Source organism: Ruditapes philippinarum, unplaced genomic scaffold (assembly GCF_026571515.1).
Source record: "Ruditapes philippinarum isolate M1 unplaced genomic scaffold, ASM2657151v2 ctg326_1_1_1_1, whole genome shotgun sequence".
In the NCBI taxonomy this organism is placed as follows: Eukaryota; Metazoa; Mollusca; class Bivalvia; order Venerida; family Veneridae; genus Ruditapes; species Ruditapes philippinarum.
Genome location: NW_026864526.1, coordinates 240,063 through 484,391, shown reverse-complemented (window position 1 = coordinate 484,391; position 244,329 = coordinate 240,063). Strand labels below are relative to the sequence as shown.

Here is a 244,329-nt window from a genome sequence, read left to right as displayed (position 1 = left end):
AAGAATGCTGTGGTAACATGTCTTTTTTACCCCTTAGACTTGTTGAAACAAAATGCATAACTGCTCATCTATTCTTGTAGACAATTATCAATTCACTTAAGGCAATACACCCTGGCTCCTAATTACATAATTTGTCACCTCAGTGCAGTAACGGGTTAACTCCTATTATATTTATATAAGGAGTTAACCTGTAACTGCACTAAGGTGACTATATTAACACCATCCATCTCTTTTAATTAAGGCATAATATATGAATTCAATGATATATTTACAAAGATTGGAATGAAAAAAGTGCTTCAAGTCAAAGACATTTCAAAAGTTCTGATTGAAAAAAAAAAGATCTTAAGAGTCCTTCTTGTAAAGAACTTTGTAGATGTTTAATACAATTTTGGGACAGTACTGAAGTGCTTTAAAGAATGTTGGACATACAGTCAACCTTGTGAACAAAGGTCATCCAAGAGAGAGAGAGAGGCAAATAATGGTCTTTGTAGACAGTTGGTCTTTTTCTTGAGGTTACTTAATCCCATTATATCACTGAAGGGTTATCAAAAAGTGACCTTATTTAGCAGGGTTTTCATTATTCAGGAGTGGTCTTTAACACTGGTTTGACTGTAATTCTGAAAGCATTTAAGAGTTAAAGTGACAAATTTGCCACACCAGCCCCCCCCCCCCCTCGCTAATTCACTTATCTCTCTCGGATTTAGTTGGTTGGGTTTTACCTTGCACCAACACTATATAGGTCGTATGGCAATTTTCCAGCTTTACTGGTGGAGGAATACCTCGGGTGCCCTTCCCTGCATTAATTCATATATACTGAATGGATTATGAAATTGAATATTTAATTGAATATTTATTTATTTCAATTCTTTCATCAGAACTTTTAGAATGTCTCGTTTCTATGTAAATAATTTTTCTATTCTCTATAATTCTATGTTTATTCTACAGTCCACACGTCACTGTTATATATAATAGGTGCTGTATCTATATACAATGTTTTGACTACATTTCCATCAAAAAAAATTATAAAAAACATTTACTGGTGTCCAGTAAAAGTACAGTATAAATTATATATATATTAACAGACCTTTATAAAAAAAATGAGTTTGTTTATATAAAAACATTGGTGAAATAATAATTATAATAATATGAAATAAGTGTTGACTAATGAAAAATAAATAAGTGGTTTTTACGAGGCTTAGATTGTTGACTAAATGGCTTAAAGGTTCTTCACATCATCAACAGATCATTTCTATTTTCTTAAAAACTTACGCAAGATTTTTCCGGGCCAAGATCGGGCATACAAACTTCTACAATTTGTTTATAAACCCTAAGAAAATGTTATTGAAAAATATCAATATCAAGATTTCACTGTAGTTCTAATACATGTGAACAATTTGCAAATAGCCATAACATAAAAATATTTCCTTCAACATAATTGTTAAAGAATTTACCAAACCCTGTGAGTCTAACCAGTATATCAACTTGCCTTGCAGGGTGTTTTGTTCTTCGTCATGGTTATGTTCTCTTTTTTTTCTTTTTTTTTCCATCATCATGATATATATATATATATGAATAAATTATTTGGTGCATGATATGTAAAATAATTTGTTTGCTGACATTTTGCAAAGAAGAAATAAATACCAAATTGTAAGCTAAAAACTTACATGACTTTGCACATTGAGATATGTAAAAAAAATTACTTCACAACATTCAAAGACAATATAATACAGTAGTGGAATTAAAATGGATGAAAAGATTATAATATTATGCCCTGGTCTGAAATATTAGTTATGATAAAAATTGGCTCTCAGAGAGTTAACCCTAGAAAAATTCAAGTTTGACTCTTGAAAAATAATAGTTCAAATTTTGAAAATTCAAGTTTGATTTTGGAAAGTCAAAGTTCAAGTTCTGAAAATTCAAGATAGAGTCTTGAAAAAAATCATAATTCAAAATTTTGAAAATTCAAGATTGACATTTTGAAAATTTGAATGATGGGTCATTGAGCCATGAGGTTTTAGAGGTTATAAAACACCCTGCAAGGAGAAAAACAAAACAATCTGTTGATGGGAAAAAATACCCCTATAGGCAAGATTATATTTTACAAGGTAAGGTTTTGAAAGTTGGTATATCAAAGACAAAGCTGAATGAAAAATTATCAATGGCAAGTTATCTACAATTAAAACTTGAATAGCCTTTACTTCTACAATATAAAAAGGTTTCAACTTTTGTATACTGGATTTACACAGACGCAAGTTTTCAACTTTTGTTTTACTGGATTAACACAGTACTAAAGTTTTTCAACTATTCTATGATGTATTACATTAAATAGAAACTAGAACTATCACTAAATGTGATTAATACCCCCACAAGTCTGCTTCGGAAATGAGGATGTTACTAGTAACAGAATACCTTGTAATAGAATTGAAACATAGAGTTATGGTTGTGGGCAATTAAAGATAATTGTGGTTCATGTATGTTGCATTTCCTTTCAATGTGGTTGGCCATTGATGAAGTTTAATTGAATTACTCTGTAATAAGTCCAGAAAGACAAAGAAAAAGAACAAAGGGCAATAACTCTATAAATACTGAAGATAGAGTTATAGTTCTTGTGCACTGCACTTCCTCTTATTGTGCTTGACCATTGTATGAAGTTGTTTTGAATTCCAACCAGTACGTTTTAAGTTATGCTCCGGACAAGGAAAAGTATCAAAGGGCAGTAACTCTGTATTTTGTCAAAATGGAGTTATGGTTCTTGTGCACTGCACTTCCTCTCAATGTGCTGGACCATTGTATGAAGTTATAATGAATTGCAACAATTAGTCTTCAAGTTATGGTCCGGACAAAAGAAAGCAATGGAAAAGTAATAAAGGGCAATAACTCTGTAATTACTTTAGATAGAGTTATGGTTCTTATGCACTGCACTTCCTCTCAATGTGCTTGACCATTGTATGTAGTTATATTGAATTCCAACCATTAGTCTTCAAGTTATGGTCCGGACAAAAAAAAGAAGGCAATGGAAAAGCAACAAAGGGCAATAACTCTGTAATTACTTTAGATAGAGTTATGGTTCTTGTGCACTGCACTTCCCCTTATTGTGTTTGACAATTGTATGAAGTTGTTTTGAATTCCAACCAGTAGTTTTCAAGTTATGCCACGGACAAGGAAAAGTAACAAAGGGCAATAACTCTGTAATTAGTCAAGATAGAGTTATGTTTCTTACGCACTGCACTTCCTCTCAATGTGCTTGACCATTGTATGTAGTTATATTGAATTCCAACCATTAGTCTTTAAGTTATGCTCCGGACAAGGAAAATGCAACAGACAAAAAAAAAAGCAATGGAAAAGCAACAAAGGGCAATTACTCTGTAATTACTTTAGATAGAGTTATGGTTCTTGTGCACTGCACTTCCCCTTATTGTGTTTGACAATTGTATGAAGTTGTTTTGAATTCCAACCAGTAGTTTTAAAGTTATGCCCCGGACAAGGAAAAGTAACAAAGGGCAATAACTCTGTAATTAGTCAAGATAGAGTTATGGTTCTTGTGCACTGCACTTCCTCTCAATGTGCTTGACCATTGTATGTAGTTATATTGAATTCCAACCATTAGTTTTCAAGTTATGCTCCGGACAAGGAAAATGCAACGGACGTCTGGACCGACCGACCGACCGACCGACCGCCCGACCGACCGACCGACCACCGGGTGACTCCTATATACCCCCCCAAACTTCGTTTTTGGGGGTATAATAATGCCAAGCCTTTTATTATACCCGATTTAATCTTGATAATTCTAATACTGAAAATCAAATATCATAATATATGCTAAACGATAAGCCCTAGAGTTCAACAGTGAGAGATAACTGATATCTTTCACTGTTTAAGATTACTATATTTAAGTACAGAACAGTAAAGCCTTGCTCTACATTGCTGGAAGAGGAAAGTCAATACTGCTTCCCCTAGCAGTCAAATGGTTAAACTGTTATAAGAGTTGTATCGAGAGAAAAAATGTCCTTGTAATGGATGAAAATATCCACTACTGTATTAAACTTTATGGTATAAAAGCACTATTTTATCTCCAAAATTTAACATATCTATGTAACATAATCAGTATTTATTAGAACACTGGCCTTTAACAGCAACTTAACCTTATTTACATTAAGACTTTGCATCTGTGTAACACTGCCTCCTTAAAGCGAAGTGACAAAATGGAGCAACACAGAATCCCTAAAGAACGCTCAAAACGGCAAATTTGAAAAATGTTACAGACTCGATACCACTGATATTGTTTATGGACGAATTTGTACGAATGGTTTACAGCCGATGCTTAGCAAGTGGTGGTCAATGAAATTTTTAAAATCTGACAAGACGATGATGTGACGGTAAGTAGATACGACTAAAATGATCTTTCTAAACTCAGCATACATGTGAACTCTCCCACTTTTAGCGGGAGACTCCCTATTTCTGCAGTCATATTTTCAAAGATTTTTTTTTTGAAATAAGGGGTATTTTCACAAATTTAACAAATCTACCTATTTTTAATGTCAGAACTTCCTTCTTTATTTATTGCAAATTCTTAAATCTCCCTCTTTTTGAAGAAAAACCTCCCACTTGATCATCAAAAAAAGTTCACATGTATGACTCAGCATATATTTCATTACCAAGCAGTAGAAGAATTCTTAGGCCAATTTATAAAGAAAGAACTTATTGAAAATTAAATAATAAAAAAAAATGTTAAAGAAGTCGGAATTGTACAGAAAAAAAAAAACTTTATAGGAAAACTCTTTTCATGGAACAAATTGCATTAAGTAGCTTAATGTGTTGCTAAATGTGTTGTTGTTGTTGTTTTGCACAATGACTAAATAATCAGTCTTAGTTTCCAACACAATCAATAGAATAAATAAATTTCAAGAAAAAAAATTCTTTAAAATCATTTTTTTTTTTTCTGTTTAAACATTTTCCTTCTTTTAATTCAAAATTTAATTTTTTTTCTTTTACATAATATCTTTTCCTCCCAATAAATGGATTATCAATCATTCATTGGCTTATTATCAGAATCGGTTTTCAAAACATAATTGAGCCGCGTCACGACAAAACCAACATAATGGGTTTGCGTCCAGCATGGATCCAGACCAGCCTGTGCATCCGCGCAGTCTGATCAGGATCCATGCTGTTCGCTATCAGTTCCTCTACTTGTAATAGAGTTGGTTAGCGAACAGCACGGATCCTGATCAGACTGCGCGGATGCGCAGGCTGGTCTGGATCCATGCTGGTCGCAAACGCACCATGTTGGTTTTGTCGTGACACAGCTCAATTATCAAAAACATTACATACAAAATATATACAAAAACGGTTTTGTTAAAAAGGACGCATTTTCTTTGTACAAAAGTTGACAAGTTACACAATTTAAGAAACATTACTTTCAAATACTAACATTGAATTGCACCAATCTAATGTACAGACAAAACTTTATACAATTTTGAACATATAATAATAACCTTTTTTGTAGACACATACAAAAAAGTTCTACTCAATTTTGTATACTATACAAGACCATTTCAAGAACAGAGAAAAATATAAACAAAATCAATTGCCATCAAGTAATAAAAATTTCTACAAGGTCACCTTTAGGAAAATGTCATTTAAATCCATTTATCCTAAGCATATTTGTTTTCAGAATTAAAGGCAACATTTCCTTCATCACATTTTTTTATCTGTTGTTATAATAAACTACATGTATGTAATCATGCAGAAATTAATCAATTCTATGCTCACCCCTAGACTATAAACAAAATTCAACACCAATATTGGTCCTCTACACCATGGGTGAGGCTTGACCATTGGTAAGGCTATCTTATTAGTGAGTCTAAACCATTGGTAAGGCTTGACTATTCAGGAGTCTAGACCATTGGTAAGGCTAGATTATTAGTGAGGCTAATCCATTGGTAAGGTTAGACTGTTTATTAGATTAAACCATTGGTAAGGCTAGACTTTTATTGAGTCAAAACCATTGGTAAGGCTTGACTATTGATGAGTCTAGACCATTGGGGAGGCTAGCCCATTAGTGAGACTAGACCATTGGTAAACAAGAAAGAAAGGGAGGGTTTATGTTTTCTTTGGATTTCATACTATACATATTACAAAATAATGCAAAAAATACAAACTATATAGATTTAATAATGAACTTATTAAGTGATGACTACAAAGTAAAAAAAAAAAAAAATAATATATATATAGTTTTTTTTGAAATAAACTAAAAAATGAAAAGTATTATGTAACTTGCTTATTAAAATGTGTATGCATGACTTAAAAATTTTATATCCAATTAACTAATCACTAATTATTATATGTCCTTATTATATTATCAAACCTTTACAAACGGCCACCTTAAAACCACATACAGAAGAACCTGTAACTGACGGCCGTCATCTATACAGTAAATTTATTGAATCTGAGACCACATTTCAATTATAATTACTTTTTAATTGTAAATGACTGAACATTAAAGACACATTTAGCCATTCTTCTGTGTAAGAATTTAGTTTATGCTAAAATAAATATAAACCTTTATTCATTCAGAAAATATAAATTTCAATTAAACAATGTACATTTGTTCTATACTTCTTTAATTAGCACATACAAATACATATAGTGTACTTGTACAAATAAACAGAAAGTATAAAAAGCAAAAACTGCATATTCTATAATTCCCTTTAATATACCAACGTTTTGGCCAAACAGCCTTCTTCAGGGTACATAATAAACAGAAAATTTACAAATTTTATTCACACATGATAATTGTAGGCTGACCTGATACAAAAAGAAACCTTTTTCTAAAACAAAAAAGAAAAATCAGTCTGTACCTTTACAGATTAGATGCCCTGACCTATATTTTTACAACAAAACATGAAGAAAAAAATCTTTTAAAAACAAAAAAAACATTCTACATGTATTGCACAGTACATATAACAGAGGATTTTAAAACATAATCTACAATAATGGTTTTAATTATCAGCATTGCTTATACTAATTAACCTATCTACACATTGATTACCCCCCCCCCTTTCCTAGTGACTCACCATTTGCAATGTATCAAAGGGAAGTAAATATAGATTTTTAACCTCCCTTTTTTTAGAGATACACCATTTGCAAAAAAAAATATTCTTTTAATTTTCACTTAAATATTTCATTTTTTTTTTAAATAAAAAAGTGTTATCTACATTAGTAAGGCAATATTTGTCATAAATTCAAATGCAAAGGATCATCATCATCAATGGAGATATAATTACTTTTTAATAACACATGTATGATTACCTGAACAATTTCAGGTAATGCATCAACAAATGGTATTATGTGGCATGAGTAATAAATGATCGAAATCAAACAGCTTCATACAGCAATATAAAAAAGAGCAATATCATTTCTAAACTTAAATTTTGATTCTGGAAGGTGAAAATGAACAAATAATAGCAATCCTTATAGCCAAATGCTTTAAATATGGCAAATCATAAGATACCCTGGGGTAAGACGTTTCGAGAGTTAAAAAAACAAAAACACTTTTAACAGGAAATCAAAACTTATTAAAACTTACTCTTAATGACCCAAATGATAATACCATAAATGACATAGTGAATCTCCGACTAATTTATTGTATTTTCTCTATCTTTTTCTTTAAATAAAGGGATATAATTCAGAACTGCAGATGTGTACGATGCTATTGATATTTCAATCCCCCCAAAAAATGTTAAAATATGATAATATTCTTTTCTAATTTTTTTCACAAATTATATCAAATATCATCAATTACATAATTGGAAAAAAAGTCAGGAAATTAATTACTGGCATTGCTTTTCAATAACAAATAATGAAACTATTATAGTCTGTTTTGGTTTGTTTTTTATTAAAAAAAATTTTTTTTCATTTTAAAAATTTTACTGATAATCAATTATGCAATATTATTGTAGTAAATAATAATTTCTTAACAGCAAAACATGCTAATACATGTACCCAAGTCCTACAACAAATGTGGCATTAACAGCAGTATTTCCTTCTGAAGCACATTGCAAATTTATTCAGCACCATACATCGAAACATTTCATAGACTGTGTATGCAAACAGGAAATAGACTGGTTATTCATATTATTTTTAAATACAGTCCAAATTTTGGAAATTTCAGCAACACAGACCAGTAATAAATGAACACAGCCCATCTATTTATTGATTCACAGTCTGTTTTGTCAATTTCTACCAAATACCAGACAATTAAAAACAGTCTGCATGTATTAACGACAGACTATGAATCTGTAACATATTCAACTTGTGTCTGACAAATCGAATTGCATATTTTGTACAAAACAACTGTAACTATATCCTGTATTCATTTTAAATTGTTTTACACTGAATCCAAAAAATTTGTTTAAAACACATTTTACACATTAAAAAAAAAACTCAACTCAATTTGCATAAATAAGACACTGAAATTGATAAGAAACAAAACAAAACACGAAGTTGCACAGTCAAATCAAAATCTCTGAGAATTATCTTTTGACAAGGAACAAAAAAAGATCGTCTAGTTTGCTGCATCCTTAAAATGGCAAATTAAGGAAGAGGCAGATTTGTTGGTTTCATTTTTATAACGGTATTTTCGTGGTTTTCAGTACCCAGTATAATATATATCTGGATAAATATCCCGTTTACGTAACGAGGTACACTCTATAGTCTGTTACAGAACATAATTATATACATAACGGTTTAGCTCAACACAATCCTGTACAGTCATCAACAAAAAAGAAATTTGGTTAAACATAAACAAAAGTTTTGGCCCGTACTGAGCGTTCTTAGACTGACTCAAATTTGGTGAAAAAATCTCTCCCTGCTTTCCCAATCTCTTGTAGCAAACGGCACTTCACCATGCCGGTAATGCTTTCTCATTCAATTCCTGTCTATTCCTTTTAACATTTAGTATCAAAGAAGGTTATTCCCATACATCTTAACGTAAAGGGGAACTTTTTCATCAAAATGTTATGTTTGTTTTGAGTATACCATGCTGTACAAAGATAATACATCTGTAAAGTTTGAGAATCTACACAACTTCTATGTGTGTGAAATATTCCACATTCCTTTTTGATAAACTGGTCTGTATCTCAGTAACGCCCCGCTCTATTTCTACATGCTACCCTCTAGCGGGACCGCTAGACAGCGTCCTGGTCATAGTAGTGACACTGCACGTATGACGTGGGTACGAATCCCTCTGAGTTGTCATTTTTGCGAACACGAGTCCAGCCATCACCCTGGTCTTGCTCTAGCACCCACATTTCTTCATTCTCCTGCATGCTCACAGATCCTTCATTGATTGCTGTAAAAATATATACAATATAATGTATAAAAATCTCATACAACCCATATTTACATACCTATAATTTTATAATTAAACTTTTTTTAAACAGTACACCTTTATTTCTATTTGACATAAAGAACCAAAGGTTCTCCTATCTGCTATTTTTGACACATATTTTTTCCATGCATAAATAATAACTTTTTATCTTCTACTACTGTAAAAGAATTAAAACTAAAACATGAAGAATGTTAGGCACATAAATCACAAATATTACTATGCTATTACCATGTATTGATGTCATTGGAAAATAACAAATAACGGAAATTTTGTAATAGCTGAGCTAAATGTCATTCTTCAAATTTGGCATTTTTTGTTTTCACTTTTTTTTTTCTTTCTGGTTTTTACATTGATTTAAACACATTTGGTCACACATCTCTGCTGTTGATTCACCTGGATAACTAACCAATAACCAATTTGCCCACAAGTGACCCGGCTACTCATCCCACAAGATTTCTGAATTGGTGGTAAGAGACAAATGACCATTAGACTCAATGACGCCATGCCCGAGGATCGAACCAGCGACCTCAATCCAATGCTCTTTCTATTGAGCTAAGCTAGCAGATCTGAATCACACAAATGCTTTCTTTATGCTTCGCTCAATAAGCCTCTACAAGGCACCCATGATCAGTAAAATAAACGTTCATTCAATAAGAGTGAAAGGGAAGTAATTATTGTATAGGACACAGTGAAATAAATATAGCATCAATTTATCACAGCACATGTGCAAGTTGTGAGTTCAATTTTTATAAAGAACAGAACATTGACTCTTCTCATGCAATTGTTCAAATAATACACATGTATAATTATAGAGTATTTAATGTAGGACACTATTTTACTGTTCCATTTTTATAGCTTTATTTGCAAATTTAACTGTTAGTACAGTTCAAATAAATGGCTTGCTTACTTATGACAGCTGTACTAAACCTGGCTCAAGTCATTTTCCAAAACAACCCATAACTTAACCCAAAATAAACATTTTTTTATTAATTTCTGTCTACTATTTTTACAATTATTTGAGCCGCGTCACGACAAAACCAACATAGAGCGTTTCCGGCCAGCATGGATCCAGATCAGCCTGCGCATCCGCAAGTTAAATACCTTTACTTATTTTACAGTACTTCAAGTAAAATACTGAACAATACTTTTTGTACAGAACTTCCAGTTTGGTACCTTTAGTACAGTACTTCCAGGAAAATACTTCTAGAACAGTACTTATAGTATAGTTCTTCCTGATAAAAAAAATTCCAGTACAGTACTTCCAGTACATCACTTTCTTGCCATTAGCTGATTTTTTCTGTGACTGTTCTCTTTTATTATACTTTATTCGATATAAATTAATTCTGCCTAAAAAGCTGTGTTAAAAAGCCTCTTGTTTAAAAAAAGTGCACTTAGCTATACAAATACCTGTGCTAAGCTGCCTTTTATCATTTTCTCCCCATCTTTTATAACATATCTACATTAAAATCCTTTATAGAAATTACTTTGCAGTTTCAGATATCAAATAGGTAAATGCTACAGAAGCAAATAACTGCATCTTTATATTTTTTTTACATTTTTTTTAAGAAAATTTATTAGCTTATTCTACCTTATACAAAAGCTGAAGATTTTCAATCCATCAATAGTCTACAGATAAAATATTCAAATCTACAACAATCCTGTTGAAAATGAAATTCATTGGGAGATGATACATTTTAAATGAAAGGTAAACATACAATTTCCATGGCAGGTAAACATACAATTTCCATGGAAGGTATACAAATTCTATCAAATATTTCCTCAAAGGGAGATTATGGAATATAACATGTTTGAGACTTGAGGTCTAAGCTGTTTGAATTCAAAGCTATTGATGGATAAAAAATCTTAGTATACATTAACTGCATGCTACATATTAATTTATCTTACATAATTTTGACTTGCTAGTTTCTAGGATACAATAATTACATTGACAGTAAGGTATCTTTGTTTGGCAATAATAACATTAACAATAGTGATCAGCTCTTTATGATTGATCTTAGTTTATCTTTTGAGAGGTCAGGAGAAAACCAACACAACAAATATTTTGCTTCCTTTGTGATTCACTAATTATTTGATAGGTCCGAGTCTAAATACAGATTAACTTCATCTTTTGAAAAGGAAAAAAAACATGATCAAAAATACTGTAAATTACAAATTTGAGGGGAAATTTCCAGAAAAATGCTGATTTCACTTTCTAAAAGAACAACATTATCCTATTGTAGAGATATAGCTAAAAGAGAGGTTTTATTTTCTTAACAGATGACTTTGTCTTTGGAACAGACATGGCCATAAGAATGCTTCCAGTTTCTTGACTTAAGACTATCTTTGGAACAGACATGGCCATAAGAATGCTTTGACTTTCTTGACTTAAGACCATCTTTGGAATAGACACAGCCATAAGAATGCTTTTACTTTCTTGACTTAAGAGTAAAGACTATCTTTGAAACAGACATGGCCAAAAGAATGCTTTTTCTTTCATGACTTAAGACTATCTTTGGAACAGACATAGCCATAAGAATGCTTCCAGTTTCTTGACTTAAAAGTATTTTTGGAACAGACATGGCCATTAGAATGCTTTTACTTTCTTGACATAAGACTACCTTTGAAACAGACATGGCCATAAGAATGCTTTTACTTTCTTGACTTAAGAGTAAAGACTATCTTTGAAACAGACATGGCCATATGAATGCTTTTATTTTCTTGACTTAAGACTATCTTTGAAACAGACATGGCCAAAAGAATGCTTTTACTTTCTTGACTTAAGACTATTTTTGGAACAGACATGGCCATAAGAATGCTTTTACTTTCTTGACTTAAGATTACCTTTGATAACAGACATGGCCATAAGAATACTTTTACTTTCTTGACTTAAGTGTAAAGACTATCTTTGAAACAGACATGGCCATAAGAATGATTTTACTTTCTTAACTTAAGACTATCTTTGAAACAGACATGGCCATAAGAATGCTTTTACTTTCTTGACTTAAGACTATCTTTGAAACAGACATGGCCATAAGAATGCTTTTACTTTCTTGACTTAAGACTATCTTTGAAACAGACATGGCCATAAGAATGCTTTTACTTTCTTGACTTAAGACTATCTTTGAAACAGACATGGCCATATGAATGCTTTTACTTTCTTCACTTAAGACTATCTTTGAAACAGACATGGCCATATGAATGCTTTTACTTTCTTGATTTAAGACTATCTTTGGAACAGACATGGCCATAAGAATGCTTCCAGTTTCTTGACTTAAGACTATCTTTGGAACAGACATGGCCATAAGAACACTTTTACTTTCTTGACTTAAGACCATCTTTGGAATAGACACAGCCATAAGAATGCTTTTACTTTCTTAACAGATGACTATCTTTGGAAGAGACATAGCCAGTAGTATAACAGAAAGTTCTTCATGCTTATATCATTTTGTCATAGGACATGATAACAAAGAAGCCAGATCTTATGTCATAGAGGAGAAGTGTGTATTGTGTGTTACAATATAGAAAATGTTATATACCTCCAGCTGTTGCTATAGTAACAAAAAATAAATAAAAAAAACATCTTCAAAACATGTACATAGATACAATTTTGATGTCTTGAGTTAAATTTGTTTGAAACTTATGATTCAAATATTACTTTAAAGAAACATTGCTTTCTGAAGCAACTTATTAAATCTTCATGAAAGCAGAGCAAATGCCACCACATAAGATAATATAAAAACATCCATGAAAGGTAAACTATTTCAGACTTGAAGTCTAAGCTGTTTGAATTTGATAAAAAATCTTAATATACATTTACTGCATGCTACATATTAATTTATCTTACATAATTTTGACTTGCTAGTTTCTAGGATACAATAATTACATTGACAGTAAGGTATCTTTGTCATGTATTTTGCAATAATAACATAGTTAATATCAGCTCTTTATGAAACTTCAGTCTTTGAGAGGTCAGGATGAAGCCAACCAAAATATTAAAGCATTATCATTTGAGAGGTCATACCCAAAGATACTGATACCTTCATGGTGTTATTTGTCTTTTGAAAGGATAAGACCAGAATATATTCCATGAACAAAAATACTGTAGATTACAAATTGAAGGGGAAATTTCCGGAAGAATCCTGATTTCACTTTCTTAACAAATGACATTAGCCTATTGAAGGGACATATTCATAACAACGCTTTTACTTTCTTAACTGAAGACTTTATCTTTGGAAGGCACATGCACATAGCCATAAGAATGCTTTCACTTTCTTAACTGAAGACTTTATCTTTGGAACAGACATATTCATAAGAACGCTTTTACTTTCTTAACTAAATACTTCATCTTTGGAACAAACATAGCCATAAGAATGCTTTCACTTTCTTAACTGAAGACTTTATCTTTAGAACAGACATATTCATAAGTACCCTACTACTTTTTTAAGAGATAACTTTATCTTTGGAAGAGGTATAGCCATAAGAATGCTTTCACTTTCTTAACTGATCATTTTATCTATGGAACTGACATAGCAATAAGAAGGCTTTTACTTTCTTAACAGACATCTTTGGAACAGACAAACCCATAAGAACGCTTTTACTTTCTTAACAGAACATTTTATCTTTGGAAGAGACACAGTCATAAGTATAACTGAAAGTTCTTCATGCTTTTATCATTTTGTCACAATGACATTATAACAAAGAAGCTAGATCTTATGTCATAGAAGAGAAGAAGTGTGTATTGTGTGTTAAAATATATATAATGTTAAATACCTCCAGGTGTTGCTATAGTGACAAAAAATAAATAAAAAAAACATCTTCAAAACAAGTACATAGATACAATATTGATGTCTGGAGCTAAAGATGTTTGAAACTTATGATACAAATATCACTTTAAAAGAAACATTGCTTTCTGAAGCAACTCATTAAATCTATAAGAAAGCAGAGCAAAATGCTATCATGTAAATATAAGAATGAAATACAAGATAAAAATTGTTTTGCCCTAAATGATATTCCTTTACTTTAAATGATAAGAGATTAAAAGATAAAAGAACCTTGGCCTAAAATGATATATACAAGATTAACAGAACCTTGGCCTAAATGATATATACATGATTAAAAGAACCTTGGCCTAAAATGATATATAAAAGGTTAAAAGAACCTTGACCTTTAATAATATGTATAAGGTTAAAAGAATCTTGACCTTTGATGATACAGAGAATTCTGACCTCAGATAAGATACATGATTAAAAGAAACTTGACCTTTAAAGATGTGCATGACTAATAGAACCTTGATTTTAAATATTAATAATGTTTGAAATCATTTTCTGTCCAATATAACTGCAATATTTGCAAAGAATTGTAACACTTTATTTACTTTGGTAAAATAATTTTCAGTCTAGTAAATCAACTGTATATAACATAATTTCAATCACTTAATTGGTTCATATTCATTTACATGGTCAATCTCTTGACCAATCTATTTCTGTAAAACCTTACTTTTGAACACTTATCTACATTAAGAAAATTACTAGAACCTTGACCTTAAATGATAGGTAAGATTTAATTGACCTTTGCCCTATGACATTCAAGATCGACAACTTATTAAAAAGGCAACAAGAGCCTCTCTTGAAAGTTAACTGAGCATACTAATTTAACCACCATTTTGTTTTAAGAAATAGGTATTTCGTATAACAATAAATTAGTATGAAGAGACCATGCAAGTATAAACTGTAAATCATAATCCAAAACCAAAAAATATACTTTAATTGTGGGGTAATAATTTGTGTAAAATACAAACCATCAAACGGATAAAGTGCTCGGCAACTTCCAATTACTGGATATGAGAACTCGTCATCGTTCTCATTGTCGTTTAAGAATGTGTCAGGCTCCGGATCAAGTGACGGTTCTTCTACCGGTCTAAAAATAGAAAATTAATAAAAACATTCACAAAATTCTCTTTAATTAAGCTAAAATGATGAAAAACCGTAAGCCTAACCAATGGAACAATATTAAGTATATAGAAAATGTACAGAAAATGAAACAAAAATAAAATATAAAAGAGTTTGAAAGCTGTTAGGTAAAATAAATTAATTTTTTTTTAGCTAACAACAAAAGATGATCTATTTAAAAAGTAAATGCAGTCAACTGATCCCAAGTTTTATTTTTACTTTCCATCATTTTAAACATGTACTTTTTAAAGGCACAATCATTATGCCTCAGAAATCCATATTTATTTTATTCTTTCGTTATGTCAAACATGTGTTAAATAATGTTTTAATAATGGATTTAGAGGAAGTTAGATGTTGGACAGCTGAAGAAAGTAACATTGAATGTGCAGTAATGTGTCCTAAAAGTAGCAAAATGTAAACAAAGTAGTATTTCGACTTACATACAAAATACCAATTCACTATAGTTATACCAACTATCAACAGAGTAAAAGAGGCAAAGGTAGTTCATCTATATGGCAAATGAATATTTTTTTGGAAACTGCAACATTAGATACCAAAATAAGAAAGTTTTTTGAGAAATAAATAGATAACATTTCTGTGGCATAGTAGGCCTTTAATGTATATAATTTTATACCTTTTGTAATACTGCAATAAAGAATTAGTTCAGATTTAAAAGTAATCAGTATTTTAAAATGAAACTTCTATATTCCAGTAACCTTTAATATAGTATTTCATAAACTACATTTATCATACAATGTATCTGCTTTCTATGTTCTATAACTTAAAAGTTCAATTTACCACATCACTCCCCTTTGATGCATATTTATAATAATTATATTGATGCTAGTTTACTATATATAACCAAACCACACTATGTCATCTTACTAGTGTAACATACCTTACCAATGAAGATACATATATAACCATAGTAATATTAAAATAATACTTTTAAAGGGACTCCACTAAGAAATTTGGAATGACAGGACTGGAAATATTTTTTCTAATAATTGTGTACTACTATTTTAGATTTTCCAGAATAATTATTTTTTTTATGCATATAATATATAATGACCCAAAAAAGAAAAGCATCGCTCCAAACCGGGCTAAGAATCCAACCAATTTCTTACTCTGCCTCTGAAACCATAAAAATCATGTACATTCTACTTAAAAGGATTTGCTTCAAAATATAAATTACTCACTAGAATTACATATATTACCATGGCAATCAAAATTATGTTCGTCTTAAATTTTTAATAGCTACATTGTCCTAATTTTACAATAAATTTCACATATATTTCTGAAAACTCTTAAATTTCATTACCAACACCCTGTTTAAGCTAGTCATTAATTACACCAGTAATATACATTTGTACTAAACTTTAACCTGCTGAATTTCTTAAATAGACTTGTCCAATTTCCATTTCTGGACCTGTCCATTATCAATTTTAGGGATATAAAGATGGCCCTAACATTGCTCACCTGATTATTCAAAGTCTCTGAATTAACATTGTAAGCAATAAAAGAAAGGCAGATATAATGTTATAAACTTAAACTGGCATCATAACATTCATATCTGCACCTGAAATAGTGCCAATGTAATCAAGTTTTTCCATAAATGCCTTTTTTTATACTCAGGTGAGCTAAAAGTTGACAACCAACATTATTGAGCCTGGTCAGACGGCATGGATGTGCAGGCTGGACCAGCTCTGTACCTGTGAATGAGGTAATCACTTTCAATATCAGCAGGCTAAAGGGTAAAATATACATGTACATTTTGCATTCACATAATTTTGATTTTACATTACCTTTTGGGTTTTTTATTTGATTGCTTTTCTTTCCTTCAAAACAAAAAAGTTTTAATACAATGTTTTCTTTTTTTCCTTTTATTTATTTTCTTACAATATATAAACTCAGCAATTTTTCTGAAACAGTACATCAGGAAGGATTTTTAAATCTAATTTGGAAAACAAGTCTTTTTGAGTATGTTATATAACCTTTTTCTTCTATAATCTTTTTAATGACAAACAACCATTTTATATTTAAGAACAATTGCTACATTCAAATAAACACCATAACCCTGGCTTTGACATTGACCTTTGACCTGTAAGTGGGTCTAGCTTGGGAAGTTCATCAAGTTGCATGCATTCACCTATAGAATTTAGAGACTGTAAGTGGGTAACCTCTGTTCTTTGGTCAAGGTTGCTTTTGTTGTTGTTTTTTTGTTGTTGTTTTTTTTACTAGAGAGACATAACAAACAGACAGACTGACCAATAAAAATACACCCTCCTGATCTATTGATCCAGGTTCATAAATATTAACTTACAATAGAAGGTGTAGGATCCAAGAATCTACTAGGACTTATGTTAAGCCATATCCAGTAGAACATAATCAAATTTATATCTTTCAAATTTAACCAATAAAATAACAGCCCAAGGATATAGACATTATGGCATTTATAGACTGGCTGTCCATCAAAACCATCAATTTTCCAATAAAATATCCATATGACAAGAAGATAAAATGATACCTTTAAATATTATTCTTTTATTTTTAAATTTCAAGTTTTCTATATAAATATATACATGTATATACATGTATGGTTTGTGATCAAAAGTAAATTTTCTCAGGTATATGATTGTACATCTAAACTAAAGCAAAACTCCCCCGTAAGGGCCACAAGGTTTTGTTCTAAAGAAATAGCATAAAATTCAACTGAAGTATTTTTTTTAAATTTGATTGAACACTAAAATGTTAATAAATGATTTGATGTCATATACATGGCAAAAATAAGTCAATGATTAAAGTAACATAACAAATAAAGAATTGTTTTATTGCATGGTAAATAATAGACAATGCATATTCCTTTTTTTTGATAAGTAAAAGTTTTTTATATGGTAAATATCTCTTTCTTCTTGGATAAAGCAATTTCTATTTTTTCTGAAGGACTTAAGCAAAGAACTGATTTGTTTCCCTAGAAGAAGTAAAGCAAAGAATGTTTCTTTTCCTGGAAGGGCAACAGCAAAGAAAGTTTCTTTTTACTAGAAGAAGTAAAGCAAAGAATGTATCTTTTTCTGGATGGGCTGAAGCAAAATATGTTTCTTTTTTCTATAATATACTACAAGAGCATAGGTTAAACAATTTTTTTTTTTTTCAAGGGCAATAGAAATTGTGTTTATCTTAAAAACAACAATAATTAATAATACAACGTTCTTTTCTAAGTGGTGAAAATGCAACATATTCATCTCTTTTGTTCAATAAAATAAATGAAATTTTATATTTTCTTCTTGAAAGGTAAAGAAAAGCGGAATTATTATCCAGCAAAGTTTTAGTACCATGCCAAATAACAACATACTATTTCCAATGTTTTGTTACCTCAAGTGACAGTTTGAACTATATCTTAGAACAAAGCATGTTCCTTTTTTTTTATAAATTCATTACACTAGATTCTTTAGTTTTTGTTGCTTCTAACAAAAAATAACAATTTTGATAAAAAAATGTTTAAAAAAAACATTCTTTCCTGAATAGATAGAAAAGTTTGTATAAATAAAAACAAAATCTATCACTTTAAAGAACATTTCTTCTTCTTAAAAAACATAAAAATTAGGTAACCTATTATAGGAGGTAACAAAACATTTAGCCAAAATTCTTTTTACACTGCAAACTGATTTTTTTCCATCTTTTTTCTTTCTGGCTACATTGAACACACTTAAACAGAACATTTCTGCTATATTGCAAACATTAAACACTGGTCATTATTAAGTACACACAAACATTTAATATTTCTGTCCATGACAGAAAAAAGGCACAAAGCATTATTCCATGTATGTATATAAGCTCTCACATCAACATGCAGATTTATTACCAAACCAAAAACTTGTTTTTTCTTCAAATTGTTTTCAGTGATGACAGAAGAGTGACAGAAACCGTATTCATAAAATAACTTTCCTATGCTCTATAACATTAAACAAGGTTGTTATGTAGAAGATAATGATAATGATTACAGCATTGTTATGTTGATGATGATAATGATAATGACATAACGAGGTTGTTATGTAGTTGATAATGATAATGATTACAGCATTGTTATGTTGATGATGATAATGATAATGACATAACGAGGTTGTTATGTAGTTGATAATGATAATGATTACAGCATTGTTATGTTGATGATGATAATGATAATGACATAACGAGGTTGTTATGTAGAAGATAATGATAATGATGATGATTACAACATTGTTATGTTGATGATGATAATGATAATGACATAACAAGGTTGTTATGTAGTTGATAATGATGATGATGATGATTACAACATTGTTATGCTGATGATGATAATGATAATGACATAACAAGGTTGTTATGTAGAAGATAATGATAATGATGATGATTACAACATTGTTATGTTGATGATGATAATGATAATGACATAACAAGGTTGTTATGTAGAAGATAATGATAATGATGATGATTACAACATTGTTATGCTGATGATGATAATGATAATGACATAACAAGATTGTTATGTAGTTGATAATGATGATGATGATGAAAATGATGATAATTATAACAAGATTGTTATGTAGATGATGATGAAAAGATTTTTATATACTTGATGATGATGATGATAATGATGATGATGATGAAGGACATCAAAATGCATTTATTCACTAAATTTTTATTTCTATTTCTATTCTAAGTCAGTGAATGCCATTGTTGTGTGTCTAAGAATATTGTTTGAAATTTGAGAAATAAAGTTTTCAGAATCTACAGACATGAGGGCTGCAAAGAGGGATTTTTTCTCTGTTTTTTAACTGTTAACTAAGGTTAGAGACTGTAAGATATTTCTAGCAGCAGAGCACAGGCAGTAGCAAAATAACAATACATCTAAGATATGAGCACAAACAAAAATAAAGCTAATTTACCGATATCTACTATTTCTACTAGATCTTCGACTGGAAAGCAAATAAATACCATGGTAACATGAGACATATCCAATGATTGATGGTCATTCCATGAAGGAAAAGGATTATGATGGTCAATACAACAGACTGTTAATATATGTCTTAACTTATTTCTTGTCTTATTTCTGGTTAAGTTAATTTACGTCTTAACTTACGTCTTAAGTTTAAACATATTTCATGTCTGAATAAGTTTAAATATATTTCCATCTTGGTCATATATGAAAAAGCCACAGTCAATAAAAACTTTTGAAATTTTTCAAAAAATCATTTTACTAATTAGTACACATTTAAGTAGAAATATTATTTAAGAAATAACAACAAATTCCAAACAATAATTAATAAAGTAGCAAAAAAAACTTTAACAACAATCAACAAAGATGCTGTTTATATTATGCTTGCTTATAATCTACAGCTAAACCTTTCCTGTTTTGATTTTTTTTCAACTTCATCAAAATTACTTTTTTTCTCACTGATTCAAACAGGAATTGTATTTTTCTTCGTTTTTTTTTCTAAAGGGTCAAGGTTAACAATGTCATGGAAACAACATTCTAATAGAATCATGATAAAGAAAGCCTTGAAACCAAAATGCTGCTTCTAAAACTAGCTGGAATTTTGGGCAAACAATTTAGAAATTTAAAATCAGCAGCTTTTACATGCACATCTACAATACTACATGAACAGGTAACTAATTATACAGTTATCAGCAAAATGATGAAAAGTGTAATTTTTGTAGATAAAGACAAATGAAATTCATTTCCAATATAACAATTTGACAGACAATCTATAAGTAGATCTATCAAATTGTTTGGTCAAATTTCTAACTAACAACACCAATAAACAATGGGATCAAGAAATCATTTACCTTGATTGATTTCTAGTGTTTGGGGGCGTGAGAAATGTTGCACATTTTCATTATCCATTATGGACAGACTCAATCAAACCGAGCCTGTTGTTTTCGTATAATTTTTGTTTTTTTATTGCTTTCAAGGGATCTCCCATATTTCTGGATTTTTTAAATCTTACATGTTTTAGATAAGCCTGTTAATATAAGTTTGTAACTAAAGCATCAGTACTAGATAAAGCAAGTGCCTAACAACAAATTACAAAGCTGAGTTACCTTACATTATGTTAGGTTTATCAATATATCTATATATATTCAATTGTTTACTGGTTCATTGCTCAATGGTTGGTTCTTTTTTGTTGTTGTTTTTTTTGGTTGGGTTTTACGTCACACCAACACAGTATAGGTCATATGGTGACTTTCAAGCTTTACTAGTGAAAGAAGACCTCAGGTACCCTTCTGTGCATTATTCCAGCCACAAACAGGCATGTAGAACCACCGATTTTCCTTAACCACCTTCCTCATATGAAAGTATCCAAAGTCCCTGAGGGGACAATTTTGGGCCAAAACTTGTTCAGTTTATTTTCACTCTAAATGTGACATCTTAATTAAAAGTGACTGGAAACACTTTTTACAGTACTTAGTACAAACAAAAGGCATTATCTGTTTGAATCTGAAAACATAACAATGTTGTCATTTCACTTTTTAAAATGTTTAATCCCTTCCAGAGATTTCGTTTTTAGTTACCAAAACAAGTTTCAGAAGTCATTTGTCAGAACACATGTGCCTTCATTAAATGAACAGTATCACAAATAAACATTTCCGTGATAAAAAAACAGAATCATATTGAGCAAAATAAAGCGTTCCTTGAACAATAAACACAAGTCTAAATCAAAATGACCGGAACTTCACACAATCGAAATAAGAAAAATTTAACTGTTACATACTCGTAAAGTTCTTCAGGTGGTATGTGTTGTTGTACAGGTGTGCCGGGCGCCGACCCTTGTATATTATTACTACCCTCCGACGTGATGCTGTGAGTCATCGAGTCGTCGGAGCCATGCCGCCTCATACTCATTTCACTCTCCGCGTCGTGGAGGAAATCCTGCAATCATATACCATCGTTTTTGTATGTTATTTCAACTTTCAAATTTCTACCAACATTTTGCGATAGACACATGAAATTATTTTCTTTTATTTAAAGGACTATTCTGTATTGTGCATAAGGGAGTAAGACCAACTTTATGACTAAATGTGTTTGCACTTAACCCGTTTCAATATACTGTCTCATCTTTAGTCAAAGCCATTTGACTTAGGACCAAATCACTCTGCAATAGCATGCACTAAATCTCACAATTTGCCAATGTTCATCTGCATAGCTAATCAGAAAATACCATGAGTTGTAACATAATAGTAACAAGTTAAGACTGTCATTATCAATAATCTTTTAAATACAAAAAATTTCTCAATTTTAGTCATAACACTTCAGGCTTAAGACTATGAAACTGTTTCTGCAAAATACACCAAATGCGGAGTTAACGCTAAAAAATTGTAATGTCCCAAAGGAAATTACAACAGTGTTAAAATGAAAACCTCAAAATACATAATCATTTAATTAAAAATATCAATGCAAAAAAATAAAGAACTTACTTGGTTTTTCTTAAGTTCACCTTGTAAATGATTGAGCTTTTCTGCATTTTGATCTAATTTTTTATCTATTGAGTTTGGATCTCCTAACGCTGTATTGTTTGTGTATACTTCCTTCATTTTGATCATCCCTTCTCTGAAATCAGTCACAAAATGGCATCAGTTACAAAAGAACTCAAAACAAATATCATTCAGCAGTAAAACAGATCAAACCATGTAAATAGTTGCTCTAAGGGCTTTTAATCACTGTTACTGCGAGTGATGGCCTTAACCATAAACCTGCCCAAGTTCTTTACCTATAACCTGCTAAATATCTTAAATTGACTTAAGTTCAAATTTTTGGAACTGTCCATTAACTATAGTGGGGATATCAAGATTAAAATTTTAAGTAAGTTAGCCAACACTGAACAGTAAAGAGCCTTGTCAGATTGCATGAATGTGCTGACTAGCCTGGCCCTATTCACGTAGAAAAGACTAATCCACTTTCAGTTTCAGCAGTACAACGGTTAAACTGACTTTGCTTGACTTTTAAAACTGTCTATTACCAATTTTGGAGGGTACAAAGATTAGAACTTGAAGTTGATCTATCAACACAGATAGGTCAGATTGAACTGGCTTGATACTGGTGATAAAGTCTGTTTCCAGAGTTCTAAGTTACAGGTCTCAATTATAGTCGTTTTAATTTTTGTACACAACTTTAGCCCTGCATCATGATTTTTTACTGATATGTACGAACCTTTCCGCAGTTTCATGCGCTATTTGTTTTCGTATTTCATCTATTCTTTTACATAACTTGGCTTTTCTTTGTGCTGGTGGTATATTTCCAAAATCTTCTCTCTGTTCATCAGTCTAAAATATAACAGATTTATATTGTCAATACACATTAGTATATACCCGGTATACAATATATACACAATAGTGAATGCTACAATTCCCTATACAAATTATTTACTTCTTATATTTTCATTTTAATCTTGTCTTAATTCTAGTGTAATGTTTCTGCCCTTATCTGTCAAAAAAAAAATTTAAAAAATTTTTTTTTTTTAAATTAAACATGTTTTTTCCCCATAATATACAAATTAAAAATCATCTTGAGGGCTAAGAGTGAAACTGGTCCATTTCTATAAAGAAATAGAAGCAGATAGACCAATTTCACTCTATACCCTCAAATTCTATGGAACATTCTTCTGAAAAATCCCTACAAAAATCGGAAACCACTTTAGGGGTTTTATATAAAATAACAACAGCTACAATGACTGAGTGTTAAAATTCCATGATATTTTCTGAATGAATCATCAATAAATGTCATATTTTCTCTCTCCAGAACTGACTACAGTCTGGTAAACTAATCTGGCTTCATGCCTTTCATATCACTTTTCATGCTTGCTCTGTGAGTGCAACCTTTTTCCTTGCCTTTTAGCATACAATATTCTAAATTTCTACAACATCACTGGTACAATTATTTTAATATTCCTTAAATAACTACTGTAAAATCATTAGTATTTGTGGGATATACTAATTATTGGGGATATGCCAATCCAGGACTGCATTTTTTGCATATACATTTATTTCTACCTTAAAAGAACATTTACCTTCTGTGGATTTGTTAATCCAGGACTGCATTACTTGCATATATAAATATTTCCTTTTTAGAGCATTTACCTCTTTACAACAACAGTATCATTTCTTCCAAAAGTAAAACTTTGCCATATAATAAATGACCTTTAGAGCAACACCTCTAAACAACAACCAAACTTCTTTGTCTCCCACAGGATGTTGCTCTTCACAGGTTATACTGTATTCATGTGAAATGATTTCTGTGTGTTTGATACAATATTATCTTACTGTTTTCCTAATTCAGAAATAATTTTTTTCATATCAAATTACAACTGTTTTGCACATTGTCCTGCCCTTTGAACTGCAATTTTTAAACCGCAATCAAGTAATATGACAGAGTGTAAAGTATAAAGAAGTTACGATCCAACTTAAATGCGTCGGTTTTCTTAATGATTACCAAGACAAGCCTAACATCCTTGATGGGAATTCAAAGTGCAGAATAAGTCAAAACAAATTGACTTCATCTTGTATTCATTTAAGTGGTTTTTTGCTTATTTCTTTTCAAATCCAAGTGGATTTACTATTCCATTATTTATCACGTCAATGGGATTCTTTTGTGTGCATTTTTTATGCAATCTACACTTAATATTCATGAGGACAGTGGACTCTTCAATTGTTATGAATCACCTGCTCAGCGCAAGACAGCGGTATATCTGTACATTGTTCTATTTCACATACTTTACAACCATTTTGTGCCAATCCTTCAAAACTGATTCTTAGTCAACAGTCTACACAGACATAGCATCACAGACAAACAAATAACAATCTTGCATGCAACTTGAATTAATTACACTTTCAGTGTTCCCAGTCCTTTACATACATACAGTTAATATATAAAAGCCCTGTCGTAAACATATCATGCTTTTTGTTTTAGTCTCATGATTACATCAATTTACACCCTGAGATCTATTTCTTTTCTCCAATTTTGAAATCTCTTTAACAGCTTTCTATTTTAAGACATCCAATCAATTGTACTTTCTTGCACCATAGATAACAGGTGCTATAGTGTGCAGGATGTCTTAATATAACACAAGACTGATAAATAAATTCCAAAATTACCATTTATAACTGTGTTTTCTTACAGAACTATCTACCATGGTGATTTATTTACAAATGTCTGGTTCTTTTACAATGTGTAAAATCTCCTCCTGCACTTATTATTACCAGTTCATCAGTGTGAGCATAATAAACATATATAGTATTAGACGTACTCACAGTGACATAATGGGACATAAGGGAGGAAGAGGAAATTTATTTCTAATACATAACTGTTAAAAAACTATCTACAAATGGGCCACTATCATAAGGAAACAACAATTATACAACAACAACAACAATATTACAACATCAAACATTCTAAACTACAACATAGTAAGGAAAGAGAAGTTGAAAACATCTGATAAGCAAAATATGCTATGAATCAATATATATATTGACATTGTCAAGGTAATTACTGACCAAAAGTGTCGTTTTCTGCATCACTTTACCCACTCAGAATTCATTTTTTTTTTCATATTTAAGATGATTCAAGTATATATTTATGCTTTTTCAAATAACAACCTCTTTTTTACATCCAAGGAACAACATAATCAGTCCATTCTTTTTTTTAAAAACAAAATGTCAACAAAAAATGATACAAAAAAGTAGTTTAGTACTTTAATACTGTATAAATTCCATGAACAAATGAAGGAAAAATATTCAAAGCTATAAATTAAGTATCTAGTGTGAAATGGACTTGAGATAATATAAAAAAAATTCAATATTTTATTTATTTATTTTTTTTTATGGGGGGGGGAGGGGGCTTTTTTAGTACATGGAATTTACACAATCTAAAAATAGTAAACAGCTGAAAACAACCCCTCAGGGAGCATTCCAATGCAGGCACTTGATGCAAAACAATAGGGAATTTGAACACAATAAACTAACCAAAATGAAATGAAACTAGAAAATAAAATTACACGACAACAAGTGGCATGATGCATTCATTCTTATTTTTCAACTTACATGTTTGTGTGTGTGTGTTGAAATCCAATGTTATATGAAGTGGGAGAGAATAATACAATATTACATTAGACAGTTATTCAATAAAGTTATAGTAAAATATTTCGTATGAAATTCAATGTCTAGCGCTACTGATGCAGACTATGGCGATGGTGATGATGATGTGATGATGTTTTTTATGATAATGAAGATGATGATGATGTTTTGATGATATTTATTTAATGATGATGATGATAATGATGATGATGATAGTACTGATAATATGATCATGATGACTATTTCAATATTGAAAATGATGATACTGGTGGGCAGGATGATATCAATGACTATGATGATAATGTTGATGATAATGGACATACGGAACAAGTAAGACCAATGAGACTAGAAACTACAAAAACAATGATGATGACAATGACAATGTCGATGACAATGATGATGACAATGTCAATGACAATGATGATGACAATGTCAATGACAATGATGATGACAATGACAATGATGATGACAATGATGATAACAATGATGATGACAATAACAATGTCGATGACAATGACAATGTCGATGACAATGATGATGACAATGTTGATGATGATGACAATGATGATATTGTCAATGACAATGTTAATGACAATATAATAATGACAATATTCAGGCTGTCCAGCACCCTCTGGCAAAAAATTAGGGCAAATTTTAGGGCAATTTTTAAGAAATTTTAGGGCTAAAATTAGGAATTTTAGGGAAAGTAAAAGAAATTTTAGGGCTAAAATTTGGAATTTTATAACTAAATTATGGCCCCAAAAGACCATGATTTGGGCTCAACTTTGCATATTTGATACAAAAGTAAGTAACTCACAAATAATGCTCTAGTTCAGTTATAACAAAAGTGTCTACCAGTGTTCAATAGTCACCCGTTAATAAATAGATTCACTGTTCAACTGCCTTTAACTACCTACTATGAATAAGAGCTGAAAAACTTAACTACATTAAAACATAACTAGAATGAAAACATTATTAAAGTTATTCCAGAGTAAAGAGTTAAAGAGTATCCCAGAACAACCAATATTCAATTAGTTAAGCTGTTATTTGCCAATAGTAAATGGAAGGAGAAATTATGCTTTAAATTTATTCTAGCTATAAATGCATAAAAAAATTTATCAACAATTATTCATTTTAAGATTGGTACAGTTTGAACAAGTCTTGATCTTTCTTAAAAAACCAAAAAAACGACATGACCCACTCAGGTCATTCCCAGGAATATTTTAATCTAAATTCAAACAGCAGGGTATTCACCACTTAAGACTTTGTTAAAAATAAATCAGGGCTACTAAAAATTGTAGAAAATTTCACAAGAGAGTCAATCTATGCAATGATTTTTAACAGTTTTTTTCCAGATTTAAAAAAAACCCATACAATTAATGTTATAACATATTTACAGTACATTGCATTGGTATGACTCATGTTAATGTGTACAAAAAGGGCAGCTGAAGGTGTCACTTCTTAGTACGCTAATTGGGGTGCAAAATGGTAAAAGCATCCAATCATTACAGCCAGTTTACCTTACCCACCTTATAATATTACCAAATATGAAAACTTGTCTAGATCTGCCAGCTGGTATCAATTACAAAAGATCTATTCTACAGTCATCACTTGAAAATAACTTGATTACAAATAAAAAAAAAAAAAAATTAAGATTTTATTAAAAAGGTCCCCTACATACAGTCTGATGAAATGTTGTGGGTACATCATAAATAGTTGCTTTAAATACACCCAAGATTGAGGTAAATGATAAAACTCTGTAGCAAATAAAAAATATAACTTGCTTTGAAATTTTTTATCTCTATTTTAAACAAGTGACCATTTTGATATAGTCAAAGTCGGATAATTTTCATTGTTCCATTTAAAACAAAAGTTTCTTATTATTTTTCTGATAACATCTGGCAATAAATCAAGTATGACATTTCTGCAGGAGTTGAAGTAAATACAACAAGTGACATATGCAATTTAGTCAGATATGACATCAGCGCCATAGACTGTGTTAAAATTTAGGTTGTGATTGAAAAATGGTTGTTTCGGGATATGTTATAACAAAAGATAAAAAAAATTAGGAATTTCAGTGAAAAAGTAGGGCATTTTTAGGAATTCCCTTTGAATTTTTCATTTTTTTAGGAATTTTAGCCAAACTGAAAAAAATTAGGATTTTTTAGGAATTTTAGGGACGCTGGACAGCCTGCAATATTGTCAATGACAATGTTGATGACAATGACAATGATGATATTGTCAATGACAATGTTGATGACAATGACGATAATAATGACGATGATGACATTGTCAATGACAATGTTGATGACAACAAGAAAACAGTGACAACAATATAATAAAGATGACAATAAACCTCAATAAACTTATCACATTATAATTCAGCATTATCATAATGATGATGACTGATAATGATGGAAGATGATAATCGCGGATGTTAAGATGTGATGAAAATTGTTTAACCATAACATCACTATCAACAATATTGGAATAATATCACACTCAAGTACTGCTAATTTTTAGAAAAATCACAAACATGATGACAATAGATAATACCTTAAAATCTATTTTCACACAAAAAGATGGACTTCGGACCCAATTACATTATAACAATTACTGCAAAAAGCTTCATATTTTCCAACATTGCCAATATAATTTATAGTGTTTATTAAATGCTAGTTTTTCCAAAAATTACCATAATTGCTTTTTTACTGAAAAATTGAAGCCAACGATCATGGACTACTTTGCTATTAAAATCCTGAATTTAAGGGAGCAAAGGCTGATGGGTAAGAAGAAAACTACATTAATAAGTAACAGTTGTAAGAAGTCTTATTCAAGATCAACCCTGACAGGAACAGTATCTATCTAAAGGACATAGGTTCGGCATGGAAACAGGGGTCAAATAAAGAATTGTCATTGTTGCCTTGCTACTTTTGCCAGATTTTGAAAATATTATTAAAGTTAGTCCTACCACCAAGACTTTCTGTTACTTTCCCTTACTGAATATCACACTGAGACAATAAACCTTCCAAATATTCTCACTTAATTTATGTAACAGCTTTTCTGATTGGATGATAGCAATTTTAATTTGACTGAAGAAATAACAAAAGGCCTTCTTATTGGTTGATAGTGTAAGAAAATTATTTTGGTCATTCCAAAATAACACACCTTTCAATTGGCTATCTGATATGGAACAAGATTTCTGATTGGTAGTTTACCTGTGACAGAAATTAAGCGAGAAAGGTTCATTATCTCAGAGATGTTGGACAAAATGGCTTTTAAATTTTATTTTATTTTTTGAACATTTAAACAAATTTGAGGGGCTATAGGGTATGAAGTACAGCAGATAACAACACGGTTTTATGTTAAGGAAATGTTTGTGTATATTTCTAAAACCACTCAATTGTCACCAAGGTTAATGCCCATAAAGTAAACAATCAATTTATGAACCTGGTACCTCACTGGTCTAAGTATCTTTAATGGGTGTTGATACAGTACAATGACACTGTCATTCAATTTAGATCATATGATTTAATGGGGCAGAAAGCTGTTGACCAGTTCACAAAAAGCGTTGCTGCATTTTTCAAACAAGCAAGAGTCATTTGTAAAAATCTTATATATCTAGACTTTTTATGATTTTTTATTTCATTTTTGTACCCAAAACTTAATTGTTGTACTTTTCAAAGACTATTTGACAATGTTTATACCTTATAAACTTCACCACTAAATCTGTAAAATGGACCTTGCCCTACTTTGAATTTGGAATGATAAATTGTCATCATAAGGGTTTAGATACCTTTCATGAACAGACTCAATATCCCCTTACAATACCAGAATTTTTAGGGTCATTCAAATGGCTTCAATTAATCATTTTCACCATCTGACCAATCGAAAACAAGACAATTGGTTTCATAACACAAACTGCATGAAATGAATTTAGAAATATTACAAGCAAGTTTTATAAAACATACGGAACCAGTTTACAGAAGAAATATTCACAAACATTTATAGTACTTCAAGTTTAGAGTTTCAAACAAAAAGTAGTTTCAAGGCTGTAGAAAGGCAGTAGAATTAGCATACACAAAAAAAAACTTTTTTGTCCAACATTTTCAGACAAACCCAAAAAATAGACAATATCTTTATCGATTTTAATATATAAGTGGGGGGGGTAGCTTTATCCTGTTCTTGGTGATGTATATTATGAAAGAAAAAAATTTGAAAATTTGACATGATTTATGGGACTGTTTTTTATAGAAATTTTTTATGATTTGGGTGTTAGCTCAAAGTTCTAAAAATTTCTACATGTTGCAATTTTTTTTTGCTGAAAAATTATCAAAAAAAAAAATATACGGGTATGTCTTCAATGTCCTTTTTCATCAAATAATTATCACGAATAGTTATCAAGTTTTAACTTTATATCATCTATTTATAAAGCTACTGTCAATTTATGAACTAATTTTTATTATTCCTCCGATAAAGGAATTTTACTGTATCAAAAATTTGTGACAGAGATTTTTTTGACAAGTTATATGGACGTGTATAAATGATTTTTTACACATCACAGTTTAATCAGGTCCATATAACCCGTCAAAAAATTATATTCACTATAAAACAGAACAATAAAGTTTTAAAATATAGCTTAAGGCCGCTTTAACTCATTTATCTCAACTTGACAGTGAAACAAGAGCTGTCGGTAGGACAGCAACGCTCGACTATTCTTAGTGCTTGATAGTAAAAAAAAATGCTTGATATAGTTACCTCCTCCTGTTTACAGGTTGGGGTCATGATGGTGAACAAGTGTGCAAAGTTTCAAAGCCATATGTCAATGGACTTTGAAAATATTTGAACTATTACAAAAACTTTAACGTAAATTCTAAGTCCAAAAAGGGACATAATTCTGTCAAAATGCTTGATAGAGTTACCTCCTCCTGTCTACAGGTTGGGGTCATGATGGTGAACAAGTATGCAAAGTTTCAAAGCCATATGTCAATGGACTTTGAAAATATTTGAACTATTACAAAAACTTTAACGTAAATTCTAAGTCCAAAAAGGGGCATACAGTACAGATATCGAGGAATATGCAAAATCCTCGGAGGATCGAGGAAAACACTCGCAACTCCGCGAGAGTATTTGTCCATAAAAACGAGTGACTCCGCGTGAGAAACGTGTGATGAGAGTGACTCCGAGACGAAAATAAAAGCGCGTGACTCCGAGAGAGAATTAACGCGTAACTCCGTGTCGGTGTCTAGCTGGTGTAAATAAATGCAAGTGCAATTTAATTTTTTTTTCGAAAATAATAAAGATGATTTTTACCGTTGTTGTTTTCAATTTACCCTGAAACAGTTGAAAGGTACATTTGATTAGAAAAAATCACTACCGCAAGCGTCATCAGTTCTCAAGTTTATTTTTTATCCCGATTAATTAGGTCAGTAGCAATAACCACAGGAACCCGAAATTCTATCAAAAAAAAAAAACGATTAAAATAATCCATATAATAACGGCCCAGCTTTTTTTTATACTTCTTTAAGAATTGAATTAATTATATAAACTTCATTAATCTTAAATGTCTGTCTTGTCCTATTAAATCACTGCGACAGTTCCTCGAGAGAAAAAGCTACAACTTCCTTTTGACGAAATTAATCTATGTAGTTATAATTTATGAAATTTCTATATTTTTTGTATGTTTATTTATACATCATCGTATTTTTGTTTAGATGTAAATGTTTCTAAATGCATCAAATACCGATAACGTGCCGTTCTAATTTATTTCAGGTGTCACATATTGTATTGTGTTTTTTTTTTCAATGTGGAAAATGAGTTTCGATCTTCATAATATTTTAATCATTGATAACATGTGCACATAAAAAAATTGACTTTCCCAACTTTTATATTGGTTTGTATAGTTTTAAAAATTGTCATGATGCATGTACGTTCCTTCATACATCCATTGTTTACATGTATTTTAGTTACGTGTCAACCTGTCACGTCCGCCGTTTTTAACATTAATTTTAATTAGAAGACACTTGATTTATATATAATTTTTGAGAATTAACATTAACCTAATCGTTTCTAAATAAAGCTGCATGTTAGTAATATATTGTTGTAATTTTATTTCAAGAATAGCTCCGAAAATCTGTCGATCTCATTCTGTTATCAAAGTCATATGTAGATGTATGTTGATATTGGAATCAAAAGTAAATTGTCTTGTGATGATCATTAATAAATTAAGATTTTTGTTGTTGTTTTTTTATTTCAGGCATTATGGAGGAATTCAAGTTATAGAGGAGTTAACAAGTTGACAGAGGCCGTTCAACTTACCTAGTGCACTGCTCCCGTAATTCATTCACCTGTAATCAGCTTTACAAAGATTGACAAAAAATAAAAACAGCAAAGAATAAAATGATCATTTTATTTGCTTGTTTTCTTTTTCTTTTTGCTTTATTTGTTTATGGTGTGTACATCATCTATATCATGTCATTTTATAAAAATAAAAAAAAACAGTTTTGACAAAGATTATTCTACTTCCGATTTCACGTACATGTACTGTTCATAGACGATAAAACAATATTTTTATTATAGCATATGAACATATTTGACCGTCTTAGAAAGCGGGCATGCATTGTACATGTACGTATGTGGATTTAAAAAGATCGGGATGCCTTTAAAAATCACTGCCAATCTCAATTTTCTTGTTGCTGTTTTATAATTCATGGTTTTATGTTTGAGACGACGCAGTGCCTGTTGTTTCCCCCTGCAAACATCGGTAGAATTTCATAAATTAATTCCTTAATGATGTCCTTTCTTGTGCTGCCAACATCGGTAGAATTGCTTAGCAGATCGAACTTCTTAACTCTGTTAGAACTATATTGTTCTGAAAGCAATAGTAAAATAAATTAATACATTAATATTAAAAGCAGGACTGTATACATGCCGACATAGGGTGTCGCTGTTTTGGCTAGTGCATTGTATGGAATGATGTATTTACATCTCGTATTTCACGGATTTTTTATCAACCAACAATTAAAAGGAGACGTACATGTACTTCACATGGAAATCAGTTTGGTATCATTTATGTAACTGGTACCAATTTATCTAAAAGCCTGACTTAAAAGTATAAAATTACCTTTTTCAGAAGTTTACTTTCCAAGGCAGATGCATTTCACTGAAGAATAATTTGTAAACTGTCTTAAAGAAAATGTTGTTTTTTTTATTCAGTTCTGGTACAAAGTATAATTTCCCTTACGATAGTATGTCAATGGAATGAATCGACCTTTAGAAGCACGTGGTTGTTTTGCCATGTATTTCCTTTTTTTCTTCTTTTTTTTGCTTACATAATAATTATAAATTTGTATAAACAATGCAAAAAAGAAGCTCATCAATATTTTCTTATTTTAGAATACTAAATTAAATAGGTTTTTGACACTGCGCGTTACGGGAATTGCGGGAAATCATCGGTTATTCTTTCCTTTAATTAATTAATGAATCAAGTGTGTCTACTTTCGTTTTCACTTGTGATACTTTACATCAACGAAGAATTTTCGACAACATTGTTATTTTGAATAAATAATACATGCAATGAAGGATTTTATTTGAGAGGTAGAGCATTATATTAATTAATAAATAAATAAAGCATACGTGTACCAAATCAGTCTTATTTTCTCAGAGTCACTCTTTTTGACTCGGAGATTCACGGAGTCCCGCGGACAAAATTGTCACTCGTTTTTGTCTCGGAGTCACTCTTTTTCACCCGAGAAATTTATAATCCACTCGGAGTCACGCTTTTTGAGATTACTCGATACTCGCAGGAATTTGCATATTCCTCGATATCTGTACTGTAATTCTGTCAAAATGCTTGATAGAGTTACCTCCTCCTGTCTACAGGTTGGGGTCATGATGGTGAACAAGTGTGCAAAGTTTCAAAGCCATATGTCAATGGACTTTGAAAATATTTGAACTATTACAAAAACTTTAACGTAAATTCTAAGTCCAAAAAGGGGCATAGTTCTGTCAAAATGCTTGATAGAGCTACCTCCTCCTGTCTACAGGTTGGGGTCATGATGGTGAACAAGTGTGCAAAGTTTCAAAGCCATATGTCAATGGACTTTGAAAATATTTGAACTATTACAAAAACTTTAACGTAAATTCTAAGTCCAAAAAGGGGCATAATTCTGTCAAAATGCTTGATAGAGTTACCTCCTCCTGTCTACAGGTTGGGGTCATGATGGTGAACAAGTGCAGAGCAACAGATAAGGTGCGTATTTGCGTATTTATGCAATTAATTTTAGAAAATACGCAATTGATTTTTTAAGAATGCGTATCAAAACCCATTAAAAAAAATAAAATACGCAATTGTCTTAAAAACCCGTGCGTATTGTCATTTTCATCATCGCAAAATTTATCTGTCGTACGCTCGTTGTTTTGGACAAATTATATCGATATGCATGCTATCCGAATATTTCCGAATCAATGCTAACTAATCAACGGTCTCCGGTCTTCGACGGTCCCCGGTCTCCAATGACCGACTAAGCCACGTCAATAAAGCATGAGACCCTCGATTTGTCTACTCAGGTCGACGGTCCTTAAAGACCGGCAGAGACCGTTGATTTTGCCGAGACCGTCAATAAGTAGGTCCCAGCTGTATCAATAGACGCTTTGAAAGCAATATGGCGTCGTGCAAAAGGGAAAATGATTTGAAACAAAACAGTCATAAATAATCAAAAATCAGTCAGAAAACGAATTTGTTAAAAATATTATGAAATATAACATGAGCATTTTATATAAAAATAAAACAATTGTGAAAAGTTCTAGTAAATTGTTAATCCTATTTTCTTTTTAAAACCGTTTAAATTTTATTGCTATTGAAACCATTAAATTCATATCTTTATAATTGAATACCCAATTGATCTTGAAATCATAGGGTATCGAGTTTTGGAATACCCAATTAAATGGAGCCAATACCCAATTCCAAAGGAAATGATGGAGTAATACCCAATTCACTTTTAAAGCTTATCTGTTGCTCTGAAGTGTGCAAAGTTTCAAAGCCATATGTCAATGGACTTTGAAAATATTTGAACTATTACAAAAACTTTAACATAAGTGGTTACGCTGACGCCGACGCCGACGCTCGGGGTACTACAATAGCTCTACTTATTCTTATCGAATAGTCGAGCTAAAAATAAGTATAATGTCACTTTAATATTCAATAACCACAGAAATTATTTATTTCAAAATGATATTGTGTGCATTCAAGATTACATTATGACATGATGCCATTTTATAACAATGATGATCGCGCGCTGAACGCCTGAATTTAAATCAAATATACAAGAACCACTTTATAGCCAATCTAAAGTAAAAGTAAAAGCCAATATATTATACATTATGTAAAATCTATTAATCTATATATAACCAATAAATACATAATTCCTGACCTTTATAATATATATAATTACATTTTAAAGCTCTACTGCCAGAGATTTTCTCTCTCAAAGGGTTCAGAAAACCGGCCTGTTGCAAATAACTATTAATGACTATTTTTTATATATCTTTTTCAAAAATGGGGTCAAAAGTTCTTTAAAATTTTTGTAACTCTGCTGTTGTTGCTACTCCCTTTATTGAATTTTACCTAATTAAAGGAAAGATTCTTTCAATATATTGCCAAAATATTAAGAAATAGCTCACAAAGAATGATAAAACTTTTCATTATAGCTATCATAAAAGCAAATTACCCAAATATATAGGTCAATAATCTTGAATAAGCATTTGGAATGTCATACATAATCTTCCACCATGAATTAAACAAAACCAAAACAAACTAAAAACTTTTATGTTTTCAAAAAATGAAAATGATAATATGCCCAGGCAGTAGCTCTAGCATAAAACTGAAAGTGAAATCTTTCCAGTGACTAAACATAATTTCCTACAAATTAGCAATCTTAACTAATATGTTATTCAACATTTTTATTATCAATATTTTTATACGTTGAAATAATGAAATAAAAGCAGTATACACAGCCCATTTGTTCTTTAAAATAATACATACATTCTTATACATATGAAGAATGAAAATTCCCCCCTTTGGACTGATACTTTGTCTTAGCTAGAGGGGATTCTATTTTGCATGATTATTTTCATTTTATTCAAAGTTTCTTTTTTGATGCTGTTTATAGATAACGTAGTAAAAGTGATTAAAAAGTACACATGACTACAACAACTTTGAAATATGATAATAAAAGCAAAAATATGATTAGATATAACCTATATGTAACAGATAATATTTATCTCTACAAATACTTTAATAAGATTAAAACCAAATAGGTCATTCATTATGTCAGTAGATAATAATTTAAAAATCCCTATCTGAGCATTGATGACAACTTTTGATACACATTATCACTCTCAGGCTTAGCGAAACTGCTGAAAAATTTGCCTGACATTCGGTCAGACAAACTTTCAATTCTTGTCTGACCGAAAGAACTTTTGTCTGACCGAATTTTTTCCCCCAAATATATGTATATGGTAATACCTTGGTGTTTTTTTTAAAGACATAACAACTTTTAAAGGTTTGCAACACAATTTTATTCCTTTAAATAAAAAATTAGTTTATCCAGATTGATGGACTCACAGGCGCTAGTCACATAATCAAATATTTTACATAACCAGTCTATATATGTATATAAAGATATATAGTATATAGCCCATATAAAACTTTAAAAAGTTTGTTTCAAGCACCTGTGGATGGACTCTGTCTGGAAATCAAAACATTCATGATCAAAGCAGCCATTTTTCCATTTACCGGGTACCCACAAATTTTCTCGGCGGGCGCCTGGACTCGTATTCCTTTTGTTTCGCTTTTTTTTCTTCATTGGATAGTTTACGATTTTTGCCGGGCGTAGCGCCAGCGTAATAATGTAGTAACACCGTCATTTTGGTTATTGACAGTCGTATGTATTGGACACTTATAATGAAACGGCGAATCAAAACTCGTTTTACATTTTTTTAATCAAGGGAGAAAACTCGGTCTTGATCGGTCTTGGATATATCCCGGTATTCGTACCGGACATAAGGTCCGGAACTCCGGAAAAAAAATCGGACCGGCCTGATTTTTGCCGGACATGTCCGACGGTCCGGCAACTTTCGCGAAGCCTGACTCTTTTAAAGCACAGGTTAAAAAACAAAGTCCAAAAATGATGTCAAAATGATAAACCTCTTAACCTACTTGAATGTAACGTGATTAATCTTTTAAATCAGTCTAGAGCCAGGCCAGACTGTCATTTTGTCAGTCTAACCAGTTTCTGGTATACTGGCGGCAGTCTGGTTAAACTGCAGGAATATACAGGCTGGCCTGGCTCTACACTGGTGATCGCCTATTTCAACACATTATATGAAATCTATTTCAGAAAGAAAGTGCCTAGCTCTATTCACTTTATTTCTTCACTTGCTAACAATTTAAACCATTTTGGTCATTTCTAAATGTTGCCCTTTTCAAATGCAATGCACACCACACTCTATTTCCCAAAATAAATGGTTTTCAAAACAAGTCAATTAAATAGACTGGTTTTCATTGGCTGAATTTATATTTTTGAATTTAAAATTAACCAATGGCAGTGAATCACACTGACTGGTTATTGTGTTTATTGAAATATCTATGAAAAAGATACAAACATTACCTAGAAATCGGATCACAGTCATGTGAATGTTAAGCAAACATTGAAATCACAAAAGCAAAGCTTGTTGGGTACACAAACAATGCTAAAAATATTTTATCATAGAGCCCTATGATACACTTTTAAGATAATAATATAAAAACTAAAACAGTGCAAATTAATATTGTATATATTTTTTGTGCAAAAAAAAGTGTATGTTTTTTTTTTATTGTCAACACAAAATAAAATCATAACTCAGTGAAGTGCTGGGATAATTCAGTCACACAATATCTGTGTTACATTATATCCTCATTATAATTACTATTATATGTTAAAAACAGGGCGCTTTCAGATTACACGATTTAGCAAATAACTGTCAGCTTAACGAGTGAAAAATTCTCGTTGAAAGCAGGAAAATAGGGGGGACAAAAAACATAAAACCATGCCAAAAACTTGAGGGGGATTCAACGTGTCCTTGGAATAATACGTACCGAAAATCCAATAAACTTTAAAGTCATAATCAGATAATATTATGTTTTATCTTAACTAAATGACTACATATTTTTTGAAACCAAAAATTGAGTTATTACAACAATTACAACAGAAAATTTCCAAAGAACTCATATTCTTCTAAAGTCTTCAACTTTTTGCTTACTTTAAACTATATCTAACAATTAAATGATTCCACAAAACATCAATACTTTATATAAATATTAAAATGTTTAAAACTTGAAAAAATAAATTCATTTTTCATTCAATAAAATGCTATTCACTATTCTCCGGAATTATAAAACAAAAAGGTTAAGGAAAAGCACCATGACAGTGTTCAAATATTGACATCAATTTATATCAAATGTGTAACTTTATAGCATAATTTTGCACTTTCTGTAAACATTATTACATAACTCTTTCAAGCCACTGTTACAGTTATTATCTTTCAAAACCTTCACATCCGGAACAAATTTTTACAGTACTATACCTACAACATGGGAGCATAACTTAAATCAATAGCTCTGTTTAAAGCCTTCCCAATTATTAAACTGCATTGGACCATATCAAACAACTGGTTATTCTTTCTTTTTTTTTCATGACCAACATATATGAAACACTCGATAATTATAATCATTTTCTATAAATTATAAACAATATGTTCCATAAATTATCAATAGAAAGCTTCATACTTACATTTGTATTTTTAAACAGACCGAATAACCCTCCGCGTTTCTTGCCTTTCCCCCCCACTGTTCCACCTTTAGTTGTATTAATAGGGGTATTGTTAGTTTTTATCACATTATGATTATTCATTTGACCCCCAGTCGATAAATCCTCAAACGGAATATCTCCCGGAATTGGAAAACCAGTTCTGTGTTTATCTATCACTAATTTACAATCCTGCAAAGAGAAAAATGAGACAACAAAATTATATACAGTATTCCGAGATGGACATTTGAACTATCATTTAAAGTATGGGATTAAAAAAAAAAATTTTTCATTCAGGTGGGTTTTAAGACGCACCAACACAGTGGAAGTCATATGGCGATGTTGCTGCTTTACTGGTGGAGGAAGACCTAAGGTGCCGTCGCGGCATTATTCCAGGCACGAACATGCACCCAAGTAGAACCAGAGAAATTCTGTAAGCTAGCTGAATAGCTTCCTTATATGAAAGAATCCAAAGTCCCTGGTGGTATTTGAACCCACAGTGGCGAGCAGCTAGTGGTTTAAAGTCAACAACCTTATCCACTAGTCTTGGCCAGGGAAGCAAAAGCCATAATGCACTGTTTCAGACAATTTTAATGTTAAACCATATCTGATGAGATATTTATCTATGATATAGATATTTATCTAAATGGCTTATAAATTTTTTTAAAAAGGTGACATAGTTGGTAAGAAATTAACACATCTTTGTTGTCACACTTGGCAAAAAAAACAACAACATGTGTTTGGTGTTGCACTTGGTTTAAATACAACTATGATGATAACAAGGTCATTAATCAGCACCAGTGAAAATAGGATGTACATTTTTACTATATCTAAAACATTCATCTGAATGATTATAGCCTAAACAAGATTGCATTCGAGAAAAATGCTATGCCACCGCATTAATACAACACTAAATAGTAGTGTAGGAACAGATTTTTTTTGTTTCTATACAATTTTGAAGATTGTCATAACGCATAGATCCCTGACCTATCTAATTCTTAATATCAGATTAGTGGTTAAATCTGTTGTTAACTTTATAAAAGATCAGAGTGGGATATATCAATGCACTCGAGTCTAGTGAATTAGGTGGTGAAGGTCATATTTCACACAGCCTAAATTTCATGACTACATCAAATGCAACACAGTAAGACACTTTGTAAAAATCTAGGTCAGCTGAAATCAAAGTTCACTTTACATCCTAATCTGTGCACATGGTTCAAATTTCATAGCTGTACATCAAAGGACAAGAAAATAGGTCACATCATCAAAATCTAGGTCACCTGATATCAAAGTTCAATTTTACAACTAAAACTGTGCACATGGTCAAAATTGTCCCCTTGGGCAAGGCAAAATTTTGGACCCAAGGATTTAATTCAAAACAATCTTGAAACAGTCCACCAAACAACATTTCAAGTCAAATATCTAAGTTGTAGCTTTCTCCCATTCAGAAAACATTTGTTTTATTATCTGTTTTTACTATGTGTACATAATGAGAATCACTGCCCCGGGGCAGGGCCAATTTTGACACCAGGGGAAAAATTTGAACAACTTTGGTAGAGCACCTATAGATGATATTATAAGGCTAACATCAAAGCTCTATGCCTTGTACCTTCAGACAAAAATATTTTTTTATTTTTTTACTATATGTACATAATGAAAATCAATGACCCCTGGGGCGGGACCAATTTTGACCCCAGGGCTATAATTTGAACAATCTTTGTAAAGGTTCACTTCACAAAGTCTCATGCCATATATTTAACCTCTAGCCTTTGTCAATTCAGAGAAGAAGATTTTTCAAGTTTTTACTTTATACATATAAGGAAAACTATTGCCTCTGGGGCAGGGCAATTTTACCACTAGGGACATAATTAAAACAACTTTAGTAGAGGACCTATAGATGATATCATATACCAAATATCAAAGCTCTAAGCCTTGTACCTTCAGACAAGAAGATTTTTTAATTTTTTACTATATGTACATAGTGAAAATCAATGACCCCTGGGGGTGGGGCCAGGCCAATTTTGACCCCAGGGCTATAATCTTGCAAGATGTTCACTACATATTGTTTCATGAAAAATATCTTAACTCTAGCCTTCGTAAATTTAGAGAAGATGATTTTTTTAAGTTTTTACAAAATACATATAAGGAAAACCTATGGCCCCCGGGGCAAGGCTAATTTTGACACTAGAGGCAAAATTTGAACAACTTTGGTAGAGTATCTATAGATGATATCATTTAACAAATATTAAAGCTCTAGGCCTTGTACCTTCAGACAATAAGATTTTTTTGATTTTTTTACATATTTCTGTATATAAAATTATTGAAAATTAATGACCCCCGGGGCGGGGGCAATTTTCACCCCAGCGCTATTATTTGAACAATCTTGCTAGAAGTTCACTTCACAATGTTTCATGCAAAATATCTAACCTCTAGCATTTGTCAATTGCTAGAAGAATTTTTTTTTAAAGTTTTTACTATATACATATAAGGAAAACCAATGACCCCCGGGGCGGGGCCGATTTTGACCCCAGGGCTATAATTTGAACAATTTGGGTACAGGTCTACCAGACAATGCCTTATGCAAAATATCTAAGTTCTAGGCCGTTTTGGTCTTTACAAGAGGGATTTTAAGTTTTTACTATATGTACATATAGTGAAAATCAATGACACCCGGGACAAGGCCGATTTTGACCCCAGGGCTATAATTTGAACAATCTTGGTAGATTTCTACCAGACAATGCCTTATGCAAAATATCTAAGCTCTAGGCCTTTAGGGTCTTTACAGGAAGGTATTTTATGTTTTTACTATATGTATATATAGTGAAAATCAATGACCCTCGGGGCAGGGCCTATTTTGACCCCAGGGCTATAATTTGAACAATCTTGGTAGAGGTCTACCAGACAATGCCTTATGCAAAATATCTAAGCTCTAGGCCTTTTGGATCTTTACAAGAAGATTTTTTTAATTTATTCTTATAATTCCTTTTGGTTGCCATGGCAACAAGATTTCTGCATGGAATGAAATTCTTTGAACAACTTTGGAAGCCCTTCACCCAAGGATCAATCCTGCCAAGTTTGGTTGAAATTGGACTAGTGGTTTTTCACAAGAAGATTTTTTAAGTTCACTATATAATCTATATAACACACACACACACACACACAAACAAACAAACAAACACACACACATACATACACACAGGTGAATCGCTATATGCCACCGCATCGCAGATGCTGCGGTGGCATAAAAACGTCTTCATTCAAAAAAAAACCTCTGGTTGATTTACAGAATGACTTGCCTTACTGATAATTTCAAAATTGAAACTTTCCAAGAAAGAATTTATTAAAATAGTGTTACAATATAATGAATATAATAAGTCCAAATTTAAAACTAATGAACTGCAACCTGTGTAGTTAAGTAATGTAAATGACAAAAATGTTGTCCATACCTCTTGTACATTTATAGATTCCGATGCTTTATTCATGCCGTCTATACAAGTTTTGATAATAGGAAGAACACTTGATTCTATGCTGGCACTCGTTTCTATCACAGACTTTATTTTATTTATTCGCCGCTCATCTAGGTCTTGTAGTTGCTGGAAAATAAGATACCATAACAAATTTGTTTTAAAATTTGCTTCATTATTTGCCTAAGCTTTCATGGTACAGTATGTCCAAACTCAGCTGGATATTTACCCACTCTGGTAGGTGTGTACCTGTTTATAACCAACTCCTATATTTGAATGCATCATAAAGTCTCAATTCACACTATCTGGTAGCAAAAGATGACATTCTTAACGATTAAAGGTCCAATATTTCTTGGAAGAATGAAACATTAAATTTGAAAGACAGTACCTCTTCCAGACGGAAAGAATTAAATGTCCTTAATAGGGATCGAATCCATAGAAAGTGAGTTTGTTTGTTTGATTGGATTTACGTCACACTAGCACAGTATATAGGTCATATGGCGACGGTCCTGCTTTACTGGTGGAGAAAGACCTCAGGTGCCAATTCTGTGCATTATTTCAGGCATGAACGGGCACCTGAGTAGAACCACTGATGTTCCGTAAGCTACCTGGATAGCAATTGAGAGAGACAAACAATTCAGAGTCAGATTCCTCGACTACTCCGCAATCATCGACACATGCTGCTGACGCAAAAATGATTCACAATTTTATAAAGTGCAGATGGTAATGGGACAAAAGAGGCTGTTACCTACCTGGAAAACTTGTGGCATATTTGTGTTATAATACTCTCTTTGAAAGTTGTTGGTTGTCTGTAGTTGTGAGGCATACTCGTTTTTACTGTCTTCTGCTTCTGATGAACGTTTATTTGATAAATGTCTAGTCTGTTAAAAAATGAGTCAAATATATGAACATTGTATAGAAATACAGTAAATGTTATCTTTACACATATGGTAAATATTCTTTTTTCTTTCTTTTTCTTCTTCAAAAACCAACAAAACTGACAAGAGGGTCCATTTAAATATCATATATTATGTATTACTTCTCCACTCATTGATTGGAAAAGGATTTTATATGTCACTATGACCCTGACCTTTGACCTTATGCCCTGACCTTTGACCTTATGACCTCAAAATCAATATGAATCCTCTACTAGCCATGGGAAAACAAAAATACAGAAAACCACAGCTTATTTCTTCTTAAGAAATTGATTGGATTGGACAAGGATGGCAGGGATGTATGTATGTACTGACACAACACTCTTATCGCAGTATGCTTCTTTTAAGTTGGAGGCATGGCCACATGGATAACATGTTAATTTGTAATCTAATGATTGCTAGCCTCATGAGTTCAAACCCTGTCAGGGGCCAGTCGTTGTGTTTCCTTGAGCATGAAACTTTACTCTCATTGGTCAGTACTGCTTGGTTCCAGGAATGGATTCAAAAATATGTCTATAAGCTTATTGCTTCCTGCACAATCAAACTAAGATAAATTCTGTATAAACTAAGTCGGAACATAAAAAGGCGGGAAAAGTTAGCACATGGACATACCTTTTCTACCTCTGCTCTGGAGAGGTTAATATCAGCATCTGCTTTTCTATATGCATCTAAGGCTTTGTCAGCTTCATTATATTTTCTTTCATAATTTTTCTTTGACTGCAAAATATAACACAATAATACATAATACATACACAATATGTTTAAAATGAGAGTTTTACTGTCAAAACTGACTCATGATCATTTTTTCTTAAAAAGGTAAGGTTTTTTTTTTGTGAAAAACTGTTATGTGTTGTTTTTTTCCTTTATTTTCTGAAACAGTATGAAATTTTCAATATGAAATCAAATTAAATCTTTTAACATTTTAAACTGTAATTCCAAAGAAATGATTTCCATACAAAAAAACTTTTCACTCAGTAATTTTTATTCTTCAGTCTTCATTCCACAACAAAATCTTACATAATAATATAATATGGTGCAAATAACATATGCTTACATTTTCTAATAATTTTAATGAATCTTTCATTTGGTTCTGTACCCGCGACCCTTCTTGAAGAAACTGAAAAATAATCATATATTTTCATTTGTTAAAAACTTTATTCTTCAAAAGCTGACCTAAAAGCTTTAAGCAGACTTGTAAGTAAAATGTAATGCCAAATACAAAATGTTAATATATGAATTATGTAAATGACTGCATAATGTATACATGAAATTCAAACAACCTTTTACAACAGGTTAGCTATACAAAACAACAATTCTCTTAAAAGTGCTTTACAAATCAAACAAAAGAAATGGGTGACATTATAGTAAGAACTAGAGAACTGCATGCACTGCTAACAACTGCACATTGTCAAAAATAGCATGTTTTCCAAGTTTCATATTAATAACATATAAAAGGTTTACATAATGGGCAACATTATTTTTTTTGCACGACAACTCAACGATCATAACGATCATTCTTCGAAAAATACAAGCTAAAAATACAATGAATACGGAAACTGAATATGTCTTGTATTGAACTCTTCAAATTTAACATTTTGGCTCAAGTTTTCATAATGCAGTCATCATTGTATAAATTACAATACACACTGCAATATAATCAACATGTTTCTGCAATACAGAAAATCCATGTATACAAAAGTCAAAGGTTATTAAACATGACACCAAAAGCTTTTAAATAAATACAGTAACCTTTTAGCAACTTAAAACAATATAAAGAATTCTTTGAACTAGATAATTATGTCAAACAATGTATATGTCAAAATCTCAAGTCCATAACCATTTTAGCAGAAGCTCGGCTAATTGTTTTACTATAACATAGGGTGGTACAAAATCTTGTAACTGATCTTAATATCTTTCCCTAATGGGATATAGTAAAACAGTTCAAAACACTAAGATCAGATTAGCTATCACTGACCAATGTATCAAAGGAGACAACACAAACATAAAGACTGCGTATATATATCATAAATATTTATCAGAATAAAAAAATCATACTTTTCTTCTATCTGTTTTTAGCTCGCCCACACATTTCTGTAATTCTCCGATAAGCTGCCCCTGTGTATTTTCTGCTATTACTTCATGCTGTCCCGCCATGTCGTGCACTTCCTTGAGCATATCAAGGAACGCTCGTGCCCACGTAAATCTGGAAAATAAAAAAATCAAGATACTTTTCTTACACTAAAATTTGAATAATGGTTAAGTCTCTTTTTGATTTTTGAACAAAGCATTGTTAGTATAATTGACATGTGTCCATCCCTGTGGAGGGTTTGACATTAACGGAAGATAGATAAATAGATATAAATAATTTTAGATAGTTAAATCCTGCAAAATCACAAGAGCTGTCTGACAAAAATATTTATTTCTTTGGTTAAGTTTGAAGTCACATTAACACAGTCAAGGTCATATGTTGACACATGACAGCTTTCCTGGTGGGGACAGACCACAGGTGTTCCTCTATGTGTATAACAGTATTTCAGGCACAATCAGGTACCCAAGTAGAACCACAGACTCTCTTTGAGTAGATGGAAAGATTTCTGACAACCAAAAAACAATGTGCTTAAAAGTTCACATAGGGAGAAAAATTCTTTGGAAATCCATGCTTTTAAGTTATGGGTCATGAATTTTGATATACATGTACATATATAGTAACGATAGCATCATCAATCTAAAAACCTGTAGAAATAGCCATGACATCTCAAATCTTTGTAGAATAACTGATGCCTTCAGTGAACAATGCACATCTTTCGTATAATGGAAAATGCAAGAGCGATATATATTATAGAACAGTAAATGTTTTACTAGAGCAACCAATGTCTTTTTGAGAACATTGGACCTTTTTATCAAACAACAATTTACTGGACTACGTAATTTTACAATTTTTTTACATTACAACTAGAATTTGCCCCTTCTGATAGTAATGTATATAGTATATAAAATAAATGTTATAAAATTAATGTCATTATTAACTTGGACAGTAAGATTCTCTCAGATTTTCACATTAAACAATATTCTCACAGTCATACACAATGGATATGAAACAACCCAAACAAAAACAATTATTACATAAAATATACATTATTTTACTATTGTTAACATGGAAGTGGGAAGTTATTTACTAATTGCACTAGGCCAAAGATATTGTATGCATTGTTTTTAGTACCCTTACAAAAATGTTTTTACATTCTATAAACCAAACTTTTTCCCTAAAAGAAATTATTTTATGTATGTATGTATGTATTACATGTAAATAACTTTGCAGTAATTTAAATGCATAACCAAGTGAAGGAGGTTGGCTGTTGGCTGGAACATAGGAAAGCAAGTTTTTTTTTTCCTTGGCCTAAACATTATTGTATAACTTAATGACTTACTGATACTCATCTTCCTCTTTCCTCTTTGGTTGAAAATTTTTCACCAAGCGCCTTAAATTATAACAGAAAGTAAAAGTTGAATAATAATTGAAATTCATATCAATAATCATTTATAAATAATACCTACATTTGCAAAATATTTTATTGAAAAGTAATTTTTATATTTGATTATGTTGAAACCTTATTTGAAACACTTTCGAGTTAACCACTACTGGTGTCACATAAGGTAGTAGAAGCATGACCCTAGTAGGGCTTGAACCAAAGATACCTGTATTAAGTGGCAACCATCTAAATAACTAGGCAACTTCTACTCTTGAAATGTTCTTCTCTATTTATGACTTTACTTTATATTGTAACAAGATACAAGTTTAATAGCATTATCTTATACAGAATACCAGACAGGCAAACATATTAATCTGCCAATTTTTCTAAAAAAAAATTATGTTGCACCAACACAGTTATAGATCATATAGTGACTTTCCAGTTTTACTGGTGGAGGAAGACCTCCATGCTTTTCCATGCATTATTTCAGGCACAAATGGGCTCCTTAGTAGAACCACCATTGGTCTTAAAGCTGGCAGACTACCTTCATAATATGAAAGAACCCACAGCAGTGAGAGACAAGTGGTTTGAAGTAAACGACCTAAACCACTTGACCACAGATGCCCCTAATTTCTCTTTATAAATAATTAGCATATTCAAATAAATGTGTATATGACAAAAAGATATATGAATGATCCTTGTCTTACACTTAGTCATTTACAAATCTATGGTCCACAAAGTTTTCAATAAGAAGTAAAATAATTCCTACAGGCTTAACCCTGAAAGTGCTGGAACCGAATGCGTCAAGCCTTTGCCACCAGTATAGAGCCAGGTCAGCCTGCACATCCGTGCAGTCTGACCAGGCTCTATTCTGTTGGCTGACAAACTTTAAATATTCAAATTGACATCCCTAAAATAGATAATGGAGAGTTCCAAAAATGGAAGTGGGACATGTCCATTTAAAATACTCAGCATGTTGAGAGTTAAAACCAGGAATTATAGCATTTCACACTTATTGAAAGCATTTGCGCTAAAAAAAATTCATCATTTTAATAATGTTTTCCAATTTCAACTTCAATTTCAATATCAGTGGTCATCGTATCTTGACCCTCATCCCTCTGAATTTGTGTAATGGACTTGTCCGGTTTTTACCTTTAGTTCAGTCCATTGTCAATACAAGGGATTTTGATTATTAAATAATGCAGCCAACAGTATAAAGCCAGGTCAGAATGCATAAACGTGCAGCCTGGCCTGGCTATATACTGTTAACATAGTCAAAACATTACTACCTTTACCATTTGAAGAGTTAACGGCACTTACTTGAGTTCACTGGCATAACTTGTTTCTATATCACAGCGTTTTTTCAGAAAATTGCCAAATTTCTCTAGGAACTCTATGCCTTTCTCTGTATGCTTTCCGACACTGTCATACTGGTCCTGAAAACAAAAACAACATCAAATATTGACCATCTTATAAAATAACACAGTTATATACAAGCACTCTTTTTTTCTCCAGCAACTCAAGTGGTGCTTTTTTTCACTGTTAAGGAATGAAAGCAGGGCCCATGGAGAGGGGGGAAAATTATTTCTAGAGTGGGAAAGGGGAATCTAGAATTACATAAAACAGTTCATTGCAATACCATTATATTTTCACACTACTATAGCCCTGTCTGTCCCACTCATGTTAAAAAAAACACAGACCAGTCCAGGAAAAGGCAGGAACAATGAAGGCGGAAAAATCTTGGTGTACAACAAAAAAGTGATTCGAATCTGTAACAACTGTAAACAAAATTTATATCATAAACTCAACCCTTGACTGGCTTCAAAAAATATGACTAGCCTTTGTCACCTGCAAATCTATGCAGTCTTACCAGATTCCATACTGCTGATATTGAAATCCGTTAAACTTTGAATGGACTGTACTAAGTTCAAAGCTGGACAAACCATTATAAAAATTCAGCAGGATAAAGGGTTTTAGAAAAAGATAATATTTCAAGACACCATAACCATCACTTGACACCATTTATTCATAAAAATTAGAGTCAAATGTGCAATATTTTTATTCAAATATCCTACATGCATTGGTGGGTGAAAAGTGATTGTGTTGGATTTAATGGTACATACTACATTTGCTACTTCCTAGTGAGTCAAAATTCGACACCTTGAATTTTTTACAGCCAAAAAAATCATGTTGAAATACAAATGAAATATTTCTAAAAGCTCATTTAAATAACTAGCCATTATAAATTATATAACCTTTTATCACATACTTCAAAACTTCAGTTGTATACCTATAAATCAATATCATTTATAGATAAAACTTATATATAAAGATTTAAATGCAAAACTTCCTTGTTTCAGAGCTTCCTCATTAAAATAATAAATTTGGCAAGGTGTGACTATGAATTTGCAACTTTGAGATCCAGTTATAATTTACCAAGTGCTATGCTAAAATAAATGCCATATCCCTGGGAGACTGACCTTGACCGTTGACCATGTGACCTCTAGAAGGGTAAAGGTCATCAAGGTGAATACTCCAGTGAAGACTTTAGGTGGAAGGATTTGTGTTATGGTCAAGGTTAAAGTTTTGTGACAGTTTGTCGGTCAAAGAACAAAAATGCTCTTCCAATCTATGATCCAGGGATAAAATAGTACTGATAGTCTTGTATGTAGTAACTTTGTTTTAATTTGCTTAGGCTTTTGGTGTTTGAAAATCAGAGGTCTGAAACCGTCCAGGAACTTTCATCATGTACCAAAAGAACTTTCAAAGGAACACCAAATAGATAATTTTAGAATTTTTGAAATATAAGATTTATTTTTTAATTCCTTCCAAATTTTGTTGTGTCACAATTCTACCAACTTCTCATTAAACAAACATAAACTTTTACTGGAAGCAGATGCAAGGTGCTCTTCTACATTATTTCCACAGTGAACGGGCATCCCAATGTATGGTTTCATCAAGAGTGGCATCTTACTATTTCCAAACTTTCTGTGTGCTCACAGTTATTACTTCCATACATTAAAATTGAGCCGTGTCACGACAAAACCAACATAATGGGTTTGCGACCAGCATGGATCCAGACCAGCCTGCGCATCCGCGCAGTCTGATCAGGATCCATGCTGTTCGCTTACAGACCCTATAACAAGTAACCTATAACAAGCAAAGAAACTAATAGCGAACAGCATGGATCCTGATCAGACTGCGCGGATGCGCAGGCTGGTCTGGATCCATGCTGGTCGCAAACCCATTATGTTGGTTTTGTCATGACATGGCTCAAATTGTGATACAAATGGCAAGGTATTCACTCAGCCTCTGTTCTTTTTCGAAGAATGCTTAAATTTACTGAAATACTAGGGCTGTAAGGAACGTCCTAACTCTCAGTACATTGGGAATTTGTCATGAATTTCTGACACAAATAGAAATACAGGGCTAGTTTTAACTCAGCATGTTAAATGAAATTAGTATCAGGAAAAAAAAATTTTATGTCAAGTTACAGTCAGTTGAGACCAGACACTGAAGAACAAACAATCTGATTGGCTTATTCAGTCTTAACCAATCAAATAAAGAAATTTGGCGACAAAGTTTAAACCTCGTGTCATACTTTTAGTCAGATTCTCTTGTCTCATTTCCCAGACAGAAGCATGGATGCTGTCGAGTAAAAAGCACTTTAAAAACCAAATAATTCTTCACTACAATGAAACAAATCTCTCAACTTTCTTTGTGAAATCTTAAAAAATATTTAGGGAAGCCTTGTACAATTTACTCAGTCCCCTGCTTGAAATAATGCAGCTGAAAACTAACATGCAATTTCTGCAAAATCAAAAACAAAGAAAACTCAACAGCGACCACAAAATCTGTTATTAAATATGCCGTCTGTAAAACCACTGTGTACTGTAATTCAGGAAATGACTCAAACAAGCACGTTTAAATCTGCTTCCTCGGTTTCTGTTTAATATAAAACTTTAACTTCCTCTCTTTAATACAATGGCCTGTAACATATGTACTCGAATTTCTACTTTGTAATACGAAACTTTGCTATTCTATTCAACTGACCTGACACAGTTGAAAAGTAATAAAAATCGTAAAATCACAAATTGGGCCATCTTCACATCCTTCAAATGATCTATAAAAACTATTGTATGTAAATTGTTTTTTTATGACAGTGTCAAAAAACTTTGTACCAAAATTGTTTACGACACAGCCAAAAAACCTTTGTACTTAGTACATGGATTTTTTTGTTGATGTTTTTAAAATCATATCTGTCAGATCAAATTTTATCATTTCAACATAATTATATTCTTTTCCATTCTCAGAAAAAAACTTAAATACTTCAATAAAATTGGGGAAGTTCATAATTACGATAGTACTTTGAATATCTAACGAAACCCTCCCACTAAAACCAAACAAATATTACAATGAAAACATCCTCGACGAAACTTACGATTTCAAACGCAATCTTGTACGTAAATTCAGGCTCCTAAAGTCGTGAAGTACTTAATTTAATAAATTTTCTTGTTGAACTTGCACTTAATTCAAGTCAATACAATTCAACTTAAGCAAACACTTCATCTTTAAAATGGTTTTCAAGTGTAAAAATTTAATACACTTTAAAAAAGCTACCGGATTCCTACTTTAAATCCTGGTTGAAAACTAATATATAATATCATAATATCATACAATTAAATACACAAGGAAAATTGAATGATTCGGAGAAATTCAAAGTGATTCAGTAAAGCTATATTGTCTTCTTTAATGACTGTTTGTAACAGAGGGAAAAATATAACGAGTAACCACATGCAACATAGATGTTTTCTACACGGTTTAGCAAATCATAATATGACATTCAGCTACAAGATTCCATAATAATTCGGAAGATCAATATATCAAAGAAAGCCTTGCCAACTGACCAACTGATTCTCAGTCTATAGACACAACAACAAAACATCTGTAGACAGATACAGAGCTATCAGACTGTTGCATGACTCATCCATTCCATGATGTAGCTATAGAAGCAGAGAGACACTTCATTCACTGACAAATCAGAACACACATTACAACACTTTCCAGATACAAAGACATGGCAGATTTTACTTCTCTTTTACAACTAAATCTCACAAAAAACTTTAAAAAAAAAATTAAACAACAGAAAAGAACACAATATAAAAATGCACAATAGAAAAAAATTTTCTTCCATGGTTTTTCTCACTCAATTGCGAAGAGGCCTTAGCCTCTTTAATTTTGGAAAAATTATCACTTAAATTGCTAATTACAGGAAAGAAAAAGCTGATGGAAGTTCAGACTTTTGAGAAAACTGCATGCATTTAAAGAAAATTTCAAATGGGAAGGGGCATTCATAGGCCTCTGTTATATAAGGAGGAAAATCACTGACTTTTTTATTTTCTGTAAGGTGGGGGGGGGGTAATGATTGGGATGGGTGTTTTAACTGGGGGAGGTTTGGGGGTAGTTTGCTTCATTTTTTGATGTTAAAGTTAGAAATTAATAATAATCAAATAGCAAATTTGTGGTAAAAGCAGGTAGAAATATCTTAGATTTTTACAAATCTATTGTTAAAAACAAATGGTTCGACAGTAAGTTTGTAAATATCATATTAAATTGATCCTTATAATTTATGTAATAGTAGAAGTGTCACGGACTCACCAGTGACCAGTATAATGCAATAGTCTTTTTAACTAAAATCAAATGACGTAACAATTACAAAGTGCTTGTATTTGTATAAGATCTACTTGCAATTTTTTTTTTTAATATTAAAGATCTACTTGTGACTTGAAATGTATCTGAAATGTGTCTTTCTCCACTTGTTTAGATTGCAAATTGTTACAAGAGTGTATGTCATGTCATATTAACATCAAATATTGCCACATGTCAAAGTTGTTATGTTCAACATCCTGCTATAACGCTTACAATTGTAATTAATATGTAACCACAATTCAATTAACTTTAATTTCTTGTTCCTTGTTATTAATGTTAAAATCTTCCACTGCGTACATGTGTCAAACTTATTGTAATTTCGATATCATTTTAATCTTATCCAAGCAAACAATTAACAAAATTAATGTACATTGTATATCTCTCTTTTTTCTTTCATTTTTTATTCCAAATTTAAATGGACTGATATTAATAAAATTTAATACAGTTTGCAAAATCAAATGAAATACCACTGGAATGGACTCCAGAAAAGTTTTTTGAAATAATGGGACTGGATTTTTTTTCTCAAGATTTCATTATCATTGATGTATATATATATATATTTCTGTACCAAAAACTTGCGTGAGAGATTAAGATCATTTTTTCAATTTGTTTTTCAAGAATGATCTTTTTAAAATTTGTCCTTAAAATACTGTCCTTTATCACCTAAAACTACATTTCTTTCTTTTTTTTCATACTGTTCTGTTTTAAGTGCATGCCCATGTAGATCTGTGTGTAAAAATTTTAATTTTTTTGTTAGCCGGTTTTTGGACCTCAAAAAAGCGGCAGAACTTCTTTCCCTATCAGACTTTAAACCAGACTAAACAGAAAAGCTTTAACAGAAACAGTTTGACCCTCTAGTGTATATATAACTTGGTAAACAAAGTAGCAAGTTTTTCGAGTTATTTATGAATAACTTTGGCTATCATATACAGGTTGTTTGGAGGTTTTTCGAATACAGCCATATGCAAGAGAGACCTATGTGTATTCTATTTACATGTGCTATCATTAAACAAATACCTCGTACATTCCTGATATAATAACATCTCAACTAAATGTCACTATCCTCACAATATTGGTCTTATAAAACTTCTAAAGTAGACTAAACATTACAAGTTTACCTATGTCTTCAAGATATCATATATATAAACTTCAATTTAGTTTAAACATATCAAAATTTAATTTAGTTCGCTTCAGAAACAAGTTCTTGCAACTAATATTAATCACTTTCGGGTCCATTTCCTTGAACTAAACCAGTACTCATGGTGTCAAATGAGGAAACATTATTGTGACCTGAATAGGGCTCAAACCTATGATCCCTGGATTAAGAGGCAGACACCTGAACCACAAGGCCACCGCTCCCCTTATATTAACTTTTTTACATCTATAAAGATCCATGGCAATGTTGCATTAGTGATGCATTGGTTTAAAAAACCTTAAACCTAGACAAATGTCAAATGGACATTGTTGGGCTAAAGGGACTTGTTCTCTTTAAAAAGACGAAGTTATCTACATTGTATAGGAAGGGAAGACAATTGTGGTCTTCTCCCACGAGCAAAGCTTGAAAGTCACTGTATTTTGACAGTATCAGTACACTTTTGTGAAGTATATAAGGTTCATACAATACTATGTAGCTTACATTTTAATAGTCCTTTGAACCTAAGCATACCTGTTGACTATTTTTTTATATATAATATTGTGCAAGATATAACTGCAGTGATACAGATTATTTTACATTTTGCCCCCAATTTTATTGTAACATGAGTCTGGACTAGGACATTCACAACAATAGAAGTATTTAATGTTGATTACTCAACCTGGGCAACATGATAACTACAGCAATAATCAATGTAACTTTATCATCAATTTGTCCCAAAACAAATAATGATTTATTGAGGCTGTGTACTATATTAATAGTTAATATACTGATATCAAAGTGACATTATGCACATCTAGTTGTAAATGGTAAGGGCATTATGAATAAAAGTTCAGATAAAAAATATTTGATGCCATAGTCAGATAGATCTATAATATTATCAAGATTATTATTAAAATCCATATAAAATATCAACTGAAGCAGGATTCTGTTTTAATGAAAATACAATGTCATATTTAGTTGTTGATGAACCATTCTGGCTTGATGCTTCTTTATTATTTTTTCCTTTTTATTCTTAAGTGATTAGTGATTAAACTGTGAATATAATAAAATTTTCAATAATTTCAGCTGGAATTAATTCAATTAGTGTGCATTATAAATGACAACTAATTTTCGCCACAGAAAAACGCATGTCATTTTAGACACAAAATGCTATCAAATATTAAAGCACTTGAAAAGCAAGAGCACTGCATTTCCCTGCTTATATTCCATTGTGTATAATATTTACATTTGTTAACAAATTGCCTCAAAACATATAACGAGCATGAAGTCATTATATGATGGAAAAACACAGCTGTTTATTTATGTACGATAAACCACAGAAAACCTGCATACACTTGGCATTTTCCATTGCACCCATATAACTCCCATAAACCACTGGATTTTATAGTGCTGTTTAGAATATTACATAAACAATGTAGAAATATAAAACTGCTATGGATACCTACAACCGTCCCATAGTAACATAACCAGCGGTATTTCACTGCCACCGCTGTTGCGTCCGAACATTCGGAAAAACCAGTCCAAAGTCCACTTGAACGTTTCCTTAACGTGTTACTCTGAGACATTTTTTTCTATCAAGCTAATATTCCAACATAACTATAATTGAAACCATTATGACCTTCATGTTTACACGCAGAATTCTTAGCAACACAGTTTCACACAGTCTGTTTCAAATTTCCCAAGATGTAATGTATAAATCAGAATTTACTTATTGCAGACTGTATCCCAGACTTTTATTACGTTCATTCACAATGACATTAACATCAAATTCGACCAGTCCTAAAATTATTATCAGGCACTATAATCCTGTTATTAATAGCATATAATTCCCAGGCACTTGTACAACACAATTTCCAGATGTGAAAAATAATGTTTTTCAGCTCTAGTTAGACAAATTACACTTTTTTCTAGAGATCAGACGTTTTTTCGGCTCTCGGCTCGGTTCACTCATGGAAATATGCATAACAACATCCTCGGGGTATAGACTGACAGGAGAAACTCGTATATATATATAATTATGTGAGCAATGTTTTTTTAAGATAGGTATGTGATTGGGGTAAAAGTTTCGCTGATGATTACATAGATAGAGCTATAAATAGATATCAGAAGATACTTAGACAACTTTTGAAACTGGTTCAAGATTCTTACGTCCTATCTGATTCATTCAACGTTTTTCATTTTTTTGTCTAGATGTTTATTTATAATAAGAATAACAGACAAGAGTCTACACCTGTATAATTACATCTGTGTATGCCATATAAAATCTTAATTACACATTCTTCAGGCAGATTTAACACAGATACAACACATTTTTGTATCAGTTTATTTAATCTTTTTTTTTAACCACCAATTTAGTAAAATGGACTAGTCCTTCTTTCATTTTAAGAAGAAATCATACTAATTAATCATAACAAATTTCAGGTATTTCATGATTAACTGACTTACTGAGGAGTAAACAGTGAAAAGTAGGGTTTGACCAATCCACACAGACATGATCTGTAGGCTGGCTTGACCCTTTACTGAGTGGCATAGTCTGTTTTTCCAGCGTCATCATTCTTATTATGCAAGAGGACCAAAAATTCAAATGTTTTAACACTTGTATCTAAAATCTGGCTAGAATAGCATAAAAAAAATTTCAATTTAATCTTTTTTTATATTTCTTTAAAATTTATATATTTTGTTCACTGAGCTTCTTAAAGTCATTATCACATACCTTTGGCTTTACATAAACTGAATTTCTTATATGGACTTTTCCAGCTTCCATACATTTGAACCTCAGGTCAGCTGACATTTAAGGGCCTTGTCAGGCTACAGACTGGTCAAGGCCCCGGCTCTCTAATGGGGGAAAAATGCTAATCACTTTTGGTTCTATCAGGTGAACGATTGATATCAACATATTGAAATGAAAATTTATGATACAATCAATCAATAAATAAATTATCAAATCACTTCAGATCTTTCAATTTCTTATATGAAAGCCTGTATTTAACTTTGAAAATTCAAACATGAATTGATTAAATTCAGGTGCTCTGTGTTGGTAGACTATGTCACTTCGGGTTATTTGATATGAGTATAATCTGGTACAAAGTGACATGTCAGAAATTTATATGTATATATAACACAGTGGCTGAATCATACCCTAGAAATTGGCGGAATTAGGTAACCTAACACATTAAAAATAAATCAACATGGTGTCACTTGGTTCAATAATTTCTCAATAAATCATAATTTCTTTTTCTACCTATCATCCTGCTAACACAGATCTAGACTAATTCATTAACTTGTAAGGAGTACATAAATAGGTCAGAAAATAATATTCACATTTAACTATAAAATTGTGGTCCTTTAAGGTAACTGTTACTCATTTTTTATCTTCTTTTTGTTAAACTGTCAATAAAGCATCTGAAACACTATATTGATCCATATTTATTCATATAATTGTTTCATTTATAACATAAATATTTGTTTCTACATGTTATAAGTCTTTTGCCGATAAATGCCAAACGTATTTCGCGCATTTAACGCGTGTTCTGTTATGACGTTGTTTCTGGTAAATTTTATTATATTATGGACTGATAAAGGCATTATAGCTAGCCGAAACATTTGCATTTAGTAATTTACTAAATGTTCCTGTCTGTGCAAATTGTTTGTTTATAAGTAAAAATATACAAATATCGTATCTTTTCAGTTGATGATAATGTCATACCAGCAATAACTTCTTTTTTTTCAAACCTATGGTTTAGCCTGAAGGCTTGACTTTACAAATGTTCTCGGCAAAGGCTGTTACAAATAGTGGATAACTTTAAGAAAATGACAGATTTCAGCGTCCCATTTCACAAATACAACAGGTGTGAGTACTTTGAAGTGGGCATTTTATTGTAAAATCACCCACATTATAAAAAGAAGCTGTAGTATTTAATACCATTAAAGGTATACAGGACTACTGATCAACAAAATAATAAAACAATACACAAAGAGCCTCCGATAAATTTTCAAACATCTAAACAAAGAAAAATAAACAGAAAACAATACATTAAAACTATAAAACATTTGCAAGAAAACAACCCTGAAACAGACTAGAAATTTTCTGTTTCATTAGATCATGAATAGAGGTATATAACACAACAAATTTCATAATGTCCCGAAACCGTTTCGAACAGTTACCCAATTATTGTAAGTGACATTTCGCAAGGATTTTTTTTGCAATTTCTAAATTGTTACATGGTAAATGTCTCGTACATTCATATACACGCTACATCAAATATGCTTCGTTCTTCTTGACAGATACATGTTGTTTACAAGTTTGCGATAATTCCACGCTGCTATAATTAAGTCGCATTAATTAATATCAATTTATAATAAGTAATTTTCTTTGTATTATGTCTATTTTCTCTTTGTTTCAAATGAATTGGTATAGATCTACATAATATTATAATATTATTAAATCATAATCTATCGTCTGGTATATTTCCTTGACAGTTTTGTCCATAAAATGATTTTAATGGGAAATCTAGGATGTGTATGCTTACTGTAATACACATAGTTTTACAACTGAAAGTCTGACAGTGCCTAAACAAAATGCATTACCTCCCCTTATTGTCGAATTCAAATCACTGATTTTTAGTACGAGGTCATTTAACGAGCCATTTTCTTAAAATCAAAAGATATACAATGTACTGTAATCAATTCATAATTGTGATCTACAGTAAGTTATATAATTGTTATTAACCATTAACACTGTATTGTGCATTTGTACCCATGTTTAAAATATAAATCATACTGTATGAAGGCCAACTTGTTAAGTGCCAAAATACATTTTTTTCCGTTGATAAATTGAAATTTCGAAATAGTAAAAAGAATTTGTTAAACTGAATTATTTAAAAATTACATGTCAAACATTCTATAGTACAGTGTGTTAACTTTTTGACCTAATCCTTTGACACACTAGTTTTATGTATATTGGCGTACTTCTACATCTATGTGTATCAGTCCCAGTTACTTTAATAAATCTATTGCTCAAACAAAATTGATTATATTCATTGACAAAAGGTTTTAGTGCCTATTTATGATACCAGTGACATAACATAGTGACATCACTATTCCTGTTTAAACATTTACGAGGGTTCGTAACAAAACTGTGCAAAATGTCATGTTCCAGTTACAATTCTTACACTGAAAACTAACTTTAATTGGTTACAAAACCTGCATTTGATTTCTCATATCTACCTTACAATGTTATTCTAAACCTAGCTTTTTCTGGCCAGTGAAACATTAAAATTGACTTTTGTGGTTGAAATTCGATAGTTTCAGGGCAAAATCAGATAATTTATGAGTAATTTCAGTAAATACATTTCAAGTTAAATATCTGAAATGTAAAAACACAAGGGGTACTTTAGTCCAGAGTTACATTCTGTCAAACCTATTGAATCACACTTTAGAAATTGATTTTTGTTAAATTGTATTTGAAATTTGAAAAAAAAAATCATTTAATTAATAATTCTATAAAACGCATCCTTTTTTTAATACATGTCTGTGCACCAAATTTTGTTTTCTATGAAAACCTAGAAAACCTCTTCCACATGAAGAATTTTAATACAAATACATGCACATAATCTGGTAAAAATTGTGATTTTGCTGACATTAAAAGCCATTAGACAATGAACAGGCTGTCTGATCTTCCACATAAAATATCAAAAGTTAAACAAACACAAGTAAATCCAAACAAGGCAAATTTGCAACTTCTAAAGAACCCACCTTATATCCATACATATTATCATACACAAGCGGATTGCCCTTCGCTGCGAGATGATGAAACTGCAAGTAATCTATTTCCATGCTTGATCGCTTGCCTAGCGGTAATTTTGGGGATCGAAGTGGCTCCGTAATCTCCACAACTGTTAGCTGTGGAGCATTTAAAGATCCTAAACTTAAACTCCGACTCTTGGGATGCAGGTCGCCTCTTCCCGTTGAAGATTTTCTACGATATTTTTTTGTGAGTTTCGGTTCTCCACTCTCCCCTACGACTGTGTACTTGTCAGTGACCTTATATTTACTCATAATGTTTGACGAATTTATCTCTTAAAAGGTAATCTTGAAGCAGTTAGATAAGTCAATTGCTAAATTCCAAATTACATTAATAAACATACTATGAGATAGCCACATAAGCCCATTACTTAGCAATGTTGAATGATGTGGTGTCAACAGTCCAAAATGTAAACATTGAAAGGTCAAAAATTTGCAAATAAATACCAGAGGAAACAATAGATGTCCCAGACTAACAAGAGAAATGGCCTCTATATAAAACGTGAGTATAATTTAATTCCTATTATTTTTCAAAATTATGAAAGTTAAATTAATTGTATATCTTTTTATAGATGAATATATTTAACTATAAAACAGATTAAGATACTGAAATATGTTGATCTCACTAAAAATCCAAAAATTGAATGAAAGCACACAAAAATCAACTTTTTGCTTTATGTTGTTGTTGTTGTTTTCTTCTGTCTCATGTAATATCCAGGTCTCCAAAGTAAATTTTCACAATGCAGAAAATTATGCATAAAAGTAAAATGGCAGGAAACTAACAAACACTAGAAAATAGCTCCGACAGATTTTCTGTTGTTTTTTTAAAACCTAAAATGTCAGATTTAAGTAACACATTTCCTTGTCAATGAAAGCACATTATTTGTATGAAATGTTCTTCAAACATTAAGTTTATTTTACTTTATTTCTTCACACAACATAAAATAATCACAAGCTCCATAAAGAGATCAACAATTAACAGTCAATTAAAGAATAAAATTAGCACAAAATAGCCATTTTTTTTTCACTAAAACTTTCCAAACAAATATTTTTCTTCACCTTTCAAATATGGTGGAAGTGAACAGTAAACACCCGGAAATCACTAAAATTAATTGATGAAATTTGGGCCTAAGGGCCTTAATCAATGCATGATCAATGTATACAGTAGGACAGCTTTGCTTACATTAGTGACCCCAGGTGTAATGAACAAAACGCATGTCAAATTGAGGCGAACCATGCATCAAGGATAATTTATACTATCATTTTTTTGTAAAAAGTGATTATTATCTGTAAGTGCATTTTCAGGTAAGCTGTGAATTGTACATGTTTTTTACCTGCTTGTTGTTGATATTTTTATATAATAAGACTTTTCTTTCTTATAAATGTCAACAAACGCTCGAAAATGTCAACAACAAAAATTGTTCGTCCTGTGTCTTTTTGTAATACTACAAAAATCACTAACATGTTTTAATAGTGATTAATATCAAACCATGTATGTTATAATAAATATCAGTTGAAGATGTTAAAGTCAGGCTAAACAATGAAAGGTTAGAAATATTTAACTAAATTTCATAAAATACAATTTACTGTTCATTGCTAAAATTAAATTGTAATGTTCAGCATAAGTTTATGTAAACAAATATTTTCAAATGGTGAAAACAGGTGCAGGACATTTGGAAAATTCTTGATGAAATGATATATATACTTTAAATCTTTTAGAAAGTTCTTGATTAAATATGTTTTTCAAAGAATGGAAAGAATGGATATGAGACGGGAATCCAGGTAATATAGAGATGCATGGATTGACTGGCATCTACATGTATATTTATCTGATCTGCAGGTGACTTTCCTGGTGAAATTATTACAGGTAAAATTTCTTAAATATAAATCTGCAAATTTCAAAATTTAGATAATCATCTCAAAGTGCATTCTTGCTCGTGGTTTAGATTAAACTGTCTTATCATGAATATATACTTTTATACAATTATTAAATTCAATTATCAAAATGGAAAGTATTGACAACTTGAGATTGTAAACACAATTTAGTAAAAGAATTAACAACAACATATTTATCTATGCCGAACTTCAAAGACTAAAGTAGGTTGGGGTTTGGGACCAATTTTATAGTCTTTAGTTGGTCATAGCAAATTTATGGAAACAAATTACCAATCAAAACAGCTGAAAACTAGACCTGTATCCAAATGACACTCATGACCCAGCAGTTGGTAAATATCAGGGGTTTCTTATCTGAGGCAAAAGAAAACAACCGATTTGGCCAAGGGTCATCAATGGTATTTTAATATACAGGCTCAAAATGCAACAGATTTTAACAGCAATCTATTAATATTGTAAACATAATAAATATCTTGTTCAAAGTGTTCTAAGGCATTGCTATCATGTATTATTGAATTTGAACCAAATATGAATGAAAATGATTAAAGTAATCACACTAATTAAGTTATTTATTTGAAATGCACTAAGGTCAAGCCCATGCTGAGACATTTACATTTGCTATTAACCTTTTCCCTGATACAGCCCCCTTAATTTACTGCTTTACACCCCATAATACAGTAGCCAGATAGATAATCATTAATCAATATCCTACTGATAAGGAGTCACACACTATCTCCATATAGGGTATTATAAATTATAGGTAAAAATTGGTCAAATTAGATACCTATATACTTTAACTGGAAAATAAAGTATTAAGTTGTGTTTTGACAATTTTTGTATCAATAAAAAGTTTGTAGAGAATTGAAATACCTTTCCAATGGTATAAATATCATATTTTTTGGGTTTATACAAATATGTCTACATGAGTTATAAAGTAATAAACTATATACTTGATGGTGTTTTTTTCTCCATTGTTTCAGATAAATTAGGCTACTTATGTGTTTTAACTAATGTGAAATGGTTTAATTACAAGTTTGACAATATATATGTCAATGTAAGATTTGTAGAGATTTGAATTATCTTTCCAGTGGTATAAATTTTATATTTGTGGGCTTTATAACAGTATAATTACAGTAGTTATAAACAATAAAATGATGTAGAATCTATAATTTTTCTCTCATTAGGGAAATATGGCTAATTTATTATTAATTTTTTTGGTTTATGCAGCACTCATTTTTAGTGAAATAAATAACAACAAGTTCTTTTTTTACCTTTTTTTATACCAGTAAAAAGAAATCTCACTTTTTTTTTTTTTTATTTATTTTATCAGGTTTTTTTTATAATTTATTTCATAATAGTAACTGTCATTTCTGTAATACATGTATATAACTGTTGAATGAAATATTTCAGAATTTCTGCTGTCATGGTCATATATTTTCTTCATGAATTATTAATTTAATTAAATTTTATCATTTATCGATCTAATTTAGATCAAATGATGATAAAGGAAAGACATCCTCGAGTTCCACGGCCTTTTAGGCATTTTCATGTTGCGACATCAAAGATGATATATGGGATATGATTTTATCATGTCGTATAATACACGGCCCCATGCTGTGTCTGTTATGAAAACAATAGCGCACATGAAAGAATTTAAACTATTAAACATTTCTTTGTCGGTCATTTTCTTAAAAAAATCGCCGCTGCTACCGGAAATATTTTATTGCAGGGGCCAGAGAGATACCCCTAGTCAGGACGTTAATTAATCCGTGTATATACACATGTCGGCTATCATAAACCAAAACAAACATCAAATCCATTATACCATGCCTGGCACGTGAACGACCCGTGATCATATAAATACTATTTATTCATTAGATGCTATTTTTAGACACTTTTGTTCCTGTCTTACGATACGTTCTATATTTATTTCATTGACCCGCGCACTCATTAACTGCGTGACGTAAGGAAAACCCCTCACCTGGTTGGTCGCTAATTATACAAAAACTTTAAATAGTAACACCATAATTTTATGCACGGAATCCCCTCATGAAATGTTGATCTTTACGATAACACAATTTACACGTCTATTTTCCGGGAAAATTGTTGATTTTTGGACAGGTAAATATTGAAGTCTGCGAAAGTCGCTTCTATTGAGATCATGCATGTCGGCGATTCTCGCTTACATGCGGTAATCGATAAAGCCGTCGATTCTCGCTTCTATCAGGGAATGGTAAAAGACGGCGATTCTCGCTTCTATAAGGGAAAAGGTTAAGGCATCCACCTTGCACTAAACAGACCCCTACTAATGCTGGTTATGTAAAGCAATGATTGTTGAAATCCAATCATATATGTTTAAGTTACAAAACTGCTTTAAAGAGTATACTAAATTAACTAATTTGAGTATTACAACAGTGAAATCTCCCACTGTAACCCTGACCTATGACCTATTGACACGCATTTTGCATTCATGAGTCATAACTCATATTGTGAACTTATAGCTAGAAATTTATGCATGAACTGCACTTAAAGACTATAATTATTATGACAACAGTAATAAAATCAACTTCTTGCAGTGACCTTGACCTAAGATCCTGGGTCTAGCATGGTACACAATGTCTTATAATGACCATATGAACCAAATTCTTTTACAAATTTTATTATTCATGATGTTGTGAAAGTTATGAATTGTACATAACACTAAACTACATTTGAGAAAATATGAGCAAAGTACTCAGTTTAATTCCCTTTAAAGTTCTATCATTCTATGACTATGACCTTTGGACCTTTTTACATATGGTGATCATGTGTGCCAGTTAATGTTGAAATCTCATCATGCATGCAGAAAGTTTGATTCAAGTTCAGTTGAGGCTGCACAGTTTTCAAACCCTGTAACATTTGGTGCCCAACGGAGGCCAGTTCAGAGTTTAATTCACATTGCTGATTGCTCTGTTACCCTCAGCAAGTCTAAGATAAAATTTAATATAGCAAGGAGTATGTCATGGTTAAGAACTGTTCACTATTTAGGGGAGAAAGATATGTAAGCGGTCTGATAGCTCAGTCAGTAGAACTACGGAACTGTTTCTATGGGTTCTCACCCTGGGACAGGGGAATGATTGATTAAGTTAAACTTTAATGGAAGATGATATGTATGCCAAATATCCAAATTGCTCTAGGCAATATATTTTCTAAGAGAAAAGTTTGGAAGTTTTCATCTTTAAAAGCTCCTGTGACCAATTTTTGCATCAAACTAGAATAATTTACATAACTTTCATAGAGGGACACTCAAGATCCATTCCTCTGAAATTTGGTCAAAACATATCATCAATTTCAAATCTTGAAGACATTGTGCTCAGGTGAGTAAAAATGAAAACAATTCTGAAACAAAAGTCAAAGCTGTCATTGCTTCTAGTCAGAAGTTCAGAGACAAAGACATTTGACTGCACTCCGCTGATCAAACAAAGATTCACTTTTATATTAAGTCACTGACTTTTGTCTGTAAATTGCGTGACAATTACTGTAATTAATAAAAAAATATTTGTTTAATTGTAAACAATGATTACAACTCAGAGTACAATTTTATCCCTGTTTAATATAACCAACCATGCCAATAGAATTTAAAAGTGTGGAGTACCCCAAGTTACTGTAGTTTCAGGTTAAGCATGTCAAGCTGACCAAGATTCAGTTGTGCATTTAACAGCGTTTCTTAGCAAATGCTCCTGCCTAACTGCTACAATTTTTTTTTCGAAATCAGTCTTTATGAATAGATTGATTTTAATGCATAAATGATAATTAATAATAAGTTGTTCAACAGCAATATTTCGGGCCCGCAATATTTATTTATGTCAACTCCACAGAATTTAAGATACTCAAACTTATAAAAGAAAGATGAACCATATATGCAAAATCTGAGATACAGACTGGTTTGCATAGCCCTGTTATAAAAAGAACATACAATGCCATGGGCATGCTTTACTGTATGTCTATGGGGGAACTAGGGAACTGTTTTAGAAATTTGACATCTCTTCCTGTTTCCGGTTCGTCAATTTCTGAAGTAAATATAACATTTTTACAATATTTGAGAGTGATATGGACCTTGATAATACTTACCCATAAATCTATTCCCCAACTCATTTCTGCATGTAAGACAATATCAATGTTTAACAGATGAATCACATGTTACAAATCCAATAACGAGCTAATTACACCAAAATCATTATTACAAATCCATCATGGCGATGAAATCTCGTAAATGACAGTCTCGCTAAACGCGATTGTCAATTTGATTTATTTTTACTATATTTATTATTTTGATTTTCGATATATTATCATTAAACTATATCTGCCTCTCAAATGTAGTATATGTATATCATATTTTCGAAATAATAAAACTGATAAAAAATATTAACTTACATTTCGTACTCAATATAATTCGCTACCTGGAAAAGAATGCCGTTCTACACAAATCTATGCATGACCAAATCACTTACCAATTTAACTGGTCCAATATAACTGACTTTCTATATATTTCACATACCATTTTTATGGGTTTTTTTGTGGGGTTTTTTTGTGTGTTTTATTTTTTAAGCATTTATTCATTTAATTTGCAATTATATATCCTATCTAAATGACATTTCATTTTTTAAAGATATTTTTGGAGTTATATGTAATACGCTACATGTACTTGTAAATGCTTTAAAATTAAAAGAAATGCCAAGTGCTTTCATTTTGTTTCATGCTCTCGAGAAATAAACCTGATGAAATACTGTTTAATAGCTGATGCTTATAATTGTTATAATTTTATATCGTAACATTATCCTTTATTTCATTTTCACAGATGGGATTTGATAATCGAATAATGAGATGAGATGACAATTTAATACTGTTTACAATGTATTGCCCGTCTGACGATGTCGACTTAGCCGCTAATTTAAGTCACTTAGAAGCCATACATTCATTGCCGGGTCTGTGCTGTTGTCTTAACCAAAGTCATGTTAACAATTGTAAGTTATTTTCAATGCGCATAAATCAAGCGTTGCATTTTCGCATGTTCCTAAATAAAAAAACCTGTTAAACCCAGCACAAAAGGAACCACCAGACAACATCTGCATATAAGCTGGCTTTGCCACAATATTCTGTACCTCCAAAAGAGCCTTCTTTCCCCAATTTCAGCTGGGCGAAAATTTATATTTTAAAAATCTTCATTGTTTTTATACATTTATTCTTTCTTTTAAAACTTGAAAGTGGACTTGAAATGGCAAACTAGCTAGTATGTCAATGAATTGTTCTATTATTGCACTGCAAGATATAAAATTTTAAAGTTGATTCAATGATTTCTATTGGTCCTTATCTTGATCCGGTTGTTATGATAATTTGTATTGTTATTCAGAAATTTTATCCCAAAGTAAATTTTGTTGTTACTGCTGTTTTCTGCATATTAGCATCTTTTTTACATGTCGTATCTTTATTTCATCTTTATATGATCAAGTTTCATCACAATCCCTTTTTCTTGCTATTAAATTGCCCTTTAACAAGTCACATTTTCCCAATACATTGTAACTTAATATTAGTAGTATAAATTTATGTAAAGGAGGATATATAATTGTAGTTATTCAATTGTGAAAATTGGCAATTGAGGATATGCCTATGATTTCTTATATCTTTATTTAGTGTTGCAAGTAATTCTTCACTTATTAAATCACATGCATGTCTATTTATTAATCAATGAATTGGATATTTGATACCAACATTTTAATTTAAAACTGATATTTATAATATTCGTTTATTTATCATTTCAGATGCCAAAATCAAAGAGACGTACTGGTTAAGGCTGAGTAAAGAATATAAAAATAATTTTCGGAATATTCCAGCTGTCTTTCGAACTTCGATCTTTATTCCTGTGTCGGGGAATGAATTAGAACAATAAATTAAGGCCACGAAGATTTTGGGAGGAAAAAAAACGTCAAGCTGTAAACAGAAAGGACAAACTCTCAGGACGAAAAAAAGTTGGGGCAGTTGTCTTTTAAATTTAAATCTTTTCCTCCGTAGGGTAAGAGCAGGAAAAATATTTATAAATTGTTAATGCTGGAGCTATATGTAGTCTTCCCTGAGTCTTCCCTGATGTTTTACAGAGATTTTAATAATTAATTTTACATGTATAATTATCTTGTAAATGAGGGATATGTCGGAAAAATGAAAACGGAGATTCAATGAGTAATATCCACTGAATACGCACTGATTTTTTCTTTGAAAACCATCGATCTTCTCTTTCTTTGCCATCAGCATCATTTTATTCATAGATGAGCTTCAGAGCTTTTCCCCCATCGATAACAACGAAAAGCAGCCATATGACCAAAACGCTAAACTTAACTTGTGTTGTTGTTGTAGCTGAACAATGCACGAAAGGATAAGTGAGGTCTTCCTCATGTAAAAATTGTACTTGGATTTCGCTTTACGACTTTAACCTATGTCGCAGTGACGCTGTTGCTGAATAGCAAATCCCCTATCATTATGATCAACCCATATACTTCATCGTTGCGCACTGTCTATAATTATGTCGTTGTCACCATCACCATTGCCATCGTCGCCATAGTCAAAATAATATTCATCATCAATTGTGCCTTAGACAAGGAACCATATACAATGTATCTTTTTTAAGAAATATTTCCATATTTCAGGTTGTGGAGAAACAGCATCACCCGCTTATCATTCCTTGATGTCAAATCTTAGATAACACGACGAATGACGCGGAGAAAGCAGCTAGAACATTGCAGTTGCCGCCAGCAGATATCAAAGTACAGCCAATACGGAGTTGTCAGAAAAGAAGGTACACACATTTTCTCCTAAAATTCATTCATTCTACCTTTTAATCTTATAACTCTTAGTTAAATGAGGGTAAAGATATTTTATATTGATAAACTTATTTTTAATTTACTGGTTGTGGTTATAATTGTACATGAATGTTCTCCTGTATCATTTACCCTCTGTTTTGTCTTTACAAGAACAAACCGCGTCATGACAAAACCAACATAATGCGTTTGCGACCAGCATGGACCCAGACCACGCGCAGTCTGATCAGGATCCATGCTGTTCGCTTACCAACCCTATTACAAGTAGAGAAACTGATAGCGAACAACATGGATCCTGATCAGACTGCGCGGTTTTATGGGAATCAATATGCAATCCAGTTATATTGCGGCATTCGTGGGACCTCCATGGCCGAGTAAATAACGTTGCTGACGTCCAATCATTTGTCCACGTTTACTATATTATATTTCCGTTAAGTACTATATATATGTTCGAATCCTCCCAGGATCATGTGTGTCTTCTGTCTTCTTGTTTTGCCCTAGGAAGCTTACTATTAAAGGAAGATCGATCGATGGCTATTGTGTTTGAAATAATGCATATCGGCATCAGAGATCTTCCTCAACCAGGAAAGCTGGACTGTCACCACATGACCTTTATGTAAATGGTGTCCATGTGTGACCAAGCACAGACCCGTTAAAAAGTTGATAATAATACACTGTAATACATGTGGTAATAATAGGGCATTTTTAAAAGCTCACTTCCGAATCAGGCAGGCTAATTTTCATATTTCAAATTAGAAGTATACGTTTATTGTTCACGTGTGTTAAATAATAGAGAAAGTCTATGTTATAACTCTTTTGATAATCGATGATAAGATTATAGAAATAACATAAATTTTTCCCTTTATCCATTTTAGAAAAAAATAATTAGGCATAACTTGATACCATTTATTAGGTTTGAGTTTTAGAAAACTGTCATGTTTAACCGGACAACATTTTTTTTCTCTTCGGCACAGGCTTTCTGGAAAAAATGAAAGTTCATAACCGCGGCTGCTGACATTGCGATGGAATATTTCGTTTTCTTATTGAACTGAAGGACGCATCACAGATATTTTCTTTGATTTTATTTTGTTGCATATGCCATTAATGAAATTGCTTAAACAGGATTTTTCAGGAATAAAATTACCAAATTGGTTTCTCCTGTGTTTATTACAGAAATATTATTAATCTTATACATTTTGTATTCGATAGTGCATTATAATAGCATATCAATATAATACTTTAAATTAGTATCTTCATATTACAATTAATGTAAATAAATGCTCTGAGAAAATAATAACAACATATAACGTAATACAGTGTTTTCAATATCATTTTTCCTCCCAATCCGTGTGACCTCCCCATGATGCTTCTTTAAAATAGAATTAGAAAAGTCCAAAGCAAAAGGATTTTTAGTAAAAAGAAGTATTAAATCATATAGCATGGAAAATGAATTAAGAAAAAAAAATTAGTTATCTGTCTTACCAATTTTAAGCTTATCGCATTTAAAACAAAGGTGCTAGTCGCATTGACTTGACCTAAAATATGTTTAATCTTGTTATTCATGCAATATAATATTGATTTATTAAAATTAAAATTAAAAAAAAAATAATCTAGTCAAAAAAAAAATATGATTTTTGTTATATGTACACATGCATTATATTGCATGAATAAAGATAAATAACAAGATTTTAGAACTAGCACCTTTGATTTAGAATGGTTGCTAACGATCTTTCATTGGGTCACTTTGTATCATGTTAACAATCGCATAATTATATGGATATAATTAAATGTCAAACGTGTTTGTCTCCTTATTTGTGATAACGTGGGTCAACTGGCTCATGCGTTGTTCTTTTATCATTGCTTGCCATCCATTACAGAGTAAATTTATAAAAGTACTACACAATGTAACAAACAAATAACAGCAACTTAATTATTTCTTCTTTTTCTTCTTCCCTCCTTTCTTTTTCCCGCCTTTCTTTTTTCCACCTTTACCTTTCTTTCCGCCTTTTTTGCCTTTCTTTCCCTTTTTGCCTTTCTTTGGTGCGGCCCCTTCCGGCAAAGCATAATCTGGAATTTCCGGTACGTCTGGAATTTCTTCAAGTTCAGGCATATCTCCCCGTGCAGCGTCATTAATCAGGTTCCATAACTCTGATTCATGCGTGACAAAGTCAATAGGAGTTAATCCAGAACTAGTTGTTGCGTCAAATTTAGCACCATTCAAAATAAGATGTTTACAAACTTCTAAATGCTTTCCTGAAATGGATTCATTTGTTAGAGATTGAGCACGAATGAACATTACAGCGATTAAGCACATCCTTTAATTTTTGAAACATTCAAACACATAAGATATATGGCAAATCTTTGTGAAAAATCACAAGCATCTGTCCTGATATAGCCGTACAGTAGAAGATAACAAGATATTTGTATATTTTTGTGATTTTTTTCAACACAAATATTTCATGACGAAGAAATAAAGGTAAAATGTGACATTTGAAAAACATGTAGAATAAAGAAATTCTAAAAAACAATAAATACCTTTGGCGGCCAAATGTAAGGGTGTGACTAGACCGGATTGTTTGACATTTGCATCGGCCCCGGCTTCAAGTAACATTCTGACAACTTCTGCATGTCCCCCTGCAATAAACGGAATCACAGTTTGTAGTGTCCTACACATAGAAGCAGCGTGTCTTTAAATGTTGGTGACCCTGGGTATAGCTTTGTTACCACTCTACTAGTGTTAACAAGGACTATCACATGATGTCGTTTTTGATCATTTGGAAAAGCGGTTGGGCGAAGACAGACACCAATATAATTGTATATATACTACGTAGTACGCTATATAAATATCTTTCTTAGTCTGCTAGCGGCTACAGAATCTACTGGTGCGACCCGTATAGGGCAATCAACAGGCACGGATCTAATTATGATCTACACTGTTCATTTTTTTTCTGTACATATTTTGAAATCTTCCCTAAATTTGATGAATGGTTTAACTGAAAGAAGTCCATATAAAATAATTATTTAGCGGTGAAAGTGTTTAAAATATACCAACGGATATGACATGGATTATTTCGTAATCCAAGGTATCCATTTTGTACAAGTTCTAAATATCGTTCAACCCTCCAATGTAACAGTGTTCATATGAAAAATATTACAACACAACCAGTTATACCGATCGATGTCGTATTATATTAAAGCAATCTCTTCTGTGTTTTATAACCAACTTAGCAAAAACGGTACTGTACATCTACCAAAAATAACAATAAATAACATTTAAATCATAGGTGTTCGGCGCGTTGATTATTCACTACCCCAACCCACTAAATAAAAAAAAGATACATATATATTTACTATAAATACATATGTATCATTTTTTGTGGGAAATGAATGAAATTGAATTAAAAGCATATACCAAATATTAAAACATGTTTCAAATGAAAAATACTGCAGTTTACATGGTTTTGAGAGGTAGGAGGCTTGTAGAGCGGGTGGGGTGGTGGGTAGCGACAAATCAACGTGCAGAACACCTATGATTTAAATGAGGTTAAGAAACATAATCTTGTGAAAAATACTTAAAATTCTAAATATCAGAGACTTCTATAACAGATAAAAATATAAGATTATAGATTTTGATTAAAAAGCTCATGTAAATATTGATACTTAAAAAGTCGTAAATTCAAAACCATTCTAAGAATTAAACTACTTCAGATTTTAGCGAAAATCACGTGGTGAAAAAAACTAGTAAAAATCAGCAAAATTTTGACGTGTGACCACTCTGGAGTCACTGTCACCTCTGGAGTCACTGTCACCGGAATATTGCAGTATAATTAACCTTATAATACTGCACGTTTGTAACGTCGCTTTTCATTGGATAATCGTGACGTTTATATAGTTTTATATACACGGCTGTTGTCTAGCCTAATTAATTTGGCGTGAACGGTTTGACCCATTTTACAGACTTTTTTTTCTTACTGTCAAACCGTTACGCCTAATTTTAACTGTCATTTTTACGCACGGAAAATCTACCGGTAACACTATCGATAGTTTGGACTGATTTTTACTGCTTAAACCTGAAAGTAACTTCAATTACCTCTAAAGATCAATAGAATATAAATTTTAGTACAAACTTCTCCTAGAAAAAATAGTAGATTGTACCTGTCTTAACGCATACATGCGATTTATTTCAAATTTGTACTGTCTACTATATCTTAGGCGGACATGTTATGACGTCATCGTAAAAAATCGATTCCGTGAAAGCTGGTAGTAGCTACCAGTGTGTCTAGCAGGTAAGTGTGGGTTACGCATGAAGATTAAATTAAACGAAATATCGGGGGAAATAAATCTATTCATAATTTTTTAATAAATATGTGCATTATCAAATACTATTGAAAAGTATCATTGTATTTAACCTAAAATGCAATGGTCGCAAATAGGCTCTGTACAAGTACTGTCGTTTAATATTTTTTAAATATTTTAATCCATATACTCAACATTTATCAATTGGTGGTTTGCCTTCTTGTTTACTGCTAATGACTGCCAAATGTCACTCTCGGATAAAATACTGACTTCATTTATACATGCATATTTATATGATAATTAAGAACGTAAAAGAAATATTGAAGGAAACTATTTGAAATACACTTCAAATTATTCAGTATTTGTACAAATAATATTTCAAGAGCTCTTTTTCACCGATTGCCGATATATAATACCAAATTAAACCTATTGATAAAGTTAAATGTCTTCTTGACGTACTTTATTAATTTACTAAAAAGGAATTTTATTGTGATCCAGCCATATGCTGTGTAACTAACTATTAAGGAAGGGTCACATATTTTAATTGAAATAAATTTTAAGTAGAGGATATTAAAAAAAAGGTCATTGAGAAGATCAGAATTTTCAAATGAACAGATTAAGAGACTTATAAATGTATAAGGTGTATGTCTTGTTGTTTCATACTGTTTTGGTGACACTTTTGTTTGTGTCCCTTGTTGTTTTCTCGTCTATGGTAAGTTTCTCCCTTTGCCCCTAGTTTTATTTCGCCCCCTCCCCCGAATTTCCTATCCCCTTCCCCTGTGCTCGTTAACTTAGTGGTCCTATTAATCATTCATTTATTAATTTTCTTTGATTTCCTTCTCAAGTACATTTTAGTGATAAGCCTGCCCGTGCTCTCTCTTGCGCCCTCTCCCGTTTTAATTTAGGATCCTCCTGGGCTCCTTGCCAATGGTTCATGTTCCTGGGTCGTGTGGGGTTTGCGTTCATTGAACGCCGCCTTTCCTTGTTCACCTTGTTTATCATATTGTATACATGTATACCGAACCGTAACAAACAGATAATGATTATCAATACAAGGTTCGGCAAGCAAGCAGAAAAATGTAAAGAAACAGAAAAAACTTATCCACATTCATGTATCCACCCTCCAAAAAACCCCACCAAAAACGCCTGAAACTGCAAAATAGAAACATAAATACACAGGAGTGCCAAAAAGACAGCGCCCGTCCAAAATTATCTCGGTGTCTCTTTGACAAGTCTAATAAGTTGGACTAGGCTGTTGTCGATTCATGAAGATATCTTACTTTTTTTCTCTAAAAAATGATGTTTGCTGTATTATAAATTCGTTATAAAGATTGTTGATAGGTTATATGACCGTATATAAACGGCTGTTTGCAATATAACCCTCGCCTAGCGGCTCGGGTTATATTTACAAACAACCGTATATATAGGGCCATATAACCTGTCAACAATCTTTATAACTAGTAATATTTTGCGAAGAGGTAACAGATCCTTATGACTGAATATAATACAATAACTCAAACTTTAAAAACTTACCTGCGCTTGCTTTTGACAATGCACTTCTTCCCAAGTCATCTCTTGTGTTGGGAGACACCTTTAGGCGTAAAATTTTGTTAACGGAAGAAATATCGCCCTTTTCACATGCTTGGAGGAACTTGTTTTCAATATCTTTTCCAATAAACGTTTTATTGATGTAAATTAAAGACATTTTCTATGAGAGAAAACAAATTATCGAGTTTGACATTTACGTTGTCAGGTTATTGTTTACGTTTTGTTAAAATTATCTATCTCCCAAAAGAAGAGTATTGAAATGAAGGGACATAACTACTGATTAAAGTTAGGGTTGCATACCGCTAATTTTCCGACAATGTACCGATAAGGGTTGCATATCGCTAATTTTCCGACACTTATCAGAAATGTTTGCCATTTATCTTTTATAAAAGCAATTAAACTCGGCTGCAATTTCAGAGCATTTAATACAATAAAAACTCAAAAATAGGACTGGCCTTAAAGAAAGGCTTTAAAGATAGTTTTTGCACTACAGGATGTTGTGGGAAAGTGTAAACCGATAGGTCCACATACAGCACAAGAAATTCACATTTGACATTTTTATACAACGTTTAAATATCAATTGTTTGTTCAATACAATGACAACACACCTATATTGGACAAGGAGGTAGGTGAGTCTGATATAAGTTTAAAAGCTGTTTATATTTAAGAGTCCAATAGAGTCAGTATCCTACTAAACAATGTAAAATGACCTCTTCATTTCTTACCACCATTTTTTTTATATTTGAACTTTGAAAATAAAAACAAGGCCATATGGGGCTTGGTATGCGTTCGATATATATATTTTGAACTCTGGAAATGAAATCTAGGTTCTAGTTATAAGATTGGATACAATTAATGATTTCTGTTGGAACTTCATATGGTGAAGGAAAATGCTGGAAGTTAATTGGTTACAATTTTTAAAGTGTAAAGCAAATTTTACTATCTCAACAAAAAACATACAAGTAAAAACGGAGCATTCAATAGTATTTATCAATTTTATTTTTTAAGTTCCATATAAAAGTTAATTTTGAATAACAGTATTACAGAATACAATGGTAAAGACATGTGTCAATACAATTTAAAAATTAAACATTCTTATAGTAGTGTGATTGATACGACAGAAGATATAGATGCAGAGTATAGGAACGTATTTAAAGCTACAAGTGTTTAAAGAAGGTAGAGTACACAAGCTAGTATGGAGACAGTTAGGAGTACAAGCTATAGGTAATTCTGCTGAAGTGTTGGTCGGTATAAAGCCGAGTCTGGTCACCCTGCACAAATGTTCAGGTTGTCCAACCCGACTGTATACTCGTGACACAGGTCTATACTTATCACTTGTATTTATAAATGGTTACATTTACCTTAATAGGTAAATGAAATGAAAATAAAAACAATAAACATTCTATCTTGCTATTTTTCAGTTTTTAAGACCTGAAATTTCTATCTGGTATTTCTATTATTTTTTTTCTTTTCATTTTCATTCAAAAGTCTTTCCTATAAAACATCTTGTCACTTACCGTAAATACGAACAATTTATTTCCATCTAGCATGATTACATTAAAAAAGATACTTACAATCTAAAATAGATAAAAAAGTAAACAATGAAAGTGATAGGCGAGAAAAGAAACACAAGAAGAGAGAAAACATTGACACAACATTCAGTCCTGTTTTATCAAACTTTGACTAAAGAAGTAATAAAAATCTACATACAATTTTTAAAAAACATTGCAGATTAAAAAATATTTTACCTGAATGAAAAAACATGTACATTCATTAATTTCATTCATAACATCAAAGTGCTTTTTTTATTACAAACATATGAGTTGGCAGGAAATTTCTTAAGTTATTCACAAACTATTTTCTTTACTGTATATAAATACCATGCCAGAATAACAAATGATTTTAGTCCAATGACATGGTTTCTCAACCAAGCCAAAAATTCACATTATATTCACAACAAATTTATTAGATTAATTACTAAAAGTTGATTTTTGTTTTAGAAAATTAGTGTGCCAGCTATCCAGACAGTAAATTATTATTCAGCTTACAGCACTTATCTATAGGTTTTGCTTAGGAGTCCATTCAAAAGTCTTTCCTATAAATTTTAAATTAATTATACAAAAATTGATTTGAAGTCAGTCTATAAGCTACTTCTAAAGAACTTCAAATAAACATATATAAAATAGAAAAACCCAAACAATTCCTAAACACAGATATTTTACCCTTCAGACTGTGATTATTTTCCCCATATGTAAACAACAGTCAAGGAGTAAATCTACAGATCTATGTGTTGTGGAAGTAAGAAAATTTGATGACCTAAGTTTTAAATAATGACTAATATACGGTGCGGGTCTTGCTGATTAAACTGAGCATTTTATTGCTAAACCTGTAATAAAAAGCACCAGCACTGCTCATCTTGTGTTTGGTTTAATTCCAAGATTTCCCAGAACAAAGTTAATCGCTTTAAGCGGGTTTTCAATGTCATTCATCTTGTCCTTATGAAGGGCCCAGTCTGGATTGATTTTATGTTTCTTCACCGGGGCACTGATTAAAAATGTAGCGTTGAGCGAGCTAGCGTTCATTCGTGCACGTGTTACTCTTTGGTTCTCCTCCAGTTTGTGTTTACGTGCAGTAAGAGACTGTATACTTGTTAGTTTCTCCACAAGCTTCTTGTCCGCAAGGATGCTCTGATAATAAAAAATGAGTTCATAAAATAAAATGAAGAGCCAAATATATTGTATCACATCAATGTATAATCTATTAAATACATGTACAATTTCATCTGGTTATGCTGTGTTTTGATTAAAAATACACAAACACTCACACACAAACCTCACAAATTGTTTTCTGGTTTTTATATACAGATATTATACACAAAAATCACCAACTTTTTCTTAATAGGTAGTTTATTATATAGTTGTAAGACCTGATATTTCCCAACCTAAAATTAATGTAATCAAGAACTTTCTGAAAAGTCAGTTGATTTCACTTTTCTTATAACTTTCATATGAAAAAACATGGTTGTGACCCGAGTTGGACTCATACCCCACAATCCATGGGATGGAAGGCCACCACAGACTTCTTTTTAAAAAATATAGTCAAACCTGAGAACAAAGGTCATCCATGAAGAGACTGAACATGGTCTCTATAGACAAGTGGTCTTTATTTGGAGGTTGTCCAGTTCTATTCAATCAATTAAGGGTTGGCGATGAGTGGCCTTTATTTACAAGGTGATCTTTATTCACAGGTGGTCTTAAACATCAGTTTAACTGCACATATTTTTTCATTAATCACACACCTTTAAGAATATGCATTCTGAAGATTATGTTATCAAATACAAGCATTTTTTTTTTTAAATAATATATTTCAAATCAATTATCAGTACTGTATACATGTACATGTAATAATTAACATACTGTTTTACAAGGCGTGTCCAGGGCTAGAATACCAAGGAGGGTACAGATTTTGTTAAAGACAGGCGGTTTCTCTCTGTAGATCTGCATCAAGTTCACAAGTATGTCAACACCTTTCTCTGCCTCGTACACTGCTCCCCGCGTCTTTTCATACTGTAAATATTATCACAATCATTATTTTTAATTGACTAAGTGAATAACTTCCTTTCTATAACACTCTAATAATTGTGAAAAACTTAAACTATATACATGGCTGTTAAAATATAAAGACAAGAGCACCACATTAATACCCTAAATGCTCCTCTGTTAAAATAACCATTTTTGAAAAAATTTAAGTTTAAAGAGGCAGAACCCCAAAAATATAGCTTTCAGAATTATGCCTCTTGCCTAGAAACTGCACATGTCAAAATGTAAGTGTACCAAGTTTCAGATTGATAACTTTTAACATGTTTGAATAATGAGCTATTGTGAAAACAAAGAAATTGATTTTTTTTTTACAAAGATTAAGTACTTAGGATCTACTTAAAATCTGCAAATGATAGTACAGAAATAAATTGAAAATCAATAGTTATTGCAATTCTTAGCCCGATTTGAGATGCAACACTTTTCATTTTGGGTCCTTTTGCACAATAAGAATGATACTTTTGGAAAAACCAGGTCAGGTAATGATCTGAAAATTTGCACACAAGTTATTGGTTCAGATCTACATCAAATGGCGCACTAATCTCAGAAAATCATTTCCAGTCCCGTAATGTCAAAAAACCTCAGTGTAGTCCCTTTAACAAAAAGAAGGTATAAATTACCTTGGCGAGATTTGTAAGAATGCTGATCGTGCACTTTATAATATCCATATGAGGCAGACTTCTGTTACAGCTCTCTACTAGTCTATACAACACGGGTATAGCCTCAACCATACGCTCACAACATATCCATGATAAACGACTTGCCACATCTGCAGAATGATAGAATAACATCGTATAACAACATTATTATCTGGATGGAAAAGAACCAGATGATGTCAAAAATTAGCCACATCCTGAACTTTGACCTTGAAGAATAAGGTGACACAGGTGTCAAGGTCATATTTCAATATGCAAAAGAAAGGTTAGAAATATGCAAAACTAAACATTGTAAACAAATGTAATGTAATTTTGTTCTGAATATTTTACAAATTTTGTAAATTTGATTTAAGAACTGACTTTTTCTTCAGCAAAAAATTCTCTTTAAGTTTGTTTTGTTTCAATGAATAAATTTAATGAACTCCAAGAAAAGCTTCTTAAACAGATTAAACTTGCTCAATTAGTTGAATAGTAATAGCTTTTACAGAATAAACCACCAGATCATATTGTATTTTGAACAACTAAAATTGGGAATTTCTAACACTTTTGTCAAGTGGGAAAAGACCTTTAATCGATAGGCCTCTATTTTTTAGGTAAGACACTACAGTAAGATAGATATACCTAAATGCTGGAGAGCGTCCATCACTTGAGATAACAATTTATATCGGAGGAGGAAGTCAAGTGCCGATGATGTTCTGTTACCAAGCTTCTTCTCCTCTGTAACCGAGGCAGCCGTCTCCTGGACACGTTTCCGTAGCAACGTCAGCCTCCTACTTTTGATAGTCTTTCGTTTGTAGTACCCTCTCCATAAAGACTGAATAAGAATTTTTAAGAAAAAATAATATCAGATATTTGTATTCTGATAGGTTATTAATAACCTCATGAAAAAGGTCCATTTTAAAGGGAGGTATATCCAACACTTGCTGACAAAATAAGTTTCCAGTTAAAAAACAACAAACCTTCAAATGAATGGCTTGATGTGCAGCTTAAGATTAACTTAAAAGACTGACTTGCAAGCAATTGAATTTGAAATGATAACAAAACAGCGACTAAAATCAGATACAAGAAGCGCCGCAATGCGACGAAAACCAGGTTTTCAACGACCAAGTTTTGATGTGACAGCAATCAATAGGTCAAAGTGCTCTGAAGTTAATAAGTAGATATTGAAAATTCTATTGTAAGCAAATTACCTTGACCTTGCTCCCAGATATATAAGTGGCAATCCAAAGCTGCCACTCAGCAAGTTCGGTGTCAAAAGGTCAAAGCAAACTCAAGTTATAACATGAAAACTAAATGCATTAACCTTGATCACAGACACCTGGGTAGCAATCCCAAGCTGCCTCTTGATATAAGCTACCCATTCATCAAGTTTGGTGTCAATAGGCCAAAGCAAACTCAAGTTATTGAGCAGAAACTGAATTTCTATTTTTAGTAACAGTGACCTTGACCTTGATCACAGACACCTGGGTAGCAATCCCAAGCTGCCTCTTGATATGACCTATCCATACACCAAGTTTGGTGTCAATAGGCCAAAGCAATCTCAAGTTATTGAGCGGAAACTGAATTTCTATTTTTAGTAACAGTGACCTTGACCTTGATCACAGACACCTGGGTAGCAATCCCAAGCTGCCTCTTGATATAACCTATCCATACACCAAGTTTGGTGTCAATAGGCCAAAGCAAACTAGAACTATCAATAAATGTGATTAATACCCCCACAATACTGCTTCGGAAATGAGGATGTTACTAGTAACAGAATATCTTTTAAAAGAATTGAAATATAGAGTTATGGTTGTGGGCAATTAAAGATAGTTGTGGTTCTTGTATATTGCATTTCCTTTCAATGTGGTTGGCCATTGATGAAGTTTTATTGAATTACTCTGTAATAAGTCCAGAAAGACAAAGAAAAGGAACAAAGGGCAATAACTCTATAAATACTGAAGATGGAGTTATAGTTCTTGTGCACTGCACTTCCTCTTATTGTGCTTGACCATTGTATGAAGTTGTTTTGAATTTCAACCAGTACGTTTAAAGTTATGCTCCAGACAAGGAAAAGTATCAAAGGGCAGTAACTCTGTATTTTGTCGAAATGGAGTTATGGCTCTTATGCACTGCACTTCCTTTTAATGTCCTTGACAACTGTATGAAGTTGTATTGAATTCCAAACAGTAGTTTTCAAGTTATGCTCTGGACAAAGAAAAGTAACAAAGGGCAATAACTCTGTAATTTGTCAAGATGGAGTTATGGTTCTTGTGCACTGCACTTCCTCTCAATGTGCTTGACCATTGTATGAAGTTATATTGAATTCCAACCATTAGTCTTCAAGTTATGCTCCGGACAAAAAAAAGCAATGGAAAAGTAACAAAGGGCAATAACTCTGTAATTAGTCAAGATGGAGTTATGGTTCTTGTGCACTGCACTTCCTCTCAATGTGCTTGACCATTGTATGAAGCTATAATGAATTCCAACAATTAGTCTTCAAGTTATACTCCGGACAAAAGAAAGCAATGGAAAAGTAACAAAGGGCAATAACTCTGTAATTACTTTAGATACAGTTATGGTTCTTATGCACTGCACTTCCCCTTACTGTGTTTGACAATTGTATGAAGTTGTTTTGAATTCCAACCAGTAATTTTCAAGTTATGCCCCGGACAAGGAAAAGTAACAAAGGGCAATAACTCTGTAATTAGTCAAAATAGAGTTATGGTTCTTGTGCACTGCACTTCCTCTCAATGTGCTTGACCATTGTATGTAGTTATATTGAATTCCAACCATTAGTCTTCAAGTTATGGTCCGCACAAAAGAAAGCAATGGAAAAGTAACAAAGGGCAATAACTCTGTAATTACTTTAGATAGAGTTATGGTTCTTGTGCACTGCACTTCCCCTTATTGTGTTTGACAATTGTATGAAGTTGTTTTGAATTCCAACCAGTAGTGTTCAAGTTTTGCCCCGGACAAGGAAAAGTAACAAAGGGCAGTAACTCTGTAATTAGTCAAAATAGAGTTATGGTTCTTGTGCACTGCACTTCCTCTCAATGTGCTTGACCATTGTATGTAGTTATATTGAATTCCAACCATTAGTCTTCAAGTTATGGTCCGGACAAAAGAAAGCAATGGAAAAGTAACAAAGGGCAATAACTCTGTAATTACTTTAGATAGAGTTATGGTTCTTGTGCACTGCACTTCCCCTTATTGTGTTTGACAATTGTATGAAGTTGTTTTGAATTCCCACCAGTAGTTTTCAAGTTATGCCCCGGACAAGGAAAAGTAACAAAGGGCAATAACTCTGTAATTAGTCAAGATAGAGTTATGGTTCTTGTGCACTGCACTTCCTCTCAATGTGCTTGACCATTGTATGTAGTTATATTGAATTCCAACCATTAGTCTTCAAGTTATGGTCCGGACAAGGAAAATGCAACGGACGTCTGGACCGACCGACCGACCACTGGGTGACTCCTATATACCCCCCCAAACTTCGTTTTTGGGGGTATAACAAGTTATTGAGCGGAAACTGAATTTCTATTTTTAGTAACAGTGACCTTGACCTTGATCACAGACACCTGGGTAGCAATCCCAAGCTGCCTCTTGATATAACCTATCCATACACCAAGTTTGGTGTCAATAGGCCAAAGCAAACTCAAGTTATTGAGCGGAAACTGAATTTCTATTTTTAGTAACAGTGACCTTGACCTTGATCACAGACACCTGGGTAGCAATCCCAAGCTGCCTCTTGATATAAGCTACCTACACACCTAGTTTGGTGTCAATAGGCCAAAGCAAACTAAAGTTATTGAGTGGAAACCAAAAGTTGACGCCCGCCCGTCCGCCGACTTCGGCATTACAATAACCCGGTTTTCGTTGAAAACCTGGTTAAAAAACTGTACCTGGATTTTGACTGCTGCCCTATTTTGTTTTCTTGTCACGGCATCCCCTAGCCAATGTCTTGCTGCCCTCTGTATCACTCTAGCAGCCCTGTCACGTCTAGCAAGCCAGGTTCGAATATGTGACTGTATACGAATAACAAACTTTCTCTCTCGAAGGTAATGAAGTCTCTGTAATTTACTCCTCATCCAGCGCTAAAAATAGAAATGATCCGACTCAATTCTACATAAAATAATTAGATAGTCTGGACTTACTCTTATCCATTATGAAATTTATTTGAAAAAAAAAAATTCCTGTAATTCATGGACGAAATAACACACTGGTAAGTCACAATGACAAGAACATTTAGTACAGTAAAGGGTTAATTCCTATTAAATTATTTAAGGAGTAAATGCACTAAGGTGACGATTTTTAGAAAGAGTATCATTTTCCTTTGTTGAAGGGAACAGTGAAGTTAGGCAAAATAATTACTAGATTTTCAACCCAAAATTTACATTTTGTTCAAGTAAGACACACTTTATATTGGAAAAATTAATGTACTAAAGTTATAATATATAACTGGTCAACACCATTGCCACAAAACTTTAGAGCGTTAATTAAAAAATCTTTACCACAGTCTTTCAGTCTGAGATTCTATACCTATGGCTACTTGATTTTTATATTTTGATATTGAAATCTCTTTAACTTTATCAACAGACTGTTCCTAAACCAAAGCATCAAAAATGTATTATACAAAGTCAGCAAAGAAAGACCAGAGTAATGCATTACCTGTATTAAAAGAATGCTGTGGAGTCTTTCCTTAGCAACTTTCATGATTTTGTAATTCTTATAGCAACGCTGAATAACCATGGCAGCCATATTTGCTCTCATAACTTCTGTGACCCGAGTCAAATACATCTGTCTATGCTTTAGTTTTTCTTCTTTCAGGGCCGTCAATTGTCTTCTTGCCTGTAGAGCTCGGAATCCGGATTGTAATGTAACAGCGGCATTGAGCAGACGTCTCTCGTTCTTCAAATTTTGTAGAACTTTCTTTGCTCTCCAGACTCTCACTGCAGACTGTATTGTAACAGATGCTGATTTCATCTGATCATACTTCCGTTGACATTTCAAGGCTCGGAAACCGGACTGTATTTTAATAGTAGATTCTTTTAGCTTGAGATAAGACTGCCTCTCCCGTTGCCCACAACACTTGGCCCTGTATTTACTTTGACATGTCATAACTGCACTCTTTAAACTTTGGAATCTCTGTACAGCAATGTGCCTTCTAAAACAAGTTTGGATTCTGACTGCAGCTGTGTTCTTTCTTGAGGCCATTGTTTCAAGATAAAATTTACGCATAATGTACATTTTGGCATACGCTTGGATAGTTATCACAGCACCCTTTTGTAGCAGGAAATTCCGTCTGGCAACATTCGTCAACATTACCCCTCGGAACCAATTCTGAACAGTGACAGCGGCTTTTCTCTGTATCTGGTACTTTTTTCTTGCAGCATACATTCTATAAGTTGCTTGTATCTTTATAATAGAAGTCTTCATTTTCAAGAACTTACGGCGATAGCTCCATGTTTTGACCGCAGCCTGTAACTGGATGATGGCTTTTCTAGAGGACTGGTATTCTTCTTGTATATTTCTTTTCATACGAACGGCCCTGTAGTGTTTCTGGAACACAGATGCAGCATTTTTCAGTTCTAGGTACTGCTTTCGTTGACAATAACCTCTGAATGCGGACTGTATAACAATGGCCGATTTCAATTCCAGTTTCTTCTCCATTCTTACCTGATGACCTCTGAAGTATGCCTGGATAGTAATGGCTGCTCCCTTAGCGATAAGAAATTGTCGTCTGCATAATTGCGCTTCAGTATTAGCCCGGTAGAACTTTTGTATGATTATCGAGGCGGCAATCATTCTCTTATATTTCTTCTGTTGGATATATCCCCTAATTCTTGACTGAATTAAAATTGCTGCAGCTTTATACATGGCAAATCTACTTCTTTCTTGTTTCATTCTAACCATGGACTGTACAACAACAGCTGCATGCTTCAGTTTTAGGAAACTGCTTCTTTGTTTCCGTGACAACAGAGTTTTTCTAATCCTCTTTTGTATCATGACTACAGCAGAGTACATTTTCCTGTACCGTTGTTGTTTGAGATATCCCCTAACAACCGACTGTAACTTAACTACTCTACTGCACGTCTTTCTGTACCGTTGCCGTTGTACGTAGCCCTTGAATGCAGCCTGAATGGTTATGGCTGCATTTTTAGATTTCAAATACTGCCCATGAACTTTTCTAGTAAGCTGTCTTAATCTGTATTTTCTCTGACAAAATAAAGTGGCTTTCTTTAATTCTTGAAACTGCTTGCACTGTGCGAATCCTCTGTAAATAGCTTGAATCTTAACAGCAGAGGCATTTCTTTCTTTCATTGTTTTTCTGACCTTGTGACCACTGAAAGCAGCCTGAAGTGTCATTGCAGCACCTTTACACACCAGAAATTGTCGTCTGCAAATGTCTCCCTCAACCTTAGCATGGTAATACTTTTCTATTGTTTTAACAGCAGACTTTAATTTATTGTATTTGTTTTGTTGGATAATTTTTCTAACAGCAGATTGAATCAACACCACTGACCTCTTTATTTTCAGATAAGAATTCCTTTCTACCTTCATTCTCCATGCACTCTGAAGTACAACTGCTGCCTGTTTCATTTGGATGAAATCTGACCTTTGTTGCCTAGCAACCAATGTTTCTCTCAATCTTCTTTGAATAGTTATAGCTGACTGTCTTAATTTCTGAAAATGTTTTCTTTGAACATGTCCTCTGAAAGCTGTTTGAATCTTTGCAGCAGATATACATCTAACTTTCATTGCTTTTCTGACCTTGTGACCTTTAAAAGCTGCCTGAAGGGTCATTGCTGCACCTTTACACACCAGAAATTGCCGTCTGCAAATTTCTCCCTCCACCTTAGCATGGTAATACTTTTCAATAGTTTTAACAGCATACTTTATCTTCTTGTACTGGTTTTGTTGGATCATTTTTCTAACAGTAGATTGGATCAACACAACAGACCTCCTCAATGTGCTCTGAAGTACAACTGCTGCCTGTTTCATTTGGATGAAATCTGACCTTTGTTGCCTAGCAACTAATGTTTCTCTAAATCTTCTTTGAATAGTAACAGTTGATTTTCTTAATTTCTGAAATTGTTTTCTTTGAACATGTCCTCTGAAAACTGCTTGAATCTTTGTAGCAGATATACATCTAACTTTCATTGCTTTTCTGACCTTGCGACCTCTAAAAGCTGCCTGAAGGGTCATTTACTGGTTTTGTTGGATCATTTTTCTAACAGTAGATTGGATCAACACAACAGACCTCCTCATTTTAAGGTAACAATTTCTCTCTTTATACATTCTCCATGTACTCTGAAGGACAATTGCTGCCTGTTTCATTTGAATGAAATTTGACCTTTGTTGCTTAGCAACCAATGTTTCTCTAAACCTTCTTTGAATAGTTATAGTTGATTGTCTTAATTTCAGGAATAGTTTTCTTTGAACATGTCCTCTGAAAGCTGTTTGAATCTTTGCAGCAGATATACATCTTATTTTCATTGCTTTTCTGACCTTGTGACCTCTAAAAGCTGCCTGAAGGGTCATTGCTGCACCTTTGTTGATAAGAAATTGACGTCTGCAAATTTCTCCCTCCACCTTTGCATGGTAATACTTTTCTATAGTTTTGACAGCAGATTTCATCTTTTTGTACTGGTTTTGTTGGATCATTTTTCTTACAGAAGATTGAATCAATACTGCAGACCTCCTCATTTTCAGATAGCAATTTCTCTCTTTATACATTCTCCATGTGCTCTGAAGGACAACTGCTGCCCGTTTCATTTGAATGAACTTTGACCTTTGTTGCTTAGCAACCAATGTCTCTCTAAACCTTCTCTGAATGAATATGGTGGATTCTTTCAGTTTCCTATACTGCTGCCTTTGAATATATCCCCTAACAGAAGCCTGAATTTTAATTGCACTCACTTTCCTTACATTCATTTCTTTTCTGACCTTATGACCTCTAAAAGCTGCTTGAAGGGTCATTACTGCACCTTTGCTCACAAGAAATTGACGTCTGCAAATATCTCCCTCCACCTTAGCATGATAATACTTTTCTATTGTTTTAACAGCAGACTTAATTTTGTTGTACCTGTTTTGTTGGATCATTTTTCTTACAGCCGATTGGATCAGTACAACAGAAGATTTCAATCTTGAGTAATTTTTTCTTTCCTTGTTCATTCTCCATTTACTTTGTAGCACTATTACAGCTTGACGCATTTTTATGAACTCTGACCTTTGTTGCCTAGCAACCACCGCTTGTCTGTATCTCCTCTGTAAAAGGATTGTAGCCTGTCTCAGGTTCTGGTATTTCTTATATTGTAGATGCCCTCTCACAAATGCCTGGGCTGAAACAACTTGGTGCCTTGCCTTCTTGTACTGCCTACGACAAATCATACCCCTGACCCCTGCTTGTAAGGTAATGGTCGCACCTACTGTTATAAGATATTCCCGTCTACATTCAACACCCAGTAGATGAGCTCTGTAAAATCTCTGAAGAGTAACTACTGACGATTTCATTCTTTGGAATTTTTGTCTCTGGATAAGCATTCTTGTATATGCTTGCAACCTTTGGGTACTTGAAATTATCAGTAAATATTTCCTTCTTTGTACTAACATTCTTCTCCTAGACTGCATGGCTAACGCAGCTTGTTTAAGCTCTAAAAATGTCTGTCTCTGTTTTCTGCTCTCCAGATAGGTTCTAAAAATTCTCTGTATCAACAACACAGCAGATTTACATTTTTCAAATTTTCGCCTTTGCGAAGAGCCTCTAAATGCAGCTTGAATGCATACCACATTTTCTCTTAGTTTCTGGTAATGTTTTTTCGCTAACCAGCGCCTCACACATGCCTGAATAGTAACAGAAGCTCTTACTAGCCTCTCATGTTTCAATGTAAGATGTCTTCGCCACCATTTCTGTATAACTATACAAGCTTTTTTCGTACTGCTATAGATACAGTGCTGTTTTCTCATCGCAACACATGCTCTATATCTACGTTGTATGATACTGGCTGCTGCAGTTTGTTTATGGAGCAGTTTTCTTGCCAGGAATGATCTAATGCAGGCCTGTATTTTGACTGCTGCACAGTGCATTTTGCTGACCTGTTGGCGAGCCAAATGTCCTCGGAAGACGCGCTGTATGTTGGTGGCAGCTGTTTGACGTGTTCGTCTATAGAGGTACCCTCTACAATAAGCTTGAACCTGAACCACAGCTGCTTTCGTCACTAAATACCTTCTCCTGTGTAAATACTGCTTAACTGCATTCTGAAATATTTTAAAGAAAGTCTTTTTATCATAGCTCTTTTACCAATTTTCTTGCGATTGTGTAATTTCTTAGACGGCAAGTAGTGTCTACATAACTAAGCTAAATGTGATTTAAATTATTTGCTGCATTTCATTTAACATAGGACAATGTATCACAGCTAACAATTAAAATTGTCATTACACACCAAATTAATGAAGACATAATTACAGTAAAATTACAAGATTTTCAATGTTGTTTTAGACTTTTGAGCTCAAATATTGACAATGACCTTGGAGGTACAGAGATAAGACCTTCGTGTAACAGCAACAGAAGACATAATATGAACAAGTGCCAATTTCTTCTAACATGCCAGTCGTCATTTGTACATTGCACATTAAGATGGACAAAAAAAAGGAACAAAAGATGACAGATGGCTTTTCACATGCTGAATACAGATGAGGATCTAATTGTTTCCAGAGATAGGGGCATTATAATTATCACATCATAATAATAGAAGTCATAATACCTGAACAATGTTGACAGCATGCATGTGTTTTTGCAGAAGTATGTCCCGACGCAATTTACGAGCCTCGGACCTGGCACGGTGTCCCCGCCATACCCTCTGTATAGTGAGTGCGGCAGATTGCCGGTGCTCCTCTCTCCTACGCTGGAGGAATTGTTTTACAGCACGCTGTATCACAACAATAGCCTTACCCTTCACCTATAATGATACAAATTATGTTGGGTAAATCTTGAGTCTTTTATTTTTTCACACTTTACCAAATACTTTCCATATCTATAGTAAACAAACATATACAGTTCTATAATTAAACATAGCAAGAGCAAGTTACTTTACATATTTCTCTATGATTTATTTCAAAATTTTAAGTTTTTCAACTAATATTCTTATAACATTTTTTCATATGTTAATACCAAAACACAGTCTCTCCATTCTGACCTGGTGGCCAAAGTCACAAAAAATGCAAATACAGTATAATTAAAAAATCAACAACATGAAAATAATGAACAGCAGCACTGCATGCAGTAAAATTTTAAAAAGGGGCAAAACTCCAAAAATATTGCTTTCAGAAATATGCCCCTTGGCCAACAACTTCACCTTATCATGATAAGCAAGTTGTCCAAGTTTCATGTTGATAACTTTATTAAATATTAATATAATGGGCTATATTCAATTTTTTGCATGAAGACCATGATGCCCTGCAGGGATCATAAGTGATAACAGCTCGACTTTTTCTTCAATTCAAACATGCTTGTAAAAAAGTTAAAGATACATCAATTCTATCAAGTTTTTAAGTTGATGTACCTCATACAAAGCTTGTATTTTCCTCAACCTATGTGCTCTCCAGGCATGCTGTATAACTCGTGCTGCACGTGACTCGTGACGGATATCCAGTAATCGTGCGCACAGATACATAAGGTATGTGACCACTACTTTCTCATCAGGTATAGTATTAGACATGTCTGACCAGCGTAACATCAGAGGAATGCCACCTAACTCCTTCACCTGCAAGAAAACATATCAAAATTACTAAATCATTATCAGACAAAGTTGGACAGAAGGAAAACCAGAATGGGATAAGGAGCCATTTGTTTTGTTATTTTCTTTTGTTTAATACAGCCACTGGCTCCAATTCTATTGTTACAGAATAATTTCTATTGTTCTGTTTACATTTAGATGGCCCCCTATTCAGTAGTGCGGATGGATGGACACTGCAAAAACTATATGCCTCCAAATATGTTGGGTGAAAGGGGTTGATAAAAACATTTCATTTAAGAATTAAATCCCATTCATTCTATTTTATTTGTAAATGAAAGTTTTACTTAAATTTAGCTGAATTAAGTCAAAATAATCACAGCTCTGAATAATGATAAAATATTTCAAATACAGTAAACTCAGCTTGTAGAGATATACCCTAGAGGCAACCAATTTGAAAACAAGGATCGGGGCCACCGCAACAGCTTCGTTATAAGCTGTATATATCAAAATAAGTGGAGTTAACTGTATTTTGGTAAACATACCTTCTCTGAAAGTTTTTTGAAATTCTCCTTTTCATTGGCTAGCAGTTTTTCATATACAGCTGGATCAACTGTATCTATAATTATAAAATACAATAACAAAATATTGTTTAACATATGACTATCAAGTTTTTTTTAACATGACCATTAAATAAAATACCATACAGTAAAATCTTACATGTTCATCATTAAGAAATCCTTAAACAGACTACTCTATCTTTATCAAGACATTTAAGGATGATTGTGAAACAAGTTTTGACACATTGTGACAATCAACACTTTGTCTGGTCTAACCAGAACTTATGTCACAAAACCAACATAAGAACTATTTACAATGAAAATAATCCTTTTTTGTTATTGAAGAGCCTATAGTGTAACTCTAATACATAGCTACTATGTCTGTATAACGCAAATGAAGTCATGTCAAAATATATGCAAAGCTGTGCAATATCGTTTTTATGGAGTCACAAAAGCAGCACAGGTATGTGATAAATCTAGACATCCGGATAACATATTGACCTTTTACCATTCTAAATTTGCATAATGGACTTGTTCACCTTTGATTTGGTACTATTCATTTTAAATTTGAAGAAATTTGGTAACAAAAAATATCCTTAAAACTAAAGCTGCCAACAGTAGAGTGCTATGTCTGACTATGTGAATATGCAGGCTGACCAGGCTCCATACTTGTAGCATAAGCAAATAATAATTGCCGCTATCATTCAAAGGGTTTAACCAACCTCCAAAGACAGCTGACGAGTTCACGCTATCATTCAAGCTACAGTTCATATTGCTGCGGCAATTTTTCTCCATATCCTCCATGTACGTCACAGACGTCTCATTATGTATCTCTGACAAGGGAAGTAATCTAGGATGGTAGTAGTGTAAGATGTGGCAGAGTGCTCTCCCATCTGAGAATGATACTGTGAAGTTCTCTATCTGTAAAACCAAATATTATTTCATAAAATTAGAGTTTTTACCTTCATCATGAACTCTCTTCATAAACCACTATGTAAATAATGTTTAAACTTTACCTGTAGCTCTAGATATTTATAAAATACACATTTTATCATCATGATTTCGCCTACCAACATCTTACATTATCAAAGAAAAGAAAGTCAGATTCATTTGATATCAATAAACTATTAAAGGCACATTATGCATTAGAAATCAGTAATTTTATAAATCTTTAGAAAGTTCAATTATGTGTTTAATAATTTATTACCAATAGATTTTTAGCATACTTATGTAAGATATTAAATAACTAAAGGAAGTAGCGCAGAACATACAGTAATGTGTCGTAAATGTAGCAAATTGTAAACAACGTGGTTATTTGACTTCCATACAAAATACTAAAGCATTATTTTCAAACGAATTTCAAAAGAGCAAAAGATATTTATCTATAAAGCAAATGAGTAGCTTTTTGGAAGATACTAAACATAAAAAGTTTAAGAGAAATAAAAATGATAGCTTTTTGGGGGCTGAATTGGCCTTTAAAATCCTACCTTGATATCGTAGAAGGCACATACAGCCCTACACCATTTCATCAACAAGTTAAGTCTCTCATCTTGTGTATGTAGGTCAGGTCCTTCAGATTCTCTCCTCTTACTTGTAACATCTGAATAAAACAACATCACAAAAATTATCCACTGTTGTTCTTTAGACAAGCATGGAAAGAGAACAAGGCTTCATGACAATTATCTATGTAAGATTTTAATTATGCCACCGCAGCATCTGCGATGCGGTGGCATATAGCGATTCACCTGTGTGTGTGTTTGTTTGTGTGTGTGTGTGTTATATAGATTATATAGTGAACTTAAAAAATCTTCTTGTGAAAAACCACTAGTCCAATTTCAACCAAACTTGGCAGGATTGATCCTTGGGTGAAGGGCTTCCAAAGTTGTTCAAAGAATTTCATTCCATGCAGAAATCTGGTTGCCATGGCAACCAAAAGGAATTATAAGAATAAATTAAAAAAATCTTCTTGTAAAGACCAAAAAGACCTAGAGCTTAGATATTTTGCAAAAGGCATTGTCTGGTAGACCTCTACCAAGATTGTTCAAATTATAGCCCTGGGGTCAAAATCGGCCCCGCCCCGGGGGTCATTGATTTTCACTATATGTACATATAGTAAAAACTTAAAATACCTTCTTGTAAAGACCAAAAGGCCTAGAGCTTAGATATTTTGCATAAGGCATTGTCTCGTAGACCCTTACCAAGATTGTTCAAATTATAGCCCTGGGGTCAAAATCAGCCTGCCCCGGGGTCATTGATTTTCACTATATGTACATATAGTAAAAACTTAAAACACCTTCTTGTAAAGACCCAAAAGGCCTAGAGCTTAGATATTTTGCATAAGGCATTGTATGGTAGACCTCTACCCAGATTGTTCAAATTATAGCCCTGGGGTCAAAATCTGCCCCGCCCCGGGGGTCATTGGTTTTCCTTTTATGTATATAGTAAAAACTTATAGTAAAACTTTAAAAAAAAATTCTTCTAGCAATTGACAAATGCTAAAGGTTAGATATTTTGCATGAAACACTGAGAAGTGAACTTCTAGCAAGATTGTTCAAATTATAGCCCTGGGGTCAAAATTGCCCTCGCCCCGGGGGTCATTGATTTTCAATACATACATAATAGTAAAAAAAATAAAAAAATCTTATTATCTGAAGGAACAAGGCTTAGAGCTTAAATATTTGTTAAATAATATCATCTATAGGTACTCTACCAAAGTTGTTCAAATTTTGTCTCTAGTGTCAAAATTAGCCCCGCCCCGGGGCCATAGGTTTTCCTTATATGTATATAGTAAAAACTTAAAAAATCATCTTCTCTTAATTTACAAATGCTAGAGTTAAGATATTTTACATGAAACATTGTGTAGTGAACCTCTAGCAAGATTGTTCAAATTATAGCCCTGGGGTCAAAATTGGTTCCGCCCCGGGGGTCATTGATTTTCATTATGTACATATAGTAAAAAAATAAAAAATATTTTTGTCTGAAGGAACAAGACATAGAGCTTTGATGTTTGCTATATAATATCATCTATAGGTCCTCTACCAAAGGTGTTCAAATTTTTCCCCTGGTGTCAAAATTGGCCCTGCCCGGGGGCATTGATTCTCATTATGTACACATAGTAAAAACAGAAAATAAAACAAATTTTTTCTGAATGGGAGAAAGCTACAGCTTAGATATTTGACTTGAAATGTTGTTTGGTGGACCTATATCAAGATTGTTTTGAATTGAACCCTTGGGTCCAAAATTTTGCCTTGCCCAAGGGGACAGTGACCTACTTTCTTGTCCTTTGATGTACAGCAATGAAATTTTGACCATGTGCACAGTTTTAGTTGTAAAATTGAACTTTGATATCAGGTGACCTAGATTTTGATGATGTGACCTACTTTCTTGTCCTTTGATGTACAGCTATGAAATTTGAACTATGTGCACAGATTAAGATGTAAAGTGAACTTTGATTTCAGCTGACCTAGATTTTGACAAAGTGTCTTACTGTGTTGTCCTTTGATGTCGTCATGAAATTTAGGCTGTGTGAAATATGACCCTACCACCAAATTTACTAGACTCGAGTGCATTGATATATTCCTACTCTGATCTTTTATTGAGTTAACAACAGATTTAACCACTAATCTGATAATAAGAATTAGATTATTTATAAGGTCAGGGATCTATGCATTATGACAATCTTCAAAATTGTATATAAACAAAACAAAATCTGTTCCTACACTACTATTTAGTATTGTATTAATGCGGTGGCATAGCATTTTTCTCAAATGCAATCTTGTTGAAATTAAGACCATGATTAAAAAGACAGACACACACTGTCAAATAAATTAAGTTTATAAACAGATAAAAAAAATCTCTATTATAATTATAATACCATTAAAAAGCCATATTATGCACCAAATTATGGGCCAGGCATAAATTTAGTTGTACTTAAAATGGCAATTTAACTTGGTCATGATCATTTATTTATTCATTTTATTTCCATTTCATATCATATCCCTTTTAGGGACCTACACATGTGCTTAAAGTCACCAAGGATGTGTGTTTGTTGGCAGTTTTAACCAGTTATTGCACTAGGGTGGATTGTGCAAGTCAAAAGTGAAGCTTGAATATGGTGGGAGTCATACCCATGGTCTCTGGGTTAGAAGTATGATGCTCCATCTCTACACCATTATTTTTCTAAAATTTAGGAAATTGCATACAGCTATTTAAAAAACAAGGGCTTTTTGTAGTGCAGCATGCTTGACTATTCTCAGTGCTTAATAGTAAAACAATAGCATGGATAATGAAGAATTTTCTAATTTACAAAAGGCCATAATTATGTAAAAATCCATATCAGAGTGGCGTACCATGGACAGTGACCTCTTATTAAGCTCAAAAATAAGTATGCTAAGTTTCAATCCATTCCCTTCAGTATTTTTGCAGACAGCAAGTTGCACACAAAAACTTAACCGAAGTGTGACATTGACACCTGAATGAGTACATTATCTCTCCCTTTTCTCCAAATAGTCAAACTAAAAACTCACCTGTTTGTAGGTTCACAAATTTATGAAGCTGTTTCTTGAGGCGTAAACTTCTTTCCAGTATCTGAACCTCCTCCTTGACCTGTTCCACATTAATCACCATGGCAACCTGGTAGTGAAGGATGATTGCCCATAGCAACGACAGAGTTTTCTCTCTGTGGCCGTCAACAATATCTCGAGTTGTAACAACACCTAAAATGTAATACACATTTTTTTTATGAAATACCTCCATCATCAAGCATGTACAATTTATTTCACTCAATCATTAATTTTCATGGTGAGGAAATATTTTTTGTGTTTATTTTTTATAGTATAGATAATTTCTATCAAGAGTTTATTTATTATATGTTGTGCAAAATACTTCAATAGCAATTTGTAGACTGGCTATTAAAGGGACCCCACTGAGGTTTTTTTGAAATGATTGGACTGGAAATAAATAAATTAAGTTATAATAATTATTCTAATTGTCAAAAGTGACCAAAAATTGAAAAGTGTTGCACCATTTTCCACTCAAATCAGGATAAGAATAGCACAATAAATATGAGTTTCAATTTATTTCTGAGTATATCTTTTAATTATCTTTTTAATATGTCTTTCTGTTGTACCCTAGCTGATTTAAGTAAGAAATTCAAATTTTTTGTTTTTACACTTTTTACCTCAGTGGAGTTCCTATAAAATTGACTTTAGGGTATTATCAGTAACAAGTAGATTTTTATTCAGGAATAAACCACTTTCATCTCACCTGTATCAATACTCTGTTGCTCCAATACTTTGAAAACAACCTCAAGGTTATGAATTTTCTGCAGACGACTAATGGCCGGTGTCCGCAAACTTTTCCTGATCTTTTCTGTTTTATCACAGATCACTTCCATCACACGTCTGTCAAAAATAGCAAAAGTTGGCAATTATTTATGATTGAATGTAAATTCAAAAGGTATTTTATAAAACAGGGTTTTGATTTTTATCTCAGGTAACAGATGTGCCAACGAAAACAACCGATTTGGAGGGTCAAGAGGGGTATTTTAATCTACAAGCTGAAAATACAACAGAAATGGTTTTTACAGCATTTCAACCGATGATATGAACCGGCAATCGGTTTATAATAAAAACCCTGTTTAAATACTGATTTCTCATTTATATGAAAGGAATCAAACATGCATGAACTCTGTAAACTGGTATAGTTTGAAAGTACAATGTAAATGAATATAACCTTGATGGTTTTACCCTGCAAAATTTGTGAGATGCATTTTTCCTTTTTTATTAACTGTATCAGTCAATTCAAGGTTTAAGGGTTAAAAAGAAAATGCTTTAAAACAGAGCTGTGTATAGTGCAATGTGTGCAGGTGAAGCAAAGACTGAGTCTGCATGGGCAATGGACATGGAATCACATTTGCCACTAGGAGGCTGCTGTAGACCAAAATGACTGACTCAAATGAATTTTAGGATGCTTCAAAATTCAAAAAACACACATGTTTGTATGTGATAAAAGAAAAAATTACAAGTAGGACAATCTCAGAATTTTTTTAAATAGCAACCATAACATAAGTAATTGGTTAGACTACCTTGAAAACCAGGTTGGCCCGGCTCACTCAAAATATCAAAATATTCTTAAAATTCCCAATATCTATGAAGATTTTTTTCCAACACAAGATTATGCTTTTAATTTTTTTTACCTAAACATCTTTATTGTCCACAAATTTTCACACTCAATGTTCATTCAAACATTAATGATATGAATGAATTTCTCAAAGAAGTATGATGTCTTAAAACCATACTTATAATCTACGAAAAATACGCACGCAAGTCTTAGCCCATCCCTTAGATCTGTACCAAGACTTTTCACAGCAAAGTCAAACTCATCAAGGGCTGTCTGAGAATATGTCACCTTGTATCCAAGGTAACCAAGATGACGGGTGATGTCTCCTTCACCTGACAGGAAGTCTCGTGAAAACAGTAGTAACATATCTTTACTTGCCTATAAATAGAATTTTTATGAACTTTTAAAATTATGAAATTCAAAGAAATGATAGAAAGTCATGAAACCTTTATTTCCCTCATTTTATGTAACATAGACAATGCCACTCAACATATCTTCATCAATATTACTGTAATAAAATATTTATTGGTATTTATACATGTGAAATATTTCATGTCAAAAAGGTAAAGTTACAATAAGAATCTAGATAAAAGGTAACCGAATTCCTTTATATTCTAATGCAAACATGTTCATTGCTTATCACAGCACTTCATTATGTTCATACTGTCTACATGCTGATAATTAATAAGGTTAAGAATAATTGGATTTCACTTACAAAATTAAAGTTATCTGCCTAGCATAATATTTCTCAGTAATGCTGTCAAGTTAGTTGACAAAACTCAAATATTTACTATTTCAACACAAACTGTAGACATATGGAATTTCAAAATATAAGTTACGATAGTGATCATTACCTTGATATCAGAGTTTTTACAGAAGAGACAAGGGTTATGATCAATCAATGTATGTTGTTTAGCTTGATCCAGGAAGTACACTAACATGAGATATCTCTTCAGTGTATGCTGGGCAGTCGCCTCTGCATATCCTGCAAAAAATTATAGAAATTTTATTGCTATACATAATTACATAATAAAAGTCCAGGAAAACTGTAGTTCAATAAATTACACAATATTACATTGTAAATTGTTTGGTTATGTAATTTATTTACACATATAAAGGTTGGAAAGTTGAAAAAAAAAAAAAATCAAGAAAAATCTGAATTTCACTATTTTCTTTTAGTTTTAAATACATATAAAAATGCAGCGTAAACACAAAGAATCCTGCAAACTTTTGGAAATGAAAAGATTTTTATCATAAGTATAGTATTTCACTTTTCAGGTTTGTTTGTTTGATTGGGTTTTACGTCACAGCGACACAGTATAGGACATTTGGCGACATTGCAGCTTTACTGGTGGAGGAAGACCTCAGGTGCCCATCAGTGCATTATTTCAGGCCAGAACAGGCACCTGAGTAGAACCACCGACATTCCGTAAGCTAACTGGATAGCTTCCTCACATGAAAGAATCCCTGTCGGGATTCGAACCCACAGTGTTGAGGGGCAAGTGATTTGAAGTCAACGACCATAACCACTTGGCCACTTTTCAGGTACCAAATCAAATTTTCCTACAAATTATAAATGGTTTTGTCCAAATTGAAAGATGGACTTGTCTATTACAGATAATTAGGGTGGTAAGGGTTAAATAAAAACAACCTACCATCTCTGTATAAATGTGGGACAGTTGGATGTGCAAATTCCTCAGCTATATCCGGACTACCAAGGACGCGGAGAACTATAAACTGTGACAAACCATATACATCTGTGTTACACTGAATAGGAACCACTTCACCGTAGATTGTCTAAAACATACAAAAAGATTCAAACATATATTAATATTCCAGCATTTCTGGGGACCAGGAAAATACCAGTACGGCATCAATGTAAATTCAATTGCAGCGAAAATTTAAATAATGGCCATCTATGAAGTAGAAAACTAGAAATGTGTCCATAGGACACGGATGCCCCCACACGCCACTGTTCTGTCAATCTTATGACTAGGTCAAATATTTTTTGGACTACATGTGCCACAAGTTGAAAACTAAAAATCAATAAAGGGCCATTATTCTGTTAAATTTGGTCACAGCAAAAATTCCTTCCTTTACTACCATCTACACATTAAGGTTGTTCATCCCTGGAAGTATAAGCAAAATCTGCCATCCAGTTTAAGAGGAGTTGCGTTCACAAAATTTCTACATAGTATATAGTGAAAAAATCAACAAAGGGCCATAATTCTGTTAAATTTAGTCGCAGCAAAAATTCCTTCCTTTACTACCATCTACAAATTAAGGTTGTTCATCCCTGAATTTTAAGCAAAATCTGCCATCCGGTTTAAGAGGAGTTGCGTTCACAAAATTTTTACAGAGTATATAGTGAAAAATTCAACAAAGGGACATAATTCTGTTAAATTTGGTTGCAGCAAAAATTCCTTCCTTTACTGCCATCTACACATTAAGGTTGTTCATCCCTGGAAGTTTAAGCAAAATCTGCCATCTGGTTTAAGAGGAGTTGCGTTCACAAAATTTCTACTTAGTATATAGTGAAAAAATCAACAAAGGGCCATAATTCTGTTAAATTTGGTCGCAGCAAAAATTCCTTCCTTTACTACCATCTACACATTAAGGTTGTTCATCCCTGGAAGTTTAAGCAAAATCTGCCATCCAGTTTAAGAGGAGTTGCGTTAACAAAATTTCTACATAGTATATAGTGAAAAAATCAACAAAGGGCCATAATTCTGTTAAATTTGGGCGCAGCAAAAATTCCTTCCTTTACTACCATCTACACATTAAAGTTGTTCATCCCTGGAAGTTTAAGCAAAATCTGCCATCCGGTTTAAGAGGAGTTGCGTTCACAAAATTTCTACAGAGTATATAGTGAAAAAATCAACAAAGGGCCATAATTCTGTTAAATTTGGTCGCAGCAAAAATTCCTTCCTTTACTACCATCTACACATTAAGGTTGTTCATCCCTGGAAGTTTAAGCAAAATCTGCCATCCGGTTTAAGAGGAGTTGCGTTCACAAAATTTCTACATAGTATATAGTGAAAAAATCAACAAAGGGCCATAATTCTGTTAAATTTGGTCGCAGCAAAAATTCCTTCCTTTACTACCATCTACACATTAAGGTTGTTCATCCCTGGAAGTTTAAGCAAAATCTGCCATCCAGTTTAAGAGGAGTTGCGTTCACAAAATTTCTACACAGTATATAGTGAAAAAATCAACAAAGGGCCATAATTCTGTTAAATTTGGTCGCAGCAAAAATTCCTTCCTTTACTACCATCTGCACATTAAAGTTGTTCATCCCTGGATGTTTAAGCAAAATCTGCCATCCGGTTTAAGAGGAGTTGCGTTCACAAAATTTCTATATGGTATATAGTGAAAAAATCAACAAAGGGTCATAATTCTGTTAAATTTGGTCGCAGCAAAAATTCCTTCCTTTACTACCATCTACACATTAAGGTTGTTCATCCCTGGAAGTTTAAGCAAAATCTGCTATCCGGTTTAAGAGGAGTTGCGTTCACAAAATTTCTACACAGTATATAGTGAAAAAATCAACAAAGGGCCATAATTCTGTTAAATTTGGTCGCAGCAAAAATTCCTTCCTTTACTACCATCTACACATTAAGGTTGTTCATCCCTGGAAGTTTAAGCAAAATCTGCCATCCGGTTTAAGAGGAGTTGCGTTCACAAGATTTTGGGACGTACGGACAGACGTACGGACGGACGGACAGACGGACGGACGGACACTCGGACGGACAAGTGCAACGCTATATGCTCCCACTCTGTGGGGGCATAAAAAAAATTATACAAATTTATTGTAGTTTGATTGTGTTGGAAGCTGTAAGCTCATTGAAAAACTCACGAATCAGTTCCTGGTACCAACCAGTACTAAGCTGTGAATGTAAAGTTTCTTGCTCAAGGAAACAACGGCTTGCCCCTAACAAGGTTTGAACCCACAGGGTCAGCAACCTGTAGATTACTAGTACAACGTGTTAACCACTTGGCCATGCCACCACTTAATATCAAGATGTATGTAACTGTATCTTTTAATACTTTGAAATCAGTCAAAACATGTAACTTCCATTCTATAACCTTTATAGAATCGGTGCTTGCCAAGAACTTAACAGTAACTTACAGTCAGTATTTATAAATGCTCTCTAAAGAGTCTCCTTTTTTCCCATATGATATATAACAAAGAATAAAGTCTAAGTAAGTTGTAGATATTTAAAATACAGGCAATTATGTACCTCAAGTCCAACTCGTAACCATAGTGGGTTATACGACAACAGCATGTCTAGAACTTTCTGTTTTGCTCCAACATCAGCATGTATCATTTTATCCTTCCGTACCAACAGTCTCTTGTTCTCCACCTCCTCCTCGACCTTCTGAATAACCCGTCTTACCGACTCGGACTGAAATAGACGACATGCAGATTTTCGCAGTCTGTTTAACTTCCTGTGGGCGGAGTATGTGCGAAATGATAAGATCTCATTGGTTGGTGCGAGTCTAGTTCTTCCTTTCTCAATATCTAATGTGAGCTTACCAGCGTCAACTGAAAAATACACAATAATATTATTATCGGTACTGCTGGGTGATTATTTGTTATGATGCTTTTAAATGTTATGTAGAAATATTATTGGTACATACAATGTACATTATACAAGATGGTTCTTAACTTTTCATGAACAAAATAGGCTGACTTAAAGAAACACAAATATCATTTTCAGTGCCACCAATAGATGTTCGAAAATGCCACTTTGGCACAGATGATAACCATTGCCAAACTACAAAGACAAATGTATTTTTTTTTTAAGTCCATTTAAAATTAAAGATATTTAGCTACATGTAAGTAAAGATTAAGTGATACCAACAATTAATTTCAGTAACAGTAACTTTCTACAAGGAAATTCTATTCTAAAATTCTATTCTTAGCCACAGTAACCTTGGCTTTATGAACCTCAAATCCCACTTCACTAATTATAAAGGACTACTGTCACAAAGGCTAGAAATTTAAGCTTCACCAACAGTTATAATCAAGATATATGTTACTGCTTTAAGTTTAAGTAAGATATAACACATTAAAGTAACCAACCTTTGACCTTCACATCACTACCCTGGTGTTCCTCTGGCGGTGTCAGTATAAAGTTGAGCCAGTTTACAAATCCTCGCTCCTGTTTCTCCATCCAGCGTTCATCATAAAACATATTTTTCGCAGCAAATGGCAGGGGGTGCTTAGGTATTGCTAGAATTATACAGAGTTATAAATAAACTGTAAATATATACTATATTTTCATCAGCATGCTTTTCCCATGATAACTTATTATACCTTTAATTATCTAAATACAGAACACTTTTTTCACCTTATTCTTATTATCCATCCACTTACATGCGAGAGCTTAAGAACTGTGCATCCAAGTAATATTCTTAGGCAAGTATTTATGCAGGATCCTGTGTCCTGTAAATGCCTGGATATACGACAAACGCTTACTTTGTAGATATTTATATAAATGAATCATACTATTTTACAATGTAATGAGAAGAAATCATACTGTTTTTTCTTAAATTAAGCTAAAACGACTGAATACCTGTTTTAGATTTTTTTGTCAAGATGAGTTTTGAAGTGGCTAGACCCTTTACCATGCCAACGGACGGCTTAACTCCTTGACGAGAATTTGTAATTTTTGCTGCACCTGCAAAGCAAAATTGAAACAAAAGATTTAGAGGTATATACATAACAAAGAAGAGTGTAGAAGAAATGACTCACCTACTTGATAAATAAAGGTACCCTATGACTTTAGCAAAGCTGCCAGGAATGACCTGTTATATTTTCAAATTGAGATCAGTCTCCATCTTAAGTCAGAAAAGGACTAGGTATTTCTTATTGTAATTCTTAAAAGTTGTTAACAGTATGCAAATGTTAAGATTACACACAATGTAGAAACTAAACAATAAATGGCTTTGTGCTACAGTTGTGACTGGTCTGCAAAACTCTGTTGTTGGCAATTAAAATTATACAATTTTGAACAAGATTAGTAAGTATCAATTTTTTTACATTTACAAAAAAGAATGATAGATATAAATGCATGAAATTAGCAGCTTACCAACACTCTTCACTCTCTGTCTGGTTACCCTAGCCGGTGGTTCTACAGTGTCCTTCACCTTGGTTGTTTGTTTGCCTTTATTACGATAATCATCATCTAAAGAATTCTTCCTGGAAGTCACTGGTGCAGCATTTTCACTTTTAGGACGCTTAGAGGAAAGCCTGTCTTCTTCTTGTGTAACAGGGTTACTACGTTTCTTCAGAAACTGTTTTGGATCGGGTTTTTTTGTCTGGGGTTTTGTAGGCTGGTCTACATCATCTTTTTTGTTAAAAGGCACAAAGAACAGTTGATCCACTGATTCTGCTTGTTGAGCTTCAGGCATTCTACTATCTGTTGTGTCCTTGTTACCACTTTCAGTTTCATTTATGTTATTTCTAATGTTGTCCCCTTCATTTAAAGTCAAGCTTGTATCTAAACTCTCAACAGACTTACGGCCAAGACTCGCCACTGATCTTCTAGCTGATAATTTTCTTCGTCTTAAGTTTGAACTTGGTCCATCAGTGTGCTCAGTAATTTCTGGAGAAATTTCAGAGTTTTCCTTGTCTTTGTGATTGACCTGCACAGCATTGTCGCTATTTTGATTATCTAGACTGCCCGGAGCTTCATTATCATCACGATCATTTCCCACTTCATTATTTACTTCCTTCGAGAAAAGCTGTTTTCCATCAATTCTACTTAAATTAACCACCTTCGGTTTTTCTACTATATGAGTTGACCTTCTTGAAAGATTCAACTGAGGACTGGTTGGCAGTAAATGATATGGGGTAGTTGGAAAACTTGAATCCTTGGCTACTAATACACTGTTTTCTAAGGGCACTTCAAATGTGCTGTTTTGTGAAGACTTTGGTGGTGATATTTCTTCACGAACTTCAGTCAAATTCCCAGTACCAGCCAATTCCTCAGAAATAGTTTGTTCTGAATGCTTCATTGCAGATTCATCTGCCAGTTTCTTAACAGCAGCCGCTGACCTCTTAGCATGCTCTAACAGTGCATCAGAGGGTCTTGATTTTGTGACGGTTAAAGTTGCTCTACGTGCCCATTCCACCTTCCCCTCAACAAATATTTTATCTGGGGAATTTGTTTGCTTCTCGAAAGAGTCGTCCTCCAGACTATCTGCAGAATACAATCTTTCCAACTGTTTCTGTCCATCACCATTTCCTTCCATTTGGTCATTCACTTCTTTCTGATTATTATTTTTCATTTGGTCTACTTCAGTTTCTGGTTCTTCCTCCTCATTCAGAGCATTAGCTTCATGCTTATCCTTTTCTTGCAAAAGCTTTCTTGAATTTGAAAACTCTTTAGGGACAGTAAAAGTTGTCCTCCTTGGACTAGCTTCCGAGGGCTTTTGTGTTTCAAGTATCTTCAACTTAGTTGATTCAGCTACAAAGGTTCCCCTACGAATGTTTGCATCAGCAGCTGGCATAGAAAATCGTGGAGAGGTTCGACTTTTCACAAAAGTCTCTCTTCTTGGCAGATCCTCTGCTGAACATTTATCTTCCATACCAACAAACGATTCATTCCCACTTTTCTCAATCTCCAAACTTTTATCATGTACATATGATTTCAGACTTTTCAACTGATCAAGTAAGCTATTTTTGCCAACTGAATCATCCAAATGTTTATGCTTATCAGTCAGTTTTTCACAACTACCATCATCTTTATAACTAACTTCTTGTGCAAATGTATCAGAAGTGATTATTTTTCTCGCATTATTTCTCTTGGCACCACGTAGTAACTTCACACCTGTTGGCTTATTGTCATTTTCTACTTCTATGATCCCACTTCTTTTTCTCAAAGATCGTCTAGGTCTGTCTGGTTTGACATTTTCATTCTGAAGAAAACTGGGCTCCTCTACAGACTGGTTTTCGACATCTAGACTGTCATGGAATGTTTCATTATTTTTCACGCCATTAAAAGCAGTGTTTTTAGCGACATAAGTAGTTTTGTATTCTTCCAGAAAACTTGGTTCCAGAGTATCAGCATTAAGCTTTGATTTTAGTAATGTTTTTGCTTCTTCTTTGACAAAAACTGTATCTTCAATTTCAATATTATCTTTAGACTGAGAGAGAAAAGATGGTTCCAAAATATTGGGTGCATTTTCTTTTAATGGCCGGGTACATGCATTATTGCCTGGTTCGAGGAAACTTGGTTCTAAACAATCGTTGTCAATCTTTCTCACAGAATCATCAAGCACCTGAACACCACTGATATTACAGTCTTCAATATTCAACAGACTTGTGTCTTGAAGACCTTTGACAGTTTCACCATGAATTATAGGAACAACAAGCCCCAGTCCAGACACTTGAGAATATGTATTTGACCTCCTCATTTTTTTCCTAGATAATTTCTCCTCAATTTTTGGTTTAGGCAAGGATGTTTTCCTCCCTGATGACCTTCTCTCTTTTCTTGTCAAACTGTCTGGATCAGTGTTTTCTATATCTTCTACAAAGTTTCTACCATTTACTATGTTCTCTTCACAAACTTGTTTATATTTATCACTTAGCCTTGGAGATTTGCGCTTGGGCTCACCAGACCTCCTGTCTCTCTTGGATATACCATCACTAAGAGTCTGAGCTTTGGACTTTTGTGCTTGACCTTTTGGTTGCGCCCATGGTTTAACGGTTTTTGATGTCATCTGATTGGGTAATTTCTGTCCAACAGCTTGTTTGGTAGACTGCTTTCCTGTTTTCTTTTCAGGACTGTACTGCTGATTGATATTTGCCAGACTTTTTGTATGTATTACTGATAATGGCCTTGTTGCCTTTGAAGCAAGCAATCCTACACGTTTCTGAAATATGAAATTTGTTATCATCATTAAGGTTTCTTATCTGAAAATATCAAAGTCAAAGACTTTATATGTCATATAACTATCCTTGTTTGTTATTGTATGTAATATACCAGTGGTTTTCTGAGTTAATTTGGGAGAGACCTTAGCCATGTGATTTTGGGAAATGATATCCCTAAAATTGCTAATTTTGGAAATAAATAAGCTACAGTGAGTTTATATTTTTAGAAAAACTGCTTGATTCTAAAGAAAATTCCGGTTGGGAAGAGGCCTATATAAAGCTTCTGTTATATAAGGCGAAAAATCAGTTGTATACTGCAAATGCATGTTTAATTGGTCAATATTGCTATCACGTCCATACAAATAAAAATTAAACACGAACCTTACAATAGTTTTATAAATGAATGCCTTTTCATAAACTATTTGAGGACAGACTTACTGTTTTCTTTTTCTGTGGCGGAGGTGCAGTGACTGTTCCAAATACATAAGCTTGAACCCTGTATGCCCCATCAACTTGCATCATTACCATCTCTCTACAACCACCTGCCTCCTTTGGTGACCAAGTTATATCAAGGGGATATGATTCCTCTGGACCGACAATGAATTCTTTACAAGAAATGCTAAAATGTTTCTTTTCTGGAAACTTTTCAACCTTCACAGATTGTTGGTAATCATGAGGGTTTCTTAGTAAAAGCGTACAAGTCTTTTCATGTCCAACTTTCAAGGTGCCAAATCCAAGTCTTGGTGCCCCTGAAAAATGTGTAAGGGTCAGAACTTCAACAGTATCACTTTTTCTTACAGGTGCCTTCACTGCTGGCTTTTCAACAGCTATCTCAAACTTGAAACCTTTTGGTGTTGTCTCGAACCATGACCTTCGACTTTTGCGTCTCAAGTTTGCTGGGTTTGGTGTCGATGTTGGTAAGGCTGACATATCAGACGGATAGAACAGGCTCTGATCGAGGGCGGAGTGCTCAAGCACGCTGCATCCATCACCAACAAGGTTTCCACCTCGCACGATACTCTTGTCAGACATTATGACCTACTTAAGGCATTTTCTGAAATTAAAGAAACACATGTTGTCAATAAAAGTCTAACAAAACAATACAGCTAGGTGAAACAATAATTCAATCTTTTCAACAACTAGAAATGTGTCCATAGGACACCGATGCCCCCACACGCCACTGTTCTGTCAATGTTATGACTCTAGGTCAAATATTTTTTGGACTACATGTGCCACATTTTGAAAACTAAAAATCAATAAAGGGCAATAATTCTGTTAAATTTGGTCGCAGCAAAAATTCCTTCCTTTACTACCATCTACACATTAAGGTTGTTAATCCCTGTAAGTTTAAGCAAAATCTGCTATCCGGTTTAAGAGGAGTTGCGTTCACAAAATTTCTACACAGTATATAATGAAAAAATCAACAAAGGGCCATAATTCTGTTAAATTTGATCGCAGCAAAAATTCCTTCCTTTACTGCCATCTACACATTAAGGTTGTTCATCCCTGGAATTTTAAGCAAAATCTGCCATCTGGTTTAAGAAGAGTTGCATTCACAAAATTTCTACATAGTATATAGTGAAAAAATCAACAAAGGGCCATAATTCTGTAAAATTTGGTTGCAGCAAAAATTCCTTCCTTTACTACCATCTACACCTTAAGGTTGTTCATCCCTGTAAGTTTAAGCAAAATCTGCCATCCGGTTTAAGAGGAGTTGCGTTCACAAAATTTCTACATAGTATATAGTGAAAAAATCAACAAAGGGCCATAATTCTGTTAAATTTGGTCGCAGCAAAAATTCCTTCCTTTACTACCATCTACACATTAAGGTTGTTCATCCCTGTAAGTTTAAGCAAAATCTGCCATCCGGTTAAAGAGGAGTTGCATTCACAAAATTTCTATATAGTATCTAGTGAAAAAATCAACAAAGGGCCATAATTCTGTTAAATTTGGTCGCAGCGAAAATTCCTTCCTTTACTACCATCTACACATTAAGGTTGTTCATCCCTGTAAGTTTAAGCAAAATCTGCCATCCGGTTTAAGAGGAGTTGCGTTCACAAGATTTCGGGACGTACGGACGGACGGACGGACGGACAAGTGCAACGCTATATGCTCCCACATTGTGGGGGCATAAAAATGAAATTAATCAGCATTTCATAACTGCTTAAGCTATACACAGACGTTCGGCATATTTGGCATGACATATGTGCCTGTCACATGTCATTGTGGAATCCGGGATAAAGTCATTAAAAACCGAAGACCGTGGTTTACATTTGAGTCATATACAACAAACTTAGTTCTCCATACCAGCTATGTTTTAAAATTTACACCAAAATAGAAATGTTATAGTCAGTTAACAATATATTTATTTTTTTTTTACAATCTGATCAATGGAAATAAACTTTCAAAAAGAACTTAAAGCTGCATGCCTCCAGATGAGCCAAAATATTCAAGAAAAGCAAAATCGAAAAAACTGTACTGGGATTTAAAGAAAAGTAAAGAAAACAAACAAGATAAAAGCAATAATTTCCCATGTTATTTGCGAAAAATGACCGATTTTGCAGTATTTTTCACCATATTTTTTCTGTGTTACTAATGCAGTAAGGGCTATTTTTGCATATTTTGACATCTATTTAGTCATTATACTATATTGCATGATTACAGAGAATCATGTTTGGAAAAAAGTTATACAATAAAAAATTTGGGGGATAAATCATCATCAACATTCAAGATACTAGACATGTCAACAACAATACCTAAAACCAGGTATGCATGTGCCTGATTAAGTATTTTTTGTTGTGTTTTTTTTTCAGTGGTTGTCGATCAATTAGTCGCTCTTTTCTCAACAATAAATGAATGCTTCTTCTATAAATTAAGTAACAAAATTTATTTTAATTTTTCATAAACAGTAACATTGTCTATTTCAAGAACATTGGTGTTGAAAATTTGGACGTCAAGAGTGCAATAGCTAGTTAACAATTGAACATCAAAACTTCTGCATATGCTATTGAAGTATTGTATATCATAATTAATCTAGTTTGTCAGTTAGAGCAACAACAACCTGTTGTAAAGCTAGTTAGAGTGATGTTATAGGATAGAATCTAGTGTAATGGACACCATAACTAAATGCACAACCTTTTTGTTACTATGCTTCTCGGTTTTTCTGTGTTATTCTGATTTGAGGATAAACATATTAAAAAGGGTGTTTGCAGGGGGGGGGGGGTCTTTTATCATCTCTATATTTTATGTGCATATTTCTATTTTATTATGCGCACAGATGACTTTATTATTATTCTACTGATTTGACCTATCAGTGGTTCTTTCCTAAAATATTACCTAAAGAACGCCATCATAATTAGCCCTAGGCCTACTACGTTAAACTTTGACATTCTAATTTGAAAATATCAGAATGTCTGATTTAATCATCGGTCTTGTATAATCACTCAGCTAATCACACATTTCGTTGCTACAAAACGGTCGAGATCTTTATGAAAAGCGAATAAAATTTTAAACAGTTTTAAATATGTTATAAACAATCTAAATAATAATCTATACACCTGTGTCAATTCAAAATATATATAACTGTCACATTACATATAATTCATTGTGCGTTAATAAATACAATTCAATAAAATGTACCATTTAATATAAATTCAAAAGATTCGGCCTTGTGTTGACATCCAGCAACGTTTGAAATCTGTACGGAAAATTAACCAATCAAATGGTGTCTTTTAAAATTTAACCAATCAAAATATTTCTCCCATTTCATGTCAGGTGACAGTCATGTGATAGTACAAAATGTCTGCCTGAGTGTAAACTTTTTTGCTTCAGGCAAAATAGGAAAAACAAAACAGTGATTTACCATTAAATACATAAGAGTATATAATCACCTATCAAATATGTTAAACTGAACTGGATATGTGCGGATTTTATGCAAGGAACACGAATGATCAACATGAATAAATCGATAAAAAGTGTGTGAAAAATAACTTGACACTGTCACTGAACTCAACCATGGCTTTCTATTTCCAATCCAGTGGAATCATTGGAAGTGATGGCTTTTTGTTGCCAACTCTTGAAATGATGAAAAATATGTCAATGCACATGGGGGTATGTAATGTTAACATTTTTTATTGTAAGACTATTTATTCATACTGCCTATGTCTCATATATATGAAGTATAGTGAAATGTCAATACAACACAGTGAGATAGTGTTCCATTTTGTGTATGTGCTATTATCCCCTCTTGAAGCGAGATTCTGACCCAGAACAAACATGTCTCAGAATCTAGCTTTGTCACATCAATATATTTTGACTAATATATGAAGTAGCTGAATATTATACATTGTATCATTGACTTGACTAAAGAAATATATGATGGGAAAAACCTAATCACATGTACAGGGTTAAAATTAGCATTCATGAATTAAAAAAAAATATAGCTAAATGCTGTTTTCAGGTACTTTCTGTATGTTCAAAATGTTGGCTGTGGGGATTTCTCATAAATGGTGTGTAATTAACAGCGATATTAATCAAATATGTTATTGGATTTTTTTGGGGGATGAAAATCATTTATGAAATAAAACAATTATTTGAAGAACAGCTTCTCACCTCTAGTAGATGAAAATACAGATACACCTAGCTCTATAAATCCCAAAAATCCAAAACAAAAACAAATTGATTATGTATCCAAACTGAAAATTATATGCATAAACTGCCAGTCAATAGTCAACAAAAAACATGAATTTCAAAATTTATTAATAGATCAAAACCCAGATATTGTTACAGCCACAGAGTCATGGCTAAATAAAGAACACTATAACAGTGAAATTTTCCCACCTGAACTCGGCTACACAGTTTTTCGCCGTGACAGACTCAAAGGTAAGGGCGGTGGAGTGTTTATCCTTGTTAAAAACAACCTCCTACCAAGTGAACAACCAAAACTGAACACCGATTGTGAAATAATATGGATAAAAATAGAAATCAAAGGTAGTAAGTCACTCTTTCTGGCATCTTATTACAAACCACACGAACTTGATATGAATAGTATCTTAGAATTTGAAAAATCCCTTGAACTTGTGCGTAACTTAAAAGGTACAAAGTTAATCCTTGGCGATTTTAACCTCCCAAAATTAAATTGGGACTCTGAACATACACCATATCTTAAAGAAGGCTTAAACACAAGTCCTGTGTATGATAAATTCCTGAACATCATTGATGATCATAACCTCGTACAAATGGTCAATGAAAGTACACGAAATGACAATATTCTTGATCTATTGCTCATTTCAAACCACACTCTTGTTAACAATGTCAAGGTCATACCTGGCATATCAGATCATGACATCATATCCACAGAAATATCTTCTAGGCCTACCCTCCTCAAACAAAAACCTCGTACTTGCACCTTGTATAAAAAGGCAAAATGGACTGAGTTGAAAACCTTCATTAAAACCTCAACATCTGAAATACTTCAAAAAGCTGAATCTTTGTCTGTTGAAGAACTTTGGTCGCAGTTCAAACACACACTTGAGGATGGCATATCAAAATTCATACCCACTAAAAGAATTACAGCTAAACCATCTTTGCCCTGGATAACAAAATCCATTAAAAAATTAATTCATAAAAGAGATCAGCTCTATAAAAATATTAAAAAACCAAAAACAAATAAAAATAAATCTGATCATGATCAATGGCTAAAATTTAAAAATTTGAAATCGCAAATAAAAGCTAGAATTAAACAATCATATGAATCTTACTTAGAAAACATCCTGAACCTTGCAGATGATGATGATGAAACTAATACACAAAGTAAAGTTTGTACCAAAAAACTATACTCACTTATAAAAAACTCTAAACAAGATTCACAAAGTGTGTCTCCATTAAAAGATCAAAAGTCAGGTTCTCTCAAAATTAATAACACTGAAAAAGCAAACATTCTTAACAAACAATTTCAATCAGTTTTCTCACCAATTATACCACTCACACTTAAAGATCAATGTATACAAAAACTGAGACTCATGGATCCCAGAAAGTATTGTCAGTACCCACAAATGAATGACATCATCATCGGTAGGGCAGGTGTACTAAAGCTCCTCGCCAACCTCAATGCCAACAAAGCTGCCGGCCCTGACAACATTAGACCGATTGTCCTGAAGGAGCTGAGAGAAGAGATTGCTGACATCGTTGCAGTTCTTTTCCAAAAATCCCTGACCACCGGTAATATTCCCAATGACTGGACCCGTGCAAACGTATGCCCTGTCTACAAAAAAGGTGATACAAGTGATCCAGCAAACTATCGCCCAATTTCCCTTACATGCATCCTCTGTAAAACACTCGAACATATAGTTGCCTCTCAACTATCCTCTCACTTTACCACCCACAACATACTCTTTGATCTTCAGCATGGATTCAGAGAAAGACGATCATGTGAGACACAACTCATTGAACTTACTGATTACTTTGTGAACAACCTTTCAAATGGCAAACAAACAGATCTTATACTTCTTGACTTCTCCAAAGCTTTCGATAAAGTAAACCATCTTAAACTCTTAGATACCCTGCAAGAACATGGTGTTTGTCCTCAAATTCTAAACTGGATACAGTCATTCCTTATTCATTATTGGCCGTAGACAGACAGTAGTTGTGGATAGTGACTGCTCATCTGAAGTCCCAGTTACCTCTGGAGTGCCCCAAGGCTCGGTCCTAGGGCCCCTCTGTTTCCTTCTATATATCAACAAGTTACCATCTTCTGTCCTCAAATCCCAAGTCAGATTATTTGCAGACGACACTGCTGTATACCTAACCATCAATTCCTCCTCAGACCCCCCAACTCTCCAACATGATCTAGACAATATGGTTCTGTGGGAGAAGCAGTGGGACATGGAGTTTAACCCTTCAAAATGCCAAGTCATCCATATCACCAAAAATAAGACCATAATTAAACACAAATATATGCTCCATGGCCAAATCCTAGAGTCTGTTACAAATGCTAAATATCTCGGACTAGATCTATCTGCTGACCTTAAATTTAATACACATATATCTCGAATAACTTCCAATGCAAACAGATCCCTTGGCTTTATTAAAAGAAATGTCATCACTAAAAATGAGAAAGTAAAAGAACTAGCATACAAGTCCCTGGTCCGCCCACAGGTTGAATATGCCTCATCTATTTGGTCTCCTTATACTAAAACCAATATTGACAAAGTTGAGATGATCCAGAGACGTGCAATAAGATGGGTTAAAAGGGATTACTCCCCTCACTCTAGTGTCACAGCCATGCAGGAAGAACTGGGCTGGCGATCCCTTGAACATCGCAGACTGGACTGTAGACTGATAATGTTTTATAAGATATACCATAACCTAGTTGCAATTAATCTCCCAACTTATGTTCAAACCCCACATAGATTAACCAGACATATGCATCCCTTATCCCTACGTCAAATACAGGTATCCTCCGACTACCATTAAGTACTCTTTCTTCCCTCATAGCATTATACTATGGAATAAACTTCCTAGTAACATTGCCACCCTGCCCAACCTGAGTCAGTTCAAACAGGCAGTGGTGGGTTTGCAGTACTAGTCTTACTCCCAGTGTTTTTAAACTATTTTATCTCTTATCATCTTGTTTCACTATTAACATTTTAACCATGACTAGAATACATTTTCAGTCTCACCTTCCAAGCATGTCAATGTTTGGACTTTTCTTTTTAGCTTTTCTCTTCACCTTTTACTAACAATCCGACGTGCACTAAATTCCTGCCTTTAACACTCGTAAGAGGGGTTGGCATTATCCAGAGATAGATAGATAGATAGATAGAAAAAAATGATTATATTAATATCACCATACAAAAAAATCCATGCAAAAATACATATCAATAACACATTTAAGTAGAAATTATCTCTATTTATTATGGCAGGTCGGGGGGGTATTTTTTGTCTCAGGGCAGATGCAACTAGGTCTCTTTTAAATTTTTTGTAAATTTAGACTTTAATTTAAAAAAAAATAATTTTGGAAAAAATAGTTTCTAACACATCAAGATTTTCAATCTTAAATGGCTAAATAAAAAGAAAAATATTTAATAGATGCAAATATCACATAGTACACTGCATTAAGGTGTAATTCCATATAGTACCTGATAATAGCTTATTTATAAAAGGTCAATAATACCAAATCATATGAATCATCATCCAATTCATTGCCTTTAAGTATTATGAATGGCCAGCCCCAATAAATGACCCAACTGAATGACCATTTCTGGGAAAGATCTCACATGCGTGATCTACATGTAGGGTCTTCATGGCCCTCTTGTTTGCTTTATGTTACAAGAAACTTACTATTGTTGTTATTTCATTACAGCTATAGATTCATTCAAACTATCAGTATTAATTCACTTTTTTTTTAATGTGATAACTGTTGAACTTATTATTGGACACTATAAGTGTAAAGTTTGTTAAAGCTGCAAATCTGTAGATGAGCTTACCAATTTTCCAATAATTGAACTACGATAAATAATTAATAGTTAAAGCTATGTATGAAGTACTTCGGCTATGAAATATCACAAACCAGTTGAAACAAGCAGTTATCATAGTATTGCAAGAAATCCATAAGTCCCCTACTGGTTAGAACCCCAGCAACATTCTGATGGGCCATTGGCCATTCAATTTTACCAGTGAATGAATGACATGAATGAACTTAAATCTTTTGAGTTTTAAGTTTGTCTATATCACAGTAATGTGTTAAGTTTCCCTGCCTAGTAAGGAAATTATGTTTATACAACCTTGTTATATTCTTACGATGTGGGATTTTAAAGTAAATCCTATAAGGAATGAAGACGTTGGAGTGAAAAATACCAATTTCTCGAAAAAAATCTAAGTTCAAGGGGGACATAATTCTGGAAATAGTCTTGCTAGAGTATTTATCCTTCTCAAAAATGTTGAGTGATAATAAGAAACATATATATATGAAGTTTGAAGTAGATACATTAGGAAATAAAGAAGTTATTTAAAAAAAGACATTTTTTTTTCATAAAAATTCTAAGTTCAAGGGAGGTAATACTGATAATTTTTGTGCTAGAGTTGTAAACCTTGACACATATGATGTGGTTGATGAACAGAAACTTATATTAAAAGTTTGAAGTAAATACCTTAAGAAATAAAGAACTTATAGTTAAAAAGCTGAAAAATTTGGCATAGCAACAAGAATTTTCAACATAGGAAGAAAAAAAAAAGACGTGCATAATCTCCATACTGCCATCTATCCATATATCAAGTTTCATAAAAATATTTTCAATACTTTTTGCGTTATCGCAGGATCCAGTTTTGTGGATGGACGGACTGACAGACGGACGTTCTCACAGGACAGTAACTATGTGGCTACTCTATTGTTCTCTCTATTGTTCTTTTTAGCCACACAAAAGAAAATAGCCACATAAAAGCATTACCGAATGAATGACATCAAAGAGAAAGAACAGTTACCTATTGTCCCTCTAGCAACATAATTACTGTCCTGTGAGTGCGGACAGACAGACAGACGGACGGAGGGTAAACCTAAAGTCCCCTCCGGTTAAACCGGTAGGGGACTAATTATGTTTTATGAAAAAAATTACTGAACTTGTGAATTTTAATATCATTATATATACCTCATTTTAACAATACCCTATTCCTGTATATTTAGATATCTATTATTATTGAAGCCTTGAAGGTAATATTTGAATATCTGTGATGATAAGCGCATGAGGCTAGCTTAAACCACTTTACTCTTTAAGTGTTGAGAAATCTTTACCTAAATAAATTTTCATTAAAAAATAGCATTACCTGTACTTACCTAGGCATGCTGCTTTAAATAATAAAAACGTTTTAAAAGAAAATTATAACACAATGTTCATGTGAACTGTACATCAGTTTATCTTTGATGTTTGGCCTCAAACGTTTTTGTTTCTGCATTCGTGTTGGCCTTTGAGACAGGCAACAAAAATAAAAACTAGAATTACTCTAAAAATACATAATTGTGATGCAATATTTGACAAGGGTTAATTATAAAATGTTTTATAGGTTACAGGCTTCATAATACTGCATAACCAAGATGTTTCGAAAATTATAAAGTTGTTTTACCTGTTGAATTATTTTTTTTTTTTTTTTTTTTTTTAAAAAAGAAAAATGTTGATAAGATATTTAGTTTCCTAGACCTTAGGTTTTATTCTGTGAAAGGCAGCTAAGATAAATTTTGTATCTGTAAAAAAATATATATATAAAAAAAATATTTATTTAATGATTTAATATCTCAAACATTTAACTGTTTAAGTTGCTTGCAACAACTAATACCACCCATATGCAACCAGTGCAGACCATGATTAGCTGGCACATCCCAGCTGTTTGTGTAATGGTCTGCACTGGTTGCTATATATACAGTACATTTCTTGATTTCATTCTAAAAATGATCAATGGACTTGTCCAGATTGAAAGATGGACAAAGTCTATTTAAGATATAATCATTATTTGTTTGGATATACTAATTTGGTACATTGTAGCTGTTATCATCTTAATGCATGCAGATGAGAAAAATGAGTTAATTTCATATTAAACAATCTGCTAAACTTTCTAATGGAGGCAGACAATTTAGTTAATTTATGTAATTTAAGTTAACAATAATTATTAAATACTGTTATGACATAAATAAGGTGGTCAAAAAAAAATTTGGTAGAAAAGAGGGGAGGGAAGGAGTGTGGGGGGGCGGGGTTACCAGTTGTGATAAATACTAAGATTTCAGATCACTGTATTTTACAGCCGAATAACCTAGCCCAAAATAGGTACATTTTTCCCTAAAAATGCCAATATTTTCCCCTGAAATGCCTTGTGATCTTCCTTACCAGAACCGTGACTTAACAGCAACTTATCATACTTATATCATTTATTGTCCCTATATATAGCCTCTCAATGAAATTGAACTGAAATTTTTTTTCTTCATAAAATGTGAGGGTAAATTTCATTTTCAGTTGTTTATGAAATCGTATTTAATCTGAAAAAAGAAAATAAACAAACCAAAACTTTTCTCGGCCTGATGAAAATCAGAATATTACCTGAAGGCCTAAATCTGTAAACATGCTAAAGAAAATTAATTGTTAAATGATTACACTTTTCTTGTTGTTTTTTTTCCTCGTTAATGTTTCTGAACGTAAGTTTTCCTCAACACATCTCTTCTACTCCTGATTTTGTGTCGTTTGTTATATACACAACGTAATTTTATTATCACGATTAAAAGTGAAACAGGTGTACATTTCGTGCATATTCCTTATTTTTTTCCTCTGATTAAAAAATGGTAAAAAGGAGTGTAGCTTTGAGTGTGTTTATAGAATTGGGATGAATGGAAGCACGACCAATGTCTCCGGTACGACGTATTTGATATATATTTTTTTAATTTGAATAGAACACGTCATTAAATTTATTAGATTAAAAAACATATTTTTTATTTTAATTGATTAACAGCATATTTTTTATTTTAGTTGATCAAATACATTATCATTTATTTCATTTGATTGTTTGCATATGATTTATTTTATTGAATACATATTATTTACTTTATTTGATAAAAGCATGTATAATATTAATTTCATTTGATTATATGAATATTATTGATTTGATAAAATATATATTATTTATTTTTTTTGATTAAAGATATATTATTTATTTTATTTGATAAAAGACATATTATTTATTTCATTTCATAAAAGACATATTATTATCTTATTTCATAAAAGACATATTATTTATTATTCTGTATTTCATAAAAGACATATCATTTATTTTATTTTTTTTTCATAAAAGACTTATTATTAATTTTTTTTTTTCGGATAAAAGACATTTTAGTTATTTTATATGATAAAAGAAATATCATTTATTTTATTTGATTAAAAACATATTATTTATTATATTTCTCAAAAGTCATATTATTTATTTTATTTTATTAAAAACTTATTATTTATTTTATTTAATATTTCTGTAGAGACATATTATTCATCTTTTTCATAAAAGACATTTTTTTTTTATAAAAGACATCTAATTTATTTTTATTTCATAAAAGACATATTATTTATTTTATTTCATAAAGGGCATGTTATTTATTTTATTTTTCAAAATACTTCAAAAAAAACCCTTCAATAGGTAGAAATGAAAATATCATTTGTTTAGATTATGCTTCCAGAAATATTCTTAAATTATATAATACACTTTTGCCAGTCATCGATTGACAATAAGGTATTAAATGCACCATCTTTCTTGCATTAACATCTGCAGAAGCATGAGGGTGCATTTAGAGCCTGAGTTGGCTTGAGATTCTGCAGATGTAAATGCACAGAAAAACGTGACTTCTGTTTCTGAATTCTGCTTAAGCCGGTGCTAGGGGGCGTGGACGGTAACTTGCACTTTCCAGTACCGTCCATGAACAGGCTCAATCAAACCGAGCCTGCAACATTTTCAATTTTGCCGTGTTGGGCTTTCTTTAGGGATTCTGTATTTATCTATTTTATGATCACATCCGTGTTATTTGTACCGTGTGGCGGCTGTAAAAAGTCTCCCCGTGCATTTAATCAAGGATGTTATATTTGCGATCCTTGAAGATCGTTCAGCACGACATTATTGTTGTGCTTGTGGTATTTTTAGTTTCAAGTTTTCGGCATTTTCTAGTTGGGTGGTTCCAATATTCCTACTTGAATAATGTTGAATCACCCTTAGGATATGTTGCCTGCTTTTTAAATTTGTCTTTTGACGTCTTATCTGTGATACGCAGGCTTCATAACCTCTGATCCCCTTTCAAAATTCCATTTTATTAAGTTCCGCCCATTGTTTTCTCGTTTAGGGCACACGCTTTTTATTACTTGGGGACCATACGCCGCTTTTCATGGAATGGCACTGAAGTGTCACATTGAAGGTTCCATGATAACCGCCGTATGAACACATCTGCGGATGTTTCTAAATTCAAAATTTTACTATTTCATGTTTAAATGTTGAATTCTGCTTAAGCCGGTTCTAGGGGGCGTGGACGGTAACTTGCACTTTCCAGTACCGTCCATGAACAGGCTCAATCAAACCGAGCCTGCAACATTTTCAATTTTGCCGTGTTGGGCTTTCTTTAGGGATTCTGTATTTATCTATTTTGCATAATTCTTGCATACAAGTATTATTATACCCCCAAAAACGAAGTTTGGGGGGGTATATAGGAGTCACCCGGTGGTCGGTCGGTCGGTTGGTTGGTCGGGCGGTCGGTCGGTTGGTCCAGACGTCCGTTGCATTTCCTTGTCCGGAGCATAACTTGAAAACTAATGGTTGTAATTCAATATAACTACATACAATGGTCAAGCACATTGAGAGAAAGTGCAGTGCACAAGAACCATAACTCTATCTTGACTAATTACAGAGTTATTGCCCTTTGTTACTTTTCCTTGTCCGGGGCATAACTTGAAAACTACTGGTTGGAATTCAAAACAACTTCATACAATTGTCAAACACAATAAGGGGAAGTGCAGTGCATAAGAACCATAACTCTATCTAAAGTAATTACAGAGTTATTGCCCTTTGTTGCTTTTCCATTGCTTTTTTTTTTGTCTGTTGCATTTTCCTTGTCCGGAGCATAACTTGAAAACTAATGGTTGGAATTCAATATAACTACATACAATGGTCAAGCACATTGAGAGGAAGTGCAGTGCACAAGAACCATAACTCTATCTTGACTAATTACAGAGTTATTGCCCTTTGTTACTTTTCCTTGTCCATGGCATAACTTGAAAACTACTGGTTGGAATTCAAAACAACTTCATACAATTGTCAAACACAATAAGGGGAAGTGCAGTGCAAAAGAACCATAACTCTATCTAAAGTAATTACAGAGTTATTGCCCTTTGTTGCTTTTCCATTGCCTTCTTTTTTTTTGTCCGGACCATAACTTGAAGACTAATGGTTGGAATTCAATATAACTACATACAATGGTCAAGCACATTGAGAGGAAGTGCAGTGCATAAGAACCATAACTCTATCTAAAGTAATTACAGAGTTATTGCCCTTTATTACTTTTCCATTGCTTTCTTTTGTCCGGACCATAACTTGAAGTCTAATTGTTGGAATTCATTATAACTTCATACAATGGTCCAGCACATTGAAAGGAAGTGCAGTGCACAAGAACCATAACTCCATCTTGACTTATTACAGAGTTACTGCCCTTTGTGTCTTTTCCTTGTCCAGAGCATGACTTTAAAACTACTGGTTGGAATTCAAAACAACTTCATACAATGGTCAAGCACAATAAGGGGAAGTGCAGTGCACAAGAACCATAACTTCATCTTGACTAATTACAGAGTTATTGCCCTTTGTTACTTTTCCTTGTCCAGAGCATAATTTGAAAACTACTGTTTGGAATTCAGTACAACTTCATACAGTTGTCAAGGACATTAAAGGAAGTGCAGTGCACAAGAGCCATAACTCCATTTTGACAAAATACGGAGTTACTGCCCTTTGATACTTTTCCTTGTCCGGAGCATAACTTAAAACGTACTGGTTGGAATTTAAAACAACTTCATACAATGGTCAAGCACAATAAGAGGAAGTGCAGTGCACAAGAACTATAACTCTATTTTCAGTATTTATAGAGTTATTGCCCTTTGTTCTTTTTCTTTGTCTTTCTGGACTTATTACAGAGTAATTCAATTAAACTTCATCAATGGTCATCCACATTGAAAGGAAATGCAACATACATGAACCACAATTATCTTTAATTGCCCACAACCATAACTCTATGTTTCAATTCTTTTACAAGGTATTCTGTTACTAGTAACATCCTCATTAAATCCGAAGCAGACTTGTGGGGGTATTAATCACATTTAGTGATAGTTCTAGTTATTTATCACTGGCAAATTTCAATTTGACAATTATATGAAACGATATATCTGAAACATGTTCAACAGAAGGCCACTTTAAAAAAAACAGACAAGAAAGAAACTAGTAATTTATTTCAGTAACTTACACGTAAGTCTGACATTTAAAAAAAAAGAAAATTTACTAATCTGGAGACATGACACTTTAACATTTTGCCAGTAAGAACTTGTACAATTTAATTTTCTTCTGTAATCACATCCTTTTGAAATTCACAAAAATTTATTATATAATTATCTCTTTACTATCTCATACTGATTTATCTGTATAAAGGATACCTGGATGCCATTTGTGATGAAATAGATGGTAACATTTGTAAGATTGATTCATTAAATAAATGCGCATTCAAGCTGTAGGCAAATTTGAGTCTCGTTCAACTATCTGACTAATAAGCTAAGCAATCAATTTTATACAAAAATTAGAACTGTAACTACCATATACACTGGTACAGGTGTTAACTATTATGTGACGTGATACGTATCCCTGATATTTTATGAGAAATTTGTGAAATGGACTTCATATCTTTATACTTTGAATTTTGAACACTTCAACTTGGAGATAATCTTGAGGTTTTCCCCATCTTATCCCAGGTTGCAAAAAAATTCTTCAAATCGTTATTTATTAACATAGCGTGACACGAATGATCGTTTCGTTTAAACAACCATTACACCAATCTGAAAGTCTGAAAAGTTGCAATTGCCCTTTCACAAAATCTGAATTCATTCCATAACGGGCGTCGCACTTCAGCGCGGACGCCAATAAACATGCACAACTGCAACTTGCTAGTAAATGTATTGATAATAAGCGCAGTGCAATTACCACTCTTGTGAACAGTTTTGCTCAAGGAAGCTATGAAAAGTTTGTTTTGTACCCCATGATTTATCATAAGATGGGAGAAACCCACATTTGCCAAGTTTCAGATGACATCAATTCGGCAGATGTGTGTTTTTCCCAGCTAATCCGTAAATACAAACAAACATTTACCTTAATAGCTTCACAGTGCACTACCCTTTACACTCTTGCACCACTTTCCCCTCACCGCTGTGGGTTCGAATCCCGACAGGGACTTTGGATTCTTTTATGTGAGGAAGCTTAGATCCAGCTAGCTTACGGAACGTCGGTGGTTCTACTCAGGTACCCGTTTGTGCCTGAAATAATGCACGGAAGGGCACCTGAGGTCTTCCTCCAACAGTAAAGCTGGAACGTCGCAATATGACCTATACTGTGTCGATGTGACGTAAAACCCAAAACAAACAAACACTCTTGCACTTATTTTCGAAGATGTTACTGTAAAAGTTTGTTTGTACTTACAGATTAGCTGGGAAAAACCCAAAATATTCTTAATTTCGGAGTAAGTCTATTGTAGCATCAAACGTAAACTTTTGTAACGATGTAACATTATACATGTAGTTAATGTGTCAAATGGTTTTACACAGACCACAGGAAATTGACATGCCATCAATAATTGAAAAATAACGGCAAATGTACCCCTCTATACTATAAATACTATAGTATAGAGGGGTACATTTGCCTTTATTTTTCAATATGTTATTACAGTTACATTTGTATAATTAGTCACATAACTGTAGTATCAAACAGTGTTCTGCGTTTTATAGAACCATTTTTTATATTCTCTATACTGTAATTATATTTTAAATGGTATTACATAGTCATATACATACATGTATGTGTAATTTTATATAAAATATATCATTAAACACAGTAACATGTATAATTTTGATTATATTGCTTTTATGTCAAGTTTATAAGGTATATGTATAACATACATATATAGTATATACCGTAAAAAAATTTTAAAATGTATAATGTATTCATATATCAAATTTTGTTGCTAAGTTATAACATCACTTGGTGTAACATCTACAGGCTCGTTTTAAAGTGGGCTTCAGCTTTTATTTTTTGTTTGAAAAACAATTCTGTATTGTTTCAAACTAAGTATTTCAGTAATTTTATCTTGAAAAAATGGATCATAACACTGTTAAGACTTTTTCAAAACAGTGTCCCAAGAGCTATTTATAACTCATCAGTGACATTGTTTCTAAAAATAGAATATCAGGAAACGAATCATCCACTTTAGTAATTTAAATATAGAGAATTAGAGGCATCGAGGGGTTTCCTTATTGTATTTCTATTTAATTGTCAGGAAAATTGCTTTTTCCACCTTTTTTCCATTCTTTTGACTTGACAATTATATGAAACAATTTATCTAAAAATAACATATTTAAACTTTAGAAAAGCATGAAGGCCACTTTAACAGAAATACACAATGTCATATGTTATGGAAGATTACATATTATAAAAAAAATTAATATAAAACTAACTTAACATGTACTTTACTAAAGTTAGTACACATGTACTTTAGTACACCGGCAGCTGCATAACTGTGTAACAATATTACAATTATAACATACATGATAATTTCCAATTTCATCACAATATTAATACTAATATATTTTCTGTTAGACAAATTAATTAAAAGCTCTCAGCTGTTCAGTTAAGGTATTTTTTCATCAGTTGCCACTGTCAGCCTAAAAAGCACAATAGGACAAGTGTTAGAACCTCCCGCATTGGGCCATGAGGTTAAAACATTTTTCTGAGTTCTCTCTCAAATCTATATATTTTCATTGGTCAATTTACATTTTGTGCTGGTTTCTGACCAATCAAATATCTCAGATCTGAGTTTGAGCTTAGAAAAGGTCTTTATGACCTTGGACCTTGGTCTGTGAGTTTGACCCCTTGTTTTGTCACAGTCATGTTTTTGTCTGGCAATTCGACTGAAAATAATGTCTTATGTTTGTATGTGCTCAGCCTCTTGAGAGCCACTAAGGTGACATTTTTTCGGCACTTAATTCGTTTTTACGAAAATGTTAATTTGTAATTATGAAATAATTATTCGTTTTTACGAAATGTTAATTCGTAATTACGAAATATTTATTTGTTTATACAAAATATTAATTCATTTTTACTAATATTAAGTTCCGGGGAAAAAAAGTGTGGAAAATGTTACCTAAGTGGTTAAGTATGCTCTGATGCAGTGTCAAAAATGATTTATTATAGGGTTTATATATAGATTGATTATATATAATCAACTTACTCAAGAATTAAGAATATTTTGGGATTTCGCAGCTAATCTAGTGTACAAACAAACTTTTACAGTTATACATGTAACTGCAAAATGGTTCTTTATATGTATTGTGAATTGTACTGAACTGTGGTAACAGTTTATTATGTACTAGGTATGTACCAGGTACAACATATTAAACATATAATTTTGCCGAGTTCCAGATAATATCTACTGGCACCTACTTGCACGAATTAAAGGCGAATTAAAGGCGACTAGTAATGACAAGGTACAAAATCTAGGGGGAACACTAAATGTAAGATTGAATACCTACTGGTCAGGTGAATGACTTTGAAAATATTTTCAAAACTGGTTATTAAACAAACCCATCAGTGATATGTTTACCCCACTTAATCAAACAATAAAGGTTAATCAAAGGTCATATTCCTTATTAAATTAAATTGTTTTTTGACATCTCTGAAATGTGTCTATGTTGATGATAATTATTGTGATGATGATAAAAATCCGAACTTGATATGGTGAATAAACATTTATTCATGACATCTTTTACCTGTACCATTAAAACCTAATTAATCATGTTTGCACAGTACTAACCAGCAGCTAAGTCTCATGGGGTTTAGTGCCATAGTGGTATTGGTATCCACCTCTCAATGGTGGGATAATGAGTTAAGAGCCCTACTTGATAAAAGAGTCTATATCCTGGTTAGAAGAAAGTTTAAAATAAAACTTAAGGCTCCCAAGAGTGGTCAGTTACCGGAGGTAGCAGGTTCTTGTAATTGCATGACATGGTACACAATGAATAACATAGGCTTGCCAGATATGATAAACAATGAATTGCATAGACTTGCAAGACATGGTTCAAAATTAATTGCAAAGACTTTCAAGACATGGTACACAATGAATTGCATAGACTTGCGAAACATGATACACACTTATTGCATAGACATGCAAGAAATGGTACCCAATGAATTACATAGGCTTATGATACATGGTTCATAATAAATTGCATTGGCTTGCAAGACATGGTACACAATGATTGCATAAACTTTCAAGGCATGGTACACAATGAGTTACATAGGCTTTCAAGGCATGGTACACAATGATTGCATAAATTTTCAAGACATGGTACACAATGAGTTACATAGGCTTTCAAGACATGGTACACAATGAGTTACATAGGCTTTCAAGGCATGGTACACAATGAATTGCGTAGACTTTCAAGGCATGGTACACAATGAATTGCATTGGCTTATGAGACATGGTTCATAATAAATTGCATTGGCTTGCAAGACATGGTACACAATGATTGCATAAACTTTCAAGACATGGTACACAATGAGTTACATAGGCTTTCAAGGCATGGTACACAATGAGTTACATAGGCTTTCAAGGCATGGTACACAATGATTGCATAAACTTTCAAGACATGGTACACAATGAGTTACATAGGCTTGCAAGACATTGATACACAATGAGTTACAAAGGCTTTCAAGGCATGGTACACAATGACTTACATAGGCTTTCAAGGCATGGTACACAATGAGTTACATAGACTTTCAAGACATGGTACAAAATTAATTGCAAAGACTTTCAAGACATGGTACAAAATTAATTGCAAAGACTTTCAAGACATGGTACAAAATTAATTGCAAAGACTTTCAAGACATGGTACAAAATTAATTGCAAAGACTTTCAAGACATGGTACAAAATTAATTGCAAAGACTTTCAAGACATGGTACATAATGAATTGCATAGATTTTCAAGACATGGTACACAATGAATTGCATAGACTTTCAAGGCATGGTACAAAATTAATTGCAAAGACTTTCAAGACATGGTACACAATGAATTGCATAAACTTTCAAAACATGGTACACAATGAATTGCATAGGCTTGTGAAACATGGTACACACTTATTGCATAGACATGCAAGAAATGGTACACAATGAATTGCATAGACTTGTGAAACATGGTACACACTTATTGCATAGACATGCAAGAAATTGTACACAATGAATTACATAGGCTTATGAGACATGGTTCATAATAAATTGCATTGGCTTGCAAGACATGGTACACAATGATTGCATTAACTTTCAAGACATGGTACACAATGAGTTAGATAGGCTTTCAAGGCATGGTACACAATGGATTGCATAGACTTTCAAGACATGGTACACAATGATTGCATTAACTTTCAAGACATGGTACACAATGAGTTACATAGGCTTTTAAGGCATGGTACACAATGAGTTACATAGGCTTTTAAGGCATGGTGCGCAATGAATTGCGTAGACTTTCAAGACATGGTACACAATGATTGCATTAACTTTCAAGACATGGCACACAATCAATAACATAGGCTTGCAAGACATGGTACACAATGAATAACATAGGCTTGCAAGACATGGTATAAAATGATTGCATAAACTTTCAAGACAAGGTACACAATGAGTTACATAGGCTTTTAAGGTATGGTGCATAATGAATTGCATAGACTTTCAAGGCATGGTAAACAATGAATTGCATAAACTTTCAAGACATTGTACACAATGAATTGCATAGGCTTGCAAAACATGGTACATTGGCTTTGTGTATCTTATGCACTTATAAAATGACACCAATATATCGATGGTTGGTTCCTGGAAACAGACTTGTTGTTGTTTAAATAGGCTTCAAACTTTTATTCTAATTAATGTAAAAAATATATGTTTTAAAAATATGAATGCTTTCAGACAAATTTACAGTTTTTGATCATTTAAAAAGATGAGAGATTGATTGTCATTAGCCTCATTTTAACACAGGGTACAGTTGTACACCAGTAGATTTGTCTATGTTTCATCATTAATGTGTTTTACCCCAGGCTGAAACTGAAAAATATCAGAGATAAAAGATTTTATGAAAAATTAAATGGATCTATTTTAAAACAAATTAGTAATGACTTTACAGTTAACACTTTACCCAGGGTAGAGATATGCAAACCCCAGGCTTAAACAATCAAATTGATCGAATAGATTGAAACAAATTTGTGCTGACTTAACAAAAAAAGATCTATAGAAAAAACTTCATTTTAAAATGACGTTTGAAATAAAATTATTCATATTAAATATGAATTTACAGTACAGAGTGAAATGGTGCACCTTAATTAAATATTTGATTTACGTTTGTGATACCATAGTGATTTTGCATAGAAATTGTTTGAATAAAATTGTTTGGATAAATGACATATTTTCAGTGAAATATGATACATATCATGGAATAGATGTATAAAAAAAATTAGATATCATTAAATTTTAAAAGCTTAAACATCTGCAAAGTCAAAGGAAGTAAAATTGATGTGAAATATAAATGGAATATATGTGGAATATAACTATGTGAAATTTCTCTGGAATATCTGCGTAATAAGTTTGGAAAAGGATAAAGAAACCAGAAATTAATAAATAAGGAACATTTCCGAAAGCATGGCAAGGAAATAGATTTTTGGATTTCTGGATGTTTATTTAGAATTTTTGCAAACAAAATTTTACTTTTATTTGTACAAAGGAGATATTTTTGGTTTAAGTTTGATTATTCTAAGAGGGAGGGTTATCTTCCTCATCATGGTGTAAATGTTGCCATTCCATGACTTTGATAACACTTGGTCAAGGTTTTTTTTGTGACTTTGTTTTGCTAATTTATTGTTACTCCTTTAGGCATTGAAAAATTTCATCCTGAATTTCAAACCTTAGAAGTTCTGCCATTTTTGATGATTTAGGTATTCAGATTCCCTTAATTTAATTTTGCTGATTATAGATTGACCATGTCAACTTGAAAACTACTATCCATTGCACCAAACCAAATAGGAGCATACAAAGCTTGGTGTCTGTGACACAGCCAGAAATCTTAGTTAGTTAAATGAATGATATCTGTCATAGACTTGACAATCTTTTTCTTGATTTTATTTTCAGGAATACTTTTACTTCTCGAACACTGTGAAAAACTTTATATTTGAGGACCTACACTTCCATGGCTCCGCTGGTAAGCATTTTTACATAACTACATTTGCCTTTCAAATTTGAGTAATAAGTCATTTTTGCATTGTCAACTTCATTATCCAGGTTGACTGGTGGGTCAGGAAGAAGAAAAGTGAACTTTTGTGCATTATTTCAGGCTATAAGATCTTACACCGGCTAACGGTATAGACCGGAAAATCTGGCTCAAGGCTCTGCTGATTTTCCACTTAACAGTAACCCGAAAGCTCCATTTTTTGAACTGTGATGACAGTTTGTGTTTGATTCTTTTCTTGCATATTACATATTAATCAGAATTTGGAAAGAATTTACGAAAAAAATTAATACATGTATTTCCATTTAGTACAGGCACTTTTTTTTCTTGTAGTAGCGCTTTTCAGAGGTTATTTTATAGTACAAAGGTACTGATAAGTTTGTTTTGCTTTTTATAATTTCAGGTGTGGTCTGTGTTTGTTTGATAATATTTGCATTCACCGTCATGCTTGAAGGAACAAAGTCGCTCATATTTTATCTCAACCTTCGGAAAACACAAAATCCTCTCACATACGGACGTACGGACACATCTATACAATCAGAAAGGTCTCCACTATTCTCTCCTTTAATGATTCCATCGAGCGTGTCTGAAATCAAGCAAAAAAGGTCGGTAAGGCGTGTTAGCCCCCTCAAATCTCTGCCTCCCATTTATTTGATGTGACCACCTCACTGTTGTAATAACCTAACACTTTCTAAGAGTACTAGCATGGCTTCACAGTTCTATATACAAAATTTTTGTATGCAAAATTAGCAGGAGTCTAAAATAAGGAAGTATTTAAGATGAAAATTTTTCGCCTGGCTTTTGGATTGTTAAAATAACTCTGTTCCATATATTTAGAAAGAAATGTGCAGACACTTTTGACACATAATTGCAAATGATCATCCCGTTATGAAATTTTTGTTTTTCTAGCCTTAAAACTATTTCAGATTTTTTTTAAACAAGTTCATTGTTCAAGTTTATTTTTAGAGCTAACAGTGACATGACACAGATTAGCAAACTTTTAAATTTGTGTGCTTTGAAGTCATGATGTGTTTCCAGAAATAGATTATTTTGTATGCTTTTAACCATATTTAGATTAGAGCAAAAATAGGCCTTTTATTTCTTTGGTGTGTCTTTAAATTATGAGATAATTGTCTTTTCAACAAGGAAAAAAAAAGACAATTAGCTCTTGTTCTTTATGGATATGAGATAAAAATTACTATAACATCATGGAATTTCGACAATATTAAATTTTTTAATGGCCAATTTGCATCAAAATGATAAGCATTGTTTAAAATTTAAATCTTAGAAGATTTTGTTTAAGACCATCTATATAGAAAAAGCACCAATTAACTTTTTAAATTGTGCTTTGAATTTGAAAATTTTCCACCCATAGATCAATTAGACTGCTTCAAAATTTGCATTTATTTTCTGTGTTGAAACAAAATCAAAGAAATTTAGACAATATTGGTCTATTTTCAATATTATAGATTCGTAGACAATTTCTGAAGGAATTACATGTAAAGGGACTCCACTCCCAAATTTCAGGTAATTTTCTCACTTCGTTTTTCTAGAATAATTGTCCCTATTAATTTCTGAAGGAATTAAAGGGACTCCACTCCCAAATTTCAGGTAATTTTCTCACTTCGTTTTTCCAGAATAATTGTTCCTATTTTGAAAAATGACAAAAAAAAGTGTTGCAAGGCTTTTCACACAAATCAGGCTAAGAATAGCATAAAAATACAATTTTTCTATTTATTTCCAAGTATTTTTTTTACTGTCTTTTGCATTTTTTTTCTGTTTTAAGTGCCCCAGCAGATTTTGTAAGAAATTCAACTTATGATTTATGCTCATAGACCTCTGAGTGGAGTTCCTTTAAATCTGCATTTAAAAGATAGTTGCTATCACAGATAGGAATCCTGTGTAGGGAAATAAATTCTTTTATATGAGAAACTGTTCTCCTTCACAACTAAGCAAATGAAAATATATTTATTACTTAAGCTGGCAAAAAATTGCAACTTAAAATCTCAAAGCTCAGAGGACTTTCGCAAATAGTAAGGTAATAATTAAAGTGTGTAATTATAAATAATCATATAATATAAAATGTAATTCTTTTATAATGCATGTAAAATTAGGTTTAAGGTTTTTAAGTCTTACTGCTAGGGTGACAGTATATATAATTAAACTTAAAGAAGCTCCACTTTGGTCCAAAAACTTTAAATATGAACTGAGGCACTTAAAACGGAAAATGCTAAAGAAATATACACAGAAAGTTGATCTAAGTCTGATTTGAGTTGAAATCCTTCAAACTGTTTATTCATTTTAAGGTCAATTTCACAATGAGTATTCTAGAAAAACTGAGTGAATTGAAATCTGTACACAAATAATATTGGTATAGACCTACATCAAATGGAATTAAAATCTTACAGAAAAAATTTCCAGTCCCGTCATGTCAAAAAACCTCAATGGAGTCCCTTTAAAAGTATAAAAAGATGTAATAAACATGTTATTTTAGTAATTATTTAAAAGATAGACTGTGAAGCCATTGCATACTTGTAGAGTGTAGTACATTATGTAAGTGTGAACTATATTTTATTTATAACACTCTAACACTCCTCACAGTTTGAATGGTGTGCCTTAATATTGTACATGTGTATTTTCCTTTCATTTAAAACATATGTAGACTTTCTGTAGCTGCGGTAAAAAATTTATGTGTTTTTGGAAACCCAATTCTGAAATGAACAAATGAATATAGTCTTGCTGTCTCGGCTAGCACCTCAGGTTACATTTATATCATTCAGGCTATATTCTCCCAGTATATATACCATCAACAACTTGTATAACTAATAATAATATTACTAGTAACATGCATTTGCCATCAGTATGGAGCTAGGGTAGGCTGCACCTACATGCACCCTGATTATACTCTAAACTGTTAATGGCTACTTTTAACATCTTCATACTGAAATCCCAGTCAATTCTAATGAACAGATCCACATTCGTTGGTGTAGGGGTGGGTGGGGGTAATGGTTGGGTCAATTGTACAACTTTAGCATAGTAATCCTACTGCCTATGATGGTTGAAAATATGCTGATGTTTCTTAGAAATCTTATAAGGGTAAATCACAGTCAATATGGGCAGATTTTGAATACTTTTTACAATGAGATGCTGAGCTTTATCCTGTAAACAGTAATTTGTAGATGTATCTATTTGTAAAACATATTCCACAGCAATTATTGTGTTGTGCTGACGTTGATGATATGTAATTCTTACTAGTGACCGTATTAACCAGATTGTCCGTATTTATGTCGATTTACCATATAAGAAAAAATGAAATTAGGAACAGAAAATTTGTCATATGTGACAATATCAAAATATAACTTGTAACAGTGTAAAAAATAAAACCTGAGAGCACTTTTTTTACATATAAAAAAATTGCTTTGTCATTATATCTGATGAATCTATTTCAGTTTACTGGTACATCTAAGTTTATCTAAGATCTCTTTATTGTCTTCAAATTTTAATGATGTGTGCATTAATGACACATTGTTTTCTAGATAAGTTTATACCTTGCAGCATGAACTTAATTATCACACTTTAAATGATTTAAAAAAAGCATCAAAGATATTTGAGCCGCGTCACGACAAAACCAACATAATGTGTTTGCGACCAGCATGGATCCAGACCAGCCTGCGCATCCACGCAGTCTGATCAGGATCCATGCTGTTTGTTTACAGACCCTATAACAAGTAAAGAAACTGATAGCGAACAACATGGATCCTGATCAGACTGCGCGGATGCGCAGGCTGGTCTGATTCCATGCTGGTCGCAAACGCATTATGTTGGTTTTGTTGTGACGCGGCTCATTTTATCTTTAAGGTTTGATCCCCATTGTAAAAATTGTAAAAACATTTTTTTTTGTGTATTTTAAGTTTTACTTGTTGATATAAGTACTGTGAACAGTGTTCATGTGACTTTGTACAAAATTATTAAATTAAAAAACATTAACTAAGTGAATGATAAACTGTTTATATATACACATGTAAAAAAACCAATTGCATATAGATATACTAGGACTTGCAAATGAAGCGAAAACAACATTGATTTAATCACTTCATTACTATTCAATCTCAGGGCTGTTTTTATCTGTTGTGTTTTTTTGTTGTGTTTTAAATTTTAGTTTAAATATTACTATGCTAAAATTGTATCATAGACTTACATTAACCTCCTGAATTTATTAATTGGACTTGTCCAGCTTCCATTTTTAGAATTGTCCATTTACAAATTTGGGGATATCAAGATGAAAATTAATAGTTGGTCGGCAAATGGTATTGAGGCTGTTCAGACAACACATAAGTTCAGGCTGGCCTGGCACTATCTTTGTGGCAGAGGCGAGTCAATTTTTCATCATTTCAGTGGGTTTAAGAGTTAATTTGGAACAGTCCATTGTTAATATGAGGGATTTGACCAAAAAAAGCAGCAGACAATTGTAAGTCATTAAAGTGACTAGTATTCAAAGTTATATGTATAAATTTTATTCTAACACAACAGGCATTTTCCCCTATTGAACATGGAAGGAGCAAAAGTGTGTGTGTAATAATATGCAGTAAAATCAATGTTGACGATCTATATTTAACATGTGACGTAACCACTAAAAATGTGACGCATTGAAAATAAGTGTGGAAACAAATCAGGTGCAGTTTAGCTTGATATTAGCTTCGGCAGCATTTATTTGTTGATATAGTGTTAGAATCGAAATGATTTATTCCAAGCAGTGATTCTTTCGTTTGATAAAATCACTGTTTGTTGTTCAGATGCGCACCATTATATCACCTGGACTACGGCCTTGTGATATAATTCCTGGCACCCGAACTCTAAACTATTGGGGATATATCATTTTTTAAATAAACTTAAACATTATGCAACAATTGCAAAAAAAAAATTGATAAAAAAAACCATGCTAGCATAAAAAGGCTGGTTGGGCTACGGCCATTTTAAAATCCTGTGGTATAGATGAAAACATGCAAACTAACTTAAAACGCGTCGTAAAATCTTTTGTCCTAAAGTAACACCTTTATAATAATGAGAGTTTTGTCCTCCCCCACTTTCATTAACTGAGACATTTATTGTGACATATAAAATTGTCACACAATTATGACTGTTATTGCTCGTTTTTCAGCATAAACAGGTTGTTATTTAGCCTTCTGACATGATGGAATGCTTGTTTTTCAGGCATGAAAAAACTAAAAACACCCATTTAAATCTTTGTATTATGATGAAATAGTTTTTAAATGCTTGTAAACTTGTTTAAAATAGGACAGAAATTTATAAAATTAAATTATATGTAATGCAAAATTTCATTCATTTTACCAAAATGCCAGTTCCCAGTTTTGCATATAATGTCATACCTGCTTACTCTTTGATATTAATCTAGAAACTTTTATGTGAACTGGGGCACAATTCTGAATTGTTTAGGTACACAAGGGCGTAGCGCCCATTACGCACAATACGCAATTGCGTATAAAAAAAATCCGAAGGTAAAAAAAATAAAGTTGAGAAAATCTAAGTTTTAATGATTTTATCGCTATAGATCTAGATCTCCATTTTAGTTTACAAAATATTTCGTTAGACCAATCCTTTCTAAATCGTTTCCTTTGGAATAGCATTATTTTAAAACGACTTTAAATCTTTTAAGTTCTAGATCAAGATTTTAAAAATCATCAACTCGGGGCAAAATTAAATTTTTGGTGTGTTGTTGTGTCCGCCAAATTCCAGGACAAGCGACCCTGTTTATGGTCCTCAAACAGGACCCCATTCAAGTCGATAATGAATCTGACCAGGCAGAAACAAAACAGAATTCACAAGACCTGGCATGTGACCCTCCAGTGATTAGCAAATCAGATGCCAATGTCGCGTCTCCTTCTCTCCCTTCTTCTTCTTCGTCCACCTCCTCCTCTTTTTCTCCCCTTGCTTCTTTCCCCCTCGAGAACCGCTAGAAGCTCCCTGGGAGCACGATTCCTGGATATCGGAAGTATTGATATCAGAAGCCGACTAAGAATGCCAGATTCTAAAAAAATGTTGTCCTCACCGAACGGTTCGAGCCACATACAGGTTGGGTTGCACCTCTCAGAGAACTCGAAAAAAGGCAACAAGTAGGCAAGTGTCTCTGCGTTTAAGCAAGAGAAGCACCCATCTTCTTAAGGTACATCCCTTTATTTGATGGGGTATTTTGTGCTCCATGTTTTGCCTTTAATGCGGCTGAAAATGTGCTTGTTGCTCATCCGTTGATTGATTGGAGCGACGCAAGAAAAGTTGTTGATGGGCACACACTCTCAAAAGAACACATGAATTCCATCACAAGATCCGACCACTTTGTACGCATCTGGAAGGAAGAGCAGAATGTGGTCTAGTTCGGATCGACAGCCTATCAGCAGAAAGTACAATAGAACAGGGAGGCGTTAGCAGCCATCATTGAGGCCATATTTTTTGTGGGCAACAAAATATATCTATGAGTAAGTCTGTTACTTTCTCATCACCGCCTGAGGAGACCTATGGAGTGATCATTAGACCATTAACTATATCGTTGTATCTGGTAATTTCCCTACTTTCTTACAATGGAATAGAAGTGTTCTCAGAGTATAATTTTTCTTGTGCATTTGGAAATAATATATACACTTGGATAAATAAGACTGAAGGCTTAAGAGAAAAGCCGTTCTTACCAAACTGATTTGATGAGAAATGCTAAAAAAACTTGTTATCTGGTTAAATGCATTTTACAATTGAACGGGCATTCATACATAAACCAATTTCATGATCTGCATCCTTAATCAAACTTCACATGGAAAATTTTTTGTGTCTGTTTATATGCACGTGTAACATAAGAAAACTGCAAGGCGTACACTGCCTTTTTTCTTCACAAATCTGTTTCGAAGTTATAATGAAAAAAGTTAATAAGTAAAACGAGCAGCTATATGTTTATCAATTTATGGAGAAAAAATGACTTGAAAATGCTTCATGCTTTACGTGCAAAAGGTGCTTCAAGACATGCCAGAGCCCACGATTTAGCATCTAATTTTTCAAAATTTTCCGGGGGAGACCCCCCGTACCCCCACCAGCGGGAGGGAGATACCCCCTCCCGCACGCACCCCCTCTCGGCACTTCATGCCTCGCTTTGCGTATAATTTTTCAACTCCTAGCTACGCCCCTGGTACAGACTACTGGTCGGTACATTATGAAGAATTACATATTAAAAAAAACAAGAAAAAACAGGTTAGTACTGGGCATAAGCCAGAGACATTTAAAATGAAAACCAGGTTTGTTTTGGTACATATTCTTAGGATTTGAAGATAAAAACCAAGTCAGTAATCATACAGATTTTTTTGAAAACTTCTAAAATAGAACTGATGACAATATCATAAGAAACTTATTATGCTTATTTCCCCCAAAGTAAGCAGTATATTGAGGCATAGGTCTTGACTTTATTTATATAGGCATTGAATAGGTCAAGGTCAAATAACAAGGTCAAATAACAAAAAGTAAAGGTCACATAGGATCTGATTATGCTCATTGAAAACAGTATTCCATTAGTAGATGTATAGAATCTACTGCCATAATAATCAACAGGTCTGTTTTATATAAGTGCATGATTGTATTTTGTTTGGAAACAACAACTTCTAAATCACTCGGCCATTAGTGATGAAACTTTTAAGGAATGATGGTCTTAAATAAAATTTGCGCTGATGGTTCTGGTCTGCTGCACAATATGTCTGCCAAAGCTAAGATAGAAATAAGCTTTAAACATCTCAACCTTTTGGTAGATTTTCATGAAACATTACTGGAATGATTGTTTGATGCTCTGTTTACAAAAAAATGCTAAACTCATGGCAGTTTTTTGCTTTCAAGAAAGCTGTCAGGTCTTAAAATAAAAATACGCTTTAAACTACATACCCTTTAAGCTCATTAAATGCTTTGCAAATTTTTATTTTTATTCAGTATGAATTATCTTTGGATGGAACATTACGAAACTTTCTGAAATCATTACTTTCTTCAGAATAAGAAGGCTGCCTGCATGCTAAATATAGAAAGAAGACTAAGTCTTGAATCATAAATTTGGCTGATTTTGATGAAGCTTGATAGGAATTACCTTATAATGAACATTAAAACCGTATTCTCAGTTGTGTAATTAAGGGGCCATGATGGGCCACCTATTTAGAAATTTTGACAGTTGCACATTTTGAGCTTTTGATACAAGTCTCAAGATTAGTGATATGATAGTGATATGATCAAAAGCCACCCAGTTTATGCTTTTGTCCGACATGTAAATTCCATGGGTGGGCTTTTGCCCTATCTGTAAATTTCATGGGAGGGCTGTTGTCCACCCTGTCAACTTCATAGGGGGGCTGTTGTCCACTTTGTTGATTTAATGGAAGGCCTTTTGTTTGCCCTGTAAATTTCATGGGAGGGCTGTTGTCCACCTGTCAACTTCATGGGAGGGCTGTTGTCCACTTTGTTGATTTAATGTGAGGCCTTTTGTTTGCCCTGTAAATTTCATGGGAGGGCTGTTGTCCACCCTGTCAACTTCATGGGAGGGCATTTTTTCACCCTGTCTATTTAATGGGAGGGCTGTTGTCCAGTATTTCATTTTCAGCTTGGACAGCTTTTGTCCAGGATGGGCGGCTTTTGTCCGACACTTGATATAATTCAACTCTTGCCATTTGCTAGGCCACATTGAGTCATTCAATAAGAATTAGCCTGTTTTAAATGCAAAATAAAGAAAATTATTTTATTAATTACATTGACTTAAATGATAGAAACAATTATCTTTGACGGATAGAGATAAACGATGTCATTAAATAGTTACTGCAAAACTAACGTAATTTTTCTTATTTTTAAGCATAACATACAGCATTTCCACTTCGTTCCGATGACATTTTTATAGGTGTGTTTCTTGTATTGGGTAATAAAATGACAGTTAAGAGTTGTATAGCATGACATAAGAACAAGCAGTTTAATGCGACGAAGTACAATATAAATTAATTAACATGAAATGTGTGATTGTCGGTAGTGACCGTGACAACAGGAATGTTAAGCCGAATTTTATTATGATTATTCATAATATAAACACGTTTTATGATATTTTTTTGTATTATACTTTTCCTTTACACAATATAAATAAAATTTATTACTGCTTGTTGTCGTGATCTACCAATGTGGTTATGATATACAAATTTTTTTTTCCAAAAGTCGTTGTCCATTTTCTAAGTACAATTTTATGTTTTATTAACGGTATTGAAATGACGTTGGTAGAACGTCATAATACTGATAATGAACATAATAATATGCAAAAACTAAAGTTGGTGAATTAACATAAGGGAAGGTTTCCATTAAATAAGGACGCAAACCACTCTTGGTGGTGAGCTAGCTTTTCACTCACAGGGTAAAAATGTGTGCCTTAAAACGTTACAGTATGTTGAGAGATCTAACCATCATGGAAACAAAGTTTTAGTCAAAAGGTAATAACTTAATGGGTGAAATACCTGATTAAAAATAGATTTTATGGCAAACAATTAAAAAAAAACACTTACGATCTATAATGCTGCATCTTATGAAGTGCTTCAGTTTCGTGGACTTTAAAATTTATGTAATAATAAATAATAATTGGATTGGATTCAGGACTCACTAAAACTGTTGACAGCCCATTGTAACTTAGTTTTTTAGCTTGACTATTCAAAGAATATGGAAAGCTATTGAACTCACATTGGCCTTGATGTCACAGTTTGGTTAAGCTTTTACATTCAATTTGGTATCTTAAAAAGTTCTAAAGGGAATAGGTTTAAACATGACACACTTATTTGAGAGCATAATATGAGGTCACTATCCAACTCTGGCCCATCAATCTAGTATAGATTAAGACATACATGTAGTTATGGCCCTATCTGAATTCTTTGCTTAAGTTTTGCATATTAAAACAATCACTCTTTCGAACCACTAAAGGTATTCACTTGAAACTTAATACAAGTCTTTGGGGTCACTAGCCAAGGTCCATAACTCTTGTATGGATGTTGACTGAATTGTAGCCCTTTCTGACTTTAGCAAATTGTTGGTCCAGGCCGTTGTTTTACTATCAAGCACTGGGAATAGTGGAACATGCTCACCTACTGACAGCTCCTGGTTTTTTGTTTTTTTTTAATTTTTTCAAAAAGATTTTTTATTTTAAAACGTTAAAAAGTATGTACTAAGCTGAGCTAGGCTCCAAAAGTCTCTCTCCTAAAACATCTTGATTATTTTCTATACACAACTTAAACTTTAACATTAAACAACAGATAAAAAGTCACCATATGACCTTCAGAGGGTGTTGTTATGAGTGAAAAGGACCATAATATTAAAATATAAAATACCAAGATCTTTCTTTATCCCCCGTATGAACTTTCTTTCTTCAATTTGACCTTAAACACTGTGTAACTACGTAACTAACATGATTTTTTTTCATGTTTTAAAAAACAGGTGGTTGTTTTCAGGATGAAAAATAACAATTAGTACATTCTCATAGAACAAGTCTATTCATTCTTAATTAACCAGTCTGCTCTGAATCAGAGTTCACAGACTGTGACCTTTTTAAAATAGGCCATAAAATCTGTTTTAAACACTGAGCTTTCCCATTCTTAAATTTAAAAAAAATAAATTATTACCTGTTTATTTTATTGAGATAAAATTAGCAGCCTGCATGATAGTCATTAAAATAAATAGCGTTATTTTTAGGATTAATTTCAATACTTGTTCCTTAATGAAATTTAAGGTACTGTATGACAATGTTGCTGAAACAGAGAATATAAAATTGTTTTGAAATATGCGAATGACCTTTTGCCGTTTGACTGTTTTACCAGTCAAATGACCTTGACTTGTCAAAACAACGCGCCTTTCCATATGCAAAGCTAATGTTCTGACCACACTCTATACAGGCTGCTGCTTTAATTTAAAGACGATTCCAGAAGTGAAATTATTTTAACTAGTGGGGTGTGTGTGGGGGGGGGGGGGGAAAGGGTTCATCTCCCTCCTTTTTGAGTTATCTGTCACTGAAAACGTCACGCCCAGACTAAGCAGATAACTCAAAATCAAGCATATCAATAAAAGAGCAGGACTTACAAAAATTAACATGAAATAGACTCTAACCCCTCGACCACGGAGGCTGTATGCACTATAAAATAAGATATTTTGTTTGTATTTCAAAATGTTCATTAGTGTTTGATATTAAGGCACACCATTCTTTCCAAGTTTATTTTGTAGTGAAGCCTTACCTATCTTTTTTTGCTTTCTAATTTATAATACATGTAGATTTAAATTGCTAGTTATCTTCAATTTTTGTTATTTGTAGTTATCTTCAATTTCCGTTACTTCTTATGTTAATGTTGATTTTGTTTTAACCTGGATTATATTGCTCTTGACACTTTGTGTCATAAATATGTGAATACAAAAGATTTCTAGTGCCACATTTTAGGGAATGTAATTAACTTTGTCTATAATTTTATTGGCACCATGTAAAGATAATGTGTTATTTTATGTACATAATTCTTCTTTAATGCTTACAATGCTTATTATCTTATTAATGTACTTCATATTTGTTCACCAATCTCATATTTGTTCACCAATCTCATATTTGTTCACCAGTCTCATATTTGTTCACCAATTTCATATTTGTTCACCAATCTCATATTTGTTCACCAGTCTCATATTTGTTTACCAATCTCATATTTGTTCACCAGTCTCATATTTGTTCACCAATCTCATATTTGTTCACCAATCTCATATTTGTTCACCAATCTCATATTTGTTCACCAGTCTCATATTTGTTCACCAATCTCATATTTGTTCACCAATCTCATATTTGTTAACCAATCTCATATTTGTTCACCAGTCTCATATTTGTTCACCGATCTCATATTTGTTCACCAGTCTCAGATTTGGTTACCTGTCTCATATTTGTTCACCAGTCTCATATTTGTTCACCAGTCTCAGATTTGGTTACCTGTCTCATATTTGTTCACCAGTCTCATATTTGTTCACCAGTCTCATTTTTCTTACCAATCTCATATTTGTTCACCAATATCATATTTGTTCACCAATCTTATATTTGTTCACCAATTTCATATTTGTTTATCAATTTCATATTTCTCACCAGTCTCATATTTGTTCACCAGTCTCATATTATATTATTTTGTTCACCAATCCCATATATGTTCACTAGTCTCATAATTGTTCATCAGTCTCATATTTGCTCACTGATCTCATATCTGTTCACTGATCTTATATATGTTCATTGTTTTCATATTTGTTCAACTATCTTATTTCACCAATCTCATATTTGTTCACCAATCTCATAACTTTGTTCACCAGTCTTATATTTGTTCATCAATCTCATATTTGTTCACCAATCTCATATTCTTTGAGAAATCTATTGTTAATGTTTTGATCTTTTGCTTAATTTGCATTTATTGTAACATAATTTTTTAATTTTTTGGTAAATGATTTTGTCCTCTACCTATGTTTTAGATAGTCACCATAAATTATCACACAAAGTGTAAGCAGATAAATGGATCTGTACTGGTTCACTATCATATGTAGGTTACTAGATTACATTGCTGAGTTGTTTAGTTTGGAGATAATGAGTACATGGTACCTCAGTGATGCAAGATTGGTTATGTCATATACATATACATGTATTTAGAAACTTAAATTTGTTTAAAATTCAAATAGTTTTTGTAGTAGATATAGTTTTATACACTTTGATTTACATGTTTTCCAGAGTAGTATTTTGTACATTGTTTACATTTTGATACTTTTATGGTAGATTATTTCACATTTTATAATGGCTAATTTCTTCATCTAGTATTATCTATAAAACCATTATTTAAATGTTATAATGTTCATAATGAGTAAAAATTTATTTGTGCCTGAGGCATAAGGCATAATGTGCCTTTAAAGGGACTCCACTGAGCTAAACATAACATTTGAATTTCATACAAAAATGAGCTGGGGCACAAATTTCATACATAAATGAGCTGGGGCACTTTAAACAGAAATATAGGCAAAGATAGATAATAAATATACTTTGAAATAAATTGAAAATCGTATTTTTATGCTTTTCTTAAGCCCGATTTGAGTGAAAAGTGTTTAAACGCTTTTCATTTTGGGTCATTTTTTTTATCATTAGAATAATTATTCTGTAAAATCGAAGCGCGCGAATGATCTGAATTTTGCACAAAGGTTAGTCAGGTCTAAACCTACATCAAATGGTACATTTATCTGGAAAAATTTTTTTTGGTCCTTTAATAGGATGATGTTTTCTCACTTATTTATGACTGTTTAAAATTGCGTTTTGTAATCAGTTTCATGTTGACACAACCCAATCTAGTGAGAGATGGTAGGTTTTTATCATTGTAAACATTTACATACATTATGTAAATTACCAACACTGTGAAGATGGTATCTCTATCATAAGGAATTCGAAATTAAGCTCATTACAAAAGACAGTTATAATTAAGTTTAAGTTTTTTTTTAGAGTTGTATAATTTAATGCAGTTTTATTTGTTTGTTTGATGATTGCCCAATTATTTCCAGTATACAAAAGTCAGTTAATAATGTTCCCATGCAATTATACCCTATTATACCCACAAGTCTGGAAAACACTAAGCCATAATTATTACCTTGCACTGTGATCACTGTGGTTTTGATTGTGCCAAAAAAGTATTGTAGGATATATGTAGATATAGTGCTGAAAAGCTGAGTTTATTGGACATTGACAAATTGATTGTACCTGTAGAGATAAGATTTTACCATTTATTGGTCTCAAAGGAAAAATCTCCTCATTTCCAAAGTTTCAGGGATTGAGGTTACAATTTTTAGTGGTTCATTATTTTAAGCTTTATCTCATACCATGCAAAACATTTTAATTGAACTTGTCCATATTTGAATCTGGACAAAACCATTACTAGAGAAAATTTCCAAATAAGTACTGACTGATTAGCCCATAGCTGAAAACCTTGACAAGACCTCACAGATTTGCCGTCTACAATGGTTGCATGGGTATATTATAGCAGGCTATTATAATTGCCAGGATGATGATGTAATATGTCACATCCAGAGTTTGGTTCCTTGATTTGCCAGCTAATCTTAGTCTAGCTGGTTGCTTGGGTATATTCAGTTGCCACCCTAGCATGGCTAGACAGCCGAGATGTACATGTTGTTTTATGCGTCATTATTTCATTTGGACTTTCATTCACAATTTTTTTCCCTTTGCATTATTTTGATTGTTCATGGCCTCATGCAGAAACCTGGTAATTTGCTTAATAAGGAAAACTAACCAATTCAGGAACTTTGATTTTTAACTTTCCAACTGCACAAACTACTCAAATTCTGTTGTAAACAGGTATTTAAATGAAAACAAGCCGATGGGATGAATGAAAAACTGCAAATTTTATCTTATTGTGATTTTTTGTTTTTCCTTTTCCTTTGTAAATTCTTCTGTTAAGGTGTTCTTTATGTCTGAAATGGGAAAATTAACATGGGATGATGGAAAAACAAACATTTCAAACTGCGTCATCACAAACTCTTTTTTGTGCGATGAAGTCTGACCAATGAAAGGGTTCCCCTAGTGTGACTTTAACATAAGTCATTTAGTTAATGTTTTGCAAATGTTTCCTTATTTTGAAAATCTTAAGGAGAATAAAATAATTCCAGACATGACATTGTAACTATGGTTAAATAGCTTTTCAAATTTATGTACCAGGCATTCTGATTGGCTGCTGTTGTAATCTCAATAAAGATTTCAGCCAATGATGATTGCTGACTTATTATTTCGACTGGTTACTCGCGTATGATTTAGCTGCTATTGAAGTTTTGATTATTTAAATAAAGTTTGTAAAGCAATCACTTTTTGATGGCAATTAAGTATTATAAGTTATATATCTGCCACTGAAATGAAAAATAATGTTTAAGAATAAGATATATTAAGATCATATGAACATGTGTGTTGTTTGCATATTTAATAATTTAGTATTTAATGATTAATATTCATACTCTTTTATTCAATAAACTACAACTTTTATTTTAATGTAAAGTTCACATACCTATCTGTTTTTGTCACTTCATGCAGACTTCAAATGTTTCCAACATTGTCATATCTTGTAATTAATCAACTGAACATTGTTTTATTTCCAGGATAAAGTTCCATGTAGGGAGTTACCTGTTGCATATGGTAGATTTAATGTTAGCATACCTACTTATGTTAGCTGTGATGTCTTATGATGCATATATTCTTATAGCTGTGATATTTGGTAAGTGCTTAAGTGGCATGGATTGCAGTCATGCAAGTCAAGTCTGTGTCATAAACATAGAGTCAGTCAGGCCTGCCTCCTCAGAATAGAGCTAGACCAGTCAAACCTCTGTCCTAAAATAATTGAGGCTAGTTACGCCTCTGTTCACAAAATAGAACAAGGCCAGTCAGACCTCTGTCCCCATAAAAGAGCTAGGTCAGACATCTGTCCCAAAGATCGAGCTAGGCCAGTCAGACCTCTGTCCCTAGCAAAGATCTTGGCCAGTCAGACCTTGGTCCCAGGCAAAGAGCTAGGCCAGTCAGACCTTGGTCCCAGACAAAGAGCTAGGCCAGTCAGACCTCTGTCCCTAGCAAAGAGCTAGGCCAGTCAGACCTTGGTCCCAGGCAAAGAGCTAGGCCAGTCAGACATCTGTCCCTAGCAAAGAACTAGGCCAGTCAGACCTTGGTCCCTATCAAAGAGCTAGGCCAGTCTGGTACTTGCCACAAGAGTGGATCCAGGAAAGTAATTATGGTGTGTTCCACCAGAATAAAACATGTCTGGCATGCCTTTGGCACAGTGGAGCCAAAATTACATTGTGACTTAGTCATGTAGTGTCTCTTTACTACAACATTGTATAGGCCACATGGTTTGCTTTCTGGAATGGTTAATAAGAAATTATTTTTAATACGCTTTAAGTTCATTCGAATTTAAAGAAAACTTAATTCGAACACTTAACAAGTGATTTTTTTTTACTTCATTGAAAAAACAACAACAATATCAAAAAACAACAACATCACGATAAAAACAACAAAAAAGAAACAAACAAAAAAAATACAACAACAGAAGATAACAAACTAGTATACTATTGCTCTAAATGGACTAATATGTACTGATTTTCATTATCATAATATCACATCCTAAGTATGAACAGTTAGGCAAAAAAAACAAAGACTGTTTCAGATGGTATTAATTATTTTTCCCTTAAGGTGTTTACAAATGTAGGTTTTGAAAAAAGATAAGGTGTCAGATGGTAAACATATATATTTATGTAAATTAGGTATTTGTTACTAAACTCTAATGTTGTTGTCCTCATACATGTTTATCCTTATACATGTATTTATTGACTCATGATTATATCAAACATGGGGGCATCCTTGGCCTAATGGGTCAGGTTGTTAACTTCAAATCACTTGCACCTCACCACTGTGGGTTCAAATCCTGACAGAGACTTTGAATTCTTTCATGTGAGGAAGCTATCCATGAACTAGCTTATAGAATGTTGGTGGTTCTACTCGGGTGACCGTTTGTGCCTGAAATGGTGCACGGAAGGGTATCTGAGGTCTTCTTCCACCAGTAAAGCTGGAATATTGCCTTTACTGTGATGGTGCGACGTAAAACCCAACCAAAAAACAAAAAAAAACAAAAAACAATCAAATATCAAAGGGACTCCACTGAGGTTTTTTTGACATGACAGGACTAGAAATAATTTTCCCAGATTAATATTCCATAACTTTCTGTTTAAAATACGTTGGCTGATCTATATCTGAAATTAAAATTTTATATTTTAGGCTTTTGGCAGCTTTTCGACATTACGTCGAGTTCCTTTATGATACAAACTGTTGTTAAAGACAAGTTGGTAGTAGTTTTAGGAACACTTCAATTTGTTTTCTTTTCATGAAATGTAAAGTGTATTGGACTACAAATTAGTGTCAAATTTGTTTCATTTCTTGTAGCCCCTGTCATAAGTAATAATACTATAGGTTTATTGTCCTTTCGGAAATAACACCAAAATAAACAAAATTTTAATGATATAAAAACTTCCTGTATGGCCCAAATTTTAACCTGTCCAAAAGCTGACTCATATCCATTACTGTGACAAATATGAACTTCAAGTTGTTAATGGTTTAAACTTTGCCCTGCTAATTTTCATGAATGAACTTGTCCATCTTCCTTTCTGGACAAAACCTTTTATCTTTTTAGCTCACCTGTCTAAGCACAAAGTGGTCAAAGGTGAGTTTTTGGGATCACTCTGTGTTCATTGTGCGATGTGCATGATGGGCATGCTTTGTTAACAGCGTCAAACTTTTTCAAACCACATCCCTTCCTATACTAATTTTTAGTAATTGGCCAATAATGTTAAAACTTAGCAGGAATGTTCCTTAAACATGAAGCGCTTTAAAAATTGTTCAAAGAAGTCCATGCCATGCTAAATTCTGGTTGCCATGGCTATCAGGCTATCAAAAGAAAAAAAACTTTAAAAGTCTTCTTCTAAAAAACACAAAGAACTAAAGCATAGATATTTAACATGAAACATCTTCCAGTGGTTGTCTACCAAGTTTGTTCATATAGAAGCCCTGAGGTCAATATTGGTTACGCCAATCAAGTATTTAGTCTAAGAACATAAAATCTATTGACAGCACATTTGAGCTGCTTCACGACAAAACCAACATAGTGCGTTTGCCACCAGCATGGATCCAGACCAGCCTACGCATCTGCCCAGTCTGATCAGGATCCATGCTGTTCGCTTACCAACTCTATTACAAGTAGAGAAACTGATAGCGAACAGCATGGATCCTGATCAAACTGCGCGGATGCGCAGCTGGTCTGGATCCATGCTGGTCGCAAACCCATTATGTTTGTTTTGTCATGGCGCGGCTCATTTATTCACTAGCAGCAGGACATGCATGCAGCTCACAGCCCTGATAACGGAACATGTATATTGTAAATTGAAAGTTAAAGATCAAAGTTAACTTGAGATATAAGTCAGATAGTATATCTCGATGAACTCATGTTATCTGTTTAAACCTTTAGTAAATAAAATTTGAAAATTAAATTTTAAACAAGAAAAAGTAAAGATTTCCATGGTACATTAATTTTGAAGTTAAAATGAATTCATTTTTTTGAGAATTTAATCCATTTTATGAGCTTGCCTACCAACTGATCAGCTTAACCCCTGGTCTCGAGGTTTTAAAACTTTTTTTACAGAGTTCTGTCTCAAATCTAAGGAATTTCATTGGTCAATATATAAGCTGTACTGGTTTCTGACCAATCAAATACAGAAGATCTGAGAATATCATATTTATGTAGGCTCTTACTGAATTTATTGAACTCATTGAATAATAATTTCATTCATTATTCTCTATTTCTTCTTTCAGGTTCTGGTGTGGGTTATTTTATTTTTGGTGCCGTCAACGCTAAAAATAAATTGAAATTTCACGCCCTAAAAATGGGTATGTATGACCTGTATGACAGTCAAACGGGACTTACAAATAGTCAAACAGGACTTACAAATAGTCAAACGGGACTCAGAAATAGTCAAACGGGACTTACAAACCAAAGCCAATGCTCAATATCTAGCTCTACGACTTCATCGAAATATGGTAGCAATGGAGTTTCGTGTGCCAATGGTAGCAGATAGTGATGTCACTCGTGGAAATCTTAAATAACCATTGATAAAACATGCATCAAAATTGGTATAACGATTTTGAGAGCACAGTGCTTTGTTAAATTGAGTGAAATGCTAACTTTCACAAACATTGAGAGTGAAATGTGTGTATGCATTTAATTGGATGAAGTTTGTGTCGTCAATTGATTGAGCTTGGTTTGGGCTGTAATTAATGTATGGTGTGATGTACAGTTTATGTACACTAATAAATTGTGTGACGTACAGTGTATGTACACTAATAAATTAATTACATGTACTCTTATTAAATGAGACCTCTATTGATTAAAGTGTACTCTAATTTATTCAAGTGATTTATATATACTCTATTAAATTGAGATATCTGATAAATTACAGTGAAAAAATATACACTAAAGAAACGGAAAATTGTGTGAGCTTTCATAAAGTGTGACATAATTATGTAATCAGTTTGTTACATTGTGTACAAGAAAAAACTGCATAAAATGTGTACACAGAATATACAGGAAAAAATGTACTCTTTGATGATTGCGTATTCTGATCAACTTGGGGGATTGTGTACACCAAAATAACAAACTATAAGATATGTACACTTGTAACATGGAAAAAATGTACTCTGATAATTAGATTATGTACACTAATTAATTGTGCATTGTCTATTTAACTTAAGTATTGCATGAAATATATATTATATATTTAATTTATTTGAATCAAATGTGCTTTTATAACAGCGTGAAATAATAAATGATATTATTAAGTGGCTAATTGAACAAATTTATTTTCAAGAGAATTATTTTACTTTCTTTTATATACATTTTTAGCTCACCTGTGCACCAGATGTTCATAGGTGAACTTTTATGATGGCAGTGTGTCCATTGTTGGTTGTTAGTCATTCTTTGTTATCCACAATTTCTTTGAAAAGCATCTCCTCCAAAACCACTTGGTAGATATTGACCAAACTTCACAGGATTAATTCCTTAGACTTTAAAATGAAATCTTTAAAAAAAACGTATCCTTAGAAACAATATATGCCTAGAGCTAAGACTTTTGATTTGTTACACTAAGTGTTACCTTCTGATCCTCTACAAAAGTTAAATAAAGAATGATCAAGTTACAGAATTCAGATACAGTATAACCTCCAGAGCAGCCCCTTATAAAGCAATTACTTCTAGACAACAACATCTAGACTTTTGCAGAGGTTATACTTAATATTCATGAAAGAATAAAGCAATATACTAATTAACATTCCTTTATGCATAGTTAAAAGTGAAAAAAAATTGGGAGAGAAAAATCTTGCTTTAAACAATCAATAGTTTTGCTATTTACAAGCTTTAACCAATGTTGAAATGTTTTTAAAAAACGACTTCCAGGATTTGTTTAGATTTACAGTTAAAAGCAAATTTTGTGTGGATGTGTGGTGGAGCTGTTAATACATCAGACTAGTAATTTAAGTATTGCTGACAGCATGGGCTCAAACCCTGTCAGTTGCAAGCCGTTGTTTCCTGAGCAAGAAATTTTACACTCATTGCTTAGTACTTGTTAGTTTCAGGAACCGATTCAAGAAGTGTTTCAATAAGCTTATAACATCCTACACAATCAACTTGCTAAAATGAATTTGTATAAACCGAAAGCTAATTTTTTCCTGTACTCCATAGCAAGTCTTTGCCAACGCAAATATAAACAGGGAGCATTCATTGTTTTAATTTAATGTTTTTTTTTACAATCCATATAAAACAACATATATTAAAAGGCAATTATTATTCATTCTCAGGTAGACAAATTACATTTGTAAGAGGAATATAAACAACTAGACTGTTGATCTACTTTAATTCAGTTTTATACAGTCAAGTAATTGATATGTTACTACTATAACAAGGGAAAGGAGGTTTTCAGTCAAAGTTAACGACTCTTAACGAGGCTTTTCAAGTAATCTTATTTGCATATTTGTGACATAAAAATCAAATTTCATGTATTTATTAAGCAAAAAAAAGAAAACCAAACCCTCAACAATACTGCATCAAAACAAATGCTGTTTTTTGTAGATAACAATTCATCATGTTTGTAAACAAAAGGGAAATGCATCATTTTAGGATTGAAGTTCCGCGGAAACAACACTGTCTTAAATCAGATTGTTAATTTAGTGAGGTAAGCCAGTTTTGCAATAAATGGCATGCCTCTAGATGATTAGAATATATCTTCAGAGAAATATAATGTTTGTATTTACATTGAAAAGGTGTAAATGTATATCTCATTAGATATTTCTATTATGATCCATATTTTTACATTATAAATGATTGTAATAGTTTACATCACAATCATTATTAAGAAATAAATATTTTATATTTTATATCAAAATCTTTGTTTTTAAATGTAGGTTTCAAATATAATAGTTTTATTTTGGTAACTTTAAAATAGTTACAATTTTACTTAAAAATAGTGTTTTTCATTTTAGTTTTATTTTATGTAAGCTGTCTAACAAAGACTTGTTGAAGTAACTTATATCAAGCTTTACAGCCAAGCTACAATAAGTGACAATTAGCACTTAAACAAACAAGTCTTGATAAGCAGTCAGCTTACTCCTTTTTTTTTCCATCCTTATTTAAATGCCTAAATATATAGTTAAACAAAAATAGTAACTTTTGCAGGAAATCATCCTAATGTTTCCTTCTTAGGACTTTTTATACATTAATGTTTATTTGCATATGGTTTAACAGAGTTAAACAAAACTTCCAGCTTCAACTGAGTGTCCCAGTATCATTCGAAAATTGGACATTGAAGAATAAACTGGATTTTTAACTAATAAAGTGTTAACTCTGTTATTCCAGGGTTTCGTCATAAAGGACTTAAACACAGTCTGCCCATAATTAATTAATATAAAAGGACACCTGTCGTAGAATCATAAAATTCTGGTGGAAAACTTTCATACAAAAACAATTAGAACAAATATTTAAGTCAAAATTTAAACAAATCAAGTTAATAGCAAAAACTCTCTTTTTGGTTATGCAGATAAAATATTCATTCAAATTATCACAATGAAAACTAGAAAAAAAAAAACATAAACAACACAAACCTGAAGCAAAAAAAAACAGACCATGGAATTTCCATTTGCTTAACAAGGTAGGAATATTAATATTTCTCGCAAGAGCAATGGTCATTTCTGTATCTTTTGTTCCAAAAGTCAATTTAAACAATTTCTTACAAATATTTACTTCTTGTAAAATAATACTTAGTCGAATGCACACAATATTAATGCTGGTGCTATTTTTAGAATCACTTATAAATCTACAAAAAGGAAATTCTAAGTGTAACTTAAATAACATTTAATAATTTAGGAAAAGAAATTGCATATTATAGAGTCCAAAAATATGCTTGGTGAGAAACCTCTCACATAAATTTTAAATACTTATTCTTCCTATCAGTCAACCAACAATTTTTCTTGTAAATCATGTCTAAATATTTATTGGTCAAATTGAAATTCAAAAATAAAATAGTACTAAGGGTTTAAGAAATTTTAACACCTTGTTATTTTTGTCATTTTTCTTTTTGACAAAACTTTTTCATACAGTCATTTTCTAAAAAAAAAAAGTTTTTAAAAATCTACTTCCATACCAAAAAAGGATATTTCCTTAATTAAGAAATTTATCACTAAAAATATTCATGAAAGTGCTATGCCACAAAACAAGGTCTTGTTATAAAGGTAGCCCATTTAAAATGGGTTGGTCCATACTTAATTGACATATAAGGTCAAAATTTCAGCAATGAATTAAGGGACTATAAAACGAACTTTTAAAGGCACTTGTTAATTCCCAACGGTTAAAACACTTTCAAGAACCACTTCATTCTAAAAGTTCAAATAAAAAAGCAAATAAATCTCTTTCAAATAGTCAACAGCCTGTAAAAAATAGGGGTCAACAGTCTGAAACTAATAACCAAACTAACAATACTCATATTCCACAGCCTGTAAAAACATCCAAGTCTGTAGAAACAAACAATCACAAGTCTAATAATAATCCTCAGCTCAATGATAAAAGTCCTCAGGCTTCCCCAAAACAAAATTCTATGTTTAACTTAATAAAACCAATACAAATCAAAAAAACATGCATAAGTACTGGAAATAAAAAATGGTTCTATTGTTCTTTACCAAATAGTGTAAACAAATGAATTATGAAAAAATTTATTAACCCTAACATCATTCAAGAATACTAAAAAACACATACCAAAACTGGTAAAAAAAAACAACGTAAAACCAATGCGTTCTTTCATAAGAAATAAATAAGCCCTTAGTCTAAAGCATACACACAATGAATAAACATTACTCATTAAAATCTATAAAATCCTAAATTGTTAGGTATATTAGGCGTGCACATCAAAATTCAAAATTATTTTCCCTTTAGTAAAATAATATTTGATTATAAAGCTCTAATCAAGTTTTCATACATTTCACTATTGGTATTTTTTTTTCTATTTTTAATAGGTTGGACAAATTAAGTACCACCCTTGTGTGTTCAACTTGTGCTCCCAAATAGCAGCACCTTATAATGTTGTATTCTTTATTTACAAATTTAAGCTGCATCTATAGAATGAAACTCCCTGTGTGCTGTTCACAGAATATTCATTTAACATAAGCTATCTGTCAAAAAAAATTCTTCCAAAAATAACCAATAATAATAATTAATTCCAAATGTTCATTTATAAATGCATAACCTTGCGAAATTTGTATTAATATTCCTACCAATTGCATAATCTTGTATATTTTTGTGTATTGTATACTAAACAAGAGGGCCATGATGGCCCTGGATCGCTCACCTGACACAACCGCATCCAAGCAATGTCTTAAACAAGCATCATGACCAAGTTTGATGCGACTGAGTCAAACATGTGACCTCTAGTGTGTTATAAAGATTTTTCCATATTTGGGCAATGTGACCTAATTTTTGACTGGACACGACCCATATTCAAACTTGACCTAGAAATCATCAAAACAACCTTCCTGACCAATTTCCAGGAAATTTGGATCAAAACTGCAGCCACTAGAGTGTTAAAAAGATTTTTCTATGTTTAGCTCCTGTGACCTAGTTTTTGACCAGACATGACCAATCTTAGCACTTGACCCAGAAAACATCTTCAAAACAACATTTCTTGACAAATTTCCTGAATATTTGAATAAAAACTGCAGCCACTAGAGTGTAAACAAGCTTTTTCTATTTTTAAACTTCCTGTGACCTAGTTTTTGACCTGAGATGGCCCCATCTTCGAACTTGACCTAGAAATCATCAAAACAACCTTCCTGACAAATTTCCAGAATATTTGAATCAATACTGCAGCCACTAGAGTGTTAACAAGCTTTTTCTATGTTTAGCTCCTGTAACCTAGTTTTTGACCGAGATAAATCCATCTTCGAACTTGACCTAGACATCATCAAAAACAACCTTCCTGACAAATTTCAAGAATATTTGGATGAAAACTGCAGCCCCTAATGTGTTTAACAAGCTTTTCTATTTTTAGCTCCTGTGACCTAGTTTTTGACCGGAGATGAACCCATCTTCGAACTTGACTTAGATATCATCAAAACAACCTTCTTGACAAATTTCCAGATCATTTAGATGAAAAACTGCAGCCATTAGAGTGTTAACAAGCTTTTTCTATTTTTAGCTCCTGTGACCTAGTTTTTGACCTGAGATGACCCATCTTCGAACTTGACCTAGAAATCATCAAAACAACCTTTCTGACAAATTTCCAGAATGTTTGGATGAAAACTGCAACCATTAGAGTGTTAACAAGCTTTTTCTATTTTTAGCTCCTGTGACCTAGTTTTTTGACCAGACATGACCCCATCTTCGAAATTGACCAAGAAATCATTAAAACAACCTTCCTGACAAATTTCCAGAATATTTTAATCAAAACTGCAGCCACTGAGGGGAGTGTGCTTAAACAAGCTTTTTCTATTTTTAGCTCCCCTGTGACCTAGTTTTTTGACCGCCGAGACGTTTATAAAAAGCACCGTCTCTTTATAACAGGTCAACTAATTATAATATTCCATGATTAAAATGATAGAGAGAAAGTCTTGTTAAAGCAATGTCAGGAACGCATTTTCCCAATTCAATGTGGCTAGTCATTTAAAGGCCTGATTTGATCAGATACATACACAAAGGAGTGTCAGAATATTAAAAAACAAGTTTGTTTTAGTGTGGAAAAGATAGAATTTAATAATTTTCTAGTATATTTCACCCGAACACCTGCTTAGTTAAAGATGTTCTTATTGGTCTAAAAGTGATTGCCTCCTTTGTTCTCATTGGCCGAAATTTCTTTGTTTACAAAATAAGGAGGTCAATCCGATTTTGTGATATTTTGCAAATTTTCTTAATTTTCGGATTGACCTATATCGACAAGTTTGTCGCGCGAACGGGATAGAGATTTAGCAGGTGCCCTTAACACTCCATTGTATAGTATCTGTACAACTATTAATAAATAAGAATAAAACAACAAAAAACTTGTAAAATAGCAATTGTTTTAAATCAATGGTCTAATCTAGCTTAGAAAGTTCCCAAAATATGGCTATTAAGTAATATCTTTGTTACCCTTAATGTGATGAAGTGACCTTTTTTAACAAATATAAGGCCACTTCATACTTGAGTGTATGCGTATAACTTATGCTCCATATGGGGGAACACATACACTTTTATGTTTTATATACAGGACAAAGAGAAGAAGTAAAAATAAACACAGGGCGGGGGAATAAGGATATTTACACTATATGGAGTCTTTTAACATTAAGGGTAACGGTAGCCTTCCTTCCCAATTTTGTTCGACCACTTGATTTACATTTTAAAACAATATCTGGCATGTAGACCCAATTAAGATAAATTGAATAAAATTTATAATATCACATTGTTCTTCCGTTTCACGGCCACTTCCTAGGGCCACAGTTAAAATATATAAATATTAAGACTATGTAATATACATATTTACAATTAAAAGTATAAGTCTACATGCCTAGACAACATTTAAAACTAAAAGAGTTAAGTGTAGATTTGCAACACCGTCCGCGTCGGTCCGCGAAATGAGGATTCGAAAAACAACTTGGTTAATAAGTAAATATTATCTCAATTATAGCAGTAATAGAAATTCTACTGGCAACCTCACAGGATATTGTATACCACATTTTACCCAGTGAGTCTAACCATCCCACTGAAAGTAAAACTCCCTCCCGATAAAGGCGAAGGATAGATGTTAACCAGCAGAAAAACTAAATACTTAGTAGATAGAGAACAATATCATTAAAGGTTATAAATGTCCAAAATGACAAATACGTGCATCCATTACAACCTATACAAATTAATAGTTATTTAATTACATAAATTAGTTACATTCCTCCTGCCACCCCCGGATAGACGACCTGGATCTTTTGTTTAATTATATGGCAAGCCGAAGTCAGAACCGGACCAACGTACCAACAACGACATGAGAGGTCATTTATTAATTTGGAAAAACGAATAAGTTCCGAATATCATTAACTAAAACTCGAAAAAAACCATTTGAGCCGTGTCACGACAAAACCAACTCAATGTTGGTCCCGCCACGACACGGCTCATTTTAATATACTGTGACCAATCATATTGTCCCATTTATACAATTTTATTGAGTACTTTGTTTTGATTGGTTACTAGCCAACAAGTGGGCGTGGTCATATATGAAATTTAGAGGAGTTAAACTGCATGTACACCTGTTTATAAACGTATTTTTTTAAACTATAAAGACCTATTTCTTAGGTGAAAAAGAGATTCTATAATGTCTGGTATACCTATTTAACAAAAAAGTTATCACAAATGTTCAGTCTTGTCTAGTTGATTAGAATTGATACCCCATTTTCTTGTTTTCGTGATGGATAGAAAATGAGGAATGTTAACCTATACGGAACATCAATTTATATATTCAATAATTTTTAAATCTAAAGTTGAAATCGTATGAAAATTATTTCCTGTAATACATGGTATATGTATTTAGTGAGGAAGTAATTTGAAATATTGTATCTACTCTAAATCGTTGAATCTGATGTACCATTTTCTTCTTTAAGTGCTAAAAAACCGAAAAAACCTAAGTTCGAAAAATTTAATATAAACGATTGTATTTTTGAAAAAGTTCGCTTCCAAGATCAAAATTGTATATATTATCGAATTACACACAAATATGATCTGAAATATTGTTTATGTTTAACCAATTATCATAATTAAATCGAAAAAACTGCAAAAGATATCTTTTTTCAGGTTTTCATGCCGAACATGGGTTTTGTAAGCTGTTCGCTGATTGGTCGAGAGCCATTGTCTCTCATGTCGCCATTGGTACATTTACTATCCGATTTTGACTTCAAGCTTAGAGCATTAACCTATGACCCCCTCAGGAATGTGATGTAAACAAACCATGTATTTTATTTTTATGCTGTTCACTGTAGAGAATTTAGATCTTCCTTATCATAAATATAATATAAAAACTATGTTTTATTTCTTAATCTCAACTATATGCAATATGTATTATACAGTCCGGGGAAAGGGTTTAACCCGATGTAAGGCCAGTCCACACGCTCAGATAAACCCTTCCCCTTTCTGTTTTAAACTATTTACTATTTATTAAGGAGAAGAATAGACAACTCCTAATAATTGGTAATTTAGTGGAAAATTGTTAATAAAAGCCATATGTTTTAACAATTTAACAAATTTACAATTGGCTTTATGCCGAAGTATCTTTAATAACATATTCAGATTTAAATTTGGTATGTACTACTACAATAAGAGATGTTAAATCACATAAAGTTAAACTAGTTGGATATTTTGGTGCCAAGTTTATTCATTTGAGTTCTTTCCCTTGGACTATTCTTAGTAACTGTTGGAGCTTATTGTGTATGAAATAGAAGTTGGGCTTTATATGAAAATGGCCATAACTTTTCCATTTTTTAATGAATTTTGTTGAAATTTTCTTCTTTTAGTCCATTATATAAGTAAGTTTATTAATACAATATTTAAATATTGATTAATTTAGGTTTTTATTGATTTCTAGATGGTTATAAATTGATATGATTTCCACTTTTTAATTGATTTAGTTTATCACCACATTATCCTAAGTATCATAGGGGATATACTGTAAATTTCTTAATATTCATTGAAATTTGTTGGAATTTTCTGTTTTAAGTCCAGTATACATGTCTGTTAACTATTATCTTATGTTTATATTCTTACTTTATTGAGATAATAGTTGAAAGGATGTTTTATTTAAGTAAAAATTCACAAATTAATATGTAACTGTAGTAAAGTTATTTAAATAGTTAGTTTTAATATTGATGTTATCTCTACAAAATATGATCCAAGTCGCCTATTATAGTTTTATGTTATTAGATCTGGTCTGTTAATTTACAGTCTAGAAGAAATTTTTCTAGAGCTGAAAATATTACTTTATTTTTAGATTTAGGGGGATTTAATACATTTTGGTAGGTAAAGCCAAGACCTGCTTTTTGAAAGCTGTCAATCATGGTATTTCTGTTAACCATGAATTGACAGCAATCAAAAAGCAGGTGATATGAGTCAAATTTCACTCTACATTGGGGACATTTGGGATCTATATTCTTAATATGTTGACCAACACTGCCTGGTAATAGGGTGGTACCAACTCTTAGTCTGGTAATAATTATATCCACTCTGCGATCAGAGGAATAGTTTATAGGGCGAGTTAACCCCACTGTATTTTTAACATGTTTAATATTATTATCTTGTGAATTAATGGAATTTTGCCATTTAGACATTATATGTTTCCTAATTATAGAATAAACTTCTGTGGGGGATAGTGAAATAGACTCAGTGACATGTTTGAGGCCTAGTCCGGCCTTGGCCGCCCTGTCTGCCTGTTCATTACCAAAAACCCCTATATGTGCTGGACACCATACAATGGTTACCTCTTTGCCTGCGTTTAGGCACTCATTATATAAAAAGATAATTTCATGTAATAATTCTGGTCTTGACTTACTATTATTGGAATTAAGTGACACCAGAGATGAGAGAGAATCAGAGAAAATGGCTACTTTATTGTGATTGTTAGCCATTATCCAGCACATGGCATTTTTAATTGCCAGAAGTTCAGCTGTGTAGATGGATGTTTTATTTGTTAACCTGTCAATTTTTTGGAATTGTAGTGATGGAATTACTACAGCTGAAGCTACATGGCCAGAGTCCGGGTTTTTTGATCCATCTGTATATATGTGTAAATAACCTGAATATTTCTCATAATATATGTTAGTTTCTGTTTTTGCGAGGTGCGGCAAATCAGATTTCGTTATAATTTTGCTAAGTGTAATGTCGGTATGTGGTAATTCTAGTGTCCAGGGCGGGACACTGGCCGGACGTCGCTCTACTATGTCAATATCCTTAAGGCCGCAACCCTCAGCCAATTCTTGTGCCACAGCACCAAATGGGAAGGATGGGTTCTTAATCTTGGACTTTACCTGATAACCTTTACCAATTATATCATTGACTGGATTATTGCATTTGTTATTTTTAATTCGGACATAATATTTAAGGCATTGTTCTTGACGCCTTAATTGTAATGGTGGAATCCCGGCCTCCAGCTCCAGGTCTGAGCCCGGGGTGGACTGAAGGGCACCCAGAGCCAATTTAAGGGCAGTATTTTGAATAGTGTCTAATCTTTTAAGTTGTGTATTGCTAGCACCAGAATAGATTTGTGCACCATAATCTATTTTTGAACGTATTAAAGACTTATATAGTAGCAAGAGGCTGTTTTTATCAGTTCCAAAATCTGTGCCTCTTAGCATACGCATAACATTTAAGTCTTTACGGCACCTGGTAACCAAATCTGAGATATGTTGCTCAAATGTTAATTTCCTATCCAAAAGTATGCCTAAAAATCTAGTAACTTTCACAAAGTTAATTGGTGTGCCACCTAAAGTAACGTTCAAAGTGTGCTGTTTTTGATTGCCAAATATAACCCCTACTGTTTTTGTTTCAGAAATTTTAAATCCCCAATTTTTGGCCCAACCCCATAGTGAGTCCATACCAGCCTGTGCATCCTTTGCTAGTTTGACCAAATTGGACCCTGTTTTCCAGGCGCCGGAGTCATCGGCAAACTGGCTTATGACCATACCAGAACCAGAGAGGGCTTCCGGTAACCCGTTGATTATAATGGAAAAAAGCAACGGGGATAGAATGGACCCCTGGGGGGTACCCCTTTCCAGGGGTTCTTTATCTGAGAAAACCCCATCTACTTTTACTGAAATTTTCCTGCCCTGTAAAAAGGATCTGATGTACTGAAAGCAGGCACCCGTCACACCATATTCTTTTAATTTATATAGAACGCCAAAATGCCAAGTTAAGTCAAAAGCTGCTGTAAGGTCTAAAAATATTGCTAGCACTGACCGTGATCTATTTTTGGCTGCGATCACGTCGTGTTGCAATCTTGCGAGCTGGTCCAAAGTGCTCCTTCCCTTCCTGAAGCCAGATTGGAAGGGGTTTATTATATTTTTGGTATCCAATAAATGTTCTAAACGGGCCTTAACCATCCCCTCAAGCAATTTCCCTGAGTGGGAGGTAAGGCTAATCGGTCTATATGATTTTGGGTCATTTTTATCTTTGCCATTTTTGTGCAATGGTATGACACATGCCTCCTTCCAGGCATCAGGATAGATGCCCTCACTCCACACCCTATTGTATAGACCCAACCAGATCTCAAGCACACTGTCAGGCAGGTGCTTGAACATCTGATAAGAGAGCACATCACGCCCCGCAGCAGAATCACGCCTGTTATTTATACATGTCTTAAGTTCCGAAAGTGTAAATGGTAAATTTAAAGGTGTATTATTTTCCCCCGGCTCATAAACACTATCTTTGTGTTTAGACTCGAACTCAGCCTGGTAGTTCAGGGTTTCGGGTGACATGTTCGAGTTGCTAGAGACCTTTTTGTAGTGACTTACTAAAAATTGAGCCTTTTCAAGGGGAGTTTTAGCTATTTTATCATTTATTTTTAGTAGTGGTACAGGTTTGGAAGCTATACCTTTAATACTGTTAATTTTTTGCCAAAATACTTTTGCACTACACCTAGTTGTGGACACATTCTCACAGAATTCTGCCCAGTTTTGTTTTTTTGCTTCCAATATGACCTTTTTACTATTGAAATCAGCCCTATTTAAAGTTTCAAGATTACCAGGACTTGGATGTTTTTTGAGATTATTAATTGCTTTTTTTCTTTCCTGTACCACTTTTTTACATTCATCATTCCACCACGGGACAGTTTTGCGCCCCCTTGACCTGGCGCCGGATGCCGGGATAGCCAGCTCAGCCCTGTCTAGGATGGCCTTATTTAAATTGTCTAAAAAAGAATTGATGTCTTCACTGTAGACTTCTCCCTTGGTTATTTCTTTATTAAGTGTATGGAAAGTAGACCAATCTGCCTTTCCATAGTTAAATCTGACATTGTCATTTGAATTATCATTTTTGGTTGTTTTTGCATTTAGTGAAATTAATAATGGAAAGTGGTCTGATCCCATAGAGTCTTCATGAACACCCCAAGCCAAAGATGCCGAAAGTTTGGGAGTGGCCAGGGTAAGGTCAAGGACAGAGAATTTACCTAACCCTTTATCTAACCTAGTTGGAGAACCATCATTCATTAAAACAAGCCCATTTTTCTCTACCCATTGCCAAATATCCCTTCCCATTCTATCAGTTTTGGATGATCCCCAATTATGGTGATGAGCATTAAAGTCTCCAGTTATCACACATTCCTGTAGATTGTTATCTTGAGTAATGTATGATGTTATCTTACTCAGTGATAACTGGTCGCCTCCCCTTGAGTATAGGTTAACCAGGAAAAATGGGGAGTCTGAAGCATATATTTTAATTATTTGTAATTCATAGACCACATTTCCTTTTTTATCCTTGGGATTGTCTACAGTGATGACCTCATAATTAATATTATTTTTGATATAAATAGCTAATCCTCCTGCTATGCTAAGTTTATTTTCATCTAAAGTATAATATTTATATTCAGGGGTGTATCCAGGTATGTTTTTAGTTTTATTTAAGGATAATTTGGTTTCCTGGATACATAATATATCAATTTGAGGATTATTATCAATAAATTTTTTGATTTCAGTATGTTTATGACTTGTAATCCCCTGAATATTAAAAGAAATGATATTAAGGCTCCTAGACATAACTGAGCTGTTTATTTGTTACTTTATTTATATTTTTAATGTTTGGTGTTTTCACCATTGCGTTTATGGATTTTCTACACCCTTTAAGTTTGCCGGGGGTGACAGGGGGTTTGTAACCCCCACCTATCATGTTTGCGCCCCGGGAGGTAAGAGATCTATGCACTCTCACTTTCATACCCTGGGTATCACACTTGTTACTATTGGGGCCTAAGTCTAGTTTATTTGATAAAAAATTTCTGATATATCCATCAAGATAATTTTTGGCAGGCTTGCTTTTAATGGTTATCAGTTCTTTAACTAGACTTATTAATTTTTCAAAATCAATAGACTTTTTCATGACCTTATTTACCTGCAAGTCTATAAATTTAACCTCTTTTGGCGGGGACACTGTTTGAATAGATTTATTCACAAGATGTGCTTCCCTGGGTATACTCTGAATGGGTGAGTCATCTATCAATAAAAGCCCAGACAGAGATAAATTATTGTAACCTCCGAGTGTATCTTCCTCGGAGGTACTTTTGAGGCAAGAAGAGTGCAATGAGACCAGGGAGTCCTCCCCCGTGACATCAAACCCCCCATTATCACTCACAGTTGGATCTTCTGATACCCCTGTGATTGACTGCGGGGCCCCTGTCACAGTTGAGGGCTTCTCGGTCTCATTTCCCTTTGGTGTAGAGTTATTTTTTGGGGACATTTTAATTGAACTGTCACCCAATTTTAGGCCAGAAGGGCTTACCATAGTCCGGCATAGGTTCGAATCCCTTACGGGGGTAGCCGTCTCCTTTAGACAATCGCTATAGAGTTTCGACATATTTTTCCCCCCCTCAATTGGTGAACATGGGGGGGTGCTAGGAGACGGTTCCCCCAATAACCTGTCATCTTCGGCTCTAATCTGGGCCTCTTCATTAGAGAAAATTAGGCAAGCTTTTGCCCAATTGACTCTATGAAGTCTTGCCACTGCTGTGATGCCTGTGGCTTTGAAATACTCCACACAACCCGTATAGGCGGCGGAGTGATCATCGCCACAGTTCACACATTTTATAACTTGTGAGAGGCATGACCTCGTGTTATGCTCCCCCGCGCAGCGCCCACATTTTACCTTATTTTTGCAGGATTTGGACACATGTCCGAAACCCTGACATAAAAAACAACGTGTTGGCGGATGCACGTATGTCTCAGTCTGGAAGAAAATGGCCGTATTTTCACTCTTTATACAAACGTTTAAGGGGACGGCCCCCGCAAATGTAAGTTTTACGGCCGACGACATTTGTTTTTTCTTATTTTTGAGCCTATCTGCTCTAATTAAGGAGGCCCCTCCAGACCTGTCAAACTCCAGGTTGGATTGAAACACGGACAGGTCCTCTCCCAGAGGCACACCATGAATGACTACTTCGAATAACTGTTCCCCTGGGAGAGACGCAACCTTGGCTCGAATCCCGGCAATATCAATTGGGCCTAAGTTTAGGGCCTTAACATAGGCTTCTCTGGATACGAATTCCAGCATAACCGAGCCGGACGCAAGCGGTGTTGCTTTATCTACATTATTAATTTTAGACTTAATTTGATGGGCCAAGGTTCTTATTTTAACTGACGACAATTTGCCGTCTAAGCCCTTGAGGACCCCTACGTTCCTCGACACTGCTTTGGATACCCGATGGGCCTCTCGTTGATCTATGGGCTTGCCCAAGATCCTCGAATGGTCCAAATGGTGACGAGATGGCCCTTTACGGGCCATCTTGTTCAACATAGCTGCGGACCAGCCGCCAATTTGTATATACTGTGATTAAAATTTTATATAAATAAATATAAAATACTGTATTTATGCTGTTCTTATTAAGATTGACACACGTAAACAGGCGAACAAACCAAACACACCCTGTGATCCAATATGATCAATAATATAAACAACACTTTAATAATTTTGAGACGTGGCAAACAGACAAATAGAATATTAATATATATATGTAAAATGCTAAAATTTAATAAAATAGTTCGAAAAATACGGAGGACGGAAAGGGTACACGCTAATAATGACAGTAGTGGGTGGGGTATTCTTCTAGAAGGCGAGGTTAGTGTGTGGATGTTGATTAGCTTCTAGAAGGTCTAGAGGATGGAATCTGGTTTTGCCCAATAGTGATGTCGATATGCCAATGATTTACGCTGCTGTAGTTAAAGTAACTGCGGTTAAACACCTTTATTTATAATGTTTATTTGTGTTGACAACAAAAACACTTTGTTTATTCCGGAAACCGGAAACGGAAGTGTGTAACCCATCTTCGAACTTGACCTGAAAATCATCAAAACAACCTTCTTGACAAATTTCCAAAATATTTGGATGAAAACTGCAGCCACTAGAGTGTTAACAAGCTTTTTCTATTTTTAGCATCTGTGACCTAGTTTTTGACCGGACATGACCCATCTTCCAACTTGACCTAGATATCATCAAAACAACCTTCCTGACAAATTTCCAGAATATTTGGATGAGAACTGCAGCCACTAGAGTGTTAACAAGCTTTTTCTATTTTTAGCTCCTGTGACCTAGTTTTTGACCGAACATTACCCATCTTCCAACTTGACCTAGATATCATCAAAACAACCTTCCTGACAAATTTCCAGAATATTTGGATGAAAACTGCAGCCACTAGAGTGTTAACAAGCTTTTTCTATTTTTAGCTCCTGTGACCTAGTTTTTGACCGGAGATGACCCATCTTCGAACTTGACCTAGATATTATCTAAGCAACCTTCCTGACAAATTTCCAGAATATTTGGATGAAAACTGCAGCCACTAGAGTGTTAACAAGCTTTTTCTATTTTTAGCTCCTGTGACCTAGTTTTTGACCAGACATGATCCATCTTTAAACTTGACCTAGATATCATCTAAACAACCTTCCTGACAAATTTCCAGAATATTTGGATGAAAACTGCAGCCTATAGAGTGTTAACAAGCTTTTTCTATTTTTAGCTCCTGTGACCTAGTTTTTGACCAGACATGACCCATCTTCGAACTTGACCTAGATAAAATCAAAACAACCTTCCTGACAAATTTCCAAAATATTTGGATGAAAATTGCAGCCACTAGAGTGTTAACAAGCTTTTTCTATTTTTAGCTCCTGTGACCTAGTTTTTGACCGGAGATGATCCATCTTTGAACTTGACCTAGAAACCATCAAAACAACTTTCCTGACAAATTTCCAGAATATTTGGATGAAAACTGCGGCCACTAGAGTGTTAACAAGCTTTTTCTATTTTTAGCTCCTGTGACCTAGTTTTTGACCGGAGATGACCCATCTTCGAACTTGACCTAGATATCATCAAAACAACCTTCCTGACAAATTTCCAAAATATTTGGATGAAAACTGCAGCCACTAGAGTGTTAACAAGCTTTTTCTATTTTTAGCTCCTGTGACCTAGTTTTTGACCGGAGATGACCCATCTTCGAACTTGACCTAGACATCATTAAAACAACCTTCCTGACAAATTTCCAGAATATTTGTATGAAAACTGCAGCCTCTAGAGTGTTAACAAGCTTTTTCTATTTTTAGCTCCTGTGACCTAGTTTTTGACCCGAGATAACCCATCTTCGAACTCGATCTGTATTTCATTGAGACAAACATTCTGACAAAGTTTGATGATGATCCAATCAAAACTGTGACTGCTAGACTGTTAACAACCCAATTATTAGAGTGTTAACAAGCTTTTTCTATTTTAAGCTCGTGACCTAGTTTTTGACCGGAGATGACCCATCTTCGAACTTGACCTAGATATCATCAAAACAACCTTCCTGACAAATTTCCAGAATATTTGGATGAAAACTGCAGCCTCTAGAGTGTTAACAAGCTTTTTCTATTTTTAGCTCCTGTGACCTAGTTTTTGACCCGAGATAACCCATCTTCGAACTCGATCTGTATTTCATTGAGACAAACATTCTGACAAAGTTTGATGATGATCCAATCAAAACTGTGACTGCTAGACTGTTAACAACCCAATTGTTAGAGTGTTAACAAGCTTTTTCTATTTTTAGCTCGTGACCTAGTTTTTGACCGGAGATGACCCATCTTCGAACTTGACCTAGATATCATCAAAACAACCTTCCTGACAAATTTCCAGAATATTTGTATGAAAACTGCAGCCTCTAGAGTGTTAACAAGCTTTTTCTATTTTTAGCTCCTGTGACCTAGTTTTTGACCCGAGATAACCCATCTTCGAACTCGATCTGTATTTCATTGAGACAAACATTCTGACAAAGTTTGATGATGATCCAATCAAAACTGTGACTGCTAGACTGTTAACAACCCAATTGTTGACGACGAACGACGCACGACGACGGACGCCGGACATAGCCCCATCACTATACCTCACCATGACCACTTCGTGGTCAGGTGAGCTGAAAAACATATATTATGTATTGTTTATTTTAGGTATACTTGTTTACAAAGTAAACAGACCACAAGGTCTTAGGTAGTTAACACAAGTCCTACTAAATAAAAGCTAGCAAATAACAATAAAGGTTAACACAAGTCCCTAATACTAATCGTATTAAGCTCAATGTAAATAAATTTTTGTCTTTATCCAATGTTTACATATGTATATTTTTCGGATAATACCTTAAGTATATGTTAAAATGTAAATACTTTAGTAAGTAGTAAAAAACAAAAATCAAAAAAATCTTTTTATGACCCATATTTTTAAAAAATAAATAAATTCAACTTTGGGGTCCAAAGTAAAAGAACAAGAGAGGAACTATTATGATCCATATTTTTACATTATAAATGATTGTAATAGTTTACATCACAATCATTATTAAGAAATAAATATTTCATATTTTATATCAAAATCTTTGTTTTTAAATGTAGGTTTCAAATATAATAGTTTTATTTTGGTAACTTTAAAATAGTTACAATTTTACTTAAAAATAGTGTTTTCATTTTAGTTTTATTTTATGTAAGCTGTCTAACAAAGACTTGTTGAAAGTAACTTATATCAAGCTTTACAGCCAAGCTACAATAAGTGACAATTAGCACTTAAACAAACAAGTCTTGATAAGCAGTCAGCTTACTCCTTTCTTTTTCCATCCTTATCTAAATGCCTAAATATATAGTTAAACAAAAAATAAATATAGTAACTTTTGCAGGAAATCATCCTAATGTTTCCTTCTTAGGACTTTTTATACATTAATGTTTATTTGCATATGGTTTAACAGAGTTAAACAAAACTTCCAGCTTCAACTGTCCCAGTATCATTCGAAAAATTGGACATTTGAAGAATAAACTGGAGTTTTAACTAATAAAGTGTTAACTCTGTTATTCCAGGGTTTCGTCATAAAGGACTTAAACACAGTCTGCCCATAATTAATTAATATAAAAGGACACCTGTCGTAGGATCATAAAATTTCTATCAAATTTAAAAGTGATAAAATCATGTTGTTTCCGTAATTACTGGTTAGTTCTCCATGGCAGCCTGTTATGTGGACAGAATGCCGAGATATGACCAAAAATGTGTTAAAATTTGGTTTAAAAACCATTTGAAAAGTTTATATATGGTCATATAACCTTGAAGTTGTTTAGCTAATATATGGTTATATAACTTGCAATTTTTAGTTGATATATATGGTAATATAACCTTCAAATTGTTAGTTAATATATGGTTATATAACCTTGAAATTGTTCCTTAATGTAGGGTAATTGTATCTTGTGTAGTAACAAACAATAAATATATGATCATATAACTTTGAAATTGTTAGTTAATATATGGTCATATAACCTTGCAATTGTTAGTTAATACATGGTCATATAACTTGAAATTATTAGTTAATATATGGTTATATAACCTTGAAATTGTTAGTTAATGTATGGTCATATAACTTTGAAATTGTTAGCCAATACATGGTCATATGAATTTGAAATTGTTAGTAAATATATGGTAATATAACATTGAAATTGTTAGTTAATATATGGTCATATAACTTTGAAAAAGTTGCCATAATGCAGGGTAATTGTAACTTGTGTAGTAACAAGTAGTAGAAATACTTTTATTTTTATTCATTTTATTTATTTAATGCTTTTCAATGCAATACTGAAATTTTATTATTGAAATAAGATAAATTTGATATCTTGAACCTGGATAGTTCATAAATTTAACATTTTGGTTTCCATTTACTCGTTCTTAATTTGATTCCTTTTTTTTACCTTTCTGCACAGTGATAATAATTAGAAAAAGATTTATGACTCCATGTGATGTTATGAAGTAATTATTAAGCCTCGTTAATTGGCACACAAAATAAAAGAAAATATACTCTACAAAAAAAAAAACAGTTTTACAATATAAACTGTTTTTCCTTCTGCAAAGCCAATCTTAACTCCAACTATTCAGGAATGTTTCCCTTGTAAAAATTGACTTTTTATATACTAGATTATACAGTCATTGTTCTTGTATTTGATAGTATGCGATAAATTATTTTACCAAGCAGCATTCACTTTGTACCTTTGGAATATTTTCATTAAATTTATGTTAATTTAATTAGATTGGCAATTTTGTATTAAATTTTTGTTACATTTTTTAACTTTGTCAATTTTTTAGAAATAACTTTTTGTACTTTGATACTTGTATTAACAATGTTGTTATTTGTTTAAATTTTGTGTACATTTTAAACTGTAAATTAATTTGGTATATTATTATTTTTAATTAGTGATATTGTATTATGTTTAAAGTCATTGGGGTTTATCCCAAAGTAACTGGCCCCCAAAAAGTGATTTTTAAGACTTCTTCTAAGTACGGTTTGGTTAATTTCAGGCATTGGATAACAAGGGCTTTGCTCCATAGAAAGGGTCTATGGGTATTCCTAAGGGTTTCTTAGGGACATAAAATCAACTTTAGGACTAACTTAAGACTGTTTCAATAAATGCTTTTTACCTTCAGTCAAAGACTGTAGACTATAATTAAATTCATTTTCTTGAGAAAATTTTTAGAAATACAATTACTTGCAATGTGTTATTAATTTTATACACATCGTGTTATTAATCATCTGTATTACTAGTCAGAAGGGACGTCTGTGGCCGAGTGGTTAAGGTCGTTGACTTCAAACCACTTGCCCCTCACCGCTGTGGGTTCGAAACCCGACAGGGACTTTGGATTCTTTCATGTGAAATTACTATTACAATCCAGAAACTAAAAGAGTCGTGAAATAGGAGTTAATATAAGTTAAGATGTTTTCTTTGAAATGCAAAATTGTCTCAGTTTTAGACTTAAAACGCATTCCAGACATTTTTGATCAAAAGTTTGTTATGCATTCAAATTACAATCAGATTTTCCTAAATATTGAATAGTATCCTATGTTACAAACAGTGTGTGCCTTGTCACTAATTACACGAAAAACGCATGTGCTTTATTAATTACTATTTATTACAATGTATTTGTTACAGTATTTTGTGCCCTTATTCCCCCACTTGTAGAAAGTTGTATAATATTTGCTATGTACAGTGTCCATTAGTCAGTTGTTTGTCCGTACAACAGTCAGTTGCCTGTCTTTACCTCATCAGACCAATAGCTAGATAACATTTTTGCTTTAAATCCTAAGATTTGGTGTGGAGGTTGGTCATGACTAGTAAATGACCTTTATTGATTTTCAGGTCGGTTGGTCAAAGGTAAAGGTCAAGATCACTTGAACACTTCAAGTTGATCATTATCTAACCAATAATTTTAGAATTTCTTTTTGGGTTTCATTCTAAAAGGGTTTTGGGTTAAAAGAAAGATCCTTTTTCAAAAAGTTACCCCCTAATAAAATTTTTATGTCAAATTTTTCCAAAAAAGGGGGAAGGTCCCTTGGGTTTTTTAAATTTAAGTTTGGGGCCTCTAAAAAAAACAGAGAATGCTTTTGGGGAAACAGTCCTAAAAGGTTTTTAAAGTGAAAAGTTTTTTTCATTTATAGTATATGACCCCGTTTTGGGTTTTTAAAGGTTTAGTTTATTTAATTTTCAAAGGTCAAGGGCAAAATGGGCCCTGACCCGAAAAAAGCTTCCCAAAACCAAAAACTGGGGAAAAATTTGGCATCAGTCCTAAGAGTTTATATTTAAGGGTTTGGGATTTAAACAAAAAAATTTAGAACTCTAATTTAAAATGACTAAAAGGTTTTTTAGTGGGAGGGGGACTTTTTACAAACATCTGTTGTTATGTAAATTTTTGTATATTTGTGATTTGTGTACACTTCAAGAGTGCAATGTTATAAGACATTATTTTAAAATAGTGCTGTCACCATTGTTATAAATATAGTGCTGGCACATGGGTAAAAAGTAGTGCCTGCGCGAAGTTAATGTCTGCAACAAATTTAAAGTATTTTACCAAAGGAGGAGCATAGTAATTATCTTTAAAAGAACTTGATTAATCAATGCAGTTTAAGTGCCTTAAAAATATACTTTCACATGACGATTTGGTTTATATCTACATTGTATAAATATTACATAACTATAGTTTATCTGATAATCATGATACATTCCTTGGATTTTTTAAGCTTACCTGAGGAGACATTACTTGATGGTCAACTTTTGCAATCATGAAATATCTGTAATCTTTAATCAGCATACATTATCTACAAGTCAAAGTTGCATTTTATCAACATGAAAGCTTGTTGCATGTTTCAGATAAAGACCTGTTATACCGGTATAAGATAAAAAGCTATGTTGTAAGTCAAACTTTTTTTCCAGCTTTTTAAAGAAAAAATCCCCTTCTGATGAAACAATGGTCAAATTGCTTACGTTGATGAAATACATGTTAACTGCATATCTGATAACTTTGAGTAAAAACAAACAGTGCCACTAGGTCGTAGTATAGAAAAAAATCTTGTTAGTTCACTTGTGGTTACAAACTTGGTTGACGATTTAACTCAGATGTCCAAGGTCACTCAAGGTCAAGGTCACTCATTTAGAGGTCATAGATAATATAAAAATGTGAATATGAACAATTTAGTACACTCAATTTTGAAGAAAGGGATTAGAAAAAAAAATCTTCTGTGGGTAGTAAGGTTACACCAATTTGGGCCACAGTGGTATGCACAAAACCAGGACCTGATGTGGCCTTGGGCAAGGTCACACATAGATAACATAAATCTGTTGTTAAACATGAAAAAATAGACAACTTTATAGTCTTGAATTGTGGGATTATATCACAAATGTTTGCTATCATGAGACTGAGTAATGCTAGCATAATTCAGGGGTCAAGGTCACCAGGAATAATTAATTTAAATGCCTGAGCATATCAGTATGAATATGACCTTTACAAAATTTCAGTGTAGTGTATGTATATTTATTGGCTAGTTATTTGAAATATTTTTTTTTCAAAATCAATAGAGCACAAGTGCACTTACACAATTTGTATTTTTGATCACTTTTGATCAATCAAATTTTGTGTTTCATTACTATAACCTACATGTAATTGTTTTTAATATGTTATTTAAAAATAAATTTTCTATGACTTGTTTAAGTTTGTCTTTATTCATAACTGGTTCAACATCTAGTCCTGTGTCGTGAAAACTTGAAAATTTCCAAATATGTAAATACCGTAAAATTCCAGTTAAATGCCCATGGGGGCTAAACATAAAGGGCATTCATTAAAACATAGTTTTTCCTAAATCCTAAAATCATTCTAAATATGTTTGGTATAAAACAAAGTTTTTTGTAATAATGTTAACAAGTGTTAAAGTTTTGAAGTCTATTTGACACATTTTTGTGTTTACTATAAAGTAAAATGTGTAATACATGTATATGGATTTACTCTTGAGTTCAGCACTGATAAGTATATTTTTTTCCTTATCTAAACACCTGGAGGGGGAGCTTTATTAGGGGAGGGTCGTTTAATAGGAATTTTACGTAAATTCATTTATCACCCTTAAATTCCATCATTTTATGAAATGCAAAACTACTATTTTTTGCAATTCCTTTTTTCCACAAAAATTTTCTCTTAACAAAATTGCATCAATTAGACAAGTAAAGTTATTTGTTGTGGTTTAAAGGTATTTTTTTTGTGAGCATTATTTTTTTGTTTGAGTTTTTTTTTTTTTTTTTAAAAAAATGTGATACAAAGTTGTCAAATACGTCATTAACTAATACATCTTTTTAATTTTTTTTGCAGGTTGTGACGTCAATAGAAAATAAAATAAGTGTTTCATTTTTTTTTCTCCCATTATTTAAACAAATTGTTCAATTTATTTACCATTGTGTTACCTGTAAAAAATTCTCCATTTTTTATTAAAAAGAAAAAGACAATGTTATTGACATATTACATACATGACAGTTAAATGTTTATTTTTCTAAAATATTGCATAGTGATTAAATTTGTGCATTAATAATAAATGATAAAACTGTCTTGAAAGGAACACTGTGCCTTAACACTTCAAACTTGAATTTCTTACATATATCAGCTTGAGCACTTGAAACAGGAAGATATGCAAAAGAAAATGAAGAAAAATACTCAGAAATAAATTATTGGAATCGTAATTTTGATTTATTTTATCCAAAAATTGACTTAAAAGATTTTCAATTTTGGGTCATTTATCACAATTTAAAAATTGACTGAGGGAATTATATAAAATTTGCATACATTAGTAATTGGCTTTGACCCACATGAAATGGAATATTGATCTCGAAAAATTATTTCCTGTCCTTCATGTCAAAAAACATCAGTGGAGTTGTCCTTAAAGCTGCACGCCACCAGATGAGCCAAAATATTTCAAGAAAATCAATATTGAGAAAAATGTACTAAAATTTTAAGAAAGGTAAAACATCCAACAAGATCCAAGTTACATTTAAAATGTTATGTGTGGTTTAAGACTAATTTTTCAGTATTTTATCACCATATTTATACTGCATTACTAACCAAGTAAGGGCTATTTTATGCATATGTTGACTTTTTTCTAGTAATTTTGGTGGGTTGAAAGTGCTGATTGCAAAACATAAACTACTTTATTTTTTTACCTTTCATTATTTTACTTTTAAATACATTTCCAAATTTTTCATGAAAATAAACATGAATCTGGAGGCATGCTGCTTTAAAAAACTAGTAAGGAACATTTTCGTTGTACCCTTTTATGATAAACTTGACTTCATGTGTGTGCAATTGCCTTATTCATTGTAGTTTGTCTTGGGTTCTAATTAAGCCATGCAAAGTTGACTCCCAAATATCAATGATTGCCTAAATGAGGTGCGGGGGTCACAGGCAACAGCCATTATGGATAAAGATCATTTCAGAAGGATAAAGGTTTAACTTTTTTTGTGCAACTTTGCTTGACCAGGATGTTTATGCAAAATCTTGCTCAACAGCCTTGCCTGAAAGTTTCTGGCTAAAAGCTGATTTCACTATTTTAGTTCATACAAAAGTGGCTATTGGCCCTCTGAGACCAAATGGCATCATTTGGAAAACAATGCTTGAGAACCACTAGATGGTGTCATATTGGACCATGCAGATTTAAGACAAAAATATTATAAAAGATCTAATCAATGTATACTAGTGAAGGCACAATAGATCCAGTAAGTCCATAAACTATCCAATGGTGGATGTTTGTTCTCCCTAATCCCTTCACCTGTTTTGATGGGATTGTGGGACAATAATAATGTTTTTTTACAACGTCTGACATTAAGGCTTAATTGTTGTTTTTTTTCATACATAATCTTTTCTTCATATAGACTGAATGACTTAGCAAAAGAGAATGCATTAAACTGTAAATTCATTTATTTTTTTAGTAACATAATTATTCCTTGTCCTATATAGTTAACACCTCTACTTACAAGTAGGTTACATAACAATTACGGTCAGTGAACAATTACTTCACCAATTTACAATTAACTATAATGACGTTACTTAACTAATTGTTGAGTTATCATGCAGGATTGATTGAAAGCTATCTGCTGTGAACTGTGGTTGAAACATAATTAAATAGATCCTACATTAATGAGCATGGCCAAGTAAGTTTAAATGTTAGGACTACATATCAACATCCAAAGACACAAGCATTTTAAATATCTCGACATGAATCTTGAATACAGTAATTGCTTGAGCTTTTTCAAAGGCAATGTGAACCCCTACCACCCAATTAAATAAACCCCATTTAGGTCCAAAGCCTAAATATAAAATCATAAAATTTCATGTTCTTAAAATGGAAACAATAAAAGAAATACATGTATATTTGAAATTAAATTGAAAATTGTATTTTAACTGTGCTACATGGAAGATTAATAGCCTACATGACCTTGCTTCTGATGAAGTTCGATACATAATTATTATTTACGTGCTTATAAATCTATGAAATAAACATTTAGAAGAGAGGAAAGTAGGCTATACAAGGTTGCCCACATGGTTGTAGGAAAACTCACAAAACAAACAAGTAAATACATCACAATATGTGCATTTTTTTTTATAAATAAAAGATAATAAATAAAAGGGTTTAAAGTTTTATTATTCCAATTATAAGACATTTACATATTAATCATCATTTTCCCACAGTAAAATTTCTAAAACAATGTTTTGTGTATAACAGAAAAAAGCTATCAGAAAAAAAAGTACAAAAAATAGTGATATCAAATTCACTTTTGTAGTAAACAATTCAATTCATGGTGAACAATAGCTGGTGTAAGGCAAGTAACATCAAAGGACAACAGTTTGTTCCAAAGGTAGTAAACAAATGATCTGTGGATAACACAACACATTTTAGTGGTGATAAGCATTTTTATCTGGAGGTAAAAAACAACATTGTTCTGACTTCAAGTAACCATTTGGTCTAAGGGAAATGAAAAATGGCAATAAACCACTGGTTAGAAAGTAATAAACCATTTAGTTATGATAATAAATAATTTCTTTTCTGATCAATAAGCCATTAATTCTGAGGTAAAAAAAACCTACACTTTGTTCTGGTGTGAATATACTATTTTTTAGGGTAACAATCCATTTGTTCTGAGTTTAATAAACCACTTTGTTCCAAGGCCAATAAACCATTTTATTCTGAATTTAATAAACCACTTTGTTCTAAGGCCAATAAACCATTTTATTCTGAGTTTAATAAACCACTTTGTTCTGTGGCCAATAAACCATTTTATTCTGAGTTTAATAAACCACTTTGTTTTGAGGCCAATAAACCACTTTGTTCTGGGGCCAATAAACCACTTTGTTCTGAATTTAATAAACCACTTTGTTCTGAGGCCAATAAACACTTTTTTATTCTGAGTTTAATAAACCACTTTGTTCTGAGGCCAATAAACCATTTTATTCTGAGTTTAATAAACCACTTTGTTCTGAGGCCAATAAACCATTTTATTCTGAGTTTAATAAACCACTTTGTTCTGAGGCCAATAAACCACTTTGTTCTGGGGCCAATAAACCATTTTGTTCTGAGTTTAATAAACCACTTTGTTCTGAGGCCAATAAACCACTTTGTTCTGAGTTTAATAAACCACTTTGTTCTGAGGCCAATAAACCATTTTATTCTGAGTTTAATAAACCACTTCGTTCTGAGGCCAATAAACCACTTTGTTCTGGGGCCAATAAACCACTTTGTTCTGAGTTTAATAAACCACTTTATTCTGAGGCCAATAAGCCAATTTGTTCCCATAGTAATAAACTATTTCTTTGGATAAGAATAAGGCATTTATTGCAAGGGTAATAATGCATTATTTTGTTCTTATGCTTTAAAACCACTTTGTTTGGAAGGTAGTAAACCAGTTTGTTCTGGGGGTAGTAAACTAGCTTGTTCTGAGGGTAAAAAACCAGCTTTTTCTGAGGGTTGTAAACCATTTTTTTCTGACAGAAGTAAACCACTTAGTTCTGAATGTAGAAAACCAGCTTGTTCTAAGGCTTGTAAACCAGTTTTTCTGAGAGTAATGAAACAATTAGTGGCTTAGTATTTGTGTGCAACATAACAGGCTCTAATGTTAGTAACATATTGACCTGAAGACAAAGTATATGTACATTATTCAGAGGGTGACATGAAACTTTCCAAATGTAACTTACAATTTGTTTTCAGAGTTGTAAACCATTTGCTCTAGATGTAATGTATAATTTGCTCTAAGGGACTAGCTGGTTTAGAGAGAATATAATATTAACTATAAAATTAAACTTCAGAAAAAAGGAAGAAAGAAGAAATGTGTCCATAGGACACAGATGCCACCATCATGGCCCAACTGCTGCAGGTACGAGGGTTATCCAAAAAATTCGTGCACTGCAGTAATTGTCGTGAGAGTTATTTATAAAAACAAATGAGTCATATATCACTTGAAGGGGAAATCTGTCTCAAATAAGAAAACAAAAGAAAAAGTCGGGTTACCGGCGTGTCGTGTAAAAGAATGGTCATTAAGTTACCTTAGTAACGTAATACCGGCGCACGGCAAAAAGTTGGGTTAGTTCATTTCTGTAATTGTATAAATTGTTTGTTGCTTGTAAAATGGCATTTGCTTTTTATGTTATAATTTGTTTTACTGTCAAAAGAGGAATGATTGATGCAAAGTATTTTGTTGTTTTTATTGTTCTTATGCAACGGACGTAATATTTTATAGTGACGTTAGGAATACGTACACATACCTTTCCCTGAATTTTAACTTTTATATGTAGTGTTTAAAGGATACCGTGATGCATCAAAGTAATGAAGTAACCCAATTTTTTGTCATGCGCCGGTATTACGTTACCAAGGTAACTGTATGAAGATTCGTTTTCACGACATGCCGGTTACACGTTTTTTCCTTTTGTTTTCTTATTTGAGACAGATCTCCCCTTCAAGTGATATATAATTAATGTTTTTCTATCAAGAACTCTCACGACAATACCTGCAGTGCACAAATTTTTTGGACAGCCCTCGTATCATTGATAAAGAAATCGCCCAATATTTTAATGAACCATCAAGGAATAAGGAAGTTTTAAGCCAAAAAGGAAAGCTTACACAGTTTGAACTTTAACCTCAAAATGCAACTTTGACCTTAATGGTGCATATTTGGATCTTGCAAGTAACACACCATCTGACAGTGGTGAAAGCACATGCTAGATATTTCAACATTCTTCCAGTATTGAAAAAAATTGTTAGTCCCAAAGGATTTGTCCCTTGACCGATGAGTACCAACTTGACCTTAAAAATGCAGATATGGGTCTTACATATACATTGTCTTAGTGTAGTGAAAGCATATGCAAAATATTCTAACAATCTGCCAATAAATAACAAACAATTTACTAAGTTATAACAATGTTGTAAGCATTTTTGTGCAGACACATACACATATACTACAGATATACTCTCTAATTCTTGTAAAGACATCTGTCAAATGTTTTGACAATATATTAACTTATAAGAATAAGGAATATAGGAATAAGCAAGTTGGTAGCCAAAGAGGGAAGCCAGACACTTTAGACATTGACTTTGAACTTGAAGGTGCAATTGTGGGTTTTGCATATAAAACATCTTTTGTGGTGAATACATATGCCAAATATGGTCAATCCATCATGTAGAAGATATAGATACACATACACAAATACAACCACATGGACAGGTTTAATACCCAATGCCCAATTACCATCATTATAGCATGGACATAAAATGCACTTAGGGAAAACAGGAATGACAAACCTCTATCTGGGACAACAGAAAATAAGATATTCTATCCATATATACAACATTATCTTGGAAATCAAAGCAAAAGATATCATTGCTTCAGAGTACAAATTTAATACATCTCATTAAAGAGAGATGAAAAACAAGAGCATTGCAAGGCCTGTGCAATATACACCCAAATGCAAACATTTTTGAGTAATCAAAATTTATCTTTAAATAAGGGAAGTGAACCATTCCTGAAATTTTTCCAAAACATATTTTATCTTATTTATCTATACAATAGCACCAAGTGATAAGAAATTGTCACAAAACAGACAGTGTTTTTATTTGTTTGGGTCGTCAGACCAAACAAATAATGGTAGCGAAATTTCAGAGTCTAATGTTGTTAATTGCAAATGCCGAAAGTAGTCCACTTTTTTGAAGCGGTTACTTCCCTTTTGTATGTACACTAAAGCCGAAAAATTCAGGGGAGATCACTGCGTAAAGATGGTCAAAGACAGGCGCATCAATTTTCAAGCAAAGTAATTCCCGAATGGTCGAAGATTTCTAATATTGTTTTATTGTATTTTCTGATCGAAAATAACTAAATACAAAGCGGACATTCGATCTCTGACACAGAAGTTTACGACAAACCTAACAACAAGTAGTTCTCAAAACAGCTTAAAACTAGCGATTTAAAAGAAAGAAATATTTTATTTTGTTACAAGTATCCAACAAATTACAACGCATTTAAAGTTAAACAATAGCGTTGGCTTATAGAATTGTCAATAAATGCACAATCACAAATTACGCAGATGAATATGATTTTATCAATGAAAATACTATTTATTACCGAATACTACACAAACCGAGTAGTGGAATATATAGATTCTACATGTCGGACTGTTTGGGCGAGAGGATTTTCGCTAAAATATTTACTTCAATTTTAAACAACAGGTTTACCCTGAACAAAATACCTCGATTAATAAGGATTACAAACCCGAAATGCAATGGAAATTCTAAATTTAGAATGACTTGATATTATTCAGACTTTCCGTGTATAACTTCTCCGTGGTTCAGTGGTAACGCGCTCGCTTAGTGAGTGAGAGGTCTCGGGTTCGAATCCCAGTCGAGGAAACCTTTTTTTTTTGTTAAATTCTTTTTTAAGTGTTTTTGTTAAGGAAGTATATATGATATGCTAGGATAAAGTGTGGCTGTCGTAAAAAATGAACATAAATGATTTTTTGATGCAACTCTAGTTATGCAGAATTCCGTATGTATCAAACTCTGGTGCCTTGCAAAATGAATTATAATACATAAAAATAAACCTTTACAGGAAAATGCATACAGATATACAGTACGATTTAGATTGCAAAGATCAGAAAATACCACAGAACTTGCAGCCCTTTGATTCTTTATAAATATAAATGCTTATAGTAAGCTCCAGGATTATTTACATCTGTGTTAAACAACAGTTAAAGTCATTACAAGCCCTAATTTAGAATAATATGGTTTTCTTCAGCCCGTTCACATATAAATTCACCGTGGCTGAAGGGTTTTCGGGCTCGCTTAGGAAGCGAGAGGTCTGGAGTTCAAATCCCTGTAAAGGTAACTGTTTTTTTTCAAATTGTTAAAGTCAAATAAACATTGGATTGAATATCAGTGTTGCAATTAGTCTTATAGCCAATTTACTACAATTAAAACGCTGGAAAGCATTGGTGGCACTATACATATAATATCACAACCTGCACCTTTCTTACATTCTGAGACCCAAACAAATTCAGCGCCTTCTGTGCTTTGATTTGTAAAGTTTTCAAGCTACCCTTTGTATCTCATATTTTCCAACCAATATAAATAATATTATCCTTAACATTGTTCAGAATCAAAAAAGTTTCCAAAAAATTTTAAGGAAAGAATACACACAAAATAAAAAAGAAAGAGAAACTTGATCCACAAAAAGCTAAAACCTCTTGTCTCATGGAATACTCTCCATTATGCACTAGTAATCCATTCTATAAATAACAAAAGATATCTGGAGTGTGTGCTTGCCTTTTCTAAGTGTCTGACAGTAAAAAAAGAGCCTGGATAATGTAGATTTTTTCCAAGTTCAAAAATGGCCATAATTCTGTCAAAATCCATGTAAGAATTCTAGACCTTGGAAAGTGAGCCTCTCTTATGCTTTCAAGGAAGTGTGTGAAGTTTCAATCTTTTCCTTTCAGTAGTTATGGAGAAACCGATTTGCATGCAAAAACTTCACTAAAGAGTGATGCCCTAACCTGGGTAAGAACAACAGTCATTACAGAGTATTCTCCCTTATACACTTATGTAAAGATTTTGAATGACTATAAGTGTGACCCTGATCTTGACCTTGAGAATCCCATATTTGTATACAAAGTGGATATGAAACAGCTAAAAGACAGATGGACAACTAGGTGCGTAATATTTCACGCCAAAATCCTTTTAAAAATCAAATACTTTCTTTCACTCTTAGCAAAACTGATTGCGAGTATTGATTACAAGTATTTTGTTTTTATATTAACAGCTGAGAGAGAACTCATTTCCTAACAATATTGCAAAAAAAAAAAACAAAAACAAAAAAAAAAACTCAAATAAACAAAACAAAAACATTTCCTGGTGGTAACTGAGTTATAATTGAACAATAATAATAGAATGGTGCAAAATACATAATAGTAATTTATTTTGAAGATAAAAAAAATATAATGTAAATTGTGCAAAGTGAGTATTCTGTGCACAATAAGCATTTCTAAGCTAAAGCTTTTACTGTGAAAACAAAATGTAAGTCACACTGAAGTTACAAATCATAATCAATCCAATAAATGTGTATGTTTGATTATGATAATGTGTGAACTTCTACCAAAATCAAATTAAGGCAATGTCCGTATATACAAAACAAAGAATGGTTAAAGAAACATCTGTAGATATCAAATATAACTGATTAAGTATGAACAATTGAAAAATTGGTTATCATATTAGCTTTTGAACTCAGCTTTCAAATCATGCAGGATCAAAACAAACACAAGGTCAAACTATCAGTTACAGGTAGATATTATGTATAATCCAGGTCTGCATCTGACAGACTTTTTTGATATTAATCATTTTAGATTTAAAAATATATGGCAGTCATATACTGTACCTAAAGTAAACATAAATCAATGGAGAGAAAGGCTATATAATAAAATATGCTAAGTCATATGTGAACCAGAGCACAGCATGCCTTGTTAGTGTTTGTCTGTTAAAAATTCTAAGTTATAAAGGGGCATTACTCCAAAAATATTGCTTTCAGAATTACTCCCCTTGTCTAACAACTATACCTTGTCATGATAAGCAAGTATTCCATGTTTCATGTTGATAATTTTTAAAATGTTTGTATAATCGGCTACAGTAAAGTTCTCAAATGATGACAATGGGGCCGCAGCGAACATAAAAATCTGACTTTTTCTGCGAAACTGATGACCTAAAAATGACAGTCTGACTTAAATTTGCCATTATTCATAAAATATTGTTAATGGCTAATGGCAGAAATATTGCTTATTTGTTATAATAAAACTTTAAATGCGAATAAATTGCCAACTTAATGCAAAACAGTTGTACATCATTAATACAGGGAGATAAATTCTTTTTACACTTAACCAACAAAAACTATAACAACAGTGATACAAATATCCTAAACGAAATGCAAAATTTTCAAGCTATGTCAATAGTTATAATAATGTAATAACAAATTAATTATTACACAGGCACTATGGGTAAACAATTGATTGTTACAAATAATAAAAAAAACTCTACCACTCAAAATCTTATCAAGATTATAAAAAATCTCTTAAACCATATTCATATTTGTACATTGTATTTATGAATTTTATTCTTAAAGCAGAAGTCCTCCAGAAGAGAACAGAAAAACTACCGTCTCACTAATATTTCAAAACCCTCTTCAAAAACTTTATATAGTTGAAAGAAATAGAAATGACACTTAAAAATGTTTATTGCTCTAAAAAATGAACAGTTAATTTCACAAATGGGATATACCTTCTTTTATTATACTACCAAATTCCTTCATACAGGTTTTTATTCTACTACCATGTATTTGTACATGACAATACCATGACCTGTGATGTGGAACACACCAAATCCAGGATCGTATTAAACATAAAGGGAAACAAATAAACTGCTTTGGTTTTGATACTTGTAGTAATTTGTGCCACTACAAATTATAAATGATAAATTATATCATATATATTATGACCAATATATAGAGGATATTCAAGTTTTTTCTATAAATACATGATTTATTTTCATCGAGTGGTATGAAAATAAATATTTCATGAGTGGCGGTAGCCACGAGTGAAATATGGTAATTTTCCATGCCACAAGATGAAAATAAATCATGTATTTATAGAAAAAACTTGAATTTTCTGTTTATTATATACATTTTTCTCTTTTTTGACATTTAAATTTGAAAGACTTTACCTATAATTTTGTGTACTGGCAGAATTAAAAAGAAAGTAGTCCGGCAAGACACCAGTGAAAATACGGAAAATATGTTTCACTGCAGTGAAAAATAAATTTTTACAGTGAAAATACGGAAAATGAAAATACGCATTTTATCTCATCAATATTTCTCAATATTTCATTTATAAGTATATAATAAATCAACTTTAACTTAAAATATGATAATGGCCTACTCATTGACTAAAATCTATATATGACACTGGGCATTATGGATACCCGGATTTTTTTCAAACCACTGTTGTGACATGTGACTATGTTGAATAAATTATTTTCTCCTATTTATATTGGCTACTGCTTTAGTAACAGAGTACATTATGCAAAGAAGAAAAACAGTACCACAATACACTGATGTTTTTGTCAACATTTTCTTTCTAGAATTTATATGTCAGCGATAAAAGATTAACATATTAAACCCAACTAGATCAGTATTTACCATTTACATGAATTAATATTTCATTATTTTATTTTACCATCAGGAGGCCAGTGGCTTTAAAATGAAAAAAAAAATGGAAAAAAAAAAACACCAAAAAAAAAAAAAAAAAAAAAAAAGATAGAAAAAGAAGTTACATCAAATTTACTGACCTCAAAGTTTCTGTTCTAAAACTACATGTACATAAAAGACAAAACATTTATAAAGACAGAAGTCAAGTATCTATAAACCCATATAAAACAAATGTATAAAAATAAAAAAAATCCAGTGTCAATGAATAAAACCCTCTTTAAAATATTCCCTATCCAAGAGTATTGTACAATAATAAATAAATAAACAAGACTAAATCTAATGGATTTAAATTTCATCAAAATCATGATTATTATTCTGTTCATTTCATCTTTAAATTTGATCAATTTCTCACATAATTTTATGTCATGGATTTGCCATACATTGTACATTGTAAATAGACGTATTTCCAGATTTTACCCATCTTATTCTGGGTACAAACTTTTACACTTATAGCTTTATGGTGCACACAGTTCACAATCAGGTGATCAAGGTATTGCACTTATTACTGATATATTTACCAAGTTGTAACTGTGAAAGTTAAATTATACTCTGGGATTAGACGCGAAAAAACCAACATTTACTGAGTTGCAGAGTATCTATATACTTAAAGGGACTCCACTGAGGTTTTTTTACATGACACGACAGAAAATAATTTTTCCTGATTAATGTTCCATTTGATGTAGGTCTAAACCAATAACATGTGCATAAAATTTAAGACCATTCCCTCCCTCTTTTTCCCAGAATAATTATTGTTATTGTGGAAAATAACCCAAATTCAGGCTAAGAAGAGCCTAAAATTATGATTTTCAATCTATTTATCAGTATTTTTCTGAATAACTTTTGCATATCTTTCTGTTTTAAGTGGCACAACTGATCTTTGTAAAAAATTCCTATTTTATATTTTTAGGCTGTTGGACCTCAGTGGATTTTCCTTTAATACTTGCAGTAGTACAGTATTGTCTGAAAATACTATGTGATTTACTGACAATATATGTACTGGTAACACAGACCTGCCATGCTACATATTAGGTCTCGAGTATTTTTAAGTCCCCATAAAAATATGTTTGTTAACATTGATAAAGTGGATACAATTGTTGCCAAAAGCACAACTAATACATCAGTTCAATAAAGTAACATTACTCAAGTTAGCACTCAGGAAGTTTAAGTTCCTAACCATGCTTGAACAAAAAGCGATTACACTTTGCCACCAGTATAGAGCCAGGTCAGCCTGCGGATCCATGGAGTCTAACCAGACTCTATACAGTTGACTGAGTTACTTACAATTTTCATCTTAATATCCCCAAAATTGATAATGGACAATTCCAAAAAAATGGAAAATGGACACGCCCACTAAAGAAATTCAGTAGGTTAGAGGCTTGAGTCGCCCCCCCCCCCCTCCCCAAACAAACCAATAGCATTTGTTCACCTCAATATAATAAGCCATACGGCTTAAAGCACAAGAAAGTTACACCTGTTCAATAGAATTACTCCAGATAACAGAATATCACAGAATGGTCACTCTTATACTCCTAGAGACAGATGTATTTTTGAGGGTAAAATATGTCATCTGTTTGGAAAACTTGAAATAATCTGCTTAATCTCCGCCGTTGTTTCAGGTATTAAACTTTGAACTGTTTGTCCATCCGTGTCCGGGATATTAGTGTTAGCACCATTCGTCAATAATAATCTCACAACCTCTGGGTGTTCACATACCATGGCTAAAATTAAACAAAAACAAATATCACCTTGTTAACATGCCATGGCTAAAACTGTACAAAAACAAATATCACCTTGTTAACATGCCATGGCTAAAATTGTACAAAACAAATATCATTTTGTTCATATACCATGACTAAAATTGTACAAAAACAAATATCATTTTGTTCATATACCATGACTAAAATTGTACAAAAACAAATATCATCTATCAATTACCATGAACAACCCTTACAAATCAATTCTGTTGTTGTCAACATTGTTGGTTTAAGCATGCCATGACATTTAAACGACAGGCACTGGGGCAGGTATTCACCAATGGTCAAAGATACAAGTGTGTCATATACTTCTACTTACAGTCACAACCAAATACCCTTAAGAGGCGGCATGGCCGAGTGGTTACCGCACCAAATTAGTAATCTAAGGATAATTTTCTGCGTAGGTTCAAACCCTGCCAGAGGCAAGCCATTGTTTTCTTGAGCAAGAAACTTTACACTAATTGCTCAGTACTAGTTGGTTTCAGTTACAGATTTCAGAGTGTGTCTATAAACTTTAAGCTACCTACACAATCAAACTAAAAATAAATTCAGTATAAACCAAATACCCTTACATGTTGCACACTCCAGAAGACTGCTAGAAATACCATTATTTATTTTATGGTTACAGCGAAACAAATGTGTCCAGAGGACGCAATACGGACACAGACGTTCTAACTAGACAGTTCTTATGTGGCAACTCTATTGTTCTTTTTAGCCACATAAAGGCCTTACAGAATGAATGACATCAAAGTGAAACTAATGTTACCTATTGTTCTTCTCGCCACATTGGTATCCAAATGTTAGCTTGAATGTCCCAGCATTCTACTGTCTGTCCATCAAGCAGTTTGTCAGTCTATGGATAAACAGCGTGATGGACAGACAACAGTAAATCTATATCACAACTTCAAAATGAGGGCAGAGCGAAAATGACTCCATTTAAAAAGAAACAACAGGTTCTATAACATGTAAAGTTTTATCTACACAGAACCTCCGTTTTTTTGGTCTCATAAGAAAAACTTGTCTGTATTTTTAGTATGAAAGTTGGAGCAAATCTACTTTATCCTTAAATTCATATAATGAAATGTGGAATCAAGACATTAAAACTCACCAAAATGAAGTCCTGTCTGACCATCGGCATCCTACAAAAGTTGAAACATAAAACATATGTCATTTCAAAGGTAATTACATATTGGGATGTAACACTCGAATCTAATAATTTCATTCAACAATTCTTCCAGTGACTGAGTGTTCACAGCAGCTAGGTTTGCAGGGCGGGCAAAATCCGAATTTTACTAACTTGCCCGTTTTAACATTTCTTGTCTGTATAGTTAATTCTTGAAATTTTCCACTTGTCCTTAAAGGCTGTGGGACAACCTGGGCAATACAGACAATTGATCTTGCTTCCCCAGGTTTGCTGCAAAAAATCTAGTTCATACTTGATACGAAAACCATTATGAATCAAGAACAATTTTCTTGAATATTGCAAAAGGTGTGGCAAACTCACAAAGCTACATCCACAGTTAAAGTTTCAATGTAGTAGCATTGTAAGTACTGAAGTGAATGACCATTAACGTAAACCTAACTAAAAGGTTTAACAAAGGTTCCTAAAAATAGCCAAACTTGATCTTTGAAAAGTGCAACTAAAAATGGGGGACTAACCTGTGAATTAATATTAGCACCATGTTTTAGCAGTGTAGCCACCATGTCAGTATCTCCTCTATCACATGCCCAATGTAGCAACACCATTCCCTAGATAACAAATAATAGCAAATACAATAATGAATATGCCTGTACAAGATTTTTTTCTGCCTTTTTGTTACCTTAGCTATAGCCTATTTTGATTTTATGGCTTTAACACTAGACACTGTTTTTGCAGAAGTATGTCAAAATTTAAAAGCCTAATCTTTTTTCACCAAGAACATTGAACGTTTGGTAAATAAATGTATATCACGCAAATCAGAGGTTATGAAAACAAAGAACTGTCAGTAGGACAGACTGCTTGACTATTCTCAGTGCTTGATAGCAAAACAAGGGCCTGGATAATGCAAGAATTAACAAACAGGAAGATTTTATTCAAAATATATGACAAAGTTGTGAGTCTTGTCTAGTGACAAAGAAAGTTTTTTAAGTGCAAATGGGCCATATTTCATTAAAAATCCTGGCCTATTAAAAAGAAAACTGAAATTTTCAAGTATGGGCAAACCTCCGAGTCTTTCTCGTCAACATTAACATTGTTGTTATCCAGTATCTTGGACACACGTTTCGTATCGCCATCTTTACACCAATCAAATATTGTCTTCAGCCTATCGTCAATATTTTTATCAGTGTTCATCATTGTGCTAACAGCCACACCTAGTGTCATTTGTTTACCACTACTTGGCTTGTCCGTACTCTTGGATACCTTTAATAAGCATTGAAGCAATTATGTTTTTTTTAAATCAAATATTGGTACACTGACACCTAGGTAGCACATCTTGTAATGTTTACAACTAAACCGGGTAGTATAGTACGAAAGTATGAAACCCAGTTACAGAAACTCGCAAATTTCTTGTATTCAATCCAAATAAAGTTTAATAGATCTAATTTTTGAGATATTTAGTTCAGGCTTATATAGGGAAAATAAGATACCTGGAAAAAATGCACCATTATATATGATATACTAGTTATAATTCAGATTCTATAATAGTCAAAGAGAAATTAATAAACATGTAACCAAGTCTTAATCTATGTCATACAAATCTGTTTATACATAAGAAACAAATTGATACATACATCTACATTCTTAAATCTTTGCATGTAGAATTATAAAATAGTGCACATTGTCTAAATTTATAGTTTATAACCTTGAGGCCAAGTTAAATACCGGCCAAGTTTCAATGTACCTGAGTCTGCCATTTTGGATCATATCTTGCTATTATATCTATGTACTCTCTCATTGCATCATGCTTTCCCATGCTTCCAAGTTTCTTCCATGCTGACCTGTAAATTATGATATTATGAAATCATTTATTTTAATCAGGTCACACTGACAAGGTGTCTTAAAAGGGGTACATGTATACCCATGTAATGATGTATGGATACACATCAAATTTTGTATGTACAGATGAAGATTTTAATGCCCCTTATGATATCCCTGTTATCACCAATAAAAGTTGCCTTTTGTAACAACAGAGAAGTATTTATTTGTCTCTGGTAAAATAAAGAAAAATTGCCAACTGAGCCTTTGATCATGAAAAAACTCATGCAAATCAAAAGCCTGACTGGGTCAATCAGCTTGTCAGGTATTCTGATGACAAATTATACATCATATTACACTATTTTAACAGTTCTGTAATTTTCTATGCCAAGAGTGTTGAACTCAAATACATTGTGTAACCTTCGAATAAATTATGATTTGGAAGTCAGATTATTCTTTTAATTACACCATTTCTTAAAATAGAAACACATTTTTACTTCTTGGAAATCTAAATGTTACCAGTAATTATTTGAAATAGTTAAAGGTTGTTGATTAATTTTTGTTCATTTTTATGGAATACAGTAAAAGAAAGGCAGAAAAATGCATATTTTAATACTAAAATAAGGGTTAAATCCAGTCACATATGTAACTTTTAACATAAAAAAAATATGTACATAATTATGTACAAGATAAATTTACATATTATGAAAATGACAAACCATTTTTGTTTCCCCTGGAAGTCAAGAAATCCGGGTTTTGGAGTGTTGCACTCTCCTTCTTTTACCTAAAATCATGAAATGAATTATTTATTATATTAGAAAATGACATATCCTTACGTTAAAAAATTACTGGTGTAAAAATGTTTTTCTTTAATCACAGCTGATCAAATACAAACAAAGCATTATGTAACCCTAGAAATAAAAATACATTAAAATTTGTTGTACCTCAATATTTTAGATATAATAAAAATATTTATTATGGAAAGAATACTTTAACACTAGATTACAGTTTTTACAATATCTACCTTATGTATATTATTATAACTTATTCCCAAACTTTTTTGGCTTGAGATTTTATGCAGCACTGTACAAATTATCTATATTAAAATGGGTATTTTATAATATAAGGCTCTGAATGAGGTACCCAAAACATATATTCACCAAGATACTAGATAAACTGATAAAGTCAACACTTCAAAATTTTAAGTAAAAAAATGCTGAAAAATCAACATAAATATATCTATTTATAAATATGTTTTTATGTTTTGTTTTAAATCTATTGTTGCTATATTTATATCAATTTTGTTCAAACTCAACTGATGGCAATATTTGAGTGGGTTAAATGGTTGTTTAGATCTGTCAATATTCATTTTTAAACAGCTTGAAATCATTATTCACCATCAAGTAATGTTAGTTAGTTTTAAGATCAAATTGAATTGTTCACTTAGTTTAACAAGTAATTACTTCAAGATATACATTGAATTTTTTTACTTTGCAAATCTGCCAAAATTATATATAATATAATTATATAATCACCAGGATGTTGTATTTGCAACCCAGCACTAATTACAACTCACATGGGCATTAGTGGTTCATACATTTAGTGTCTATACAAAATATTAGGTTCAAGTCAACTGTGGTCACTGGTGGTGTTGGTAGTTTTAACTAGTTTACCCTCTGGATCATGGCAGAAAACCACTTTGAATTCACCAGAGCACAGTTCAGCCACCACATCATTCCTGGGTAAAGCAGTTTACCAATAGGCAATACTAGTTCATAGTTGCCTTCACTATCACAAGCAGGGGTTTATTTAAGCGGACGCCCGCTTGCCCGCGTCGGGTAGAAATCGCTGCGGGCAAGTGAAATTTGAAAGCAAATTGCCCGGCGGGCAAGTGAATTTTCGTTATGCCTTCTATTAGCTTTGATATCCTTTGCCGATAATACTTTTCTTTCCGTTCATATTACAGTCAAACAAGTGTATTTTAACTGTTTCTGATTGTAGTTGGACTCCTATCAACCAATCAAATTACGTAAAAAAAACTTTTTCCATTTTGCTTTCCTTTCAAAATGGCGGGCGGCGCCGAAAGTTTTCCCATTTTTAAAAGAAAAAAGTCTGCAGCGATTAAAGAAAAAGCCACGGCAAAGAAATTATCTGATTTTCTGAATAAAAAGCATAAAATCACAAAAATTCAAGATGAGTTATGTCAATAAAGACTGACACAACTGCAAGGTTCAAGAAAGAACAGAAACATTGGGCCGTAAAAATCTACTCCTTTGAATCCTGTACGCTATTGTTTTCTTCATACGGTCAGAATTTAACTAACTGGCGTCAACTCATTTGCAATAGGCCTATAGAATTTTTTTAAAATTCGTCACCAGTAATCATTTTTACACAAATCTTGACGAAAAATCACAATAGTCTTGAACTGTTGTTAATTTATTTTCCTTTCTCCCCTACAGCAATGTTTAAAAATATTCTAGATCTATTAATAAACAGAATAAAATAATCCATAAAATGTTTAAAATCCTTTTTGGTAAATCACAGCATATTGTGTAACTATAAGTTATCTGAGGTCATTCTAGGTCATGCCTAATTTACGACCAAAACAGAAAAAATCTCCTTAGGTGAAACATACAGCAAATGACGTATATTTCGTCTGACAGTTCTTTGAACCAGTCAGTGCTCTGAACTGTATGATTACTGCATGCGGTGAGTCCCTTTGATGTGACAGATGTTAAAACTTCAAATAAATTTCAATACAAGCAGGGAGGATAGGAATCAGACAGATCAATTTAAATTGAGTATAACACATCCTGTCATGGACTTGGAGCAACTTGTTGTTTTTAAAAATGAAATAAATTTGAAAGGTACATAACTAGTTTGGTAATGCAAACAAAGCAAACATATTTTTGATATTTTACATTGTTTGAAATCAACAATAAACATTTAAATCCTATCACAATTTTCAACAATCGATGTACTGTTTCCTTTTTAAAGTTGTAATAAGGTGATAGCATCTGAATGTGAATATATTTTAAAGGCACCTGGAATAGGGCCTAATTATTACCTGTAATTTTTATAAGCCTTAACAGATCATGACTATTGTTAATCTTCACTTTCATTTTACTATTTTGATGTGAGGAATCCCTGACATTTAGGAGTTTTTCTAAATTAAATCTCAGGGATTTCTATTGGATCCCTGGCAAAGTTGTGTCGACCCCTAGACTATTGTGAATTAGCAAAAAACATATACAGTAGGGAATTTAATAGGACTATTTTACTATCTGAGGCATAAGTTGATAGGATCTGCAACAAATCTTATTTTTACCCATAATTTTTGCTTTGATTATTAAAAATCTTCACATTAAGATCGGGCAACCTGTTTTTCCTGGGGGCAAGTAGATTTGAAAAGTTACTTGCCCTTCGGGCAAGTGAAAGTCAAAACCTTAAGTAAACCCCTGACAAGGAACTGATGATTCTATACATGATCTGAGGTACTGTGCCAATAATATTAGAACGGTATTCATACGGGGAAGTCAAAGACCGGGCCGCAAAGCGGGCCCGGGCTTTGGCTTGCCCGGCTATAGACTACACGTGTATATTTAAAAGAAAATCAAATAAAAAACAATTAAAAAATATATAGAATTCTATACCTATCAATGAAATTTTCAGTGTCAGTTCTAGTCGGGCGCCGCCATTTACAATGTAACTCAATGATAATAGGCGGGGTATTCCGATAACGGAACAAATCTCAACTTTTCGGATAAATGATAATCGTCGAGTGTTCCGAGTGAAAACGGAAGCGGTGCATGTAATACCGAATGACACCTTTAAAACGGAAAGAATGAAAGGAATTTTTAACGACTTCCCCGTTCATAGGCATTGCCTAATTTCATATTAATCATTCACAACGAAAGTGACCTGCACAGACTGTGCCTCAAACCTAGGTCATCCGACTCACAGTCAGATGCTTTATCAATTGAGCAAACCGGACAGGACAGATAAAAGTCAACTTTCTAAAAATAAAAGGTCAAAACTTCTACAGTTAGCCATGACTTAAATCATGTCTTTTCACAACTTGAAAATTGAAATTACAGCACCTTTTGAATAGATAACTGGTATTAATTAATACGTTTGACTGATTTGTATCACATAAAGGGTCGCGAAAACTAAATACATATTTCGTTTCTTTTTATATTTTTCAATTGCTTAATAACGACGAAGCTTAACAAACCTGTTTATATCTAGCATATAATTTAAGTAACGTGTCTGAATCAAAAGAACTCGTATTATCTCTGACATATTCTGTAGCTGCTTCAAAAACAGATCTAATATCGTCAGAGCCGCTTGCCATTGTTGTTGTTGTTTTTGCCGACGGTGTCGCCGTAAGAATACACCTGAACGATTTATCCGCCTTATCTCCATGACGTAGCATAACAGAATTGCGTATAAGTAATGCAGTCATAAAAAACTGGTTCAGCACGTGTCATATATGTTGCGGTGGTGCGGTTTGGATCAGAATTCTAAGGAAAAAAAAACAACAACTAAAAACAAACAAACAAAATTGCCAATCTATCTTAGAACCTATCTTGAGATAGGTACATTTTTGTTACTTTCCGTAGTAAATAGAGGTGAACATATGTGACATATTGTTGTTTAGTATCTATGTATGTGTATTTGTAAGTATGTACTGTTCTGTTTTTTATGGACTTGTGTGCTTTCAAGAACAGTTCTGATGTTGTCAAGTCTAAAATCTAGCTCTAGTAAATGCCCCCGATCTTTTCCTCTTCAAAAAGCACCTTTGCGTTTTAATGAATAGTGTTTGAGCAGACCATTCAATAAACATACAAATTTAGCAGAAACATTTTTATTATTATTTTTTTTTTACAGAAACGAACCGATATTTTTGTATTTTGGATATGGATTATACTAAAGGTTTATCATAATTAAGATTTAAACTAGTAAAAAATGTTTAATTATTAATTATACAAAAACAGGAAAGGTTCGTGTCATTCCAAGTAAAAAACTATGTGCTCCCTAAACGAGAAAGCCATTGCCGAAACTAAATCAAGTAGAATTCGAAAGGGGACTATTAAGGCGGTTATTAAGTCACATATTATCAAATAAGATACAAAGATTGTTAAACAGTAATACACTTCCTATAAGAGATAATAATTATTATAACGGTTGATAAAAATCATATAAAATATTACCATATCTTAAGCACATTGGATACTAAATAAAAAATGGCAGAAAATGTTGTAAAACCTGCTGTAAAATAAATTTTGTAGTACATCATTGTTTAAGTCAATATATATCTCGTCTTTTTTCTAAAAGTTTACTTTATTGAGATTATGATACTCCACATATGTTCTGGATCTGTTTTATATTTCATGTCTACATGTCCGACATTTTGAATTCACTATCGGCAGAGGAATCTGCAGATCGTTCAAAATAATTTTATACGTTTTGAAAAATTGGCTCAATTTTTTTTTATTATTTGTTAAAATAATATAATCTTGGCACATTCCCTCGATCTTGTTTGTTTCATTACATGTTATTAAAATATTTTGTTAGTCTGTTGCAATTCTTATTGAACGAAATGTCTTCTGTATGTTTTGCCTTTTGAAATATGTTCCCATCGAACACAGTTACAACAAAAACGTCAACGAAAATAAATTTAGGTGCCACAAATGGGCTACATGGGACTTAACATCTTCTCAATTTTAACATTAGAGTCCTTTTAATTGGGTGTCGTATTATCATAGAAGTCAAAATAAGTCTTGTTTACTATGCAACAGGGAATATTTGAGAATTGCAATTATGTTGTTGACTTGCTTAAAGAAAAAGTACAAGTGTGACATTTTCATTTTGATGTGAGCATGTTTTTAGACTCTGGCAGGGAAATAACTGACTCTCAAACAATGACTTAAAGCGTTTGAATCTCGTTAACTTTTTGAGTCTAATGTTTTTTGGATACAACCCTTTATCCCCCTTCTCCTCCTCAAAAGACAATGATATGCAACGAGGAAGGGAATTATTGACGAAGAATAGGTACCAACAATGCAGATATGGTCATTAAATACCTAAACATTATCTGTTAGAAATTGATGTTACTAAGAATTGAATGTGGTCCACTAATAGCATAACATTGTCATTTTAGAACTTTCACTAAAAGAACTGTTTTATTTGAAGCGTAAAAAGCAGAAAGAAGTCGAAGTCAGATGTTTAAAACAATTTTGCGAACGTTATGAGGACAAAATCATTCAAATTTAAAATTATCATTTCGGTATAACTTTTTACGAATGATATTTGAATGGAAAGATTTGCCATAAATATTGAATTGAAAGGTTTGCCATCAATACTAAACACAATAATAATTATTTATGAAATTGTAAAATTAAAACGGATTAGTTAGTAAGTTAATTAATTAAATAATAAGAATACAACATTAGTTAAACGACTATTGGGCTAAACATAAGTATATAAGTATGTTGTTTAAATTCATATTTAGTCAACTCAAGTCATAGATAAGAAATGTTCTTTCCCGCAACACAATTTTTCTTTTCAATTGTTTAATGCAGCACACTTTTTATTTTATAACCTTAGTAAACTCGAATGGTCAAAGCTCACAGTAAACACAATTATAACAAAAGAAATTAACCAATTTAAACTTAAGTGTCACACACCTGTTACATTTGACTTAATTGTTTTTCTCTCAGTTTTTTGCATAAGAACCCAAAGGAAGTCGATTTTTTTTTCAATATCAAGTATCTGGGTATATGAGAATATCAATCTCATTAAAATCAGATCATCGTTTTCGCTCCGTTACTCTTACGAGCGTAGGGTAGTGAAGCGATAGTTAGGATATGATTTTAATGAGATTGGTGATAATATGAAAGGTACATCTTTTGAATCCCACGTGGGTCTATTGTTTGTTTGGATATACATGTAATATCTTAACGAACATTATACAAATGTCACATTATTTCGATAATTGTTCATAAATGGAGGGTTGAGTGTAAAATATGTTTTCCAGTACATTTTATTTACATGCAAATAGCTTGTTGAGAAACTCTGTTTCATTAATATCTGTCCCTAGCTCTTATTAATTAGATCCCTTGGTTCTTTTACATGCCCAGTGTATAGCACTGATACATGCGAGGATTACATGGATTTCTTACCAGTTCACGTCTTGGTAGGTTTGAAACACTGAAAAGTGTCTCTGAAGAATCCCAAGGATATCCAGGATCGAACACAGGACCTCAGTGACAGTCAGTGGTCTAACCAACTGAGCTATCTCGGCACCCTAGTATTAAAGACAGGGAACCAGACTTTGCAAACATTCAAGGCAGTTGTTTGGAGGTGAATATATGTCAGAAGTATATGTGTCTTGATTCATTGCATTTTTCTTTATTTTGTATGTGGTTTTCCGTTTAGTTTCTATGTCTTTGTTAGTATGTACTGTTCTGTTTGGTTGGTAACATATTTCCGGTTCTATTGTCTTTTCCGTTGTTGCGTATACCGATATCGATGTACGGTTTCTGTATTTATTTTACTTTTGTTGTTTTTTCTGTTAAGTTTTCTCTTGTCCTTTTTAAATCTTTTTTCTATGATCTGGTTCGTGTCTTGTTTCCTGATGTACCAAGTATCTCTCTACTTGCCTTCCCATTTTCTAAGTTTTGTTGTTGTTGCTGACGTTTGTGGAATGCTTTGCTATCTGCCCCGTCACTTTTTGCCCCGTCCCATTATTATATCGAATGCCCTACCAGTTGCAGACAGATAAGTACCTGTTTTTCTGTCATGTCTTTATTATCTGTTCCGTTTCTGTTCCAGCACTTATTGTCTACTTACTTGTCTCTTCCGTAATGTATTTTGTCATTTCCTGAATTTCTTGTAAATCCGTTCCGTCAGGGTTATTAAGTGTCCTGTAGACTACTCCGTTAAGACTGTTGTTTAGTCTTTTTTCAGTTAGTTTTTTGTTGTTGTATATTCCGTTCTGTATTTTCTGTTTGTATTTATAGTCTTAAGAGTTCTGTCTCGTAGTAATTTCATTCTTTTTTAAGGAGTAGCGTTATAATGGGACGGGGTAAAAAGTCACGTGAAGATTTCAAGAAATTTCTGTAATAATCTTTAAAGTTTAAGTAATGAAAATATTAAAGTAAGATGCCAAAATCTGCCATTTCAACATAGATGCTGAGGAATATAATCGTGTATGCCTTACGAATATTTATTGACATTAAAATGCAGATATTACGAGATTTGACCCATGAGTTCTGGCTTTGTGATTATAAAACTTCTTTCAGAGTTCTGTCTCAAATCCCTGGATTTTCATTGGTTAGTGTACATTCTGTAACAGTTTCTGACCAATCAAATGACTGAGATCTGAGTTTGAGCTTGGAAAATATTTCTTTATAACCTCTAGGCCAGGTCTTTAAAACGCTAACTCGAGTGATTTGTAGTTAGATGCATGCTGAGAATATTGATCTAATTAAATGTTTCCTTTGTATCAAAATGTTCATATTCACTACAATTGTTAGAATATATATATATACTGATGTTTGGAAAAACTAAATTTAAAGTAAAGAAAAGTTTATATCATATCATTTTCTTTTTTGTATGTATATTGAGCATTGAATAAAACAGTAAACACCAAATAAGGTTCGCAAAAAAAATATATATATATTTTGAACTCTGAGAGAATCAATTTTTTGACACTAGACATGCAGTGGCAGTAGGTCGGTTTTATGTATATCATGACGATTTTTATTCATAATTTTCTTATCATTTGTTAAAATATTCAATATAACCTTGGTACGTTTCCTCGATCTTGTTTGTTTCATTACATGTTATGAAAATATTTGTTAGTCTGTTGCAACTCAATCAGCTTATTAAAGGAACTCCACTGAGGTTTATAAGGCTAAAAACATGAAATTTTATTTTTCACATAGATAAACATGAGCACTTAAAACATAAATATTAATAAAATGTAACCAAGAAATATAGAAGAAATACATTGAAAATAATATGTTTGTGCTATTCTTAGTCCGATTTGAGTGAAAAGCGTTTAAACGCTTTTCAATTTTGGGTCATTTTTCACTATTATAATAATTATTCTGGAAAAACGGAGCAAGCTAATGATCTGAAATTTTGCACATAAGTTATTAGTATAGATCTACATCAAATGGAGTAATAATCTCAAAAAATTATTTCCAGTCCCGTCATGTCAAAAAAACCTCAGTGGAGTCCCGAAAAAACGAAATTTCTTCTTTATTTCTTGTCTTTTGAAATATGTTCACATCAAACACAGTCACAACAACAACGTCAACAAAATTGAATTAAGGTGCCACAAATGGGCTACATGGGACTTAATATCTTCTCAATTTTCACATTAGAGTCCTTTGGGTGTCGTATTATCATAGAAGTCAAAATAAGTCTTGTTTACTATGCAACAGGGAATATTAGAGAATTGCAATAATGTTGTTCACTTGCTTAAAGAAAAAGAACAAGTGTGACATTGTCATTTTGATCTGAGCATGTTTTTAGACTCTGGCAGGGAAATAACTAAATCTTAAACAATGACTTAAAACGTTTGAATATCGTATGAGTTTAAGGTTTTTTGGATACAACCCTTTATCCTCTTCCTCATCCTCAAAATACAATGCTATGCAACGAGGAAGGGAATTATTGACGAAGAATAGGTATTAACAATACAGATATGGTCATTAAATACCTAAACATTATATGTTAGCAATCGGTGTTACTAAGAATTGAATGTGGTCAATGAATAGCATAAAATTGTCATTTTCATTAACTTCATACTTTTCGACCTTTCACTAAAAGAACTGTTTCATTTGAAGCGTAAAAAGCAGAAAGAAGTCAAAGTTAGATGTTTAAAACAATTTTGCGAACGTTATGAGGACAAAGTCATTCAAATTTAAAATTATCATTTCGGTATAACATTTTACGAATGATATTTGAATCGAAAGGTTTGCCATGAATATTGAATCGAAAGGGTTTGCCATGAATATTGAATCGAAAGGTTTGCCATGATATGAATATTAAATCGAAAGGTTTGCCATGAATATTGAATCGAAAGGTTTGCCATGAATATTGAATCGAAAGGTTTGCCATAAATACTAAACACAATAATTTATGAAATTGTAAAATTAAAACGGATTAGTTAGTAACTTAATTAATTAATTAATTAATTAATTCATTAATAAGAATACAACATTAGCTAAACGACTATTGGACTTAATATCAAGTCAACTCTAGTCATAGATAAGAGCGTTCTTTCCCGAAACAAAAATTTTTTTTTTTTAAAATTTTAATTTAATGCATTTCCCATTTATAAAAACCTTTATTTAAAATCGAATGGTCAAAATTTTTCCCCAGCAAAAAAAAAAATCAAAAAAATTTTAAAAATAAAGGGGTCACACCCCTGTTACATTGCCCTTCTTTTTTTCTCCCCTAAATTTTTTTACATAAAAACCCCAAAGGAAAGTCGATTTTTTTCAATTTTAAATTTACCCACGTAGGGCAAAATTTTGATATTTTTAAATATGAAAGGAAACCATTTTCCCAGTGGGCCTTTCGTTTGTTTGGTTTTTAACTGTAATATGTTTTTTCTTCCTTTAAACAAAAACAAAACATTTTTACAAAATGCAGATTATTTCGATAATTGTTCATAAATGGAGGATTGAGTGTAAAATATGTTTTCCAGTACATGCTATTTGCATACAAATACTTTGTTGAGAAACTCTGTTTCATTAATCTCTGTTAACACACGAACAACGTGCATCTAAAAGGTTACTAGGTACTATTTTTTTCCTTTGCAGATTGTTAGGTACACCAACATAAGGTTAATGAGTATATTCATGTTACGTCTTATTTCACATATTTCAATTCCAATTCAACACTGATAAAAGACAAATATATTATGTTAAAAAAACCCCAAAAAACATACTTCTAACTGCCATAGTACGTGAAAGGCTTAAGAACAGAAACCATTTTCTTCTGATTGAATTTCATTATAAACGCAACTATTTCTAATACTGAACAAGCTTTAATCTGCAATCTGTCAAAAACACAACACCCAAAGGGTTCTAAGATGAGAAAAAGATTTAAAATTAACCATATTTTTTTCGTAAAAAATAAAAATCCGTTTTTCAGGGTTGGCCCTTTTTAAAACATATCCTTTTTGTTTTGATTTTTAAAAAAATTTAGCCCAAAGCCAAAGAAATAAAAAAAATTTACGAAAATGATATTGAAAAATTTAAGGATAAAAACCCGGGTTTCCAACAATTTCTACTTTGAAATGAGCCCTTATTTGACATTTGAAAAATAGAAAAAAAACGCAATTTTTTTTCCAAAAAATTTTCAGGGAAAGGTTTCTTAGAATTTTAAAACATTTTTAAAAATCATTTAAAAATAAATTGAAGTTTTAAATTTTCCCCCCTTTACGTCGTAATTTTAGTTTGAAATTTTATTTTAAAACGTAAAAACCTTTTTAAACTTTATAAAAACATACTTTCCCCCTTGGTTTTTATTAAATTTTTAATTATAAAAAAACCCAAATCTTACTTTATAAAAATAAAAGAGAGTATCTAAAAGGGAAAAAATTTTTCCCCCTTGTAGGGAATTTTTAAAATTTTTTGAAAATTTTTTGGGAAATAAAATAATCCAACTCCAAAAAACCTTTGTTTTCCTAATCAAATTTTTCCCTATTCTTTAAACCAACCTTTTCCTCCCCGGGAAAATTTCTCCTTGCCCCGTTTTGGGTTAGAATGGGCCCCTTTTTTGTCTCAAATACTTCTGAAAAAAAAAAACCCCTCCCCCATTAATAAAAAAAACGAAATCTGCAAGGGGGAAATCAGAAAAAAATGATGTTTTAACGGTTGGCAAATTTAAAATTGGATGATTTTTTAACGAAATTTTTTAAAATTTTTAATACACTTTAAAAACCCCAAGGAAAAAACACCCCCAAAATCGCCTGTCAAAAAAAAAAAAACCCACCCAAAACAAAAAACCCCCCCCGCCCAAAATGCCCCCCGGTTAAAACCCCTCCCAGGGCCGCCCTTTGAAAACATTAACTAGGCTTTGTTTCAATCACTTTTCTAAGAACGAAACTCCCAAAAAACCCCAAAACCCCGAAAAAAAAAAGCCAAACCACAAACAAGGTTTTTTACATTTTGCCCCGGAAAAAAAAAGGGTGGTTTTTTTAAAAATTTTTACCCCCTTAAAAAAAAAATACACCCAAAACAAAATGCCCCGAGCCCCAAAACCCCGGCCCCCCCCCAAGGCCCAAGAGAAAACCCCTTTTCTCAAAAAAATTTGGCGTTAATTTTCCCCGTTAAAAAAAACCCAACCCCCCCGAAAATTTAAATTTTTCCAAAAACCCCCCAAAAAAGTTTAAAAAACCCCCCAAAATTTGCCCTTGATTTCCAAATTCCCCGAAATGTTCCTTTTTTTAAAGTTTTGGGGCCCCTTTCTCTCCCCAGAAAAAAATAAAAAGATAACCAAAACCCCTTGCCCAAAAAAAGGGGAAAAACCCTTCCCTTTAAAACTCCCCTTAATTATTAAATTTAAAAATTTAATAACCCAATTTCCATTTCAAAACAAAAAATAAATTTAAAATAATATTTTAAAAAAACAGAAAATTTCTTTGGGCCCCAAACCAACAAAAAGTTTTCAAAGTTTTTACTAAAGCACAGTTTCTGATTAAAAGCCACTAAGGGCATATTTTATTTTTAAAAAAAAGATAACAAACCCCAAAAAATTAAAGGGGCCCCCTAAAAAAAAAAAATCCAACCCCTTTTTTAAAAAAACCTTTTATAGATGTTTTTGCCTATTACTATTGGTAAAAACCTTCCCGCGGGGCCCATTTACGTACAAACCCTCCTATAAAAATACACAGCCCCCCTCACCCCCAAAAATAAAAAAATAAAAAAATGTTTTTTTAAAAGGGATTCTGTATTTTTTTTTTTTTGAATTTGTTACTGGTGTGTTTTTACCCCCACTTGAAAAAATTTATTAAGGGTATAATAATTATGAAAAAATTTTTTTTTTTCCAAAAATCAAAGAAAACTTTAAAATTTGGTGTACTGCAAAAAATTTTTCCCCCAACATTATTTTTAATCAATAAATTTATATTGCATTCATTTTCTTATTGGAAAATTTGTCGGGGGAATTTATAAAAAATTTAAATTTCTAATTACCCCCCTTTATTTACAAAAAATTTTAAAATTGGGTTAATATTTTTAAAAATTAATGTTATTGGAACTTACAATATTGCCCAAATTTTAAATTTTGAGAAAATCAAAATTTTGTGAAAAAAAACCATAAAAAAAATGTTTACGGGATCTTTAATAAAAAAAATTAACAGAAAAAAAACCTAATCTTTGTTTTTTTTTCATTTTTTTTTTAAATTATAATATTTATGTTGATTAACTGATGAAACATCAAACGGTGTTTGTTTTAAAATGCAAATTCTAGGCTATATTATCATATTAACCTAGAACCTTGCCAATATAAAAATAATACAAAGTATATTTTACTTAAATTTATCATAACTTCATGACATTAATTTGCTAAATTAAAACATAAAATGATGTCTAAATATTTCTCGCAGTTTATCTTTTTCTTTTTATCGGTATTTATATTTATGTATTGATCTGATCGTTGTTAAAGTGCAGTGTCATGTTTTATCAGTAACATTCCGTTTGTTTTTATATCATATCGCTACAATAATTAAAAAAAAAGTTATAGAATCATTATCGTCTCTTATGATATGATTAAAATTTTGAGTGTGAATTACACTAATTACGAAGTATTTCCAATTTATTCCAATACTTTATTGTGTAGAAGATTTACTATTGCTTAAAACGGCGCTAGGGGCCTAGGCGAAGTTACACTGTCCATATTTCTCAAGACAGACTTCAATTCAAAACTAGTGTCCGATCAATTTTGCACTGTTTAACGTTGTTTTATATTTAATTGCACTCGATTTCTCCCTTTTCGTTATACGGACAATTGTTGCAGTACTCGATTGTTTCAGTGCTCTTTCTTTTTTTGCTAGATACTTAGCCAGAATGGCCTTTGCGCTAGATTTTGTCGGGCTACATGTACCTACTTTGAAAGTCGTTAGGGATATATTGATTTTTGTACCTCATTAGTCAATTCTAGCTGCATTTTATTCAATTACATGCGGTGATACCATTATGTATTTTGCAATTTGATTATTGACGTTGAAGAAAGGAGAATAAGGGCACTTTAAAATATTTTTTTTTGTGTTTAAGTATTTAAGTTTTTTTTTAATTTAGTAACTATAAGTAACGAATGACATTTTACGTTTATCATCATGTTATTCCAATCAAATTAGACAGTTTCTAAAAATAACGATTTCTGCAAGTTTGCTGTTAGTAATGTAAAAAATAGTTGTTAAATTGTTATTTTATTAACTGTTCATACTAGATAGTATTTATATTACCATGTACCATGTTATTTGATGATATTTCAAGACAATTATTTCCGTTTGTCTAAAGTGAAACTTACCCCCCCCCCCCAAAAAAAAGCGAATGATGTTCTTACCTGCAATGTATGTTACGTTTACGAAATACCAAACAAAACTTGTGCCATTAGATACACGTTAGGGTGATAAGAGATTCTTATAGAGAATTATCTTTGAGGTTAAAACAAAAGAGATTTAGGTTACGAAGAGCGAGCATTGCTTACTTTATGTACAATGCTGCATTTAGTTAGAAATCACAATCGTAAATATTTGAAATGCAAGGTCATAGTTCAGCAAGAAATTGTGCTTCATATGGATTACCTAACATTATGTATTATCAACGACTATTGAAGCAGACAGAGGAATAATTGGACAGGATTCGAGAATGAATGTTGGCTAATGCAAATTGTCAAGCTCATGATTGCTTTTCACACATTCGAATAATTTGCCAGGAAAATAAATTGCGTCTGGATAATATGAAATCATATGCTTTATGTTCGAATAAAACATACTTAAAAGCAATGAAAAGGTTAATGTTCAATGCCAAGGAAATATATTTTAATGAAATTTATTCCTTGTAAGTAATCAATTATAACATTCACCATGTGATCATTTTTATTTTGAATGTTTTGTCAATGTAAACCGAGCCGGCAAACGTTTTAAATTTTTCTGTTTGGTGGCCTTATAGGTAGTGATTTAGGTTATACAAAGGAAAACTTTCACAGGTTGTGTATGTCATTTATTTCCAAGTGTTACACCCAGTCATTCCCATTGAATCAGTGAACATTTAAAGCAAACACAATAATGTGAAAGAAAGATCGATTATGTACAAAAAGTCTCCAGATTATAATAACATCTTGTGATGAATGAAACTGTCACAGCAATTGACAGTGTGTCTCCTTGATTATCTTTTATGCTTATTGTTTTCAGTTATTACATTTCTGTTACTTGTTCGTACTTTCCAAAATAGTTTCAAGTAAAACACCTGGAATTAGCGCATGAAAGTCATTGAATGGTTTTCAAACGTGCTAGGTCACATAGTTTAAATGAGAAACTATATACACGTAGTATTAAAACAGGTTTAATTATGTTCATTGACATCAAACCATTTGAAAGCAGTAAGCGCTCCAAACATTTGGAAAAAAGATCCCTAGAAGCATAATTTACAACAAATTACATGAAAATTGCAGGTTCGGTTTGATTTAGTCTGTACGCATGCGGCGACATATTAGTTAAGTGCTGTGTTTCTCAAACACAGGCACATGTACCATTAATAACATTGTTTTTATCAATACTTTTGGTGACACTATCATATTATTTAATAGTTTTGTTTTCTTTACATAATCTCACTTTGTTCACTGAATAACTAACCATAAATAAGTATAATGCTTCTCAAATTATAAATAATATAGGAATTAGTGGACAATTTTATTAATATAATAGTCAATTAATTCCTATATAATTTGGACCAATTTCAAATATGGGATATGCAAAGAAATACTTGGTAAAAAGGAAATGCAAAGCTAAATGCCTTAATGGCCGTCGAACACATAAAAATTAAAACTTTTGCAAGCTCGGTTTAATTGAGCCTGTCCATATACTAACTAGAAAAAACTTAAGGTAGTTTTAAATTTCAATCAATATTAATTTGTATTATTTTTTTTGTTTTATTTAGAAATAAATTTCGTTGTCTTAGTAACGTAATTGTCATGCTTAATTTTACAGTATTTAAGTACATGTCACAAGTTTAATATAATAAATATGTAACTTCTGTTCGGATATGAAACGTAGATTTATTTTCGTATCTTAGTTATATTTAAAGACAAGAACTCTTAATAATATATTAAAACCACTTTATAAATGACCTTCATTATAATCACAATTTATCAAACAAAATAGTAGCAATAATGACTGACCTTGTCGGATTTTTTTTACAAATTTTACAGTATGATAATGCAATATGAAGTTCATTGAAAATTGATCGCTTTCTTTAAAACAAAGTTAATTAAGATTGCATAAAAAGTAATATCATTTTTGACTATTGTACTGTAACAAAATTATTCACCCAGTTTTCGAACTTTGCTTTACCATACATCAAAAGCAATCACTGTAAAAACATCAAGGAAATTGAATGTGTTTTCATACCAGAGCTAGCTACATAATACGAGTAATAGTGACTTTTCTTCCTTAATAATAGAAGCCTTTGGGTTTAAGATAATGTTTTAAAATGTAAAATGCATGATCATTGTGACATTTAAAAAAATATTTACTTATTCACGCGTGTCTTAAAATACTGGATTTATAAAACAAGTTCATTTTTAAATCTATTGGAAAATACGTGACTGGCAGAAAGTTAAGTAAGTCCAATACGGTGCGACGTCAATGTAAAATATCCTTCGGAAGCATTAAAATAGCAAAATTACATAAAAATTGCAGACTTGGTGTTAATTAAGTCTGTACATGAGGGATAATGAAAAAGTGCAACATCCCTCACGCCCCCTAGCACCGGCATGAGCGGTTCTCAATTCTCAACACTTAAAAATGCTAGACTCAATGATCCCGAAGGACCAGAAAAATATAACAACACTGAAGTGAAGAACGGGGCATTTGTTTCGGCTGCCACACATCACTTGGCGCATGCTGTTGTGTATTTAATAAATATCGTATTCAACAAATCATTTTCTATACTTTCTAAAATAAATGTTATCTTTTTGAACGGAAAGAGAAATTGTACTGATTCTATAGAACAGGCACATTAGACTTAATAAATGGTATCTGTACATTTATGAGTTTTATTTGAGGTGTCTTTTTTATTCCAGTATTTCATTTTACGAAAACATCGCGTGTTTATTGCCCATTTCTTACAAATTTGCTTCAAATGTGTTTCAAGAAAATTGAATTCTGTTCTCACTCGAAATTTTGTTCGACAAAATGACTATTCTTGAATATTGATAATTTCTTTTTTGTTTAACAAAGTATTCTTCAAATTTAATTAGATAGGATAGTGCTTAAAATTATTCATATTAACAGCTCAGCAAGTTATATATTTAAGTCATGCCAAATTGAACAGGGTATATAGCCAAGGGTAAAAGATGCACCGGTTTAGTTCTAATTAGAAGAAAATCCTTGAAGAGTCATGATTTTAGATTCATTATGAAGCATTTGCTAAATGAAATTTTCATAACAAATAGTCATTTTCATGATTTAGTCGTTTTCAAAATGAGGTAATTTTCTCTCTGTTCGTTCTAATAACGCTTACCGTGACCGTGACATGTTATAATTATAGGGACATGAAAAATAGTGCATTTTTCATTACCTTTCTTAAACTGACCCAGACTCAATAAAACCAAGACTGTGATTTTCAACTATTTGTTATTGTTGTAAATTTCATTGGTCTCTTCAAGAATATCGAAAGCTTTTGAAATTTCAGTGAGTAAAAATATCAAAATTCCATTGTGATGATAATACCTCTGTTAAAACGTGATTATACTTGCGTGGAAATCTTTAAATGTTTTAATTTTATGGCATTTTTTTAGCGGTCTCGTGGAATATCATTCAAGAGTATTAATTATTTTTGATTTTTTGCTGAATAAATTTTCAAAATTTCATCGCGATGTTTATACTTTTGTTAAAGCTTTATTATGCTAAAATGAATTATAGATTCAGGTGTGAATGATATGCTATAAAAGATTGTCCTCTGTATAATTATTTATACAAAACTATTTAAAAATATCAAAATAATTCATTACTAAAAGAACAAATATACATTAGTTTCATAAGTCTTGGAGTATTTTATATTTACATTACATGGCTTTTTAATTATCCAAACGGACAGTTACAACCTGTATAAAGATTTGGGTCCCAAAGAGATCAAGTATTGATATCCTCCGAAGATCCTTTATTCAATATTCTCGGTGAAGATGTGAAATTTGATATTGTATTATAACCATCAATGATTAACTGTCATAATATTCCTAATATAATTTCGGAGAAGAGGCGGCTTCTTCTTTTCAATTATTCACGAAAGCATGGATTCTATAATAAAAATAGCAACCAGTATGTTCATTTTTTTTAATATCATTAATTTAAACACCGAGTGCTTGAAATTGCTTTCAAAAATGTATTTATTTTTCCCCCACTTTTTTTCCCCTCCCGTGAATGAAATTTTCCCTTTTAAAATAAATAAAAACCTGATTTTTTTAAATTTTTTAAATTTATTAAATCGTATTAAAGAAGAAATTTTTCAAAATTTTTAACAATGTTATAAAAAGGGGGCTTTTTTAGATGGTAAAAAAAACAAAGCTAAAGTTATCTAGGAAAGGGAGATGTTTTTTTTGACAACCGTTAAAATCTGATCGCAATTCTCGTAAGGGGGTTTTTTAAAAAAATTTATTTTTTCGGCAAATTTTTATTCAAAATATTTTGAAAAAATTATAAAAATAAAAACGATTGCAAAAAAGCAAAAAAAACCCAAAAAGTCGTTTTCCTTTTGAGACTTTATGGGAATGAAAAAGGAAAAGTAAAGAAACAGGATTTAAATAATTAAAACTTTAATTTTAAAAAAATTTTATTTACAAAAGGGAGACTTTAACACATTTAATTTTACAATCGTTCTTAAAAAAATTTATCAATCGCAAAAAATAAAAACTTTAAAAAGAAATGTCTAACGGGTGAACGGGACTTTTAATGTGATGATAATTTACAGGCGCGTTGTTCAATTTTTGCATGTGTTGTATTAATGATATGAAGCTATATCTTAAGCAATATTCTTTTTCATGTGTAGACGATTCAATTATGATGTTAGTTTTTAAAGGTTTTAATCATTTAGCAACGATTCTATTCATGTGACATTTTCCTTAAAAGAAATTTACATGAAATTTACATGAAGTTTACATGAAATTTACATGAAGTTTACATGAAATAATTTATATTTCATTTAAAATGAAAAGTAGTGATATTTTATTGAGTTGATATTTACTTCATTTGGGCTAAAACATTTATTTCATTCATTTAGATTTAGAAGGAAGAAAAGAAAAATGAAGCTAGGTCAATTTTTTTATTCTTGTGTTTTTTTAAAAAGCAAACTACAATGGATTTTTGTCTAAAAAAATGATTGCATCCACCATAATATGTATTACAACAAATTCATACCCTTTTCCCTTTGGGTGGTGGAGTGAATTTGACGTACAATTTTGACGGAATGACCGTATGTTTGTGTATAGCCTTTTTTTTTGATGTGATCGATTTGATATCATTTATCTATCTAATGAAGTTTCCTGTAGCGTTGGCACGTTCAGAAAAATGGAACATGCTGTCTGACATTAAGTCGCAGTTAACGAAATCGATTGTAGAATAATCATGTTCTACTTGCTAAGACGAATAAAATAATTTATACAGCTGCAGTCACCGACATACAAAATGTATTGTTTTTTTCCCCCTGTATTCACGTAACAAACTAAAATTGTCTTATATTAGCGGAATTTGTACTCAAAGATTTATTATATTTTAAGTTTATATAAAGATAGCATACAATCTGACATTTCAGTATCAATATTTTTACAGTACTTTTAGTTTTATCATAGAGCTTTTGTTTTAAATAATTAATGAGGAGTTGATAATTTTAAGAGAATATTCTGTAACTTTGTAATTAACTTTGTAATTACGTCAAATATTATCCTATTTTCTTATTAATTTTAGAAAGGAGATAATTGTCTCTCTATTCTTTTAAATAACGCTTATTGTGACATGTTAAAATTCACACAAGCTTTGATATTATAAAGATTAATTTCAAAGGGGCATGGGAAATATTGCATTTTTCATTATCTTTCTTAAACTGACTCAAGTTCAATAAAACCAAGACTGCGATTTTCAAGTATTTGTTATTGTTTTTAATTTCAATGGTCTCTTTAAGAATATAAAAAATCTTTTGAATTTTCTAACTTTATAAACTAATATATATTGGTTTACTAATGCTTCGAGTATTTGATATTTACATTAGATTGTTTTTTTTTAATTATCCAAACTAACAGTATCAAAAAGGTTTTGAGTCCCATATCATGTATTGATATCCTCCCAAGATCCTTCATTCAATATTCTTGGTTAAGATATGAAATTTGATATTGCGTTATAACCATCAATTATTAACTGCCCTAATTAATTAATTGCAAATAGAGATGGCTGTTTCTTTTCAATTATTCATGAAAGCATGAATTTTATAATAAAAATAGCAACCAGTATGTTTTTTATCTAAATATCATTAATTTTAACATCCAATTCTTGAAATTGCTTTAAAAAATGACATTTTATTTTTACACCCACCTGTATTAGTTATCTCCTGCCGATGAAATAGAAACCAAATACTGATCTTCAAATATTCACAAAACATGAATTTTTGAGTTATGACCCCGAGGAATTGTATAAATAGTAACTTAAAAGGTTTAATGTTATAACTATCTAGTAGTAGTCTATTAGATTGCAATAAAACTAAGCATAAAAGGTAATTTTTCTTTTGACTCACCGGTAAAACCTAATTGTACATCTCTGAGAAATGGGCTTTTATTATTAGAAATGGCATTTTTGGGCTACATTACCATTTCAGCCTTTCAGCCATATCTTCCGTACAAAATACATAATCAGTTAAATCTAAAAGCAAATGATTCAAGATTCCCTTTTTGAGTATTGTATCGAAAGTGGTAAACGGACAGTAAAAATAAACAGGTTTTGAACAACAAGAACAACAATAACAACAACAACTTTGTTTACAGAAGATAGACATAAACAGAGTTGTAACACCATATTTACAATGCGGCCTTATAATTAAAATCATATCAATTGAAGAAAATATTACATGTAAAAGAAATGATTTCAGCGAATGAATGGGATTTTAATGCCATAATAATCTACAGGCATTTTCTTGCACTTTTCAGAGCAATAAAACTCTCAAGTCAAAACTTAATGTTCAATCATCGTTTATACTATTTTATATTTTGATTATTTTTAGCATTTTGCAGACATTCATTTGAAATAAAGAGTACTGACATGTTAATATGTGAACTCTCCCATGCAGCTATATCTTTTATTGTAGATAAATATTCATTAAACCCAAATTTATAGCTAAAACAGGGATTTTTTGGCCTTTCTTAAAACAAACGTTTTGTATTTTACTATACCTGCGGTCGATACTTGTCCTTTTTAAATATGTATATAAAGATACGTAGATTTCTAATGAAGTTTTACAATTTTTTTAATAAAGGCTTTTAATAGAAAATGTTTACTACTTTTCATATTCCTTCACAAAACTTGACATAAAGACGCAACTTTAAGGTTTTTTAAAAATAATTATCTTAATTTAATCCACAGGAATGTCTAGATTGCAATTTTGTTTACATTAACAATAAGTCAGACATACCTCTGTTGTACAAAGATAATGATAATGTCAGATACAGTGAAATCTTCGATGTGTTGACGGGTTTTGTCTGGCTTGAAATAGTTAACATTCCATTTAACATGGTTCATTGATACCCTGTCTATGTTATTACAGAATTGTTACCTCCTTATACGGGAATACTCACTGTCAGTTTTTTATAACATATTTTATCATGTTTGCTACTGTTGGTAAACCATAATTAATATTACTAATATATTAATCTTATTTCTATGTTTTCAAGGAAACACAAAATGTTGGTTTCAGTTGTCCTTAAACTCATTTCAGACAATGTTATTTCTTATAAGTTCCGTAAAAATGAGATAGGGTTGGTGGGGTTTTTACAGTAAGATATCATCAAGTGATATCTTAAATAGTCAACCAATACGAGATAATCTAAATGATTGGTCAAACATATCGGGTACTATAAAACAGTTTTTAAAATCTGTTGTAATATCGATTTTGCTGTGCACCATGGTTTTCTGTAGAAAAATGCCATAAAGGGTAGACAGACGTTTCACTTTTGAGACGGTTCAAACCAAGACGGTAAGCACCAATACGTTTCCCTCCCTTTTTTATACCAAAACTATAATGATACTTTTGAAATACTAAAATAGATCTTAAATTTAATAGAAATGAATTTAAAAAAAGGGGATTTCACTTTTTGTCTATGACTTTAAACTCAGTACTTTAAGTTTGTAAACCATGATTGTTACAGTTTTATTTGTTTCTTTTTTATTTGAGAGAAGAGATCTTTGATCTCTTTATGTTAGCCCATCCATCTTTTAATTATTTATTTCTTTTTATTGTAGTTTTGAAATAAAGATAGAAATTATATTTTTGATTAAAAGGACACGTTCACATAACTAATTATTTGATCTTTTGTAAACTTGGACTCAGTAGGCAATTTTGATTTAAAACATAACAATCTTGTTACAAACATTTAACTTTGAGTAAACTTGTTTTTCCTTTAAAAAGTGGGATGAAAATTGTTAAATTGTTTAATGTTAGTAAAGTGCTTTTGTAATATATGTCAATATTTGATACTTACTCTATAATATCTCTGTTTCTACGGGTATTTATATTTATTAACGAAAAGGAAATGATCTTAACAAACTAATTACTAAATATAAAACTTGTGGAATACATAATTTGTTGTTGTGGTATTGTTAAAAGTTTTTTTTATCAAAATGTTGGATATTTATATAGTGTTGCTTTGACTGTACGTTAAAAACAACAGGCTATTCACTGTGATGAATGTGGTATTTGCACACATCGTACATTCATGTGGAACAGGTAAGAATGCATTATTTTTGTTATCATAAATACGTTTGGAACATTAAACATATATTTTATAAACAAAAATTTGGAATTTTTCAACCCTGTATTGTGTATACATAATGTAGTAGGTTTTAAAAACCCTTTCCCAAAACAACACCTTTAAAATAATTAAATAATCAAACTTTTAAAAATTTAAAATTTGAAGCTTTAAAAATTTTTTTTTAAAAAAAAATTTTTTAAATTTTTTTATCATTTTTTGTGACTAAAAATTTAATAAAAAATTGATTTTTTGTAAAAGTGAGAAAAATTTAATAAAAATAAAACTATATAATGACCAAAAATTAGAGAAGGTTTAAAAAAAATTAAAGTTTAAAATACTCGTAATTTATGGTTTTTGTTATAAATTTTTTCTTTATATTTTGGAAAGGGTTTAAGTTTACGGGGTATAAATTTTATATATTTCTAAGTTTTTAGTTCTTACCAACATAACAAATTTATCGCTTAATCTTTTATTAATTTAAGGAAAAACCCGATTTAAGTCTTATCAAAAATCTGATAGGACATGAACAAGAGACAGTTACATTTGAAGTGTTCCCTGAACGTAGTAAACGAGGGAAACCCTTACTTGTGTCTTCTGATGGATTCCGTTACAGTGTCAAAAAATCAAAAGAAATCTGTACTATGGATTTGTTCCAGCCGTTCATTGAAAATAGATGCTATGCTAAAGTGATACAAAAGGGCAGTAAATTTGTAAGAGGACATAACACTCAACAGCATGGCCCTGAAGTGTCTCTTAATAAAGTAAAAACAAGTGCTAGTGCTAATCCCTACAAGAGCGTCATTGAGATAAAGGATTGGAATTCGGGACAATGTTATGCTACCAGATCAACCTGGTTTACCAGTGGCATCCAGTCTAGCCAGGAATCGTTATACCTTACGTTCTAGTGAGCCAAGGACCTACAGTTTGAAGTTGACTAGTGTTTCGTGAAATGTAAAGACTTTCTTGTGACTGACATTACAAGTGGATCTGCACGACATCTTGTACTTTCAACTAAACAACAACTGGAGCTTCCTGGTCAGACAAAACGGGAACGTTTAAAGTAGCAGGTCACCCATTTTAATCAGGATAGTTGTCTTCCATACATGGATTTGTTAAAGATAACAATTTTGAGAAACAGATGCCACTTGCTTTTATTTTGATGTCTAGCAGACGCAGATAATTATGTGAATGTCCTTTCTAGTTTGAAAAACGCTATTGAACATGGATCTGTGGAGAACTTTGTGATGGACTTTGAGCAAGGTATATATTTCTTAATTTCCTTCATCTTTTAATCAATAGATGTTATACGTGTACAGTATTGTTCTTTTTTTTTCAGAAAAAAAAAGACACAGCATATCTATAGAAGCATATAAATGAATGCTTATCAGTACATGTATATGTTGTCATAGTATTTAAAATTGTTCGATGTTTATCATTGTATATGATAACTTAAATGCCACTAAAGCCTTCAACGTTTATTCTAACATGGAAATGGAAATTAATGTAGATTTATGAAACACACACATATATGCTATGCTTAAACTTTTATAAATGGCATACATATGTGTCTTCATTTGTTTTCAGTTGCATGGTTAGCTGTGAGACAAGTTCTATCCTCATGTACCAATTGAAGGTTTCATATTCCATTTTGTTCAGGCAGTATGGCGTAAGATACAGGATCTTGGTTTGAACCAAGCTTACTCTCAACGTGCCAGTATCTACACTTTATTGCGCCAGTTCATGGCCTTGTCATTTTTACCTCACAACCACATTTAACAGTCATTTCATGAATTTGCTTCAAGGGCGAATTTAGACCCACTCCATATCTTGTGACTTACATGGAGAATCTATAGATGAACCACCCAATATTTGAAATAAAGTTCTCGTCCGACTTCAACCTCATTGCGAGAACAAACAATGATGTAGAGGGTTAGAAACAATTGTTATTTTTCATTAAAAGAATGATATATAAGGTATGGCCGGTTTATGTCAACGTTGGTGTTACCAATATTGTTTCCATTGCAGGCTGGCATCATAGATTGAACAGGAAAGCAGAGTACCAACCACTCATATTTTATAGATTAGTGCCAGCACTGCGAAGCGAGGCAGTGTCGATTGCCTATGATATTCGCCATCTTCTTTACGGTATCTCAACACGTCGTGTAAGAACATCGGTGAAAGCAGTTGAAGAGAAAAGCAGCGCTCTTTGGGAACAATATTGTGCATAAACATCAATATCAGTGCACTTTGAAACAAATGTGCAGATGCCAATGGACCCCAGTGTGAGAATCCTCCATCCACCAGTGAAGAGTCAATTGTAACTAGGATTGAAGTGAAACAGTGTCTGATTGAACTTACATGTAAATATTAACATGTGCTTATTTAGAAAATATGCTACTTGTATTTTCCTTTGTTGTGAGTATATTTACCTATAACGTATTGAAGTGAGCTAAAAGTGATGGTTGTTTTCATAGAAATATTCCATGTCAATTTTGTTGCACATTGTCATGTCTGAAACTTACTTATGTTGTCAAGAGGAAAAACTGATTTTGTTGTACATAATGATGTTATGATTTTTCTAGTGTATTCAAAATATTTTGTTTGTTGTAAATATTGTCATGTCTAAATTGTGTGTTGTCAAAATATTTTTGTTGTACATATTGTCATGTCTGAATTGTCTTTTAATAAAAATATATTTTTGTTGTGCATTGTTTTCATTTTTTTTCTTTTAAATTGATTAAAAAAATTGTATTAATTATCAATTTAAACAACTATCAATTCTGTTATCAGTTACTGAATGTTTTATTAATTTATTAACTAATATGAAAACATGAGCTAAAATTAAATTTCTATGTCATAAAGACATATCAAGCTCCATGACGTTTTATAACTAGATCTAGTACACTTCATAGTAAATTACATCATTTCTTTGTTAAATCAACTTTCTATTAAAATAGATAAATACAGAATCCCTAAAGAAAGCCCAACACGGCAAAATTGAAAATGTTGCAGGCTCGGTTTGATTGAGCCTGTTCATGGACGGTACTGGAAAGTGCAAGTTACCGTCCACGCCCCCTAGCACCGGCTTAAGCAGAATTCAACATTTAAACGTGAAATAGTAAAATTTTGAATTTAGAAACATCCGCAGATGTGTTCATACGGCGGTTATCATGGAACCTTCAATGTGACACTTCCGTGCCATTCCATGAAAAGCGGCGTATGGTCCCCAAGTAATAAAAAGCGTGTGCCCTAAACGAGAAAACAATGGGCGGAACTAAATAAAATGGAATTTTGAAAGGGGATCAGAGGTTATGAAGCCTGCGTATCACAGATAAGACGTCAAAAGACAAATTTAAAAAGCAGGCAACATATCCTAAGGGTGATTCAACATTATTCAAGTAGGAATATTGGAACCACCCAACTAGAAAATGCCGAAAAGTTGAAACAAAAAATACCACAAGCACAACAATAATGTCGTGCTGAACGATCTTCAAGGATCGAAAATATAACATCATTGATTAAATGTACGGGGAGACTTTTTACAGCCGCCACACGGCACAAATAACACGGATGTGATCATAAAATAGATAAATACAGAATCCCTAAAGAAAGCCCAACACGGCAAAATTGAAAATGTTGCAGGCTCGGTTTGATTGAGCCTGTTCATGGACGGTACTGGAAAGTGCAAGTTACCGTCCACGCCCCCTAGCACCGGCTTAAGCAGAATTCAACATTTAAACGTGAAATAGTAAAATTTTGAATTTAGAAACATCCGCAGATGTGTTCATACGGCGGTTATCATGGAACCTTCAATGTGACACTTCGTGCCATTCCATGAAAAGCGGCGTATGGTCCCCAAGTAATAAAAAGCGTGTGCCCTAAACGAGAAAACAATGGGCGGAACTAAATAAAATGGAATTTTGAAAGGGGATCAGAGGTTATGAAGCCTGCGTATCACAGATAAGACGTCAAAAGACAAATTTAAAAAGCAGGCAACATATCCTAAGGGTGATTCAACATTATTCAAGTAGGAATATTGGAACCACCCAACTAGAAAATGCCGAAAAGTTGAAACAAAAAATACCACAAGCACAACAATAATGTCGTGCTGAACGATCTTCAAGGATCGAAAATATAACATCATTGATTAAATGTACGGGGAGACTTTTTACAGCCGCCACACGGCACAAATAACACGGATGTGATCATAAAATAGATAAATACAGAATCCCTAAAGAAAGCCCAACACGGCAAAATTGAAAATGTTGCAGGCTCGGTTTGATTAAGCCTGTAATCCCATCTTATCTTAACTAACGGAAACGCCAGTCTGATATGCAGTGAATACGTTAATGTCAATAAGGACATATGATAAATTGATTTAATTATGGATTAGATTATGAGAGATTTGAATGAAAGACAAATTTCTGAAATTTCATTTTTATTGTAAGAGAAACTACATGAGAAATGCTGGAAATTTTATCTGGCAAGCCTCGGTAATGCCCAATATGCGGGTCCACTCGGGACTGATATTCGGATCCAAACCGCAACATATGACATATTTTTTTTAATTAATTTTATATTTTCCTCTTTTCCTAACGTTTCCATATGTTTTAAGTTTCCACAACGATATGAAAATTTTGAAGACAATATTATGTATTAATTTTGCTAATAATATAAGAATATTTTGATAAATAGCGGAAACTACGATGTTTTGTAAGGCAAATATTTTCTAGCTATATCATTGCACATTTGTGAGAAACACAATCGCATATCTTTGTTAATAACTCTTTCAAATACAAACAGACACAATGTGTTTAATTTAGGCATCTGCAGACATCGAAATATTTCAAAAAGTTTCATGAAAAAAGTTATATAATGTTAATTATCCAAATCATTGAAATCATAATTGTTTCTTTACATATTGGATACCTTGCCCAGAACCCCATTGAGAATCAAGATTTTTTACATTGCTTCTTAGGATAGGTAATGAAATGTGCCGTATTCTTGTCCAGATGCTCCTGTAGGTGATTGCTTTTCTTGCTCGTCATCAAACCAAATAATTGTTACAATAGTATTTTGATTGGATTCGTTTATTTGACACCAATGGATTTTACTTGGCGATACGAAACATGCGAATCTTAGAATATCTGTCTTTTAGTTTAATTTACTACAATTTTATTATTATTAATAAAGTTATCAAATGAATTGATACATGCGTATCTCTCTAGGACTTTAAAGAATAACTCCATTTGGAGAAGGTTTAGAAATTTCAATTTGAATTTCAAGTGATTACAAGTTTTCGACCAATAATGAGTGAGTTCTCATTTTTTTAAGCGTCAACAATTGATGTTTAAAATGGTAAAATGCATAGTAAAGCTGTGGATGTTCCTGGTAAGATGCTGAGATTGACTACAATATAAATATTATTAAGTTTTAGGAAATTAATATCCACCTAATTTTGTAGTAAGTTTATGATAAATAAATAAATGATTGAGTCTGTCCATGAGGGATAAGGAATATGTGCAATATCCCTCACGCCCCCTAGCACCGGCCTTAAGCCTTACATGTACTCCGAATATTAAATCCGTGCTTTGGACCAAAATAACATTTAGCCTATACTAAATGCTACTTGATACAAGGACATAAATTATAGCAGTAGATCAGTGTGCAATAACATCTATCGCTATATATAGAAACATTAAAAATAATATCTTTTTTGCTTTTTTATTAAATATAAATATATATAAATGTATATATCTTTCAAATATTTCATCTCTCTGTTATTATTCTTCAACTTAATAAACAAAATTTATCGTGCATTCTTTTTGATCAATTATCAATTGTCAAATGTAAATATTTTATCAATTATTGTTACTTCAAAAACGTCAACAGAATTGAATTATTAAGTGTCATACAGGGGTTACACGGAACTAAATGTCATCTCCGTTTTAGAATAAAAATCCTTTGGGTGCCGTATTCTTCAGATAAGTCGGAATAAAGCTTATTTACTGTACAATAGGGATTAGTGGAGTATGTTGTTGATGTCTTAAATTTGCTCAAAGAAGAAATACAAGAATTTTCAAACAAGTTTTAAGTGTCCATGCAAAGGAGATAACCATTTCGTCATGTCAAAGGGTTGAAACGTTATGTTAAATTGTGAAATTAAGCATCCTGACCCCGTGTTCACAAAGATTTAAGAATCAGGATCAAGATCAGGATCAAATTTAAAAACTCTAATATTCTTCATTGTTTATCCTCATAGATTTAATACTACATGTAGTATCTAATATTAATTTGATAAAACTGGACTTGCAATAGCAAGTTTATGCAATTTTAAAATAAATTTATTGTTATTTTTGCAAGATACGGGCATTTTACAGTTGATCCAAATATTGATCCTGATCCTAAAATCACATAATGCTAAATTGTTATCAACTCAGGTGTGGTATAATCATAAAATAGTGTTTACCGGTATTTAATGGAATAAAATATAAATCTTGTCAATTTAGGGATAGGCGATGATTTAATAAATCGGAAAGATGGTCTATATAGCAAAAAAGATTCAATATTGCTTCGATTTATATACATCTCTCGAAGAAAATTATAACGGATCTTTTGATTTATTATCTAGAATGACTAAATCAATGATAACGGGGTTATATTTTGTTATTGTGTTTGGTAAATGTTTCTCGGAAACATATGATCAAATAACATCCTCATTTTAAACAACCTCTCAAAGAAGAAATGAAATTAATTTACCAAAAACAACTGTTACAGATAAGTATGCATTTATTTATTTTTGTCTGAAACCACTAAGATTTATTGTAACATTTGATATGGTTATATTATCATGAGCTGGAAGGGAAAATATAAATTAAAAAAATGAGAATGAACATCAACAAGGAAAAGGGAACGTTCACAGGACACAGTTACTTTGTTTTATTTTACCTTACATTATATTAGATGCAAGGTTTTGATCAGAAGCCGACTATTATATTACATTAGATACAATTATTTCGCCTTTTTTGTCATAATTTAGAAGAAACAACAACAGAATAAAAGACTGTATGAATATGCAAAGACAAATTCCTTTTTGCAGATGTACAATAGAAAAGCCATTTTGTGGTGGTATGAAAGCTTTTTTATTTGCATATATTAAGTTCTTTAAAATGTCGAATTTATGTATAATCATCATGAATAGAAGATTGTTTTCAAATGACAACAGTTTTATATACATACATGTTACTCCTTTTATACATATACGTGTACTCTGTTAATTTTTTCTTATCTAAGTTCATTAGTTCTAAACTTTTTATTGATATGTTGTTAAAATTCGAACAGTACATCTTTCTTTATTATATACACTTATAAATGAAATATTGAAATACAATGATGTAATGTAATGCATAATTTCATGTCCGTATTTTTACTGAAAGCAACACACCTCCAGATCCATGCTAATTTTAATGAAAAAATTGAAAAATGTGTTTAAGTGAATAATATCGTCAAGAAACTAAAAGGAAGCAATTCACACACTATCAATTGCACTTTAAACCCATGCATATTACCAGAAAGAGTAAAAATGTGCTAAAATAGCCCCTACTGCGTAAGTAACACAGTAGAAATATATTTACAAATACTAACAAGTCATATGGAGTGATGTAGCTTGAAAGAATTCATTTGTTCACTGCAGTAAAACATACTTTCAGTATTTCCAATGTTGGCTTGCCCTAATTCATATCAAATTGACAAAATCTTCGGGGAAATCTCGTGAGGTCATAATAATAATAATAATAATAATAATAATAATAATAATGATAATAAACAAAACAAAAAAAAAACAATAATGAATGGTATGTATGGTATTCCACCGCCTATTTATTTTCATTCCACGCAAATGATATTAATTCAGTTTAAAAAAATTCTTTGGTAATAAAATCTGCTCATATTTCACGAACGTGCAAGATACACTTACATGATCACTTGGTACAGTTTCTTTTGAAGATTGTGAGTAAACACTCGTGATGATAATGAATATGTTCAATTTATGTCTTATTTTAAATAGTTCAGATTTAATTCAACGCTTATAAAAGAAAAAAAATGTGGATAAAAAGCCACCATCTCATACTTAAAAGCGTATAAGAACTGAACATATTTTCTCTTGATTGAATTTCATTACTAAAGCTACAATTTCTAGCATCCAACACGCTTTTATCTGCTTTCTGTCAAAAACACAACACCCAAAGGATCCTAAGATGAAAATGAGATTCCAATTAAACTTATCATTTTTTTGTGAAATATTTAACCCATTGGAGTTGGTTGTTTTTATAGCATCTTTGCTTGATGCACACAATTAGAAAGGGTCGTGAAAACCAGATTAAAAATTTCGATTAAAAGATATGTTTACAAAAGGAGATAGCTGGAACAATTATTCTGACATGCAATGAAACTATATGAGCAATTTTATAGTGGCACAAAAGAAAGTAATACGATTTCCAATGGAATAAACGCGATCATAACCAATAATGAAATGGTTCACGAATCATCGTTGACAGTCAAATTTAAAAGTATATATAAAGTAAGGTTTTTGCTCACTAGTTATAACTTCAAGTTACATGCAAGTTTTAAACATCACATCATTTCTGTTTTTGGAAATTTCCTCGGAAAGCAGTCAATGAGTGCCCTGTATGTATGTCATCAAGTGTTCTTACAATAGTTAAAATAGTCTATATACCAACTTGCTTAGTGTTTAAAAAATCTGGACACAAAGTGATCCCCCGAAAGCATTAATCACAACAAAACTACATAAGAATTGCAGACTCGGTTTGATTGAGTCTGTACATGAGGGATAATAAATAAGTGCAACATCCCTCACGCCCTCTAGCATCGGTATTGAGTACTAGATCAGTACAACTTGATTTATAAATATAGTAATATTAGACGGAGTAGTGAAGAGTCGAAATCCTGACAACCTGTGGATTTGTAGTAAGAGATTATGAGTGGTTTACGTTTCATGTAAAATTATGAAACTTTCTTACTTGATAAAGAACATGTCTCCGGTCACGTTTTTCTTTTTTATTCAAAGAATGACTGAAAAGGTCGGAAAGTTTGCGATTGTAACAGTTCAGATACAGGTGTCTACATTATTCAAGCTGGAGAAAGAGGCTGAATGCTGCAAAGATTCAGCTCTCTGGGATCATTAAGATTGATTTGGCGTTTTAAATTATATAATCAATAACAACGATGTTACGTCTTGTTATAATTCTAACAAAATTTTGTCATTTCCTGGAGGAAATTTGCTTAATATCGCTCTCTTATCATAATTACCTTCTTAGCACACTCTTTCAAATTGTTTACTCCAATCTACAACTGCAATTGTGTCTGCTTCATTTATGAGTTATCTTAACAATAATTTGCCAATGCTATTCAATATATTTTATCTGTATTATTCTAACTAATACACTCTGGCAAACAAAGAAAATGTATACTTTCTAACTAAATATATTGTCGACTCCTTGTCGATTTCATACAATGCAATTTACAATAGTGGCATTTTTCTTTTTCAAATATATAGTCTTGTGTGCACTGTCCTGTGTTGCTGGGTCGTGTAGGGGTTGCGTTCATTGAACGCCATCCATCCTTGATGATCTTGTTTTTTTTCATTTATAAAACTTTTTTCAAGTATATTCGAGTATATATTCAATTTATAATTTGATTACTTTAAACATATGGCAGGCGTTTAGATGAAAAATAAAGAGTACTGAAATGTTTACTTTGTTCTATTTCATGGAGCTATCTTTTTAACCAGATAAATTTGCAATAAAATTAGTGCTTAACAGCAAAGTAAGTTGTGAATTTTTCTTTCTGACAACAAATGTTTTGTATTTTAATATACATCCGATTTGTCCGAGTGTCGACAAATTTTCTGTTTATGATATGTATATGGACAGTAAAAAAGACCAAATTTCAATTCCCTTTCAAATAGAATAAGGGTTTTTATTTTAATGTCTCAACTTAATCACCGGAATGTCTTGATAACAATGTCTGTTTACATTTAGGCTTTAGACATAACACTGTTGTACTCATCAGATACATTAAAACTATGATATGTTGACGGGTTTTGTCTGGACTGGAATAGTTAACATTCCATTTAACATGGTTCATTGATATTCTACCTACTTTATTACAGAAAACTTGTATTTTCAGTTTCACATTCTTGACAAATATTATTGTTTTATTTTTTGCTTTTCAACAAAAAGTACTTTGTCATCAAGTACTATAGGACCATACAGACTTTGGTAGTATTTTTAAATTTATTAAACTTTTAAATGTGTGACACATTACCTCAAGTTTTTGTTTACTGCCTTAAACGTTATTTTTACTTAATTATCATAAGATAGTTAGAATTGTCTTGATCACACGAGAAACTAATATAATATTATCAACAAAAAAAAAAAAAGATAAAAAAAAAATATAGTTTTTCCCTATAGTTCGTCCAGTCTAAATGTCATAAATTATCAATTCACTATCAGCAGGTGAATTTTGAAATCCGTTTTATTAATTTTATGAGTAAGAATATATTTAACACTATAATTTATGTCATTTTCTCTTGTACTCTTAGCTTTATATATTAAATATTTGAATTTGTAAATAATGTAATTGATCTTAAGACTTTTGAGGCCATATATTGAAATAATAATGATGACATCATCAACAATATTGTGCAATATGCGTTACATTATCGACCAGAATATGCCTTTAATATGAGAATTTTTATTGATATATTAATTTAAAAAAATCAAAGTTGTGTAATACAAAATGTTTCATTTAACAGTTAACAAAGTCGTATGCCAATTGATATAGTTTCACCAACACAAACTATGTATTTTACAAAAACGCGTGCACCTACTTTAACTCACCTTTTTCTCCGCATTTACATTGATCAACTTTTGAATCGAAAGCCACCTAAAATCAGTTTGATTTCCTGACTGTACACTTTACAAAGAAGAACTGAATTGGAATTTTCATTGGTCATTTTAAAATTACAAACTGAAATCTTGGCATCTCATTGGTCATTCTAAAATAAGTTTAATGATTTAAAGGATATTTCTAAAAGGGTATACTAAAGCTAATTTTTAATTAATGAAGAGGAGTTTAAATAAGGAAACTGACTAACTTAAAATCAACAGTATGGAACTTTAAGCAAAGTTAAACTCAATTATTGATTAAAACGTGAGTGGGCTAAAGTATTCCGACTAAATTAAATATTTATTATTTATGTTCTCATCAATTATTGTTACAGAAACGTCAACAAAATTGAATTAAGTGTTACAAAGGGCTTACACGGAAGTATATTTCTTCTCAGTCTTAGAATTAGAATCCTTTGAGTGTCGTATTCCTCAATAGAAGTCAGAATAAAGGTTATTTACTGTACAATAGGGACTAACAGAGTATGGCAATGATGTTATAAATTAGCTCATAGAAGAAATAGAAGTATAATAACATTATCATTTTGAGTTTAGATATATGTTTTAGTTTCTTGACGATAGGAGGAAAATATGCTTATTAACAAAAATATTAATTCAGCTAAAGTGAATTTAGGTAAACATTCTAGATACAAATATATATGAGTACGTGATATAGTAAGTGATTTAGGTTTCCTTCATTCCCCAAAAAAATATTTAAAAAAAAAACGATACATGTATATATTTAGTAAAGGTATGCAACTCGCCGCTCATTTTTCAACATTGATATAAATATGAACTCCATAACTCCAACATTTTCCACCAAATTTCAAACTTTTGGTACCAAATGGTAGGAAATTGACTACTCTGAAAGGAAATAAAGTTGTCATTACAATCATTTCAAGTTATAAGTAAATATGTAATCTCGAGGTCACCGCAAGTGTAATTCGATAGCAACGTGACCGCTGGGTTTCTTGTGAAAATTACCCGACTGAAAGGCAGAAATGAATGAATATTTGTTTGTATTGCGCATGTAAATATGATAAAATTATATTATTATTTGTAATAACTGTTCAATCAAAACATCATGTGAAACTATAACGAACCGTTTTTCCGATATGTCAAATGGAAAGAACTGGTGCAACAGAGTGTTCTCCCCTTTATTTTTGTATTGGTCTGAGGTTTTCATATGACCAATAGAAATACTCCATACGAAAATATAGGGGAGCAATCTGCTGCATCCATTACTTTCATTTTGAATTGAGAATTTGACAAATCGGAAAAACGGTTCGTCAACGAAAGGTCGTCAACGTATTCATGGTATTTAGCCAAAAAGTAGATATTTTCCTTGTTGTTTACCCGAGTAAAATTACTTTTACTGATTAACTATATTAGATTTAAAACTGAATATTGTTGGCAAATCAATTGAAATGAAATTTATAAACGGAGCAGACGAAACCACATATGCAACAACAGCTATTCAAGAATGGACTAAACAATCTTCCAGAGTGTGCTAATACGGTAATAATGATAAAAGAGCGATATTTAGCAAATTGAATGCACAAAAAATATTAAAAGTATTACAGAACGTTACACCGTTGTAAATGATTATGTAATTTAAAACGCCAAATCCATCTTACTTTTCTGTAAAAGCTGTATCTTAATCTTTGTAACAATAAGGCCCTTTCTCTATGAAATTTATCCTAATTGTTACGACATAACTTTCCCAATTTGACTGCAACAAAAGACATAGACAGTTACACCTAAAAAGTGTTTTTCATAATTATTAAAGGCACATTGTGCCTTAGGATCCGTATTTTTATATTCTCTAGAAATGTCAAACATGTGTTTAATTATGTTTTGATTTTGGATTAAGAGCATGTTAGATGTTTAACAACTGAAGATGTAGCACTGCACAAGCAATAATGTGTCTTAAAGGTAGCAAATTGTAAACAAAGTATTACTTTACGTCCATACTTAACACTAATTTACTATGATTAAAGCAATAGCCAATATAACAATATCAGCAAAAATATAGATCATGTGCATATGGCAAATGGGTATTTTGGGACTATAAATAAAAAGTATTTTCAAATAAAAATGATAGCATTTCTGAGGCATAATGGGCCTTTAAATGAAAAGGTTAGATTTATTTCTTTTGTAATTGGTAATGTGTCTCAAATTCCAACTTCAGTCGACTCAATGAGGGAATTTGCATGGAAGATAAGCCTCTCTTTAAGTCTGACATCGCTAGTTCGACATCTCGATACAGCAAATAAAATTACTAATAAGACTTTTTAATGAGACTTATTCATATAATACAGATAAAATAAAATGAATATCTCTGGCAAATTAGTGTAAAGATAACTTATAAAAGAAGCAGACACAAACATTGTTTCAATTGCAGTTTTAGATTTGAGTAAACAATTTGAAAGTGTAATAATGATAAAAGAGCAACTTTATATCAAGGCATAACATTCATCGTTATGTAATTTTAAACGCCAAATCAATCCCTCATGTACAGACTCAATCAAACCGAGTCTGCAATTTTCATGTAATTTTGCTTTTCTTTAATGCTTCCGAGTGTTCACTTTGTTTCCAGATATTTAATGATCTCTGAGGGCTGTATGTCAATCTCTGCAGCATTTAGCCTTTTTCTCCAGCTTTAATAAAGTCGACACTGGATCTGAAGTGTTAAAATCTCAAACTTTTCGCCTCTTTTATTTGAAACAAACGAAGAAACTTACCGACGACATGTTCTTAATCAGGTTAAAAGATTTATAGTTTTACATGTGACAGACGTAAACCACTACAAATCCAGAGGTTGCTTCACTACTCCGTCTTAGATTACTATGTAAATCAATTCATACCGATTTAATCAGTCTTCAACCTTAAACAATAAGCGGGTCGGAATAAGTACAAGATACTATTTTAAATATTGTAAGAATACAGAATAAAATACAGAACAATTACTAACTGCCTTCCGAGAGTATTCCGGAAAAGCTGATGCGATTTTTAAAACTTACACGTAGTTTGAAGTGATAACAAAAATCACTTTATACATACTTTTAGATTTGACTGTGAACGGTTGTTCAAGAACCATTTCATTATTGGTTATGATTTTCGTTTATTCCGTTGAAAATCGTATTGCTTTCTTTCATACAGCTACATATAATTGCTCACGTAGTTTCATTGTATGTTAGGATAATTGTTCCAGCTATCTCCTTTTGTAAACATATCTTTTAATCGAAATTTTCAATCTGGTTTTGTCGACCCTTTCTAATTTCTTACAGCAAGCAAAGATGCTATAAAAACAACCAACCAAAAATGAATTTCATTTGTTTTCACAAAAGATGATAAGGTTAATTGGAATCTCATTTTCATCTCAGAATCCTTTGGGTGTTGTGTTTTTTGACAGAAAGCAGATTAAAGCTTGTTGGATGATGGAAATTGTTGCGTGAACAATAAAATGCAATCTGGAGGAAATGTTTTCAGTTCTTAAGCTTTTTAATATGGCAGTTAGGTGGTGGCTTCTTTTTATTCACATTTGTTTTTTATCAGCGTTGAATTAAAGTTGAAACATTTAAAATTAGATACAAACTGAATTTATTCATAATCATCACTATTTCAAAAGAAAATGTACTAAGTACTCATGTTTGTGTATCTTGCACGTTTGTGAAATATGTGCAGATATTATTACCATTTCATTTCATTTATTGTCAAATCGGCATTTCAAATGCCGTTGACATTTACACATGGTCATTACATAAAATTCACATTAACATTGCACAAATAAATATTTAACTTTGAATTATGAATACTCACATTATATCAAACATTAAGAAAATTTAGACTCACAAAGAAAATAAAATCTAAAAAGGAGCATGATTTTCAAGGTTTAAACTCAATTTATAAGCTTCTGTTATAACTTTTGCATTTTTATAATTAAAATTCTACGATTAAATGTCATAATTTTAGTGAACTTTTGGACCGAAGACTAAGAACTATTTACTAAATGTTTGAGGTATATCATTATATTTATTACTATAAACAGAAAAGGTACTCAAATTCAACTGATTGTGTGATGGACAGAGTTTACAGATTTTAATACATGTATATTAACCAACTTCAATTTCACGATTTTGTGCTGATCTCAATTATCTAGTGTAAAGCTCATTCTGTTTACTATCAGTTAATATAACTAAAAATCAACTTTGAAATTGTTTGTAGTATTCAAATTAATAGTATTCTACATAATCAATCTCCATTTTCCAGTATCGAACACATCCAAGCATTGTAGTCTTTGATCGTGATGAAAATCATATGCTCAACAAGTTATCTGTAATAAAATTTTATGCAATCAACAAGATATCTTCCGAACAAGAAATGAAAAAGGTAACATTTTCTAAAGTTTTGTATTTTTTCAAAAGCAAAAGGTACTTGAAACAAAAAATTAGACGAATCAAAGTTTCATTACATCCTTTGTTCTCCATAGAAATTATCCGCTATAAATTACTGTTATTACTTTTCTCTCTAAAACTACAAATGAAAACATAATTGTGTTCCATTAATATAAGATTAATAATCCTATCATTTTGCAATAGTGTGTTTATGATGATAAAAGAGTATAATAAGGTTATTTTAAATGACAAAAATACAATCCAGTACACAAGTTATCTTGTTTAAACGTGTTCTACATAGGCGCATGTATTTATAATAAAAATCTAAGTTTTATTATAAGAGGATGTATTTTTTTATAAACTGGATTTATTTTAATCGCGTTGTATAGAAATTAAATATTTTATGTGTGGCGCTAGCCATGAGTAAAATTTTAATTTTCATACCACGTATAGTAAAAACTTAAACTTAAAAAGTTTCTGTTTATTATAATTATGCGTTTTGTTTCTTTTCTTACCTCCCAATTCCAATAACTTTCACGAAATATTTTGTCTTTTTTATATGAATTTTCAAGAAAGTGGTCCGACAAGACACCAGTGAAAATTAGTACGACTATGACAAATCATATTTACAATTAGGCACTCTATATCCACTTACCTCCAATAATCTACTTTTGTATACTATTTTCCTGCCAGATTTGTACCGTTTCCGTCTCTCTAATAAATTCTACTACAAATAACTTAACACAAATAATCTGAAGTGCATTAATCCAAGATTTTAGTATCATTTATCAACTGCCTTCTCAAACGTTTGGGGCGTCCGTGGCCGAGTGGTTAAGGTCGTTGACTTCAAACCACTTGCCCCTCACCGCTGTGGGTTCGAATCACGTCAGGGACTTTGATTTCTTTCATGTGAGGAAGCTATCCAGCTAGCTTACGGAACGTCGGTGGTTCTACTCAGGTGCCCGGTCGTGCCTGAAATAATTCACGGAAGGGCACTTGACGTCTTCCTCCACCAGTAAAAGCTGGAACGTCGCCAACTGACCTATACTGTGTCGGTGTGCCTTCTTTGCGAGGTTGTTTATAATGATAGAAGGATGTTATTCTACCATTTGAATCCAAAAAGTCACAAATTAACCAAACACAATGACAAAAAATAATTCCGTTATAATTGATTAAGTCAATCTGGACTTAAAATCAAAAGATCCGTTATAATTATCTTCGAGAGTTGTATGCAATATTGATTTATTTTTGTTCTATGGACCATACTTCCGCACTACTAAATCATCGTCTATCCCTAAATCCACAAGCCTTGCATTTTAATCAAGAGGTTTCTTGGTGTAAATGGTAAATGATATTATATCATTATACCTCAACTGATTTGATAACTATTTAGCCGTATGTGACACCAGGATATCTCACATTTTAACATCACGTTTCAACCCTTTTGACGTGACGAAACGGTTACCTCTCTTGCATGGACGCTTTAGTTGATTTTGAAAATATTCCACTGAGGGCGATATTACGGAACATTCGCAACCCAAGCTTGAGTGTGAACATTCTGTTCTATGACAATCAGTGCATTGTAATATCTGTAAAATAAATATATAACATTCTTACATTCTGTCTTAATTGTCTCACGAAATAAATTTTAGGCCAGCTGGGGCAAGGACAAAAAAACTTGAGAAACCCATGTAATTTTCCATATCACTAAATGAATATTATTACTAAATTTGTTATTGATTGATATTATACGACACATTACTCAAATCAAATTACGTACCCTAGAAATATATTTGTAATTTGAATCTTGAACTATAATTACTTTAGCCGAAACAAGCTTTTCCTGCTTAGTTCAAAATGAAAATGTAATTCTTGTTTTGCTTCTTTAAGGAAATTTAGGACACTATCAACATACACTACTAATCCCTATTGTACAATAAATAAGCTTTATTCTGACTTATCTGAAGAATACGACAGCCAAATGATTTTTATTCTAAAACTGGGATGACATTTAGTTCCGTCTAACCCCTGCGTGGCACTTAATAATTCAATTTTGTCGACGTTTTTGATGTAACGATAACCGATGTGAACATAAATCAAAAGGCAATACTTTAAGTAATGTACGAGAAGTTTTGTTCATTAAGATGTAAAATGACAACAGACAATTAAAATATTAAAAGAAAATTATAAAATATTTCTAATAAAAGTACAGAAGAAGAGGTCATATTGAATGTTTTTATATAAAGCGATAGATGTTATATACCAACTTTAAAGCAGCATGCCTCCAGATTCATACTAATTTGAATGAAATTTTTGAAAATGTATTTGAATGTACAATATTGTGAAATAACCAAATGGAAGCAATATACACATTATCAATGGCGTTTACAACGTTAATTACCAAAAAGTGACTAAAATATGCATAAATAGCCCTTTCTGTCATTAATCGCACATAAAATGTAAAATATTATTTGAATCTTGAATCCTCTTACTATTCCTAAAAGTCCTAGTACAATTTTCTCAAGTTTGGTTTTATTGAGATATTTTGACTCATCTGATCTGGAGGCATGTAGCTTTAAACTGCATACTGTTCTACTGCCATATTTCCAGTTCCTACAGCAAATAACATTAGGTTCAGACCAAATGTTTCTTTGGTCAAATCCTAAATGTTTCTTTGGCTAAATGCACTGATTAAACATCCGAAGAATGACAAATCATTTGTTTTTACTTTGAAACAAGTTTTGGTATCATCAGTGCATATCGTATACTTACTCCAATTAAGTGGATATTAATTTCATAAAAGTTATTAATATTTTATACAAAGAAAACATATGGTTAATATCAGCATTTTACAAGGCACATTCACAACTTCACCATGCAATTTACCACTTTAAATATTAATTGTTCACGCTTAAAAATGAAAATGTATTGGTCGAAAAATTATAATAATTTGAAAGTAAAACTAAAATTCCTTAAAATCCCTTCAAATGGAATTTTTCTTTCAAAATCTAGAGGGTTTTCATTTATCAATTATTTTGTCTTAATAAAATGAAAATGTAATAAAATACACGAAAAAAACATACATTTTTTGATCCGCATTTATTATATATATACCTGTACATATTTCGAGTATTTCTACCTCGAGGGATCATCGCCAAGTAAAAACTACTCGTGTCAAATAAACGTACCAAGTCGAGATACTCTTAATATTTTTTTTTAAATATTAGTTGATGACGATCAAGAAAGAAACCATTTACAAAAGCATCTCTGAAGTTCGGTATGAACAAGAACAATGGCACATTTCACTGTTTCTATTCGTAACAAGCAATCTAAATAATTATGAATTATTCAGACCTGCTCTGAATGTGTTTCTAAACAAGGTATCGGTTGTGTAAAGAAATAAATATGACTTTGATGGTTTGCATTATATAACATTTTTTCTTGAAACTTGTTGAAATATTCCTATGTCTGCACATGCGTTTATTAAACACATTGTTTGTGTCGGTGATATATTTTTGAAATTGGAAGAGTTATTGCCGAAAATATACGACTGTGTTTCATAACAAATGTGCAATGATATAGCTTGCAGATATTTGTCTTACAAAACATTGTATTTACTTTCTTTTATCAATTAATATTCTTATATTATCAGCATATTTAATACATAATATTGTCTTCACCATCTATTTTGAAGCTGTTCATTTTTTTGCATATCGTTGTTGAAACTTAAAACATATGGAAACGTTTATCGATAGTGGAAAAGCAAACCTTGTCGATAATGCATAGATCCCTGACCTGTCTGATTCTATAACGAATTCTGCATAATATTGCTGATGATTTAATTATGTTTCTTTCAATAAATGACAAAAAAGGTACAAAGTTAATAACGCATTGCTTACAGATCAAATATCCTACAACTTAGGCTTGGAGTACACGCAAAAAAGACACATATAATTAAATCTGAGTGACAAACATCATTAGTCATTTTTAAAACATATAAAATATGTTCAAACGAATTGCAGAATTCCCATGCCGGTAGAGCCTCTAAATTAATGACATGAAAATGAAAAAAAAACGTAAAAATATTAAGTTTCACTATCTCTATTAAGTAGTAAACATTGAGAGAAAAAAAAGTATCAATATATGCCTATTTGTCTAATTATATTGAAATCACCCCATTTTAGACAGTAGTGTCTTCTTTTAAGGACACATAAACAAAAATATGTAAAAAGTTGAGGTCATGCAAAATCTATCAATCTTATAGAAACAACACACGCAAAACATTGTTACTAAATTATTTCAGATATAAAGTGAATGAATTCATTTTTCAAAATTTTGTCCGAAACAGACAATTTATGATAATATATAAACACGTTTCACACTTAGAGAAAAAACATGGTTCACTATAAAAGTGATTTTACGGCAGTTTTTACCTACTTTTTTGACATGTTTAATTTGGTTTCCTGTGTGTTTAAGATGCACAAACATTTAACATGGTTTAACAAACGATTTATATTATCTCGTTATTGGTGGACAATCTTATGTATTTTACTTGATCATATGTGACTTTATGAACCCCAAGCCCTCTGAACTTTTTCTTTGTAACATAGATGAATTAATAATATTAATTATAATTTATCGACAATATAAATGACACGAAAAAAGACCAGGTCGGCATTCTTTCTATAATCATTTGAATGTTTAAATACAGAAATGCATGTCAAATATGTGCATATTCCACATACATGATAAAACATGTTATCGTGAGTAATCAGGTAGCAATAGATAAGGAGGTGAAATTGAAAGTCTATTCTGTAATAACATAGACAGGATATCAATGAACCATGTTAAATGGAATGTTAACTATTTCCAGCCAGACAAAACCCGTCAACACATCGTGGTAATCACTGCATCTGACATTATCATCTATGTACAACAGAGGTATATCTGACTTATTGTTAATATAAACACACATTGCAATCTAGACATTCCTGTGATTTAAATTAAGACAATAATAAAAAAAACCTTACGTCATGGTAACTACTTTATTAAAATAATTTGACAAGTAGTAAGCATATTTTATTACAAAAAAAGCCTGTCAAGATTTGTTAAATTGTTTAAATGTATTTGAATGAGAACTGTAATTAGGTTTGTCTAATATCTTTAAAGTTTATAAAAGAATAAGTGCCGACACTCATTCAAATCGAATATAAGGTAAAATGCAAAACATTCGTTTCAGAATAAAAAAATAGATAGCTGCTAGAAAGAGTACACATGTAGACATCTCAAGACTCTTTATTTTAACTGAATGTCTGCCAAATGTTTAGCATAATTAAAATGTAAAGTAATATAAACAGAGAGATAATATTTAGTTTTTGCTTCAGAGGTGTTTTATTTCTCTACAAAGTGCAAAAACATGCTACTGTTGTGAATATTATATTGATTTAAAATAGAAACGAAGCCGACAATAGTTTGTTTTTGCCTAAACGACATTTTCTTTGGTACCTGATGATAATTTCATTAATCATTGCATTAAAATCGTCTAATATTATTTTTATATAAATAAATAAATAAATAAAATAACAATAACAATTATTAATATACCTTAAGATAAAGCTTCATTCCCTTTAATACAACAAATGGCTACAATTGAACAACATACCTGTATATTAAAATGGCATTAAAAGGCCCCATTGATCCGCTTAAATGATATAATTTTTAAAAACCTGTTAATACTTTAAAACCTGTTTATTCGTTTAAATACACTTTCCGATAAAAGAGGAACCGTCTTTTGATTTAAAACTTAAACTGATTATGTACTTTGTACGGAAAATATGGCTGAAATTGTAATTTTGTCAAAAATGCCATTTTTAATAATAAAAGTTCTTTACTCAGAGTTTTAACACAGTGTGTCAAAAGAAAAATTTCCTTACTTAAATTTACATTTATGCTTAGTTTTAATACAATCTTATAAGACACTTGTATAATATCGTTTAAACTTGATAATGTCTTATTTAAAGTAACGATTTATAAATTTCCTTAGGGTCATAACCTAAAAATTCGTATTTTTGATATTTAAGTGCAGCATTTTGTTTCTATTTTACCGTTAGGAGATATTACAGGTGGGTGTAAAAATTAAATGTCAGTTTTTTAAAAGCAATTTCGTGAATAATTAAAAAGAAGCAGCCGCCTCTTCTCTGAAATTAAATTAGGAATATTATGACAGTTAATCATTGATGGTTATAACGCAATATCAAATTTCACATCTTAACCGAGAATATTGAATAAAGTTTCTTGGGAGGATATCAATACATGATCTATATGGGATTCAAATCTTTATACATTTTGTTACTGTCAGTGTGGATAATTAAAAAAATGTAACTATAAAATACTCACAGGTTTAGTGAACTAATGTATATGAGTTATTTAAGTAATATATATTTTTGATATATAATATAGCTTAGTATAAATAATTGAAAATACAAATAATTATACAGCAGATAATATAATATCTTATACCATACTATTCAAACCTTTATTTATATTTATTTTAGCATAATAAATCTTTAACAAAAGTATAAACATCAAGATAAAATTTTGATACTTTACCAAGCAATTAGTCAAAAGTGATTGAAATTCCTGAATGTGAAGATTCCACGAGACCGACGAAAATGATGTCATTGAAATATTTAAAGAGAAAAATAATTTTAAAGCGAACAATCTTTTATACCATATCATTCAAAGCTTTTTTAGTTTTCCACGCAAGCATAATCAAGTTTTAATGAAAGTATAAACATTAAACAAAATGATGAATTTTCGATATTTTACTCAAAATTCAAAAGCATTTGATAATCTTGAAGAGGCCAATGAAATTAAAAGCAATATCAAATAGTTGGAAATCACAGTCTTGATTTTATTGATCTAGAGTCAGTTTAAGAAAGTTAGTTTAAACATATTTTATTTCTCAGAATATATATACATGTTATAATTCACAATATACAGATGCAATTCAAATATTCTTAAAAAACAGGATTAGAATGAAAGACAACATGTCTTATGCCCTGTCCTTTTTATGTTTGGGGTCCGCCTGGGCTCCTTGCCATTGGTTCTTGTTGCTGGGTCATATGGGGGTTGCGTTCATTGAAAGCCGCCTTTCCTTGTTGATCTTGTTTTTCATATTTTATGAAATTCTTCTCCTAAGTGAGTAATTGACATGTAATAGGCGCTTAAATAATTACATATTTTATAATCTGAGACGAATATAATATAGAAAAAAAATATTGAAAACAAAATATATTAGAGAAAAAGAAAACACAGAAATTGATATGTATTCAAATGATTTAAGAAACATTGTATATGTTCCATTAAATATATTTAGAATGAATATATATTTAGAATGAATATATCAATAGATTGAATTAACATTCAAATAAATATTATCATACAAAGTAGAATAGTATTTGAAAAGAACACAGAAAGGTGAAAAGGTAGTGAAGAAGAAGAAAGATAAATAATGAGGTATAAAGTATAGGAATATAATGTTTAAGTGTTTGGGTGTTAAGTGAATCTTTTTGTCTCTTGGATGTAAGTGTGTACGTGTGAAAAAATTATGTCATTAGTTTGGTCAGAAAGGTCTGGGTTGCCTAAAAGTAGAACATTTAAATCAATGTCAAAGTTATTTAAATTTCGAAGTAACTTTTGTCGAGCTGTGTCAAATTGTGTACATTCGAAGAAGAAATGAAAGTTATTTTCTATTTGGCCGCAAAGACATAAAGGTGATGCAGTTATGGTTTTCAAAAACAAATGGTAGTTTAGAGAACTACACTTTGTTCGAAGTCTTGTATGAAGAATTTGAAGTTTTCTTTCAACAGACAAGTAATACTTAGGCGTGTGCCGTATGTTTTTCTTCAAATTTTGTTTAAATAATGTGATAGTTGGAAGGTTACGGACGTCGTGTGGAAGATTATTCCATTCCCTTATTGCAGTCGGATAAAAAAGAGTTAAAATAAAGTGTAGTTCTTGCATATATTCCCGGAATATTGTCAATATTTCTTAGGTTGTACCTATTATTAGTTGATGTTGGGAGAATTGAGAAAAGATAATCTGGAGCTAGTCCGTTTTGAATTTTAAAAAGTAAGACCATTCTATGGATATATCGTCTTTCTTTGAGAGATTCCCAGTTTATTTCATTTGAAAGATTTTCGAGTGAAACAAGTCTTGTACATCCGGAAGCAATACGAGCACATTCGTTTTGGATTTTGTTAAGTTCGTCTAATTCAAAATTTGTAGCATTTCCCCATATAACATCAGCATATTCAAGTAATGGACGAATGAAAGAAAGTGTAGATTGTCTCTAGTGATTTTTATCTAGGCGAAATTTAAGTTTTCTCATAATATATTTACCCTATTCCATGCTTTATTTGTTATATAATCTATATGTGAGTGCCATGTGCAGTTATTCGAAATTAAAACTCCAAGATGTTTGTGGTCGGAAACCTCAGATATAGTCTGATTATTCATTTGTAGTTCTGGGTGTTGATTTGGATATCTCTTTCTAGAGACTAATAAAGACTCAGATTTAGAAGGATTAAATGAAACAAGCCATGTATCTGCCCATAATGAAATTCTGTCTATGTCCGACTGTAATGTGATAGCAGCTGTTTGTGGATTTTCAACAACAAGATAAAGACTAGTATCATCGGCGAATAAATTGATACAAGATTTTATATCTTTAACAATATCGTTAATAAATATGAGAAAGAGGAGAGGACCAAGAATTGAGCCTTGGGGGACACCAGCTGAAAGGTAACCAATAGACGATTTAGAATTAGAAAGGACAACACGTTGTTGTCTATCTTTTAAATATTCGGGAAACCAAGTATAGACCTTTCCAGAAATTCCAGCATGTTTCAATTTAGTAAGTAAACCCTTGTGCCAAACCTTGTCGAAAGCTTTACTAATGTCAAAGAAAATAACTCGTACTTCTAGACCGTTATCAAGGGCTTTGCAAAGAGTATCGTAAATAGATACTAATTGATTGACTGTTGAATCGCCTGGTATAAATCCTGATTGAACTGGAGTAAGGAAGTTATTATATTTAAGAAAGTTAATGAAAAGTGCAATATTTGTTCATGTACCATTATTCGAGTATTCTATAATATCAAAACTTGTGTGAGTTTTAACATGTCACGTTTAGCAATAATTTAATGTACAGAGAGAAAATTATCTCCTTTCTAAGAATAATAAGAAAAAAGGATAATTATTTGGCTTAATTACAAAGTTACAGAATATTCTCTCAAAATAATCAACGCCTCATTAATTATTTACAAAAGCTCAGGAATAAAACTAAAAGTACTTTAAAATATTGATAATGAGATATCAGATTATATGCTATTTTTATGTATAATTAATCTTTGAGTACAAATTCCCCTAATGTCAGACAATTTTAGTTTGTGACATGTATACACTACAAAACCATTTTGTATGTCACTGTCTGCAGTAGCATACAATATTGTATTTTTAAAGAAGATTTCGTATCAGAGCATATTTAACTACGGGAAAATGTCAGACAACATGTTGCATTTTCCTGAATGTGCCAGCACTGCAGGACACCTCATTAGATAAATAAATGGAATCAAATCAATCACATTAAAAAAGGCTATAAACATACATACAGTCTTTCCCTAAAAAATGTATTCATTATTGTAAATTGCAGTGCACTTATCCAATCGAAAGAGGTTATGAAAATATGTGTGATAATATATAATGGCGATGCGATTCATATTTCGTTCAGACATAGATGATCTTTATTAAACAAAATTAGGTATGAAGAATAAAACTTGGTGAGAGCTTCATTCGTTTATTTTTTTTCTAATTTCATCTAAATAAATGCAATACCATTTTTTATTTGTCAGAACGGACAGTAAATCTGTATCACTAGCTGCAATAGATAAATATAGATTTCAATATAAAAATGTTTTATCCCTAAAAATATGCTTCACTTATCTAACAATCCTAAACTTGAGAACATAAATGCGATAACTCAGTTTGAAAATGATTATAGCTTGTTATAATAATGTAATATAGCATATGTTACATGATAAATCCATCTAAAATAGCACCCACAATAGTTTTCTTTCAATAAGAACTACAATGGTGTATTTTTACCTTTTGCTTTTAACTTTGCTCAAGTTAGCATGCTTAAAACATGCGTCCAAGTAATTGCTGAACTGTTAATATGCTTTTATGTATATGAATAATTTAAAGCATTATTTTTCCGGATCAAATTTGAATCCTCATCACAGAGAATAAATTGTAAAACAAACAAGCAATCAACAGTCTTCAAGAATAGCTATTTTGACGGACAAAATTTCGAGTGAGAACAGAATTTAATTTTCTTGATATCTTTATGGAATCATATTTTAAGCAATCTTGTAAGAAATGGGCAATAAACACGCGATGTCTTCGTTAAATGAAATTCTGGAATAGAAACAAACATATCAAATATAACTCTTAACTGCAAAGATAGCATTTATTAAGTCTAATGTGCCTGTTTTATAGAATCAGTACATTTTTTCTCTCCATTCAAAGAGATGATATTTATTTGGAAAGTCTTTTTGAAAAATGATTAATTGAATACACCATTTTCTAAATAAAGTAAGTGTCTGCTAGTAAAGTCTGATAATCAAGTTTGTTTGATAAACCTAAACTTACATTGGCGTCACACCGTTTTAAATTTACTGAATTTGCTGCAACGTATTTTTTTCAATTAAAATAAACTTGTTTCATTAATCCAATTTTAAAAGACACGCATGGTTTATTTTAAATAGATATAAAACAGCGTCGCAGGGGCCATACAGTTGAAAACATCATCTTTAAACCTACAAAGGCTTATATTATTCAGAAAGAAAAGTCAGTTATTCTTATCATGTAGCTAGCTCTAGTTTAAAAACAAATTTAATTTTGTTGATCTCCTTACAGTCATTGCGTTTGATGTGTTCGAAAACTGGGTGAATAATTTTGTTACAGTACAAAATCAAAATATTTATTACTCTATCATGAATCTTGATTAGTTTGCTTTTAAATAAAATCATCAATTTTCCTTGAACATCAAACTGAATTATCATATAGTAAAATGTGTGTAAAATCAGTCGAATTCAGTCTTTTATTGCTACTATTTTTTTAAATTGTGATTATGATTAAGCACATTTGTGCAACGGCTAAAATGTTTTAATACATTTTTAGGATTTCTTGTCTTTAAATATAACAAAAATACAAAAACCAAACTTAATTTTACACGCGGAAAAAGGTTATTTTTTTCATTTATATTAAACTTGTGACACGTACTTTAATACTACAAAACTAAACATGACAATCACATCTTAAGGAAAGCCCCCACAAGGTATCTAGCTATTGTTTACCAGTACGTCTCCATTTTATAAATAACCCTAACCGTCCGAGTTTGTCAATGATAGCAAAACAGGTCAATCTTCAGTCTTAATTCAAACAAACACACAATTAGAAAAAATAAATAAAAAACAAAATAAATTGTACATTCAAATTAATATACATAGAAATATAAAACTACTTTTTCCTTAGATGAAATATCGTAATGTAGTACGTGCATATAGTCAAATATACCAAACCTGCAATATTATAAACTGTGTTGTGTTAGTCGGCCATTAAGTCCACAGTCACCACATAACTTTGCATTTCATTTTCTACCTATGTATTTCTTTGCATAACCCAGATTTGAAATTTATCCAAATGACTATATTATTTATAATTTGAAATAAAATTTTAATAATTGATAGTTGGTTTTACAGTTAACAAAATGAAATTGTGTTAAAGAGACAAAACTATTAAATAACATTATATTGTCCCCGAAAGTGTTGATAAAACAATGAAATTAATGATACGCAAAATACCTAATATGTTACTGTCGCCGCAAGTTTTGAAAAACTCTTTCATACCGCTGCTTTCAACTGGTCAATGCACATAATTAAACCTGCTACATGCTTATAGTTTCTCATCTAGATAATGCAGTGACCTAGCGCGTGTGGAATCGACTCAATGACTTTCAGGTGTTTTACTTGAATAATATTTTCAAAAGTACTACGAGAACAGACTTAACAGAAATGAATATACTCAAACACAATAAGCATAAAAGATAATCAAGGAGATATACTGCCAATTGCTGTGGCAGTTTCATTCATCACACGATGATATTATAATTTGGAGATTGTTTTGTACATAATTGATCTTTCTTTCACATTCCTGTCCTTGCATTAAATATACACTGATTCAATGAGAATAACTGGCGGTAATACTTAGAAATAAATAACATATACACAACATGCGAAAGTGCTAGTTTGTATATCATAAATCACAATCTATAAGGCCTCCGAACACAGCAAGATTAAAAAAGGTCGCTGGCTTGGTTTACATTGACAAAATATATAAAATAAAAATGATCACATGGAGAATGTTGTGGTTTATTACATACAAGGGATAAATTTCATTAGAATATATTTCCTTGGCATTGAACATAACCTTTTCATTGATTTTGAGTATGTTTTATTCCAAAATACAGCATATAATGCCATGTTTTACTGACGCAATCTGTTTTTCTTGGCAAATTATTCAAATGTGTGAAAAGCAATCATGAGCTTGACAATTTGCTTTAGCCATGATATTATCACCTTCAATTCTGCATCAATAGTCGTTGATAATACATAATGTTAAGTGAGCATATGAAGCACATTTTCTTCCTTAACCTCGCACATGAAAAGTTGGTATCAAAGATTTACGATGGTGATTACTAATTATATGCAGCATTGTACATATAGCAAGCAACAATCGCTCTTCGGAAACTTAAATTTCAATGATACCTCTCTGTAAATATGCCCTTATAAAACCAACTTGTATTTACCGGAACAGTAAGAGTTCGAACAAGAAGTTTTGCTTTGTCTTTCGTGAATGAAACATACGTTGCAGGAAAGAAATTTCTTCGGGTTTCTTCGGATAAACTTACTTAAAACGAACGGAAATAATTATGAAATATCATGTCCAATTATACATGGTCATATAAAAACAATCTAGTTTTAACAGCAATTTAACAAATACTCTTTACTTTATTTAAAGCAAACTTGCATAAATTGTTATTGATAGTACTTACATTGTCAAAATTGTCAAATTTAATTGGAAAAGCATGAGCATAAACGTAAACTTTCCTTAACACAAAACATTTTCAAGTGTCAGAATAGCAAAAAGGAAAAAAGTATCACCACATGTTGCTGAATATTGAAAATATGAGTACAAAAATTAAAAGGCAAAGCGACAGAAACGCCCAACATAATCCAACCTCAAAGGGCCATTGGCAAACATATCGAGCATGTAACCGGAGAGCACTGAAACAATTTTTGGTTAAAAGTGAGAATATCGGGCTCTGTTTGATTTAGTATGTCTTGAGCTGTATGGAAGTGCATCTTTTCTCAGGCCTCTAGCCCCTTTTAAAGCATTATTCAGTTTTCTACACAATAAAGTATTTGATTAAGTAATTAACCCTTTACCTCATATAGACGTGTTTGACGGCTTTTCGACCCCCTCCCTTTTTCAGGCCTCAAACAGTGTAAAATGCCCTATTTAGTCCCTAAACACTGTTTTTCGTTTGAAAAATGTTGTTAAAAAAGTGATCACTTTTTCGGCGCCGCCCCATTAAGATGATACATTAAGGGGTTGCCAGAAGGGAGATGTGCCCCCTTCTATTTGGGGGGTTTGCAGGGGGGCGGCATACCCCTCGTCGCCAAGAAAATTTTGGACATGTGACTGGCTAAGAATGCCCTCAGGTCAATTGTAAGGCAATGTGTAACCAACGCTGAAAAGCCTTTTACTCTATCTCAATCCATTGAGAAGTTGCAGCATTTTGAAATCAGTTTTGATGGGGAAAAATCAAAATAGTGATTTTTGGCAATTTTGAGACGTCCCCCTGTTGCCAATGTTACAGAAAATTTAAGATTGAGCATGCTGTTACAGAGGCTATGGTCGAGTCAACATTTGTGCCAGGTTTCATCAGTATTGAAGCATTTTCATAGTTTCATAGCAGTTTGAACTTGTAACAGAAGGCTTTTCAATGAAAACGGCCATTTTTCACAATATGCTCATAAAGGAAAGGGTTAATTTGAATTACACTTAGTGTCTTGATCATATCACTAGAGAAGGCGATACTGATTTTTTAAATTATTGTGGCGATATGATATGAAAACATACGGAATGTTACTGATAAAGCATGGCACTTTAACAACGATCAAATCAATAAATAAATATAAATACCGATAAAAAATAAACTGCGGAAAATGTTCAGATATTATTTTATGTTTTAATTTGCCAAATTAATGTCGTCAAGTTATGATAAATTTAACTTAAATCTTATTCTCTATTTTTATTTCAGAAAGATTCTCGGGTAATATTTTAATTGGGCCTAATATTGCATTTTAAAATTCTTATTAAATCAGAGTACCCTATTTTGTATTTCGTCAGTTTATCAACATAAATATCATGATTTTAGAAAAGAAAAAAAATACGTGTAATGAGATTCTCTACCTTATGATTCGGCTATGCTTTGAAATCATTTTGTTAAGTAACTTTTATTTATTTATCAGGCACCATACTAAAACAGAAGAGCATGTTCTGAAGACAAAGGAAATAAATATATCTAAAAAAGATGATACGAACAACGGAGAATAAACACTGAAAGTGAATACAACTAAGAATGTCATCTTCTGATAACCAGACAGATTTTATTAAACACTTAAGAAAAAACTATAAATTCACCTGTATCAAACGTCTGTACAATATTTGCATAACATCTCTGGTGTACAAACATAAATGGCCACCTATCGAAAAAAGTTTACAAATGAGTCTATTTGGTGAATTTGGAGAATTATAGTAAATCAAACTCTGTTATTTCACGCGCATGTCGTTTATTTGAAAAACACCATTAAAAGATGTTAAAAAAGTGCTACTTAAGTGATGTAAGTTATAATTTAGCGCATGCAAAACCAGTTATATCGAGACTTCATAAAGACCTTTTCATCTTAAAGTGCTTTACTAACTTGAAAATAATAAATGCATAAAAAATCAAGAAAAACCTCAGACTCAGAATAACATCATTAAACTATAACTTTTTACAGGTCAACGATATCGCCAAAAAAAAACAAAAAAAAAACACAAAACAAACAAACAACAACAACAACAACAATAAATTTTTTTTTCACTCGTTGGGATAACTTTAAGTGCATTTCTTTTTGTTTCTAAACCAATTCACGAGTTTTTATACATGTATAATACTCAATTGAGCTTTGCTTGTATTTTCATGTTGTTTTTTTATTCAATATTATCGCGCTTTTCTGTATATTTATGTTTACTAACAATAATGTTTATTAATAACATTGCATATTATCTTCTGTGTAATTATTAAAATATTTCTTTTACAGTGATTTTACTCTGAGAAATGTTCTCTTTTTGTTTGTAAACGAATTGGTTTTGGTAAGGTGCTATATTTAAATCATCAGCTGATTATATATAAAGAATTCAGCTATACTGAAGATAATTTTACTGTTAACTCAACCTTTAAACACCAAAAGAAAAAAATGCCAGTTTTCATTATCAACTTCCGGATTGCAGTTTAACAAAACTGAAGCATAGGAAGGCAGCGATTGTTATTTATATTTAGAATATAATTATGTGGTTACGCTGTCATTAGTATTGACAATTTCATTCATCACAAGAAATAAGAAAATCGATCATTCTGTCAAAGTTCAAAAATGTTTAGTTGTATTTTCTGTAAGTCGTTATAAAAATACATTAATTTAAAATAATTTGCAGGATAAAAACGCCATACAAAACAACATTAAACTCATTATGTCATGTGTTAATTAACAAATATTCATTACTATTATGTTTACTCGTGTGTTTCTTATGTAACTTAACTTAATAAAGAAATGTTCTGTTCTATGTTCTGTTCACTAATTACACAGATATCTAATATTTTACTTTTAATCAACACCATCGAATAGTGATTAATCAGACTCTATGAATAATTAACGTCTTTAAATTTTAGTTAACAAAACAAGAAACCACTTTTTTAAAACAGCGCTTATTTATCGTATTTAAAAGTAAAATGTACAAATATTTGTATTAGTTTTGAGAGTCTTATCGGTATGTGTCTTTGATTAGCCTTTGCATACATCAAAGATATGTTACTTTAACAACGATCAGATCTCTTAAACATATTAATGAGAACTTGATTCCTAATCATTGAGAAAAAGAACAAAAAAAAGTGATATGTTTTATGCATATCCATATCATTATATATATGTAGTTTTTGTACAACCTTTTATTTGTTTAGATTATTACATTTTCGCATATACGTGTATCTTATATTATTGTCTTGTCATTGTATACATATAACAATTATATATGAATTTAAATTGGGATGCCCTCATCCCTTTCTGCAGCAAATGACGAGGACAATATAGAAAAGTGATATGCGGATCTAACATTCATTTAACATATACTTCAGGAGATGAGTACTAGTGCATTATACATGTATGTCAAACATTTTACTTTCTATGTAAGATGATTCTATTATAATAAAAATATATAATTATGAAGATTTTTCTTCTAAAATATTGTACATCGTAAATATGAAAGGACGAAAAGTAAGTACATAATATATATACCAACGTTGATTTTTTAAATAATAATATTTATAACAAGTACATAGGATGGTGAATTGAGCTGAAAATTGCAGACTCGGTCTTATTGAATCTATTCATGACAGATAATGGATATTATATTGCATGCCTTTTGGAATCGGCTTAAGCGCTATCCAATCTTCACCATGGAACAATCTGACATCAATGATCCCTAATGTCTAGAGAAATATAACACGCACAGAAAAACAACAAGACGAAACAAAATAAAATAATAATACTTGCACTCTCTAGAATGCCAGCCATAAAATTATATTTTCCATAAATGACGTTAATGATAGATTGTCTGTAAAATACCAGTAAACATATTAATTTTATCCAGACGAATGAGCATCAAAAATCAACGATAAAAGAGAAATGCAATAAAAATACAATAAATGGCATTTTATAAGAAAATCTCTGCAAAGCGTCTGTCATTATATCATTAATTTATCATTAATATCTGTCTATCAATATATTCTCCGAATGGTATAATTTTGCTGCATGAATAAAATACTACTTTATTCCTTATGAATCATTATATCACACATAAACATTTATTTTTGTTCTTTAAGCTTGCTTAGATATAAAAAATGTGTCTTATTCAGTTTCATTATTCAATGTTAATCATGGATACCATCTATGGGAATTCAAAACAGTTGTTTTTAGCAAATATTAACTTAACATAAACAGCTTAATATATTTACTTGCACATATCTATTATAGATGCTTTCAATACATTTGTAGTGAAATATGAATTCTGCACTGAAGGAAGTGAGAGAGGCTTCAGGCTCAGAAATCTCTAATGAACAGACTCCATCAGACAATAACTACAGTTTTCACAAATTCATTTTTTATTGCCATTGAGAGTTTCCATCTTTTACATACCTTATAAATAAATAAATTAATAAATAAATAAAAAAGCATAATAAGAGTATATCATTTTGATAATTACACCTTACATTAGTCAAACAAATTAGCATATATGCTAAGTAAGATTTCGTTACGATAACAGTTTTAAAATCAATCATGCATGAACTTTTGCTTTCAAAATTATAAAAAAAATGATATCCATTTAAAAATATTTTCCTACAAATGCTTGGATTAAAAGCATCATAAATGATAACAGCCAACGTCAGAATTAACTAAAGGCAAAGGCATTTAACTCATAAATAATTTGTTAAAAGAATAACAAAAATAATGATTGCCTCCATGAAATGATCTATAGTTCCTAGATAATTGATAAAGAGCTGATGGCTCGTGAAATAATCAACGAGTTGATAATACCTTAACCGTTGTTTTTCATGCAATTACAATCCAATGAGAAAGGAACGAGACAAAAACAAAGAGTTAATGAAACTCAAAATACTTTCAATAAAAAATCATATCAGCAAAAATAGCTTGTCTTTAAAATTTGTACATTGCTAGGTGTTGGTAAAATAAAGCTGTAAAATATTTTATATTGGACATTTAAGTACTAAAGCATCGCATGATTCTTAACACAGAAGAAACTAAACAATTTTATCATTTTCTAACTAATTATACATTATATATTGAAGTATAACGCAAAAGAATGCAATGTATTCTCCCATTACATTATCGTCTTCCACATCTTGTTTTATTGATTTTGTTATCAAATAAACTTTATAACATGCAAAACCTAAGAAACACTTCAGAGAAGCATTATCAGTTCGATGATTTTATAACCGTTTTTAAAGCCTCTGGATTACTTACTAAAAATTATATGCTGTACTAAAATAGAGTACCATTATGCTTTCACACTACTTATTTTGGTTTCCAAATGTATATTCTTTGGTGTTCATGTTTGAATGTTGCATGCACTTTTAAATGAAACGCTGAGGTGAAAATAACATACCAGTGACGAATGATATCTCTATCAAAATTTGAAAAAAAGAGTAAAGGAGATACCGTTGGCGACAAACACAAGACGGGACATAAAAGTGTCACCACAATTAGCATGCAGCAATTACAGGACAGACATACATTTTAGGAACATGAAGGAGCTCTGCCTGGGAACAGTCAGCAGCATAAGCATTACTGGGGACTTTAAACCGGTTAATGATGCACCGCAGTCAACCTCATTTTACCTCCAATATATTCCTGTGTTCGACGAGAAGCGTACGCACCAAGCGAAAATCAAACAATTGTTGTGGTTACATATAGTGAAATAAGTAAAAAACAGAAACGAAAATGTACCTAAAAAGAAAACCTATTGACCATAATAAAAGTACTCAATGTTTCAAAAGGAAGACAGCGAAACAAGAAAATGACCTATAAGGCCACAACGAAGCAAGGCAGGGTACAAGACAATTCAGTCCAAATAGACGTAAAGTACTGTCCATCATAGTCTTCCACTTGGTCCGTCGGATGCTATTTAACGGGAAAAACGTTCTGTCTTACTCTTAAAGGGATGAGAACCAATGCTTAAGTGGTTATGGTCGCTAACTTCAAATCATTTGCCCCTAACGCTGTAGGTTCAAATACCGACAGGGACTGCTGTCATATATGGAAGCTATCCAGCTAGCTTACGGAATCTCGGAGGAATTTCTCTACTACGCGTTCGTGCCTGAACTAATGCACCTAAAGGCACCGGAGGTCTTTCTCTGCCAGTTAACCCATTGCTTCATGAGTATTTTGTGAAAAATGGCTGTTTTCATTGAAAAGTCTCCCGTTACAAGTTCAAATTGCTATAATACTATAAAAACTGCTTCAACACTAATCAAACTTGGCACAAATGTTGACTGGACCATTGCCCTTGCAACAACATGCTCAGGCTTAAATTTTCTGTTACCATGGCAACGAGGGGACATCTCAAAATTGCCAGAAATCACTATTTTGCGTTGATTTTTTCCATCATAATTGATTTCAAAGTGCTGCAACTTCTCAATGGATTGAGATAGAGTCAAATGCTTTTCAGCGTTGGTTACACGTTACCTTATGATCAATCTGAGGTCATTTATAGCCTCTCACAAGTCCAAAATTTTCTTGGCGATGAGGGGACTCCGCCCCCCTTCAAACCCCCCAAACAGAAGGGGGCACATCCCCCTTCTGGCAACCCCCTGATGTATCTTTTGGTTGGGGGGCCGCGCCGAAAAAGTGGTCACTTTTTTTAACAAACATTTCTCAAACAAAAACAAGTGTTGGGGGCCTAAATAATGCATTTTTTCACCATTTGAGACTACAAAAAGGGGGGGGGGGTGAAAAAGGCGTTAAAAGGCGTGTATATGAAGTAATGGGTTAACAGAAAATGATGAAAATACATGAAATTACCCTAAATCGCGTTTTCCATGTTTAAACATGGCCTGTCATATAAATTTGAAGAAAAAATGTTGTTTTGTAGATTTTTTTATTTTTTTATTAACCCATTGCTTCATGAGCATTTTGTGAAAAATGGCTGTTTTCATTGAAAAGTCTCCCGTTACAAGTTCAAATTGCTATAATACTATAAAAACTGCTTCAACACTAATCAAACTTGGCACAAATGTTGACTGGACCATTGCCCTTGCAACAACATGCTCAGGCTTAAATTTTCTGTTACCATGGCAACGAGGGGACATCTCAAAATTGCCAGAAATCACTATTTTGCGTTGATTTTTTCCATCATAATTGATTTCAAAGTGCTGCAACTTCTCAATGGATTGAGATAGAGTCAAATGCTTTTCAGCGTTGGTTACACGTTACCTTATGATCAATCTGAGGTCATTTATAGCCTCTCACAAGTCCAAAATTTTCTTGGCGATGAGGGGGACTCCGCCCCCCTTCAAACCCCCCAAACAGAAGGGGGCACATCCCCCTTCTGGCAACCCCCTGATGTATCTTTTGGTTAGAGGGCCACGCCGAAAAAGAGGTCACTTTTTTGAACAACATTTCTCAAACAAAAACAAGTGTTGGGGGGCCTAAATAAGGCATTTTTTCACCATTTGAGACAACAAAAAAGGGGGGGGGGTGAAAAAGGCGTTAAAAGGCGTGTATATGAAGTAATGGGTTAACAGAAAATGATGAAAATACATGAAATTACCCTAAATCGCGTTTTTCCATGTTTAAACATGGCCTGTCATATAAATTTGAAGAAAAAATGTTGTTTTGTAGATTTTTTTTTTTTTTTTTATTAACCCATTGCTTCATGAGTATTTTGTGAAAAATGGCTGTTTTCATTGAAAAGTCTCCCGTTACAAGTTCAAATTGCTATAATACTATAAAAAACTGCTTCAACACTAATCAAACTTGGCACAAATGTTGACTGGACCATTGCCCTTGCAACAACATGCTCAGGCTTAAATTTTCTGTTACCATGGCAACGAGGGGACATCTCAAAATTGCCAGAAATCACTATTTTGCGTTGATTTTTTCCATCATAATTGATTTCAAAGTGCTGCAACTTCTCAATGGATTGAGATAGAGTCAAATGCTTTTCAGCGTTGGTTACACGTTACCTTATGATCAATCTGAGGTCATTTATAGCCTCTCACAAGTCCAAAATTTTCTTGGCGATGAGGGGGACTCCGCCCCCCTTCAAACCCCCCAAACAGAAGGGGGCACATCCCCCTTCTGGCAACCCCCTGATGTATCTTTTGGTTGGGGGGCCGCGCCGAAAAAGTGGTCACTTTTTTTAACAACATTTCTCAAACAAAAACAAGTGTTGGGGGCCTAAATAATGCATTTTTTCACCATTTGAGACTACAAAAAGGGGGGGGGGGGTGAAAAAGGCGTTAAAAGGCGT

At 32.2% G+C, this 244,329-nt stretch overlaps 5 protein-coding genes and 1 long non-coding RNA gene across 14 annotated transcripts; 2 read left to right on the top strand and 4 right to left on the bottom strand.

Annotated features, from left to right (window-relative positions):
- Nucleotides 1–1,110: 1,110 nt before the first annotated feature.
- Nucleotides 1,111–65,984, bottom strand: LOC132725935 (cdc42-interacting protein 4 homolog). Of its 7 annotated transcripts, none has more exons than XM_060711158.1 (15): nt 65,827–65,984; nt 48,477–48,592; nt 47,115–47,165; nt 45,742–45,889; nt 44,741–44,803; nt 44,299–44,403; nt 43,504–43,632; nt 42,734–42,880; nt 39,273–39,479; nt 23,525–23,637; nt 22,792–22,924; nt 22,089–22,246; nt 20,262–20,291; nt 15,186–15,304; nt 1,111–9,349 (listed from the first exon to the last, which is right to left on the bottom strand). In XM_060711158.1, the coding sequence occupies exons 1-15, from the start codon at nt 65,848–65,850 to the stop codon at nt 9,186–9,188; spliced, it is 1,707 nt and encodes a 568-aa protein (XP_060567141.1). In that variant the 5' UTR covers nt 65,851–65,984; the 3' UTR covers nt 1,111–9,185. The 7 variants fall into 7 exon arrangements, with proteins under 7 accessions (XP_060567141.1, XP_060567136.1, XP_060567135.1 ...); XM_060711153.1 differs by lacking the exon at nt 65,827–65,984 and adding an exon at nt 59,776–60,201 and having other exon boundaries at nt 23,525–23,625; XM_060711152.1 differs by lacking the exon at nt 65,827–65,984 and adding an exon at nt 59,776–60,193.
- A 97-nt stretch (nt 65,985–66,081) lies between these two features.
- On the top strand, nt 66,082–69,461 carry LOC132725937 (uncharacterized). The gene is made up of 3 exons (XR_009625127.1): nt 66,082–66,719; nt 67,515–67,765; nt 68,394–69,461. It is a non-coding gene; the product is annotated as an uncharacterized LOC132725937 (long non-coding RNA).
- A 952-nt stretch (nt 69,462–70,413) lies between these two features.
- Nucleotides 70,414–74,661, bottom strand: LOC132725931 (ankyrin repeat domain-containing protein 54-like). Its single transcript, XM_060711146.1, has 3 exons — nt 74,394–74,661; nt 71,100–71,198; nt 70,414–70,817 (listed from the first exon to the last, which is right to left on the bottom strand). Exons 1-3 carry the CDS (start codon nt 74,563–74,565, stop codon nt 70,495–70,497), a joined length of 594 nt encoding a protein of 197 aa, XP_060567129.1. The 5' UTR covers nt 74,566–74,661; the 3' UTR covers nt 70,414–70,494.
- A 723-nt stretch (nt 74,662–75,384) lies between these two features.
- On the bottom strand, nt 75,385–108,677 carry LOC132725934 (abnormal spindle-like microcephaly-associated protein homolog). Its single transcript, XM_060711151.1, has 23 exons — nt 108,576–108,677; nt 105,375–105,990; nt 102,151–104,938; nt 101,635–101,739; nt 101,142–101,291; nt 100,297–100,601; nt 97,711–97,852; nt 96,910–97,040; nt 96,258–96,433; nt 95,201–95,337; nt 94,462–94,650; nt 91,423–91,535; nt 90,658–90,856; nt 89,921–89,994; nt 89,205–89,405; nt 88,407–88,601; nt 85,904–87,900; nt 83,311–85,603; nt 82,545–82,736; nt 79,282–79,474; nt 78,625–78,773; nt 77,825–77,974; nt 75,385–77,095 (listed from the first exon to the last, which is right to left on the bottom strand). The coding sequence occupies exons 2-23, from the start codon at nt 105,966–105,968 to the stop codon at nt 76,820–76,822; spliced, it is 10,749 nt and encodes a 3,582-aa protein (XP_060567134.1). The 5' UTR covers nt 105,969–105,990; nt 108,576–108,677; the 3' UTR covers nt 75,385–76,819.
- A 43-nt stretch (nt 108,678–108,720) lies between these two features.
- On the top strand, nt 108,721–147,973 carry LOC132725933 (protein SLC31A2-like). Of its 3 annotated transcripts, none has more exons than XM_060711149.1 (5): nt 108,721–109,046; nt 126,910–126,979; nt 127,410–127,551; nt 142,199–142,314; nt 145,449–147,973. In XM_060711149.1, exons 1-5 carry the CDS (start codon nt 108,951–108,953, stop codon nt 145,709–145,711), a joined length of 687 nt encoding a protein of 228 aa, XP_060567132.1. In that variant the 5' UTR covers nt 108,721–108,950; the 3' UTR covers nt 145,712–147,973. The 3 variants fall into 3 exon arrangements, with proteins under 3 accessions (XP_060567132.1, XP_060567131.1, XP_060567133.1); XM_060711148.1 differs by having other exon boundaries at nt 127,410–127,611; XM_060711150.1 differs by lacking the exon at nt 108,721–109,046 and adding an exon at nt 116,160–116,325 and having other exon boundaries at nt 127,410–127,611.
- A 32,936-nt stretch (nt 147,974–180,909) lies between these two features.
- On the bottom strand, nt 180,910–188,591 carry LOC132725932 (acyl-CoA-binding domain-containing protein 6-like). The gene is made up of 7 exons (XM_060711147.1): nt 188,449–188,591; nt 184,934–184,998; nt 184,141–184,237; nt 183,462–183,659; nt 182,918–183,007; nt 182,367–182,397; nt 180,910–181,222 (listed from the first exon to the last, which is right to left on the bottom strand). Exons 1-7 carry the CDS (start codon nt 188,566–188,568, stop codon nt 181,068–181,070), a joined length of 756 nt encoding a protein of 251 aa, XP_060567130.1. The 5' UTR covers nt 188,569–188,591; the 3' UTR covers nt 180,910–181,067.
- Nucleotides 188,592–244,329: the final 55,738 nt, after the last annotated feature.

What these genes read in the sequence shown, in the direction of transcription:
- LOC132725934 (XM_060711151.1), bottom strand. Translation starts at nt 105,968, where the DNA reads ATGTCTGACAAGAGTATCGTGCGAGGTGGAAACCTTGTTGGTGATGGA. An exon ending in TCAAAAAACTTTCAGAGAAG is followed by an intron (nt 89,406 to 89,920) that starts GTATGTTTACCA and finishes GTTTTCTTGCAG; the next exon opens with GTGAAGGAGTTAGGTGGCAT. An exon ending in TGTTACCTTAAAATGAGGAG is followed by an intron (nt 85,604 to 85,903) that starts GTCTGTTGTGTT and finishes CACATTGAGGAG; the next exon opens with GTCTGTTGTGTTGATCCAAT.
- LOC132725933 (XM_060711148.1), top strand. Translation starts at nt 108,951, where the DNA reads ATGGCTTTCTATTTCCAATCCAGTGGAATCATTGGAAGTGATGGCTTT. An exon ending in ACACTTCCATGGCTCCGCTG is followed by an intron (nt 126,980 to 127,409) that starts GTAAGCATTTTT and finishes TTATAATTTCAG; the next exon opens with GTGTGGTCTGTGTTTGTTTG. An exon ending in TCTGAAATCAAGCAAAAAAG is followed by an intron (nt 127,612 to 142,198) that starts GTCGGTAAGGCG and finishes TTTTATTTCCAG; the next exon opens with GATAAAGTTCCATGTAGGGA.
- LOC132725932 (XM_060711147.1), bottom strand. Translation starts at nt 188,568, where the DNA reads ATGGCAAGCGGCTCTGACGATATTAGATCTGTTTTTGAAGCAGCTACA. An exon ending in TATATGCTAGATATAAACAG is followed by an intron (nt 184,999 to 188,448) that starts GTTTGTTAAGCT and finishes TCATGATTTTAG; the next exon opens with GTAAAAGAAGGAGAGTGCAA. An exon ending in TTCCAGGGGAAACAAAAATG is followed by an intron (nt 184,238 to 184,933) that starts GTTTGTCATTTT and finishes CATAATTTACAG; the next exon opens with GTCAGCATGGAAGAAACTTG.
- LOC132725931 (XM_060711146.1), bottom strand. Translation starts at nt 74,565, where the DNA reads ATGTCTTTAATTTACATCAATAAAACGTTTATTGGAAAAGATATTGAA. An exon ending in ATTGTCAAAAGCAAGCGCAG is followed by an intron (nt 71,199 to 74,393) that starts GTAAGTTTTTAA and finishes CGTTTATTGCAG; the next exon opens with GGGGACATGCAGAAGTTGTC. An exon ending in CTTACATTTGGCCGCCAAAG is followed by an intron (nt 70,818 to 71,099) that starts GTATTTATTGTT and finishes AATCCATTTCAG; the next exon opens with GAAAGCATTTAGAAGTTTGT.
- LOC132725935 (XM_060711152.1), bottom strand. Translation starts at nt 60,078, where the DNA reads ATGAGTAAATATAAGGTCACTGACAAGTACACAGTCGTAGGGGAGAGT. An exon ending in AGTTATGCCAGTGAACTCAA is followed by an intron (nt 47,166 to 48,476) that starts GTAAGTGCCGTT and finishes TTATAATTTAAG; the next exon opens with GCGCTTGGTGAAAAATTTTC. An exon ending in TAAAAACAGATAGAAGAAAA is followed by an intron (nt 44,804 to 45,741) that starts GTATGATTTTTT and finishes ATTATTTTTCAG; the next exon opens with TTTCTTCAAGAAGGGTCGCG.